Here is a 288,358-nt window from a genome sequence, read left to right as displayed (position 1 = left end):
TAGAGGGTAGTCAGCCTGTGGAATTCTCTATCACAGAAGGCTGTGGAGGCCAGGTCACTGAGTACATTCAAGAAAAAAATTGATAATTTTTTGGATATTAGGGACACCAAGAGGTATGGAGAGAAAGTGGGAATATGGCATTGAGATAGAGGTTCAGCCATGATCATATTGAATGGCGGAGCAGGCTCGAAGGGCCAAATGGCCTACTCCTGCTCCTAGTTTCTATGTATGTTCCTATGTTTCTATTTGCATTAAATAGGTCAGTTGTGGCTCAGTTGGTAAGATAATTAGCCATAGTCCCCAAAGGACTATAGCTCACTCTATCTCAGTCATCTCAGTTCCAGTACATCACTGCAGGAGTTCCTTGGGGTAGTGTCCTCGGCCCAACCATCTTCAGCTGCTTCATCAATGACCTTCCTCCCATCGTAAGGTCAGAAGTGGGGATGTTCGCTGACGATTGTACAATGTTCAGCATCATTCGTGACTCCTTAGATACTGAAGCAGTCCATGTCCAAATGCAGCAAGGCCTGGATAATATCCAGGCTTGGGTTGACAAGTGACAAGTAACATTCACACCACACACGTGTCAGGCAATGACCATCTCCAACAAGATAGAATCCAACCGTTGCCCCTTGATGATCAGTGGCATTACCATCACTGAATCCCCCACTATCAACATCCCGGGGGTTACCATTGACCAGAAACTGAACTGGACTAGCCATATAAATACAGTGTCTACAAGAGCAGGTCAGAGGCTAGGAATCCTGCAATGAGTAACTCACCTCTTGGTTCCCTAAAGCCTGTCCACCATCTACAAGGCACAAGTCAAGAGTGTGATGGAATACTCCCCACTTGCCTAGATGAGTGCAGCTCCCACCATACTCAAAAAGCTTGGCATCATCCAGGACAAAACAGCCCGCTTGATTGGCACCACATGCACAAACATTCACTCCCTCCACCACTGACTCACAGTAGCAGCAGTGTGTACCATCTACAAGATGCACTGCAGAAAATCACCTAGGTCCTTCGTCAGCACCTTCAAAACGTATGACCAATACCATCTAGAAGGACAAGGGCAGCAGATAGATGGGAACTCCACCACCTGGAAGTTCCCCTCCAAGTCACTCACAATCCTGATTTGGAAATATATTGCTGTTCCTTCACTGTTGCTGGGTCAAAATCCTGGAACTCCCTCCCAAACAGCACTGTGGGTGTACCTACAACACATGGACTGCAGCAGTTCCAGAAGGCAGCTCACTACCACCTTCTCAAGGGCAGCTAGGGATGGGCAATTAATACTGGCTCAGCCAGTGAAGCCCACATCCCGTGAATGTATTAAAAAAAGTTAGAGAGAGAAAATTGGTTATATATAGCTTGAGGGGCACCAGTCCACAAGAATGGAGCAATAGGCAAAAATCCACACACCACGACAGCTGGCATGGGGATTGAACCCACACTATTAGCTTCATTTTGCATTAGTCAGCTAGCCAACTGAGCTAAGCAATGCCATGGTACAATGAGTAACACACTCTCTTCTGTAGATTAAAGGCCCACTCAGGAGACTTGAGTTCACTATCTCTGCTGACACTCCCCAGTGCAGTATTAAGGCAGCGCTGCACTGTTAGAGGTGACTTCTTTTGGATAAATTGTTAAACCAAGGCCCTGTCAGGCAGGCGTAAAATATTCATGGCACTAATCACAGAGCAGGGCAGCTTTCCTTGATGTTCTGGCCAATATTTATCCCTCATCCAACAGATAATGTAGTCACTCATCACATTACTGCTCTGTGGGACCTTGCTGTGTAAATTGGCTACTTCATGTCCTCTTTGACAACAGTGACTATACTTCAAAAAGTAGGAATCAAGAGATATGAGGAATAGGAGGGAATTGGAGTTGAAGCCCAAGATCAACCATGATCTTATTGAATGGCAGAGCAGACTTGAGGGGCCGTATGGTCTACTCCTGTTCCTATTTCTTTTGTTCTTGTGTACTTCATTGGCAGCAAAGCCCTTTTTAGGAGGTCCTGAGATCGTGAAAGGTGCTATATAAATGGAAGTCTTTTTTATCAGGCAGCATTGATGACTGAGATTCAGCAGTCTGATTTTAAAGGGCAAATTATGTTAGTTTGGCAGGTGGGAGCCATTTTGGATGATTTTTGTTTGCTTTTTGTTATTGTTACTAGCCAAAGTAAACATTGCTTCTACTAATGTTCAATGAGAACAGATTCAAACTCCTACTGATAGGGCCAATAGTTTTCCATGTTGAGAGAACTGCCTCAGGGCATATAAATAAGGGCCCTTCTGATAGATGGTTAGGGGCACTTGGAGAGAAATACAGCAGACTCTGGAGGTGGAGACAGATGGAACCTCTACCAGCAGACTGACAGTCAAGAATTGTCCAATCAGGTAACGAAGAGCTTGTTCCCTTTTCAATTAGCTGTGGGAAGATGGGACACCATGAGAATTGACTTATCAGGTAACCAATGGCACAGAGTGTGGGGTGGGGCAGTTGAAGGGAGGAGATCACATGATGAAACCTTCAAGAAAACATTCAACCAAAGTTGGCAATCCCATTGGGTTTAAGAGGAAAAGATTGGGTGGCCACTGATTTAATGTGGGACCTGGTAATTTTCTGATCCTTGTATGTAACTGCTGGTGAGAATTATTGATAGGCCTGCATGATCTGGGATGGGTCAAAAGGGAAGTCAGAATCAAAGGTGGATTGACAAGCCTTTGATGCACCAATGTATGAGATCAACTTTGAGACCCAGAACTGTGTACAAACTCTCAACTTCCATTTTTTTGTGTCATGAAGGTAAATCTCAGTATTTTTACCATACTCTTAGAGTTACCATGACAAGAATGTGGCATTAGTCTAATAGCTCAGACTGTGGAGTGAGAGATATCGCCAAAGCAGCATGTTTAGGGCCGTCGCTATCTTAAAGGGTCTATATTACTTCACCGAATCTAGGAAGATTTTTTACAGACAAACACATAAGAGTATACAGCACAGAAACAGGCCATTCAGCCCAACTGGCCCATACTGGTGTTTATGCTCCACATATGCTCTTCCCACCCTTCTTCATTTCACCATATCAGTATGTCATTCTAATCCTTTTCCCCACCAACGACATGTTTAACCAGCTTCCCATTCACTGTATTTATGCTATTCACCTTAACCATTGTATTTTTTTATTCCCTCACAGAACGTCCCCTTTGCTTGTGACTCCCTCAACCTCTTCTTCTGTCACGCTAGAGGAAGCTGCTGGCCCACAGGAGGACAGCTAAAACAAGCCAGCATTTATTGCCCATCCCTAATTGCCCTTGAGAATGTGGTGGTGAGCTGCCTTCTTGAATCACTGCAGTCCATGTGGTGTAGGTACACCCACAGTGCTGTTAGGGATGGAGTCCAGGATTTGACCCAGTGACAGTGAAGGAACAGTGATATATTTCCAAGTCAGGATGATGGGTATTTTGGAGGAGAACTTCCCAATTGTGGTGTTCCCATGTACCTGCTGCCCTTATCCTTCTAGATGGTCATGGTTGTAGATTTGGAAGGTGCTGCCTAAGGAGCCTTGGTGAATTGCTGCAGCGCATCTTGTAGATGGTACACAGTGCTCCCACTGTGAGTCGGTGGCGGAGGGAGTGAATGTTTGTGGAAGGGGTGCCAATCAAGCGGCTGCTTTGCCCTGGATGGTGTCGAGCTTCTTGAGTGTTTTTGGAGCTGCATTCATCCAGACAAGTGGGAAGTATTCCATCATACCCCTGACTTGTGCCTTGTAGATGGTGGGCAGGCTTTGGGGAGTAGGAAGCTGAGTTACTCGTCGCAGGATTCCTAGCCCCTGACCTGCTGTTGTAGCTACAGCATTTATATGGTTGGTCCAGTTCAGTTTCTGGTTCCACATTCTGACCACTCTCTGGAAATTTCCATCATACAACGTTCAAAAAATGGTTCAAGATTTTACTAACCCCAGTTTAAATAGAAACTTTGATCTGGAAGAAATTGTGGGTTCAGGAGTTAAGGGAGGATTAAGAGAATGGATAACTTTTGGAACAGATGAGGCTACAATGCCAGGGAAAAAATATTGATGTAGAAACAGTGTGGGGCATAATGAAAAAATGCATAACAGTTGAAGGGGCTCATTTGGGGACTGAACAGACGGGAACGTTTCATCAGAGGAAGAAGAGTCATTAGTTTCAATAAAGCAGTTAGCAGAAGAATTAGACAAGGTCGAGGATAATGGTAATGATGCAATTGGCCAAATCACTTTAAGGAATAACTAAACTACCTGCAGGATACATGGAGGGCCTGTGCTCAATCAGGTTCAAAAGGAATTGAATGATGTAGAAAGTAATCTGATCCAAATTTTCAATTGGATGAACAAATGCAAATTTGGAAATCAGATGGGAATATGGCCTGATGTAAGGTGTAAAGTGGAGGCCTTATGGTGCAGCAGGTAGTTGTGTTCATTATACAGCCAAGCAGCCTGTAAATCCTTCCAACACACGCCAATGACAGGCGGTAAGAGTTGGAGAGATTCCTGATCAGTCATTGTGATGTAAAGAAATTAGAGCCTCTACCATCACTATCATAGCTCCAGACCACAACATGAAGGGTAAAAGTTCTGATGAAGAGTCATATGGACTCGAAATGTTGACTGTATTCCTCTCCGCAGTTGCTGTCAGACCTGCTGAGTTTTTCCAGCTATTTTTGTTTTTGTTTCAGATTTCCAGCATCTGCAGTATTTTGCTTTTATGCAGGTAAAAGTGTCTGTTGCCACAGCAGCTTGGACTCCCTCAGTGAACTGTAATGCACCATCACCAAAATGTGAAGATTTGTATGAGTGGATTATGGCAGGAAGATTCGCAAGCAGAGTGACATTATTTAAGGGCTAGTACTGCTGATATCACTGCTTTCTTTTTTGAACAGCCAATGAAGGCGTTTCAGACTGATTTGATAGGAAGAATACAATGGCAATGTTGGTTCTAGATTGAGCTTCTTTTTAAGCCTTAAGGTGGGGAATGTAAAAGTAGGTACTGTAGATGGAATAGCTATATAAGCATGAATATTAATTATACTAACTCTGTAGCTGTTGTAAGGGTTAAACAGGACAAGGTCAATGGCAAAATATTGTAGCAGTTTGCGGGAAGTAATGAAAAACAACATTAATTTCTGACTACAGGAGAGGAGTACAGAGAATAGAGCTAACTATGAGACATAACAAAGACTAAATAGGAGAGTGAAGGCCATGCATGACACTCAGAGAATGAACAATGAACAGAAATTGATGGTGTTGCGCAGGACAACTGAGGAGAGATAGGCAGATGACCTGGTATGGTGACATGTTAGGTAATGCACTTACCTATTAATTTGATGTAGTCAGGATGAGACATTAAAATGAGACCCCATCTGTCTCAGATGAAGAGTCATACGGACTCGAAACGTTAACTCTTTCTCTCTCCACAGATGCTGCCATCCCTGCTGAGTTTTCCCAACATTTTCTGTTTTTATTTCAGATTTCCAGCATCCACAGTATTTTGATTTTATTTTGCTTTTACCCCGTCTGTCTACTTGAGATGACATAAAAGATCCCATGGCACTATTTTGAAGAAGAGCAGAGGAGTTCTCCCCAGTGTCCTGGCCAATATTTATCCCTCAACCAACATCACAAAAATAAATTATCTGGTCATTATCACATTGCTGTTTGCCAGAGCTTGTTGTGTGTACATTGATTTCTGTGTTCAGGATATTACATGTAGGTAGGATGTAATTACATTACCCCTATTAGTGTATTACCCCTATACGAGTATTACCCCTATACAACACACTGTTGTTTAGACTAGCCTGTGCATTCATGATGAGACATTTACGCGACTGATGGGTCTATTGCATGTGAGTTGCTTTTGCTATTGTGGTAATAAGGACTGCATATACAGGCTGTATCAATTATTTCATGAATAAAATATATTAAATAATATGTGTTAAAACAAAACATATTAATCAGACACATAATTTCCTAGTCCTCTAACTGTAATCAGGGTAAGGAAGTTACTGCATGGTAATATTGTTACTGCTCTAACTCTATTTTTTTAATTCATTCTTGGGATGTGGCCAGCATTTATTGCCCATCACTAATTGCCCTCGTTTAGAGGGCATTTAAGAGTCGACCACATTGCTATGGACCTGGAGTCATGTGTAGGCCAGACCAGGTAAGGATGGCAGATTTCCTTCCCTAAAGGACATTAGTGAACCAGATAGGTTTTCAATGACAAAAGTTTTATGGTCATTATTAAGCCTCTCATTCCAGATTTTTATTGAATTCAAATTCCACCATCTGCCATGGTGGGATTCAGACCCAGGTCCCCAGAAGATTATCCTGGCTCTACGGATCATTACTCTAGTGACAATACCACTACACCATCACCTCCGCATTGTTGGCTATGGATGCTTGTCTGCAATATTGTTGAAATAAGAATAATGTACTGAGTATTTTTCATTTGTTTCTTCTTTAGATGGTATTGCTGGTAAGACTGGCATTTATTGCCCATCCTTAACTGCCCCTTGAGGAGGTGGTTCTCCTTGAACTCTTACAGTCCATGTGATGAAGGTGCTCCTACAATGCTGTAAGGTATGGAGTTCTGACCCAGTGACGATGAAGCATTGGCTGATGTATGCTCAAAACAGGAGGGTGTGTGACTCCAAGAAGAATTTGGAGATGACAGTGTTCCCAGGACATTGGTTTGTTTTGTTCAGCGGCAAAGGTCACAGGGGAAGGAGGTGCTACTGAAGTAAACTCTCACCTGCCGCTTTAGAAAGTAGGCTCGTCGTGCTGCATTGACCTTGACCTGGTTTTGATAAACCCTTTTCTGTCACCATACAGTGCCTAGCATTCCATAACAAGCCTGGCGACACAAGCGAGACAGACTGGCTGTGTGCCGAGAAGAGGGAGTTGAGGGTCTCAAGACATGGGGGACCCATTTAGTGGCTCACAAGTTGAGATCACTCTTTTGAGTCATCTAAGCACAATCCTGTTATCAAGGAGAGATCTTCAAACACAACTGCACAGTAGGGTTACACTCAACCATTTGGTTAATGAGCTTTACTACAGGAGTCTGAAGCTGGGGTGTTCGGGAAATTAATTCTTGGTTCATTCCAGGCTCTGACTACCTGAGGTGTGAGCACCTATTCTCTCAGTCCCCATGCTACCCCGGGGCTAAGGTAGGGGATGGAGCAGCCTGAAGCCTGCATATCGTTTTAAATAGAGAATTAGATAATTCAAAATGAGAGTCAATCCAAACAATGGCAGTTTTTGCATAAACCCTGTTCGTCATTTTTCAATATTTTTTTGTGTGAAAGAAGTGCACTTTGTGTTGGTGGAAAGTGCTACAACTGTCATTTATGGGTAGAGGAGTGAAATGAAGGTTAATTTCAATATATCACCTACAGGACAATCATTATCAAGGAATCAAAAAGTAAATTAAGACCCAGAAATAGATTCCCCACTGCCTCACTCCACAGTAGGCATGCTGCAGGGAATTGAGAGATGCTCTCTCCTCATTATAACAGGAAAATAGCAGAGAATTTCATTAACTCAGCTAAAGATACACTTCACAAGGAAGGTATGTATAATTTTAATGACAGCGGGAGGCAATTTAAGCAGGCTGCGAGTCAGATCCAACACTTTGTATGAACATTATTAATTTCACACCACCTCTTAACAATATCTCATGCTATCTCTTAGGCAAAAGGTAACCACTTGTGTATGAGAGATTTATCAGGTTTTAATATTTATCAGTAAATAACCACTGATTAATAGGTCACTCATTTTTTTAAAAACGGATTGTTGCACGTGTTGGCTGACAGACTGCATCATACAAGCAAGGAATGGAAGGTGACCATTCAGCCCAGTATTCCTGTGCCAGCTCTTTGGTAGAATTATTCAATTAGTCTCACTCCCCAGCCCTGCAAGTTTTTCCCATTCAATAACTTACTTTCAAAGTCACTATTGAACCTGCTTCCAGCACCTTTTCGGATAGCGCCTTCCAGATCACAACAGCTCACTGCATTTAAAAAAAACTCCTCATCTCTCCCTTAATTCTTTTGTTAATCACTTAATTCACGCCCCCCGCACCTCCCCCCACCCCCACCCCCCGGTTGTAAACTCTCCTTTCATTGGAAACTGTTTCTCCTAATTTACTCTATCAAAACCCTTATTATTTTGATCTCACCTATCAAACCTTCCCTCAACCTCCTCCGCACTAAGATGAACAATCCCAGCTTCTCCAGTCTCTCCACATAACTGAAGTCCTCTCATCCCTGATACCATTCTGGCAATCTCTTCTACACCCTCTCCAAGATCTTGACATCCTCCTAAATTGCAATGACCAAAATTGGACACGATACTCCAGCTGAGGCCTAACAGCTGATTTTGCCTATCTTGCTTGCTTTTGTATTCTATATCTTTTTTTTATATAAAGCCAAGGATCCAGTGTGCTTTCTAACAGCTTTCTCAACTTCTCCTGCCACCTTCACTGATTTATCTGCGGAAATCCCCAAGTTCCCCTGTATCACTTAGTCCTAAGTATTAAAAAGCATCACTTCTGTGTGTTAAATTTCATTTAATTTAGATTGAAGGTTGCCTATGCAACAGATATTACAGTGTCACATTAGACAGAGCAATAAAATCAATTTGCATTTATATAGTGCCTTTAATCTAGTAGCACATAGCAGCGATTCTCAAACAAAATTTGACAGTAAGATATTAGGACAGGAGGCCAAAAACTTGGACAATGCTGTGGACAACACCTAGGAGAAGAATCATAGGGAGAATAAAAAACTCTTTTCAATAAAATTTCTTTGAAAACTTTTGTTTATTAGTTGTAAAAATACTGGAGAGGCATAAAAAGACAGTTTGATTAACAACCATTCAATCAGGCAATGAGTAGTCTGTTTGCTTTCTGATTGGCCTTGGGAAGGCAGGGCATCGTGAGGGTGGATGGGTCAGATAGCCACTGGTGGGCCTGTGGAGGAAGGGAGTCACAGGTAGGAGATCATGTGATGAAATCTCCAGGAATATGTCTAAGCAGAGTAGTGTAGTATAAGGGTATATGGTATAGCAACGGTTAATGTGGGACTGAGAAAGGGCACTACCCACAACGTGATGTAAAGAGGCACCTGACCTGAACCTAGGGTCACTTGTGGACTGGACAGAGACCTGTGTAGAAGCAAGCATGGAGTTAGCTCTTAGCTTGGGCTATACCCTGCATTTATGTTATCGATAAACACTTAATGTTCAACCATACAAGACTCAGAACCTCTTTGTGAGACTTACTGAACATACAACATGTAATATGGTGGCAGCGAATGGAAAAACCTGGAAGCTGGGGCAGAAATTCAAAAGCTCGTAAACTAAAGGGACAGTGTTCTGACCTGACTGAAAACACCTGAAGCGCAGGCACAGAGGGGGATCGCCTGAAAGAAGGTCTTTTGCAGAATCGGAAGCAGAAAGGCAGAAGAAAAAAACTCCACTGTGCAGCTGAGGGCTCCACAAGATCACATGGAGGTCAATTATGAATGCCCACAGAGCGCAGAGTCAACGGGCCTAGCAGGAGTGAGTGAAAAATTCAGTTCTAAACCAGGACTAATTTAAAAAGCTTCAGTACTATATTAAAAAAAAGTCAGAACAGCCCTTAACAGAAAGCATCGCGGCCAGCCCGGGTTCAGATCGGTGCCATACCATGTGGTGGGCAAGCTTGTTGTAAGAAAAAAACAGTGGAAGGATTAAAATTCTCACCCAAGGTTGAGAACTGATTGCAAAATGACCTAAAATCATCCAAAATCGCAGGGGAGACCCCAAATTGTTGATTTGGCATATTGCTGCAAAAAACTAAAGACAAAGAGGTCAGGACCGCCATCGCCCTGGGAGTCCACCAGAATGTGACATGCGTGGAAAGACTCTTTGAAGAAATGGTTACTGCAGCACCACCTTTAAAACCAGCACAGCTTTTAAAGCTGTTCTCCCCAGAACTTTAAAGCAATCATGGACAACAAATCAACATTACCAGACCAACTTGGATTGATCCAAGGGCCAGGCCAAACACAAAATTGGCAACTTTGACAGAAGATACTCTTGAGATATTTGATTGCTTCAGGATTAGATAAAAAAAGACAGAAGCTGAACAAATGAATAAGCTACTTTATTCAGTAGGTCTGATAGCCGATGATATTATTGTGAGGCAAGGAATAAACAAATCCTCGTGTAAATTTGATGAACTTTAAAATCATTCGATACACGTTTTAATCTAAGACTCTTTTATAAACAACTTATACAGATTAACTGAGGGTTGTAAGTCCGATAACCTTAAGCCAGAACTCATAAGGGACAGAATTGTTGTCAGAGTGGCTGACGATGCCTTTTCAAACATTCTATAGGCCAAGGAAGATCTGGCTCTAGAAAAGGCCATCCAAATAGGCAGACAGTCTGAAATCCACCAACAGCACCGATCCATTTTACATGGTGAAAGTAAGCCATGGTACAGAGCAACCCCAAATGTCAAATTGGTAAGGCAACAAAGGGGCAGAGAAATTCCAGACCAACGAAGTCAATACCCAAACTGACCACAAGAGGGTGGGAGATTATGTCAGCACTGTGGAGCCAAATGACCTCATGAGAGCAAATATCCAGCAACCTCAGTGCAGTGTTTCACCCTCAACTACCTGGGACTCTTCGGAAAGCTATGCAAAGCCAAGACACCCAGACAGCCAGAGGATCCCAAGACAATCCATGAGATTGAGGTACCACACCAGGAAGAGGCCCAAACGTGCTTCTTGGGTGAGGTCAAGGATTATCTTTTTGGAAGCGGACATCTCAGTAAATGGTCATCTCACCAACTTCAAATTGGATACAAGATCCAGTGCTACAGTCCTCTCAGACAAGGAACCATGGCTGAGAGACCTATGGAAATGAACGACAGACACACCGCTCTACAGGTCTGGAAGAATCCAACCTCCAGCCATAGGCACGACCCTCGAACTACTAAGGTATGGTGACAAGCAGATATTCAAAGCAATTAAAATCATCCGAAACCAATCTTTACCTCTCGAGCAGAGATGCAGAAGAAGTCAAGACAACCTCTGTCATCAACTACACGGAACTCCAAAGTTCCCAAGAGACGCACCATCAAAGGGACTCTCGATAGGGACTTCACTCTTCACAGAGCCGATTTGTCCAATTTCTCTGCAGGCGGCAGAAGCTCCTTCTTGGTCAGACCAGCCAAACCTCCAGGTAATTCCCACTGTACCTCGAGTGGGAGGCACAGAGGAAAATGACCTGCAACAGAAGGATGGCTCCAACCCCAGGCTCCAACGGTGTGTTTTCTCATTCATTCACGGGATGTGGGCTTTGCTGGCTGGGCCAGCATTTATTGCCCATAGCTAGTTGCCCTTGAGAAGGTGGTGGTGAGCTGCTTTCTTGAACTGTCTGCTGTCTATGTAGTGTAGTACACCCACAGTGCTGTTAGGAAGGGACGTCCAGAATTTTAACCCAGCAACAATGAAGGAATGGCAATATATTTCTAAGTCAGGATAGTGAGTGACTTGGAGAGGAACTTCCAGCTGGTGGTGTTCCCATCTACCTGATGCCCTTGTCCTTCTAGATGGTAGTAGTCATGGATTTGGAAGGTGCTGTCGAAGGAGCCTTGGTGAATTCCTGCAGTGCATCTTGTAGATGGTACAAGCTGCTGCTTCTGTGTATCGGTGGTGGAGGGAGTGAACGTTTGTGGATGTGGTGTCAATCAAGCTGGCTGCTTTGTCCTAGATGGTTTCAAGCTGCTTGAGTATTGTGGGAGCTGCACTCATCCAGGCAAGTGGGGAGTATTCCATCACACTCCTGACTTGTGCATTGTAGTTGGTGGACAGGCTGTCACCCTACCTGTAAACATGACGAATCAGACACTGCAACCTCCAGCCAACGTGCAAAGCTGCAAGACGATGCTGGAGCAAGGAGCTAGTGACCAGCAACTCATCAGAGCACAGCTCAGTGAGGCACGGAGATACATGGAAGAACACAATAAAAACAAACTGCAAAGTGAGCTAATTGATGAAGAACATCCAAGCGAAAGGGGGCAACGATTTCAACCCCCACAAAGATCATAGCAGCTCACCCGGGAAAAACAAACCGGGCTGGTCCACGAATGAACGGAGTGAATACTCTTTCCGGAAAGAGTGGTTCCTGAGCAGAGCAGATGGGGAGTTGACAAAGAGAAGTTCAACTCCAAGGAGTGGAAATAGCCTTTCAGAAGAAGACAACCGAGTGCCAGAAACACAGGCTACAACTCAAACTCCAAATCAACAATGGTTGTCCAAATCAACAGAGCCTTCTCTGAATGTGACCAGAATGAGATCTGGGAGAATTGTCAAACCTCCAGACTGCCTGAATTTATAAAGTCTGAGACTTAAGTGGGGGAGAAGGGGCAGCACGATTGTAATGTAAGTGTTGGGTAAAGACTTGGGGGGAGGTGTATTATAAGGGTATCTGGCAGAGCAAGGTTTAATGTGGTACTGGGAAATAGTACTGCCACAGTGTAATGCAAAAAGACACATGACCTGAGATTAGGGTCACTTGTGGACTGGACAGAGACCTATGTAGAAGCAAGCATTGAGTTAGCTCATAGCTTGGACTATATCCTGTAGATATGTACATAGTTATTGTCAGGAAAATATTTTCATAATGTAATTGGAATTTATTGTAAAGCAGGAATAGTGTGTGTTTGTGTGTGTGGGACTTAAATTGAATTAAAGACAGGTGGTCTGAAGGCTTTGATGTGTCAGAAGAGAAGCTAGGTTTGAAATGTTAAATAGGTAAACCTGGCTGAAGATTTAGAACGTGAGATGCAAAAGGGAAAGTTTGCATTTTTAATTAAACCAGAGTAATTTGAATTTCAGAAGAAGTGGTGAAATGTTACACTTAGCAAAAGAAGTCAAACAGTGTGTTTATTTTTGCCAAAGCTCACTGATAAAATTGGTACTTTGAAAGATTTTTATTATTAGAAAAGTAGAGTTGAAAAGACATATTGGGGCAATGAGATTTTCATTAAAAAGAGATAAACATGTATAAAGGGGATGAGGTTGTGTGTATGGATGGAAGGCATTCTTAAAAGCTAACAAGTGTGAAAAGCCTCCAGCCTCTAAGCCTGTTGTCCACATGAACTGAAGCGAAGAAAACTCTCTTTGAATTTGACTGTTCAGGGTATTGTTCCTTTGCCTGGGTCTTTTAAAATCTATGTGTTTTACTGTTGCCTTAACGGAGGTGTAACTGGGAGTTAGATTAATTAGGGGAGCTAGGAGTTGTTGTAGTAGGAATTTGTAGTTCTATGTACGTACTTAAAATCATTTCTTCTATTAATAAATCTTTAATTTAGTTTTGTATGAAACCTATAAGACTCGGTGGTCTTATTCCTACTGAATTCAAGGCACGCATCTCAACATGAATACAAATCATTAAATAGTTGTGGCAGTTGTTTCAAGTTTCATTTTGGGATTTGAACAGCTCAGCATTTACCAGACATGGTGCCATTACAGTTATGTGTTGTCATTAAACACTTAATGCTTAACCATACAAGCTTCAGAGCGTCTTCTTGAGACCTACTGAACATAAACATACAATAAATAGGACTGGAGTGGTTCAAGATGGTGGCTCACCACCCTCTATGAAGGGCAATTAGGGAAGGGCAATCAATGCTGGCCTAGCTACAAATGCCCTCACCGCATGAAATTTTTTTTAAGTAACTGAAGATCCAGGTGGTTCTCCCAATCGGCTGAACAGAGGGTTTACAGAAGCCCTGAAGTGAGTGTGCAGAATAAACACACCCAGACCAACAAGTTCAAACAAGGCATGCATGGTGCTAATAAAAAAGCAAAGACTCCTTGGCGAAATCTTACAAGAAATAAAGGGTTCTCTGAGGTGAATATAATAGTGTGCAAAAATATTTAAAAGCTGCAATTAGAAGGATGCTGGAGGGTAAATTTATCTTACACCATTTCACATGTGTAGCCTTCTGGTTTTGGTTGTAATCAGTTGCTCTGAATCAGGACTGGAAATGCAGCAGATGCCACGCTGACTCGGGCAATTGTTAACCGCTCTGAGTGCTCACCTAGAACAGGTTTTTAGGCTCCCTGCTGTCAGATGATAGCACTTCCCCTCTGAGACTGAAAATCGCGTGTTCAAGTCTCACTCCAGAGGCTTTAGCACATAATCCAGGCTGTCATTCACTGTGCAGTACTGAGATCCTGTCCACACACACAGGTGGATGTAAAAGATCCCATGACGCTATTTTGAAGAAGAGCAGGGGAGTTGTCCCCAGTATTCTGGGCAACATTTATCCCTCAACCAACGTCACAAAACATTGCTTATTAAGAAAACAATAGGCAAGTCAGCCTAATCTCTGTCATTGGGAAATTGCTAGAGTCTATTATTAAGGAAGAAATAGCAGGACATTTAGAAAAGCTTAACACAATCAAACAGAGCCAACATGGTTTTCTGAAAGGGAAATCATGTTTGACAAATTTGCTGGAGTTCTTTGAGGATATAACAAGTAGAGTTGATAAAGGGGAATTGGTAGATGTAGTGTATTTGGCTTTCCAGAAGGCATTTGATAAGGTGCCACATAAAAGGTTATTGCGCAAGAAAGGAGTTCACAGTATTGGGGGTAATGCGTTAGCATGGATTGAGGATTGGTTAACACACAGAAGACAGATAGTCGGGATTAATGGGTCTTTTTCAGGTTGGAAAGACGTAACTAGTGGAATACCACAAGAATCAGTCCTAGGGCCGCAGTTATTTACTGTCTATATTAATGACTTGGAGGAGGGGGCAGAGTGTAATGTATCCAAATTTGCTCATGATACAAAAATAGATAGAGGGGCATGTTGCGAAGAGGACATAAGGGGCAGAATTTTCCCCCCATCGTGGGGGAACTGGAGTGGGCAAGCTGAGGCACACCTACAATCGGCGCCCCCAATCCGGGGTGCGCCGCCATTTTAAGCAGGCGAGCCAATTAATGCCCGCTCAGCATGACGTCCGCAAGAAAGTGCTGTGCGCTCCCAGTGCGGGCGGGGGAGGAGGGGGTGGGTGTGGGATTCCCTGAGCTGAAAGTGTGCATTTTTGCACATGTGCACGAAAGAGCACATCATCTCCCTGAGGCTGATCTGGCCGAGCCCCCACCATTTAAATGGGGCATGGTGACATGGGGAGTTCCACCCAACATCACCACGCATCATTTTACAGGCCCCGCCCCTCCCCACTCGCCAACCAGGAAATCCTGGTCCAGGAATCTGCAAGACCAAATAGATATATGTTGAGTGAGTGGGCAAAAATTTGGCAGATGGAGTTTAATGTAGAAAAGTGTGAGGCCATGCACTTTGGTAGGAAGAATCAAAAGGCAGACTATTATTTAAGTGGAGAGAGACTCCAAAAAAAGTGCAGCACGGAGGGATCTGGATGTTATTGTGCATGAAACATAAAAAGTTAGCATGCAGGTGCAGCAAGTAATTAAGAAGGCAAATGGAATTTTGGCCTGTGTTGCTAGGGGGTTGGAGTTTAAAAATAGGGAAGTCTTATTACAACTGTACAGGGTGTTGGTGAGACCACACCTGGAGTACTGTGTACAGTTTTGGTCCCGGTATTTAAGAAAGAATATATTGGCATTGCAGGCAGTTCAAAAGAGATTCATTAGATTGATTCCTGGGATGAAGGGGTTGACTTAGCAAGAACGACTAAACAGGTTAGGCCTTTATTCATTAGAGTTTAGAAGAATGAGGGGTGATCTTAGAGTCATAGAGTTCTACAGCACAGGAAAAGGCCCTTCAGCCCATCGAGTCTGCGCCAGTCAAACAAGCACCTAACTATTCTAATCCCATTTTCCAGCACTAGGCCCATAGCCTTGTATGCCGTGGCATTGTAAGTGCCATTTATATTGAAATCTTATTGAAACGTACAAGATTCTGAGGGGGCTTGACAGGCTAACTGTTGAGAAGATGTTTCCACTAGCGGGGGAATCTCGAACTAGGGGACATGTATACAGAATAAGGGTACACTCATTTAAAACTGAGATGCAAAGGAATTTCTGCTCCTACAGGGTATTGAATGTCTGGAATTCTCTAACCCAGAGAGTTGTGGAGGCTAGATCAATGAAAGTGTTTAAAGAAGAGGTAGATAGATTTCTGAAATATCAGGGAGTTGAGGGCTATGAGGAGCTGGCACGAAAGAGGAGTTGAGGCCTGGGGCAGATCAGCCATGATCTTATTGAATGGCGGGACAGGCTTGAGGGGCCGAATGGCCTACTCCTGCTCCTATTTCTTGGGTTCTTAAAGGTCATTATCACATTGCTGCTTATGGGAGCTCGTGTGCAGATTGGCTTCTGTGTTTACAACTTGGCAACAGTCACAGCGCTTCAAAGGTATTTTATTGGCTGGGAAGAGAGGGAACATCCTGAGGTCATGAAATATCTTGCGCAGAACCTTTGGGTCGGCGAGCGGGGACAGGGCCCACTCGCCGACGCATAAAATGAGGCTTGGTGACTTTGGGCGTGTGTCCCGACATCACCTCACGTCATTCAGGTATTCAGTTCGGCAGGCTCGCACCGGAGTCAGCTGCAAGCCCATTGAACTGTCGAAGGCCTATTAAAGGCCATTTAAATTCCAATTGAAATAATTAACTGAGCTGCCCGTCCAACCTTAAGGCTGGCAGGGTGGGGGGGGTGCAGGTGAAGAGCCCAGGCGGCCTTCGCATTTATCTATGGAAACTCATCCACGGGTGGGATGAGGTTTCATGAAGGTTTTAAGAGATGAATAAAAATTTTTAATAAAATTCATAGACATGTCTCAGCTCATGTGAGACTGTCACATGAGGGGACATGTCTTCAAATTTTTTTTCCCCCTTTAATAAATTTTTAAAAAATCAAAGTAATCTGCCTCAGGGAGATTTCTGCGCTCCTTCACACGCATGTGAGAAACAGCGCACAGGCCCCGACTTAGCCTCCCCCCACCCCCAACCCCCACCCCGCCACCCTCCCACCCACCCACACAGGGGACGCTCAGCGTTTCCGGGTGCGCGTCACACTGGGCGGACCTTAATTGGCAACCCCACATAAAATGGCTGTGTGCAGCCAATCACGGGCGGCAATCGGCTGCGGGCCCTCCTGCTCCTGCTGGTGCCCAACCCCCTTCCCCACCCCACCCCCCCCCCCCCCCCCCCCCCCCCCCCCCCCCCCACCCCCCCACCCCAACGGGCAGAAAATTCTCCCCCCACCTCCAGGTAAATGCAAGTTTTTCTTTCAATTCAGCTCCTAAATCAATTGTAGGAGCTTGAACACAACATTCAGATATAGGTGGACAGTTTGTGCCATGAACATTGCTCCCTGTTATATTTCCGGGGGAGATGGTGGGGTGGTGGTGACACCACTGGACTAGTAATCCAGATGCCAAGGCTAATGCTCTGGGGACATGGGTTCAAATCCCAGCACTGTAGCTGGTGGAGTTTAAATTCCATTCCTAAAGTCTGGAATATAAAGCTAGTCTCAGTAAAGGTAACCATGATACTATCATCAATTGTCGCCATCTGGTTCACTAATGTTCTTCAGGGAAGGTCCTTACCAGCCTACGTGTGACTCCAAACCCAGAGCAATGTTGTTGGCTCTTAACCACCCTCTGAAATGGCCTAGCAAAGCTACTCAGTTCAAGGGCAATTAGGGATGGGGAACAAATGCTGACCTTGCCAGTGACACCCACGTCCCATGAAAGAATAAACAATGCTGAACATTTAATGGCTGTACTCATTATTCCTAAAGGCTTACTCAAAAAAAGATTTATTTTCAGTTTTTTTATTACCATGAGTTCAGCACAAGTAGAAGCATCCTTTCCCCCAAAACCCATCACAACTTAAAATGTTTCCTTCCCACCGTTCATTGAACATGAACTATGACCTTCTCGTTTTTACTCATCCGCTTTTCAAAATTCTTGACTTTGCGTTAGGGCAATTCCAGGATATTGGCCCCAGTGACAATGAATATGCAGCGATAAATGATAGAATTCCAACAACCAGAACCATTTTATGTGCTTTTATATTGGTAAGCATGTGTGTGTGTGTGTGTATGTGTGTGTATGTGTGTGTGTGTATGTGTATGTGTGTGTATGTATGTGTGTGTGATTGTATGTGCTTGTGTGTGTGTGTGATTGTATGTGTATGTGTGTGTGTATGTGTGTGTGTGCGTACGCCTGTATGTGAGTGAATGTGTGCATGCGTTTATGAAAGTCTGTAACTGGCAGGACTGCGTGTGAGTCAACACCGGGTCTTCTGGTTTCTGATGAACCCAGCAAGGGGAAAGATGTTATTGCCTTTGCATATTGATAAAAAGGAGGAATAAGGTTAAAATTCATGAATCCTCCTAGCTTTGGATGGTCCTGCGAACTCAGAATATTGCATGGTCAGAGAGTATCCACCTCGACCCTTGACAGGAGATAGAGAGAAACACCACAAAGATTCACACCTTCAAAATCACAAGTTTCATGGAATAATTAGCTGCTACCTGTAGATAATTTACACCTTCAGCAAATGGAACTTTCCATTAGTTACATTACTGCACTATGCTTCAGAAAATAAACTTCTGGAGCTCTTCAGAGCTTACTGGTCAACCAGTGACAGCTGAGAATTGACTCCTGGCCAGAGAGACTTTCTCCAACACCTAGACAGTGAACAGATGTGACCACTCACTGTTTGCATTATTGGGACCTCCACTGTAACTGAGGCGGAGAGACATCTGCAGTAGGGTTTGTATGGAGTGTGCATCTGCTGCCTCCTTGTGGCATCCTTTGGATACTGTAAGCTGATCACAGTGAATGACAGAAGCACTTTTATAAAAAAAACCTCAATGTCTCTTAGAAACATCCTTACATTTTTCAGACACAAGAAACCTCTCTGATGAGAAGTTACCTGTTACACAGGTGAATGGCGTGACCATGGCAAAAAAACAAGCTTTCAAACAACAAAAAAATAGCTGCAGAGTGAGAAAAACACTGAGCCCATGGTCATTGGAGAATTTTCCCCATTACTGCTCCCCTGTCCCTGAGTGGTGGAAGTGCCAATCACAGAGCCAGCACAGTCTGTCCTCACCTGGGCACAGGTGGTCACTGGACATGGAGCAGCAGAAATCCGAAGTCTGATTGATCCCACCTATAGAGCAAGGATCTCTTCGAGGCTTTCAAGATCCTATGGGGTTGCGAGAGGGAGTGAAAGTTCATTTCTACTGGTCACTGAATCGGGAACAATTGTTATCACTGAAAGTACGCAGATTTTAGGCACAGTATGTTGTTGAACATGGAACATTTTACCATTAGTGGATTCACTGAGGCAAACACAGAAGTTTATGATAAGTCTTTGTAAAGGAAGAATATAAAAGATTCTTAAAAAGAGTGGGAAGATGGAAATAGTGTAAAGAGCTTCTGTTCTACAGGGCTGATCTACCATAAATCATCTTCAATGCTTGCTTGGTAACCCAAATATTGATATCAAATGTAACCCCTTACCCCTCAACTGGGTGAAATCAGCAGATGCTACATACAATACCTGACTAGATTCCAGCCTGGAGCTCACACTCAGGGATCTGTTGTTCTATATATAAACCACCCAAACCCCTTGAATAGATTCCAGCCTCTAACTCACTCCCAAGTATCTGTTATTCTATATCTAAGCCACCCGAATTCCTCAATTAGCTTCCAGCCTGTAACTCACTACCTCACTGTTTTCTATTTAATGTTGATGTTTGCTGTAGTTTATTTGTGGTTTTATGCAGTGATTATAAGCAGGTTTTTATATTCCTTGAAACTTTTGAATATGAATAGGCTCTCGAACGAAGTTTCTGTTTAAGTAAACATCTGTCTATTTATAACACTGCAGATTTAAAACACATTGAACAAAGGTACAGAAGCGAGGAACATTCTTCAATTCAGCAGAGTCCTTGACTAAATAGAGAATCAAGTCACAGAATGGGCTTTAATTCTTGTTTTTATAGGAATGCCAGTGGGGCACACCTGCATCCTTCTGTGATTAACTCAGTCAAAATGTTACTTGCTGAAACTGTAATCTGTTTTGACAATTTATCATCCTGGAATCCCATACATTCCTCCTCTCTGTACTCCACTGTGTCAGAATCCAACTCAAAGACTTTCATTCCCAGTACCTCAAAACGGTAAACCTGCAGACATCCTTGAGTCTTGGCAAACCCTAGCCCTAACCCTAACTCTAACCCTAACCCAACCCACCCTAATCCTGATTATCCAGGTCCTGACCTGTACTCCTACCCCTAACCCAGACCTTAACCTGAAATCCTAGCCCTAACCACCAACCTTAACCACTAGACCTCAATCTTAACTTTAATTCAACTACAAGGGACCCCACCCACAACCCATATCCTAACAACCCCAAATCATATCCTCATCTCTAACCCTGACTATCTGAGACCCTGATCCAAAACCCTCACCCTAAAATAGCCTCAACTACGATCCTTATCCTGATCATAACATAAACAAAATATATCGTCTTTAAAGAATCCATCAGATGTCTCAAGCTCCAACTTTTAATACTAAAACCAGCTTACAATATTCAAATAAACTACACCCGCAGAGCAAACATCCTTAAGGAAGTTACAGTCTAGAGAGAGGCAAAATCAACCCCATTGCTCTAACTCCAGCCAAGGATAAGAAAAGCTACTTATAAAGGATAATGGTAAAACAGGGCAAAAGCAATCGTAAGTGTGACTTAAAGTGGCAGGTACCAGTGAAACTAAAAAACATGAGAAAAGACAATGTAAACACAACTGTCCAACACCCCAACATAACCCTAACCCTATTGTACACCTAACCATAACCCTAGCCCCAACTTCCTTGAGTCTTCAATGACACTAAGCTAAATCCTGATCCTAACTTTAACCTTAATGATAACCTTGACCCTAACCTCACCATAATCTGAACACAAGATCTATCCTTCCTGAACCTCCGAACCTGAACTCTAACACTAATCCCAACCCTAACCCTAAAATCAATCCTAATCCTAACCCTAACCTTTAGCTTTCCCTTCCTACAATTCCCAAGATTTTAAAATCAAAACTTAGGGTCACATCATCACTAGACCTTCCGTTACCCCGTCTGCTGCCCTGTCCTATTTTATGGACCTTGACCCACCACCTGTGTTCATATCCCTGTGCCTGTTGTGCCCTCTACTGCCAGGAGTGCGGTTTACACCTGCATTTCCCAACGCCTGCCCCTGCCAGCAGAGAGGCTGACTCACGTCAAGTTGTCACAGACAGGTGAAAGACTCTGAACCTCGAGACAAGTCAACATTTTCAGGTGAATATGGGGAGAGAGTGATTGTGGAGTATTTACAGATTTATGGGGTGAGACGGTTAAGAAGCAGTTAATTTAACAAATTCTCTGGCAGCTTGCTCTTGGGCTGGAGTTTCAGTTTGTTTATCCAGCTCAGTCCTCCTGCGCCATCACCTGAATGAAGTCCTTGTTGCCAGGGTAAAAACAGGAGGAGCAAATCTTTCTGCAGAGAAACAGTTGCATCACAATTATCAGGGCCTTGAATCGTGTGACCTCTGACCTTTAACCCTCAGCATGCCAACTCACTGGCAGAAATCTGGAAATATTGGATTTAATCCTTTGTGGATTGAATTGACTTGAGTAACACAAGCACCTGTTATAATTATTATAGGTGATCGATGTTCTGTTAAAATATAGCTGTCTACACAATATCCTCCTGAGCATTGGGAGTCAGGAGCAAGGAGCGAGCTACACGCCAGAAACCATCACCATCATATCCAGTAAAACATTCCTTTCTCACCGTGGCCCAAGCAAGGCACTTTGACCTCCCACCCCTGCCTTCCCGTGACTTCTGTGAGAGAGACTCCCAATATTATATCCAGTCGTTTTGGAGTGAAATTAGGAAATTTGTTGTCTTCACAACAAAAGGCAGCGGAAATCTGGAACTCTCTTCCCCAAAAAGGCTGAGGATGTTGGGGGACAATTGGAATTTTCAGGACCAAGATTGATAGATTTTTGTTGCGTAAGGTTTTCGGGGAATATGGAGACCAGGCGGGTAAAAGGAGTTAAAATACAGGTCAATTATGATCTAAATGAACGGCAGAACAGGCTCAAGGAGCCAAATGGTCTCCTCCTGTTCTGAATTGTGCTGAGCAAGCCTCCCCTTATTTTCAACCAGGCGACCAAATCCGACCGAGTATTTATCCTGTTGTGGGAGTAAGGCCAATATTTCAGTCTACTCCACGTGGATAAAGAAACAATCAGTGTCCCATTTAATATTGTCAGTTCCAATTTATAATTAATTAATTGATTTTATTAAATCAGCTCTTGGCCACATCTTTCGAAAAAGCCTGTAAGTACTTCATAGACAGTGCCGTTGCAGTCACCTAACCACGGCAGCTGTTTTGCACACAGAAAGATCCCATCAACAGAAATTAGATCAATCAGCAGGTTTTGTTTTCGCTTTTGACTGAAGGAGGAATATTGGCCCAGAACTCTAGGAAAAACTCCCTTCTTTAACATCCACCTGAACAGGCAGACAGAGCCTCAGTTTGACCACAACACTCTTTCTCAGAGGTGAGAGTACTACCCATTTAACCAGGCTGCCACTGAGACAGTAATAAAACATCAGCCTCAAATACATGTTATTGTACATTGATATCTAGGGGAACAGTCTGAGGATTTGTTTCCATGTCTTTCTTCGTTCTACCCTTCTGCCAACTTCCAATATTTCCATGATGTCCGTTTTTCTTCCGCACCATCTTCAATGCACTTTAAACCTGTTTCTTTCCTACATTAAAACAGTGACTACACTTGAAAAGCGCTTTGATATGTCCGATGATCATGAAAAGTGCTTTATAAGTGCAAGTTTTTCTTTTTCTTTTGTCTATCCCATTAGGGCTTCTGCCCCCTGAACACCCTGATTGTGATCTTTGACTCATGAGCTTCGTGTGGAATATTAGAAACAGGAGGAGATCATTCAGCCCATCCGGTCTGCTCCACCATTCAATTAGATCACGATTGAGCTCCATCTCAACTCCATTAGCGGTGACCAACAGCGCTAACATTTGTCTTTCCTTGCTGTGATTTGCTCACTGGAAGAGGATGGTAAGAATCAGGTCCCAGCACAGACTCTCAACCACCAAGAGTCATTATCAGGGATCCAGGTGCGAGTACTGGCAGCTCATCCGTTACACTGACGGGGTTGAATGTTGTGTGGGGGCTGTGCTGACAACCATCTCCCATTCCTGATATGAGCTCTGTACCCAGAGCAGGTGTTTGCAAAACCTACCTCATAGTCTCAGACTAAAATAACATTGTCATTAGAGAGTAGACTCATAGACGTAAACGTTTACAGTACAGAAGGAGGCCATTTGCCCTTCAGTGTCAGAATGGCTGAATATAACGACTGAATAAGAAAAATTTACATAATGAAAGAAAGAGAACTTGCATCTCTATAGCATCTTTCATGACCTCAAGACTAACCATTAATGCTTTACAGCCAATGCAGTACTCTTGAAGTGAAGTCACTGTTATAAAGTAGGAAACATGGCAGCCAATTTGCACGCAGCAAGATCCCACAATAGCAATGCGACAACGACCAGAGTTTAACGATTTGGCTTGAGGGTTAAATATTGGCTGCCATGCAGTGAAATGTCCTTATTCCTCTTCAAATAATATGTAGGATCTTTTACTTCTGTCTGAGAGGGCGGACAGAGCCTTGGTTTAACATCTCATCCACTGAAATGAGGTCAAATTTTCCAAATTTGCATTCCTGGAGAAGTGCCTGAAAGCCTGAGTAAATTGACCCTGTGATGTGCAAAACCTTTGATAAAACATTAAATAGTACGTTATGAAAGAAACATGCAAAGGGAGAATTCTGAGATGAGTTATATACTTTTTGTAAGATGGGCTGGTGAGAAAATAAACTTGAGGAAGAAGACAAAGGCCAACAACTATCAATATTTTCTCTAATCACATTCAGTATTGGTGTAGCACCAATTAAAACGTCTCTCTTAGACACAGAGTAAGTTAAAACACTGCCTTTAGCTACAGAGTTTACAGCAAACATGCTCAAAGAACCAGAAATTGTCAGAAGTGCACTACTTTGTAAAAATGTCATGTTTTTAAGCACTGAGTTCATTTGAAGTCCATTACCCAAACAACTTGCTAATAACTCACAAAGCTGAAGCTACAGGGTGAATACGCTGTTGATAAGTGGTGGGAGTTGTAAGTCGTGATGTTCAGGTCTGTCACATGGCTGTATGGGGTAGACTCAATGGCAAGATTGGCCTTTTCCTGCCTTTCATACTTCGTATGTTTGAACATTTGGAATATCTACATGTGCAAGATGGGCTTGTTCTAATCCAAACATTATCCAGCTAGCTGTTGTAACTCCACCCTGTTTACCTGCCAGCAGCCAAACATACTGGACAGCATAAGTTCACTCTCAAAACAGAAAATTCTGCTATTTATATCGGTACAGCCCTTAGCAATTTAAAACAGTAATGCAAATTTATCTCAGACCTTGGTTGCACATCTTGAACAACAACCGTCACCTGAACCTTGATTAAACTGAATCAGGATCATTAACACATTCCTAGTCCTGTACCTCCAATGAAACGGTCACATTTAATAAGAGAAATCATGACTTTCATTCAAAAGAATTATCCTAAGTTTATTCAGAAATTTTCATGATGAGATCCAATCTCTCACCACAGCTATATTTACCACCAGCTTCTTCACCCTTTTAAAACATTGACCTTCATTCCCAGAAGTATTAGGAGATGCACCTGCTGTAAGTTTCACACAGAGAAGAGAAGGGAAGGAGAGGGGAAGAGAAAGGAGAGGAGAGAGGAGGGGAGGAAAGGGAATTTTTTAAAATAAAAATTGCATTTATATAGGGCCTTTGACCACCACCAGAAATATTTTTGAAGTGTAGTTACTGTTGTAACGTAGGAAACAACAAAAAGGCAACACCTACTCTTTGTAGAAGTGCATGTACACTTGTGCACACACAGGTATTGTACCCCAATATCAGAATACAGGCAGAGCGCTGTATCCCAATATCAGTTTGTAAGCAGAGAACTGTGCCCCAATATAAGGACACAGACAGAGAACCGTACCCCAATATTAGAACACAGCTGGAGAACTGCACGCAAATATTGGATTACAGCCTGAGAACTATACTCCAATATCAGATTACAGCTGGAGAACTGTACCCCAATAGCATTTTACAGCTGGAGAACAATATCCCAATATCAGGATACAGGCGGAGAACTGTATCCCAATATCAGAATGTAGGTGGAGAACTGTACCCCAATATTAGATTACAGCTGGAAAATGGTACCTCAATATCGGAATACAGCCAGAGAACTGTACCCCAATATCAGAATGCAGGCAGAGAACTGTATCACAATATCAGAATGCAGGTGGTGAACTGTACACCAATATCAGAATACAGGCGGCAAACTGTACCCCAATATCAGAATGCAGGCAGAGAATTGTATCCCAACATGAGGAAGCAGGCAGAGAACTGTACCATAATATCAGAATACAACTGGAGAACTGTACCCCAATATCAGAATGTAGGCAGAGAACTGTACCCCAATATGAGAATACAACCGGAGAACTGTGCCTCAATATGAGAAAACAGCCAGAGAACTATACGCCAACATCAGAATACAGGTGAAAAACTGTACCTCGATATCGGAATACAGGTGGACAACTGTACACCAGTATGAGAATCCAGCCAGAGAACTGTACCCCAACAGTAAAATGAAGGTAGAGAACTGTACCCCAATATCAGAATACAGCCAGAGATCTGTACCCCAATATCAGGATACAGTCGGAGGACTGTAACCCAACATGAGAATACAGGTAGAAAACTGTGCCCCAATATCTGAATACAGCCAGGTAACTGTATCCAGATATATGAATACAGGCAGAGATCTGTACCCCAATCTCAGATTATAGCTGGAGAATGATACCCCAATATGAGAATACAGGCGGAGAACTATACCCCGATATGAGAATACAGATGGAGAACTGTACCCCAATATCAGAATACAGGTGGAGAATTGTACCCTAGAATGAGAATACAGGCTGAGAACTATACCCCATGAGAATACAGCCAGAGAACTATACCTCAACAGGAAAATACCAACAGAGAAGTGTACCCCTAAAACAGCTGGAGAACTGTACCCCAATATCAGAATACAGACAGAGAACTGTACCACAGTATGATAATACTGATGGAGGCCAGTACCCCAGTCTGAGAATACAGCCAGAGAACTGTACCCCAACATCAGAATACATGTGGATAACTGTACCCCAATATGAGAGTACAGGCAGAGGACTGTACCCCAATATGAGAGTACAGGCAGAGAACTGTACCCCAATATCAGAATACAGGTGGAGAACTGTATCCCAATATGAGAATACAGCCAGAGCACTGTACCCCAACAGGAGGAGGGTGAAAATCTATAACAAATTTTTTAAAATAGATACATCAAACTTGGATGTTTCAAACAGCAATTATCCACAAAATTACAACTCTGTATAAAAGTATGGGACTAAATGGAGCAGAAAAACTACTCAATGCGTGCTGATCCTTGCTGAGAGGCACCTCAATGAATAAGCAGCACTGTAACCAATTTGCTGAGTTTGAACGTTGGAAGGCTAGCCACTCTTGAGAAATTAGCACAGGTTTTAATTGAGGAGACAGCCACTCTTCATTAGCCTTCGCTCTCACAATCTTCATTCAGAGGTGTCAAGCGACGTTTAACTTTTCCGTTGATTGGGTTCCCTTGGGGAAGGAAGGTGGAAAGGTAATCATTATTAAGGAGCTGCGTCTCTGTTACATTCAGATTTTCCCAGTCCCCCCCCCAACTGTTTTCTTTCCAAGATTAACCTCTCGGTTCCAAAAGCAAGTTACCATGTGAAGGCAAGTATGTCAAATCTAAAATTAAATTAACATTCTTGAAAACCCACAGCAGGACAGTCAGAAGCTGAAAGAAAAAGACTGAGATTAACTGTCAACTGGACATTCCAAGTGACAGTTGTGGTCAAGGATGCCACCCAAAGCATTAGTCTCCCTCTTTTTTCCTCTTTCAGGCATTGACTGACCTCTCGTGTATTCCAGCATTTTCTTATCTTAGAATCATAGAATCTTATAGCGCAGAAAGAGGACATTTGGTCCATCATGTCTGTCAGCTCTCTGCCAGAGAAATCCAACACTATTCCCACTACCCCACTCTCTCCCCATAACCCGGTATCAATCCCCAAACTATCCCACTGCCCCACTCTCTCTCTCTCTTTGTCTACTTCAAGTATTCATTCAATTTCTCCTAAAAAAAAGTAATTCCATCATTCCCTGTAACAAAGCAATGCATGTTCCACATTTGCTCCGAACCGTCATTTGGAACTTGACGGAACTTGACTATTGCTGAAAAAAGAGAACTTTTTATTGAAGCTTCTCGTCTTGCACTGGTCAGGACAATTCACAAGAAAATGCCAATGTCATGGGAAACAAAAATTTATACTGTAGGAGAAGAGAGTGCTGATTGGTTGGCAAGTGGACTCTGAGTGATAGAGGCATTGCCATGGGGAAAGCATCAGTTTATTGTGACTGACAGTTAACAGCCAAGCATGTTTGAAATATAAAGTAGGCAGCTTGACTCTGGTCAAGGCTGGGGAATGTAACAGCAAATGTATGTCACTTATTTTGTTTAGCTGAGACAGGCTCAATGTATGTATATGTACTTTCTGTCTGCAAAGAGCAGTGTCCTATGTATTAATATATGTAGCTCCCAAGTTTGCCAATGTTTCCAAGTTTGCTGACAGTAGAAACTAGGTGGGAATGTGATTGGTGAGGAGGATATTAAGAGGCTTCAAGGAGACTTAGACAGGTTAAGTGAGTGGGCAAATACATGGCAGATGCAGAATAATGTGGATAAGTGTGAAGTTATCCACTTTGGTCTGAAAAACTGAATGGACGAGTATAATTTAAATGGTGATGGATTGGGAAATGTGATATACAAAGGGACCTGGGTGTTCTTACACATCAATCACTGAAAGCAAGCATGCAGGTGCAGCAAGCAGTTAGGAAGGCAAATGGTATGCTGACCTTCATTGTAAGAGGACTTGAGTACAGAAGCAAGGATGTCTTACTGCAGCTGTACAGGGCCTTGGTGAGACCGCACCTGGAGTCTTGTGTGCAGTTTTGATCTCCTTATCTAAGAAAGGATATACTTGCCATAGAGGGAGTGCAGTGAAGGTTCACCAAACTGATTCCTGGGATGGCAGGGTTTTCGTATGAGGAGAGTTTGGGCCGACTATGCCAAATGCCTATATTCACTGGAGTTTAGAAGAATGAGGGGATCGCATTGAAACGTATAAAATTCTGATGGGGATGAACAGACTGGATGCAGAGATGATGCTTCCTCTGGCTGGGGGGTCTAGAACAAGGGGTCACAGTCTCAGGGTACGGGGTACACCATTTAGGACTAAGATGAAGAGAAACTTCTTCACTCAGAGGGTGATGAACCTGTGGAATTCTCTACTACAGAAGGCTGTGGGGGCCAAGTCATTAATATATTTAAGAAGGAACTAGATAGATCTTTGGACTTTAAGGGCGTCAAGGGGTATGGGAAGAGTAATGGCATTGAGATAGAGGATCAGCCATGACCACATTGAATGGCAGAGCAGGTTCAAAGGGCCAAATGGCCTACTCCTTCTATTTTCTATGTTTCTACGTTTCCAGTACACACTGAGATCCCGACTGGCAATCTTAAATTTGCTGCCAACATAATTCTTAGCACACTGAGGATTATGTAGCAAATGTTGTCCAATCGCAGAATCACATCTAATGTTAGATACTGTGTTTTGAGTTTTGCAACCACGGGCTGGTTAGATATACAGTCTGTACCCTGCCCATTGCGAACAGCAGCTGGGACATGCTGTTTGATACGATCCACCAGTCTTTGGGATGTACAGTCTATATACCTAGGATCACACTGGCACTGAAATTCATACACCACGTTACTTATTTGCGTGATATGCAGGACGTCTTTTTAGCTAGATAGCAGCATCCTGTTAGTGGTGAATACCACTCGTGTTGTTACTGCATAGTAGCAGCGTGAAACAGCTTACTTCACCTGTTGCTCAAATTTTTGAGATATCTTGCCCTTCCAGAGTAATCTGAGGTAGACTGGGCATTTTTGTGTGAATCTGTGTTAATTGAGCTTATGAACTTGGCAACTCGCGCAGTTGAGTTCAGTTTTAATGACACCATGTATGCCCAAATAGATGCTGTTGCCATGGGATCCCCCCCCAGACTCAGTTCTCGAAACATCTCTGTTGGGTTCCATGAAAAACGTATCTTCGATAGAATGACACCCAACATCATACCCCTGGCATATTTCCGATATGTGGATGATATGTTTGCTATATTTAAATCCGCAGTTGCATGTAACAATTTCCTTATGTGTTTTAATGGACTCCATCCTGCACTCAAATTCACCTTTGAAATGGAGCAATCAGATGAACTCTCTTTCCTTGACGTACTAGTTTTGAAATCTGCCGGGGGTTCTCTACCACAGTCTACCGCAACCCTACCTTCAGTGGTCAATATACATGTTGGGATTCTTACAGTTCCACACGCTATAAGATTGGCCTTATCAGCAACTTCATTAATAGGGCCCAAGCCATTTGCTCACCATGCAAACTTGATGCTGAGCGATGTCCTGTGGGATAATGGCTACCCTGATCAGATCATTTCATGCTATATACTGTGCAATCTCATGAACAGATTTAAGACCATCACTTTCAGCCCTGAAAAGAGCTGGAAGGAGAAGGTACCTCAAAAATTTGAGCAACAGATGAAGCTAGCTGTTCCACACTGCTACAATGCAGTAGCAACATGAGTGGTATTTGCCACTATGATGCTAGGTATGTAGGCTGTGTGTTCCAAAGGCTAGCGGATCATATCAAACAGCATGTCCCTTTCGCTGTTGGCAATGGGCAAGATACCCAACTAGCCTGTGCTTGCAAAATTCAAAACACAGTGTCCAGCATCAGATGTGGTTCCACAATTGGATAACATTTGCTAAATAACCCTCACTGTACTAAGAATTACGCTGACAATCAATTTAGGATTGTCAGTCGAGCTTGCAGTGTGACACATTTGCATGTATTGGAAGCTACTTATATTAATGCACAGGGCCCTGTTTTTTGCAGACAGAAAGAACATGTACACACGTTGTGCCTGTTTCAGCTAAACAGAATAAGTGACAATCATTTGCTGGTTCATTCCCTAGGGCAATGTCTTAACCAATCAGGGTCATGTTGCCTGGTTTAACTTTCAAACGATGCTTGGCAGTTAACTGTCAGTCACAATCAACTGGTGCATTTTTGATGGCAATGCCTCTACCAACCAGAGACCACTTGCCAACCAATCAGCGTTCTCTTCTCATACTGTATAAATGTTTTGTTTCACCTGACATTGGTATTTTCTTCTGAATTGGCCTGATGAGTGCAAGATGAAAAGTTTTGACAAAAAATGTCTTTTTTCAGCAATTTCTCTGAACCCCACTTCCTGTGACAATTTTAAATTGATGACCGCTTGTCACTAATGCCCCAACCAGAGGAAACCAGCTTTCCCTGTTCACTCGATCAAAACCCTCCATAATTTTAAAATCCTTTATTAAATCTCCCCTTAACCTCTCTGATCCAATGAAAAAAAAAATCTTCATCAAAATTATTCAATCACATGTCAGCATTTTCTGTGCCCTCATCTTTTCTCCCTCCTTTCCTGAAGACACCAATTCTCCCTGAGTTACCATGACACAGTAAGAAACACTCACAAACCTTTGAGTCAGAAGATTCTAGATTCTTACTCCGGAGACTTGAGCATATAATCCAGGCTGGCACTTCACTACAGTACTGAGGGAATGCTGCACAGTCAGAGTGGAAGTCTTTTGGAGCCCTGTCTGCCCTGTCAGGTGGATGTAAAAGATCCCATGGCACTATTCTGAAGAAGGACAGGGGGGTTCCCCTCAGCAGCCAGGCCAATATTTATTCCTCAATCAACATCATTAAAAGTTAAAACAAAAATACCTGGAAAAACTCAGCAGGTCTGGCAGCATCTGTGGAAGGGAGCACGGTTAACGTTTCGAGTCCGCATGACTCTTCAACAGAACTAAGGAAAAATAGAAAAGGGGTGAAATATAAGCTGGTTTAAGGGGGGGCGGTGGGTTGGGACAAGACAGCTGGATAGAGGGCCAGTGATAGGTGGAGATAACCAAAAGATGTCACAGACAAAAGGACAAAAAGGTGTTGAAGGTGGTGATATTATCTAAAGGAATGTGCTAATTAAGGATAGAAAGCAGGACAAGCAAGGTACAGATAGCCCTAGTAGGGGTGGAATGGGTTGGGGTGAAGGAATCAAAAAAGGCTAAAAGGTAGAGATAAAACAATGGATGGAAATACATTTAAAAATAATGGAAATTAGCGCACTGACCTCTACATCACAGAGGCTGAGCGTCAACTCGCAGACACTTCCTCCTACCTCTCCCTGGACCATGACCCCACCACTGAACATCAAGCCATTGTTTCCAGGACTGTCACTGACCTCATCTCCTCTGGAGATCTTCCCTCCACAGCTTCCAACCTGTTGGTCTCCCAACCTCAGGCGGCCCGCTTCTACCTCCTACCCAAAATCCACAATCAGGACTGTCCCGGTAGACCAATCGTGTCAGCCTGTTCCTGCCCCATGGAACTCATTTCTTGCTATCTTGACTCCATTCTCTCTCCCCTTGTCCAGTCCCTTCCCACCTACATCCATGATTCCTCTGACACCCTACATCATCTCAACAATTTGCAGTTCCCTGGCCCCAACCGCTTCATTTTCACCATGGACATCGAATCCCTCTACACCTCCATCCCGCACCAGGATGGTCTGATGGCTCTCCGCTTCTTCCTCGAACAGAGGCCTGAACAATCCCCATCAACCATTACTCTTCTCCGTCTGGCTGAATTTGTTCTCACACTGAACAATTTCTCCTTAAACTCCTCTCACTTCCTTCAAATAAAAGGTGTGGCTATGGGTACCCGCATGGGCCCCAGCTATGCCTGTCTCTTTATGGGGTATGTGGAACATTCCTTGTTCCAGTCCTACTCCAGCCCCCTCCCACAACTCTTTCTCCGGTACATCGATGATTACTTCGGTGCTGCTTCATGCTCTCGTCGGGACCTGGAAAAATTTATTAATTTTGCTTCCAATTTCTACCCCTCCATCATTTTCACATGGACTATCTCTGACACTTCCTTCCCTTCCTTGACCTCTCTGTCTCAATTTCTGGTGATAGACTGTCCACCAATATCCATTACAAGCCTACCGACTCCCACAGCTACCTCGACTACAGCTCCTCACACCCCGCTTCCTGTAAGGACTCCTTCTCTCCCCTTCTCTCAGTTCTTTCGCCTCCGTCGCATCTGTTCTGATGATGCTACCTTTAAAAACAGTTCCTCTGACATGTCCTCCTTCTTCCTTAACCGAGGTTTTCCACCCACGGTCGTTGACAGGGCCCTCAACCGTGTGCGGCCCATCTCCCGTGCATCCACCCTCACACCTTCTTCTTACTCCCAGAAACATGATAGGGTCCCCCTTGTCCTCACTTGTCACCCCACCAGCCTCCGCATTCAAAGGATCATCCTCCGCCATTTCCGCCAACCCCAGCATGATGCCACCACCAAACACATCTTCCCTTCACCCCCCCCCGGCGGCATTCCGTAGAGATCGTTCCCTCCGTGACACCCTGGTCCACTCCTCCATCACCCCCTACACCCCAACCCCCTCCCACTGCACCTTCCCATGCAACCGCAGAAGATGCAACACCTGCCCCTTTACTTCTCCTCTCCTTACCATCCAACGGCCCAAACACTCATTTCAAGTGAAGCAGCATTTCACCTGTACTTCCCTCAACTTAGTCTACTGCATTCGTTGCTCCCAATGTGGTGTCCTCTACATTGGAGAGACCAAACGCAGACTGGGTGACCACTTTACAGAACACCTTCGTTCTGTCCACAAGCATTACCCAGACCTCCCTGTCGCTTGCCATTTCAACACACCACCCTGCTCTCTTACACACATGTCTGTCCTTGGCCTGCTGCATTGTTCCAGTGAAGCTCAACGCAAACTGGAGGAACAGCACCTCATCTTCCGACTAGGCACTTTATAGCCTTCCGGACTGAATATTGAGTTCAACAATTTTAGATCATGAACTCTCTCCTCCATCCCCACCCCCTTTCTGATTTTTCCTCCTCATTTTTGTTTTTTCCAATAATTTATATAAATTTTTTTCCTCTCCCATCTATTTCCATTATTTTTCAACGTATCCATTGTTTTATCACTACCTTTTAGCCTTTTTTGATTCCTTCACCCCACCCCACCCCCACTGGGGCTATCTGTACCTTGCTTGTCCTGCTTTCTACCCTTAATTAGCACATTCCTTTAGATAATATCACCACCTTCAACACCTCTTTGTCCTTTTGTCTGTGACATCTTTTGGTTATCTCCACCTATCACCTGCCCTCTATCCAGCTGTCTTGTCCCAACCCTCACGCCAAAACCAGCTTATATTTCACCCCATTTCTATTTTTCCTTAGGTCTGTTGAAGAGTCACACAGACTCGAAACGTTAACTGTGTTCCCTTCCACAGATGCTGCCAGACCTGTTGAGTTTTTCCAGATATTTTTGTTTTTGTTTTCGATTTCCAGCATCTGCAGTTTTTTGCTTTTATCATTAAAAATTAGCTCATTATCTTATTGTTGTTTGTGGGAGCTTGCTGTGTGCAAATTGGCTGCTACATTTTCTACATTACTACAGCGACTACAGTTCAAAACATAGTTTATTGGCAGCGACAATCTTTCAGATGTCCCGAGGCTCTGAAAGGCGCTGTATAAATGCATCTTCTTTTTTTCTTCTCTCTTCATTATGGGCTCCACAGGCCACTCTGCACCAGTGGACATTCTTCACACACACAGCCTTCACAGTGAGTGTTATAATTCAACGATGAGCCCAATCTAGTCCTCCCTTAACATTCTAACCAAATAGGATCAGGGCTGCTGAATGTGACTGTCACGCCCCTCAACTGCTCAGCCTAGAGAGTGAACCTGGGGCACTCAAGTACTGTGTGTCTCCGAACCAGGTCAGTTCTACCCATGCTGGTTTAACTTCACTTTAATATATTAAAAAAATATCTTATTGCAAGTCAGTAAATTTGCAATATTAGTGAAATAGCCTCAGCCCCTTGAAATAACAAAGTTTATTACATGTTTACTGTTCCAAACAATCTGGGAACAATTAGCCATTTATCAACATTCACCGAAAAAGGTTTCTCAAAGTCTGCCAAGCCTCTATCCTGTTGGATCTGAACTCAATAATCTTTTTTCTGGGCACTGAACTCGTGTTTTACCTGTTTTAAAGTATCTCGTTGTTTAAATAAGCAATGGGATTTGTGAGCGGTGTATTGGAATATTTTTCAAGCTGGGAAAATTAGCCGCCTTAGAAAAAAAACTCCTCATTAATATTTTTGGCAAATAGTTTCTTCCAGGCAGAATAACAATGTAAACAGGATACGGCTGAGGATTGTCAATATTGCCCCTACTTTGTCAATCTACTTTGAAGAGTTGCCACTACATCCTGAGCTGGCAAGAAATCCAACCAATCGGAAACGCCATCTTTTTCTTGGCTGGATATTTTTCCTTGCCTCTTCCAAAGGTGCCAATTTACTTTGGATTCCATTTCAGCAGGGTCCTGACGCCCTTGGGTACCTCATGCAGTTACGGGTGAGACTGGACAACCTGTTTCGTCAAGTGTTGACAGAAGGTTGGGACCCTTTGGAATTCTCTACCCCAGAGAGCTTTTGATGCTCAACTGTTGAATAAATTCAAGGCTGAGATTGATAGGTTTTTGGACTTTAAGGGATATGGGGATAGTGCAGGATGGTGAAGTTGAGAAAAAGATCAGCCATGATCTTAGTTAATGTCGGAACAGGCTTGAGGAGGTGTGTGATCTACTCCTGCTCCTATTTCTCCTGTTTTAATGAGTTGACTCAGGTGGTGGTACCGAGGCCAGACTAGTTAGTGTCCTCATCTGAAATAAAAAGGACAAGTGCTGGAAAAACTCAGCTGGTCTGACAGCATCTGTGCAGAGAGGAACAGAGTTTAACGGGCAGGATTTTCCACACCCGCCCACAGCCGGGATTTTCCGGTTCCGCAGCAAGTCAATGGACTTCTGGCTGGGGCACCGACTCGCTCACGGCAGGTCCAGCCCTCAACAGGGCTGGAAAATCCCGGCCAACGTTCCGGATCCAACATGGAGTGTTCTTCGGAATTGTTCCTACCCAACTTCCACCATCAACAACAAACAAATAACTTGAATCTACACAGAAACGCTAACTTAGTGAAACATCCCAGGGGCATTACAAAGTCTGACATTGAGCTTCATCAGAAGATATTAGGACAAGTGACTAAACGTTTGATCAAAGAGGTAGGTTTTAGGAGGGAGAAGTAGAGAAGTGGAGGGGTTTAGGGAGGGAATTCCAGAGTTTAGGACTCAGGCAGCTGAAGGCTGAAACCACAGCCTCCAGCGGTTGAGCGATTAAAATCAGAATCAGAAGCAAGACCCCCAGGACTTTTTCTCAGGAATATGCTGAGGCCATTAAAGCAACTCTACCACTCCCAGCTGAGGTCATTTAGCTCAGCAGAGCCCAGGGACTGAACATAGGATCTCTTACGTTGGGCAATAAATATACCAGATGATCCATTACCATTCTTAAAGCAGTTTTGTAAGTGCCTGATCCTGCGTCAATAAAAGTCCAAAATGAGGATATGAAGCTCGGGAGTATTATACCTGAAAGTTTACAGTGGATGGGACGAATGGCCTCCTTCTGTGCAGTGTGATTCTATACTTTGTGAAAATAATGTGAGGTTTAACAGACACAGACCAATCCACAAATCTGTTTACCCGTCTCCAGGAAAGTTAGTGCAACTTATCCCAAAAGATATGACAGAATGGACTCTTGAACAAGGCCCACAGTGCTTGAAAAAATCAAGCTCTCTATTAACTGGCCCTTACAACATACAACTTTTAAAGATAAATAAATTTCATTAACGCTGTTTCTAAGCAGAGATCATCACCATTGGGGATTCCATTTAAAAGGAACATTACGCTACCGTGACTTTGAAGATCAGAGCACCTTTTAAAGAGGAGGGTGTGCCATTAAAACACCTTTTAAAGAGGAAAACTCAGCAACTAAATATCTTTTAAATGGAGTAGAAATGCTCTCAAAACCCTATTTAAAGTGGAAACTGTAACAGAAGTACGGCTTTAGTCAGCAAGACTGCAAAAAACTCTGCCCAATTTGGTACAAAATAAAATGGCTCTTCTAAGACTGTTGCTGATCATGAGGAAGTTTAGAGGAAGCTTTACTCTGTATCTAACCCGGTACCTGGGAGGCAGTGGTCAGTGCGAATGCCCTGCAGAGGAGGACAGCCACCCAGTGCCGCAAAAGTTTGAATGATCTCTTCCATTCCGCCAGGGTAAGCCACTCTTTTCGTCACTCCCAACTCACACACTCACAAACCCATCACACATCCACAGGGCCCTCACTCACTGCCAGTGCAAGGGGCATCACCATTCACTCTTTCACACACACCATCATTATCCTCATCCCATTCATGGGACCATTTACCACACACACAGGCCAGGCATATTTATCATTTGGTCCGGCAGGTGTCCTGACACACTCTCCCCATCTCTATCCATGCAGAACAAACTGGCTCACAACAGGAGGGAAAGATAACAGACGAGGTGGAGGAACCGGAAATCAAAGTTCTTACAGAATTTGAAAACAGAGCCATCCAGCTGGCCGGCGAGGATCTGGACCATTCCTGTGCTGACGGTGAGGTCAGTGTTGCTCTACCAAGTGAGGATCCAGCAGTGCAACATCCATCAGACAACCATGCTGTGAGTGATGTGTCCTGTTTCACAGGCCACTGCCATGTACTAATTATCTCCCCTTGCTTCCGCAGGCTTATCAGGGGATGGAGTCCATGACCCATGGCCTCCAATCAATACCCAAAGAAACCTCTGAAGAGGAATCTAGAGGCACCATCCCAGAAGTCCTGTCACAGCACTCACCCACACCCTCCACCAATGCAGAGACACACACCTCAGTGGGACCTAGCTTTAGAGTAGCTTTGGGATCACAATCTAGTGAACGCATCGCACTTTCTGATCTGAGGCAGGGACCTCCTAGGTCCCCGGCACCCGGAGAGCTGCTGGAGTCCAGAATGTCCGTGTCAGATGATGAGCCTCTGGACTCGGTCATGTCATAGTCACTGGAGCTGCAAGAACAAGCTCAGGAACATCAGGAAGGGATGTCCACTGCACTCCTCAGATTGCAAGGCATGATGGAGAAGTCAGTGATAGCACCGGCATGCCAACGCACTGAGGTCAACACTGGTTGAATGGCGACCGCCATGGAGACCTTGGTCCAGGATGTCACTCCTGCACTGCTGCGCGGGCTCAACTCCATCGCTGATGCTATAGTTGGCCTCCAACAGTGAGTATACAAGAGGGGTGCTGGGCAGCTTGATCTCAGTCCAGCTACCCCTTCCACTCACAGAGTCAGCCAGAGGCCCTCAGGCACCCATAGGGAGGAGGATCAGCAGGTGCACACTCCAGGGCCATCCACCCAGGTGACTCTGGGAGTGACCGGCCCATCTGACTCCCATCTTCCTGTGACCTCCGAAGATCCAGCTTCACAGGCCGAGGAGGGTGCCACTGCCACACAGCAGGACCCTGAAAGCAGGCCAGGGCCCTCCAAGTCTCGGCCCTCAAGACGATGCCCGCCAAATTCATCACAGTCAGCAGGCTGCCCCCACCTCTGCTGTGGATGTCCGGGTAGCACCAAGACATAGTGGCAGGGTTAGGAAAGTTAGGTAAAAGTAATTGCACAGCCTGGCCACGGGTGTTGATCACTTGTACATAATGTTCACTATTGTCAATAAACTCCTAAGAATGTCTCCCTGCCTGTGGCTCCTTGTTCTGATGAGCAGTGTTCTTGTCACTATGATATGAAACCTTTCTGCACAAGTTAAAGGTGGGTGTCTCAGTCCAGGGCCTCCTCCCCTGTTCTCTGTGCATCCTTCAGACCAAAGTGATGGTCCAGCCTCACACTCCCTGGATACTTTACTGATGCCTGCACCTGAGTGGTGCTGGTCATTGCTGCTAGAATGTAGTGGGCAGGTGCCACTTAGTTCTCTCATTTTCTCTGTGTGCTCTCAGCACCTTTAAGGTGGGGCTGGCCCCCATCACACCAGCATCAGAAAGGCTGAGGTCCTGAAGGCGGACACAGCATCAGATGCATCTAAAGTTTTGTGGCTGTGTCTCTGAGATGGCCCTGATCATGGATCGCAAGTGAGCTGCCCTCAGCCAGACAGGAGTCAGACATTCTCAGAGGCTCTGTGAAGATCTATGGAGTGTCCTTACTGCATGTTGTCATCATCCTCCTGTGTTCGAGCAACTATTATGGCCTCCACTGCATCTCCATGACATGAGTATTCTCACAGAGGGTACTGATGCTGCCAGGCTGGAGTCAAACATTCAAAACTGCATTGTGAGGATCTATGGTGTCACCTCACTAATTGCCATCATCATCCTTCACAAATCTGACAACTACGAGGGTCTCCCAAATGCATCTGCCTCGTCTAGCCAGTGCGAGAGCCTCATCCCCATCGTCGTCACCACCGACGACCCCCTCACCCTCATCCCCATCGGAGGAGATGTGCAGCTCTTCCATCTCCTCACACTGTCACATCATCGCCAGGTTGTAAAGGGTGCAGGAGACGATGACAATGCTTGACACCCTCTGCATATTGCAGGGCTCCAGCAGACCGGTCCAGGCAACAGAACCACATCTTCAATATCCCGATGGTCTGCTCCACCAAGTTGTGAGCTGCAGTATGAGCCTCATTATAGTGTCGCTCTGCTGCAGTCTGAGGCTGCTGCACGGGTGTCATCAGCCACGGCCTCTGTGGGTAGCCCTTGTCCCCAAGGAGCCAACCCTGCAGCCTCTCTAGACCCCAGAAGACTTCAGGGATCTGTGATGACTGAGGATGGAGGCATCGTGCACACTTCCTGGAAACCGTGCGCATACCTGCAGGATGTGTTTCTGGTGGTTGCATACTTGCTGTACATTCAGCGAGTGGAAGCACTTGCAGTGGATGAAGTCCACTGAAAGTAACGATGAAGACCTGAGCACCACAAGAGTGCAGTCAATCACACCCTGCACCAAGGGAATCCCGAGATCAGAGCGAATCCAATGGCCCTTGCATCCTGGCTGTCCCGGTCCCGGGCGAAATGCACAAAGTTGTTGCCATGGAGAAGATGGCACCCGTGACCTCACGGATGTATTTGTGGGTGGCAGATTGTGAAATCCCATAGAGGTCACCTGTGGAGCCCTGAAAGGAGCCACTGGTATAGAAATTGAGCACCGCAGTCACTTTCACAGCCACTGGCAGTGGATGCCCTCCATGCCCCCTTGGCGCCAAGTCCTAAAGTAAGTGGCAGATGTGAGCCACCAGATCCCTAAACATATGCAGTCGTCAGCGACACTGGTTCTCAATCATCTGCAGGAATGGCAGACGGTGTCTGTAGACTCTGGGTGTCACTAGGCACCGACCAGCCACGGCTCGCTGTCACTCCTGGGCAGCATGTGCGGGATCCTCTGCTGCCCCTTCTTCATGAGGTTGCTGCTCCTGCCTTTGCGCAGTCAGGAGCCTCAGTCGCTCTCTCCTCCGCCTTCTACAGTCTCTGTAGGCCATCAGGCACACAGCTAGGTCACCAGGGTCCAGGTTCCTGATGTGGTCCTCCTACAGCATGAAACAGAGAGACAGAGAGACGTGGTTATCATGGCTGGACTTAGCATCTTTCCCGACCCTGTGTGACCGTCCCTTAACGCTTCCTGGAGAGTGCTGGTCACCCCCTCGGATGGCCAGAGATGAGTGCGCTGCATGGCTGCCCTGTCAACCTGCAATATGGGGGACACTGGTCCAAACCGGGATGCTGAGATTGGAAGGGGCTGTGAGCACCTCCAGCAGTGACAGCTCCATGGCCAGCGTTGGTGAGGAGATTGTACAACGTGCACAGTCCAACTGCTCCACAGTCCAATAAAGTGGCAGCAGACTTGAAGTCTGTGCTGGGGTGGGGGCAGTGGGGGGGGGTGGTGATGGGGGTGGGGGTAAGGTGTGGAGCACTTGGTGGCCTTTTGATGCCTCCGCGATGCTTGTATGGGTGGGCAGGCTAGGAGCCTGACCCCAGTCATATCACTGTGGCTGTGCCTGATCTGTGTCAGTTGCAGAGGCATGGTCAGTTTATACAAGTGTCCCTAATGTGTGGCCACTTCCCTCGCCTACCCTGCCCCCCACCTCGATTGCCTGTGCGCGGGATGCACTTGACCTCCCCACCTCTCAGCAGTCGCCTCCAAGGTTGGCCAGCACTTGCCCCTAGACACCCCTCCCCGGGGCCAGACATCAGTTTCTTCCGCACACCCCCAGTGCCCCTGAGTTCGTTAATGATGGGTGAGCTGTGGAGAACTCTGCTGCTCACTCACCTCAGTTCCCCCAAAGAGAAGGCCGCCTAGTGCACGTTACCTGCGTGCTGTTGTAGAAACATAGAAACTAGGAGCAGGAGTAGGCCATTCGGCCCTTTGAGCCTGCTCCACCATTCATCATGATCATGGCTGATCATCCAACTCAATAGCCTGCTCCCGCTTTCTCCCCATACCCTTTGATCCCTTTTGTCCCAAGAGCTATATCTAACTCCTTCTTGAAAACATACAATGTTTCCGCCTCAACTACTTTCTGTGGTAACGAATTCCACAGGCTCACAACTCTCTGGGGGAAGAAATATCTCCTCATCTCAGTCCTAAATGGTCTACCCCATATCCTCAGACTGTGGCCCTTGGTTCTGGACTCCCCACCATCGGGAACATCCTTCCTGCATCTATCCTGTCTAGTCCTGTTAGAATTTTATAAGTTTCAATGAGATCACCCCTCATTCTTCTGAACTCCAGCGAATATAATCCTAACTGGCTCAATCTCTACTCATATGTCAATCCCGCCATCCCAGGAATCAGTCTGGTAAACCTTTGCTGCACTCCCTCTATAGCAAGAACATCCTTCCTCAGATAAAGAGACCAAAACTGCACACAATATTCCAAGTGTGGTCTTACCAAGGCCCTGTATAATTGCAACAAGACATCTCTGCTCCTGTACTCGAATCCTCTCGCTATGAAGGCCAACATACCATTTGCCTTCTTTACCTCCTGCTGCACCTGCATGCTTACCTTCAGCAACTGGTATATGAGGACACCCAGGTCTCGTTGCACATTCCCCTCTCTCAATTCATAGCCATTCAGATAATAATCTTCCTTCCTGTTTTTGCTACCAAAGTCGATAACCTCACATTCATCCACATTACACTGCATCTGCCATGCATTTGCCCACTCACTCAGCTTGTCCAAATCACACTGAAGCATCTCTGCATCCTCCTCACAGCTCACCCTCCCACCCAGCTTTGTGTCATCTGCAAATTTGGAGATATTACATTTAGTTCCCTCATCTGAATCATTAATATATATTGTGAATAACTGGGGTCTCAGCACCAATCCCTGCGGTGCCCCACTAGCCACTGCCTGTCGTTCGGAAAAAGACCCGTTTATTCCTTCTCTTTGATTCCTGTCTGCCAACCAGTTCTCTAACCATCTCAATACACTACCCCCGATCCCATGCCCTCTCATTGTGAAACACGTTGGCGTGCTTTCCCGCTGACATGGAGGGACGATACGAAGGGATCCCAAGAGCCTGGCGGGGCGGCTTTTTAATTAATAGTTGATGTATTACAATGAGCTCCCCGCTGATCGATGGCGGGAAACACGGCCCACCATTGGGCTGAACGGATGATCATGACCTTCCTTCGCGCCTTGGAGCAGGTCCTGCCATATTCTCCCCGCACGCCACCTATCACACCCACCGCCAGCAACCTCGGAAAATTCCACCCTATGTCTCACTGATTTTTTTTTTATTCATTCGTGGGATGTGGGTCATCACTGGAGAGGCCAGCATTTTCTGCCCATCCCTAATTGCCCTTCTTTAGAGGGCATTTAAGAGTCAACCATGTTGCTGTAGGTCTGGAGTCACGTGTAGGCCAGACCAGGTGAGGACGTTCCTGAATGGAATGGGTTTTCACAACAATCGGCAATGGTTTCATGGTCATCATCAGACTTTTAATTCCAGATTTTTATTGAATTCAAGATTTCACCACCCGCTGCGATGGGATTCGAACCCGGGACCCCAGAGCATTACCCTGGGTCCCTGGAGTATTAGCTCAGCAACAATACCACTATACCACCCTTATTTATCAAAGTATCAATTTTACCGGTAATCTTTGGGAAAAATAAACACACTATTTCTGAACTTCACCTGGCTAGGCGACACATTTCATCCCTCCTTTGAAAACAATCTGGTCTGGTTTATTTAAAAATGCAAATGCCCTTTTACACTTTACACTCTTAAACTTCCCCCATGTTTACCTGCTTAACATTTCACACCTAGCTCATCTTCTATAATACATCAAAGCCTTCAGGCCTGCTGCTTTTAATCCAATTAAGTCTCACACACACAAACACACACACACACAGGCACATATATACACAGATACCACTAGTTTAGAATAAATTACAAGGACATTATTATATATTCCTGACACTGTATCCACCCCATGCTGTACCTGCCCTGGGAGTGTTTGATGGGGACAGTGTAGAGGGAGTTTTACTCTGTATCTAACCCTGTGCTGTACCTGTCCTGGGAGTGTTTGATGGGGGCGATGTAGAGGGAACTTTACTCTGTATCTAACCTCGTGCTGTACCTGTCCTGGGAGTGTTTGATGGGGACAGTGTAGAGGGAGCTTTACTCTGTATCTAACCTCGTGCTGTACCTGTCCTGGGAGTGTTTGATGGGGACAGTGTAGAGGGAGCTTTACTCTGTATCTAACCCCGTGCTGTACCTGTCCTGGGAGTGTTTGATGGGGACAGTGTAGAGGGAGCTTTACTCTGTATCTAACCCTGTGCTGTACCTGCCCTGGGAGTGTTTGATGGAGACAGTGTAGAGAGAATTTTACTCTGTATCTAACACCGTACTGTACCTGTCTTGGGAGTGTTTGATGGGGACAGTGTAGAGGGAGCTTTACTCTGTATCTAACACCGTGCTGTACCTGTCCTGGAAGTGTTTGATGGGGACAGTGTAGAGGGATCTTTACTCTGTGTATAACCCTGTGCTGTACCTGTCCTGGGAGTGTTTGATGGGGGCGATGTAGAGGGAACTTTACTCTGTATCTAACCCTGTGCTGTACCTGTCCTGGGAGTGTTTGATGGGGACAGTGTAGAGGGATCTTTACTCTGTATCTAACCCTGTGCTGTAACTGTCCTGGGAGTGTTTGATGGGGACAGTGTAGAGGGAGCTTTACTCTGTATCTAACCCTGTGCTGTACCTGTCCTGGGAGTGTTTGATGGGGGCAGTGTAGAGGGAGCTTTACTCTGTAACTAACCCTGTGCTGTACCTGTCCTGGGAGTGTTTGATGGGGGCGATGTAGAGGGAACTTTACTCTGTATCTAACCTCGTGCTGTACCTGCCCTGGGAGTGTTTGATGGAGACAGTGTAGAGAGAATTTTACTCTGTATCTAACACCGTACTGTACCTGTCTTGGGAGTGTTTGATGGGGACAGTGTAGAGGGAGCTTTACTCTGTATCTAACCCCGTGCTGTACCTGTCCTGGGAGTGTTTGATGGGGACAGTGTAGAGGGAGCTTTACTCTGTATCTAACCCCGTGCTGTACCTGCCCTGGGGGTGTTTCATGGGGACAGTGTAGAGAGAATTTTACTCTGTATCTAACCTCGTGCTGTACCTGCCTTGGGAGTGTTTGATGGGGACAGTGTATGAAATAGGAAGTTAGGGTTTCCATTGTTAACACTTTAAACTTGATGACAAATTTTACACAATTACAGATGAAAAGCATGAAATCCCTCATAGGGAGCTCCTGCTCCAATTATGTTATTTGATGGAGAGGGCAGGCATGGAAGCAACTCCAGGGAGTTTGCCGGCCTATCGTTCAAGATGATTTCACTACGATTTTTTTATGTAGTGAGTTGTTACCTGGAATGCACTGCCTGAAAGTGCGATAATAACTTCCACGGGGGATTGGTAAATACTTGAAGGGGAAGCATTTGCAGGGCCATAGGGAAAGAGCAAGGGAGAGTGGAACAAATTCTGTGCAGTAGGATTCTATCTTCTTGTAATTTATTTTGCCCCCATCTACTCAGGCAGTCATTGAGAAAGCCCCACTCTTGGTGTTGATTTACAGTAAAGAGTTCCACCCTCTCCAAATATCAAAGTTAAGTTTGTTTTCAGTCCAAATTTTTTTTTCATGAATTAGTGCTATGAAAATTGATTAAGAAAACATTCTTTGATGAAAGCGGAGAATGAGATTATTACTTCTTTCATGAACTTGAATCTAAAGCAATAACATGGTGTGTATTAACTGAAATTGATACCAGCTGTGTATTTTTTGCTACAGACTTGCCTTGGGTCTACAGAGTGATATAGGGCTTGCTAAGAGATTAATCCCATTCATGATATCCCCTGTGGTGGTAGACAGTTACATTTTTGCCTTGGTTATTTTGATAATCTGACATTGCCCCCAAGTCTGAAGCTGCTGAATCTCATTGCAACATCTTCCCTATGGTCAACGATGATCAACCCAGAGAGTGAGCATTGGCTTAAGTGGTATAAGCATTTCGGAATCTGACTCTGGCCTGGCCCAACACTCACATACATTGTCCCAAAGGTGGCAATGAATAGTTGAAGCCTGGTTGATTCTAGCATCCTGACTCTGCCAGCCCAGTGATGCTGAGGCCAATCTTAGAACACTTAATCATTTGACTAACACAGTCAGATAAAGGCTTGGATTTCTGGTCTGTATAGATCCTTGGCAACAGATAATGCAGACACCAAATAGAGCATTGAAGTCTCACTTTAAACAGGGTGAGCTAATAACTCACTTTACTGTACAGGCTTTTATCTTGGGTTTGGGGTCTAGATGGGGTTTCTTTAAGGTTTAAAAACAAAAAAACTGCTGATGCTGGAAATCCAAAACAAAAACAGAATTACCTGGAAAAACTCAGCAGGTCTGGCAGCATCGGCGGAGAAGAAAAGAGTTGACGTTTCGAGTCCTCATGACCCTTCGACCAAACAGAAGTTCGGTCGAAGGGTCATGAGGACTCGAAACGTCAACTCTTTTCTTCTCCGCCGATGCTGCCAGACCTGCTGAGTTTTTCCAGGTAATTCTGTTTTTGTTTTTTTTTTCTTTAAGGTTTGCCTGTTACCCTAAGAATGCTACCACAGGCTGTTATTCTTGGTTATCTACAAATCCAAGTACATCTTATTGCTATACACAAAGTTGTACCCCTGCTCTCCATCAGATCTCAGGGTGGAATTTTCCCAGATTTGCACTATGTGTGGTAGCGGGCGTGAAAAAAGTTGTTTTATCCGTTGGCCTCAATGCAGATTTTCACGCCATATTGGGCCCTTCCCACCTCATAAATTATGCAGTTACAGGAAACACACCTGATCGCTGATGGGCGACCTCCGATTGGCCTGCCATGCCATTGTCTCGCCACTTCCTCACGCAGGGCGCCATATTTAAACTGCAGCCGTGCGCACACCTCTCAATGCTTGCAACCCAGGACTGCTCCAGTGAAGACATGGCCCCAGGAGCCAAGAAAAGTGCAGCTCCCCAATTCAGTGACTCATCCCTGGGACACCTTCTGGGCACCATGGAGGCCCATCGCGATGTCCTCTACCCTGCACTGGTGCATGAGGACCATCAGTCTCACCACTCCAACTTGGGAGGCGGTGGCAGAGCTGGTCAGTGACAATGCTGCACACAAGAGATCGGCCATCCAGTGCAGAAAGCAGATGAATGATCTCATCTGTGCTGCCAGGGTAAGGCAACCATCTCCTCACTCTAAACTCACACACTCACAAGCCCATCACACATTCACTGGCATCTCACTCACCGCCAGTTCAAGGGACATCGCCACTCACTCTCTCACACACACCCTCACATCTCCATCTGGCCTCATCTCCTCTGGGGACTGCCTCTTCAACCCGTCCATGGCTCCACTCAGCACGCACACTTGGCATCCTTCTCATTTGGCCTCACATGAGCCTTGCTCACACTCTCTCCATCTGTCTTTATGCAGGACAAGATCGCGCACCATCACCAAGAGAGGTCCCAGACCAGGGGTGGAGTGCCGGACATCAATGTCCTCGCTCCGTTCGAGCGTTGCGTGTTGTAGCTGGCCAGAGAGGGCGTGGACCATTCCTGTGATGATTGTGAGGTCAGGAGCAAGCATCCACAGAGGATCCTGCACCACATCATCCCTCTGTCAATGCTACTCTGTGTCCACTGTTCTGTGTGTAACGTGGCTGCCAATAATAATTTCCAATTCCTTTCATAGGCACATCTGCCACATCACCCTCAGGCAAACTTGAGTTGGACTTCAATGCCGAGAGCACCTCATATGAGGACTCTGAGGGCAGCACTATTGAAGACTGGTCACAGCGCTTGCCCACACCCTCCACCAGTGCAGTGATGCACACCTCGGTAGGACCTAGATGTAGAGCAGCCTCAGGATCACAAGCTGGTGAGCACAGCACACAATCTAGTCCACAGCAGGATGAGGTAGGGACACCCTTGGTCGCTGGCACTCCGAGGATTGCTGGAGGCAAGGAATCTACTGAGCCCGCATCAGAGGATAAGCCTGTGGACTCGGTCCTCAATCAGTTGTTGGAGCTGCAAAGACAATCATGGGAACATCAGGAAGAGATGTCTAATGCACTCCTCAGGTTGCAAGGGACGATGGAGGAGTCCGTCTGCCTTCAGTCTGAGGTGATAGCACTGGCATGCCAACACTGGTCAACACTGGCTGGACATAGGCTGCCGTGGAGACATTGGTCCAGGACATTGGTCCTGCAGTGTTGCACAGGCTGAACTCCGTCACTGACACCATAGATGACCTCCAACAGTGTCAATGCTAGAGGGGGGTGGGGCAGCTCAATCTCACTCCAGCTTCCCCTTCTCATCAAGGACTCAGCCAGGGACCCTTGGGCACCCATAGGGAGAAGGATCAGCAGGTGCACACCCCAGGGCCATCCACCCAGGAGACTCTGGGAGTGTCCGGCCCATTCAAATCCCCTCTTCCTGTAACCTCAGTAGCTCCAGCTCTACAGACTGAGGAGCGTGCAGCTGGCCCACAGCAGGACACCCAAAGCAGGCTGGGCCTTTCAGGTCTCAGCCCTCCAGAGGGCACATGCAAAGTCATCACAGACATGGTGTAGCAGTCAGCAGGCTGCCTCCTCCTCCACAGTGGATGTCGACGGAGAACCAAGACATAGCGACAGGGTTAGGAAGATTAAGAAGCTGTATTTACACAGCCTGGGCACGTGTGTTAATCACTTGTACATAATGTTCACTATTGTAAATAAACTCCCAAGAATGCCTCCTTGCCTATGGCTCCTTGTTCTGATGAGCAGTGTTCTTGTCACTCAGATGTGAAGCCTTGGTTCCTATATAAGATAAATGCTGGTGTCTCAGTCCAGGGCCTCTTCCCTGTGCAGCGTGTAACCTTCAGATCAAAGTGATGGTCCAGTCTCACACTCCCTGGAAACATCACCGTTGCCTGTACCTTGATGGTGCTGGTCATTGCTGCTAGAATGTCATGGGCAGGCATCACAGAGTTCTGTCATTCTCTCTGTGTGCTCTCAGCATCTTTGAAGTGGGGCTGGTCCCTATCTCTTCAGCATCTGTGTCCAGTGCTGGTGTGGTCCTGAAGGGGACAGGGGTTTTAAATGACTTGATAGAGTGGACAGGTTTCAACAAGAAACAGGTAGACTTTATTACAGAGAGCTTTTCAGATGCTACATGCTCGATCAGGACTCTCGTCAGGAAGCCCTGCCCTCGGATTACCCGCACTTAGGGTTCATTGGTTGAAGCCTCCAAGGAGATCACATGACCCCTGATAGACAGCAGGAGAAGCTATACCATCAGTTACTACAGGGCTGAAAGCTGCCAAAGGATCAGGTGCACTTAAAGTTTCACTGCTGCGTCTCCATGATATGACCCTGATAACAGAGCACAAGCGAGCTGCCCTCAGACATACAGGAGTCAGACATTCTCAGAGGCTATGTGAAGATCTATGGAGTATCCTCACTACATGTTGTCATCATCCTCCTGGAATGTTGTGATTATTAGGGGCTCTGCTGTGTCTCCATGACATGAGTCTGTGCACTGAGGGTATGAGCACTGCCATCAGCCAAACAGGAGCCAAACATTCACAGATGCAAGGTGAGGATATCAGGACTGTCCTCTCTGCATCTCGTCATCATTCTCCATAACTCATGCGGCTATGAGGGCCTCCTGAGCGCGCCTGCCTCGTCTGGCCAATGCAATGGCCTCATCACCAGAATCCTCGCCTTTGAGGACCTCATCGTCGCTATCCCCTTTGACACCCTCCTCATCAGAGGAGACGTGCAGCTCTTCCATCTCCTCCTCAGCCAGATCCTCCCCCCCTGTTGTAGCACCAGATAATGTAGCGTGCAGCAAGCCTACAATGATGCACTACACTCTCGGTGGACTGTATTGCAGACCTGTCAAGGCACCGGAACCTCATTTTCAAGATACCTATCGTTTGCTCCACCAAAGTCCTGGGACACGGCATGAGTCTCATTATACCGTCGCTCTGCTGCAGTCTGAGGCTGCCACATGGACACCATCAGCACGTCCTCTGTGGTTAGCCCTTGTCCCCATGGAGCCAACCTTGCACTCTCTCTCTGGACCCTGGAAGATGTCAGGGATATGAGACCTGCTAATTATGTAGGAGTCATGGACACTCCCTTGGAATCATGTAGGATCCATTTGTGGTTGTTGCAGCCCAGCTGAACATTCAAAGAGTGGAAGCCCTTGCGGTTGACGTAGTTGACTGCTTGTTGCCTCAGAGATCTAAGGGCCACATGAGTTTAGTTGTCTGCACCCTGCACCTGTGGAAAGCCTGAGGTCTGCGCAAATCCCAGCTCTTGACTCCTGGCTTTCCTGATCCTCGGTGAAGTGCACAAAATTCTGTGCCTTCGCAAAGATGGCATCCGTGACCTCCTGGATACACTTGGTGTGAAGGCTTGTGATATCCAACACAGGTCACCTGTGGGACCCTAAAAGGAGCCATTGGCATAAAAATTGAGAGCCGCGGTCACTTCCAGTGCCACTGGCAGTGGATGCCCTCCATGTCCCCATGGTGCCAAATCCTGCAGCTGACCAATTCCCTGGACATGCACAGTCCTTGGCGACACTGGTTCTCAGTCATCTGCAGGAATGACAAGCACCGCCCATGGACCCTGGGTCTAGCGAGGCGCCTATGAGTGATGGCTCTGTGTCGATCTTCAGCGGTGTGCGCAACAGGCACTGCCCCCCTTCATCTTGAGGGAGGTGCTCCTCCTTTTGCTGAGTCAGGTGCCACCATCACTCTCATCTACTTCTTCTCTGCTCCCAGAAAGAGACATGTGAGTTCACATAGGTGTACTAAGAGCCTTTCTTGCTTTAGTCTGAAAGCTCCTTCACACATGCAGGAGAGCGCTGGCCACCACTATCATGGCCAGTGTGTAGGACACTTCATGGCTATCCAAAACCCCACTCAACTCCGCCCCACTCCACTTGACTGATTGGTGGCAGCTTTGGCCACTGGGCTGCAGGCTGTGCTCTCAGCTCAGGCACAGGCATTCTCCTAACCCGCACTGCAAGGCTGTAATGTTAGCTTGAACCATGGGGCGTGACTGGTCTGTACTCCTTTCAATCTTTCCTCCCACCAGCCACATCCACACTGGAGCCCTTGCCCCGGCACTGCGCTGAAAGCCAACCTGGGAAAAGTGACTTGCCTTTGCCCCCTCCAAATGCACAGTGCCTCTTTCTTGATGCCCTGCAGGTGACCCTCTCAAGCGCTGCGCCGGGTGGTGTGCAGTCACCTCCGAGTTCCCTTCAAAGTTCAGCTCGCCAGGTACACACCTTTAAAAGGCAGTGGTGAATCGCGGCATGCTGAAGTCACGCAGATGTGGGTGGTAAATTTGACACGGGATGATTCTGGTGTGAAGTCACAATAATGAAACGCAAATGCATTAAAATTAAGTTCCTGATGTTGGACAGCGTGAAACACGGCCCGCCATTGACGGGCGGAGTGAACAATCACAAACTGGTTTCACGACGGCATAAAGCTGATTTTTGGCCTTCTTGCCATGTTGTCTGCTCACAACCGCTACAACACCTGCCACCAATGGGAGCTGATGATTCCAACCTCAGTCTCCTAGTCATGTGACATTACATTACAGCTACACCAGTATCATGTGCTCCTGATGTTAACCCTTTACTCCACATCTCCCCAAGTCTTTATGCAAACTTATACATCCCTCCTACATCTCCCCCAAAATCTCAGACTTCACAGGCTCAGTATCTGTGATGCCTTGACCGATTGGTGGCAGTTTCCGCCACTGGACTGCATACTGTGCTCTCAGCTCAGGTACAGGCATCCTCCTAACCTGCACTGCAAGGCTGCACTGTTAGCTTAAACCATGAGAGCGACTGATCAGGTTCTGATTTCATTTTGAGGTTGAGGATGAACTGCACTGTCTCATCATTCGATAGGAGTGTCTTACACTTGGGTGGTTGCAGAGTTTCTACTTGTTTCTGGTTCCTTGTCTCCAAGCAGATCTAAATTGTCTGACCAAGATTCCGTTGGTTTCCTTCCCAATGAGATCAAGGCTCTTCAGTTCCTTCTGATATTTCCCTGCTCCATCTCAATTCTATAAGGTCTTGGTTGTGGAGCTCTTTCTATGACAATGCCTTCTTTCCGTTGGTCTTGTATCCACACTCTCTCTCGAGCTGTAGCACTTTCAAGTCTCATGCTCTATGCCTGAAGTTGAAATACGAGCTTGACAGTCTCTTTGTTGCTCTTCACACTTCCTAACTCTCTCATAAACATGGAGGTAATGTTAGATTGTGGTGTTTGTTGTAGAGCTGGAAGTTGTGTTTGCGGCTGTCTTCCCATCAATAATTCTGATGTCGAGAACATATTTTTAGCTGTGAGGCACTGTAGTTTAGAAGGGCAAGGTTAATATCTTCATCCTTTTTCATCAATTCTTTGATTGTTCAAACTCCTCTTTCTGCTTCTCCATTCATCTGAGGATATCTGGGTGAATTAATCACATGCATGAAACCATATTCTTGCGCAAAGTTATGGAACAGCTTATCAGCAAACTGAGGACCGTTGTCTGTCACCACAATGTCCCTGATGCCATGTGTCATGATCATAGTGCACCAGAATTTCTGGTGAAATTGGGAAATTTTTGATGTTGTCAAAAGCATTTTGCTGGTCCATGTTCCAGCACCACTGTTCACCTTATCTCAACAGCTGTTGTAATAGCTTGTTGATTTCTGCAAAGTTTGGTAGGAACTTGACTGACCATCCCAAGGAATCTTTGTAAGCCTGTAATGTTATTAGGTGTGGGAACTCTCTAATGACCTTGGTTTTCTGTGGTTCGGCCGTAGTTCCCGAAGCTTATATAATGTGCCCTAAGAATTTTAGTATGGGCTTTGCAAATTCGCATTTGTCGTTTACGGTCAAACATGCTTCTTGTACCACTTTGAAGACTGCTCTCACTCAATGGTCATTTTCTTCCCTCGAAGAATCCACATGGCATATTACTCCTTCCGTGCCTTTCAGGGTCTGAAACATCATCTCTGGAATATCTCAGGTGCAGAAACAACTCCAAATGGTAACCTGGTAAAATAACAATTACCAAAATTGGATGATAAAAGTAGTTAACAATCTGGATTCTTTGTCCAGAGGCAATTGTCAAAAGCCACTGCTAGCATCCGGTTTTCTGAAGAGGGTGCTGTATACTAATTTGGTGAGACTTTCATCCATTGATGCCCTCGGGTGGATCTAGCGCTCTACTGACTTGTTTAGTTGAGTCAAATCTACACAGCTTCTAACTAAACCATTAGGCTTTGGTACTGTGACCATTCCAGAACACCACTTTGTCAGTTTGGTTACTGGAGAGGTGACCCCTTGTTGTAACATGTGTTCAATCTCACTCTTGACTGAGTCTAAGAGTGGGTGAGGGACCTTCCTCACTATGAAGAGACATACAGATTTAGCATCTGCCCTTAGGGTTACATGATGTTCTGTCTTCAGCTTTCCTAAGCCTGAAAATAAGGATGGAAATTCATTCCTGAATACATACTGAGCTGCTAATCAGTAATTTCATCAACCTTGTAAATCAGCCTCAGCTGCAACCATGTCTTTCCTGATTCCTGGTTCTTTATCACATACAGGGGTTCCACAATTTCTTTATCCTTGTATCTTAATCTTGCCAAGTGTTGGCCTTTTACTTTCAGTGTTGTCACTCCTGGATCTTGAAATTGGATGGAGGATGACTGTAATGTGATATTTTCAAGTCATTTCAATTCATCAGATAATACTGAAATACCTGCACCAGTATCTAGCTTGAATTCCGTGGGGTGACCATCAACATCTAATTTAATGCTCCAATAACTATTCTGCTAAATTCCACTAAGAAGGTTTGTTTGTTTTCCTGTGGCTCTTCCATCTCTTGGATTTCATTTGGTTTTGTTGTTATCTCTTTCTTCCAATGAGCTGTAGGATCTTTGGATCTGCAGATTATTTTAAAATGTCCAAACTTCCCACGGTTGGGTCACTCAGCTCCCCCTGCTGGGCGTTCTTCCCACTTTGGCAGGTTTTCCCACCATACCAGGAGCATCTCAAGATGGTGGCTGATGTGCTTTTTCCCAATTTTCTGGACAATTCCTTCACTGCACTTTCTCTGTCTTGTCTGACATATTCCATGGTTTTACTCTTTTTTTTTCCCCCCAAGGGACATCATTTTCCCCAGGACCAACTGCTATGTTTATCTCCCTAAGCTCGGTCTGTCACGTGATCTGTGCTGATTTTATGAGAGTTAAATCTTAGACCCCAACCACTATGCGATCACATATTAATTCATTGCTAAGGATCTCATGGTCACAATTCTCCGTGAGTCTTTACAGGTCATTTTGACATGAGTCCATGGATTCATCTGGTTTTTGCCTCCTCTATATTCAATTTCACTCACTCAATGATCAAATATTTTCAAACACTGAAGTATGAATCAAATACATTGAGGACTCCCTCATGTGAACTCGAAGCTTCATCAACACACCTGTCCTGCAATAATATCCATGGCCCCTACTGCAAATGTAAAGTACTGACCTGATCCTTCAGTTCCTTCATTATGTAAATCTGAAGCTGTTCCATATCTGGAGAATCTCTTCCTCCAATGATCGCAGTGTTTAGCCTGCTGCAAACATTTCGTGCTTTGGGATGGTTCTGGGAGAGGCAATATAAACTCCCTGCTTGCCCTAAATTCTGGACCTGTTGCTGCTTCAGAGGTTTGACTGTGATCTATACTCACTGCTGTCTGGACTCTGGGCCTGTCTGCTTGCATCTGCAGCTCCCATAATGGTCCTTTCTCAGGTGAGTCCTCAATCTTTTTTCCTGACCTTATTCCAAGGGTTTGTAAGTCTACAGTCTTTTTGATTTTTTTCTGGGTCTTTATGCTCTGTCTGCTGCCACCATGTTTTGGATGATGCACATAAACAGTCGACAGAAACCACCAGCTGCCACCATGTTTCGTCTTGGGTTTGGGGTCTAGTTCGGGTTTCTTTAGGGTTTGCCTGTTATCCTAAGAATGCTACCCTAGACCATTATTCATAAAAACCATTCTTGTTTATTTACAGATCTGTTAATCTCAGTACTCTGCACCAGGTTGTACTTCTGCTCCCCACCCAATCTCAGTCTCCTAGTCATGTGACATTGCATCAGTAGTTACATCAGTGTCAGGTGTTCTTGATGTTAACCCTTTGCTCTACAGCTAGCTCCAAAAGCTTTTCTTTCTATCCCAAATCTGTCCCTTGATGATTTCAGACACAATAACAATTAGATTGCGATGTGTCTGTCCATCCCCGTTTCACTCCCTACTCTCTGGAACTTAATCCCTAAACCCCTCCTGTCTTTGCTCCTTCCCTCTCAAATTCAAGTGCCCACTCAAAATCTATCCCATCGTCCAGGCTTTCAATCACCTCCCCTTATCTCTGCCACTACCACCAGCCACACAGTTGCACTCCATCAAACATCTTGGATGCCCTTACGTTAACAGTGCTCAATAAATGCAGGTTTGTAGAATCCCCTAGCTAGAATTAACCCACCAGCAACCATGAAATACTTTGATGATGCCTGACAATTTTCCACTATAAATGCCTGATCTATCCATGCAATTCTAAGTGCTGCTGCCATTCCCCCCACCTATCCAGTCCTTCTCCGACCTGGCCTATTATTTCCTGATGTTAGTCATCAATACTCGACTCTCACCCGGCCTGTTTCCAGTGGTGGTACTTTCTCAATTTCTGCTTCTTCACTTCAGCTAAAGGGCCCGAGAGATGCTGGGACTCTGATTTTGCTGCAGACAAATTCTTTGGTTCTTCGTTCTGTCCAGCTGATTCTATAGACCCTTCACCAGAGCCACATTTCACGGCTGTAACCCTCTTCTCATCAGCCTCATTGAGGGTCCAGCTCTCACGCCCATACAGCACAGTGCTCCACACCAGGGATTTTTCAAGTTGTTTTTTCAAATGCAGGTGGATGTTGAATGCCCTCTATACTTGGTGCAGCTGGTGAATCCTGATGTCAGTGCTGCTATCCCATTCACGGTCACTTTTCATCACAGAAATTGAAATTGATCTTGAAGCAGAAATGTCCAGATGATCTGTTTTAGTCTTGTTGAATGAGGGATAAATATTGGGCAGGACACTGGGGAGAATCCCCCTCCCCTTTTTCGAAATAGTGTCATGGGATCTTTGACATCCACCTGAGAGGGAGGATAGAACCTTGGTTTAACAACGGTTAGAATGGAGTGCGACTTGAACCCTTGTGGCTCAGAAGCGAGCCCCCTACCCACTGAACCATGGCAGCAGGGCACTCCCTCCTGCACCTGACTGATATTTCTGTTTCCTGTACCAGTCAATCCTGTGGCCCCTGTGGGAATTAGGCACTTTATCGTGTGGGATGGTGGGTAGTTTTGTGCAGCTCGCCCACTGAAGTCCGCTAGGGAAGGAATCCTGGTGTTGTGACTCAGTCTGGTCTATATGTGACTGTACACACAGGCCAAAGTGGTTGGCTCAAAAACAGAAAATCCTGGAAAAACTCAGCAGATCTAACAGCATCTGTGGAGATCAAAACAGAGTTAACGTTTCGAGTCTGTATGACTTCTTCTAAAGTGATTGGCTCTTAAGTGCCTTCTGAAATGGCCTTAAAGTTGTAACAAAGTGTTGAACAAGATGGTCTACCACCGCCTTCTCACAGAAACAAAGGATGGGCAATAAGTGCTGGCCTTGCCAGTGATGCCCACATCCCAATAATGATATCCTTTAAAATGTGGGGATGATTTTATTAGGGCCAGTTTCACTGTTTTTGGGTGAGGGGTGTCTGTCTATTGTTTAACAAGGTAATGGATCACAGATTGGGAGCAGAATATTGCATGCCAATTCATTTTACCCTGTGACATAGCAGACCCAGGCCAAGTGCAAGACAGTCAAAACTCCCCTTACCCAATCAGAGTCATATTCTCAGTGCACAACAAGTTTCCCAGTAGAAATTCCAGTAGCTCGTGGCCCCTAAGGATGAGATTACCAATCCTGCATCAATGTTAAAATGATGAGTTTTTTTGACTGGGCTAAGATTGTGCCTAAACTCATTCCACATAAAATCGTTAAAGCCAACAGACTTTCACCCATCACTGAGTGACAATTTTAAGATTGTGTCCCCTTGATCTAGTTCCCCTTTTCCTCTGATTTTCTCTGAGCAGAGAATCTGGAACAAGGGGCACTATTTTACAATTAGAGCAGGAACATTTAGAAGTAAACCTGAAAGCAACTTTTTTCATACAAAGAGCAGTGGAAATCTACAACACTCTCCAGCGAAAGACTGTGGATACTATGGTCAATTGGAACTTTCAAGACATGAGTGGGTAGATTTCTATTGTATAATGACAATGAGTAATATGGAGCTAAGGCGGGTAAATGGAGTTGTGATATAAATCAGCCATAAATTAATTGAATAGTGGAACAGGCTTGAAGGGCTGAATGGTCTCCTCCTGTTCCTATGTTGGTATAAAAGGCTAATGTCTATCCCACCGTCTCAACCATCCTGTCCTTCCTCTCCACTGCTCCCCCACATTCCCAATGACAGACAAAGAATTAACAAAAACTGAGAATTAAACCTTGATTCTGAATATATGGCTAAAATACATCACCATGATACTATGTAGCAGAGCTGTTATTGTGGGTTGTCTCAGTATTCCTTGGGTTCTTACACTAAGAAGGCAATTGCCTTTCATTCAAAATATCATTACTTACATCATTAACTATTTACAAGGTTACACCAGACATAGCCCCAGCTCCTCTTTGAGGTGCTTCTCGCTCATCTTCTCGCAGTGAGTGACATCACCATGACATATCTCCTTAACGCATATCTCACTAGCTATTATTTGAATTAACCATTTTCTCTACATTTCTTCCCAAGTCTTTATCCTGATATTATTATATACACCATTATCCTACACCTCCCCCCAGAGTCACTGCTTTTAAAGGGATAGTCTCCTTGGTGGTTTCACCAGTCTTCCTGAATGAGTGTGGAGTTCCTCCTGAGGGAGTTGGGAATCCATTTGCTCTGAAGTCAGTTCCTGGGGGTTGTCACGCCTGGTTTCCCTTATTCGTGGTTCTGTAGGTGTGACATTCTCCTGAGGATCAGGGTATGTAGCCTATCCTGCTAATGGTTTTCTGTCCATTGAAATCAGGACAGCTCTGTTCCCTATTCCTTCGAATGATACCTGACTGTGTCTGGACCAGATACAATTTCAGTTGTTGTAGCTTCTCTATTATAGTACCTTCTCGTTGCTGGTCTCTAATCCATACCAACTCTCCCCTAATGGGAGTAGAAAGCTTGGCTCTGGTTAAAAGTATGAGCTTGACTTGCTCAGTAAGTTTCTAGCCCAATCATGGTGTTTCACCCTGACAAATGGTGTCAATGAGTGAGAAAGGAAAGGAAGTTGTGTTCTTAGACTGCAGCTCATCAGGAGCTTGCATGGGACAAAGCCATTCCACAACGGCATAGAGTGATAACTGAGCAGAGTGAGTTCAAAGTTGTCACTCTTCCTTAGCAAGTGTTTTATAGTATGTAATCTTCTCTCAGCCTCTCCATTAGGCTGAAGGTACTTTGGTGAGGCTAAGATGTGGACAGATCCATATGATGTTGTGAAGGATTGGAAACACTTGGTGAAAAATTGTGGCCCATGATCAGAGATGGCAATGTCCTGAATGCCATATGTGGAAAACCTCCTGTTCAAGGAGGTAATAACAGAGAGCGTGTAGCTTTCCCACCTCCATTCAGTGAGAATAATAATCTACTACTAAGAGAAATACTTTCCCTTTGAAATCAAACATGTCTGTGCCAAGGCATTCTAAGGTCTGGATATCAGAAGTGATTCTTTCTACTCCTGTCTATGAATGGTGCAGGTGATGCAGTTGGGGACCATCTCTTCAATACAGCGTGAAATATCTGACCACCATGCAAGCTGATGCACCCTGGCTCCACACTTGGTAATACCAAGAAGTCCTTGGTGAATCTGCTGGAGCACTTCCAAGCAGAGAGCTCGCAGTACTGCCAATCGTTCATTGTATACCAAGAGGTCATCTAAGATACTAATGTGGTGACATTGTTCAAAGTATTGCATCAAGATAGGATGGGGGGGTGGGAGGTGGTTGTAATGTACTGTGGGCATTGTCCAGGCAGCATGTGCGAGTCTGGATGCACTCTTCATCGTAATTTTGAACCTCACAAAATTCTTGCAACTTCTGCTCTGTTGATGGCAAGTATTGAGTAGTCAAGTTCATGAAGGCTTCAACTTTTTCAATGAAAGTTTTATCTTTTTGTACGGGATAACTGCAACAGAGTGTCAACCATAGTCTGCTCTGTACCCTGTACCTACTCCGTGGTAGCATCATATCATGAGTCTCAATCTGACTCTCTGGATCCTGGGTGGTATCTTTATGATTTTTTTTTGTGTTCAACAAGGTTACCAACAATTTATGGTCTGTTTCAATCTTAAACTGTAGTCCCAGGACATAACCAGAGAATTTCTCAAGTGTCCAAGTCGCTGCGAGGGCTTCTTTCTCTATGACAGTTTAGGGCTGTTCAGTCTCAGTTAAGGTCATTGAAGTATAATAAACAGGTCATCTTTTGCCATCACTTTGAACCTGGAATAGTACTGCTCCCAGTGCTGTTCTTGATGTATCCGTTACAATCATTGGACATTCAGGTTCGTAGTGGGCTGGGACCTCTAAAGACATTGGGCAGAATCTTCCATTTTGGAGTCTAAGTCCAGCGGCGGGAGTGGAAGTCAGAGGAACTGGAAAGTTGGGCGGCTGAATACGCAAGATCAAGTGCTGATTATCTCATTAATTATACATCCACGAGGAGCACATCAAATTTTGTGGTGGGGCCCCCACCCCACCATCACCTTATAGGTTTCAACATCCGGGCACCATATTTAGATGGCACTCGGACTGCCATTCACTCGCTGCAGGCAAAGACCTCTGGATTCTGTAAAAAAAAAACTGTGCAGGAGAGGGCAGTAACCTTCGGCCCCACAGTTCAGCAAGGCCTCCCTGGAGATTCTCCTCCAGACCACTGAGGAAAAGTGATGGGAGCAGGAAGCCCTCCCCTCTGACCATGCCAGCCTGGGAGGGGTCACCAAGGAGATGAGTTTGCGTGGGGTCCAAAGAAGGACTGCCCTGCAGTGTAGGAAATGGATGAATGATCTGCTGTGCTCCACCAGGGTAAGTCAAACTTCTGCTCGCTGCAAACTCATACACTCACAAGGGCATCAGGCAGTTTAAGCGTTACAGTCTACAGGGATGTCACACACGATCAGCTGATGTCTCATCAGCACTCAATGTGTCATAGCCACTTAAAGCTCACCATCTCATGTAAGTCCCTGCACAAATGGTATCTTAATCCCTTACTGGAGAGTGCTCAGCACACACAACCGGCATGCAATCTCCTGAACTGCTGTTTTACCCACAGTGCTCACACCCAATCCATTTGTCTTAACGCAGGGGAAGAATGCCCATAACACCAAGAGAGAGTCAGGACTGGAAGGGGCAGCTGGAGCTCAGGGACCCTCACCCCATATGAGGAGCAGGCTGGAGAGCTGGCAGGAGAGGACACTGACTGTGCCTGCGCGGAAAGCAAGATCGGCCTCCCTCAACAACCCAACAAGGAAGCATCCTCTATACGGTGATAACATGCGGACAATGACTGTGAGTGATCTGTAACGTTTGAGCCTGTCCAGTCAATCATTAATTCTCTCTTCTCCCAATTCCAGGTACCAGCAAGAAGAAGGGGAGGTAATTGTTTTCCACAAAAGGAAGCCCCAACCCCCAGGCCGCCTCTGAGGAGGAGGAAGAGTGGCTGGGACCTGAATAGCCACCACCTCGTTCACCTCTACCCTCCACAGTGTAGATACACACACCTCGGTGGGACCTAGTTCTAGAGTAGACTCACGTTCCCAATCTGATGATCACCTCACAGACACAAGTCCACAGCAGGTGGAGGCAGTGACAGCCGAGTTCTCTGACACTCAGAGGGCTGCTCGAGATCAGGCCCCTGCTGAGTCCCAGTCCGCTGACAAGCCTCTGGGATCAGCCCTAGGGCAAATGTTGGAGATACATAGAGTGGCAGGGGAACAGCAGGCAGAGTTGCCAGAGGCCATCAGCAGAATGGGCCAAAGGGTGGAGGAGTCCGTCCGTGTTCTCTCTGATGTCATGGCTCCGGCATGCGAATGCATCGAAGTCTCTATGGGGAGGGTGGTAGCCACCTTGGAGGCCCAGTTCTAGCAGAACATACAGATTTGCACTCAGACCTGTACACCATTGCGGTAGCCATGGGTGTGTTCCAGCAGTGGCTAGGTGAGAGAAGGTGTCCCTTCTCATCATGGATTTAGGGAGGGGCCATAGGGCACCCAGAGGGCGGAGAAGCACCAGCAAGGCACCCCTCCCCCCAGGCATCCAGGACATGCCAAGGGTGCCCTGCCTCTCTAACTCCCCTACCAGTGACTCCACTGCCTCCAGTAGGTCAAGCCAAAGAGGGTACACCTGTCCCAGAGCAGGAGACCCTTAGCAGGCCTGGGGCCTCCAGAGGATGCCCACCAAAGTCATTCCAAACAACAGAGCACAGTAGTCAGCGGGCTACCTCCACCTCTGCTGTGAATGTCGGGGCTGCACCTAGACATAGCGGTAGGGTTAGAAAAATTATTATTGATTGCACAGGTGTTCAATCGTTGTATATAGTTTTCACTTTTGTAACTACATTCTGCTTTATTCCTTCTCCGAGTCTCATGGATTCGATGGGTATTCAAGTGATGCAAAGTTCCTTGTGCATTCAGGGGTCAAACATGTCCCCTCGCCCCCCAAAGAACTCCCATCTGGAACTTCAGTTGCATTAATTCCCACACGATCTCAGCACAGTGAGTATCCTTTATTCCCACATCTGCACCATCAGCAAAGGCACATCATACGTGACCATAATGGCCGGCCAATCCACCTGTCACCCTTAAATCCCAGGCAAGTATCACCTCGAGCAGGAGAATCACTATCACTGACTGATTACCCTGCCACTGTTGCATTGATCTCGGGTTTCTGGGGATGGCAAAATTAGTTATTGCTACTAACAATACCATCGTTTCCCCAGTGTGTAGTTGCAATGCCGTTTATGAGAGTGACTATTTGGAAAAAGTAGAATCAAACATTGGATACCTCAGTCTTCCCTGCCTTCCAGCAGCTTGTGTTGGTCCCCATGCTCAGTCCCCACTCTCCCCATGCATGTCGCTGAACCAGGGCAGTAAGAATCACCTGGGAAAACCACAAATGCCTGCAAGATGGGTTTGAGTTTGTTATGTCAGAGGCGCGTGCTCATCTTGATGAATCCGCCTCATTACCTGTGACAATCTTACATTCCTCCTGGACGCCTGCTTAGCAGCGTCTTCATGTTATCCTTGTGTAAAGGCGCAGCACACAACTCTATATGGGATTCATTGCATTGGCTTGGACCATATGGGAAGGACAGACCTCTGTGAGCTGGACAATGTTGAGGACCATCATGCTCTGATAGTGATGCTTTTGCACATCTCCCAAGTCTCCAGCAGGGTCTATGAGGAAAGGAGTTGTCATTGACTGATGCGTCAGTACTGACTAGGCCATGTTTCCCCATAAGGCAAAAGTCATCCAGGACAGAAACTTGGCAAAAGTCTGACAAATGCAGGTTCCTGAGTGTTACTAAACAAGAGAACCATCGACCTGGTGAGGAAGACCCTGTAAGGACAATGCAGACATACCTCACAGCTTTGGGTGCCTGATGTGGAGTTACAGGTCACTGTATCCAGATGTGCGAGGGGCTGTTGGGGGTCAGTAACAGGATGATGCCTCTCCGTTATGCATCTATCAGAGCTGGCGAAGGGAGACATGGAAGTTTCCAGATGCCATTCCCTCTTGAGACATCCAAGCACAAGCCACTGAAGGTTGTCTATTTGGTTCAGGCAGCTGATGTCATACTGACATGAGTGCATCCATGTTTGAATCAGCTTTGTCGCTGCTTGAAAGCTGCTATGCTCACTAACTTGGTGACACTATGTTTGAAAGGACAATCCACATTCCACAGTGGCCTCATGTTGCCAAGGCCACTATGCATTCCAAGGATGAATCCATCATTAGGGAAGAAGGTGATGAAAGCTGCTCCTGTGATCATTGTGAGATTTCTGCCTTCTCCTGAGTTGTTCGAACTCAGAACAATGGTGTTGTAGCACCCCCTGCACTGAAGGCTGTAGAGAGTCTGGATTGCAAAAACTAGCCATGACCTTATTCCTCCTGGACCCTTGTGGCTTTGAGGTTACCAGGGGCACATCTGCCACATTGTGCCTGTGCAATGGCATCCCCCTGTGGCTCGTCTGAATCTTCGTCCTTTTCAGAGTCATGACCATCCACGTCCTCCTCATCCAAGGAGACGTCTTGCCCCTCAATGTCTCCCACAGGGAAATCATTCCCCCCTCTGCGCAGCAAATAACGATGATGTGGGAGATCCTCTGTGGTGGCCTGACCAGTCCAAACATCAGAAACACATTTTCAGGAGGCCAATGGTTTGCTCAATCATGGGCCTCGAGGCAGAATGTGCTGCATAGTACCCTCTCCTCAGGTGCAACAGACAGGCAACATTAGCCATGCCTTATGGGGTACCCTTTGTCACCAAGGAGCCAACCGTCTAAGCACAAGGCCCCTCAAAGATACGTGGCACCTGGGAGTGACTCAAGAGGAAAGAATAGTGAGAGCCCCCTGGGTACCTGGCACCTACATGTAGGATCCGCTTTCAGTTGTCACAATTCATCTGCATGTTGAGAGAGTGAATTCCTTTTCTGTTAATGAATCTGACAGCTGCTGCCAGGGAGCTCTCAAGGCCACATGTGTGCAGTCGATGGCACCCTGTGCTTGAGGAAAACCTGGGATCACAGAAAATCCCACAGCCATCCATGCGGGACTGTACGTAGCGATGAGATTTATTGTAAAGGGCACCTGTTGCCTCCCTTATACATTTGGATGTGGCCGAATGCAAGGTTCCACAAAGTCACCAGTGGACCCCTGAAAGGATCCGATGGCAAAAAAGTTTAGTGTGGTGGTAACTGTCAGAGCCACTGGCAAGGAATGCCCTTCAAGTTCTTGCAGCATGAGATCATCACAAAGAAGGTGGCAAATATATGCTACCACATCCCTGGACAAGCGAAGTCACCTCCGCCACTGTCTTTCACTCATCTCCAGGTATGAGCTGCATCTTCCGTAAACCCTTGATCACACCAAACGTCTTTGTGGATGATGCCCCTCCTCAGGAGCTTCTGGGTCTTCCTGAGGCCCTACTGGCAATGCCTCCTCAGGACAATGTTTTTGCCAAGGCTGGGCCAATCAGCAACGGGCCTTTCTTCTCCTCCTCCTTATCACAGCTACCAATAAGACAGCGTCATGTACAGCCTACATTCTCCACTCCTCCTTGTATCTGTGAACAACTGAGCAATCATTGTAGTTCTCCTTGAATGGTCTCCCTCCATTTCCAAGGCAGGAATCCAATCTCTAGCCCTTGACCTGCCCTCAGTGTGTATATGGCATCTCCAGGCCACCCCTTGCTGGATGATTACATCCTGGATATTGTTAGTTGGCTGGGTATCCCCCTCAGTGATGTTTGCACATTCACGAGGATGTCCATTAGGCCCAATGGACCCTCATGTGCTGTAACCATCGGTCAGACTATTGTCAGTTCCCTTCCAGTAGCCTAGACAATAACTATCAAAACCTAGTCCTTGTATTTACATCATGACTGTGAGCATGGTACCATGTCCAGGACACTGGGAACATTGAGGCCTGTAGGGTCCATGTTGCTTCTGTGCAGCAGCTGTGTCCCTTGGTTGTTTGATCAATGTTCCCTTTTGGCCAGGACCAACTGCACTGCAGCATCAATACCTAATGGATTCTCGCCTGAATGCACAGCGTTACTAAAGGAACACAGCAGCTCCATTGTGGATTAGACCCTTGAGCCCAGCACCCGGCAGAGCCATGCTGTCCATATTTAGAGCAGGAAATTAACAAGGTGCCCTTCACTGGGCCTGGATTTGTTGAGCTGAGCCCCTCCCACATGCCCTGAGTGTCCTCCCTATTGGTTTTCCAAATGTGTCATTGATCACTGAGCATGAACATGGCCTCCCCACCCCACCCAGATTCTGCCCGTTAACATCATTTTGATTTGTTTGCATGACTGCTGCTGGTTTTGTCAAATAAGGTGCCTGAGAGGTCCATTGACCGGGCAAAGTCGGAATTTACCTAGTTGGGCTGATCATACCTTTATAGACGGTTGATATTCTTGGGCAGCGGGAATTTCTTTATGGCTTTTGTTTCATGTGGGTCTGTAGTAATCCCAGTCATGTGGGTCCACAGTGATTCTGACCATGTGGATCCACAGTGATCCCGACCGTGTGGATCCACAGTGATTCCAACCATGTGGATCCACGGTCACGTGGATCGGTAGTAACTCTGGTAGTGTGGGTCCGCAGTGACTCTGGTAGTGTGGGTCTGGAGTGATTCCAGTTATCTGTATCATGTGGCCTAGGAATTTTATCATGGACCTGGAAAACTCACATTTGTCACTGAGTGTCAAGCCAGCATTTTGCAGCGTTCGTAAGGCTTCTCTGACTGTTTGTCATGTTCTGCCATTGTTGAACCATGGATCAAAATATCTTCCATGTGGTGTGTGATGTCTTCCATGCCCTCAAGTTTGTTAGACATCATCCTTTGGAAAATTTCCAAGGCAGTTGTGATACCAAGCGGCAGACGATTGAAAGAGTACAGCCCAAAGGATGTAATGAAAGTGGTTCAGAGTTTTGGCTCCTGGTCCAATGGTAACTGCCAGAATCCACTGTTGGCGTCGAATTTGGTGAAAATGGTTCTCCTCGTTTGGCTAAGTTCTCATCTACTGATGCCATTGGATGTATTTCTCATTCCACCACCTTATTCAGGCGTATCAAGTCAACACAGATTCGGGTGGAGCTTTGGGACTGCGACCATACCAGAGCACCATCTGGTTGGTTTAGTGACTGGTGAACTGACCCCCTGTTAAACTTCACCTCTATCTCACTCCTGGCTCTCTTCAAAAGCGAGTGTGGGATCTTCCTGGGTATAAGTAGGCAAATGGGTTTTGCATCTGTCTTGAGCATCATGTGGTACACAGTCTTCAATTTACACAAGTCTCTGAAGAGTGTGGGAAATTCCTTTCTAAGTTCATTACCTTGTGCTTGATCGTTGGCTTCACCAGGCACGTTCAGAGTTATGTGGGCTTTTCTGCTCAAAAGAGAGCATCCTTGATTCTGAATAACTTATAATGTTAAAGAAGTTTTCCTATCTTTGTATTTTAGTGTAGTTTCATGCTTACCTTTAACATTTAGTTTCACTCATCCTTTTCCCGCACTGCTTGTCTTGCTAGTCACCGGACTGTCTTTGTGTTTTTCCTCTCTGATGTGGTTGCTGGGTTGGCATTGAAGTCCTTCACCCTCTGCTCTGTGCTGCTGGGTTTCTCCCCAGGCTTTTCCTGCCTTTTTCCTACTGTTTGTATGTGGATGTAGTCACTGCTGCCACCATCTGCTATTGTGGGTTCATCTTGGGATTCCTTGGTTTCTTGCTCTGGAAGAGATCTTGCTCGAGGCAATGGTCTTTCATTCAAAATATCTTTATTTACAGCACTAACTTTTAAACGATTATAGAACATCAGGACATAGCTACATCTTCTCTCTAAGGTGTTTCCTTCTCATCTTCTCTCAGTGAGTGACATGACTATGACATAGCTACTGAGCATTTGCAATAAGGAGATATGATTAGAGTAAACCCTTTATAGCATTTTTTTAAAAGTTATTCATTCATGGGATGTGGGCTTCACTGGCTAGGCCAGCATTTATTGCCAATCCCTTGCCCTAAGCTTCCTCCTTGAACCACTGCAGTCCTTTACAGTGCAGTTAGGAAGAGAGTTCCAGGATTTTGACAGTGAAGGAACGGTGATATATTTCCAAGTCAGGATGGTGAGTGACTTGGAGGGGAACCTCCAGGTGTTGGTGTTCCCATGTATCTGCTGCCCTTGTCCTTCTAGATGGTAGTGGTCGTGGGTTTGGAAGGTGCTCTCTAAAGAGCCTTGGTGAATTCCAGCAGCGCATCTTGTAGGTGGTATACACTGCTGCCAATGTGTGTCGGTGGTAGAGGGAGTGAACGTTTGTGGATGGGGTGCCAATCAAGTGGGCTGGTTTGTCCTGGATGGTGTCTAGTTTCTTCAGTGTTGTTGGAGCTGCACTCATCCCAGCAAGTGACGAGTATTCCATCACACTCCTGACTTGTGCCTCGTAGATGGTGGACAGACTTTGGGGAGTCAGGAGGTGAGTTACTCGCCACAGGATTCCTAGCCTCTGACCTGCCCTTGTAGCCACAGTATTTATATGGCTAGTCCAGTTCAGTTTCTGGTCAATGGCAACCACCGGGATGTTGATAGTGGGGGATTCAGTGATGGTATTGCCATTGAACATCAAGGGGCGATGGTTGGATTCTCTCTTGCTGGAGTTGGTCGTTGCCTGACACTTGTGTGGTGTGAATGTTACTTGCCACTTGTCAGCCCAAGCCTGGATATTGTCCAGGTCTTGCTGCATTTGGACATGGACTGCTCTTAGGCATGTTTCACCCTAACAGCACTAAACCCATTTAAGTAGTTCACTGTTTAAAGCTGCTTACGATGTTTGACAGATAGAGGCTCGAATACTTCTCTATTGGTTATTTTGGATGCACATTTCCCAAGCACCAAAGAGAGCAAAAGATACAGAGAAGAATTTGCACTTAGTGTTTTTCGTGACATCAGAGTGTCTCAATGCATTTTACAACCAATTAAATACTTTTTTAAGTGTAGTCATTGTTGTGAGGTAGGAAATGCTGCAGCCAATTTGTGCACACAAGCCCTCACAAGTAGCAATGACACGATAATCTATGTTAGTGATGTTGGTTGAGGATAAATATTGGCAAAGCCACTGGGGAGAGCTCTCCTGCTCCTCTTTGAATAGTGAAAACTTTTGTATTCACTGGAGAGGACAGAAGGGGCCTTGGTATAACATCTCCTCTGAAAGGTGGCACTTCCAACAGTGGAGCACCCCCTCAGAACTGACCCTCCCACACTGCGGTGCTCTGTCAGAACTGACCCTCCCACACCGCGGTGCTCTGTCAGAACTGACCCTCCCACACCGCGGTGCTCTGTCAGAACTGACCCTCCCACACTGCGGTGCTCTGTCAGAACTGACATTCCCTCAGTGCAACACTCCCTCAGTAGGGACCCTCTGACAGTGCAGCACTCCCTCAGTACTGACTCTCTGACAGTGCAGCATTTCCTCAACACTGACCCCCCAAAAGTGTAGCGTTCCCTTAGTACTGACCATCTGACTGTGCAGTGCTCTCTCAGTACTGATCCTCTGACAGTGTAGTGCTCTCTCAGTACTAAACCTCCAACAGTGCAGCACCTCTTTAGTACTGACCCTCTGACAATGCAGGGCTCCCTATGTGTTGACCTTTCAACAGTTCAGAGCCCACTCTTTAATGATCCTCCAACCACGCAGCACCATCTCAGTACTGAACCTCCAACAGTGTGGTGCTCCCTCAGTACCGACCCTCTGACAGTGCGGTGCTCCCTCAGTACTGAATCTCCGTCAATGCGGTGCTCCCTCAGTACTGACCCTCTGACAGTACAGCACTCCCTCAATATTGACCCTCTGAGGGTGCAGCACTCCCTCAGTACTAACTTTCTCACAGTGCAGCACACTGTCATTACTGACCCTCTAAGAGTGCAACACTCCCTCAGTATTGACCCTCTGACCATGCAGTGCACCCTCAGTACTGATCAACTGACAGTCCAGCTCTCCCTTAATACTGACCTTCTGACAGTGCAGAACTCCCTCAGTTCTGATCATTTGACAGTGCAGCACTCTGTCAGTACTGATCTTCTGACAGCAGAGCACACTCTCAGTGCTGACCCTCCAACAGTGCAGCACTGATCACCCAACAGTGCAGCATTCCCTCAGTACTGACACTCCCATTGTGCAGTGCTCCCTCAGTAGTGACTCTCCAACAGTACAGCACAACCTCAATACTGACCTTCCTAAAGTGCAGGGCTCCCTCAGTATTGACCCTCTGACAGTTCAGCACCAACTCTGTAATGACCATCCCATCATGCAGCACTCCCTCAGTATTGGTCCTCCAACAGTGCAGCGTTCTATCACAATTGACTCTCTCACAGAGCAGCACATTCCCAGTGCTGACTCTCTGACAGTGCAGTTCACCCTCAGTACTAACCCTCTGACAGTGCAGAACTCTCTCAGTACTGACCCTCTAACAGTGCAGCACTGCCTCAGTATTGACCCTCTGACAGTGCAGCACTCCCTCAGCATTGACCCTCTAACAGTGCAGCATTCCCTCTGTACTGACCCTCCGACAGTGCAGCACTCTCTCAGTACTGACCCTCTAACAGTACAGCACTCCCTCAGTATTGACCCTCTGACAGTGCAGCACTCCCTCAGTATTGACCCTCTAACAGTGCAGCACTCTCTCAGTACTGACCCTCTGACAGTAAAGCACGCCCTCAGTACTGAACTTTTGACAGTGCAGCACTCCCTCAGTACTGACCCCCTGACAGTGCAGTGTACTCTCAGTGCTGACCCTCCAACAGTGCAACACTCCCTCAATACTGACCTTCTAACAGTGCAGCGCTTCCTCAGTACTGATCATCCGACAAAGCAGCGTTCCTTCAGTACTAACCCTCTGACAGTGCAGCACTCCCTCAGTACTGACCATCTGACAGTGCAGCACTCCCTCAGTACTGACCCTCTGACAGTGCAGCACTCCCTCTGTACTTCATGTACCGTCAGCCTGCATTATAAGCTTAAGCTCCTGGAGTGAGTATGTGTCCCACAACTTTCTGACTCTAGCAAATTATTTGTCACTGAGCCATGGCTAGCACGTTATGGGATAGCATCCCCTGCTTTGATTCTCTTCACCCCTCACATTGAGCTGCGAATTCCTTGATTTCCAGAGATGCTTGGCTACATCCAATAAATGCACGTTAAACATAATCAGGAAGATGAGACAGAGATGATCTTTTTACCCATCAGAGCTCACTTTGCTCTTCCTACAACCAAAGGCTATTTAAGCGCTCGAGCGACAGACAACCAGGTGTTATTTTTCTTGCCCTGTGGACCCCTCCAGTCACAGGCAACAAGGCAAAGGAAAGCGCAAGGAAAACACATTTTTTTTTGCAGGAACCCATTGGTTCCTTGAGCCTGAGAGCTGTTCTCCATCTTTTAGCCCAGACCAAAGGAGCAGATTTCTATTGTGCTTCAGCTGTTCAACCACCTAAATGTGAGACGATAACTGCAAGTGATATTGTAAGTGGATGAGTGCAGCTCCCACAATGCTCAAGAAGCTGGACACCATCCAGGACAAAGCAACCCGCTTGATTGGCACCCCATCCACATTCACTCCCTCCACCACTGACACACAGTAGCAGCTGTGTGTACCATCTACAAGATGCACTGCAGGAATTCACCAAGGCTCCTTAGACAGCACCTTCCAAACCCACAGCTACTACCATCCAGAAGGACAAGAGCAGCAGACATATGGGAACACCACCAACTGGAAGTTCCCCTCTTAGTCACTCACCATCCTGACTTGGAGATATATCGCTGTTCCTTCACTGTCGCTGGGTCAAAATCCAGAAACGCCCTGCCTAACGGCACTGTGGGTGTACCTACACCACATGGACTGCAGCGGTTCAAGGAGCTACCTCTAGGGCAACTAGGGGTGGGCAATAAATGCTAGCCCAGCCAGCGAAGCCCACATCGCATGAATGCATATAATTTAACAAAATTACCCCCCAGACTGTTAAACTGCCTTGCTACCCTGAAGGGCTTTTCTTGTTTGGGAATAAGTCCATGACACCCTCTGGATTTCTCAATTTTTCACATTTGAGTAGGCTATTTAACTCTAGGGGCATCACCACCAGTTTCAGACAAGTGAACCTCCTGCTGGGGTTACAGGTTATGATTAGGATTTCTTTGCTCATTTGTCCAATGGAACCAAGACAACTTGAGTCTCATCACCAGAATCTGAACAATTCCAGAAAATTCAGAGGACACTCAGCTAGTCAGTCAACATCTGACAAGTGAATGCTTCAGGTGTAAACTCTTCATCAGAACTGGAGGATACTCCAGATGGCCAACATTTAAAGAGGAACCAAACAGAGGATATGTGGAGGGAAGTTAGTATTAGAGACCACGTGACTCGCACATGGAATAATGAAGGATTTCAAAAGGAAAATTGCAGGAACAACTTGAGGAAAATAAACTTGCAAGGCTACAAGGTAGTGTAGGGAAATGGGACTGACTGGACAGCTTTGCAGAGAGCTGTCACGGACTTAGGAACATACGAGGAGGAGTAAGCCATTCAGCCCATCGAGCCCAGTCGGCCATTCAATACGATCATGGCTGATCATCCCACTTCAATGTCCTTATCCCACATTATCCCCATACCCCCTCCTGGGGAGGCAGTGGTTTAGTGGTATTGTTGCTGGACTAGTATTCCAGAGATGCAGGGTAGTGATCTGGGTTCAAATCCTGACATGGCAGATGGAAAAGTCTGATGATGACCATGAAACCAATTACCAATTGTTGTAAAAACCCATCTGGTTCATCAATGCCCTTTAGGGAGGGAAATCTGCTGTCCTTACCTGGTCTGGCCTACATGTGACTCTAGATCCACAGCAATATGGTTGACTCTTAAATGCTCTCTGAACAAGGGCAATGAGGGATGGGCAATAAATGCTGGCCTAGCCAATGATGCCCACATCCCATGAATGGAAAATATATACATATATCCCTTTACATCATTGATATTTAGAAACCTGTCAGTCTCTGCTTTAAACATACTCAATGACAAAGCTTCCACAGCTCCTCTGGGGTAGAGAATTCCAAAGCTTCACAATCCTCTTGAGTCTCCTCATCTCAGTCCTATGTGGCTTCCCTCTCATTTTGAAGTTCTGTCACCTGGTTCTAGACTCCCCAACCAGGGGAAACATCTTACCTGCATCTGCACTGTCTATTCCTTTAAGTATTTTGTAGGTTTCAATGAAATCATTTCTCATTCTTCAAAACTCTAGAGAATACAGATAAAAGCAAAAAAACTGTGGATGCTGGAAATCCAAAACAAGAACAAAAATACCTGGAAAAACTCAGTAGGTCTGGCAGCATCTGTGGAGAGGAGCAGAGTTAACGTTTCGAGTGTGCATGACTCTTCAACAGAACTCAAGAGTAATGCGGACTCGAAACGTTAACTGTTTTCCTCTGCACAGATCTGCCAGACATGCTGAGATTTTCCAGTTGTTTTTGTTTTTGTTCTAGAGAATACAGGCCCAGTTTCCCCAGTCTCTCTTCATAGGACAGTCCCACCATCCCGGGAAAATGTCTGGTAATGTCTATGGTAATAATATCCTTTCTGAGGTAAGGGGACCAAAACTGCACACAGTACTCCAGGTGCGGTTTAAGCAAGGTTCTATACAATTGAAGAAAGACTTTGCTACTTCTGCACTCAAAGCCTCTTGCGGTGAAGGATAACATACCATCAGCCTTCCTAATTGCCTGCTGTACCTGCATGTTAGCTTTCAGTGACTTATGGACGAGGACACCCTTTGTACATCTACAATTTCTAATCTCTCACGATTTAGGAAATACTCTGCACATCTGTTCCCCGCTACCAACGTGGATAACCTCACATTTTTCCACATTATATTCCATCTGCCATGTTCTTGCCCACTCACTAAGCCTGTCTGAATCCCCTTGAAGCCGCTTTGCATCTTCCTCACAACACACAGTCCCACCCTGCTTTGTGTCAACCACGAACTTGGGAATATTGCATTTGGTCCCCACTTGATACTTGAAGGGCTGAATGGTGGCCAGGAGTGCCACCATGATTCTGTGGGCAATTTTACAGCCCCTCCCGCTGGTGGGATTTTCCAGTCCCGCTGAAGCCAATGGACTTTTGAATGGTTCGCCACATTTTACAGCCCCGCCCCCACCATGACGGGGTCATAAAATTCACCCTATGCCTCTGGCTCTCTAACAGCAAATCCATTGAAGGAGTTCAGTTGTAATCTCAAAGATCGCTTCTCACTGATACTGTAGATGAGAAACTCTGTCATGCAACTGGCTCAAAATCTCAAAGTGTTTCCTAATCACCACAGCTTTGCAATGCGTCCATCACTGTATATTTCCTCAACATAGTTACAGTTTCAGGCAGGGGGAGACTCTTCGGCCCATCTACTCCCTGGTGCATCTTTAGTCACGCCGATTCCCATTATTAACAAGAAGTTACCTCGCTCCTTCCTGAAGCCAATGCAGATTTCCCACCCATGCTCATGATCTCTTCCACATTCTCATCACCTCTTTGTCAAGTTTCTCTGCATTTGCTATTTTCTATTATTTTCCTTAATTTGTAAATATGATCCCTTTATGCTTAAATTCTGTACTTGGCAGAAAACCGTACTTGGTTCCAATTTGCCCAGACCTTGTCTTAGTCTTTAGGTGCAGTGTTTACACTCAGAAATTTTACAGCCATCTTGGAATTCTCTTTATGTTCATACAAACTTGACCCTTGGCTGCTCATGGTTTGGGGTGGCAGGGAGACGAGGTTCATGATCGAGATCTGAGGAGATAGTTATTTGCATGGACTACCATTGCATTCCAGACTCAGATTAGGTGCAAAGCCTCAAACTTGCTCCTACTCTACAGCTGTTATATCAGTAACTCACCACTTGGGTGGAGCAAGCCTTTTGCTCAACAGTAGCATTCCCCCTCTGAGTTAGAAGATGCAGGGTCCAAACCTCATGCTAGATAGTCCCAATGAGTGGAGACTGGAGTTCTGTCTCTGAATGACATAACTGTGGATGTGGTTGACCTCCCTCCCCATCCCTTAGTATGTAGGTTGTGTGAGCCCATAAAACCCTCCCAGGACTAACTCCCCAGAAGCTGGAATAAAGATGGGTATGGCCATGGAAGGAATGATCACATTCTCGAGATCATTTGATAAGTTGAGCAAAGTTGTGGCTTTGGAAGCACCAAGTGAGAACTCTTTGCGTTTATCAATAGTTAGGAGGCATCCAGCCCCTGTTTTCCATTCATCTAAAATGGACCTCCTTTATCTCATGACCAGCAATTTCTACTTTGAAGACTCAGCACGGTGAGGGAGCTTTTCAGTCTGTCTCTAATGAGTTTAGCATAAGGACCAGATGTGTGCATTCAGGCTCCGACGTTTGCCAAATGTTATGACTGATGTAGTGATAAAACCATTTTTCCTGTTGCAAACCACACACATCTGCTTCCTCCTGAAATCTAAACAAACACAATTCCCAACTCCGACAGGCTCTGCTCACGGAATCTGGCAAATCACCGGCAAAATATGTGCTCCCATCACCCACAAAGCTGAAAAGCATAACACGGAGATTTTGCTTTCAGTAGCGGAAAGCATCCTAAGGATATTTCCCTGTTACAATGTGAGACCTTTCAGTCTTTAGTCAGTGTGCACTGTTTTCCTTGTGCAATTGAACCTTGCAGCTACCAGCTCCAGACTCCGCACAGGGGAATAAGAATCTGGTTCTAATCAGTGAGACCAGACTGAAAGATTTGTATGAGTGATGTTTACAAAAAAGGAAAGGGGAACCTCAGGCCCAACATTGGTGATTCTATTACCTCTTGTTTTTAAAGAAAAAAAATTAAAGTCCTATTTTCCTCTCCAAGTTGACCTCCCCTCGCAGCACCCTCCAACCTTCCCCCAACCCCCATCATCCATATCTCCTCTTATCCAACATGGTATCTCCCCAAAGACATCACAAACCATCAAAAGGGGTACCTGAACAAGAAGGAAGTTTTCCTTGTACCCCGTATGACTCTGGGGGGCGCCAAGCTGGAACGTTGGTTGCATCTGGGATTACAAAATCAACTCTTGTAATTAGACATCTAGCTTAAACTCAAATGTAAAGCCAATCTTTCACTTACAGGGCTATGGGGAAAGAACAGGGAGTGGGCCTAATTGGACAGCTTTTTCAAAGAGGTAGAACAGGCACATTAGGCCAAGTGGCCTCCTTCTGTGCTGTAATATCCGAGGAGCATTGGATTATGATCCTAAGATGCAATAATACCGTGGTGCAATTTGTTGATAAGTCTAAATACCAGTCACTGCTTCTCCAATTCAGGTTGTGGTCTACATCCACCTTGAAATTCACAGGCGAGGCACGAGACTGTGGCTCAGTGCTAACACTCAGTCCTGCAGCGAGGTAACTTTCTGGGAAGGGGTATTCTGCTTGGAGGAGGGTGGGAAAGCCAGAGGGAAGGAACGTTCATGGGTCTGGATGAGATCTTGTGTTCCAACTGGTCTACAGTAATCAGAGAAAACCTAATTCACACTTTCCAAACTGGGTCTCTTTTAACACTGGCTGCAGTTCCTGGCAGCTTTGGGCTGGTGGAGAAGTCCAGCCCTCCTGTCCAATGAAGTTATTGGATCCCATCTGTATATTTAAAGGTGACCCAACGGTTTGAAGCCAGCCAGGGATTTAGTGACAGTCACATCAAAGGAGCTGTGGAATAGATTGAGTGAGTCACAGCCCTTCTAATAGGCAGAGTGAGATCTAAAATCGAGGACAGTAGCCTCAGTTATTTTCAGGTCTATAGATTGCCTTATTTAAACTGTGTCGTCCACTGATTTTTGCAGGCAGATCAGGAAGTTACTCCCAAGTCTTGGTTGTATATTGAAAGGCAGTGAGGAATTTACCCGTAAATGCTTTGTTACATGGAAAATGACTGACAGAGATCAGGAAATTACCGTTGAGAGCCAGCAGTCACACCATCACGCCCTGGACCTCAGGATGATCAACTCCAGTTGGACATATTCCTGGAGATGTCATCATGTGACCTCATGTCTCAAACTGCCCCAACCCCCATCTTCCACTCATTGGTCACCCAACATATCCATTCTCACAGCGCCCCTCTGGCCAATCAGAATGCAAACACATTCCTCATTACCTGATTGGCTGACTCTGACTGCCAAACAGCTTTTTTCCTATCTCCAATATCATTATAGTAAATTAAAGCTTGAAAAGTCACACCCTGGGCTGAATATTACCAGACCCCTGGAGATGGGCAGGGTGGCGGAACGCTTTATAAATGGTGGTGGGAGGAATTGGGTGGGGAGCCCAACCATCTTCCCTCTGTCATGGGATTTTCTCAACAGCAGGAATCTCAGCAATGTGGCTACCCAATGACCAGAGGTGAGCAGCCAATTAAACCAATTAATTGCCTAATTGACAGTCATTTCCAGTCTCTACAGGCTTTTTCCCTGTGTCGGGAGGGGCTACTGCCTCATGGAGAGGCCACCAGGTAAACCATGACAGACCCCCCGCAGATTCCTGTGGGGGAGGGGGTAGTGGGGGGCAGGCCTCTTTCCTGGCGTAGAGAGGGGCCACCTGATGGCAATGGCCACCCCCAAGGCATCATTGCCACCACTGGTGGGTTCACCGCTCCGATTGCCGAGGCGTGCCTGGCCCCAGAACATTAAATAAAAAAACTTAGCTTGCCTTCACAGAATCACACAGTGCAGAAGAGGCCCTTCGGCCCATCACGTCTGCACTGACACATGAGAAACACCTGACCTACCTACTTAATCCCATCTACCAGCACTTGGCCCATAGCCTTCAGGGGAACCTCAACATGGAGGAGCGTTTTGCTTCTTCCTGCAGCTCAGCAGTGGCCACCTCTATCGATGGCGCTGCCAAACTTGCAAATTGCCGGCCATCTGATTGGGCCAGCAGCTCTGAGAGACAGGCCGTTGTTTTCAATTGGACAGCAATTGGTCTTGACAACAGTCTCTTACTTGGCTGCCGCCTGTAAATGATGCCCAGGGTCCCACCATTTGTCCAGATGACCTCAAGTCCCGCTTGTAGTCCAGGCAGGGGGACAAGTATTCTTCCAATAAAATTCAGCCCAATTTTTTTCTTCCTCCAGATGATTTTTCTCTATGCTGTTGCTCACAGCCGTATCGTGAAGATCAATTCCAGGGACTCCAGGACAATCATGGAAGGGTTGGAAATTCAAATGGCACCTTGATGGGTGTTTTGCAAACTGCAAAATGGCCCATTGAACTGGAATTCTTTAAATGTTTAAAAGATGCATAAAGGTATTGGTTAGTACAGTCCAGTCAGAATAAGGAAGGAATGAGGCACAGATTGTGAGCCAAATCTTTGTAAGTATTTAGTTGAAATGACAGTTTGACCTCCTTAAGAGAAGCTGATAAATTTAAATCCTATTAAAATGAGTGGTGTATTTTAATTACTTTTAATATTAAAAAATGAATTAAAAATTACAAATCCTCATTCCATCAGAGAGATTGCTTTTATATATTATATATAAGTTTGTAATCAATCTTCTTTATGATTTTTTCATATATATTTTGGTGCTCATCAGGGTGACAGATGTTAATGCTGGAGACAGATCTATTCACATCAGGCTCCCACTGTCCCCATCAAACATTGCCAGGACAGCTACAGCACAGGGTTAGACACAGAGTAAAGTTCCCTCTACACTGTCCCCATCAAACACTCCCAGGACAGCTACAGCGCAGGGTTAGACACAGGGTAAAGTTCCCTCTACATTGTTCCCATCGAACACTGCCAGGACAGGTACAGCACAGGGTTAGATAGAGAGTAAAGCTCCTTCTACACTGTCCCCATCAAACGCTCCCAGGACAGGTACACCACGGGGGTAGATGCAGAGTAAAGTACATTGTCCCATTAAACACTCCCAGGACAGGTATAGTGCAGGGTTTGATACAGTGTAAAGCTCCTTCTACACTGTGCGCATTGTAATATCCTTGCAGGACAAAAACACTGCTGCTTACACATTGGAGTTCTGTTACCCAACTGAAACAGATTTATTCTGGTTTGCTTAAATACATTCATACACAAATGGCCAAAGAGGTGCTCTTCCCTCCTTAATGAAAAAGTTACACAAAGTTCAAATTCCATACAACTGATATGCATTTCTTGTTTTTCATTTATTTACAAATCCAACATAATCGAAGGGTCATGAGGACTCGAAACGTCAACTCTTTTCTTCTCCGCCGATGCTGCCAGACCTGCTGAGTTTTTCCAGGTAATTCTGTTTTTGTTTTGGATTTCCAGCATCCGCAGTTTTTTTGTTTTTAATCACCAGTTTCCTATTCCTAAGAGGACATCACCTTCCTTGGCCCAAACTTCCAAAACTTGGGGGAAGGACCTGGACCCATCTTGGCCTGAGTCTGAGGAGAACTTTTCTCCAACCAAGCCTGATTTTGCCTTTGAACTTCAGTTGAATTTTCCATTTCATCGGGCATGTCTGTCTGGCTCTGACTCGGATCTGAATTGGCTTTGGGCAAATATAGAGATAAAAACAAAAAAAACTGCGGATGCTGGAAATCCAAAACAAAAACAGAATTACCTAGAAAAACTCAGCAGGTCTGGCAGCATCGGCGGAGAAGAAAAGAGTTGACGTTTCGAGTCCTCCTGACCCTTCGACAGAACTTGAGTTCGAGTCCAAGAAAGAGTTGAAATATAAGCTGGTTTAAGGTGTGTGGGGGGTGGGGGGGAGAGTGAGAGAGAGAGAGAAGTGGAGGGGGTTGGTGTGGTTGTAGGGACAAACAGGCAGTGATAGAAACAGTTCATCTAAAGATGTCACCAACAATAGAACAAAAGAACACATAGGTGTTAAAGTTGGTGATATTATCTAAACGAATGTGCTAATTAAGGATGGATGGTAGGGCACTCAAGGTATAGCTCTAATGGGGGTGGGGAGAGCATAAAAGATTTAAAAATATTTAAAAATAATGGAAATAGGTGGGAAAAGAAAAATCTATATAATTTATTGGAAAAAAAAAACAAAAGGAAGGGGGCAAACAGAAAGGGGGTGGGCATGGGGGAGGGAGCAGCCTTCCGGACTGAATATTGAATTCAACAACTTTAGGTCTTGAACTCCCTCCCCCATCCCCACCCCCTTTCTGTTTCCCCCTTCCTTTTGTTTTTTTTCCAATAAATTATATAGATTTTTCTTTTCCCACCTATTTCCATTAATTTTAAATATTTTTAAATCTTTTATGCTCTCCCCACCCCCATTAGAGCTATACCTTGAGTGCCCTACCATCCATTCTTAATTAGCACATTCGTTTAGATAATATCACCAACTTTAACACCTATGTGTTCTTTTGTTCTATTGTTGGTGACATCTTTTGATGATCTGCTTCTATCACTGCTTGTTTGTCCCTACAACCACACCAACCCCCTCCACTTCTCTCTCTCTCTCTCTCTCTCTCTCTCTCCACCCCACCCCCCCCCCCCCCCCCCCCCCCACCCCCACACACCTTAAACCAGCTTATATTTCAACTCTTTCTTGGACTCGAACTCAAGTTCTGTCGAAGTGTCATGAGGACTCAAAACGTCAACTCTTTTCTTCTCCGCCGATGCTGCCAGACCTGCTGAGTTTTTCCAGGTAATTCTGTTTTTGTTTTGGGCAAATATAGTGTTGGAGTAACTATGGGTCCTCTACTCGTATCCAAACTTTCCAATTCATCAGACACATTGATTCTTTCCAACTCCTTTTTGCTTTCTGAATGTCTGATGGTACAACATGATCTATATGTACAAACCTAACCATTATGCCACCAAACATCTTGACCAAATATCTTCGAGGACCATATGTTTTCACAACTTTTTCTGGTAACCTTCTCAACCACTTACAATGACTAACTTTCACCTTATTCTTCTGGTTCAACTGCAGACTCCCTTCTTTCACTCTACCCTATCATGGCTCTCTTTCTGCCTGGATTGTTTCTCTTCTACTGACTGTGCTAAATGTGGCTTCAGCAATGAAACCCTCGTTCTGGGCTGTCTTATGAGAAACAATTCAGCATGCATTCTGCCGGGAGTAGTATGAGGTATGTTACAATAAATAAACAAAAAATTCTCCAGATTGTGATTCAATGACAACTGATGTTTCTTCTAATTTGTATCTAGGATTGCCTAAAAAGAGCATGCTTGACAATTTGTCCTGTATGCTCTGCCTACTCCATTTGAAGCAGGATGATATGGTGGAACTCTAATTGTTTTACCCCATTCATTCTCATGAAGCTTGAAAACTTATCTGAACAAAGTTGAGTTCTGTTGTCTGGCACAATTTCTTCTGGGAACCCATAAGCAGCAAACAAAACTGTGCAAAATATTTTATGAAGAGTCATACGGACTCAAAGCGTTAACTGTATTCCTCTCCACAGATGCTGTCAGACCTGTTGAGTTTTTCCAGCTATTTTTATTTTTGTTTCAGATTTCCAGCATCCACAGTGTTTTGCTTTTATCTTAGAGTTTTCCTAGTTGTTCTTCAATTCATTGGAAATCCCTCAACCCAATTTGAGTAGCTATCTATTGCAATGAACAGCTATTGTCCTTCAAATTCTGCAAAATCCATGAGCAGTCTCTGTCACACTCACCTGGCCATTTCCATGATTACAAAGGTGCCAATGGTGGTTTCTTTTCTACAGCTTGACATACTCTACACTGTTTCACTGTGTGTTCTATGTCCTTATCTAACCCTGGCCACTGAAGATAGCTTCTCACTAGGCCCTTTGTCAAGCTCATCCCTAAGTGTTGATCATGAAGATCACATAGCAGCTGTGATCTGTACCTTTCAGGAATTACCACTCTGGCTCTCCACATGGCACACCCTTTATCAATCGACGACTTATACCTACACATAATAAATGGCCTGATTTCTAAATCCAGCAACTGTGTTGGTTACCCACTTGAAATAAAGTCATAAAACCTTGCCAATACAGGGTCCCTATGAATTATTCTACCAATTTCATCTGCTGTGACTGGCAACTCATCTACGTGTGGAATGAAAAAGACATCTTTCCTATTGGCTCTACCTCTGATGGGAATGGTAATCCAGACATCACACCAGCATTACAATGATCTTACAATCTTCTGTATTTAGTATCATAATGATAAGCAGACAAAATCAAAGCATTAATTTTGGGCTGTAGCTAAAGTGGGTGCTGGAGACTTTGGATTCAAAATAGCCACCAGAGGCTTGCGATCAGTTTTGATTGTGAAACTATGACCATAAAAATATTTATGAAAGCTTCTTCTGCAAAAATCAAAGATAATGCTTCATGTTCTGAGCACAATTTTGCTCTGAGAGTGCATGAGGCAAATACAATCAATCTCTCCTCACCATTATCAGAGATCACAGCATTTGCTCCATGTAGAGAGGCATCAAATGCTAGCTTAATCTTTTTGGACACATCATAATGTACAAGCATTGTATCATCTGCCAACTTACATTTACACAACTGGAAAGCCTTGTCACACTCCCTTGTCCATGGGACACCCTTCCTCAAGTGTTCATTCAATGGTTCAATAAGGTTGCTAAATTTGGTATTAATTTACCATGGCAATTCACTATGCCCAAAAAAGATCTGAGCACAGAGATTTTCTGAGGGCATGGCATATTTCTTATTGGTAGGATATAACCCATTTTTGTCTACCCTGTGACCTAACTACAGATTTTGGAACATTGCATATTTGTGTGCCTTCACCCGAACTCCCTGCTTTTCCAAACATTGGAGCCCCTTTTCAGCCTGTCATCATGAGTCCACTGTTTGGAGCTGAAATAAGTATGTCACACAAATAATTCACTGCTCACTGAATTCCTCACAAAATTTGGTTCATTATCCCTTGGAAAATTCCAACGGCTGAAGAAACACCAACTGTCCTCAGCCCAACCATCTACAGTTGCTTCATCAATAACCTTCCTTCCATCATAAGGTCAGAAGTGCGAATGTTCGCTGATGATTGCACAATGTTCAGCACCATTCATGACTCCTCAGATACTGAAGCAGTCCATGTCCAAATGCAGCAAGACCTGGACAATATCCAGGCTTGGGCTGACAAGTGGCAAGTAACATTCGTGCCACACAAGCATCAGGCAATGACCATTGCCAAAAAGAGAGAGTCTAACCATCACCCCTTGATGTTCAATGGCATTATCATCAGTGAATCCCCCACTATCAACATCCTGGGGGTTACCATTGACCAGAAATTGAACTGGACTAGCCATATAAATACTGTGACTACAAGAGCAAGTCAGAGATTAGGAATCCTGCAACAAGTAACTCAACTCCTGACTCCCCAAAGGCTGTCCACCATCTACAAGGCACAAGTCAAGAGCATGATGGAATACTCCCCACTTGCCTGGATGAGTGCAGCTCCCACAATGCTCAAAAAGCTTGACACCATCTGTGACAAAGCAGCCCACTTGATTGGCACCAAATCCACAAACATTCACTCACTCCACCACCAACTCACAGTGGCAGCATGTGTACCATCTATAAGATGCACTGCAGGAATTCACCAAGGCTCCTTTGACAGCACCTTCCAGACCCACGACCAATACCATCTAGAAGGACAAGAGCAGCAGATACATGGGAACACCACCACCTGCAAGTTCTCCTCCAAGTCACTCGCCATCCTGACTTGGAAATATATCACTGTTCCTTCACTGTCGCTGTGTCAAATTCCTGGAACTCCTTCACTAACAGCACTGTGGATGTACCTACACCACACGGACTGCAGCGGTTCAAGAAGGCAGCTCACCACCACCTTCTCAAGGGCAACTAGGGATGGGCAATAAATGCTGGCCCAGCCTGTGATGCCCATATCCCGTGAATGAATTTTTAAAAATGGCAGCCTATGAAACCAAAATTGACCCATGTGTGTATTAATAGTTAAATATGACTTTGACTCATTATCTAACTCAAGTTGCAGATAGTCCTTTGTCAGATACGTTTTTGAAAAAATCTGGCCTCCTGACAACATTGTGAACCAATCCTGCACGTTTGGCAAAGTGGATTACATTCCAATATCTGATTTATGGTTAATTTATAATCCCCACATATTCTTGCATTTCCATCTGACTTTAGTACAACCACTATGGGAGTAGTTCAACCTTAAAGGTAATGGCCCAAATCTTCCATTCAGGTCATAAGCCCTATTTCCAGCCCTGAACAGACAAAAAAATACACACATACCTTCCTCTGATTTTTCAGGACAGTCTTCCGGTGGAGGATCCTGCAAAACTCACTCAGCGCAGGAATCCTTGGAGGGACCAGTGGAGAGAATCCAGGCCAAAACAATGGCCCCTTTTTACAGCACTAGCTGTTGTATTCTGGTAAGAAAACCATATGCAGCGACGGCCATTTCCCCCAGCCAATGTTTCCTCCATTTACCTTTTTTCAATATGCTTAGCAAGATGACCTTTTGTTACAAGGATGTGCTTTTTTTTTAAATGGATACTAATTCTTCTTCTTCTTGCTGGTTTTAAATAAAAACAATAAACTGTAATCCTCTTAAGACAATGGAAGACTGCCAGCCAGCTACAATATACAAACTTGCATTCCACCCAAGTGGGATGAAAAGGAACAGACATTTAAACCCCCTGAGGTGTGTGAAAGACCCCATCTCCTGTGGCTTTACACTATCCTGAAACTTTCAAAAGTTTCTGAGATGAGACGTCAAAATGCAATTACCTGTTCTAAATACAATCAGTACAGCAGGCATAGATTAATCAAATTCCTCTGGAATATATAGCCAGCAGGACTTTAAGAACAGTTTACCAAGCCAGAGAGATCAGAGGTCAGAATGCTGTACTGAAAGGCTACAAAGACTATCTCTCTCTCTCTCTCTCTCTCTCAAAGGTATTGCGCCCTGATTTGCAGCATAACCACCCTGAGAAGAGCAATTAACTGCAAACTGAGATCCTTTGGGAAATCTGCTGCATACAACTACACCCAGGAAGACAACTGATCAAAATGGCCCCAGCATAGAATCACCGCATCAAGACCAGCCAAAGGACAGCTAACCGTATCCTCCTTTGTTTTATCTTCTTCACAAACTGTAAAACTCTTTAAGATTATCCTCTTATTCTAACACCTGTACTAGTGTGTGAGTGGGCACAGAGAATGCGGGTGACGTTTGTGTTGCAATTTACTTTCTTTTTTGCTTCAGGAGTAGTTTCAATAAAATGATCTTGTCCTTTGTTTAAATTCAGGAAACATGTCCAACTAATTCTTTATAATCTGTAAAATGTAAATAGTGGGGTGGGACTCCTGCAGTATTAGCAAAACACATCCTCCCTAAATTCACAAATAGCCCTGTTATGGTCAGACCTGGAGTGGTAGAATAGGAGAGCCATTTTACCCCTCCTCACATGATCGTAACTGCTTCTTCTTGCAACTATAGCATTCCACCTTCATAAATAGACAACTCAGCCCAGTGTTGGCCTAAGCGCCAATAACAGGACTTTGTTGTACCCCTCTGCTACTATTCACTGCTGTTGTTATGGCCTCCTGCTTACCCAGCTGCAGCTTATTTACTTCAGCAGATGACTGGCAGCTGTTAACTCTGAACTCTTTCGAGTCACATTCTGCCATTTCTGTGGACAATACTGTTTGACAAGCTACATTGAAATTCGACTTTGGCAATGTCAGCAACTTACTGAGAATGCGTTCACTTTTTAAACTGCACACAAATCTGTTCTGCAAGGCTCTCACTTGAAATTCTTCAAAATTGTAGTGAATAGACAGCTTTTTTCAAAGCAATGATGAAGTCTCCAATATCCTCACTGGGCAACTGATTCATTGTCCAAAACAATAGCTTTCAACAATCTCCAATGGTTGGGGATGTAGCATTGCTCAACCTTGAAGAAAATGTCCAACAGCAGTGTGTGGTTTGGCTTAGCAGGAACAAGCAAGTCCTTGAGCATTTCATATGCTTCAGGGCTTTGCTTCAGTCAAAAATATTGCCTTTTTAATTTCGCCCACTGCCTGATTAACAGTCAGATTATCAGGATCTTCAAGGGTGTTATTAGCAATGAGAAGCATTCGAGCCACTCAAAATATTGTTGGTCACGCTATGCGCTCCTAGACGTCCTCTAATACCTGTTGAGGCAGTCGAAGGCCAGTCCTCCCACATGTACAAACAGCCTTTTCTCAAAGACTGTTTATATAAGCCTATTTCTCAACAAAAAACAACCTCACAGTTCTTCTGCTGGAAGGTTCTCCAAAACTTCAAAGAATCTGAGTCCAATCCTCATCACCAGACTGTGATATCTTTGCAGGATAAAAACACTGCAGCTTATACATGAGTTCTAATACCCAACTGAAACTGGTTTATTCCAGTTTGCTTTTTTACATGCATATATACACAAATGGTCACAAATGGATGCTAGTGCATGCATCAAACACTTCCAGGATAGGTAGGGCGGAGCTAGCACGGGATTAGTTACAGAGTAAAGCTCCCTCTACACTCACTCCATCAAACACTCCCAGGGCAGGTACAACACGGGGTTAGACACAGGGTAAAGCTCCATCTACACTGTCCCCATCAAACACTCCCAGGGCAGGTACAGCACAGGGTTAGATACAGAGTAAAGCTCCCTCTACACTGTCCCCATCAAACACTCCCAGGACAGGTACAGCACGGGGTTAGTTACAGAGTAAAGCTCCCTCTACACTGTCCCCATCAAACACTCTCAGGACAGTTACAGCACGGAATTAGATACAGAGTAAAGCTCCCTCTACACTCACTCCATCAAACACTCCCAGGGCAGGTACAACACGGGGTTAGACACAGGGTAAAGCTCCATCTACACTGTCCCCATCAAACACTCCCAGGGCAGGTACAGCACGAGGTTAGATGCAGAGTAAGGCTCCGTCTACACTGTACCCATCACATACTGCCAGGCTTTTCAATTGTGGGTGCATCATGTGAAACCCAATCCTGTCCACAACTAATGTCCACACTTCTAGCAGTGTGGTCAAGAATAGGAACCACGACACATGTTTGCAGTGACAAAGAGGTCTAACCTAGCCTCCTTCCTGGCATTGGGACTGAGATCAACTAACATGTAGACTGGAACTGGAGGCCAAAACCTTTCTGTTCCTTATGTTACGATTGCTTTTGCCAAAAAAAGATGTTTCCAGGTGTGAGGGAGTCCAAAATTAAGGGCCATAAATAGTCACTAATAAATCCAGTTGGGAATTCAGGAAAAACCTCTTTACCCAGAGAGTGGTGAGAATGTGGAAAACTCTCACACAATGCTCTTTTCTGTGACCCACACTTGGAGTGGTTATAATAAGCTCATGGCCCTCTGTATGTAACTTCTGAAACTTAAGTGCATTTTTTGACTTTGGTTTCAATGAAACCCCAACTCGTGAATTAATTCAAACAATTAGTGGTTGTCAAAGCTTCTCAGATGCAAAGCACATCAACGTATCTCACGTACAGTGATCTAACTACATCAGCTCGCTGCAGAAAAATCATAACACAGTTCTCATCAAAGGGATGAATCAGTCTGTTATGAGATTAAGTACTCCACACCTCGCATACAACACGCAGAGTTAAACAAGTTTCACCCTCTACATCCCACAATAAAATGACTGAGGAAAGCATCTGGTCCATCATTAATTTGGTTGGCAACTCTTAATGATATATGTGAAGGACTATAAACTCCTTCTCCTACTCAGATAATAATTACATACTACCCCAAGTCCAACCTTTGCAATTATTAGCGCAGCTGCCAGTCAGTGATTTCCTCTCTTTCCCTTATTTTAAGGGATACTGTATATAAGGGGATCCCTGCGCACTTTGGACTGAGTATCAGCCACAGAAACCATCAACTTGAGGGAAGTCTCAACTGTCAGGTAGTCACATTCTGGTGGCGATTGGACATTATTGTTCATTGCTCTGGTGGTGATTGGACAACTGTACATCTGAGAGATAGAATGAATATTTAAGAGAGGCAGAAATAAAGAGAAAGGGTAAAAATGTGCGAGAGAGGGTTTGATTCTCTAACATCCTGTTTCAGTTGGACTGTAGAAAGAGATCTTTCTGCCTTGTATTGAATTCAGTCTGTAACATGCGGAGGGAAGAAGTGTCCATTCTGTCCCTCATACAATCCACTGAGCTGAGAATGTGTGTCCCAGAGATAACAAGGAAGCATTCATCCTGCACCTAATGCCTCAGAGAACAGAAACCTTCCTCAACACTCTGAGAGTGGGAAGAGTATTTGAATCTATGGCTCAAAGGACAGAAGGCTGTGTGTTTGTGCCAGTCAGGCCTCTTGAGTTGATTTTGAATCCAAGTTTCAGAGATGAACAGGAAGAGTATTATAACCAGCTAATGTTTACTGACTGTTCATTCACTTTAAAATCTTGCTTCCCTCCACACATGCCCTGCTTCCCCCATGCCAATCCTTCCGAACCAAATTCACATCCAGACCCCTGAGGTGAAAGGATGATGCTTTGAGGACATTTGAAAAACGTTGGAAGTTTCCAAGTGAAAGGCAACCTTGAGGTTTTAAGTCAAGATCCACTAAGTGGGAAAAGTGTTGAAACTCCCTATAATTTCCTAATGTGGAATTTTGAAAGCCAAGCACCTGGGTATTGAAAGTTAGGATTAAAGAATAAAGTGAACTGTTTATATTCTGGGTAATTACTGCAATTATTCAAAGGAAAATCTTTGTTTGCTTTTCCACTGAAAAATGAATAATTCTTTACCTTCTGTTAAAACAACTCTGTGCATTCTCTGTCAGTATGTTGAGCAAGCTGGACTGTTCTGATAAACTTCACACATCTGATAACAATTTTAAGTAATTGGCACAAAAAGTCTTTCCTTTTTAGCCGTCACCTTCTAGAATTTCAATATTCCTCCACGATTGTTATTTTATATTGAACCAAGGAAGGTAATAGAATTAACCCAGAGGTAGAAAGGCAGGCAGTTTACTGATGCTTTGCCAGTATCATCAGGTGCTGCTTCTCATGGAGGCTGCTGCCATTGTGCTGTCAGCTGGGTTTCAATGGACAGCACTCTTGTCTCTGTCAGACGTTTGGAGATTCGAGCCCCACACCAGAGGCTTGAGTGCATTTTCGATGGCTCACCGCCAAGGGCAATTAGGGTTGCCCAATAAATGCTGTCCTTGCTAGGGGTGTCCATATCCCATGAATGATTATTGGAAACCCGGGCTGACGCTCCCAGAGAGTGCTGAGGGAGTGCTGTACTGTCGGAAGTGCTATATTTTGGATGAGATAAGATATTAGACCAAAGCTCCATCGGTCCTGTCAGGTGGCTGTAAAAGATTCTCTGTTCTACTTTGAAGAAGAGCAGGGAATTGTTCTTGGTGTCCTGGCAATGCCTATATTTCAACCAATGTCCATTATCATATTGCTGTTTGTAGGAGCTTGCTTGATGCAAATTGATTGATTCTTTATATTGACAAAATGAAAGTACAGGTTTATATTTATGTGGAACCTTATTACCTCTCTGAAAACTGTTCCAAAGCACTAAACATGAAATATCTTTCAACTGTTGCTTTATGAGAAAGTGTGTCAGCCAATGATCACACAGCAAGATCCCACAAACAGATGAACAGATGTAAGATGAACAATCAATAAACCTGTGACTTGATCAAGAAAGAATGTTGGTCGTCCTTTTCTTTGAATACTGCCATGGGATCTGCAGAACACTCCTGAACAAAGGGATCCCTTGCCAAACTGCACCCCCCCTCCCCCAAATCAAATGGGTTATGGAAGCTTATAAAACCCTCCTCCCATTATCGGACTAACCATCCAATCAATTGGTATGAAGATGGTTATGACCAAGGAAGGAGTATTATTATTCACATCTGTCAGGTTGTTCATCAGCCTGTGAATTCTCCCAGTACTTACTTTAAAACATGTGAACCATGGTGAACAAATCTCTCTGGTCCAACCAGCCCGTTGTTTGCAATTGTCAGACTTGTGTGTCGTACACTTGCCAACAATTCAAAATCATGTGGACCTCCTGGGAGTGTTGCAAAAAAACCCAGCAAAAACCCAGGCTAATTGGAGGGGAAGTGGAATTCTGGGAAATTCTTCTCCAAGCCATCAAGGCAATTGACACCAGTTCAGGAGATCACCCTGGCCCTGAATTTCCTGTAGTATCTATCCTGTTGTAAGATGTGATTTCTGTCCCAGCCAGAAATAGGTCCAGTTCTCGCTTGATGGAATTCGCTGGGAATTAGTGATCCACCTCTGCACTCTTTCCAAAGCCTCAATATCACATGATGATACAAACACTAGATGCAATATTCTAGCTGAGTCCTGGCTAAGGTTTTATACAAGGCCCCAAAAAAATTCTTTGTTTTATGGTCAATTGTTCTGTAAAATGCACCGCAACAGCCTCTACACTCTCGATCTCATTTCACAGCATTGCTCATGAACCATCAGAGATGTAGAACTATAGAGATCTTCACAAGGCTTCTCCAAGGAAAGAAGGTGGGAAGATACAAAAACAACAACAACAACCCTCTCTCCGATTATTAACGAACCCTGTGAATCACCCAACAAATTCGCACTGTGTTCTAAGATACAGGAATATCAAAGTAACAACTGAGAAAGATGCCAGACACAGGGGAGAAATTGAAATTACATTTTTAATCAATACCAAAATGTTTGATTCTTTATGCAATCTTTAAAACATGTGCTTTCCATAAGTGTGATTTCAATAGGGGTCCTTTAGTTACAGAGATAAACAGACATCTCCTAATTTCTTGTTGTAATATAAATTTCACCCTCTTTGATGATGACAACATCCATTTAAAATGGGAGGTCAGCAGACAGGAGATGCAATAAATTCTATCTGCACCCAAAGATGTGTTTTTACAAACACAGTATTGATGAGCTGCGGTGATCTCCTCTGTACTGAAATACAATGATATTCTATAATAAAGGAAGAACACTTGCTTTAATTTGGGCAGCTTTTATGACATCCCTCGGCACTTTAAAGCCAATGAAGTACTTTTGAAGTGTAGTCACTGTTGTAATATAGGAAATGTGGTAGCCAATTTGTGCACAGCAAGCTCCCACAAACAGCAATGTGATGATGACCAGATAGTCTGTTTTTTAGTGATATTGGCCAAGGGATAAATATTAGCAAGGACACTGAGAACCCTTCAACTTTTCAAATAGTGCTGCAAGGTCTTTTGCATCCACCTGAGAATGCAGTCACGTCTCAGTTTAACATCTAGGATCCCGACAGCAGAGTTTTGGATGAGCTCAAGTTTACGGAGGGTAAAAGGTGGGAGGTCAGCCAAAGGTGCATTAGAATTGCCGTGTCTGGTGGCAACAAAGACATGCAGAAGGGTTGCAGCAGCTGATAGGCTAAGGCAGAAGACATGCTTGCTTTTCTATAAATGGAGAAAATGCAGCTTCGAAAACTGAACTGCTGGTTGCACAACAAGAATTATGTAAACTCTAAGCAGCAGTTAGCGGCGCTTCAGATGTTCGGGGCTTTAGCAGAAACAGGGCAAGCTCCAAAAGGTGACATCTATTTTGGATCACAAATGGAAGTCTGTGATTTTAAAATGAATATATACCTAACATCAGGCTTCGGGAAACATGCTAATGATGCTTATTAACGGGCTGAATGAAGGCCTGACATGCCGCATGTCAGTTCGTGACTAATGCGCTGGTGGTGTAATGGCCGCTACGCGTGGGTTTAATTATAACCTGTCTCACACTATTTTGTCAGCAGCTTTGATGAAACTGTTACCCTCAAGCCTGTGATGGCAAAAAAAAGCAATTTAAAAAGCGAAAAAAGGAAGAGAGAGAGAGAGAGAGAGAGAGAGTGAGATGGAAAAACGACATCAAATTAAAAATGCAGATTCATTTCAAAGGAAAAGTAAAGGTGTCTGTTTGAACCTTTTTGATTTGAATTGAATACTTGAAGGTGGTCAGTTCTGCCCACAAGTTACTGATTTCTCGACCACCCTGCATTTTATTTAATTTTGATATTATGCCCGTCCTTTTTCAAAAAAGGGAATTGCCCTCTCAGATCAAGCCAATCAGCTATGGGAGAAATTATTGCCCTGTTAATGTCTGCATTGCTTACTTGTGTCCAGTTAGAAATGTATTGCAATCATTTGAATGGTACCAGTTTAGGGGCCCCAATCTGGTGGGTGCACAGCATCAGAGAGAGAGGCAGCAATTTGGCAGCAATGTTTTCCACTTTATGTAAAATTGTGGTCGGAAAAGGACAGAAGCAGAAGTTAACAATAAGGGAACTCGTTTCGTCAACAACCTTGTTCCCCAGTGTATCAACTCACCCAGTTCAATATCTCACTCATCCAGTCCAACATTTAAACTACCAAATGCTGTTGGTATTATTGTGGAATTTTACAGCACAGAGGAGGGCATTCAGCCCCTTGTGCTTGTGTCAACTCTTTGAAAGAGCTACAATCAGCCAGTGACCCCCTGGTCGTTCCCTACATCCCTGCAAAATTTTCCTTTTCAGGTTTATGTCCATTCTCTGCTGGCTTTCTATTATGACTTGATTTACCTGTGTTACAAGTGCGGGTAATTAACGTTGCTGCACACCATATTGCAAGTTTTGCAATGATTTTCCTTTAAGAAGCTGACACCGTCTTTCAGGCATTAGCACTGGGGCCTCAAGCACATGTCAATACTTAGAGATCCTCCAATCACATACACTGAAAGGTATGAAAAGCACTCACAGATATAAGACTTTGTTCTGAGTCTCTGTTACAGGCTTTGGGGATTTAGCATGCAAGGAATCAGCAGTGAGTCTGTACCCTGTCACTCACTAATAGTCTCAACCAGGGCCCAACCTCCCCAGGATTTGTTGGTAGGATTACATTTGGATTTTATGTAAAATTAAGATGATGCTTTGATTGGTTATACAGCGTATAATTAAATGGAGCGGAGAGAAATGGGGCACAGGGGTCAAGAGCTGCATCTGTATCCCCGGAGCAGGGAGCTGGCTGCCCAAACCCATTCGCAAAAAACAGACTTGCATTTATATAGCACTTTATACCCAATGAATTATATTTGAAGTGTAATTAATGTTGTAGGAAACACAGCAGCCAATTATCATACTACAAGTTCCAACACAGAGCAGTGAGATAACTAAATCTGTTTTAGTGATGTAGGTTAATGAATAAATATTGGCCAAAATGCCAGGGATAATTCCACGCTTTCTAGAAATGGGACTGTGGAATCTGTTACATCCACCTGAGAGGGCAGACTGAGCCTTGGTTTTACATCTCATCTGAAAGACAGAACCTCCAACAGTGCAGCACTCCCTCAGCTATACTCTTCTGACAATGCAGCATTCCCCTGTACTGATCCTCTGACAGTGCAGCGCTCCCTCAATACTGCCCCTCTAACAGTGCAGCGCCCCCTCAATACTGCCCCTCAACAATACAGCACTCCCTCAGTACTGCCACTGTGACAGTGCAGCACTCCCTCAGTACTGCTCCTCCAACAGTGCAGCGTTCCCTCAGCACTGACACTCAGAGCAGACGAGCCTAGAAATCCTAAGTCCCGTCCTCGAACACGGTGCTTCCTATTTTCACAGGCCGGTCATGGAGTGGGATCCGGGTTCACGTATACGCGGTTTACAGAGGCAGCTGGCCATTTAAATCATCAGCTTCCTGCAATGAAGTGGGATTTTGGTAGGCCAGGAGTGTGAAACCCAACGTGTGCAGATTGGAACAGGTAAAAGCTAGTCTGAACTTGATGGGTGTTTTTGGTTAGCCAGGTAAAGTATCCATTTGGATATGGTCCCAGGACATCTTGGGAGAGGTAAGGCACCTTCTGAGATAGATAAAGCATCCCTTGTGGTTGTTAAAAGTATACTTGATTGTGTGTAAAAAGTGCATAAACTGATAGGAACTGTCCAAGCTGTCAAAGATCTGTCAAGCTGTTAAAGAACTGTCAACACTGTCAATGGATTTAACTCTGCTGAGCTTTAAGTTAAAAAAAACAGTCTGGAGTTCAAAAAAAATCGGTATTTGATATTTTATTCTGCCTGTTTATATAAGTCTGAGGGTTGTCATTAGAGGATTTGTTCTCCAATGACTGATTTTACAATCTATCATCATCACAGTGGGGTCCTTGTTTAAGCGAGTTCGGCTGGAGGGCTGATTTTTGTTTCGATTTTTTTTTTTACTTAATTCAGCAAAGTGCCAGAGCACAGAGGCAGGCAGAAGGCCCAGCCCACCTCGGCACTCAGCAGCCTCGCACCCAACCCCAGGGTGGAAGGCCCAACTCCTAATCCAGCGCCCCCCCTACCCCCAAGAACAAAAATCAGGACTGCAGGTAGCCATATTTAAAAGCTGGGTTTGCAAAGCTGGGGGTTCCCCTGAGTCTGTGCACCCGATCCGAGAGTGAAAAGCTGGGCCTCGGAGGGTTGTTTAAGCTTTGTGCTCACGTTTCCTGTGTGGGACTTGAACCCACAATCTCCTGACTCAGGCAAGAGGGCTTCTCAATGAATCACAGCTCGCGCAAATATTGGTTAGGGCAAAATATTGTTTTTTGAAAGTGTTGTGCGGGGGAGTCGGGGGGGGGGGGGGAAGGCGGGGAATGCGAGGGACATGAATTACTGAAGAGAGGTTTCGCAAACAAGGTTTTGGCGTCTCTGTTTCGGAGAATACAATAGACAGGGGAAGAGTCAAACAAGGCACATTCATTGCTCTTAATATAGGTCGGGACAAGCAACAAAGGTCGTCAGACCTACAATAACAAGTTGCATTTTTATAGCACCTTTAACATAATGAAAATGGTCCAAGGCACTTCACACGAACAATATCAAACAGTTGTCAGCAAACCTCATAAGGCAATATTAGGGACAAATGACCAAAACCTTGGTCGATGAGGTAGCTTTTAAAGAGCTTCTTAAAGGAGGAGTGAGAGGTGGAGAGGTTTGGAGAGAGAATTCCAGAACTTAGGCCCTGGGCAGCTGGAGGTACAGCTGCTATTGGTGGAGCAATTAAAATCAGGGTTCAGAAGAGGCCATGAAGAGGAGGGCTGAGATATCAAAGGGTTGTAGAACTGGAGGAGGAAACAGAGATAGAGATACGGGCTGTACTCTGGTCAAAGCATCAGTGAAGAGAAGCCTCAAAGCTGAACAGTGGCTTACCACAAAAAGAATATCCAACATCATAGATACAGCAGCTTTGAAGAGAAGCTGAACAATTGGTAGGGGATTCACCGTGCACTCTGTAATTAAATCTACATTGACATCTTGCTAATTAGCTCCTTAATTACAATGAAACAACATAATTACAGGCAGAGCCTTTGCTAATTATTAATTAGAAATAGTGGCAATTATTTTGTGGTTTTCCTAAGACTGACTAGACAGAAGAACAAATGATTGCTTCATTGTCTCTCTGGAACAGCTTGTTCTTGCTGTTTTGTCAGCTGATCTGCCTGTCAATTCCAGGTCAGATTCATAATTCAGAAGCAGCCAACCAGTGAACTCTGCTCAATTTTGGCTAATTTGGGAAAGTTTCCAATCAATCCACAGATGACTGTGATGAGGTGTAAATAATATTGTACAGCAGTATGATTAATAATTTTTAAAAATCAGCACATTCAAACCAAGTCAATGAACTTTTTAATTGCATTAAAAAGAGCAAAAGATCAGCAGATCAAAACTCTACCCAGTGTGGTATTGGTGTACAAGCCAGGATTGGTCCCAGAGTTGATTCCAGTGGGCGCTCTGCCAACTGATCTCATTCGGATTAGGGGTTCGAGAAGCGAGAGGTGACTTCGAGCCATGCTCTGGTCTCAGTCATCTGCTCACCCCCAGTTGCTAAAATATATGAATTTGTTGAATGAAATTAGAATCTGGGTTGGCTGTGATGCCTCTATGGTTGATTAACCTGCCGATACCCAATGGTCCTGACAGCGCCACTGTCACTGGCATTGACACACTGACACTGCAATATTGTCTGACAGCACAGGAGAGAAATTGAAAGCAAAGGCTCGAGCAGAATACTGTAACTGGGGGCTGAATGAAGCAGCGATATCCATGTTCCGTCACACGGATAATAAGTCAGGCAAATGTTTTATTAACCAACCCTGCAAACTTGCACTGATCAGAGCAAGGGCATTGACTGGTAAATTAAATAAGACCCTTTCAATGGGATCAAATACCAGCCCTAATCATTGGCACTGAGCATCTTGAGTGAAATGAGTTTATTGTCAGTCTCAATCCCATGTTTATTAGACATGGGTTTAAAGCACTAAACTCCCCAGTCTGACATGATCTCACTCACAAATACTACATAATAGCCATGGAAGGGCTTCCACAGTTGAGTTGAGACATGTTATTGGGGAAGAGTAGAGGGACTCTTACTCTGGTTGCACTGTACCTGGCCTGCAAGTGTTTTGTCTTGATACTAGATACCTGGACTGAAATACTTTCACTAAGACCTTAAGTTCCAGCTACAGGTCCTGAGCCTGATTGACAAGATCACGGGAAAAAGAATCTCAGTATAACTTTTAACCAGGTTTCATAATTACCTCCTGGCTATCATTCAAGCAGCTGGATTTAAATCAGTAGAGGACAGCCAGTGTCACAGGGCACTGGGGGAGAGATTACTGGGAAAATAAAAGGATTTGTTATCTCGCAAGACCTCACTTTAAATCCCAGCCCGTCACCCAGAAATGGCATCTCAAAAATAGAAAAGCAACTAATCCCACCCATCAAACCTATTTTCTGTACATTTCTAAACCTGAGCTTCACAATTGTATCCCACCTGTAGAAGCTAATTTTTCTGCAAATTTGAAATACTGAATCTTAAAGTGGAGAAGTTAATGAGAGGTGAGCAGGAGCTCCTCAGACAGTTACAGCTCTCTTTCACACACCAGATGGTTATGCATTCAGGTCTCTGAACTGACCTGTCACTCAAATGCACCCGTGTTATTCTGGAAATGTAAACTCCCTGTCCAAGTCCCTCTATGGGTTGCCTTGCATTGGCAGAAGTTTGAGTTACTGTAAACTTCAGGCTCTTGGCTAAAGGGAGAATTGTACTACCAACGGATGGCGGAAACCTGGAACTCCACTGCCCCCGATGGGCTAATCCATTAAAGCTTTCAAGTCTGAGATTGATAGATGTTTTGTTATTAATTGACATGGAGCAAAGGCAGGTAATTGAATGGTGGAGCAGGTTTATGGGGCTGAATGGCCTCCTCATGCTCATGTACAACAGTGAAAGCATTGTATTTCAGAAAGACATAGCATGTCAGACTGGAGTAAAATTACACCTTTTTCACTTTAAGATTTCTATTGTGCGGAACAAAGGATAAATTTACCGATTACTTGGGACATGGGTAGCACTGACATGGCAAATATTTATTTCCAGCCCCAGACGTCCTGAAAGAATTAAGAGTTAACGGCTAGCATGGAACTGGAGTCTAGTGTAGGCCAGACTAATGTAACAGGTTCTTCTCCCTGAGGGCAGTGGTTACCCACATGGAGATTTCACAGCCACCTTCTGATGCCAGGGTCATAGATTCCCAATTTCACAGCTTAGCATGGTGGATTTGAACCCACAACCTCCAGGTTCTTTGTCTGATTGTCACCGTTCATTATCATTGTGCATTTGTTCCTTGAAAACCTTCACCTCCCCTCCTTCTCCCTCCAGTCAGGTTGTCCTTTCAGTTACTTCATTGGCCTCTACAATTCCCCACCCAGTTTAGTCTGCCTTCCAGCCTCTTCAAAACCCTTTTACAAAATCCTTCCTTTCAGTATGTCTCTGTCCACTTTCCCACTACCCAATCAGCCACTGTTGCTGCACTATCTCCCACCCTCTCCACTCCCTCCCCATTCCTTATACACAGTCCCCACATTTGGTCTTTATTGTAAATTGCTCCAAGGCCTTTCCTGCTCACAAGACTTCTGTAAAAGGAAAGAATTTCATTTCTACATTGTCTCAGGATGTCCCAAAACACCTTACAACCAATGAAATGCTCTTTTGAAATTCAGGCGCTGTTGTAATACAGAAAATGAATCAGTCAGTTACACACAGCAAAGTCCCATGAACTGCACTCTGATAATGAGTCAAGTAATCTGTATTTGTGTTCCTGATTAAAGGGTAATTATTGGGCAGGGCACTGGAGGGAACTCCCCTGTCCTCAGGATAGTGCCATGGGATCTTCCACCTCCAACTGAGAGAGTGGACAAGGCCTCAGTTTAAACATTTCATCTCAAGCATAGCACTTCATCAGTACTGGCACTAGGAGTACCAACCTAGATTTTTGTGCACAAGTACCTAGAGTGGGATTTGAACCCACAGCCTACTGACATAGGAGTGGGAGCACTACTCACTCAGCCACTGTTGCTGCACTACCATAGCAGTGATATCAGTCACAATATTAATATGAGTCTTGGCAGAGCTGTATGTCACAGAACTTTAACAATCCAATCTCTTCTCGAGGACATTGACTCAACTACTGGGTGACTCATTGGAAATGGTATCACAGCAAGATCATCTCTAGGAAATGGTAGGGTGTATGGGGTTTGGTGTCATCTCTGAAGTAAGAGTGAGAGAAGATTTTTCAGGTAGAGTTAGACATACTTGCCTTGAAGGTTTGATGCTCAAATTCAGATCTGGTGTGGCACTGAGTCAAATAGAGCAGGAAGATCTGACATTTGCTGACAATTTATACCGAGTGAGCTAATCTCAGTTGGGTTGGCAGTAGTGTAGTATAATTGGCATTCCTGAGTTAGGAATGGGGATAGGATTCCCGTTTCTAGCTACCATCAGGTGAGTTTGGCTGTGAAGCATGTGCTTGTCAGTTCAGGATATGCCGTGATGCTCTTCATGGCAAAACAGCCCCCGAACATTCACTGTCTCAGGTCACAAATGGAGGAGGGCCAATTCCCTTAAAGTACCATAAGCCGCTAAAGTGCATGGCCCTGCTCCCAGTAAGATTTCAATGGTCTGTGCGAGAGGAGGGAGAGGAGTTGGTGGACAAATTTACTTTTGTTAAATTACTTTTCAAGTCTCCACAGCGAATAAGCAGATCACGCAAGCAACAACCTGACAGTGCGTGATACCCGAGAAGGTCACAGGTCAGCGAGACCACCAGCAGGGTCTCAAGACCTTGTATCACCCCATCTGTTTACCATCTGGTGAAAAAAGCTGCTGGAAACGTTTCAGTTTTGGGATCTTTCACCAGGCAAATGTTAATTTGAACAAGGCCAGGTCTATGAAAACTCAGTCACTTGGAATAAGATTCCCTCAGTTTGGTTTAGAAATGTAACCTATTTTAATGTTTCTCACTATTTATACATCTCTATCTCTGATAAATAAACACAGCTCCATTTACTTAAATGGGTTTCTGGTTGATCACACTGTTTTTCTATCATAAATCTCACGCCTAGCAGTTCCCTGATAATGACAGATCTGTAAATGCCTCCAAGAAACATTAAAGATTCCTGACGTTGTGCAGCGATGCAGTATGAGGGAAAATAAATATTCCCTAAATTTCATTCTCCTCCCTATGACATTCCCCTTCTCTGTCAACAGCTGTGGCTTAGGCATATGTTTCGAGTATAGAAGGCAGTCACTTCAAGGGGAAGCATTGGTGTAGGGGCAATGTCACTGGACTTATCATGCAGAGGCTCAGGCTAATGCTCTGGGGACATTGATTCAAATCCCAATGGAATTCCATTAATAAAATCTGAATCAAAAGCTGGTCTGACCATAAACCAACATTGATTGTCATTAAAAACCCATCTGATTTGCTAATGCCCTTTAAGGAAGGAAATCTGCTGTCCTTACCTGGTCTGGCTTACGTGTGTCTCCAGACCCTAGACCCACAGCGATGGAGTTGACATTTAACTGTCCTCTGAAGTGGCCCAGCAAGCTAATCAGTTCAAGGGCAATTAGGGATGGGCAATAAATGTTGGCCTTGCCAGTGACACCCACATCCTGTGAAAGAATTAAAAAGAACTTCATCAGCAGTGGCTCAATGAGTCTTGCCCCTGAGTCAGACGACTGTGGGTTCTTGTCAGACTCAGCAGAGAAGCCCAGCTCAGACTGCAGTACTGAGGGAGTGCTGCCCTGTCCAGGGTCCCATTGCTTGGACGAGATATTGAAGTGTGGTCCCGTCTGCCCTCATGGGTGGTGGGCAAGCCCAGGAGTAGCAGGAAGTGGCCCGTGCTGCCCCCAATCAACCCCCGACCACTATTTCACGGAAACATTAAAGGTGCACTGAGAAGCTCGGTGCTGCCAGGGCGGGGAAGGGAGGAGTGCGACTGCAAAAGGCTGCACATGCACACAGGGGAGTGAGCACCCTGAAGGCAGGGAGCTGAAGAATTTTAAAGTCAAAAATAAAGCTTCTGAAAATCGGAAAAAAACGTCCCCACATAGGTCTCACTCACATGAACATAATAAAAATTATGGTGAAAACATTTTTTTAAATGAATGTTGGAAACATCATCCCACACATGGATGAGGTTTCCTAAAAAACCCAAAGGCAGCCTTGGCCAATCCGCCCGTCTGCCAACCGTAAGGTTGGACGGGCAGCCAAAATAGCTTTCAATTAATTGACTAATGGCCTTTATAGGCCTCTTAATGGTCAGTGGGCACGCTGCTGACTCTCTCGCACACCGGTCAACTGAAATATCACACGAGTGCCCGATGACACCGGGATGCTTGCCCAACGTCATTGTGCACTATTTTACACCCGATTGGACTGGGTGCATGCCAGCCCGCAGGACGTTAAAATCTTGCCCCAGGTGTTTCGGAAAAGAGAGAAAAGCCCACCCCGCTCTTGTGGTCAATATTTCTCCCGCAGCCAATGTCAGAAAACACAAATTTTGTTGTTGCATTGTTGTTTGCGGGATCTTACTGTGCATAAATTGCCTGACACATTTCCTACATTAAAACAATGACAGAAGTATTTCATTGGCTGCAAAAGACTTTGGGATATCCTGAGGTCAGAAAAGGTGGTATGTAAATGAGAGCCTGTCTCCATATTTAATTCGGATTTATTCCCGGTTAAAAGCGCCTACTTAAGCAAAAAAGACTTGCAAGATACAAATGCTGAAGTTCAAAAATATATGAATTGATTAAACACATTGGTATGAAGTTTTAACAGATTTCCCTGACCAAAATTTTGTAATATGGAATAGGAATTAAACAAGGGGCTGTCCTTACACAAGCACTTGACTGGCTTTGGCTCCTATTCCTGTAGTTTCCTCCAGACCCACAACCCTCCGAGATATCAGCACTCCTCCAATTCTGGCCCCTTGAGCATCCTCAATTTTAATCGTTCCACCATTGGTGGCTGTGCCTTCAGTTCCCTGGGCCCCAAGCTCTGTAATTCCTTCCCTACATCTCTCTGCCTCTCTACCTCACTTTCTTCCTTTAAAACACTGTTTAAAACCTGCCCCTTTGACCAAACTTTTGGCCATCTGCCCTAATATCTCCTTATGTGTCTTCTTGTGTTTTGCTGTGAAGCACCTTGGGCCGTTTCATTGCATTAAGGGTGCCAAATAAGTATAAGTTGTTGTTGTTGAGGAGATAATGCCTCTGTTAAAATAACTCAGAGATAAATTTGAGACAAGTATTGTCCTATTCCCAACGCGTCCCACCTCATTAATAATGCATTCACGAGAAATACACCAGATTGCTGGCAGAGGGGGCTCGGATTTGCTTGCCATGCTGTGACCTCAGCGCTTCCTTGCTCTGGGCACCATATGTAAAGCACATCAGAGCACAGCCTACTTCATATCTACAGACCAGGACTGCTCCAGGCAACAGGTGGCCCCAAAAGCCTGTCAAATTTAGTGACTTCTCTCTGAGTTGGCTGCTGGATGCAGTGGAAGGCCGCCTCGATGTTCTTTACTGCAACTCTGGCCACAGGAGGTCCACCAGAGTCACCAATCCAGCCTGGGAGGTGGTGACGGCAGCAGCCAGCGCCACCGGAGCACAGAGGAGTTCGGCCATCCAGTGCAGGAAGAGGATGAATGGTCTCATCCGTTCCGCCAGGGTAAGTCAACCACCTCATCACTCTCGACTCACACACTCCCAAACCCATCACACATCCACAGGGATCTCACACCGCAAGGGACAACACCACTAACTCTCACACACACCCTCAAATCTCCATCTGACTCACATCATCTCGAACTCGCAATCTCACCCCGTCCATCTCCGCTCTACACACAAACATTCCACGCAGTGCCATGCGTCCTTCTCACACTTACTCCATCTGTTTTCATGCAAGAGAATCTGGCTCACAACAGCAGGGAGAGGTCCCAGACAGAGAGGGGTGAAGTGGCCCACATTAGGCCCCTCACTCACTTTGAAGAGCGTGCCTTTGCGCTGACTGGTGAGGACGTGAACCGTGCCTGTGGCAATAGTGAGGTTGGCGGCAGACACCTAAGTGAGGATCTTGCACCCCGTCAACCCTCTCTCAACACAACTGTGAGTGCTCTCTCTCCTGCTTTTAATTCTGTTGCCATGCACTAATATCTCTACTTTGGATCACAGGGAGCTCTGCCAAGTGACAGACACCCTCAGCCAGCCAGTCCCTCAGATCCATCCACGTCCTCACCTCCAGCCAAGAAGACAGCATTTCCATTGACGAGCTGGAAATAAGCAGCCCAGAAGACCCCACAGCGCTTACCCCCACCCTCCACAAGCGCAGAGACACACACCTCGGTGGGACCCAGATCTATAGCAGGTTCACAATCTGTGGTCACCACATAGACATGTGTCTGCAGCAAGAGGAGGCAGGTTCAGGCGAGCTTCCTAGCACTCAGTGGACAGCTGGGGAAAAAGCACCTGTGAGCTCCAAGTCAGATGACGAGTCTCTGGATTCAACCTTCCAACTCATCGTGGAGAGTCAGCAGAAGACAGGGGAACATCATACAGAGCTGTTGGAAGGCCTCAACAGAGTGGCACGCGGATCAGAGGAGTGCATCCGCCTGCTCTTTGATGAAGTGGTGCCCACATGTGCGTGTATGGAGGTCTCCAGGAGGAGGATGGCCGACGTCATGGAGACCCTGGCACAGAGATGCGCACAGACCTGCACTCCTTCGCGGGTGCCATGGGTGATTTCCTGCAGTGGCAACACAAGGGGCAAGCGAGGCACCTCGACAACCTTCCAGGTGCTTCTTCCCTTCAAGAAGTCAGGACGATGACCTCGGGCACCCAAAAGGAGGAGGAATGGCAGCTGAACAACCTTGGGTCATCTACTCAGGAATGTCAGAGGCTGTTCTCCTCCTCTGAGTCCTCTTTGCCTATGACCCCCCCTCAACTTCAACCTCTGACACCACAAAGGGAGCAGCTGGGCCACAGGAGGACAACCAAAGCAAGTCATGACCTCAGCTCTCTGGATGATGCTCGCCAAAGTCATGAGAGGCAACAGGGCCAACCAATGCCCAGGCTGTCTCCACCCCTGCTGAGGGTGTCAGGTCAGCACCTAGAAGAAGTGATAGGCCTAGAACAGTCATGAAATTGTGATCAAATGCAATTGCAGGGGTGACACACATTTTGTCACTTTATATATTCATTTTCACTGAATAATGTGTAATGGTGTCTTTCAGCTTAATTGACAGGCATCACGGGTTCTCCCCCTGCACTCCCTGACCACTGCCCCCACCCCCACTAGCAGTTCAGCTGCACACAGCCGGACCATGAGTAATTCTGGAGGGAGGAGTGTGTATGTGGCAGGGCCTTTCAGAGGCTGGTGCAAGCACTCTCCGAAGCACAAGGAGCCTTCATCCATCACACTCATCCCAATGTCCCGAGCATTTTCAGTGCTGCCTGCTGGGGTTCACTTTCAGTTGTCCATCTGAGCTGACCTGCATCTACATCCACCCACAGATCGCACTCCTGTGCAATACCTGTGCCCACCCAACACGTGGCTCTGCTCACTTTCAATTTCAGAAAAATGGTAGTTGTCACATTTCTGCTCAGCTCCTTGTCCTTTTCCCTCCCCCAATCACCTGTGTCCTTTCCCCCATCACTGTTGACCCCCGGCATCGCCTTCCACCTCCCCACCGTCAAATCGACCCAAACCTTCTCTTTCCAGGGTGTCCAGGTGAACGTGCACATTCTCTACCTTCCCAAAAATCCAACCCCCATCCATATTGACTTCCCCGGCCTCCTTCCCACCCCCAGGCTCCGTGTCTGCCTCCGAGTCCCCACCAACCACCCTCACCAACCCTTCTACCACTACCGTTGCACCCTCACCCTCCCAATCTTCTGGTTCCCTTTGCCCCCTCTCATACTCACCATTCCCTCCTACCACGCCCATCCTCAGTTCACTTCCCAAGGCAGTCATTGGTTCCACAGACCCCTCCCTTGCACTGTCGCCTGGACATCCCCCACCTTACTCCCTCCTCAACCCTTACTCCCTCCTCCACCCTTACTCCTTCCTCCCCTGGGACTCCTTCCTCCCTCCGAACTTCTTCCTCGCTGCAGACTCCTTCTTCCCACCTGTCCTTCTGACCTGAATTCATTCCCTTCTACATTCCTCCCCACTTACGCCTACCTCCCCACTTGCAGCATTGTCCCCCGTTACACCCTCCTCCCCCTGTACTCCCTCCATCCCCCCACCGTCCCAACCTCACCCCTCCCCCGACACCTTCGACCTCCCTCTCCCAACCTCAGACCCCAACACCTTCGTTTCAGACCCCCCCCCACCCCCCCATCACCCCACCACCCCCCCCCCAATCCATTAGTGGGATGCAAAGCAGGTTCACGCCTGCCTCCAGTGGGCTGATGTTCTGCCATGGCGGGCAACGTCGAACGATCCAGCTGTGCTTTCAAACCAGCGTGAAGCTAACTTTTGGCCTTCTCATCACGTTGTTACCCCCCCCCGCCCCACCCCCGGCCCGACATGATGCCCAGTGCCAACAAGGCCAGAAAATTCCGGCCTCAGTCTCTTTGATATCTTCCTCAATTGCTCACCAAAGTTGAACTGTCTCTCATTTGTTGAACTTGCCCAATGGACAACGATTGTAAAAATTTCACAACATAATGAAATATTGCATATCAACACAACTCATCACATGACCCAGGGGCACCTCCCGTGATCTCTGACCTTCAGCCAAGCGATTGCTGTGTATCTGGCTCACTGTTCAAGGCTGTGGGAAATCAACACTGTGGCCGATCAGCATTGTGAACTGAATAAAGTGCAAGTTTGGGTGATTTGCTTCCACAGAGATGTTGCCAGATTGGCTGTGTATTTCCAGCATTTTCCATTTTTATTCCATAGAGCAAGTGATGGGACCTGTACACAAGCTGAATCTTGAATGGAATATTGATACTGGAGCTTTTCCCTTTATTTTTATGATCTCCATCGGTCACCTCAGAGCAGCTACCTGGGACCACATCTTTAAAATGAGGAGGTGTGTGTGTCTGTGTGAGTGTGAATGCACATGTGTATGAGGCAGTGTGTGTATGAATGTGTGTGAGCTTATGCATGAGTGTATGTCTGTGAGTCTGTGACTGAGTGTATGCGAGAGTGTGAATGAGTGTGAGTGGGTTTCTGTGTAAATGCATGTGGCTCAGTGTGTGCACATATGTGTGTATGTGTGAGAATGAGTGCGAGTGTGTGTCAGTTCGAGTGTGTGTATGTGTGAGTGTGTGTGTAATGTGTGTGTGGATGTGTGTAAGTGCATGTGTCTGAGTGTATGTATATGTGAGTCTGAGTGTATGTGTGTGTGTGTGTGTATAATGTGTGTGTGAATGTGTGTAAGTACATGTGGCTGAGTGTATGTGCATGTATGTGTGAGAATGAGTGTGTGTGTGTGTGTGTGTGTGAGTTTATGAGCAGAATTTAACGTAGGCGATGATGGTCTCATCCATTGGTTGAAGAGCCGGTGAGAGCCCCGTGTTGCCTCCTTTTGAGAAAGTCATCGAATTAAGTCCCAACGGGGCCTGTACCTGGGCAGCGATGGGTCTTCCCCGGGATCAAGGACCCTGAGGGGTGGAAATTCTGCCTGCCAATAGCTGCTGGCCAATCAGTGGCTGACAGCAATACATTACTCGGCAGTACCAATGAGAGAAGCGGCTGCTGCCAGTGATGCAGGCCACAGGTGAGTGATGGTAGGAGGGGGTTCATGGGATAGAGGTTGCGAAGGGAACAGAAGACCTGCAGCAAGGGCCAAGGGGTAGCTCTCAGTGCAACCGCCTTCCTGATGCTGGGTCCCTCGATCAGACACTGAGTGCCTGACAACGAGGGACCACCCCTGGAAACCCGCAAGCAAGCAGGCCAGGGTGTGACTTTTCTGGGATCCCACATAGCAAGTACCCCCTTCCGCCATTGCGTGAATACCAGAGGTGGCAGGATGAGGCCTTTAAGTGGCCATTAATTGCCCACATTTGGGCCTGAACTGGCAGCGAGGCAAGAAGGCCATCCAAAAGTCTCCCCTTCCCGAGCTTAATTGGGATGTAGACAGGAAGGTGGCAGGTTCCCCACTTTTACGACGACTGAGGTCTCGTGTCAGGATGTGGCTTTTCTTTCCCACTGCTCGGATGATCCTAACAGAGTTCTTTTGTGATTATTGAGGATGAAGGTAATAATTCAGCGTCTGCACTTAACCATTTATGTGCTGTTTGCAAAGAACTCAGTCCGACACTCTTTAAGTACAAAGGAGCCATTTTTTACAGTGCTAATAACCTGCCTAAGGAAGGATATAAAAATATTAGAAAAGGCAAACCCACATCCTGACCTTTACAACACACACACACACAATCATGCAAAATTACAAGTTATACAGTAGGTTACCTTTTGGCAAAATTAGAATTCAATGATAAAAGGCAAAAAAATAGAGAGTTCACTGTTTATGAGTCCTTTCCATGGTGATCTTGAAATCCCAATGGGATTGGAATGTAAACTGCAATTTCTGGAGACTGTTACTTTTGCACCACATTTTTCCACAATTCGATGATATTACACCTGAGGTTCCTTTCGATTTAAATTCTCTATCTCTGATGGATTCCACAATGTAACAGAGATAGGGCTCTGAACTTGAGAACATGGGAGAGAAAGAGAGATGGTGTTACTACTCCATTAGCGGGTTTCTTCTAGTCTGCCTTTTTGCAGTTGGGGTGTTGTAATAAAAGACATTTCAAAATGATAAAATCAAAATAATGTGGATGCTGAAAATCTGAAATAAAAACAGAAACTGTTAGAGAAACTCAGCAGGTTTGGCAGCATCTGTGGAGAGAGAAACAAGGTTCCCATTTCAAATCCATATGATTCTTCTTCAGAGACATTTTAAAATGGTTATTCTGGTCACTTGACCTCTCTCCCCATAGTGATATGGGTATTCTACAGAAGGTAATTGATTAGCTCATGTCTGGACAGACCTTGGTTATTGTGTTATGGCCTTAGTGATTAGTTTCTTTAATGTCCCAGCCATCACTTCTGAATGGACCATTCTTCCCTGTGATGAGATAGGAAGAACATATCAATGCCTTCTATGTATAGCCATTGTCCCAGGAGACATTATGTCTCTGCCTGAAAGATAGCTTTATAGAAATGCAAATGGAGTGAGCCAGGTACAAGTTTCAGTACATCTTTGAAGTAATTCTTCATATCAGCAGGTGTGAAATTCCATAGGAAGTTGCCTTGGCATATCCTAATTGTAATCCACATAGGAAACTTTTAGAAGCTTACCAACTTGTAATACCACATATATCAGGTGACCTGTGGCAGCTGTCTTAAGTCAGTGTCATTGCTTGCTTTTTAAAAGTCTTTTTAAAATAGTTCAATATATATTTGACCAGCTGATGAAATTAAAGATCAATATTACACATGCACAAGTCACATCATCTTGACACCAACCACCACCCTCCTGCCTGATTAAATGCACCCCCCCACCCCCAGCCACCAAACACACCTTGGTTGGGCATTAAATTCTGCCTAAAGTGTGTGCGTGAGTGTGTGTTTATGAGAGTGTGCAAGTGAATATGTGTGAATATGTGTTTATGCGTGAGTGAGCATTTGTGAATGTGAGTGTATTTGGGTGAGTGTGAGTGTGAGAGAGTGAGTTATGTGAGAGTGTATGTAATTGTGTGAGAGTGTTTGTGTAAGTGTGAGAATGCTTGTGTGTGTGAGTATGACAGTGTTTGTGAGTGTGTGTATGTTAGAGTGTTTGTGAGTGTGTGTATGTTAGTGTTTGTGAGTGTGTGCATGTTAGAGTGTTTGTGAGTGTGTGTATGTTAGAGTGTTTGTGAGTGTGTGTATGTTAGAGTGTTTGTGTGTGTGTGTTTGTTAGAGTGTTTGTGAGTATATGTATCTATCACTGGTCCCATGCTGTAAACCTCTGACAGTCAGTGCTCAAAGTGACTAAGCCTCAGACCAGTGACATTCATGAATTATTTGATCTTTGCCACAGTGTATGGGCCCATAATAATCGTGCAGCTCAACTTATACGTCATAACTCAACCCGAACTGCCCAATGTCCTGAATACATAGTCAGACGGGGTCTGGGATGGGCCACACACTGTGAATAAGACAGATACAATTCAGCAATGAATCTATTGCCTGCCAGTAGCACTCAGCAAATGACACTCACGCCTTCGTCCTCACTTTAGAAAACCTCTAAGCCTTCCCAGTTTCAAGTATTGACAGAGGATTTCCACCCTAAATCTTAACATGTCTTTACTATTTCAGAAGCTAACAGACAGTTATACCAACTGCATTATCTTCCATTTTTTGCATGAGACATTAAACCAAAGCCCATTCTACCCTTTCAGGCGGATATAAAAGATTTCATGGCACTATTTTGAAGCGTGAGGGAGTTGTCCCTGGTTCCTGGCTAAACTTTATCCCTCAACAAACATTACTAGAACAGGTTATCAGTCTGTTTATCTTATTGGTAATAGTGGAACCTTGCTGTGAATAAATTTGCTGCCATGATCTTTCGATTCTATGACAGTTATTTGTGCACCTTCACACTCTTTCCCCCTTGGAGGATGATGTGAAGCATTGGAACGATTCACAGGATGATTAAAACAACCTGCTGGGCCGTGTATTGAACACTCCTTCCAGACTTGAACCCAGAGCCATCTGGCTCAGGAGCAGGAATGCTTCCAATGACGATCATACTTTAAAAGTAATGCTTTGGTGGTGAAGCACTTTGAGATGTCCTAAGGATGTAAATGGTGCTATATCAATGCAAGTTCTTTCTTTCATACTTTCTAAAATAATAACCAACACCTCACAGGGTTCAGTCTGAGACCTTAATCCCTATAGCTGGGCTGCAGCATTGCAAGTATGAAGCTCAAGTCCACAAGAAACAGACCTTGATATAATTACCAGAACGGAAGCTTATTAAATCTTTTTTGGAGAAGAAAATGTCACCACAATAGCCTGGTTATAAAAAGGGGTCAAATTTAAACTGTACAGAAACACACTGATGAGATTCTGTCTCATCAAAAAATCACTTTAAAGACTGAATGAGTGACAGTCCTTATACCCAGGTGAGACATACTTAAGAAAAACATTCACAGACTGAGGGAGAAAGAGAGAAAAAAAAGTAATTTCTTAGTTGAATGCATAGCCTAAGCCTTTGAATACTGTGAGGGGCTCCCTCAGCAGTGAATCTTCCACTTAATCACCTGTGAGAGAAATCTCGAAGGGACCCATGCTGATAAATTATATAATTAATTAATTCAGTAAAAAGATATTAATTTTCCTCCCTCAGGATATTACTCAAATGCAGTGACCTTTAGGAAATAGCTGCTGAATTCTTACTAAGTTCACACACATTTACATCCTAACCAACCCTGATTAATAATACCACTGTGAAGGGCTAATCTGCAGTTAAACTGGAATCTCTGTATCCACAGTACAAAGAACAAAAATCCATTTCTGAATTATGGAACTGTATTAATTTGTATCAGTCTCACAGAATTTTATATTCTGGACTTTCATTTCAGAGTTTATTCTGAGGGCTGTAAATTTTCTTTAAAAGTATAACTTAGCGACTATTTGAATATCTAATTATTTCACTCGTTCTAACTGGGTGATGTTACTTTATATCCCATTTCCATCATCCACTTAACCAATGACCCCTTACTGGCAGGGTCATTGGAAGCTGATTGGTAACGATCAACTCCGTTGCTATAGAATTAGATCACAAGATCGATTCCATTGCAGAAGGATCTTTGCCCCATTTGACCTGATCCTTCCTGAACTCCCATCCTTCAGGTGCACCTTTACTGCATCCAGCTGCTGGGTAAATGACTTCAGTTATCCAGGCTTTGCCCACACACCTCCTCCCCTCTAATATCATTCCAAATGTCAGTCACCATCTGTGGAAAAGAATTACTTCCTGCTTGCCAAACATGACAACAAGCAGGAATGTGGCTTTAAGCAAAAAGAGTATTTTTCTCAAAATGACTGCATCGACTTTTCTACAAAGAGAGAGTTTAAGATCACAAGGGTCACATTAATAGACGTTCAGAGTCTACTCGCTGTCAGATTCTGATCATTCTCAGACACTGCTCTCAATGTGTTGAGTGTATAGCACTTAACTGCAACCCTGGGTCAAGAAACAATTGAATAAATATGAGGCCCAAATCACTCCATTAGAATATTCAAGCTAACACTGTTTAAATGAGTTAACTTAGATGACAGGTTTCTGCTCTACTTGAGCTATTTTCCCTTTTGTACTGTAATTGTTCCTCTCCCGATGCCTATTAACCATTCAAATCTAGAAATATCAAATGAGTGGAGGAGACTGCTCAATGGGTGATGTGTAGTCTCTCACTTTAACAGCCTGGGTCAAAATACAGCCCAGGCTCAGGGGTTAAAGTTACGTTTTACGATTGGTCATTAGAAACCAGAAGGGAATGAGTTTGCGAGAGTATCAGATAGTTACCAGCAGGTACAAAATACTTCTTTATGAGCTTGTAAAATCATAAAGCTACCTCTCAATGGCAACTAAATTGGTAAACTCCCAGAGAAAAACACCATGCAAAAAGTGCCAAAATATCACCCTGGTGTAATAGGGATCATGTAGCTACAATTAGGAGATTCCAGTGTAGAGGGAGGTTTACTCTGTATCTAACCCCGTGCTGTACCTGCCCTGAGAGTGTTTGATGGGGACAGTGTAGAGGGAGCTTTACTTTGTATCTAACCCCGTGCTGTACCTGCCCTGGGAATGTTTGATGGGGACAGTGTAGAGGGAGCTTTACTTTGTATCTAACCCCGCGCTGTACCAGCCCTGGGAGTGATTGATGGGAACAGTGTAGAGGGAGCTTCATTCGGTATCTAACCTCATACTGTACCTGCCTTGGGAGTGTTTGATGGGGACAGTGTAGAGGGAGCTTTACTCGGTATCTAATCTTGTGCTGTACCTGCCCTGGGAGTGTTTGATGGGCACAGCGTAGAGGGAGCTTTACTCTGTATCTAACCCCGTGCTGTACCTGCCCTGGGTGTGTTTGATGGGCACATTATAGAGGGAGATTTACTCTGTATTTAACCCCGTGCTGTACTTGTCCTGGGAGTGTTTGATAGGGACAGTGGAGAGGGAGCTTTATTCTGTGTCTAACCCCATGCTGTACCTGCCCTGGGAACGTTTGAGGGGGACAGTGTAGAGGGAGCTTTATTCTGTATCTAACTCGTGCTGTACCTGCCCTGGGAGTGTTTGATGGGGACAGTGTAGAAGGAGCTTTATTTTGTATCTAACCTCGTGCTATACCAGTCCTGGGAGTGTTTGATGGGGGCAGCATAGAGGGAGCTTTATTCTGTATCTAACACCATGCTGTACCTGTCCTTGGAGTGTTTGATGGGGACAGTGTAGAGGGCGCTTTACTATGTATCCAACCCTGTGCCATACCTGTCTTTCCTGGACCTGCATTAAAAATCAATGAAACCGTGCAACCTACTTCCATCTCAATGATATATTAGGTCAATCCAGATTCTAAGCTGCTGTAAGAGCACACTGTGGACCAAAACGCCAAATGTGATTAAGTTGTTGAATTTTATCCCCAACAATTTCTCAGCCCATTAGAATCCCATAGTGCCTTTCCTATCAGAATATTTCCAAACTCTACTGTTCCTTATATAACCATTGCTGCTTCTCTTGTGACTTCCGTGAAGCACTTGCTACGTCAAATACAGGAGCTGAGAATGATGTTGCTGGAACTGATGTTCCCAGTCACCTTTTTCCAGACCAGCCAGATTTTGTTCTAGGGGTGTTCTGGCGAGTGCCGGGGAAGAGAATCTCACTCCTGGCTCTGATCTCCTTCACCAGGACCTCCAGGGCAGAATCAGAAAGCTAAGCAAAGCCCTGAAATTCATTGCTGCCTTCAGAATGATGCTCATACTGTGACACCAGAACCTGAAAGCAGCAAGTTGAGCTAGCTTTAAAAGATGCATTTCGTGGGGAGAGAGTCCATGAAAAGTTCTGGCTCCAATGTGAAACCTTGACACCTTGATGCTGAAAGGTCCTTGTCGATGATAAGCCCACCCCGCGCCCCCTCACCCTATCCCCCCAGCTACCCGATCATTGTTTAACTCTCCAGAAAATGTTGGGTTTTCAGGTAAGTCAGCAAAGTAAAGAAAGATCTTGCATTTTTATTGCATCTATCTTGAACTCAGGATATCCCAACTCGTTTTACAGCCAATGAAGGACTTTTGACATATAGCCACTGTTTTAACGTCGGAACTGCAGCAACCAATTTTCACACAGCAAGATCCCACAAACAGCAATGTGAAAATGACCGCAATAGATCCAGATAATCTGTTTTTAGTGAAGTTGAGTGAGGGATAAATATTGTCCAGGAGACCAGGCAGAATCCCTTGGTCCTTTTGAACATTACCATGTGATTCTTTATGTCCACTTCAGAGGGTGGACTGGGTCCAACAGTGCAGCACTCCCTCAGCACTGACTCTCTGACAGTGCAGCACTCCCTCAGCACTGACTCTCTGACAGTGCAGCACTCCCTCAGTACTGACTCTCTGACAGTGCAGCAATCCCTCAGTACTGATCCTCTGACACTGCAGCAATCCCTCAAGACTGACCCTCTGACACTGCAGCATTCCCTTAGTACTGATCCTTGAACAGTCAGCACTCCCTCAGTACTGACCCTCTGACTGTGCAGCACTCCCTCAGTACTGACTCTCTGACAGTGTAGCAATCCCTCAGTACTGCCCCTCTGACAGTGCAGCATTCCCTCAAAACTGACCCTCTGACACTGCAGCATTCCCTCAGTACTGATCCTTGAACAGTCAGCACTCCTACAGTACTGATCCTCTGACAGTGCAGCAATCCCTCAGTACTGACCCTCTGACTGTGCAGCATTCCCTCAGTACTGATCCTTGAACAGTCAGCACTCCCTCAGTACTGACCCTCTGACAGTGCAGCACTCCCTCAGTACTGCGCTGTGAGCCTCTGCCTGGATTATGCACGTAAATGTCTGGAATGGGGCACACAACCACCTGACTTATAAACAATTAGCTGTCCACTGAGCTATGATAGAGTTAGCTCCGAAAGTAGATTTGCATCTGAATCAGCAATCCTAAGGTTGAACCAAAAGTGCTGGAAAAACTCAGCAAGCCTGGCCTCATCTGTGGAGAGAGAAACAGAGATTCCATGACTCTCTGTTATAAAAACCCATCTGGTCCACTAATGTCCTTTAGGGAAGGAAATCCGCTGTCCTTACCCAGTCTGGCCTACATGTGCCTTCAGACCCACAGCAATGTGGTTGACTCTTAAATGCCATCTGAACAAGGATAATTAGGGATGGGCAAGAAATGCTGGCCTAGCCAGCGACACCCACATCCCATGAACGAATTTCTAAAAACTTAGCAGATTCTGCAGTTCACGTGTAGGCAGGTGTCCATTTCACAAGTTCAAGTTGAATCTGGTGTCATTACTACAGACAGCAACAGTCCAAGGGCGGAATTATTGGGACAGTGGGCGGCCGAAATTGATGGGCCCGGAAACAGACCACCGACCGTGATCGGCCCCAGACCGCGATTCCACGCTGGCTGACCAATTAACAACCAGCCAGCGTGAAATGCCCGCTGAAGGACTCAGCGCTGCCAGGGTGGGGGCAGGAGGAGGGCAAGTACTGAAGTCAGCGCGGGCGCAGAGGGGTGCACAGTGGAAGCTCCCTGAAGGCAGAGAACAGCCTCATGGAGCTGAAGAATTTAAAACCAATCAATATCGATTTGAAACTGCAGAAAAAAAATGTTCACACATCAGATTCACTCACATGAAAATATAGATGATGAAAATTGTGCCCAAACATTTTTTTTTTAATTAACAGCGGAAACCTCATCCCACCCCTTGGATGAGGTTTCATCACAAAGGCAAAGTCCACCTGGCAGGTTGGCCCGCCCACCAATCGTAACATTGGACGGGCAGCAAAAAACCACTGTCAATTGCTACTTAACAGGCCTCCTAATTGTCTGAAATTAGGCCTCCTAATGGTGGTGAGTGCACACTGACATCAGAACGCTTGACAACATCATCGCCCGCTATTTCACGCTCGAGTGTGTCGGGCGTATGCCCGCACACTAAGCGGAAAATTCTACCCCAAGTCTTAAGGGGAGCCATTGAGTTGTGAAGGATGCTCTTGTAAGCCGTGCTCACACATGGCACTCAGCCATCCTTGTGTAGGAAAATACCCGAGTTGTCACAGCCTACATAGGAAACATAGGAGCAGGAGTAGGCCATTCTGCCCATCGAGCCTGCTCGGCCATTCAATATGATCATGGCTGATCATTCGCTTCAATGCCTTTTCCCCACGCTATCCCCATATCCCTTTATGTCATGAGTGTTTAGAAATCTGTCAATCTCTCCTTTAAACATACTCAGTGACTGAGCTTCTACAGTCCTCTGGGGTACAGAATTCCAAAGATTCACAAACCCCTGAATAAAAAAAAATTCTCCTCATCTCGATCCTAAGTAGCTTCCCCCTTATTTTGAAATTGTGTCCCCTGCTTCTAGACTCCCCAAACCAGGGAAACATCTTACCTGCATCTACCCTGTCTATTCCTTTTAGTATTTTGTAGGTTTCAATGAGGTCACCTCTCATTTCTCAAAACTCTGGAGAATACAGGCCCAGTTTCTTCAATCTCTCTTCATAAGACAGTCCCGCCATTCCCGGAACAAGTCTGGTGAACCATTACCACTGTACTTAAATCCGCTTGCGATAAAGGCTAACATTCCATTAGCCTTCCTAATTACCTGCTGCACCTGCATGTTAGCTTCCCGTGACTTATGGACAAGGACACCCAGGTCCCTTCGTACATCTACACTTTTGAATCTCTCACCATTTAAGAAATACTCTGCACATCTGTTCCTCCTACCAAAATAGATAACCTCACATTTTTCCACATTATGTTCCATCTGTCATGTTCTCCCCCACTCACTAAGTCTGTCCAAATTCTCTTGAAGCCACTTTTCATCTTCCTCACAACACACATTCCTGCCTAGCTTTGTGTACTCTGCAAACTTGGAAATATTACATTTGGTCCCCACATCCAAATCAATGATATATATTGTGAACAGCTGGGGCACCCAAGTACTGATCCCTACGGTACCCCACCAGTCACAGCCTGACAATGCCAGAATGCGCTGTTTATTCCTACTCTCTGTTTCCTGCCTGTTAACCAATCCTTAATCCATGCCTATCCCTTGTGCTTTAATTTTGTGAACCAACCTCCTGTGGGGGACTTTATCAAAAGCCTCCTGAAAATCCAAGTATACTGCGCCCACCAACTCGCCTTTATCAATTCTGTTGGTGACATCCTCAAAAAACTTGTCAAACATGACTTCCCATTCATAAATCCATGTTGACTACGCCCAATCAGATCATGATTATCCAAATATTCATTTATCACATCCTTTATAACAGATTCCGGCATTTCCCCTTCAACTGGTATAAGGCTAACAAGTCTGTAGTTCGCAGTTTTCTCTCTCCCTCCTTTCTTAAATAGTCAGATGACATTTGCCACCTTCCGATCTTCAGGAACCATTCCAGAATCTATAGAATTTTGGAAGATGACCACCAATGCATCCATTATCTTCATAGCTACCTCTTTCAACACTCTGAGCTGTAGAATATCAGGCCCCAGGGACTCGTCATCCTTCAGTTCCCATTAATTTCTCCGATACAACCTTCTTATTTATACTAACTTCCTTCAATTCCCCATTCTCCCTCATACCTTGGATCTCTAATTCTGGGAGATTTCTTGTATCTTCTTCAGTGAAGACAAACAAAGTAATCATTGAGCTTCTCTGCCATTTCTCTATTCCCCATTATATCTCCTGACTCTGCCTGTAATGGACCCACATTTGTCTTAGCCAAATATTTCCTTTTTACTTACCTATAGAAGCTTGTTATGTTTTTTGCTATTTTACATTGATATTCCATTCTCTCTTTTTTTATCAGTTTCTTGGTCCTCCTTTGCTGTATTCTAAAAACCTCGTAATCCTCAGGTTTACTACTATTTCTGGCAACATTATAGGCCTTTTCTTTTAATATTATACAATTCTCAACTTGGTTTGCCACGGTTGACTGATTTTTCTTTTTGGATTTTTGTGCCTTGAAGGAATGTATAATTGCTGTAAACTATATAATAATTATTTAAAGACTATTCATTGCTTGTGTACCATCATACCTTTTTAATGTATTTTCTCAATCCACCTCAGCCAATTTGTCCCTAATACCTTCAGAATTTCCTTTGCTCAAATCTAACACCCTGGCTTCAGATTGAACTACTTCACTTTCAAACAGAATGTAAAATTCTAGCATATCATGGTCACCCATCCCTAAAGGTCCTTTTATAACAAGATTATTACTTAGTCCTTTCTTGTTACATAATATGACCAATAGAAAGCAGGCGAAACAAAGGCCTTTTCTATGAATGTTTCTATGTATAATACTAGATCTAAAATAGCCTGTTCTCTAGTTCTGTCTCTCAACATACTGCTTTGGAAAAGCATCCCTAACAGACTCCAGAAACTCGTCCTCCACAGCGTTAGTGCTCATTAGGTTTACCCAATCTTTATGCAGATTGAAATTACACATGAATACTGTATCACCAATGCTACATGCTTCTCTGATCTTCTGATTAATACCATGCCCCACCTGCTCAAGGGCAATTAGGGATTGGCAACAAATGCTCTCCCAGCCAACGACACCCACATCCCATGAATGAATTAAAAAAAACATTACCAGTACAGTTTGTGACCTATAAACAACTCCTTCCAACCTTTGCTGCCTCTTGCTGTTTCTTTGCTCCACCCAAACAGATTCCATATTTTGTTCTTCCGAACTGAGATCCTCCCATTCTAATGTACTGATCCCATCCCTTAATATCTGCACAACACCACTTCCTTTTCCTTCTTGCTTGTCCTTCCTAAATGTCGAATATTCAGTTCCCAGTCTTGGTCACCTTGTAGCCACATTTCCATAATGGCAATTAGATCATACCCATTTACCTCTGTTTGTGCCTTTAAATCATCTACCCTGTTGCGAATGCTGTATGCATTCAGGTAGAGTGCCCTTAACTTTGTCTTTTTGACATTATTCCGCATTCTAAGCCTCGTTGATGCTCGCCTTTGTTTCGCCTGCTTTCTAATTTCGCTTGATACTTTTCTACTTCCTGTTACCAGCTTCACTACCTGCCAATTTGAGCTTCCCCTCAGGTTCCCAAACCCCTGATGAGCTGGTTTGAACCCTTCCCAAAAGCATGAGGAAATCTCCCTTTGAGGATATTGTCCCAGCCCTGTTAAGGTGTAACCTGTCCCACCTGCCCCAGAACCAGTCTCATTGCTTCAGAAATCTGATGCCCTCCCTTCTACACCAATTCTCCAGCCACAAGTTCAATTGCAAAATCCTCCTATTCCTATGCTCGCTAGCACATGGCACTGGGAGTAATCCTGAGATTGCTGCTTTTGAATTCCTGCTTTTTACTTTCCTTCCTAACTCCCTAACATCTGCTTTCAGGACCTCACCCCTCTTCCTACCTATGTCATTGGTGCCAATGTGAACCACTCATAGACTCATTGATGTTACAGCACAGAAGGAGGCCATTCAACCCATCATGTGTGCATTGGTCAGCAAAGATCTGACTACACTAATCCCATTTTCCAGCGCTTGGCCCATAGCCCTGGAGGCTTTTGCAATGCAAGTGAGTATCTAAATATTTCTTAAATGTTACAAGAGTTTCTGACTCAACCACCCTTTCGGACAGTGAGTTCCAGACTACCACCACCCTCTGGGTGAAAAAATCCAGTACCTCTGGCTACCTTGCATTCATTATTAAACTGACTGATTGGGAATATAAATAGGGCTGGGGTCATATCGGGGTTGAATGGTCTACAGTAATCTTTCATCACTTGATGGACTGATCACTTATCCTACAGCCAAGAACAAAGCTGGTTGAAGAAACAAGAACTTTGTGATCAGCGCTGAGTGATTCTTGAGGCAATGAGATCCAGGTGAGGGATTTAGATCCAGTAAATAAGGAGAAATTCTTTCCAACAGCAGGAGGGCCAGTAACCAGAAGAATAAAAGATAATTGGCAAAAGAAGTAGAGATGGGATGAGGAGAATTCCTTTTTACACAGTGAGTTGTTGTGATCTGGAATGCACTACTTGAGTGCAACGTTCAAAGGGAAATTAGGTAAATACTTGAAGTGTAAAAGTGTTGTAGGGCTATGGGAACAAAGAGGGTGAGTGAGACTAATTGGATTACTTACCAAAGAGCATGTGTCACAATGGGCTGAATGGTCTCCTGTGCTGTATCACTCTCTGTTGCCATAATTTCTGGATAGTTGATAAAAACGGTTTAAAAGCTTGGAACCTTCTCAGCCAGCTCCAGTTCCTCCTGCAGCTATTTAAAGGAACACAACATGTGTTCCCTCAAATCACCTGGATGGCCATTAACCTGTCAAAGAAACTGCAAATAACAAAGGTTTATACCTAACATTAGCACATAAAATTAAACCATCCAAAACAGCATGGGGTCAGGTTCTGTCCCTGCTCTCTGCTGAGCTAGCTGAACTTAGATACTGTGGCATTTAGCCTTAACAAACTAGAAAGAGGGGAAATCAGACAAGTTTCCAATGGTTCCTGCACCCTGGCTGCACTTCATTGTTTTTGTTAATTCATTCTCAAGATGTGAACTTCATTTACAAAAATGGCATTTAATGTCCATCCTTAGTTGCCCAAGAAGGTGGTGGTGAGCTGCCTTCTTGAACCGCAGCAGTCCATGTGGTGTAGGTACACCCACAGTGCTGTTAGGGAGGGAGTTCCTGGATGTTGACCCAGCGACAATGAAAGAACGGCGATATATTTCCAATGGTAAGTGACTTGGAGGGGAACTTCCAGGTGGTGGTGCTCCCATGTGTCTGCTGCCCTTGTCCTTCTAGATGGTAGTTGTCACGTTTCGGAAGGTGCTGTTGAAGGAGTCTTGGTGAATTGCTGCAGTGCATCTTACCAACGTGCGAACAAGGAGCAGGAGTAGGCCATTCGGCCCCTTGAATCTGCTCTGCCATTTAATAAGATAATGGCCGATCTGATAGCAATCTGAAATCTGCATTCCACCTACAACACCCCCCTGCACCCCACCCCCTTGCTTACCAAGAATCTATCCACTTCTACCTTAAAAATATTCAAAGACTCTGCTTCCACCACCTTTTCAGGAAATGAGTTCCAAAACTCACAACCCTCTGAGTGAAAAAATTTTGCTTCATCTCTGTTTTAAATGGGTGACTCCTTATTTTTAAACAATGACCCCTAGCTCTAGATTCTTCCACAAGGTGAAACATCCTCTCCACATCCATCCTGTCAAGACCCCTCAGGATCTTGTAGATGGTACACACTGCAGCCACTATGTTATGATATTGCAGGGAGTGAAAGTGGTGAATAGGGTACCGATCAAGGGGGCTGCTTTGTCCTGGAATGGTGTCAAGCTTCTTGAGTGTTGTGGGAGCTGCACTCATCCAGGCAAATGGGGAGTATTCCATCACACTCCTGACTTGTGCCTTGTAGATGGTGGACAGGCTTTGGAGAGTCAGGAGGTGAGTTACTTGCCACAGAATTTCTAGGCTCTGACCTGCTCTTGTAACTACAGTATTTACATGGCTAGTCCAGTTCAGTCTCTGGTCAATAGTAACCTCCAGAATGTTGATAGTGGGGAACTCAGCAATGGTTAATGTCAAGGGGCAATGGTTAGATTCTCTCTTGTTGGTGATGGTCATTACAGCACTTGTGTGGCATGAATGTTACTTGGTAGTTATGAGTTCAAGCCTGAATGTTGTCCAGGTCTTCCTGCATATGGACATGGACTGCTTCCGTGTCTGAGGAGAAGTGAACGAAATTGGACAATGAGTAGAATTAGTCTGTTCTTGCAACTCCTCAATAGGCTGCATGTCTGTTTGTGTAACTCTTCCCTAGGCCGCATGTCTGTTCCTGCTACCCTTCCCTAGGCTGCATGTCTGCTCCAGTGATTCTTCCCCAAGGCTACATGCCTATGCCAGTGATTCTTCCCTAGGCTGCATGGCTGCTCCTGTGACTCTTCCCAAGGTTACATGGCTGCTCCTGTGGCTCTTCCCAAGGTTACATGGCTGCTCCTGTGGCTCTTCCCAATGTTGCATGGCTGCTCCTGTAACTCTTCCTAAGGTTGCATGGCTGCTCCTGTGACTCTTCCCAAGGTTACATGGTTGCTCCTGTGGCTCTTCCCAAGGTTACATGGTTGCTCCTGTGATTCTTCCCAAGGTTACATGGCTGCTCCTGTGGCTCTTCCCAATGTTGCATGGCTGCTCCTGTAACTCTTCCTAAGGTTGCATGGCTGCTCCTGTGACTCTTCCCAAAGTTTCATGACTGCTCCTATGACTCTTCCCAAGGTTTCATGACTGCTCTTGTGACTCTTCCCAAGGTTGCATGGTTGCTCCTGTGATTCTTCCCAAGGTTGCATGGTTGCTCCTGTGACTCTTCCCAAGGTTGCATGGCTGCTCCTGTGACTCTTCCCAATGTTGCATGGCTGCTCCTGTGACTCTTCCCAAGGTTGCATGGTTGCTCCTGTGACTCTTCCCAATGTTGAATGGCTGCTCCTGTGACTCTTCCCAATGTTGCATGGCTGCTCCTGTGACTCTTCCCAATGTTGCATGGCTGCTCCACCTCAGACTCAGAAATAAGCCAATCGACCTCTCAATGTTGGCTTTTCTGGCACAGGCTGATTGGTCACATCATCTGTTAATCAGCACAATGATAGATGATGCTACCAATGGGGGAGAGGCAGAGAAAACATATTTGAGAAAATAAAGTCTGGATAGAACTGTAATTTAATGCTTTAGTGTGACTTCCTCTGTCTGCAGAGGAAACAGAGGCAACAACACATTTATTTGAACTTATTTAATCTCCTGTGAACATGATTCATTCAGACATTATAAAAACCAACAGTATTTACTCAAATTTTCTAATGTTCTGTAAACAAATACCATTTTTATTTCAGTTCATATTAGTTTGGTTACAGAATTCAGCAATTCCCAGCCCAAGAGATCTGGTGATGAACTTTGACCTTAATAGTTGAGTCATGCTGTCAACCCCAGTTCCCACATTGTGAAAGTTATTCCCAAGACCCACACTCCACACAAACCCCAATCTCCTACCCCACCCCCCGCACCCCACACACACACCCACACACACCAAACGCCTACCCCACCCCCCCTACAACCTCACATACCCCCACCTCCTATCCCACCCCACACACACACCCACACACCCCAATCTCCTACCCCATCCCCCACAACCCCACACACCCCACCTCCTATCCCACCCCACACACTCACCACACTCTCCCACCGTCTACCCTACACCCCACACACTTGCACCTCCAACACCACCCCCCACACACTCCCATTCCTATCCCACCCTCTACACAACCCTCACAAACCCCCATGCCCTACCCACCCCCCACACACTCCGACCATCCATCCCACTTCCCCCAGAACAGCCCAACCCTCTACCTCACCCCCTACCACACTGCCTACACTGGCCCCCACACCAGCCCATACCATCAGACTACCACATCCCCAACCCACACCCTACCACAGCTGCTTAATCCACTCCCCTCCACACTGCTCCCTACACCATACCACCTACACCCAGCAGACCCACCACCCTGCACACATCCTACACACCCATCCACCGCCCCCACACTCCCATACCCTAACCCTAACCCAACACATTCAACCCATAAGACCATAAGACCATAAGACATAGGAGCATAAATTAGGCCATTCGGCCCATCAAGTGTGCTCCGCCATTCAATCATGGCTGATAAGTTTCTCAACCCCATTCTCCTGCCTTCTCCCCATAAACTTTGATCCCCTTACCAATCAAGAACCTATCTATCTTGGTCTTAAATACACTCATTGACCTGGCCTCCACAGCCTTCTTTGGCAATGAATCCCATTGATTCAAACCCCACCACACTCCTTGCTTATCCATCCCAACCACACTTCCTAAACACCCACCTCCCCACACTCCCTACCCATCCATAAGACCATAAGACATAGCAGCATGCCCATCAAGTCTGCTCCACCATTCAATGGGATCATGGCTGCCTCTCAACTCCACTTTCCTGCCTTTCCCCATAACCCTTGATTCCCTCACTGATTAAAAATCTGTCTATCTCAGACATGAATATACTTAACGACCCATCCTCTACAGCACTCTGCAGTAAAGAATTTCACAGATTCACTACTCTCTGAGAGAAGAAATTTCTCCTCATCTCTGTCTTAAATGGACATTCCCTTACTCTGAGATTATGCCGTCTGGTCCTAGACTCTCCCACAAGGGGAAACAACCTCTCAGCATCTAACCTGTCAAGCCCCCTAAGAATCTTATATGTTTCAATAAGGTCACCTCTTATTCTTCTAAACTCCAATGAGTACAGGCCCAACCTACTCAACCTCTCCTCATAAGAAAATCCCTCCATACCGAGATCAACCTAGTTAGCCTTCTCTGGACTGCCTCCAATGCCAATATATCTTTCCTTAGATAAGGAGGCCAAAACTGTTCACAGTATCCCAGATGTGGTCCAACTAGTGCCTTGTATAGTTTTAGCAAGACTTCCCTAATTTTATGATAAAAGCAAAATACTGCGGATGCTGGAAATCCGAAACAAAAACAGAAATGCTGGAAAAACTCAGCAGGTCGGACAGCATCTGTGGAGACAAAGTCAGAGTTAACGTTTTGAGTCCGTATGACTCTTCTTCAGAACTAAAGAGAAGTAAAAATGTGGTGAAATATATACTGTTTAAGGGGGGGGGTGGGGTGACTACTTTGCAGAACACCTTCGGTCTGTCTGCAAGAATGACCCAGACCTCTTTGTCGCTTGCCATTTCAACACTCCACCCTGCTCTCATGCCGACATGTCCGTCCTTGGCCTGCTGCATTGTTCCAGTGAAGCCCAAGGCAAAGGGGGGGACAGCACCTCATCTTCCTACAAGGCACTTTACAGCCTTCTGGACTTAACATTGAGTTCAACAATTTCAAACCATGAACTCTCTCTTCCATCCTCACCCCATTTTGATCCCCTTTTTTCAAATATTTATTTTTTAATTTTTATATATTTTTCCCCACCTACTTCTGTTATTATTATTTTTAAAATGTATTTCCACTCATTGTTTTACCCCCCACCTTTTAGACTATTTCAATCTTTTCTCCCACACTGTCCCCTACCCCCCACCCCACCCCCACTACGGCCATCTCTCACTTGCTCATCCTGCTTTCTACTCTTAATGTCACCATTAGCACCTCCTTTAGCCAGTATCACCACCGTCAACACCCCTTCGACTTTCTGTTTATGACATCTTTCTCAATCTCTCCTTTGCCTCCACCTATCGCTGGCCACCTATCCAGCTTCACCTGTCCCATCCCCCTTAAACAGTATATATTTCACCACATCTTTACTTCTCTTTAGTTCTGAAGAAGAGCCATATGGATTCGTAATGTTAACTCTGTCTTTCTCTCCACAATATGCTGTCAGACCTGCTGAATTTTTCCAGCATTTTCTGTTTTTGTTCCCTAATTTTATATTCCATTCCCTTTGAAATAAAGGCCAACATTCCATTTGCCTTCCCTATTACTTGTTGAACTTGTATGCTAGCTTTTTGGGATTCATGCACGAGGACCCCCAAATCCCTCTGTGCTGCAGCTTTCTGCAGTCTTTATCCATTTAAATAATATTCAGCTCCTCTATTCTTCCTGCATAACCTCACATTTTCCCACATTATATTCCATCTGCCCAAGTTTTTCCCCACTCACTTAACCTGTCTATATCCCTCTGTCGACTCTTTGTGTCACCCTCACCACCTACCTTCCCACATATTTTTGCGTCATCCACAAACATGGCGATAGTACATTCACTTCCCTCATCCAAGTCATTAATATATATTGAAAATAATTGTGGCCCCAGCACTGATCCCTGTGGCACTCCACTAGTTACAGGTTGCTATCCTGAAAATGCTCCCTTTATCCCAACTCTGTCTTCAATAAGTTAACCAATCCTCTATCCATGCTAATATATAAGCCCCAATACCATGGGCTCTTATCCTATTAAGTAGCCTTACGTGCAGTACCTTATCAAACGCCTTTTGGAAATCCAAATATATTACATCCTCTGGTTACCCTTTATCTATCCCGCTTGTTACCTACTCAAAGAATTCTAATAAATTTGTCAGGCATGATTTCCCCTTCATGAAACCATGCTGACCCTGCTTGATTATATTGTGCATTTCTAAATGCCCTGCTATTACATCCTTTATAAAGACTCTAACATTTTCCCAATGATGGATGTTAAGCTAACTGGCCTATAGTTACCTGTTTTTGCCTCCCTCCCTTTTTGAATAAGGGCATTACATTGGCATTTTTCCAATTCTCTGTGACTTTTCCCAGGTTCTAAGGATTCTTGGAAGATTACTACCAATACATCCGTTATTTGTACAGCTACTTCCTTTCATATCCTAGGATGCAACCCATCAGGTCTATGGGATTTATCGGCTTTTAGCCCCACTAGTTTCCCTAGTACTTATTCTCTAGTGATTGTTATTGTATTTACTTCCTCCCCCGCCACCACCTCACCCCACCCACCCTTCCCCCCACGCCCCCCCACCCAACCCCACCCCCACCCCCCCCCACCCCGACTTTTGCCCCTTGATTATTTTGTATTTTTGGGATGCTATTAGTGTTTTCTATCGTGAAGACTGATGCAAAGTATTCATTCAACTCCTCTGCCACTTCCTGTTTCCCCATTATTATTTCCCCAGCCTCATTCTCTAAGGCACCCATGTTTACTTTGGCCTCTCTCTTCCTTTTTATATATTTAAAGAAGCTCTTACTATCCATTTTTATATTACTTGCTCGTTTCCCCTTAAAGTTTATTTTCTCTCTTTTTTTTTTGGTCATCTTTTGTTGGTTTTTAAAACTTTCCCAATCCTCTGGCTTACATCTAATCTTTGCCACGTTGTATGTTTTTTTTCTTTCAATTTGATACTGTCCTTAACTTCCTTGGTTGACCATGATTGGTTTATCCCCTTCCCAGAATCCTTCTTTCTCATTGGGATATATCTTTGTTGTGAGTCTTGAAATATTTTCTTAAATGTCTGCCATTGTTCATCAACCACCTTCTCTGCTAAACTCCTTTCCCAGTCCACTCCTGCCAACTCTACACTCATTCCTTGGTAATTACCCTTACTTAAGGGTTGTTCACCTATCCCCCACATTCCTTATACACCCACCCACCCCACACTCCCTACATTCCCACCCACCCCACACTCTCTACATGCACATCACCCCACACTCCCTACGTGCCATCCCTCACACTCACTACACATTCTCTACACGCCCATGTCCCACACACTCTACACACCCACCCTCCTCACACTCACTCCCCCCATACTCCCTATACGCACCACCCCACATTCCCTACACACCATCCCCTACACTGCCTACATGCACATCACCCCACACTCCCTACATGCCTTCCCTAACACTCCCTGCACAACACATGCCCCATACTCCCTACAGACCCACACCACACCACACCTCCCCAACACCCTCTACACACACAAATCCTCTCCATTACACCCCTTGTTGTGATATCATGACATGCACCCATAAAGGAACATATCTTAAACCTCTGTCAATCATTAGATGTAAAGACAAGGGCGTGATTGTGACTCTACATTGACAGGGCTAGTCAACAGAATAATCGAGCTCGTGATAGCATCTACCCCAATGGAAGCATTACAAAATGACCCCAAAGGCTACAGCATGAAAGCACTATTACAAAGTGGACACAAGTACAAAGCTGTACTAATGGGTAGGCCAGAGTCTATAGCCTATACGTAATTTAACCACCATTCACCTGATAGCCAATGCAGGCAAGCCGAGTAAGCAATGTGGGTGGTGTGGGTCTCACGCACCCAGAAAATGCCCAGTTTTTAATGCTGTATGCAAGGCATGTGGCACCAGGTGAGTTTGGAAGAGTCACTGCAGAAAGCAAAGGCCAGAACAAGTGATTCAACATCATGAGAAGCCACAAACAGAGGCTATGCAGGTACAGCATTCCAAACAACCAAGATTATGTAGCAAACACAGTGAAGACAAGACCACAAAATGACTGGCCAAGCTATACAGTTAGATGATGAGGATGACCAGACCATCGACTCACAAAGTGAGCAGACATTCGGCACAGTGAACATCATAGAACGTACTGGCACACTGATACCAAGGGAAGCCTTTGCCATTATCCTGATTACATGCCCTCAGATATTGGATCAATATAACCTAGATACAAAACTGGACACTGGTGCAGGTGTAAACTTCCTTCCACTTTGCACTCAGAAATGTATGTAACCACAGGAGTGGCAAGTGATGATTTACACCAAACTCACCATGTAAAAATGGCTCAGAGATTCCATCCCTGGAATCCTTTACACTCAAGCGTTGCTACAGAAACTCACCTTGGTCACCTCCCCGATATTTTATGTTGTGGACGCTACAGATCACAGGCCTATTGGCATGCAAGGACCAGCCCTTTGTTATCATCCATGGCAACTTCAAGAGCATGGCAAGGACCAGAGAGCACAAGGAGCACCATCAAAAACCCTGTGTTTATACTGGGAGGAGATCACCTAGCTCTGTGACTCTGTCCTTCACCCAACCACCTTCAGCTGCTTCATCAATGACCTTCCTTCCATCATAAGGTCAGAAATGGGGATGTTCACTGATCATTGCACAATGTTCAGCACCATTCGCGACCCCTCAGATACTGAAGCAGTCCATGTCCAAAAGCAGCAAAGACCTGGACAATATCCAGGCTTGGGCTGACATGTGGCAAGTAACATTCAAGCCTCTCAAGTGCCAGGCAATAACCATCCCCAACAAGAGAGAATCCAACTTTTGCCCCTTGATGTTCAATGACATTACCATCATTGAATCCCCCACTATCAACATCCTGGGGGTTATCATTGATCATAAACTGAACTGGACCAACCATATAAATACTGTGGCTGCAAGAACAGATCAGAGGCTAAGAATCCTGCAGTGAGTAACTCACCTCCTGACTCCACAAAGCCTATCCACCATCTACAAGGCATAAATCAGGAGTGTGATGGAATTCTTTCCACTTCCTGGATAAGTGCAGCTCCCACAACACTCAGAAGGCTTGACACCATCCAGGACAAAGCAGCCCACTTGATTGGCACCACATCCACAACATTCACTCCCTCCACCACCGACACACAGTAGTAGTGAAGTGTACCATCTACAAGATGCACTGCAGGGATTCACCAAGTCTCCTTAGGCAACACCACCCAAACCCACTACCAATGCCATCTAGAAGGACAAGGGCAGCAGAGACATGGGAATACCGTCACCTGGAAGTTCCCCTCCAAGTCACTCACTATTCTGACTTGGAAACATATTGCTGTTCCTTCACTGTCGCTGGGTCAAAATCCTGGAATTACCTCCCTAACAGCACCGTGGGTGTACCTACACCACATGGACTGCAGCGGTTCAAGAAGGCAGCGCACCACCACCTTCTCAAGGGCAATTAGTGATGGGCAATAAATACTGGCCTAGCCAGCGACGCTCACATCTCATGAATGAATAAAAAAAGATCTTCAGCCAACAGTCTACATGACACTGTTTGAACCGAATTCACATACCCATTCCAAACTCGCAAACTTCATACTGTGGAACGAATGCTGAGTTACCATTTGGCAGACAAGTGCTGTCCAACCTCTCCAGTCATCACTCATCGATACTCCCAGGAGCACGTGATGCATTACTTCAAAAACAGGGGAAGATGAAAGATCCCCACAACCGGCATGTGGCTAAGGAAAGTCTATGTACAACACCCAACTGGTGGCACATGGAATCCAGCAGGAGTCATCAGCATTTGCCCAAAATCAAGATGCTATTCGGGTATGAACACCGAATGGCAGGACCGTGCGAAAGAACAGATGCCAAAGCAGAACAATACCACAGCCAGAAACAACGGGTTACTCTTCTGTGATTTGAACACGATCTAAAACACAACACATTCACCCCTAAGCAGCATTCTGAAAACTTACAACAGGCTCCAGCAAAAATCAGAGAAGCAAACCAGCGATACATTTCAGAGACCTGTAAACTTTTTCTTCTGTGTTAAAGTGCATTCGGACACAGTGTTACCTTGTTTTGATGTCATGTAAATAGTAAACCATTAGTTACAAAAAGGTGGATGTTGGTGATATGATTGACAGGCACCTGTAAGGAGTCACATCTTAAACTGCTGTCAGTTACTACCACTTCAAGACAATGTGACTTTTTTAATTCATTCATGGAATGTGGGCTTCGCTGGCTGGGCCAGCATTCATTGCCCATCTCTAGTTGCCCTTGAGAAGGTGGTGGTGAGCTGCCTTCTTGAACCACTGCAGTCCATGTGGTGTAGGTACAACCACAGTGTTGTTAGGGAGGGAGTGCTAGGATTTTGACAAGTCACCTGATTTGTAGTCAGTCTGCAAGCAGCAGTGATTGAGGTCAGGTTTTTATATAATAGTCTCCTAGTAAATCTATCTGTATAGTCTTATCTTCAAATAAAGAACCCACAATACTGTTTCACCAGTCCTTGAGTATGATTGGTACATTCACACTGAACAGAAGGAGAACATATCACCCACACCCCCTACTTTCTGCACACCAAAACCTCCTAGCCCCACCCCCTATCGCCACTCCTGTCATCCCAAATCCTCTCACCCCACACCCCTCTCTGCACACTGCACTCCGCCGGCATGCAAGCACCACACCCCCACCCTCCGCCCAGGTCCTTCCTTGCATTTGCCACCTGTTCTTTGAGGCGTCTAATGCTGTTTGTGGGTTACTGCTACCCTCTGCTGGAAAGAGCAGCAGCCTGTGTGTGCTCTTTGAGTGGAATCGAATAAAATGTCGAGTGTTTAAGCTCTTCACCAGCACAAACCTAAGTTTGAGTAAATTGACAGCTGGGTGAGTTCTGTCCAAAGTTGTGTTTGCATGAGGACCATATGTTGTTCTGCCAATAAGAGAATCATTCAGAACTGGCAGAGTTGCATGAAAGGTTTATTAATGAACAGCACAAATTAAGACTGAATGTTTCACACCAGCTGCCTCATCGGATTGAAGGTGTGTAATATTTGGTTCTTCTGTCTGCTGCCTCACCATGTAGCTAATGCTGAGAATTATGCCAACACTCGATTTTTTTAAATGTATTCGTGCTGGGTGATTTGCATGGAAATAGCAAACTGTGGTCAATCTCCTGTTCTCTGTAAAACACAAATAAATTTGGAGATGTTACCATGCATCCTACGTTGCCTGGGTTCATAATCAGGCAAGATTCAGCTGTTCCTGCAAGAGTTCCCATGGTGGCTCAGTGCATGAAGACACTGTCAGGTGCTGTCATAGATTCTGGACTGGGGGAATGGGTGCGGCACCGAATGAGTGGGTGTGGGGACTGGGTGAGTGGGTGCAGGACTGGGTGAGTAGATTTGGGACTGGGTGAGTGGGTGTGGGACTGGGTGAGTGGGTGTGGGACTGGGTGAGTGGGTGTGGGACTGGGTGAGTGGTTGTGGGACTGGGTGAGTGGGTGTGGGACTGGGGGAGTGGGTGTGGGGACTGGGTGAGTGGGTGTGGGACTGGGTGAGTGGGTGTGGGACTGGGTGAGTGGGTGTGGGGACTGGGTGAGTGGGTGTGGGGACTGGGTGAGTGGGTGTGGGACTGGGTGAGTGGGTGTGGGGACTGGGTGAGTGGGTGTGGGGACTGGGTAAGTGGGTGTGGGACTGGGTGAGTGGGTGTGGGGACTGGGTAAGTGGGTGTGGGACTGGGTGAGTGGGTGTGGGACTGAGTGAGTGGGTGTGGGACTGGGTGAGTGGGTGTGGGGACAGGGTGAGTGGGTGTGGGACTGGATGAGTGGGTGTGGGACTGGATGAGTGGGTGTGGGACTGGATGAGTGGGAGTGGGACTGGATGAGTGGGTGTGGGACTAGATGAGTGAGTGTGGGACTGGATGAGTGGGCGTGGGACTGGATGAGTGGGTGTGGGACTAGATGAGTGGGTGTGGGACTGGGTGAGTGGGTGTGGGACTGGATGAGTGGGTGTGGGACTAGATGAGTGGGTGTGGGGACTGGGTGAGTGGGTGTGGGACTGGGTGAGTGGGTGTGGGACTGGGTGAGTGGGTGTGGGACTAGATGAGTGGGTGTGGGACTGGATGAGTGGGTGTGGACTGGGTGAGTGGGTGTGGGGACTGGATGAGTGGGTGTGGGGACAGGGTGAGTGGGTGTGGGACTGGGTGAGTGGGTGTGGGACTGGATGAGTGGGTGTGGGGACTGGATGAGTGGGTGTGGGGACTGGATGAGTGGGTGTGGGACTGGGTGAGTGAGTGTGGGACTGGGTTAGTGGGTGTGGGACTGGGTGAGTGGGTGTGTGAGTGGGTGTCAGGACTGGGTAAGAGGGTGTGGGACTGGGTTAGTGGGTGTGGGACTGGGTGAGCGGGTGTGGGACTGGGTGAGTGGGTGTGGGACTGGGTGAGTGGGTGTGGGACTGGGTTAGTGGGTGTGGGACTGGGTGAGTGGGTGTGTGAGTGGGTGTCAGGACTGGGTAAGTGGGTGTGGGACTGGGTTAGTGGGTGTGGGACTGGGTGAGCAGGTGTGGATCTGGGTGAGTGGGTGTGGGACTGGGTGAGTGGGTGTGGGACTAGATGAGTGGGTGTGGGACTGGATGAGTGGGTGTGGACTGGGTGAGTGGGTGTGGGGACTGGATGAGTGGGTGTGGGGACAGGGTGAGTGGGTGTGGGACTGGGTGAGTGGGTGTGGGACTGGTTGAGTGGGTGTGGGGACTGGATGAGTGGGTGTGGGGACTGGTTGAGTGGGTGTGGGACTGGGTGAGTGAGTGTGGGACTGGGTTAGTGGGTGTGGGACTGGGTGAGTGGGTGTGTGAGTGGGTGTCAGGACTGGGTAAGAGGGTGTGGGACTGGGTTAGTGGGTGTGGGACTGGGTGAGCGGGTGTGGGACTGGGTGAGTGGGTGTGGGACTGGGTGAGTGGGTGTGGGACTGGGTTAGTGGGTGTGGGACTGGGTGAGTGGGTGTGTGAGTGGGTGTCAGGACTGGGTAAGTGGGTGTGGGACTGGGTTAGTGGGTGTGGGACTGGGTGAGCAGGTGTGGATCTGGGTGAGTGGGTGTGGGACTGGGTGAGCGGGTGTGGATCTGGGTGAGTGGGTGTGGGACTGGGTGAGCGGGTGTGGATCTGGGTGAGTGGGTGTGTGAGTGGGTGTCAGGATTGGGTAAGTGGGTGTCGGGATTGGGTGTTGGGATTGGGTAAGTTGGTGTCGGGATTGTGTGAGTGGGTGTCAGGATTGGGTAAGTGGGTGCTGGAATTGGGTGAGTGGGTGTGTATGGGGAAACAGCAAGTTCACTCTCCTTCCCATCTTAAAAAATGGAGACCATTGGAGCCTCTCTTCAATCTGTGAAAACCTCAATGGATAAGTGAACAACATTCTATCCCTTTTCCACCAACTCCACACCACACAACCCAAGACCTCCCACCCCCATCCTCTCCCCCCATTCTCCAGCCTCCATCCCACTATTTCCTGGAGGGTTCTAGGGTAAATAGCATTGAGATCCAGCACTCGCAGCTTGAGGCAGATTAACCTCCATTCAAACCAGTTCCTTCGAATTAAGTTATTTTAGCCACAGATCCATTCTGTGAGACTGCAACCAACATCAGGGGTGCAAACTGATACCAAGTACCTCTATAGGTCATCAGCTATATCCTTAATCTTTATACCAAACCTTACAGCTAATCCCCTCAATGGAACAATGTGATGTTCAAATGTTTTCTGGCTTCCAACCTTAGTAAAACAATCTTCCACTTGCTGCTATAATGATGATCTACCCTTGTTTTTAAACTTCTACTTAGAGTCCCAGATACTGATTTTAGTTATCTCCAACCGGGATTTAACACTTGTCCTAATTTTCACAACAGAACCTTTAAAACACCGAGATTTTATTTAAATAATTAATTATTATTCAAATGCCCCTATTTAACTATATAAGCTTCACTTTACTCTGAACTGTATGGCTACCCTCAGAATACACAAGGGGGCAGAATTTTTAGGTGGGTGAGTGTGTGCACTCCAGACCCGATCAGATGCAAAACCGCGTGAGTTGAAACCGAGGCGAGCATTCCATCATCATCCAGCGCTCGGGCAATATTTCAGTCGGTGGGCGCACGCAAAAGTCGGAAGTGCACCCGCCGACAATTAGGAGGCCAATTAGTGTAATTAAAGTTGCAATTGTCTCTGATTTTTTGTGGTCCGTCCAACCTTATGGTTGGCGGGCGAGCGAACTGACCAGGTGGACTTTGCATTTTTCATGAAACCTCATCCAAGGGCAGGATGAGCTTTCCATTATTAAATTTTTTAAAATCTATTGACAGCATTTTTATCGTCCATATGTTCAAGTGACTGAGGTGTGATGCTTGGGCATTTTTCTCCTGATTTTAAAAACTTCACTTAATTGTTTTCAAGTCTCCAGCTCCCTGAGGCAGCTCTCTGCCTTCAGGGTGCTTTCATTCAGCTCTCGCCCATGCCCATGCTGCTTACGTCAGCACCTGCCCTCCTCCTGCCCCCCCACACTGACAGCCCTGAGCATTTCATGCTGGCTGGTTGTTAATTGGCCAACCAGTGTGAAATCGCCGTCTGGGGCCAATCACAGTCAGCGGGCCGATCCCAGACCTGCCGATTGCACCACCCCGCCAACCTAAAAATCCTGCCCAAGGTGTCCTGCTCCTTTCACTTAGATTTAGGAATATTCCATTTTCCCCCCTGTATTACTTGGGATGAAAGAACTTCTCATTTCTCCAAACTTTTCACCACCCTTTGACAATCAATGAAGGGAATTCACTGACATAATGTGGAAAACGTTAGCCAATTTGTACACAGCCAGCTCCCACAGACAGCAATGTGATAATGATAGTGAAAATGGTTGAAGGATAAATATTGGCCCAGGACACCAGAGAAAACTTTCTGGGTTCTTCTTCAAGATAGTGCCATGGGATCTTTTCCATTTGCCCAAGATGGTTGATGGGACCTCAGTTTATGAAACACGGTACTGACAGCAGTGCAGCACTGTCTCTGTACTGCACTGGAGTGTCAGCCTAACATATGTGCTCAAATTTCTGGAGTGGCATGTTTCTGTTATGCAAATATACATCCCAATTAACTTTCCACATTCCCTCAGTTTAACCTCACTTCTCAACCAAATTTACAGCATTTGGTTGAGGCCAAAGCTTGAGTTTGCTCCCAAAATGTGCAAATAGCTCCCCCAGCTGGGGAACTGGCCATCGGATTGGGAGTTTGCATTCCCTGCTTCACCCCACACAACACCCAATAAGACTCATCAATATTGGATTTTGGACCCTGCCTGAGGAACAGAACTCATCTATGTTATGCTGTCACTCACTGGAGGCAGTTTTTGCTGGAGCCAGCTTTCACTGGAGGCAGTTTTTGCTGGACTCAGTGGTCACTGGAGGCAGTGGTGGCTAGAGGAAGTGATCATTGGAGGGAGTGTTCACTGGAGGCAGTGGTCACTGGAGGCAGTGGTCACTGGAGGCAGTAGTCACTGGGAGAAGTGGTTATTGGAGGCAGTGGTCACTGGAGGCAGCAGTCACTGGAAGCAGTGGTCACTGGAGGCAGTGTGCACTGGAGGCAGCAGTCACTGGAGACAGTGGTCACTGAAGACAGTGGTCACTGGAGGGAGCGTTCGCTGGAGGCAGTGGGGGCATTGGAGGCAGTGGTCACTGGAGGCAGCGGTCACTGGAGGCAGTGTGCATTGGAGGCAGTGGTCACTGGAGGAAGTGGTCACTGGAGGCAGTGTGCATTGGAGCTGCGTCACAATCCACCTGGAGCCTTCCCTCAACTGACTCCCAAACATTATCTTTCCAGAGTGGGGTATTGGACAGCAATCAGAACAGACCAACACTGACGGACAAAAACCATTTGCTCTATGCAGCCTGTTGTACACATCCGTGTATATTACAATATACCCCCTCTCCACCCCACCAAAAACCAAGTGGTCTCCTAGAAGAGGCAGGAAATCAGATAATAAAACTCAATTTGGGCAGGAAATATCTGGGAAATTTCTCCCCGATTCCCTAGCAGATCGAAACTAGTCCAGGAGATCACTCTGCTCTGGATAATTCTATGCAGTAGAGAGACCCTGAGCTGATATTTCCCTAAGCCCAGGCACATTGAGAATAAGAGGTCCAGCAACTGAGATCAATGAACCCAGCACAGGACTGGAATTGAAGCCAAGAGTCATTCTGGCACAGAAGGAGGCCATTTGGCCTATCGAGTCCCCATAGTCCTGTAAATTTATTTCCCTAAATTATCCATCTGGTTTTCTTTTGAAATCAATGATTGCCTCTGCTTCCAGTACTCACTTAGACCATAAGACATGGGAGCAGAAATTAGGCCATTCGGCCCATCGAGTCTGCTCCGCCATTCAATCATGGCTGATAAGTTTCTCAACCCCATTCTCCAGCCTTCTCCCAGTAACCTTTGATCCCCTTACCAATCAAGAACCTATCTATCTCGGTCTTAAATACACTCAATGACCTGGCCTCCACAGCCTTCTGTAGCAATGAATTCCATAGATTCACCACTCTCTGGCTAAAGAAGTTTCTCCTCACCTCTGTTGTTTATACGCAGTACTGGGGGGTGGGTGGGGTGGGGCGGGGGTGGTGGTGAAGGTAAGCGCACAAAATCAAATTTTATTAGCATAATAATTTATTGTAATCTTTTATGGTAAAGCAATCTCTAAACTTTGTAATTATTTTTATTTTACATGCACCAGAGCCAATAAAATGAGGGACTTGATCAAAATCACAGTGATCGTAGTGTGCCGGCTTCAGCCACTGGGGAAATAGGGTTATAAATGTTGCATTCAAACCTTAAAAAGAGCATCATTATTTTAGATAATGTTTCAGTCCATCTCTACGCACCAATTTATTAATGTCAAGAAGATTCCCTCTTAATTTGTGCACTCTCTAATTAATGAGGGCAGCATTCTCTCAACCTTGATGTGCTGTCTTACCATCAGCTCATTGGATTAATTGGGAGGTGGTGGGGGCGGGGGTGAACGAGGAAGAGGTGCTACTCTTGTTCACGCACAGAGCTATTTTTGCTGTAAAGCCGGATTTTCCCTCCTTTCCTTTCAAATTTGTCGCGCACAATAGCACAGAGCAAACACCCGAGACAGAGACCAGAGCAGAGATGGGGCAGAAACTTTGTGTTTCATCCTCCCTCTCACCTTTCTCGGACACACTTTTTAAACAGTTTTACGGTATTGTGTTATATAATAAAATGGAATCACTTTATTTTTTAAAAAAAAGCACAAGGTCATTTCTCCGTACACGTGCCCTTGAACATAATCCGTTTTGCCGATACTGAGCAGCAGAATTTAAATGAAAGGCTTCACAATGAAGCAGTGAAGGTTTCTTCTCCTCTGTGTTTCTCCAGTCCCATTCTTGCCCACGTTAATTGCTCTTAACTTGATTTGATCTTCCAATTCCACACACTGTCAATTGGCATCTTATTTTGCCATTTTCATTTCGGTTACCTAATTAGGCTTATAGAAGTCTCCTGAGCTCAGTCAGGGCAGGAGGTGGGGGAGGGGGCATTCCCTACATACGCAATTTGATCTTACATTGATAGAGAGTTAATGCAACAATATCATATTCAGTATTCTGCAGACATGAAAAGGTTCTCGATCTTTCACTTCACAGCAGAGAGAAAAACTCATATGTTAGAAAATTTCCTTCATTTAGATTTTGAATTCCCCCAAGTGACTCAGATGTTTAATCAAAGTTTTTAAAAACCTGGCCCTGAAATCTTGCAGAATTTTGCACATGGAAAAAAGTTTCTCAAAGATAATAAATCATTTGGTATAATCTTCAAAAAGGCTCTTTGTTAAGTCTGAGAACCGAGGCTTTAACAAATTATTGAGTAGCAATACAGAAGGCTGGCATCTCCAGGCTAGTCAAAACTATTTCCGATAATAGCCACAAGATATAGCAGAGGTTAAATAGACGTGGCTTGTGTTCCATCAAGTATGGAAGATTAATGGATGATTCAATGATTTGATAGGGTAGAACGAGAGAAACTATTTCCTCTGGTGTTAGTTGGGGGGGAGTCCAGAACAAGGGAACAGGGCCTTAGAATTCGAGCCAGGCCATTCGAGGTGATATCAGGAAACAGTTCTTCACACAAAGGGGAGCAGAAACCTGGAACTCTTCCCACCACCCCCTCAAAAAGAGGTTGAGGCTGGGAGTCAGTTCCGAGATTTAAAGGTTCTTGTTTGCAAGGGTATGAAGGGATATGGAATCATGGCCAGTAGTTGAAGTTAAAATACTGATCAACAAATATCAGATTGAATGATTTGAGGCACTGATTAACCTATTCCTACTCCTATTTTCTGATGGCCTTGCAGCCACATTAACCATGAGGGATGTGTGGAAAATGGATACGATTGTAGTGAAAGGTGAATGTAAAGTCATGTTGCTACTCTTTGGTCAAAAGTCATTTTTTGGTGTAATTTCATCACGAAAATGAATGTCAGCTCTTGGGAATGGAACATGGTTTAAATCAGGCAGTGTCAGCATCAAAAGCTCCCTCGGCAGATACAGCACGGGGTCAGATACAAAGTAAAGTTCCCTCTACACTGTCCCCATCAAACACTCCCAGGGCAGGTACAGCACAGGGTTAGATACAGAGAAAAGCTCCCTCTACACTGTCCCATCAAACACTCCTAGGACAGGTACAGCACAGGGTCAGATACAGAGTAAAGTTCCCTCTACACTGTCCCCATCAAACACTCCCAGGACAGGGTCAGCACGAGGTTAGGTACAGAGTAAAGCTCCCGCTACACTGTCTCCATCAAACACTCCCAGGACAGGTACAGCACGGGGTTAGATACAGAGTAAATCTCCCTCTACACTGTCCCCATCAAACACTCCCAGGACAGGTACAGCACGGGGTTATTTACAGCGTAAATCTCCCTCTACACTGTCCCCATCAAACACTCCCAAAACAGGTACAGCACAGGGTTAGATACAACGTAAATCTCCTTCTACACTGTCCCTATCAAACACTCCCAGGACAGGTAGAGCACGGGGTTAGATACAGAGGAAATCTCCCTCTACACTATCCCCATCAAACACTCCCAGGACAGGTATAGCACGGGATTAGATACAGAGTAAAGCTCCCTCTACACTATCCCCATCAAACACTCCCAGGGCAGGAACAGCACAGGATTAGATACAGAGTAAAGTTCCTTCTACACTGTCCCATCAAACACTCCCAGGACAGGTTCAGCATGAGGTTAGGTACAGAGTAAAGCTCCCTCTACACTGTCTCCATCAAACACTCCCAGGACAGGTACAGCACGGGGTTAGATACGAAGTAAAGCTCCCTCTACACTGTCCCCATCAAACACTCCCAGGACAGGTACAGCACGGGGTTAGATACAGCGTAAATCTCCCTCTACACTGTCCCCATCAAACACTCCCAGGACAGGTACAGCACGGGGTTAGATACAGCGTAAATCTCCCTCTACACTGTCCCCATCAAACACTCTCAGGACAGGTACAGCACAGGGTTAGATACAGCATAAATCTCCCTCTACACTGTCCCTATCAAACACTCCCAGGACAAGTAGAGCACGGGGTTAGATACAGAGTAAAGCTCACTCTACACTGTCCCCATCAAACACTCCCAGGACAGGTAGAGCACGGGATTAGATACAGAGTAAAGCTCCCTCTACACTATCCCCATCAAACACTCCCAGGGCAGGAACAGCACAGGATTAGATACAGAGAAAAGCTCCCCCTACACTGTCCCCATCAAACACTCCCAGGGCAGGTACAGCACGGGGTTAGATACAGAGTAAAGCTCCCTCTGCACTGTCCCATCAAACACTCCCAGGACAGGTACAGCACGAGGTTAGGTACAGAGTAAAGCTCCCTCTACACTGTCCCCATTAAACACTCTCAGGACAGGTACAGCACGGGGTTAGATACAGGGTAAAGCTCCCTCTACACTGTCCATATCAAACACTCCCAGGGCAGGTACAGCACGGGGTTAGATACAAAGTAAAGCTCCCTCTACACTTCCCTTCAAATTTCCCAGATCAGGTACAGCACAGTGAGATAAAATGGAGTGCCTTTCCCACTCGTTAATCATTTTTCTTCATTTATAATAGATTTTAAATTGTCAGAGAAGATGTGATTGATAGTCACTTAATAACCAACATTTTGGTTAGCAAGGTGAAAGGTTTAGAGTAACCCTACAAAGGGGAAAAATGAATATTTCAATGACGAATGTCTATGTCTCTGCCCCACATTAATGTATCCTGATGACTATTGCAATGTCTAGGTCTATGGCCCACATTGATGTATCCTGATGACTATTGCAGTGACTGGTTTCTGAATGTTTCAGCAGCTGCGTACTCAACTTTATCGAGATAGGCTCCTCTTAAGATCAATGGAAAATTTCACAGAAATGTGCCTGATTTGCTGATGATGATAATCTACCTGCCCGCACAGGTATCCACCTAAATAAATGTGGCAAACGTTGTATCTTACTGACCGCTGAGAGGTCAGCAGATGTTGTCATTCTCCAACAAATATTTGGATTATTCCCCCAAATCCTGCAATAGCTCTTGGAAAGGATCTAAATGAAGATAGGAAACGCTGGGAATACTCCGCATCTGTGGAGAGAGAAACACGGTCAACATTTTGAGCTGAATGTGACTCCTCTTCAAAACCTCACTCATTTGCCCGTTTAACCCTTTGTGATTTGACCGTACATGAACTGATTCAATAGCCCAGAATTTCCTCATAATCTTCAGTGTAACATTGATATAAGAACCGCAATGCTCGAGGTTTTCCTGAGATAAATCATTGTTTATACCGGAGCCTCGCTATAAACAAATTTCCTGTATTATTTTTGCAGTTCCTGAATGATGGCCGATGTAACCCCATTTAGTTCATTAACATAGCTCCACCCCTCACCAGCTTACCTGAGTTTCCTATACCTACATCTCTTCTGAATGGGTGTAAATTTGCAACTAAAATTTTAGGTGTAGCACCACCTAGAATCACTGACGTTTTATAGCAATACTCTTTCACAATTACTTTTTGTCTCCTTGCTGAAGCCTGTTCTGTATTTTCCAAATCTTTCTTTGTTTTATTTATGGAATCATAATCGCTTACATTAAAAAGAGAAAAGCTCTGATAATTGCGTTTTATTAAATGAGCTTTGTTAAATGGGCATCACGTCAGTGAGATAAAGAGGGACTTAAAGGTTGGACTAGGCGGATATTCTGCATTTTCTATAGGCTCCGACTGTTCACACTTGTTTTACTCCAGTTTTCAATTTTTATTGAGTTTCTCAGGAAATTTCCATGCAAATTGCCCTTGGCAAGATTGACACAAAAACCAGTGCAAATCTGGTGTAATTTCTGGGGCTGAACAAAGCTGTTTCTGGCTTCAATCTGTTACTCCAGTCACATTCCAGAGTGGCTGGCATTATCCATTTTCTGAAGTGATTTTCAGGGATTCCTGAAAACAAACAAGGGATTCATTCCTCCTCCAGGAAACACAATCCCAGATTACTTCACACGTAAAGTCACATTTTAGCTCAGAGGAAGAGAGAGATGGAAAGACAGGGAGAGCTTGCTCATGGAGGCCTCTTGGTCGGTGAGGAGGCCCAGGAGGAGAAAGAGTTATACAGCATCCTTCACAATCTATTATCCTTGTGTCTCTTTGAAAGGCTTTGCAATATTTCTCTACCGTTGTTAGTATTGTGTTGTTAACTGATCAGATTTCTTATCTGGATGAGCAGAAATTTCCTCCCATCAAATATTGGGAAGACTGAAGCCATTCTTTACAGTCCCTGCTCCGAACTCTGCTCCATAGCTATTGACGCCATCTCTCACCACCAGTTGAAACCAGTCTGTTTGCAACCCTAGTGTCACATTTAACCCCAAAATTAGCTTCAGACCTCATACTCACACCATCACAAAGGCTGCTTATTTCCACCTCTCTAATATCGCCAGACTTCACCCTGTCTCAGCTTATCTGCTCCTGAAACCCTGATTCATCCCTTTGTTACCTCTAGACTCGACCAGTCCAAGGCTCTCCTGGCTGGTTACCCACATTCTACCCTCTGTAAACATGGGGTTATCCAAAACTCTGCTGACCATATCCTAACTCGCACCAAGTCCAGTTTACTTATCACCCCCGTGTTCACTGACTGACATCGGCTCCCATCAAGCAACATCTTAATTTTGAAATTCTCATCCTTGTTTTCAAATCCCTCAATGCCTTTTCCCCTCCTTATCTCTGTAACTTCCTCTGGCCTGACAACCCTCTGCACTCCTCCAATTCTAGCCTCTTGCTCCACCACTGACGGCTATGCCTTCAGCTGCCTGGGACCTAAGCTTTGGAATTCCCTCCCTAAACCTCGGCCTCTCTACCTCGCTTTCCTCTTTCAAGACATCACTTAAAACTTACCTCTTAGACCAGGGGACAGCAACCTATGGCATATATGACAAAGGTGGCACACGAAATGATTTTGAGTGGCGCTCACACTGCTAGTCCAATTAGCAGCATGAAAAGTTCTAAATCTAATATTTTATCATTTACTTATCCTGGGAAGGTATGTTACATTGATAGAAGATGTATGGAATTTAAATAGTAAATGCTTGTGTTTTATTCATTACTGGGATATTTTTAAGTCCCAATTTGCTGCTTACATCAGTATCACGTAATGCAGAACAGCGCACTGTGTTTGACGTTGTCTGTCATGACTTTTTTCACTGTAAATTGAGAGGTACATTTGACAAAATGCCAGCTCCTAAGAAGGCGAAGTTAGATGTCCGTTCATTTCTGCCTTCTTGGACAGATGGGATTTGGATTTATTCAAAAGAAGGGCGGGGCGGTGCTGTCCCTGCTTCCCGTTGTGAAAGTGTTGCTCGTCGCACGTCGAGTGTCGAACGGACCTGTTCCAGCGAAGCACGAGAAGACCCTTTCTTGATGAATTGTGGGCATCAAAGTTTAGAGACCTGCGGAGTGCGCTTGAAGTTACCGAGAGAGATCGTGAGGCCTCTCTCCTGACCCGGCCGTCCCCACCAGTGAAAGTTCACAGTTTGAAGACAATTGTGTTTTGCAACGCTTTCAGCATTTGAATCCACAGACCTGTGTGAACAGGTATATTCACGCATGAGGTCGGTCCTCTGTCCCTCTCAGAGTGGTTGACAGCTGATCACTCAGAAAGCCTGCGTACAGCTTCAAGTGTCTAAATAAATGCTCAATATTGGAAAGCAGGGAAAGGAAAAGCAAGGGTAAGGATCCAACTAAACTGGTGAGACCTGCATTTTAATTTAATTTTAAATGAAGCTCCTTAAGCATTTTAAAAACCTTATTTACTTTACATACAGCACTAGTTTAATTGTATATAGAGAGCTTATAAACGGTAAAATGTATTTACTGGCACACAAAACCTTAAATTAGATTTGAATAAAAGAGTTAGCACACCACTCCTGAAAGGTTGCAGCCCCTGTCTTAGACCAATTTTTTGGCTATCCGTGCTAACATCAACTCGTGTGGCCTAGTGTCAAATTCTGTTTGATAATGCTCCTGTGAAGCTCCTTGGGATGTTTTCCTACATCAAAGGTGCTATATAAATGCAATTTGGTGTTGTTGAAATTGAATAGATTTTGTTTTGAAACCAGTGCTTAAATGTTCTACCTCAGTGTTCCGGGACTCACCACGGCCTGTGACAGAGGTACAGGGTGTGGACGTTACACACACGACTCACAGCCCACACAATTTCCCATTGATCAGTGACCTCGGTGTCTAATTTCCCCACACACGATTCTCGGATCAGAACTGAATGATAACATTTACACCGGGTGCTTTTTGCAATGCAGCATCGCCACCTACTGCCAGCTGGGCAATATTGCTCCTCTTCATTCCAAATCTCTTAAAAGGATAGCAACGGTCATAGATTTTTTTTTCATTTAACTTTTAATTCATTCTTCAGGTGTCGCTGGCAAGATTGACATTTATACCCTATTTCCTGTTTCCCTAGAAGCTTGCTAAGCCACTTCAGAGCGTATTTAAGAGTTGGTGCAGGGCTGGAGTCACATATAGTCTCACAGTGGGTAAGAACAGTAGATTTCCTTTCCCGAAAGGGACATGGATAAACCAGCTGGTTTCTTCAACAACCCAAGCGCTTCAGTTAATGGTGGTCAGGTCTGCATTGCTCCTCTCGTTACTCCCTCACATCCCCAAACAGGGTCACCTTCTCTTTCACTCACCTTTGCAGCTGTTCTGCCACAAAAGGCATTGCCCCTTTAAGTCTCTCAATTTAAAAAAGGACAAAAAAAAATCAGACCTCTGAGGGTGATTTAATTTTTCCCATTATAACGTGAAAATTAATATCCTGTATGAAATCAGGGCTCAGCATTACCCTGATGCTAAACGTTTTTTACAAAAATCAGTGGTGGAACATTTCAGATTCATGAAATGGGGTTTAAAATCAAATCCCTGATATATATTAATGATCTAGACTTGCTGTGCAGGGGACAGTTTCAAAGTTTGCAGATGAAACGACACTTGGGAGTGTTGTGAACTGTGAGGAGGATGGTGTGGAACTTCAAGAGGACATAGACACATTGGTGGAGTGGGCAGATAGGTGGCAGATGAAGTTTAACGTGGAGAATTGTGAGGTGATACATTTTGGTAGGAAGAACATGGACAGACAATATAAAATAAGGAGTGAAATTTTGAAGGGGGTGCAGGAGCAGAAAGACCTGAATATGTGGATAGATCATTGAAGGTGGCAGGACAGATGGAGTGAGCAGTTATATAGTTTCCTGGCCTTTATTAATAGGGGCATAGAGTACAAGAACAGGGAGGTTATGCTGAATTTATATAAGACACTCGTTAGACCTCAGCTGGAATATTGTGTACAGTTCTGGGCACCATATTATAGGAAGGCTGTGAACACATTGGAGAGATTGCAGACGAGGTTAACAAGAATGGTTCATGGGATGAGAAACTTCAGCTATGAGGATAGGCTGGGACTGTTCTTCTTGGAGAGAAGAAGGCTAAGAGGAGATTTGATGGAGATGTTCAAAATCATTAGGGGGCTGGACAGAGGAGGTAGAGAGAAGCTGTTCGCACTCATAAAAGGATGAAGAACGAGAGGAACACAGATTTAAAGTGATTTGCAAAAGAAGCAAATGTGACATGAGAAACAACTTTTTCATACAAGTGGTTTGGGTCTGGAATGCACCGCCTGGAAGTGTGGTGGAGGCAGGTTCAATCAAGACAATCAAGAGGGCACTAGGTGATTTTTTGAATAGAAACAATATGCAGGGGTGTGGGGAAAAGCCTCCTTCTGTACCATTAAGATTCTGTGAAAACACCTGATTTAGTGACTCTTTGATCTACTTCTCAGTCAAAGTGGGAAACTACTAATCCCATCCCAGCAGAGAGAGCTTGATTGACACCCCATCCACAAACATTCACTCTCCCCACCACCGACATACAGTGTCAGCAGTGTGTACCGTCGACAAGATGCACTGCAGCAACTCACAAAGGCTCCTTAGGCAGCACCTTCCAAACACACAACCACTACCACCTATAAGGCCAAGAGCAGCAGGCACATGGGAACACCACCACCTGGAAGATCCCCTCCCAAGGCGATCACCATCCTGACTTGGAAATATATTGCTGTTCCTTCACTGTCACTGAGTCAAAAATCCTGGAACTCCCTTGCTAACAGCACTGTGGGTGTACCCACAACACATGGACTGCAGCGGTTCAAGAAGGCAGCTCACCACCACCTTCTCAAGGGCAGATAGAGCCAGTGAAGCCCACATCCAGTGAATGGGAGGTGATGGTGTAGTGGTATTGTTGCTGGACTAGTAATCCAAGAGACCCAGGGTAATGCTCTGGGGACCCAGGTTTGAACCCAGCCACAGCCGATGGTGGAATTTGAATTAACTAAAAACCTGGAATTAAAAGTCTAATGATGACCGTAATTCTTGTAAAAACCCATCTGGTTCACTAATGCCCTTTAAGGAAGGAAATCTGCCGTCCTTACCTGGTCTGGCCTACATGTGACCAGACCTGCAAAAATGTGGTTGACTCTTAAATGCCCTCTGAAATGGCCCAGATGAGCCACCACTCAGCTGTATCAAAACAGCCACAAAGTCTCAAAAAAGGAATGAAATCACCCGGCATCAACTAGGCACCGGAAACGACAATGGCAGAGTCTTCCCCACATCCTCCTTACTAACATCTGGGGGCTGGTGCCAAAATTAGGAGAGCTCTCTCACAGACTAGTCAAGCTTACCACCACCTGGGCCCGACATAGTCATTCTCACGGAATCATACCTGACAGATAATGTCCCAGACACCACCATCCCGATTCCTGGGCATGTTTTGTCCCGCCGGTGGCAGAGTGGTATACAGTCGGAGGTGGGTCCTCAACATCGACTCTGGCATGGCATCATGGACAAAGAAACCTCCTGCTGATTACCACGTACCGCCCTCCCTCAGCTGATGAATCAGTGCTCAACATTCATGTTGAACATCATTTGGAGGAAGCACTGAGGGTGGCAAGGGCGCAGAATGTACCCTGGGTGGGGGACTTCAATGTCCATCACCAAGAGTGGCTCAGTATCACCACTACTGACCGAGCTGGCCAAGTCCTAAAGGAAATAGCGGCTAGACTGGGTCTGTGGTGGTGAGGGAACCAACAAGAGGGAAAAACACACGTGGCCTCATCCTCACCAACCTGCCTGTCACAGATGCATCTGTCCATGACAGTATCAGTAGGAGTGACCACCGCACAGTCGTTGTGGAGATGAAGTCCCGCCTTCACATTGAGGATACCCTCCATTGTGTTGTGTGGCACTACCACCGTGCTAAACGGGATAGATTTCAAACAGATCTAGCAATGCAAGACTGGGCATCCATGAGGTGCTGTGGACCATCTGTAGCAGCAGAATTATACTCAAACACATTCTGTAACCTCATGGCCCAGCATATCCCCCACTCTACCAGTACCATCAAGCCAGGGGATTAATCTTGGTTTTTGAAGAGTACAGGAGGGCATGCCAGGAGCTGCACCAGGCACACCAAAAAATGTGGTGTCAACCTGGTGAAGCTATAACACAGGACCACTTGTGTGCCAAGCAGCATAAGCAGCAAGTGATAGGCACTGCTAAGCGATCCCACAACCAGCAGATCAGATCCAAGCTCTGCAGTCCTGCCACATCCAGTTGTGAATGGTGGTGGACAATTAAACAACTCACTGGAGGAGGACGCTCCACAAATATCTCCATCCTCAATGATGGAGGAGCCCAGCACATCAGTGCAAATGATAAGGCTGAAGTGTTTGCTACAATCTTCAGCTGAAGTGTCGAGTAGATGATCCATCTCTGTCCCCAGCATCATAGATGCCAGTCTTCAGCCAATTCAGTTCTCTCCACGTGATATCAAGAAATGGCTGAAGGCACTGGATAGAGCAAAGGCTATGGACCCTGACAATATTCCAGCAATAGTACTGAAGACTTGCGCTCCAGAACTTGCTGTGCCCCTAGCCAAGCTGTTCCAGTACAGCTACAGCACTGGCATCTACCTGGCTATGTGGAAAATTACCCAGGTATGTCCTATGCACAAAAAGCAGGACAAATCCAACCCAGCCAATTACCACCCCATCAGTCTATTCTTAATCATCAGTAAAGTAATGGAAGGAGTCATCAACAGTGCTATCAAGCCGCACTTGCTTAGCAGTAACCTGCTCACTGACACCCAGCTTGGTTTTCACCTGGGCAACTCAGCTCCTGACCTCATTACAGCCTTGGTTCAAACATGGACAAAAGAACTGAACTCCCAAGGTGAGGTGAGAGTGACTGCCCTTGACATCAAGGCAGCATTTGTCCGAGTGTGGCATCAAGGAGTACTAGCAAAATTGAAGTCAATGGGAGTCAGGGGGAAAGCTCTCTACTGGTTGGGGTCATACCTAGCACAAAGGAAGTTTGTTGTGGTTGTTGGAGGTCAGTCATCTCAGCTCCTGGACTTCACTGCAGGAGTTCCTCAGGGTAGTGTCCTCAGCCCAACCATCTTCAGCTGCTTCATCAATGACCTTCCTTCCATCATAAGGTCAGAAGTGGGGATGTTCGCTGATGATTGCACAATGTTCAGCACCATTTGCAACTCCTCAGATACTGAAGCAACCCATGTCCAAATGCAGCAAGACCTGGACAATATCCAGGCTTGTGCGACGTGAATGTTGCTTGCCACTTGTCAGCCCAAGTGTCAGGCAATGATCATCAACAAGAGAGAATCTAACCATCGCCCCTTGATGTTCAGTGGCATTACCATCACTGAAAGCCCCACTATCAACATCCTGGGGGTTACCATTGACCAGAAACTGAACTGGACTAGCCACATAAATACTGTGGCAATAGGAGCAGGTCAGAGGCTAGGAATCATGTGACATGTTACTCACCCCCTGACTCCCTAAAGCCTATCCACCATCTACAAGGCCCAAGTCAGGAGTGTGGTGGAATACTCCCCACTTGCCTGGATGAATGTAGCTCCCACAACACTCAAGAAGCTGGACACCATCCAGGACAAAGCAGCCTGCTTGATTGGTACCACATCCACAAACATTCACTCCCTCCACCACCGATGCACAGTAGCAGCAGTGTGTACCATCTACAAGATGCACTGCAGCAATTCACCAAGGCTCCTTAGACAGCACCTTCCAAACCCAAGACCAGTACTATCTAGAAGGACAAGGGCAGCAGATAGATGGGAACACCACCACTTGCAAGTTCCCCTTCAAGTTACACACCATCCTGACTTGGAAATATATCGCCGTTCCTTCACTGTCGCTGGGCCAAAATCCTTGGACTCCCTCCCTAACAGCACTGTGGGTGTACCTACACCACATGGACTGTAACAGTTCAAGAAGGCAGCTCGCCACTTCCTTCTCAAAGGCAGTTAGGGATGGGCAATAAATGCTGGCCCAGCCAGCGAAGCCCACATCCCATGAATGAATAAGTAAAAGCCTAGGTGCTGCAGTGATTTGGTGGGGAGATCAATGCAGGCAGCAGCATTCCTACAGCCCAGTGATTCCCTCCCTGAACAAGTCCGGTGTCTGTTAAACACATCAACAGGAAAAAAACACCACCCACTCTTTTGGAATAACACCCCATCCCCAAACCCTGAGTATCGAAACTGTTCGCGGTGCATTCCTCTGCACTGGTGTTACCCTTGAAGCACACGGCTTCTGTCAGGAGATAAAAATGGGCTAACGTGTGGTTTTGTTTTAAATTGAGTGGATCCTGAGAGATTTTCTCCTTTCTCGGGGCTATCAGAAGACAACCTGATTGCTCCCTGGCAGCGTGGGTGATCAGAGAGAGACATCTCAATCATTGGGATCTCCCTATGCCTCACCTCTTTGCAGCTCAGACACTGGGCTGCAGAAGTTTGGATCAAGAGCTAATCCTTTTCATACAGATGCAATTTGTGTAGAGGAGCTGCTGAGTTTAACCAGCTAAATAAAACACGGCTGATCAGTCACGATTCAAGTTCGATTCCCAGTCAGCGATGGGCTCCATAATGGAAGTGATCATGTGGGTGTTTGAAGACTTAAATTATCTTATCCTCATGTTTCTTATCTACATGCTGACCTCAAGATGAGCTTCTGACCTCATATTCATGCCATCACTATTACCGCCTGTTTCCACCTCCATAACATCACCTCTGCTTCAGCCCATCCACTGCTGGAACCCTCATTCATGCCTTTAGACTTGACCATTCCAACGGTCTCCTGGCCGGTCTCCCACACTCTACCCTCCATAAACTTGAGGTCATCCAAAACTGCTGCCCGTGTCGTCATAACTTGCAACAAGTATCCCCTATCACCCCTGTGCTCGCTGACCTACACTGGCTCCCAGTCAAGCAACATCTTGATTTCAAAGTTCTCATCCATGTTTTCAAATCTCTCCATGACCTTGTTCCACCCTATTTCTATCATCTCCAGCCCCACAACCCTCAGATATCTACACTCCTCTAATTCTGGTCTTTTGTGTATCCCAACTTATAATTGCTCCGTTAGCAGCTATGCCTTCATTTGCCTCAGCAACCAAACTCTGGAGCTCCCTCCCTAAACCCTCCACCTCATTAACTCACTTGACTCTGTAAAACTGACCTCTTTGACCAAGGTTTTGGTCGTCTGTCTTAATATGTGGCTTGGTGCCAATACTTTGTTTTATAATGTTCCTGTGAGGCACCTTGGGTTGTTTCATTAAGTTAAAGGTGCTATATAAATATAGGTCGCTGTTGTAGAGGATCAATGATTGAGATACTCATGGAGGTACCGTCCATTCTCATGATCTAGGCGTTGTTGGCATTTCTTGCGCATCCCAGATTTTGGGTTGTTAGGGGTGAACCACCTTCTTGACCCACTGCTGATCAATTTTGACATAACCACATATTCCACCATTTCAGAGGGCAGTTAAGAGTCAACCACATTGCTATGGGCCTGGACTACATATAGGCCAGGCCCGGTAAGGATAGCAGGTTTGCTTCTCGAAAGGTGAACTAGTTGGGGGTTTTTATGACAATCCAACAGCTTCATGGTCACATTTACCTACATTCTCCTCTTCCTTCAGGTACCATGCTCTAAGAGGCCGTAGGTGGCCAGGGACAATCCATTGGATTGGCCCATGATTATGCTTGGCAAGATACTGCAGTGGTATGTCATTGTCTTCTGCAGCATAGCTACCCAGGAAGCTCTCCTCCCACTCTTACCGCCTGCCATCAGATGTATTGGAAGGATTTACAGGCTGATAATCAACCTCTTTGGCCACGTTATGAATACATCTTCCATGACCATCAAGTCCTGAAGTGGAATTTGAACCCAGAGTTTCAGGCCCAGAGATAGGATCATGATCATTGCTCAACAAGACCTCCTACTTACCTCCATCAGATTTTTAATTCCAGACGTTTTAACTTGAATTTAAATTCTTGTCATATTTTCAGAGGATTGAAAGGATTGATACAGTCCAGCTTTGAACATACAACCACTCTAGATGACTTTGAGATGTTCATTTCCAATGTAAGATATAGATGCCAGCACTTCACGTATCACCCGAGTGTTCACCACATCACAGGAGAGCGTGGCCCCCCTCCCCCACAGGAGAGCACCACCCACCCACCACCCCTCCCCCCCACCACCTCCACCACCTCCCCCCCCCCCCCCCCCCCCCACCCACCCCCAACCCCCCCACCTCCCACCTCCCAGGGACAGGAAAGCGTCCTCCAAGGAATATTGAATGCAACTGAAACCATCAGCAGCCCTTATCACGGACGACTCAATCCAAACTCCTCCTTCCCTCCTCCCCAGGATCCAAACTCTGTTCACTGTTCCAGAAGCCTCCCAGGAAGACAACAAGAGAAGTTAATATAAAATAATCTGTGTGTTTATAAAGAGGTAATATAAAATAATCTGTGTGTTTATAAAGAGGTAAACTGATCAGTAGTGGGGTAACATTCTCACTACAGTATCTTTCATGTACATTCATTGTTTTAGGTTTTTCTGATCCGTTACAAAAACAACTTGGGAGGAAACTCTGTGATTTTCCCCTGTGTGCTGGTTGAGGAGATTGTCTGAAGGTGGGAGGGGTCACAGCATGTGCTTATTCCAATACATAATAGTTAACCACAGCAAAAAAAAACACACAAAAAGATCGGCAGAGGCACACGAAATCGAGCACAGTTTTCCTGTGCTGGGGCCACAGACCCTGTCAGATCCTTTGTATTAATTTCCAAACAATATCTTTAAAGGTGCAGAGAGATTTTATTTTACCTTCAAACCACCTTTGGAGCCATTGTAACCCCACCAGCATTGACAAGACCCAAGCAGGCCAGAAACCCCATTGTTCCCCCCACCCCCCATGACAGGATCTGAACTGTGAATAATGCCCCTAAATCTAAGTCTGAATTGTAGGCAGCTTCTGGGTGGGAGTCAGGAGGATCCCTTTAGCCAATCTTTCCTTACTGTGAGTAGCCAAGGATGAAACTCAACCCAGCAAAGCCTAAGCCCCCCAGTGCGTGGTTGCCCAACCTTTGCATGTGAGGGGCCACATTTCAATCCTTTTCTCATTCAAGGGGCAAAGGAGAACATTTCAGAAACACAGGCCTGTGGGTGGGTGCGATCGACAGGCCTGGGATCGGCCTGGAAACAGGCCGCCGCCCATAACTGTGGTTTCACACGCTGGCTGACCAATTAAGGCCTGCCCAGCAGGAAACGAGGCTTCCCAATGATCGGGAAGGGCCGGGCGCGGTTTGGGGGGGCGTGTCACGCACTGGGTCCAATGGCGGGCAGTTCAGAAATGGCACAGGCAGCCCTTGAAGTTCTGCCAGTGATAAAGCTTAGAGTGTGCATTGCGGAGACGGTACCTGTGTCCTCAGCGTTGGCTGCAGACAGCAGTTCAGGTGGGCACTTGGCCCGCCCGCTTTTCGGACGAGTGCCTCGCCGTGCTCCTGGAGGGGGTGGCTGCCAGGAGGGACACCCTTGTACCAAGGGAACGGAAGGAGGAGGCCGCTGCACCTGAGGAAGAAAGCCTGGGAGAAGGTGGCAGCCCCGGTCAGCAGTCATAATGTATGGCGCACATGGTTCCAGTGCCGCAAGAGGTTCAACGACCTGCTGCGTTAAGGATGGGCGAGTATCGTGTTGGCGTGGATCAGTGTGGTGGAGTGTTGAGGGCGGTCCCCCACTGTACAGCCCAGATGTTAGAACCTGAGAGCCAACTGTCAATGACACCACAGCTGACCAAGGGGGTGAGCCCTGGCCGCTTGGACTGAGTGCCTCGCGGCTCGAGGGCCACGTCTCGGGTGTGCCCTGTGAGGTGTTCCTCAGGTGGGGTTGGCCAGGCTACAATGGCGCTGCAGGTAGAGAGTGGACTAATCAATGCTCCTCTGTCCTTTCAGGAGAAGAGGAGCCATAACCAATCGGAGAGGTCACGGACAGGCGGAGGCCTTGCCCAATCTGCTGCTGCTCACCAGGTTCAAGCGGGACGCCCTTGAGCTGGGGAGCCGGCACGCTCCTCGTGCAACCGATCGTGGAGAGGCTGAGGTGTCAGACGAAGGTAAGAGTGCAATGCACAGAAGGGAGAGTTTTGGATTGTGCAACCATTCTAGTGTAGTCTCTTAATTGATGGGAGCATCAAACCTGGAGTCCCCATTGATCATTGAACGTTGATGGGACCATGATGCAGATCTCCATTTGTCTCACCAGGGTGTCTGGCATGTGCAGTGACAGTGTGATGACTTTAACTAATGAAATGTCCTTGCTCGCCCTTAGATTTGCCAGCAGGCGCTCAATTACAGGACCCCGAAGACCCACCCCTGACGCCAGAGGACAGCTGGGCTTCATCTGCACCTGCATCACAACCGCTCTCTGAACCAGGCACCAGCCCAGATACCAGCACCTGGTGGGCCATTAGGTCATTGGCACATTGTCAGTGGACATTGGTGAGGGCACTTCACACTCGCTTGAGGTGCAGGCGGAGGCAGAGGGTGCCCAGAGTGCCAGCAGTCGGAGGACTGTTGGAGACCAGGACAATGCTGGGTCGAAGGCAGATGATGAGCCTCTGGAGTTGTCCATTAGGCAGCAGATGATGGATGTCCAGCTTGAGGATCTGGCAGAGATCCATGAGGGTGTGGTCATTGTCTCTGTTGTGGAGGAGTCCATGCGGAGCATAAGCACTATGTTGACCCTCATGGCTGAGTACAATGCCTCCTCCATTGAGTGAGGCAACTCTAGGGGCAGAATCTGGGGTCCCTGGGGCTGCGCTCAGACCTGCAAGCCCTCACACAGGCAATGACCTCAGGTGGTCAGTGCCAGTGTGGGAGATGGATGAGACACTCAGTATCCCAGCTAGGTGCCCGTCCATCAATGGCGAGCAGGGGAGTCCAGAGTGACCTCACGTCAGCGCACGAGCTGCTTATCATCTCTATAGGCTCCTCTCAGGGCGCTCTGGATGACGGCAGCAGCTCCTCCACCTCTCTGCCAGTGAGCTTAGCATCTCATGAGGTTGTGGTGACTGGGGAGGTGCCAGCTGTGGAACTGGCTGCTCCCTCCCAGGAGGGGCCAGAACAGGCTCCACTGGCCAAAGGACGATCGCCAAGGGTCATCAAGACCAACAAGACGGCAGAGCGAGCAGGCTGTCTCCAATGCTGGTGCCAGCGAGAGGAGGGCACCAAGACGCAGCATTCGTAAATGTAAGTTTGAGGCAGTATAAGCACAAGAGGGACAGGTCACGGGGGATCTTCTGTTCAGTTATGTTTGGTTTATATTTCTGCTGGTGTGGGCATCAACACCAGGAATGGTCATGTCAGTGTGATAATAACATTAAATTCACTTTTGTTGTGATGGCCTGAGTATGCTTCAGTTTTATTTTTGGTGCAGGGTACCCCAGTGTGTAATGCTGGACATCAGTGGCTCTAAACTTTATTACACAGGCACTGAGTGGACTTTGCATTCACATGACAGGGGCATTTCAGACATCGAGGATGGAGGGGGCAGCCCTGGCATGAGGTTGAAGCCGAGCTGAAGGAGTGTTGCATCAAGGTGTCCCTGCCTCCCTGGAGGTTACCGAAGTCTGCTTCCACGACCTCAGCGTTATCCTCAACATGCTCCTCTTCTGACTCACTCCTGGATTCACCCTCTGTGGCCTGTGGGGCAGCATCAAGATCCTCTTCCTCCAGTGGGTCCCCCCTTGCCAGTGCCAGATTGTGGAGAGCGCATCATGCAACCACCATCAGTGATACCACTCCGAGGTATTGTAGTGCACCCCCTGAATGGTCCAGGCATCGGAAGCACATCTTCAGAGACCTATGGTCCTCTCTACCACTCAGAGGAGGTGCCTCCAGCGGAGACCACAATCCCCAATCCCAGGGTAACAGAAGGCTGTGTGATGCCTGGGAAGGTCTACATGGTCTGAATCCTCAGGGGTGCCTTGGAGACACCAATAAGTCCTGAAATGAGGCCAGGAAATGCTAAGAATGAAGCCCCGGACAGAGATGAAGCTGCCAAGTATCAATAAGTAACCAGCAGCAAACAACCTCCAAAACTCGCTCACTACTCACGCTGGCATTGCCGCTGATCCTCTTTAATCCTGGCTTTGGATGAGGTTTTTGAAAATGTCGGCTGGCCGCCTGCTCGTTTTACCCGCACGACGAGCATGAAATCACACGAGCAACGTGAAATCTTGGTCAATTGCCTTTTCAAAGGCCTTAACCGGCCTCTTAATTGATAGTGGGTGTTGCTCTGTCACCTGCGCGCACCCACCGATCGAAATATCGCGCGAGCGTGGGATAACATTGGGACGCTCGTCCAACGTCATCTTGCGCGATTTCACATCTGATCAGGCGGGGCACACACCCACCCGATCAGCACAAACTTCTGCCTGTAAGGTTTAGCACAACACTAAACATGTATTTCAAAAAAAAATGTCAAAGCAATAAATTGATCATTTAAAAAAGTAATTAGTAAGAATGGACATTAAAAGTTCCAAGCAGCAGAGCTAACCAATAATCCTCTTTCTGCCATTTTGCTTATGAAACAGAGTTAGAGAGAGACTCGGCCCCAAGACCTAAACACCAGGGCCGGTGGGGGCCAGGGCCAAGCCAAGGCCTTGGGTTTAACTAACACTGACCTTGCGCTCGTCTCTGGTGGCGCAGTCCGGCCTCAGTGGAATTCATTCGAAAGCAGGGGTCGGAAGTGGGCTGCCATTCATCCTGGGTTTTCCTCCTCTCCAGGCCTGCTTTATGGATAGGTTTTTGGAGGGGTGGGGGTGGGAGGAAGGATGTGTGTGTATGTGTCCAGCTTATTCCCAAGTCAGGGTCTTCATTCTCACATACACTCTCAGACTCACATGCTCCCGCGCCCAGTGCTCTGGAGGTTTTGCCATTTTATCTCCGAGGAGGAATTTGGGACGACTGTGTAGGTACCAAGACACGCTTCCGCACACCGTCCTGACATCAACGCCAGCTGCCCCAGGCTGCTGTCCTTCACAGCTTCCCCGGCCCGCTCTGCCATCTTGACCCTGTGCTCCTTTAAAGGGGCCAGTGCCTGTGCAGGAGGGCAAGAGAGAGAGAGGGTGCGGCCAAAGGCGAAGAGAGAAATCACCATGGCCACTCACCTTCACACTGCTCGATGCTCCTCCAATCACAGACTGTTTCTCTCCTGCAAACACGAGAGAGGAATGGTGTATGGCTGGAGGAGTAGCCCCTTGTAGATCTGTCACTTCCATTTACCCGTATTTTAAGCAGTGAGTCCACAGGCCAGATAGGGAGGCATGGTGGGCCGATGGTGGGCCTCAGGCTGCATGTTGGGCATCCCTGCTCTAACATTTCACCTCTCCCAGCCTGTACTCCATCCAACCATATTCTAACCATAAGGCCTGTGGAGTTTGTTGTCAGCCCTGCAATATAGAGTTTCTTATGCTTGAACCTATATCAAGACTTCACAGGCCATGATCTAAATTCCAAATTAACGGATGCGAAAAGGTGATGCTCACAATCTGCCCGATCACAGCTTTGCTCCCAGTGTTACAAGGAATACTCCAGGAATACTGTTTAAGGTTGTCAAGCCTCCAGGAACTCTCTCCAAGGCATTGCTGCAAGCACAATCTGAGAGAAAAATCATGCTCTTTAAACAGTTTTACTAGGTATAATGTTGGAGAGTTGTGGGAGAGGGGGGGAAGTGAGCTGTTGGATTCAATGATTTCTCACTGTCAGTCAGATAATACGTTGTCCGTCTGTTTTCCAATTGGCCGTGGGAAGAGAGGACAAACATAGAAACAAATAAACCAGGAGCTTCCACCATTCAATATGATCATGGCTGATCCTCTATCTCAATGCCATATTCCCGCTTTCTCTCCATACCTCTTGATGCCCCTAATATCCAAAAAATGATCAATTTCTTTCTTTTTAACAAAGGCAATGTAATAGTTGTGGGGGACTTAAATCTTCATAAAACCTGGATCAATCAAATTGGCAAAGGTGATCTGGAAGATGACTTTGTAGAATGCTTTTGTGACAGTTTCCTGGAGCAATATACTGTGCGCTAAATCTAGTATAGTGTGAAGAGGTAGGGTTCATTAGTAATGTCATAGTAATAGATTCACTGGGGAATAGTGATCATAATGCAAAAGAATTCCACATTAAGATTGAAAATGACATTCTGCAATCACAAACAAAAATCCTAAACTTAATCAAATTACTTAGGTATGAGGGGAGAGTGGGCTACAGTTGGTTGGATAAAGAGACTAAAAGGAATGTGGCAAATAAACAGTGGGAAACATTTAAAGAAACAGTTCAAAATGTTCAACAAAAATACAATCCATTGAAAAACAAAAACTCAGTGAGAAAGATCCAGCCGTGGCTCAGTAAGGAGGTCAGGGATAGGATTAGATTAAAAGAAGAGATTTATCATAGAGTCATAGAGGTCTACAGCACAGAAAAAGGCCCTTCGGCCCATCGAGTCTGTGCCAGTCAAACAAACACCTAACTATTCTAATCCCATTTTCTAGCACTAGGCCCATAGCCTTGTATGCCTTGTAAGTACATATCCAAATACTTCTTAAATGTTATGAGGGTTTCTGCCTCTACCACCCTTTCAGGCGGCGAGTTCCAGATTCCCACCACCCTCTGGGTGAAAAAATTCTCCTTCACATCAGCTCTAAACCTCCTGCCCCTTACCTTAAATCTATGTCCCCTGGTTATTGATCCCTCCACCAAAGGGAATAGTTCCCTCCTGTCTACCCTATCTATGCCCCTCATAATTTTATATACCTCAATGTCCTCTGCTCCAGGGAAAATAACCCCAGACTATCCAATCTCTCCTCATAACTAAAACTCTCCAGCCCACGCAACATCCTGGTAAATCTCCTCTACACCCCCCCTAGTGCAATCATGTCCTTCCTATAGTGTCGATTCCAGAACTGCACACAATACTCTAGCTGTGGCTGAACCAGCGTTTTATACAGTTCCTGTATAACCTTCCTGCTCTTATATTCTATGCCTTGGCTAATAAAGGCAAGTGTCCCATATGCCATCTTAACCACCTTATCCACTTGTCCCACTACCTTAAGAGGCCAGTGGACACGCACACCAAGATCCCTCTGATCCTCGGTACTTCCCAGGATCCTACCTTTCATCATGTATTCCAGTGCCTTGTTTGTCCTGCCCCAGTGCATCACCTCACACTTATCCAGATTAAATTCCATTTGCCACTGATCAGCCCATCTATATCCTTCTGTAATCTAGGGCTATTCCCCTCATAATTTACCACCTCACCAATTTTCATGTCATCCACGAACTTACTGATCAACCCTCCTACATTCAAGTCTAAATCGTTTATATATGCCACAAACAGCAAGGGATCAAACACCAATCCATGTGGAACCCCACTGGGTACAGGCATCCAGTCACAAAAACATCCCTCAACCATTACCCTCTGCTTCCTGCCACTTAGCCAATTCTGGATCCAATTTGCCAAATCACCTTGGATCCCATGGGCTCTTACCTTTGTTATCAGTCTCCCATTGGGACCTTATCAAAAGCCTTGCTGAAGTCCAAGTAGACTACGTCAAATGCATTGCTCTTATCTACACACCTGGTCACCTCTTCGAAAAATTCAATCAAATTGGTCAGACATGACCTCCCCTTAACAAAACCACGCTGACTGTCCTTGATTAATCCCTGCCTCTCCAAGTGTAGATTAATTCTGTTCCTCAGAATTGCTTCCAATAGTTTCCCCACCACTGAGGTTAGACTGAATGGCCTGTAGCTCCCTGATTTATCCCTTCCTCCCTTCTTGAATAACGGTACTACATTGGCTGTCCTCCAGTCCTCTGGTACCTCTTGTGGCCAGAGAGGTGTTGAAAATTATTGCCATCACCCCTATCTCCTCCCTTGCCTCACACAACAGCCTGGGATACATTTCACCTAGGCCTGGAGATTTATCTACTTTTAAGCCTGCCAGACCACATAGAACCTCCTCCCTTTCTATGCTAATTTCTTTAATTATATCACAGTCCTTCTGCCTGATTTCCATACCCACATCATCCCTCTCATATGTGAACACTGACACAAGGTAGTCATTTAGAACCCAACCAATATCTTCCGGCTCCACACACAAATTACCACTATGGTCCTTAATGGGCCCTACTCTTTCCCTCGTTATCCTCTTACGATTAATGTACTTGTAAAATAACTTTTGGATTTTCCTTTATTTTACCTGCCAATGTTTCTTCATGCCCCCTTTTTGCTCTCCTAATTTCCTTTTTAAGTTCCTCCCTACACATTCTATACTCCCCTAGGGTTTCCGCCGTTTTGAGCCGTCGGTATCTGCCATAAGCATCCCTTTTTCCCTTTATCCAATCCTGCCTGTCCCTCAATATCCAGGGTTCCCTGCATTTGTTGGTCCCACCCTTTGTCTTTACTGGAATATGTTGGCCCTGTACTCTCCCTATTTTCTTCTTGAATGAGTCCCAGTGCTCTGTTGTAGATTTATCCAAAAGTAGCTGCTCCCGGTCCACACTGGCCAAATCATATCTGATATTTAGAACTCTAATTTCTGACCCATCCTTATCCTTTTCCATAACAACCTTGAATCTAATTGAGTTATGATCACTATCTGCAAAATGCTCCGCTATTGATACCTCTACCACTTGCCTGGCTTCATTCCCTAAAATTTAAGTCTCTTAAATAAGCCTTCTACATACTGGCTTAAAAAGCTCTCCTGGATGCATTTTAAGAATTACACTCCCTCTAAACCTATCACACTATGACTAACCCAGTTAATGTTGGGGAAGTTGAAATCCCCCACTGTTACTACCCTATTATTTTTACACTTCTCTGAAATTTGCCTACGTACCTTCTCTTTTATGTCTCTCTGACTGTTTGGGGGCCTGCAGTACACTCCCAGCAATGTGATTGCTCCTTTTTCAGTTTTCAGTTCTACCCATGTGGCTTCATTTGAGGAGCTTTCTAAGATGTCATCCCTCCTTACTGCTGTAATTGATTCCTTTTTCAATATTGTGATACCCCCTCCTCTTTTGCCTCCTTCCCTGTCTCGCCTGAAGACCCTATGTCCTGGAATATTGAGCTACCAATCCTGCCCCTCTCTTAACCATGTCTCTGTGACAGCAATGACACCATGCTTCCACGTATTAATTTGGGCCCTCAACTTATCTGCCTTGTTTGCCAGACTCCTTGCATTAAAATAAATACCATCCAACCTTGCCAAACTTCCTTGTGCCTTAACTTGCCTATAATTTCTAAGCCTTCCAGACTCACTTGCTCTGTCTTCTAATTTTGGCTGTGCATCTCCCCCTGCTGAACTTCCTCTCAGGATCCATCCCCCTGCCAAGTTAGTTTAAACCCTCCCCGAAAGCACTAGCAAACCTCCCCGCAAGGATGTTGGTCCAATTCCGGTTCATCCACCTTGTCCCACTGCCCCCAGAAATGGTCCCAATGGCCCAGAAATCTAAAGCCCTCCCTCCTGCACCATCTCTCCAGCCACGCATTCATCTGGACTAATTTCTTATTTCTATGCTCACTAGCACGTGGCACCAGAAGTAATCCAGAGATTACTACCTTTGAGGTCTTGTTTTTTAATCTGTTTCCTAGCTTATAATACTACAAAGGATAGTGGTAAGTCTGAGGATTGGAAGCGTTTTAGAAGATTTTACTAGTCGTGATAAGGTTTACTAGCAGTAGTGAAGATTATTGGGAGTATTATTAATTAAAAATTAATTAAAAATTAATTAATTAATACATAATAAGGATGCCAGGGATGTGTTGCGAATGCAGAACGTGCAAGTCCCTGGATACCAGGCTGATCCAGGGCAAACGAGTCCGCATTAAATGTATGTGGCTTGAGGAGGTTCAGCTCAGAGGCATTGAGCTGGAGGCTGAGCTGCAGACACTGCAGTCCTTCAGGGAGGTGAAGTGCTACCTGCACTCTTTGTGCCAGAAGGCTGTCACATCTCTTAGGATAGGCTCTTCTGATTTGGTTGGTGGTCAGAGACAGGCCAGTGTGACTGCCATTGAGGCAAGTGTGGAGACCCAGATGATAGAATTGGCTGAGCCTCAGCCTTTGCAATCATCCGGCAGGTTTAAAGTTCTTGCATCCTGTTTGGTTGAAAGTGGGTCTGCAGGGTGGATGTGCAAACTGACCATGGCACCCATGGTACAGGAAGCCTTTCAAACAGGGGGAATTAATGGGAATGTGGTGGTAGTAGGGGACAGTATAGTCAGGGAGATTGACACTGTTCTCTGCAGCCAAGAGAGGGAGTCCAGGTGGCTGTGCTGACTGTTTGATGTCAGGGCTTGGGACATCTGCTCTGGGCTGAAGACAAATTTGCAGTTGGAGGGGGAGGATCCAGTGGTCATGGACCATGTAGAGACCAATGACGTCGGTAGAACTAAGAAAGAGGTGCTTCTGGGAGAGTATTACAACTAGGGACTAAACTGAAAGGCAGAACATCAAAGGTATAATCTTTGGTCTACTACCTGAGCCACAAGCAGATTGGTGGAGGGCAAATCAGATTAGAGAGTTAAATGTGTGGCTCAAAGGTTGGTGTGGAAGTAATGGGTTTTGATTCACAGGGCACTGGCACCAGTACTAGGGAAGGTGGGAGCTGTACTATTGGGACAGTCTTCACCTGGACTGTGATGTGAGTCATATAACTAGGGTAGTAGAGAAGGTTTTAAAATAAATAGTGGGAGCAAGGGATCAAGTTTGGGAAGGTGTGATAAATTAAGTAGAGAAGACAAGGCAAAAGAGCAAGGTAGGATTAAGAAAAATGATGATCAGAAAGTTGGAGGAAGGGACAGAGTGTACAAACCTAAAAGTGCACCAGTAGATAAGGCTAGAGGATACAAACACAGTAAAAAGCTAGAACTAAAGGCTCTGTATCTGAATGCACATAGCATTTGTAACAAAACACATGAAATAAATATGTATGGTCTGATAGCCAATACAGAGATACAGCTGCAGAATGACAAAATCTGGAACCTGAATATGCAAGGGTACACGACATTCCGAAAGGACAGGAAGCTAGGAAAAGGTGGAGGGGTAGCTCTGTTAATTAAGGGTGATATTGGTACAATAGAGAGACATGACCTTAGTCCTGGAAATCAAGACGTTGAGTCAGTTTGGGTAGAGATGAGAAATAGTAAAGGTAAGAAGTTACTTGTGGGAGTGGTTTATAGGCCCCTAACAGAAACCACACTGTAGGACAGGGTATACAGGAAGAAATAATGGGGGCTTGTGAAAACGTTGCGTTGATAATCATGGGTGATTTTAACCTACATATAAATTGGACAAATCAGACTGAAAAAGATAGCCTGGATGAATCTAAAGACAGGTGGGCAAGTTGGAAGTTGGTTGGGCAGTCTGAAGCTGGATTGGCAAATCAAAAGTCGAAGTGCTTTTGGGACAGTTTTTTTTTAAGAGCAGCACATTTTAACACCAGCCAGAGAGCAGGCTGCCAGAGAGCAGGCTATACTAGATCTGCCTATAATGAGGCAGGATTAATTAATGACCTCATAGTGAAGGCACCCCAAGGTAATAGTGATCATAATATGATTAAATTTCACATTCCGTTTGAGGGAGAAGAGAGTGGATCTAAGACTAGTGTTTTAAACTTAAATAAGGCCAATTATGAGAGCATGAAGACAGAGCTGGCTAAAGTGAACTGAGAAATTAGGTTAAGGGATAGGTCAGTAGAGATACAGTATCAGACTTTTGAGGAAATATTTCAAAGTACTCAGAAAAGATAGATTCCAGTGAGAAAGTAAGACTCTAAGGGAAGGACACATCATCCATGGGTCCTTGGTTAACTAAAGATGTTAAAGATAGTATCAAATTGAAAGAAAAATCATATAATTCCATAAGGAAGAGTGGCAGGTCATAAGATTGGACAGGGTTGGGGATAAAGAAATCCTACTAAAATTGTACAGGGCTTTGGTGAGACCATACCTGGAATATTGTGTGCAATTTTGGCCTCCATATTTAAAGAAGTGTAGTGTTCAATAGTTTGTTTCATCTGCATTTGACTATTCTGGCAACTGATCCTTGTACACTTGCTTGATTGCTTATGTCTGTGGGTGGAGCTAGAGAATTAAGAAATTTGAGGAAGTCCCAGCGAGGATCTGGAGCTCACTGCAACTGGTGATGAAGCTCCAGTTAAGTTCTGAGATGTTTAATAAATAAACTTCAGGTTTAGAACTAGAATAATCTCTTCATTGCTCTGAGATAAATGAGAAATACAGCAACCCAGTGAATACATTACAGGAAGGATTGTATTGGCGGTGGTACAGTGAAGGTTCCCTAGATTGGTCCCTAGGATGAGAGGGTTGTGCTATGATAAGAAATGAGTAAATTGGATTGATACTCTCTGGAGTTTGAAAGAATGAGAGGTAATAATGCAGAGGGAAAAGAGCACGTAGAATGGCTCATTAGTGAGTAGGATTGGCGAGTATTTCTAGTCTTTAAAGTAAAAGTAAGGTCTTTAGTTTGTGTTTAGTTCTCTAGCCTTTTTTTCCTCTTTTTCTTAAACTTAGCTTGTTAAGTTTAGGATCGATACTGGTGTGAAAAATAATTACAATAAAGTTTAAAGAGCAGGGGATTCTTCAAATGCAAAGAACAGGGATACTAGAGTAATTAAATAATAAATTGAATAAAATAAGATAGTGATGGCAGGATGGGTGATGTGTTGCTGCTGCAGCATATGGGTAATGCTGGACACCAAGGTGATCCAGAGCGAACACATCTTTAGTAAGTGTTGCAGCTCGAGGAACTTCAGATCTGAGTTAAAGAGCTGGGGTCTGAGCTGCAGATATTGTGTCACATCAGGGAGGGGGGAAAGTTACCTGGACACTTTGCACCAGGAGGCAGTCACACCGCTCAGATTAGGTAATTCAAATTTGGTCTGTGATCAGGAACAGGAGGGCGTGACTGCAAGTGAAGCAGGTTTGGGGACACAGGGCGTAGCACTCGAGGAGCTTTGGCCCCTGCAACTGTCTAACAGTTACGAGATTCTTGCAAGCTGTGTAGATGAGACTGGGGGCAGCAGGGAGGCTGAGTAAACTGATCATGGCACCGTGGTACAGGGAGTCATTCAAGTGGGGGGAGGAATTGGGAACGTAGTAGTGGTTGGGGACAGTATAATCAGGGGGATAGATACTGTTCTCTGCAGCTGTGAGCGTGAATCCCGAAGGCTGTGTTGCCGCGTCAGGGTTAAGGACATCTCCTCAGGGCTGGAGAGGAACTTGAAGTGGGAGGGGATGGATCCAGTTGACATAATCCACATTGGTACAAATGACATTGATCGGACTATAAAGGAGGTTCTGCTGAAAGAATTTGAACAGTTAGGAGCCAAATTAAAAAGCAGAACCCCCAAGGCAATAATCTCAGGCTTACTACCTAAGCCGTGGGCAAACTGGCACAGGGTAAAGGAAGTCAACGAGTTAAATGCATGGCTCAAAGATTGGTGTGGGAGGAATAGGTCTCAGTTCATGGGGCTCTGACACCAGTACTGGGGTAGAAGGGAGCTGTTCTGCTGGGACGGGCTTAACTTGAACCATGCTGGGACCAGTGTCCTGGAGAACTGAATTACTAAGGCTATAAAGAGGGCTTTAAACCAAATGGGGGGGCTGGAAAGGGGATACGTAGGCTTACAAAGTAAAAGGATATGGCAGCCTTGCAGGGCAGCTATTTAGTTAATGATACCCAGAGTGTGACAGGAAGGGACAGAGTGTAAAAAAAAAATTTTTTAAAGCAGCAAATAGGGTCAAAGGGGGAAAATTAGTAAAAATGCAAAATTAATGGCTCTTTACTTAAATGCACGAAATAAATGAATTAATGGCACAAATAGAGGTTAATGGACATGATCTTATAACCATGGTTACAAGGAGATCAAAGCTGGGAACTAAATATTCAGGGGTATGTGACTTTTTGAAAGGACGGGCAGGAAGATAAAGGTGGTGGGGTAGCTTTGTTAGTATGAGATGGAATAAACACAATAGTAAGAAACGATCTTGGATCTAGCAGAGTCAGCATGGCTTCATGAAGGAGAAATCATGCCTGACAAACTTATTAGAACTCTCTGAGAAGGTAACAAAAGGATAGATAAAGGGGAACCAGTCGATATAATATATTTGGATTTCCAAAAGGTGTTCGATAAGGTACCGCACATAAAGGCCAACTAATAACACAAGAGTCCATGGTGTAGGGGGTAGTATATTAGCATGGATAGAGGATTGAGTAACTAATAGAAGACAGAGAGCTGGGATAAGGGGGGCATTTTCAGGATGGCGACCTGTAAATAGTGAAGTGCCACAGGGATCAGTGCTGGGGCCACAATTATTTGCAATATATATTAATAATTTGGATGAGGGAAATGAATGTACTATGGCCAAATTTGCGGGTAACACAAAAATAGTTGGGAAGGCAAGTGGTGTGGATGACACAAAGAGTCGACAGAGGGATATAGGCAGGTTAAGTGAGTGGGCAAAAACTTGGCAGATAGAATATAATGTGGGAAAGTGTGAGGCTATGCACTTTGGCAGGATGAATAGAGGAGCTGAATGTTACTTAAATGGAGAAAGAATGCAGAAAGCTGCAGCACAGAGAGACTTGGGAATCCACATGCATGAATCCCAAAAAGCTAACATTCAAATTCATCAGGTAATAAGGAAGGCAAATAAAATGTTGACCTTTATTTCAAAGGGAATGGAGTATAAAAATAGGGAAGTCTTGCTAAAACTATGCAAGGCACTAGTTAGACCACACCTCGAATACTGTGAACAGTTTTGATCCCATTATCTAAGGAAAGATATACTGACATTGGAGGCAGTCCAGAGAAGGTTCACTAGGTTGATCCCATGTATGGAGGGATCTTCTTATGAGGAGAGGTTGAATATGTTGGGCCTGTACCCATTGGAGTTTAGAAGAATGAGAGGCAACCTTATTGAAATATATAAGGTTCATAAGGGGCTTGACAGGGTAGATGCTGAGAGGTTGTTTCCACATGTGGGAGAGTCTAGGACCAAAGGGCATAATCTCAGAGTAAGGGGTTACCCATTTAAGACAGAGATGAGGAGGAATTTCTTCTCTCAGAGAGTAGTGAATCTGTGAAATTCTTTACTGCAGAGGGCTGTAGAGGCTGGGTCATTAAGTATATTCAAGTCTGAGATAGACAGATTTTTAATCAGTAAGGGAATGGGGAAAGGCAGGAAAGTGGGGTTGAGGATTATCAGATCAGCCATGATCTCATTGAATGGTGAAGCAAACTCGATGGGCCGAATGGTCTACTTGTGCTCCTGCATCTTATGCTTTTGTGGTGTAATCCTAGTGAAACAATCCAGATTATGAAGGGATTTGACAGAGTGGAAACTGAGGGGTTGTTTCCCCTGGCTGGGGGATTTAAAACACGGGGGCAGAGTTTCAGGATACAAGGCCACTCATTTAGGACTGACATGAGGAGAAAGTTCTTCACTCAAAAAGAGTTGGGAATGTTCCATCATTGAATATATTGGGATAGACAGGTTTTTGGTCCCTCTGGGAAACAAGGGATATGGGGAGCAGGCAGGAAAGTGGAGTTGAATCTCAAGACCAGTTGATTGGCTGAATGGACTTCTCATGTTCTTCTTTCTTTCATCCTCATATTCTTACATTGGAATTTCAATGGAGTTTTTGACACACTCCCAGGGAAGTTATAGCAGGAAGAGCAGATGTGAGAAACTTTTGGCTTAAGGGTTTCCTTCAGCCGTTTTAAAACTGAATATTGTTGGTTAGAATAATCCAGCTGATTTGGAATGTGCTGAATTTGTTTTTTGCCCAAGGAAGGGGAATTTCTGTGCGGAACGCATTCTTGTGCTCAGGCAGACAAGTGCCTCATTGGTCTTTCATGCTGAATTAGGGGGCAGATGATTGGGTGATGCTGGCAGCAAGTTGAAGTTTGGTTACACTACCAAGTTCAACTTGAAACCCAGCCTTATTCAACATGCTATCAAAAGCCTCTCTGATCTATCTCACAAAAAGTGACGTTCTCTGCTTTATCTCATGGGGACATGACACCCCAACTCTAATAGGGAAATCACACTCACTGGAAGTGTGGTGCAGAGACAAGGACACAACACTCTGGCCTAGAGCTTCTATGATCTGGCAATACAGTTGGATTGCCACTCCACTTCTTTTTACTTACCAAGGTTGGGAGCTGCACATTTTTCACCCGGACCTCCGACCCAGGTCTAGTGAGAAATGTGCAGGGCAGCAGTTCCGGAGTCCTTCCAGTACAGGACAGCAACGTCAGGGCAAGTGAAGCCATACCCCTCTTTTTACAGCACCAGGTAAGTTTAAAGGTCCCAGCCACTTTGAGAAGCCAGCAAGCAGATAAGTGCGTGAGTGGGTGAGGGGTAAGGGTGATGGGTAGTCAGTGGGGAGGGGCAAGGGGTAGTCAGAGGTTGGGGTGAGATGGTCGTAGGGTTGGGAGGGTAGCCGGGGGTGGTGTGGTAGTTAGGTGGTCGGGGGTTGGTCACGGAGGGGTCGGGTGGTCGGAGGGTGATGGGGAGGCTCAGGGTTGGGAGGTTAGTCAAGGGATCAGGGGGACCTGGTGAGAGTCAGTGGGCAGGGTATGGGGGAGCAAGGTTAAGCCAGTATCATAATTACCCAAAAGTTAGAAATGGTTTTAATCCTTCTAACTTTTCCTGAGTAACAATTCTTCTGAGAGAGTTGGGATCATCCAAAATCTCCGATCTAAATCGAAGTTTCGGATGGTTCCCAGCTCAGGCCAATGGAAGTTTAAACTTCCTGGTCAATGCCCACGCTGTCCTTGCTTGGGGACTTCCCAGGGGGTTTCCCAGTGTCTCTTATGGGGTAGCCTGGGGTTTGACCACCTCACCATCACCCCCCACTGCCATTCCCCCCCCACCACCCCCGGACACCCCCCAACCCCAGGGAACGGAAGTTCTGGGCCTTTAACTCCGATTCCCCTACTGGTGAGTATAGCTCTTCACTGGGAAACAGGACTGTGGGCTCCCCCCTCGGTTCTGCCCTCATACTGATTGTAAACTTAAGAACACAATAAAGTTTAGAGTGAGAATGGTCATTTGGCCCATCAATTCTGTTCCTCTCCTACAGCCCATGTATACTCTCCCCTATCATGGATTCCATCCATTTAAACACTTAAGGAAATGTTCTGTATAAAATTCTCCCTTATTCCCAAAGTAATCTAGAAAATCTCTGGAGTAGTCATCCAATTGTACATCTCCATAATCGAATCCTAGCTTCCTGTTCTCGGTCTCACTTTCTCTCATGGACAACACTCTCCTCCTGTCCCCAATCCCAAAGTATAGAAACCATCATTCTTTGCAAAGTATTTAATCCTCTAAGCCTTAGTCTCTGTTCTCCCTATCCTCCCAACACAAATTTGATTTCCATCCACATATTTTGCCAAGTCCTTTTTGACGTTAATTAACTGTCCCCATTTCAAATCAGAGTGTTCAAGAGTCCAAAAGGATTAAAGATGGAAGGCAGATGAACGGAGCTGAAGTACAGGTCAATAATGATCTCATTGAATGGTGGAACAGGCTCAGAGGCTGAAAACCTCCCTTTGACCTTGTGCAACTATGATGCAACTGGCATATGCAATCCTGTCCAGTAACTTGGCCCACGATTTACCAGCTGCCACCCCATTGAGACAACCATCTAATAAGGACTTTGAAAAGTAAATAAAAATTAAAAGGCACTTTTTATTTAAACATAGCTTCTTCTGCTTGGCATCAAAAAATTGCATTTTTGCATTGCTTTTAGTTCATCTAAATCTAAAATAAATATTAAGAAACAAAAATAATTATTTGCCACACCTCACCAACATTGTCTGGGGTTGAAGGGTATGAAGGCAGATAGCATTTCGGTAGCAAATTTTAAAATGGTGACTTAATTTCAAACACATGGGTGGGGCCCATTGATACAAATTCAGCAACAAGCCCTGAATTTTAACCCAACCTGCCCAGATTGAACAGGATGGACGCTCATATTACATGCTGCATGATTTTGCTCTCCAGTGGTTTCAAGGGAGCCTACAGCTGAGCAGGGTGTAAATAGCCTCTGATCCGAACCTGCTCACGTGGGTTAGGTTAAAATCGAGAGGGGTGGGTTCCAATCCCATAGATGGGAAGACCATCGGTTTCAGATCAACCCAACACTGACAATAACACAGTGAAGAGTTTCATTTCTAAATAGCATGAAAACATGTGGAGCAATGAGAAACTGCTCATCAAACAGCACCGACTTAGATGCAGCACCCTCACACCAGTCATAATCAGGTCAATAACTATACGGAGGGCCACTCATGTGATGTATTGCTGGTCTGTACCATAATGGCACATGAATATACATCTATGTTTCCTCATGACAGGTTGGCCAACTGGTATAAGCCGTCTCCCTATGGGGTCTGGGGCAGTGGGAGGATGGGTCACTCTGTCAGTTGTTCTTCATGGAGCAGTTGCATTGGCATTGACTGAGGTCTGGCTCAGCAGTTTATCCTCATGAAGGCAGTGCGTATTTCTCACAAGTGTTCAAAAGGAATAACATTTATAAACATTTTACTTTTTAAAAAATAAATTTTACAATGCAAAATACAAATCACCAATATTTCAGAATTCTTCAATTAATTGATGAGAATTATTTGGCTTTGAACAATTCATAATAGTGAGTTTCCATATTGCTATCAGTAGGATATCTTAGGCAATTTCCTCCAGTAGCATCAACTTTGTATATTCAATCACAGAATCTTTTATCTTTGTCATAAATACAACTCATTCATACCCAGTCATATAAAAAGACTCTTCATTAGAACTCAACTGACAAGAGTCTACCTCCTGAATTGTTAACTCCTTCATTCTCCGCACACATGCTTTCTGACCTGCTGATTCTAGCATTTTCTGTTTCAACAAAATTTTTCCATAACTCTGAAAACAACATTCCTCATCTTTAATTATTGCAACAAGGTTTGTATTTACCACTATTTTGAAAGAACATTCTGTAAACTTGAGCTCATCCAAAAACTCTACTTCCTGTACCCTAACTTGCATCAAGTCACATTCATGCATCACCCCTGTGCACAGTGGCCCACACTGGTCCCTGACCTAGCAATGCCTTGATCTTAAAATTCTCATCCCGTGTTCAAATCGCTTCATGGGCCTCACCCCACTCTACCTGTGTCACCTCCTCCAGCCGCCCCCCCCGCCCCCCCAAGTTTACCTCTAACTCTGGTCTCTTGTGCATTCCCTGATTTTAATTGCTCCAACATTGGTGGCCTTGTGTTCAATTGTCTCAGTCCTAAGCTCTGAAAATCTATTTTTTTCCTCTTTAGAACTATCTTTCTGATCAAGCTTTTGATCATTTGTCCTAATATCTCCTTACTTGGCCCAGTGGGAGGTTGGGGCGAGGGTTTATCAACAGTGGAGGGGTGACAAAAGCCTTGGAAAACCTAAAGAATATTCAAGGGAAGAAATGTAACTATCACCATCTGGCTATTTCTATTAAAGGTTTAGAGAGACACAAAAGTGCATGTTGTTTTGATGTTACACAGTTTGCACTATTTACCTGCAACAATTTGCACTTATATAGTATCCCAATGTAGTAAAACATCCCAAGGCAAATCACAGGGGTAAAGTCAGGCAAAAATTGACACAGAGGGTTGAAAATATTCACCATCTAAACTTAGGGGAAGGAGAGGGAGTGGAGGAGGGTCAAAAACCAGGTGCTGATTGGAAATGGTCCAAATGCTCTGAGACTTTCCCTCTCTTCTTGACCACAAATGATTGAACTTACATTGAAACCACAACTGTGAATGTCAGTTCAGAGTCCAACCCACTTCAAAAAGAGGCAGGTAACCCTGAGCCCTGGTAATCCGCTTCTCAAAGTCTAGACAGCTAAGTCTAGTCAATAAGTCAATATGCACTTATAGTTCTTGCTCATCAGGTTGTAAAGTTTGGATTTCATGGTCTGAATGGGAAGGGGAAGGTTCAAATCGGTCACAAATTCAGCCCTGTAGTGTTTTGGCCATTCCACATTGTCTGCCAGCAAGATGGTGGGAGCACAGTCTCTCCGATTAATCTAAGTGCTGCGGCAGTTCACTGGGACAAAATGAGTTCCATTGCCTTGCACCTCAATTATCTCTAGCCATCACAAACTATAGTGCAGGAGCGTACAAGTAGCTAAGACCATGGGTCTACAAACCATTCAAACAACAACAAGCAGACACAGTACAAGGACCCTTGCACAATTCACCACCTAGAAGAACAAAGGCAGCAGGAGGTAAGTGCATTAGAAGAAATTCAAAGAAGATTCGCTTGACTCATTCCTGGGGTGAAGGGCTTAACGTATGAAGTAATGTTGAGCAGGTTGGTCTTATAGGTTTAGAAGAATGAGAGGTGAACTTATTGAAGCATACCAGACCCTGAGAGGACTTGATAGGGTGGATACCAGGAGGATGTTTTCTCTTGTGGGGGGCACAGTTAAAGAATAAGAGGTCTTCCTTTTAAACCAAAGATGAGGAGAAACATTTTCTCTCAAAGGTTCGTTAGTCTGTAGAACTCCCTTCCCCCAGAAAGCAGTGGAGGCTGGGGCATTGCATTTATTCAAGGCTGAGTTAGATAGATATTTCAAGGGAGTCAAGAGTTATTGTGGGCCAGACAGGAAGGTGGAGTTGAGACCACAAACAGATCAGCCATGATCTTATCGAATGGCGGTGCCGGCTCAAAAGGCAAAATGGTCAACTCCTGCTCATAAGTCCTATGTTCCTAGGTGCATCACACCATCACTTCCAACTTCCCCTCCAAGTCACACATTATCCCAACTTGGGGATATACCCTTTACTTCATCATCGTCAGGTAAAAATCCAGGAGTTCCTTCCCTAACAGCACTGTGCAAGTACCTGCACCACAACCCCCGCCTCACCCCACTCCTGGCTGCAGCATTTCAAGGCAGCAGCTCACCGTCACTTTCTCAATGGAAAACTGGGACAGGCAATAAGTGACAGCCTTGCCAGTGATGTCGACATCCTGATAATTCTTTTAAAATACACATTGGCCAATATTCATCCCTCAGCTAACACTACCTAAAACCCCTTTCTTCAGTCGGTATGATGCAGTGACTATAATCTTTAAAGATCAAGGCAGGTGAAGCTCAGACAGTGCCAATCCTTGCTGTTAATGCTCTGTGATGTACACCTAGCCTTTCATCATAGCCGCTCCTGTACTGCCCTTTCCTGCCCCCTAAGCCAGCAACGATGGGCATTTCTAAACACAGATACAATTGCCTAATATGAATCCAAAACCTGCCAAACATTAACACAATCACTGACAGTGGCAGCACAGCACAAATTAAAGGTTTGCTGGGGATGGGAAGTGATACTGATTGTATTACAATCACAAGGTAAGGGTAATAATCACAATCTGCTTGTCTTCACTCAAAGTTTTTGGTACTTTCTAAAACATTGGCTTGTGTTACAGACCATTTTACAAAAATAGCCTCATTCCAATAACTATATACACTAATCAGGCACAAAACCAAACATTTAGCACAGATTGCAAACATACTGAGCTTGCATTTATATAGCACCTATCACAAGCTCAGGACATCCCAAAACACTTTTCAGCCAATGAAGTATGTTTGAAGTTGTAATACCGGCATCCAATTTTCACATTGTAATGTCCCACAAACAGTAATGAATTAATCAGATAATCTGTTTTTGGTAGTGTCGACTGAGGGATGAATATTGGCCAAGAGATTGGTAGAACTGCCCTGTGGCTCTTCAAAACAGTACTGGGGGATTTTTTCTTTTTACATCCACCTGAGAGAGCAGAGGGGTCTTCAATTTAATGTCTCATCCGATCAATGCATCTCCAACAATCTAGCGCGTCCTCTGCACTGTATCAAAATGTCAGCCTAGGCTATAGTCTCTGGAGCGGAACTTGAATCCACAACTTTCCGACTCAGAGAACAAGGCTACCAACAGAGGCACTGAGAAAGGAGACCAGGAACAAAGATATTCCTTCCAGACAGACAATAATCAATTTGCACTGTGACATATTCCCTCTACTTTAGTAAATCCCTTGATGGAGGGAGAGATTCAGCTCTTTGCACTCCCAAACTACATTCCTTAATGCTCTGGATGGCTCATTCCCTCAGCCAACACTGAAGCAGAAATATCAGACCAGGACTTGCTCATTCCAATGCAAAAGAATATGAATTCCCAACTTTCACAGCTTTGAAAAGTTTGAAAGAATTCCAGGGATATCACTCTAGTGGTTTATTTTCTCCTGTAGCAAGATCAAAACTGCTTTTGGATAGTCACCAAGAAACTGGTAGCTGGTTAATTGGCAAACAGCCGTGAACTCTCTCAAAATGATTGGCAGTAGAAACAATTTCAGACCATATCTTGCAGACATTTATGTGGCACATCTACCAGTCACACATACAGACGAAGGGGTTTGCAGGTTCATCTGTCTTCTCTGCAGACAGAAAGAACATGTACAAACATTGCGCTTGTTTCAATTTAACAAAATAAGTGACAGCCATTCACTGGTTCATTCCTCAGGGCAATGCCTTGACCAGAGTCAAGCTACCTGGTTTAAATTTCAAACAATGCTTGGCAGTCACCATCAACTGGTGCATTCTCCATGGCAACACCTCAGCCAAAGTCCACTTGCCAACCAATGAGCACTGTCTTCTCATAAAGTATAAATTGTTGTTCCCCTTTCATCTGGTATTCTTGAGAATTGTCTTGATGAGTACAAGATGAAAAGCTTTGACAAAGAATTTCTTTTTCAGTAATACTCAATGCCCTGCTTGTGACATTTGCACGGAGTGTGGTGCAAAACTTTTAATAGAACGTATAGATCAATAACATTTGTGCTAATTTAAGATGATACTAAGCCAGGAGAATGCTGTTGCTTTAGGGATGACTTATAAATGAATCCACGTGTAAGCTGTACACACATACACACAGAGTTGTGTATAATTGATGTAAAATTGTGTACTATTGTGAACCTGATGTTAGAAAGTTCAACTGATTGAGCTTTCCTGGGGTATTCAGTTTATTCACCCTTTAGTCAGCAGACTCAAGGAGATTAGAGGCAAATTCCAAAGCTTATAAAGGTATAAAACACTGGTTTGGCCCCAGCCGTATTGTGCCCAATTCTGGGCACCACACTTTGGGAAGGATGTTAAGGCTTTGGAGAGGGTGCAGAGGAGGTTTAGTTCATTCTTTTAGTTCATTCATGGGATGTGGGCGCCAGTGGCAAGGCCTAATTGCTGTTAACATGGTGGTGGTGAACCACCTTTTCAAAACACAGCAGTTGTGGTACAAAGATACACACAGTGCTGTTAAAGAGGAATCCTAAGATTTTAACCCAGGACCAAAGGGACGGTGATATAGTTCCAAATCAGGATGCTGTGTGACTTGGGGGAAATTGCAGGTGGTAGTATTCCCATCCACCTGCTACCTTTGTCCTTCTAAGTGGTAGAGGTTGAGGGTCTGGGAGGTTCTGTTGTAGGAGGGATGGTACCAGGGATAAGGGACTTCAGTCTTCTCCAGTCTCACCACGCAAGTGGAAATTGTTCTCCTTTGAACCAAGAAGGTTAAGGGGAGATTCGGAGATGTAAAACTCATGAAGAGTTTTGATAGAATAAATAAGGAGAAACTTCCCAGTGGCAAAAAGGTCAGTAACCAGAGGATATGGATTTAAATTAATTGGCAAAAAACCAAAGAGGGAGATGAGGAGAATTTTTTTTTTAAAACACAGGAAGCTGTTATGGTCTGCAATGCACTGCCTGAAAGGGTGATGGAAGCAGATTCAATAGTAACTTCCAAAAAGGAATTGGATAGATACTGGGAATGTAAGGGCAGGGGAGGCTCCAGGTATCCTTCTTGTTTCAGCAGGTGTCACTCTTGCTCCTCCTCACCTATAAAGCAGCTTTAAGAAAAATATTTTAATCACTTACCTGGGCCTCATCTGGCCAGGATCATTGCTGGTTGAAGATCCTGCAAGTTTTAGTTTTGCCAGCAATTAAAATTGCGTGCAGACTGTGTTGATGTTTTAAGGATGCAACTTTGCCATTGAGATTAGAGCCCCACAGTTCCTCAAAGCAGGCCACTTTCCTATACCTGATTTCAGGCAAGTCAAATTGGTAAGGTGACACGGGAAAATGCAGAACAAACTCACCCCCCCTCCCACCACACCCCAACCCTCGCCCACAGTCCCCGCTTATGGTGTTAAATGTAAAGAAACTGATGGTTTCAATTTCAGGTTAATGTGGCCACAGAACCTTCCAATTTTCTCCTTTGCTCTGAAATAACTGTCTGACATGTGAAAGTGGCCACTGACACTGCAAGTTATCCAGGCAGTGGGAATAAATGGGGGTGAAGAGGGGAAGCCGGAAGAAGGGGAATGAGGGATGACCCAAATTTGCACAATATTGAGACCACAGGAGTCACTGGTTAACGATCAGGAACAGGAGCTTTTCATTTCCTAGCCCAGAAGTACTGTGCACAACTGTTTCCCTAGCCCAGATCAGCTTAAATAGTGCAGACAAGGGATGTAATCAAGGACCTTCTGTCTGTATGGCTCAGTTACAGAACCAAAAGCTATGTCAACTCAAACAAACCTCGGGAATTTTAACCATTGCAGGAGAAGGGTTCTGAAAATTCAATTTTGAAATGTTATCAAGAAACCTGGTCCTCCTCACCCCCACAAACATTTCGCTAAACTCGGTGGGGTTTTTTTTTTACAATACAAACTGTGACTGAACAGAAACTCGAAGCCAAAGCATCTCTTAGAAAGGGGTGACACGGTGAACTGGGAGGGAGTGTGCACACTCTGTGTTAATTCTGCTCTCAGTAGGGAGTGTTGGGTTGTGGAATCATCCATACGGATTACAGTGTACACTGGGCACCAGTGTCACAACTCAATAGGGTGGAAGAATGAACTGAAGCTTAACTGCAAAAAAAAATCACTGTAAAATATGGTCTGCAAAATGACATGACAATATGAAAATCTTCAAATCCCGAAGAAAGACAGAGAAACTTTTGACACATTCTTCAAATTCAGTAGAGGCTCAGGACAACAACTCTCAAACCTCAAAAGGCTAGCGTAACCCCAGCTTACCCATCCGATAGTTTTATAGTGCGTGTGTGTGTATATGTGTGTGTGTACACGCGCTTTGTCAACCAATACCAAATGTTCTGTGTCACAGAATGTCAGCATCATCTATGCTAGTGCTGCTCCTTCGGCTACTTGCTTTGGAAGCCCCTGGTGACCCCGAGGAGAGCAAGGGATCTCGGCCCAATGGAGAGACCGCATCGTCCATCATTAGCATGTCATCCAGCTGGTATTCCTTTTTGGCGGGAATGCTGAAGGAGAGGTCAGTAAATTGGCTCATGGCGTCAGCAAAGCTCAGCGAGCTGTCACAAAGGTCATGGGGCTGAATAAACTCCAGCTGGCTTTGAGGCTGCAGGTGATGCTGGTGCTGGTGCTGAAGGGAGTCCATGATATTTTCCTCATGTTTGATGGAGGAGCCGGTGAGCTCTGATGTGTTTAGCCCCGAGGGTGAGATGGTAGATAGTCCATGGGCCTGAGCTTGCATCTCCAGTTCCTGCGTATGGTTAGGGAAACAAAATGGCTGTCATTAGAATTTTTATTACTCTTGAAAGAATTTTCGTGACCTCAGGGTATCCCAAAGTAGCTTACAGCCGATGAAATGCTTTTTTAAAGTGCACTCGCTGTTGTAATGTAGGAAACAAGCAGCCAATTTGCGCAAAGCAAGCTCCCACAAACAACAAACTGATAATGACCAGATTATCTGTTTTTTTATTCCTGTTGGATGAGAACAAATATTCGCCCCAGCACACCAAGGTGAACTCCCCTGCTTTTCGTCAAAATAGGGGCCGTGAGATCTTTTACCTCAGAGTGAGAGGACAGATGAGCCTTGGTTTAATATTTCATTCAAAACAGTGCAGCATTCCCTCAGTACCGCACCGGGAATGTCAGCTGTGATTACGTGCTTCAATCTCTATATTTGGGAGATGAACCTATGACCTTCTGTCCCAGGGAAGAGAAGGCCAACCCCGAGCCTCAGGTGATATTCTTTTGCTTATTGCAACGATCCTGGGGAAGTGTGTGGAGCAGTTATCTTTTCTCACCTGAATGCGAAAACGGAGGTGGCTATTGGTCATCTCCAGCCTCTTTGATTGGCCCTCCATCTCCCTGGTTCTTTGCTGCTCCTTCTGCAGTCTTTTGATGTACTCCACTGAGGCTTTTAATATTGTGCCCTTATTCCAGCGAACATCTCTGCAGGATCAATGAGCGGGCATTCAGTGAAGGTAAAAACTACAAACCAACAAGGTCACAACCTCATAACAAACACACGATAGTCACTAAAGGATCCCAATAGTCATAAGGCTCAAGGAGCAATAAAGGTCTTTGGGCATAGCCAGTCAGATAAAGTATGTCCCAGGCAGAGATAGTGAGCTTGCATAAAGGACTGATCCTGTCCCACCAACGCACATCACACATCACCATATTACTGTGGAGACCTCTAGGCATTCAGGCTCTAAAAGTTGGGGAGGTGGGGGGGGGTGTGGAGAGAGAAAGATAACTGAACCCTAACAATATTCTTGACGTAATCACAAACTCTGGGGAGAGGGTGTGTGTGGAGGGAGGAGTACAAACTCAAGCTCAGAAGAGGGAAGGCAAATAGTTTGGATTGAACTTCTTCACAGGGTGAGTCAGGAATGTTCATTCCCTGATATATCCAGCATACTGACATCATCAGAAAGCAGAAGCATTAGTTTTCACATGTACCCTGACAGCACTCAGCTCTACCTCACCACCAGCTCTCTCGACTCCTCCACTGTTGCTAAATTATCAGACTACTTATCTGACACCCAGTACTGATGAGCAGAAATTCCTTCCATTAAATGTTGGGAAGATTGAAGCCATGTATCAGTCCCTGTTACAAAATCCATTCCCCAGCTGTCAATTCCATCCGTCTCCCTGGCCACAGTCTGAGACTAAACCAGTCTGTTCGCAACCCTGATGTCACTTCTGAGCCCAAGATGAGCTTCCGACCTTATATTCATGCCATCACTAAGGCCACCTACTTCCACTTCATAAAATTGCCTGACTTCACCCCATTTCAACTCATTGCTCTTCAGACTCTTATTCATGCCTTCGTTACCTCTACATTCGACTACTCCAATGCACGCCTGGCTGCTCTCCCACATTCTACCCTCCGTAAATGTGAGGCCACCCAAAGATTCTGCTGCCCATGACCCAACTCACAGCAAATCCCATTCCCCTACCACCCCTGTGCTCGCTGACCTACACTGGCTTCTGGTCAAGCAACATCTTGATTTTAAAATTCTCATCGTTATTTTTATTTCCCTTCATGGCCTCACCCCTCCCTATCTCCGTAACTTCCTCCTGTCCTATAACCCTGCAAGATATCTGCGCTCACCTAATTCTGGACTCTTGAGCATCCTTGATTTTTTAATCTCATCAACATTGGTGGCTACACCTTCGCTGTCTAGGCCCTAAGCTCTGGAAGCTACAGCCCTCCCCCTCTCCAACTCTCTCTCCTCCTTTAAAAACTACTTCTTTGACTAAGCCCATGTGAATAATATCATCTTATATAACTCGGTGTCTTATTTCATTTTATAATACTCCTGTGAAGCACCTTGGGGAGGTTAAAGGTGTTATATAAATATCAGTTGTTGCTGGTGTTGATACATCATGTCAGAACTGATGATAGTTGTCCTCAGTTTGGTCAGGACTCGTGCTGTTCTCAGACCTTGGGAATTTCAATGAAGCCACTACAGGAGGGATGGGGTGCCTCACAGGCCAAGATATCAATGAAGTAAGGGAATATGACGCAACATGACATGGGTGACATAACGTGGCTTGACATAATTCCATGAAGATTAGAAAATTAATGTTTGTAAAAAAGAATGTTTTAATGACAATCCATATGCAGCAGGGAGAAGCAAGGAGCAGGCTGAGGTGAAAGTGACCGCCATTGACATCAGGGCAGTATTTGACCAAATGTAGCATCAAGGACCCCTAGCAAAACTGGAGTCAATGTGAATATGGGGGAACACTCTCCCCTGGTTGGTGTCATACCCAGCACAAAGAAAGATGGTTGTGGTTGTTGGAGGTCAATCAATTCAGTTCCAGGACATCACTGCAGGTGTTCCTCAGGGTAGTGTCCTCGGCCCAACCATCTTCAGCTGCTTCATCAATGACCTTCCTTCCATCATAAGGTCACTGATGATTCAGCACCAATGTTCAGCACCATTCACGACTCCTCAGATACTGAAGCAGTCCATGTCCAAATGCAGCAAAACTTGGACAATATCCAGGTTTGAGCTAAAAAGTGGCAAGTGACATTCTCTCCATACACGTGCCGTGCAATGACCATCCCCAACAAGAGAGAATCTAACCATCGCCCCTTGACAATCACTGGCATTACCATCGCTGAATCCCCCACTATCAACATCCCGGGGGTTACCATTGACCAGAAACTGAACTGGACCAACCATATAAATGCTGTGGCTACAAGAGCAGGTCAGAGGCTAGGAATCCTGTGGTGAGTAACTCACTTCCTGACTCTCCAGAGGCACAAGGCACAAGTCAGGAGTGTGATGGAATACTCTCCACTTGCCTGGATCAGTGCAGCTCCAACAATACTCAGAAAGCTTGACACCATCCAGGACAAAGCAGCCCGCTTGAGCGGCACCCCATTCACAAACATTCATTCCCTGCACCACCGACGAACAGTGGCAGCAGTGTGTACCATCTACAAGATGCACTGCAGAAATTCACCAAGGCTCCTTCGACAGCACCTTCCAAAACCATGACCTCTGCCATCTAGAAGGACAAGGGCGGTAGACAGATGGGAACACCACCACCTTGAAATTCCCCTCCAAGCCACCCACCATCCTGATTTGGAAATATAATCGCCGTTCCTTCACTGCCGCTGGGTCAAAATCCTGGAACTCCTTCCCTAACAGTTCCGTAAACAGTTCGATGCTATATTTGTCAACTTTTCCCCCAATATCTCTTTAGTCAATGATTCAAGGACTCAATGGGATCAGGTGGAATAGAATGTAAGTAACAATGCATGCAGAGCTGGTCCTCAATGTGACAGGACTCAGGGCAAAATTAAGCGGCGAAACTTCTGGGATCAGGTTAAGAACATAAGAGGTAGGAGCAGGAGTAGACCAGATACTCCCTCAAGCCTGTATTGTCCTCAGTATGATTATGGTAGATCTTTTGCTTCAAACCACTTTCCCAGCCATTCCCTTTTCCCTTGGTTCCTGAGAGACCAAAAATCTGTCCGTCTATCTCAGCCTTAAATATATTCAACGACCGGGCATCCTACTGAATTAGAGAATTCCAAAGATTCACAACCCTTTGAGTGAAGAAACATTTTGCCATTTCAATGTTAAATGATTGACCTTTATCTGAAGACTGGGTCCTTGTGCTCTAGATTCCCTAGAAGGGGATAAACCCTGTCAGGCCCTTCATAATCTTGTATGTTTCAATGTGATCACCTCTCATTATTGTAAACCCAATTTACTCAGCCTCTCATCATAGGACAACCCCCTCATCCCAGTGATATATTTAGTGAATCTTCACTGTACCACCTCCAATGCATATATATTCTTCCTCAGATAAGGAGACCAAAACTGCAAACAGTATTCTAGGTGTGGGTCTCACCAAAACCAGGTACAATTGTAACAAGACTTCTTTATTCTTGTACTCCAATTCCCTTGCAATAAAGACCAACACACCATTTGCTTTCCAAATTGCTTGCTGTACCTGCTAGCTAACTTTGTGTTTCTTGTGTGTGTATCCCCAAGTTCATCTGAACATCAACATTTAGAAGGTTCACACCCTTTAAAAAATATTCAGTTTTTCTATTCTTACGAAGAAAGTGAATAAGCTCACATTTCCCCACATTATACTCAGTCTACCACCTTGTTGTCTACTCACTTAACCTGTCTATATCTCTTTGTAGCCTCTTTGTGTCCTCCTCACAGCTTGCATTCCCACCTGGCTTTACATTGTCAGCATTATATACATTACTCTCAGTCTCTTTGTCAAAGTCAACTATTGATGTAGGAACAGGCCTGGAGCAGGGACTATTGGCTCCAACTGTCATCAGTAAAACGGGGCGTTTCAGGGGACAGTGTTTCCGAGAGGAGCTCTCTCAGTCCGTACTGGCCAGGGACAGGACAAGAAGGAGCCTATAGGTCAATACTGGCAACTGTGAGCTGGGAAAGCTGAGTCGATGGTCAGTGGGTGACAGGGGAAGAAAGATGCATCTGTCCGTGGCTCCTCCATAAAAACAACTTCCAACTCCAGCAAGATGTAAGCCACAGTGCAAGGCATCAGTATTTAAAATGAATGGCAGGAGAAGTATCTACTCACAGATCATTGGATTTGGGGATGAGCATTCCCAACTCTTTTATCCGGTCATTGATGTTAAACCTTCGCCTGCGTTCAACTGTTGAGAAAATGGAACCCAAGTTGAAGACAATAAAACAACAATGCAGCTTTTTAATAATTTTTCTGCTAATGAATTCATCTTCTCCCCTAGAGTGCAGACAAGGCACCTCTAAGGCAGGAGATAAAGACGTAGACAAACTGCCAAACAACCACCATGACTGCGACAGCAGGAACCAGAGGTCCCCTCCCTTCATGGGGAACTGTTGTGCTCTCTGCTCAGCTCCTTTCACAGTGAGAGGTTAACAGCGAGAGCCTGCCGTAGATCAGCCCTTCTGTTCACCCACACCCTCCCCATCAGATTGACATCAGATATTCCACCCACATTTCCATCTCACAAACTCTCCACTTCCATTGCCTCAGATTCCCAATCACGCCGGGAAAACTCCAGTCTCCCTGGACTGACTTTTTTTAATTCTGGGAACAAAGTACAATATTATAATAACACCATTGCAACAAAATAAAAGTTAAAAAAAAACAAGTTTTAAAAAGTAAGTAATAAATCTCGTGTCCAGTGGGGTTCTGCCTCAAGGGTTATAAGGACTGAAAATTATTCCATTTGTTTTTAATAAGAGCAGGTACAGTCCATTCACATCAAAGGGAGATAACACTACAAGTTGTGAGTTTGTGTTGAACAGATGATGCCCTTAGTTTTGAAGTCTGCAGGTATCCTTCACCCTAACATTCCTGTCCTCACACTGTGCCTTGCCTGAAAGCCAGTGGGAGAGATGTCAGGGTAGGTGTGGAAATTGGGCTGGAGTAAACGGAAGCAACTCCTGGAAAAAGGTAAGTGCCTGGGAAGGGGGAGGTGTTCCTGGGAAGTGGGAGGTGTTCCTGGGAAGATGTCAGGGCTGTGGAGGACAGGTCCAAGGAGTTAGGCCGAATCTGGACCAGCAACTTTCTTATATCCGAACATCTCAAATCATCCCAAAGAATAAAAGATGTGGTGTTTACTTTGGTCTCTTCTGTCCCCTCTCTCACCTGTTTCTCTGGCACACAGACTGCAGCTTTATTTAAAATAAGGCCCCATCTGCTTTCAGCAGGAGCCCTGGCTGACTTTAAACTCAGTGAAGATGAAACACCTGCAGTTTAGAACACTGCAATTTCAGGACTCCGAGGGAGCACAGTCAATTTTAACCACTTCTTCATGTATCATTCCCACCAGATCACAGATCTAACCAGCTCACACGGTCAGTGAACTGTAATAAGTTAGGAATACAGGGCTGGTTTTTTGTAAGAAACAGTGAACTTTATTAACAGACTCCAGATGAAGCTACAGCTTGTTCTAGGACCAAAGCTAAAAAGCTCCATCCTGAAGATTCCCTGCACTTAGGGCTGATTGGTCTATACAGTCACGTGATCCCCATAACAGTAAGAAATGGTTTAACTTACAATTATTACATTCCTCCCCCTTTAATTTTGTTTTACCTTAATTACAAAACATCTTAACCCATATTATATACAATTATATACAATTCATGCCTTTATAAATTTAGCCTTTGAGGAGGTTTTCGGATTCAGGTACAGCGATACAATTCTACAACTGGAGGTTCTTCCATTGGATCGACCTGCACAGGAACTGCAGCTTCAGGGACATCCCTAGACACTGGCAGTTCAGAATCATTTACTTCAGCAGAGACATCTGGTATGCCTATTCTTTGTCGATCTGACACCTCAGGGGTCGAAGTTTCGACTTTGGTTTCAGGTGGATTAACTGGTTGTTGGAGAGTTTCTCGACTTCTGAGATAATCCAAGTGTTTCCCAACAATCCTGTTTCCACTTCTACCTGATAAGATAACGGTCCCATTTCAGAGACGATTGTACCAGGAACCCATCTCGGTCCAGTTGCAAAATTTTGTACAAAAACTCTTTCCCACAGTAAACTCTCGACCTTTACTGTGAATATCATGATTCACTTTCTGACTCCCCTGGTTTCTCTCCACCTTCTCCCCTAAATTAGGGAACACTAGACTCAATCTCATATGAAGTCATTGCTTCATTAACAATTCTGAAGGTGTTAAAGCAGTGGTCACATGAGGAGTTGTGCAATAGCTGAACAGAAATCTTGAAATTCTAATGTGTTTCTAATGTCCCCTCTGATAGTTTCTTCATGCCTGCTTTAAAGAATTGTACTTCTCTTTCTGCCAGCCCATTAGATGAGGGATGATACGGTGCTGTTCTGACGTGTTTAATCGCACTTAGGTTCATGAATCTTTGGAATTCAGTGCTAGTGAAAGCAGTACCATTGTCTGACACAATAACTTCAGGTAAACCACGAACACAAACTTGGCACAGCTTTTCAATGGTTGCAGACAATGTGGGTGATCTCAGTTCAAACACTTCCACCCACTTTGAATGTGTGTTGATAATCACAAGAAACATGGTATCTAGAAATGGACATACATAGTCTATATGTAGTCTAATCCAGGGTCGACCAGGCCACTCCCAAGGATGCTGTGGTGCTGAAATGGGTAACTTCTGCTGTTTCTGGCAGTGATGAGAGTCTTTCACCATTTTTTCTATCTCACTGTCTATACCTGACCACCAGATATAACTTTGTGCGAGCATCTTCATTTTCAAAATACCAGGATGTGCACTGTGAAGTTCTTCCAATAATGGGTCACTTCCTTGCACAGAGATAATGACTCCTATTCCCCATAATAAGATGCCATCTTGACAACTCAGTTCAGATCCATGCACAAAGAATGGTTTTAATTCTTCAGGGACTTATGATTTGACCATCCTTGTAATACTTGTTCACGGACTCTTTCTAAAATTGGATCCCAATACGTCCAATTCTTTATCTGTCTCGGAGTCCAGGAAATTTAACACAAGTACTATCTCTTGAGGTACTGGAACATGTGTATCACTGTCGGGCAAAGGGAGATGACTGAGGGTGTCTGCATTTGCTATATGCACACCCGGACAGTACATAAAAGTGTATTCAGATGCCGACAAAATTAAAGCCCATCTCTGAATTCTAGCAAAAGCTATCGGTGGAATTACCTTATCTTCACTAATCAAACCCAACAGTGGCTTGTGATCCAACACTATGGTGAAGCGTCAACTATGCAAATATTGGTGGAACTTCTTTACTTCAAATATGATGGATTAGTTTCTTTCAATTTGTGAGTAACCTTTCTCGGCTGCAGAAAGGGTTCTGGATAGATATCCTATCGGTCTTTCAGATCCATTGTCCATCTTGTGTGACAATACTGCTCCGACTCCATAGCGAGATGCATCACAAGTGAGTATTAATTCCTTTGACTGGTCATAGTGCACTAGCAGACGTGACAAGCATAAAAGCTTCTTTACTCTACTGAAGGCTTCCTCTTGCTAAGCCTCCCAAAATCATCTGTGGTTCTTCTTTGTGGTGTCTTTGACAAACAGACCACAGGAGACTCAGGTACAGGTCATGATCGTTTATTCGAGCAATTGCAAGGAGAGAACCATTTCAAGGCAGCTTGAGATAGCACTCTGCTAAATTACAAGTGTTCAGCATATTTATACTTTATTGATCACGTATATCTCCGGCATCAGGTACATCCCACTTTTCACCCAGGCCGAGGCCTTCCCTCCTATCTAAGCTGGGACCCTCCGTCCTTACCCTATCTGTTGAAGGGCACACTTAATCTTAGGTTGGAAAAAACTAAGTCTCCAGTCTGACTCCCAGGACACCCAATCTATCTTATTTTTAATTCCTTCATGTCCAGTCTAACTCCCAGGGCCTTGCTAGTGATTGCAAGTGCCTAAGGGTGTACAAAGTTCATCTGGTTTAACTGTTTAACTGTTGATTAACTGGTTTGCACTGGCCTGCCTGTAGATTCTAATTTAAGTAATTCATTCCCTTATAATGAATTCTCCCTTACCATAAATTCTCACTTATTTTCTTCCCCCTAACTGATGGGTCATAGTGCACTAGCAGACACGACGAGTGTAAAAGCTTCTTAACTCTAGCGAAAGCTTCCTCTTGCTGAGCCTTCCAGGACCATCTGTGGTTCTTCTTCAATAATAAGTGTAAAGGGGCTAACACTGTGGATAGATTAGGCAAAAATCGACAGTAATAGTTTACCATGCCCAAAAAAGACTCCAGCTATGTAACGCTGGTAGGAGAGGGTGCTTCTTCGATTGCCCTGACTTTCTCCTCTAATGGATGCAACCCTTGGGCATCCACCCGAAGACCCCGATATATAATCTCCTTTGTTTGGAAGGTGCACTTTTCTTTATTTAAACGAATGCCAGCCTCTAAAAATCTCTTCAGAACCTCTTCCACGTTTGCCACATGCTCTGCTTCTGTGGATACTGTGACTTGGACGTCATCATACACGATACTCAGGGAAGTCCTTGTAGTAAACTTTCCAAAGTTGTTTGGAAAATCGCACAGGCGGATGACACACCGAAGGTTAGGCATGTATACTGGTACAGGTCCTTGTGCGTGTTTATGGTGACATAACTTTTTGATGTGTTGTCCAGCTCGAGCTGTTGATATGCATGGCTCATATCCAGTTTAGTATAGGATCTTCCTCCTTTGAGTTTAGCATACAGATCTTCAATCTTTGGGATTGGGTACTTGTCCAATTTCGCAGCCTTGTTTACCATTCATTTATAATTTCCACAGATATGAATGGTTTGTTCTGGTTTTAGTACAGGAACTATGGATGCTGCCCATTCTGAAAAGTGGACTGGCTGTATTATTCCTAATTTCTCCAAACAACATAATTCCACTTCAACCTTTTCTCTCAGAGCATAAGGCACAGGCCTTGCCTTAAAAAACTAGGCTGTTGCTGCAAGGTCCTCGCATATTTTAGCCTGTAGACCTTTGATTTTCCCCAAATCATCTCGGAATACTCGTCATACTTTTTCAGCAACTCTGGAATTCCTCCATTCCTGAGCTGAAAAATTCCTGACTATTTTAGTTTGATTTCCTTCAGCCAATCACAGCTCAGAAAGCTAGGTCCTTCTCCAGTTACGACAACTATTGGCAGCTGAGCTGTCTGTTGCCTGTATGATACAGGTACAGAGGTAATGCCTTTCACCTGTATTGCTTCTCCTGTATATGATTTTAACAGAGCAGCAGTTTTCTCCAAGCTCAATGACTGGGTACCTTCTCTGAGGTATTTAAAGATATGCTCTCCCACCACAGTAGTCGATGTTCCTGTGTCCACCTCCATAAGGGGAGGCTTTCCATTTACTTGAAGTGTAACAGTGATTGGTTCAGTTTCCCTGGCCTTCAGATTGTGTAGGGAATAAATATCAGCCTCAGTAACTTCTGGCTCATCCATATTGTGCACTTCATTTAACTTGACCTGACTTGATCTAGTCCTGCACTGTTTAACAGTGGTGATGGCGTAACGGTATTGTCACTGGACTAGTAAACCAGAGGCCCAGGGTAATGCTCTGGGGACCGGGGTTTGAATCCTACCATGGCAGATGGTGGAATTTGAATTCAATAAAAATCTGGAATTAAAAGTCTGATGATAACCAAGAAGCCATTGTTTTAAGGACCCATCTAGTTCACTAATGTCCTTTAGGGTCTGCTGTCCTTACCTGGTCTGGTCTGGTCTATATGTGACTCCAGACCCACAACAATATGGCTGACTCTTAAATGCCTTCTGAACAAGGGAAATTAGGAATAGGCAATAAATGCTGGCCTAGCCAGCAACACCCACGTTCCATGAATGAATAAAAACAAAAAATGCCAGTTGTGACAGTAGAGGAATTCTGCCTCTTTAAATCTTCGGGCATCTGATTTCCTCCACGACGGTAACACTTTAACTTCTAGGTTACTGGTGAGCCGCAGTAGGGACCGTGTCAGGCTTTATGGTAGCCTCCCTGATCTTCACGCCACGCCCGGCGACAGGTTCCCACCCTAGCTACAAAATGGCGCAATGTAGCACACTCTGCAGAGCCTGCGAGTCCCTTTCAGCACTCTCCACTGCTAACGCTATCTCCGTGGTGCGCTTCAGGTCAATCTTAACCTCTGCAAGCAAACTGCGCTGAATGGAGTTGTCGTTTAAGCCGCAAACCAAACGATCTCGCAACATGTTGGTTAAAGTATCACCGCAGTCACGGTGCTCCGTTAACTGTTTTAACTTCACGGCGTACGTTGTGATTGACTCACTGGGGTCCCTTACTCAAGAGTTAAACTTGAGTTTTTGCATAACCACTGAGGGTTTAGGCTGACAATGTCCTTTCACGGGGTTGACTAGCTCGGTGAAGGATCTGGAATTTGGCGCATTCAGAGCCATAAAGCTACGGATTAGGTTATAGGTTCTCCTCCCTGCAGATACTTAGGAGAATTGCCTTATGTTCCTCCTCCACCATTATTTCATTAGCAACAAAGTAGAACCCTAATCGCTCAACATATTGACACCAGTCCTGGACGGATGAGTCGTTCTGGTCAATTCTGCCAAAGAGAGGCAGTGCTGGTAAGTATACTTTTTTCCCCTTAAAAATCGAAATTCTCTCAGTTGTGAGGCGAGGTGATGTGTCAGTGCTATTTATCCTCATCACCAATTGTAACAAACTTGTGTGCAGGGCTGGTTTCTCGTAAAATTTATTAACAGACTTCAGGTGAGGCTACATGCTTGTTCCAAGACCAAGGTTAAAACCCCCCTAAGATCCCCTACACTTAGGGCCACTTTATCTGTACAGTCACATGATCACCATTACAGTAAGAAATGCTTTAACTTACAGTTACTACATGAAGAGAATGATGAAGTATTAGTTGAAGGGAAAGTTACTCACTCAGGTTGTGATTGTCTTTCTTCTGCCGCTCTTTAGCCAAAGCTCGTGCTTCTGCATCTAGCCAAAAATAAACAGCCATCACCATAACAGCCAAGAACAGACATCTGATCACCATAAACCCCACAACTGCTACTTACACACCACAGCCCAAAGTCCCCACAGCCAGTCTCAACATCAGTGTGAACCCCTGGTATAAAACTATTCTGGCATACTGCATCACCCAATGTCTTTTAGTAAAAAGTATTTTTCTCCTTGGAAGAGAAGGTTAAAGGAAGATTTAATAGAGGTGTTCAAAATTAGGAGGTGTTTTAGTAGAGTAAATAAGGAGAAACAATTTCCATTAGCAGGAGGGTCAGTAAAAGGTGATCAACAAAAAGGACCAGAGGGGAGATGGAGAGAATTTTTTTTCTGTAGCACATTAAGGTACTGCCTGAAAGGGCAGTGGAAACTGATTCAATAATAATTTTCAAAGCAGGATTGAATAAGTAGTTAAAGGGCAGGGAATATTTACAGGGCTATTGGGAAATAGCAGGGGAGCGGGAGTAATTGGATAGCTCTTTCAAAAGGACCAGTACAGGCCCAGTGGGCTGAGTGGCCTCCTCCTTTGCTGCATGATTTTTTTTTTTAATTTTCTAAATGGGGAGAGAATTCAGAAATCTGGAGTGCAATGGGAATTGGGAGTCCTAGCCCAGGATTCTCTTAAGGTTAACTTGCAGGTTGAGTCGCTAATTAGGAAGGCAAATGCAATGTTGGCATTTATTTCGAGAGGACTAGAATATAAAAGCAGGGATGTGCTGCTGAGGCTTTATAAGGCTCTGGTCAGACCACGTTTAGAAAATTGTGAGCAATTTTGGGCCCCGTATCTCAGGAAGGATGTGCTGGCCCTGGAGAGGGTCCAGAGAACGTTCATGAGAACGATCCCAGTAATGAAAGGCTTAACATATGAGGAATGTTTGAGGACACCGGGTCTATACTCGGAGTTTAGAAGGATGAGGGGGGATCTGATTGAAACTTACAGAATACTGAAAGGCCTGGATAGAGTGGACGTGGGGAAGATGTTTCCATTAGTAGGAGAGACTAGGACCCGAGGGCACAGCCTTAGAGTAAAGGAAAGACCTTTTAGAACAGAGATGAGGAGAAACTTCTTTAGCCAGAGAGTGGTGAATCTATGGAATTCATTGCCACAGAAGGCTGTGGAGGCCAGGTCATTGAGTGTATTTAAGACTGAGATATATAGGTTCTTGATTGGTAAGGGGATCAAAGGTTATGGGGAGAAGGCGGGAGAATGGAGTTGAGAAACTTATCAGCCACGATGAATGGCAGAGCAGACTCGATGGGCCGAATGGCCTAATTTCTGCTCCTATGTCTTATGGTCTTGTGGTCTTATGATTGTGCGATTCTATGAAAAGAGGAAGGAAAGTCTGTAGGAAGAGGACTTTCTGTTCCGTTATCCCTGAGCCTGTTACATACTCAGATGGTCAAGAGTGAAGTGATTGCCAATCCTCTCAGACACAGCCCCCATCGCAGTGAGTGGAGGAATTCTGGGTCATGTAGATCTCTGTCAATGAAGTACCCAGAGAAACCTCAGGGCCAGGAGATCCAAGACGGTGAATACAAGTATTTTTAACAACTTGCATTTACATCACATTTCTCACTTGGTGATGTGGGTGAAGGATAAGGAAAGAACAAGTGGAAAATGGAGGCCATTTCTGCTGACGGACGCAGAGAGGGCTAGAGACCAAATGTTATGGTTGAAGAGGGAGGTTCAGAGGCTTCTGAAACAAGTAGTAAAGAGGCCAAGTAGTTTTGGGAAATAGCTTTCAGGTCTTTAACCAGTATCATGTCAACTAGGAAATCTGAGGCCCGCTTGAAAATAGCTCTGGTTAGACATTTCATTGCACGATTCCAAACACCCTGTTCATTTCTATTACTTCTATCCCTTTTTTTTTAAAAAAAAGCACAATTGTTTCTTCTTGCCACTTTTGAGTTTTTTGCTCTCCCAGGTGTTACTCCCATCGGTGTCTGGGAGATACATCTTCAGTTCCTGGAGACACCAGGGTAGCCCTGGAGAGCTGGTGACCCTAACGGGGATTTGTCTCTACTCTTGTTTTCTCTGTGTCAGCCACAAGGCACAGGTCTTTTTGCCAAGAATGGGTTTATTCGCAGGATGCAGCAGTATAGAACTCTGCCTCCTAACTACACACCCAGTGTTCCAGCAGACTCTCTTTATACTCTTTTGTAAAACAAATAAACAAATATAAACTAAGTAAAAGCCCCTTAAAGGGGCGCTGTAACATAAAGGCAAAACTTTCAAAGGGAACTTATCTAATTAAATTAAAAATGTCGTTCCCAGAGCTGACAATGCACTCCAGCCCCTGCAGCGGCCACTAGTGGCAGAAAGCCTCAAGCGTACCAGCGGGCACCACTTGTTCCCTCTCCAGGGACACCTGGGCATGGATGTAGCCACAGAATAGAAGCAGACAGTAGGTCTAACAACCCCCTTCACGACCCACTGCCTGGACCTGTTAATGGCCATTTTGCCCAGATCCAGGAGCAGACCCATGAGGGGGTCCTCCACCCTTCCCGCCCCCTTCACACTGGGCGACCCTGAGCTCTCTTTATTCCCTTTGTGTATGAACTTAAAACAAATGAGCAAATTAACAAATAAGGGTAAAGTAATAGCCTCTTAAAAAGGACACTGTAACCGAAACAAAACTCCAAAGGAAACTTATCTAGCGAAATCAAAGTGTCATTTTGTGGAGCGAGGAGGCACTGCAGCTATCACAGCGCCCATCGGTCACAGGAGGCCTGAAGCAAGCCAGTGGACACAGCGTGCTCCCTCTCCAAATACACCTGGGCATGAACGTTACCACGGAAGAGGGGCAGACAGTCAGGCCAGACGACCCCTTCGACCACCTGCTGCCTGGATCTGTTAATGGTCAGCTTGGCCAGGCCAAGGAACAGACCCATAAGGAGGTCCCCCTCCCTGCCCACCCCCTCTACACTGGGTGACCACAGACTCTCATTATCTGCCCTTGTTAATAAACAGATGATCAATAAAATAAACTAATACAGGGTGGCAGCCTCTGATGAGGCACTGGAACAAAAATCAAACTTCAAAGGAAACTTAGCTAGTTAAATTAAAACATCATTCCCACAAATGCCAGTCCCACCCCCACCCGCCCAGTCCCCACACCCCCACCCCCACCCGCCCAGTCCCCACACCCCCACCCGCCCAGTCCCCACACCCCCACCCCCACCCGCCCAGTCCCCACACCCCCACCCGCCCAGTCCCCACACCCCCACCCCCACCCGCCCAGTCCCAGTCCCACACCCCCACCCGCCCAGTCCCAGTCCCACACCCCCACCCCCACCCGCCCTGTCCCAGTCCCCACACCCCCACCCGCCCAGTCCCCACACCCCCACCCGCCCAGTCCCCACACCCCCACCCGCCCAGTCCCAGTCCCCACACCCCCACCCCCACCCGCCCAGTCCCCACACCCCCACCCGCCCAGTCCCCACACCCCCACCCCCACCCGCCCAGTCCCCACACCCCCACCCGCCCAGTCCCCACACCCCCACCCCCACCCGCCCAGTCCCCACACCCCCACCCGCCCAGTCCCCACACCCCCACCCCCACCCGCCCAGTCCCCACACCCCCACCCCCACCCGCCCTGTCCCAGTCCCCACACCCCCACCCGCCCAGTCCCCACACCCCCACCCGCCCAGTCCCCACACCCCCACCCCCACCCGCCTAGTCCCCACACCCCCACCCGCCCAGTCCCAGTCCCAGTCCCACACCCCCACCCGCCCAGTCCCCACACCCCCACCCGCCCAGTGCCCACACCCCCACCCGCCCAGTCCCCACACCCCCACCCGCCCAGTCCCAGTCCCCACACCCCCACCCCCACCCGCCCAGTCCCCACACCCCCACCCCCACCCGCCCAGTCCCCACACCCCCACCCGCCCAGTCCCCACACCCCCACCCCCACCCGCCCAGTCCCCACACCCCCACCCGCCCAGTCCCCACACCCCCACCCCCACCCGCCCAGTCCCCACACCCCCACCCGCCCAGTCCCCACACCCCCACCCCCACCCGCCCAGTCCCAGTCCCACACCCCCACCCGCCCAGTCCCCACACCCCCACCCGCCCAGTCCCCACACCCCCACCCCCACCCGCCTAGTCCCCACACCCCCACCCGCCCAGTCCCAGTCCCAGTCCCACACCCCCACCCGCCCAGTCCCCACACCCCCACCCGCCCAGTCCCAGTCCCACACCCCCACCCGCCCAGTCCCAGTCCCACACCCCCACCCCCACCCGCCCAGTCCCAGTCCCCACACCCCCACCCGCCCAGTGCCCACACCCCCACCCGCCCAGTCCCCACACCCCCACCCGCCCAGTCCCAGTCCCCACACCCCCACCCCCACCCGCCCAGTCCCCACACCCCCACCCGCCCAGTCCCCACACCCCCACCCCCACCCGCCCAGTCCCCACACCCCCACCCGCCCAGTCCCCACACCCCCACCCCCACCCGCCCAGTCCCCACACCGCCCATGGGTGGTGGAAGGCCTCAAGCATGCTTGTGGACACCGCACGTTCCCTCTCCAAGGACACCCGGCCATGAAGGAAAGGGGCCATCAGGCAGGACGACCCCCCTCGACTGCCCACTGCCAGGACCCGTTAATGGCCACCTTGGCCAGGCCCAGGAGCAGGCTAACAAGGGAGGTCCTCCTCCCTCCTCACCACCCCCCTCCCCGCACCCTGCACTGGGCGACCAAAGATCAGGGGTGTGGGGCTAGTGCAGCCAAAACTTGAGGAACAGCCCCTTCAAAAAATAAAAAAAAGGGCTCTGCAAACTCGGACACTCTATACAAACACAGAACACGGACTCCCGACAGCTGCAGAAAATGCAGGCGGCCTGGGAGTCCGTGAACCATCTTAACCCACGGTTGCACAGCGCTGTTGCGCGCAACACCCTCCACGCTAGGTCCTTGATGGAAGAAAGGGGAGGACTCCCAAGTAGCGAGCCCTCCGAGACCCTCGCCTCCGCTGGAGGGTAGGATGGAACGCCACGGAGTGTCCAAATAGTGGACGAGGAAGTGGAGGGTGTGCAGCAGCAACCCATACAGGAAACCCCTCCGCACCGAATGAAAAGCCATGAAGGGGGATTTCCACGAGGCAGCTGCAATTGTGGGGCCGCAGATCCCAAGGGAGGTGTCGGGATGCAGGACTAATGTGAAACTCTGTCCAAACGGTGCCACACGCTTGAGCTGCCTTGACACCTTGCGTGCAGTCACGGCCAAGCACCACCGGTTCAAGGCTGTGGACGGCTTTGGCCGCGAGCTGGGCATCAACCGACGCTTGACACGCAAGCTGTTGCGCCGTGGTCCAGCCCGCTCCTACGCCAGCCAGCCTGTCCCCAACGCAGGCCATGACCTGTGTATCTTGAACAACATAATCAACCAATCATTAACAGACTTAAGTGATGAGACGGAGAGTTGCTGGGGGAGGGAGGGATACGAGTAGGGATTTAGTAAATACTTTAGCATTGGGTTTATAGGTTAAAGATTTCTGGACACTCATTTCCAAGGCTGAGCAGCATTAGCTGCGGCCTGGTCCGAACATCCAGAAAAGCCACATCAACAATCTTGCAAAAGTACCCTGCTTAGTGACTCCACCCTCTGTTAGTTCAGCTGCCTTATCATCAACCCCAGATATGCCTACCTGGTCTTCTCTCCCTCTGGGATAAGGGCTGGTCCAGTCTGCACCCATTACCGTGAGTGGGAGCTGGGTAACAGCAAGACTGAAGGGAAATCAATCCTTCTGCTTATTGCTGAGCCAATCCCGAATTGCAGGGAATAGATGGCCAATCCACAGGGTGGCGATGTTGCTTAATTTTCAACTGGCAGAAAAGTTAGATGCCTGTATGTGTCATCTCTGGTGCCAGGAAGGGCTCAATAGACTCAGTGCATCAGGGGAACAGAGTTATCATCAACTTTAGTAAAGAGGATGGAAGATATGCATGAACACAGTCTACTTGAGGCACTAATAGTATCTCTCAAAAAAAAAAAATCACACTTAATTATGTTCCCTGGTAGAGGTCAGATTGAAGACAGAGGCTGGAGTAGTTCTCCTTAGGGCAGGGAATGGTCAAGAGAAGACCTACTCGAGATGTTCAAAATTATGAAGGGTTTCGATAGAGTTGGCTAAGAGCGCAGGAGGGTCAATAGCCAGAGGACACAGAGTTATGGTAATTGGCAAAAGAACCAGAGAGGGAGACGAGGCAAGTTTTAATGCAGCGAGTTGTGATTTGGAATGCGCTGTCTGAGTGCTGTGGAGCAGATTCAAAGGGAACTTTCAAAAGGGAATGAATAAATAATTGATTGAAAGGGAAAATTTTGCACAGCTATGGGGAAAGAGCAGGAGAGTGGGGCTAATGACTAGGTCTTTCCAAGAGCTGGCACAGGCACAATGGGCTGAATGGCCTCCTTCTGAGCTGGAACGTTCTATGATTTTATGTTCAGGGAGACTCCAGTCCCACCACTTCATGATGCCCATTTCCAGTCATCCTGGAGTGGTCCCACTCATTGTAGTCTGCGTCAGAAATGGAAATTATCACCAAAGGTTATTGAGGTTGGGTTTATTTTAGTTGGAACACGCAGAGTTTGAGCTGCTCCAATGTTTTTGAGGCTTCAAATCCAGCAGAAAGCTAGAGAAAAATGAGGAAGTGAGGAGAGAGAAGGGAAGTCACAGAGAACATTTTCAACCAAAGGGTGACAAAGCATTAGATGAGGTCACTAGCGAAGTGATCAGAGAGGGTCAAGCAGCAATTGAGGAATTTCCGCCATGAGATGAGATTGTGGGACATGGTGAGAAGGTGGATAGCTGGAATCGAAGTATATGGAAATAAGGTTAGGGTCAAAAACCACAGGCTTTGGGAATTAAAGTGTTTAAAACAATGAAAGAGATAGATTGTGTATTGTGGCAAGGCCAGCATTTATTGTTCATTCCCAATTGCCCTTGGAACATGGGGGAGAGCAGCCTTCCTAAATACAAGAGATTGGCTTGTTCAGCCATTTCAGAAGGTGGTTTAAACTCAACCACATTGCTGTGGGTTTGGAATCACATGTAGGCCAGACCAGGTAAGGACAGCAGATTTCCTTCCCTAAAGGACATCAGTGAACCGGATGAGTTTTTACAACAAACCAGCAATTTCATCATCACCACGGGTGACACAACTTTTGATTCGATATTTATTTTATTTATTTAATTCCCGAGGGTGAGGCAGTGGGAAGGGAGTCATGTTGCTTAGACACAAATTTGTACATTTGGTATTTTGTGCTGGTCAGGAAATGGGTTCTTTGTACTGGGAATGGCTCAGATTCCCACCACAGACATCTAGCATCCCATCAAACACTCTCAGGACAGGTACAGCACGGGGTTAGATACAGAGTAAAGCTCCCTCTACCCTGTCCCCATCAAACACTGTCAGGACAGGTACAGCACGGGGTTAGATACAGAGTAAAGTTCCATCTACACTGTCCCCATCAAACACTCCCAGGACAGGTACAGCACGGGGTTAGATACAGAGTAAAGCTCCCTCTACACTGTCCCCATCAAACACTCCCAGGGCAGGTACAGCACGGGGTTAGATACAGAGTAAAGCTCCCTCTACACTGTCCCCATCAAACACTCTCAGGACAGGTACAGCACGGGGTTAGATACAGAGTAAAGCTCCCTCTACACTGTCCCCATCAAACACTCCCAGGACAGGTACAGCACGGGGTTAGATACAGAGTAAAACTCCCTCTATACTGTCCCCATCAAACATTCCCAGGGCAGGTACAGCACAGGGTTAGATACAGAGTAAATCTCCCTCTACACTGTCCCCATATATCACTCCCAGGACAGGTACACCACGGGGTGAGAAACAGAGTAAAGCTCCCTCTACACTGTCCCCATCAAACACTCCCAGGGCAGGTACAGCACGGGGTTAATTTCAAAGTAAAGCTCCTCCTATACTGTCCCCATCAAACACACCCAGGGCAGGTACAGCACGGGGTTAGTTACAGAGTAAAGCTCCCTCTACACTGTCCCCATCAAACAATCCCATGGAAGGTACAGCACAGGGTTAGATACAGAGTAAAGCTTCCCCTACACTGTCCCCATCAAACACACCCAGGACAGGTATAGCATGGGGTTAGATAGAAAGTAATGGTCCCTCCACACCGTCCCCATCAAACATGCCGAGGGCAGGTACAGCACAGGGTTAGATGCAGAATAAAGCTCCCTCTAATCTGTCCCCATCAAACACTCCCAGGGCAGGTACAGCACAGGGTGAGAAACAGAGTAAAGCTCCCTCTACACTGTCCCCATCAAACACTCCCAGGACAGGTACAGCACGGGGTTAGATACAGAGCAAAGCTCCCTCTACTTTCCCCATCAAACACTCCCAGGACAGGTACAGCACAGGGTTAGATAGGACAGGTACAGCACAGGGTTAGATAGGACAGGTACAGCACAGGGTTAGATAGGACAGGTACAGCACAGGGTTAGATAGGACAGGTACAGCACGGGGTTAGATAGGACAGGTACAGCACGGGGTTAGATAGGACAGGTACAGCACGGGGTTAGATAGGACAGGTACAGCACGGGGTTAGATACAGATCTCCTGCCAAGACGCTGCAAAGAAGAAAAACATCTAAAAAAAAGTGTTTCTCTTCCATATTCTCTTGTTTAAATTATGCTTTTACCCTAAATGTCCAAGTGGCTGTAGTGATAAAATGGATGCATGACCACAGCATGGTAGCTCTAGAAGGTTTCTGAGCAATTTAAAAATGGACAAAGGCTAACACATCAATCCTCTGGAATGTAACACTCCTCGCATTGTATGAACATTCTAGCCCAACCAATGCAAGGAATAGTAGACCAGACATCTGCACCAGCCAGCTATTGACAAAGGCAGAGCTTTTTGTGAAGCCTCATCTCCAATATTGTGCGATTGGTTCTACAGTTACATGGTCAAAACACAATGTCTTTTAACCAGGGGCCTCTTTCACTGAATAGATCGACCCAAAATGACCCACTCTCTTGACCGAGGCTTGAGCTTTTGAATTGCTTAATTATACAGCTCTTGGGTTTTATCTTCAGTTACTGTTTAGCCCCAGATGAAATAACAGGAGTCCAGGCTATAGCAGCCTGCTTCTTTCGACCATTTGCCACCTAACAGGTTGCAAACAAAGATATCTGCCCAGGCTTAAATTTGCCTGCCCTTCATCTACACTGTGTACTATTGGAACATCTGAACCTCTGTATCTGTGCCTAGAAGACTAATTCATCCCCACCAGCCATCTTTCATCGTGGAAGTCATTGCTTCTGGAAAAGTGGATCATCCTGCGACAGTTTCAGTCAACTAAGCCCTGAAAGAATGCACCATTCTTTCTTCTAGCCATCGTCCCTTCAATGGCATTACCATCGCTGAATCTCCCACAATCAAAATCCTGGGGGTAACCATTGACCAGAAACTGAACTGGACCAGCCATATAAACACTGTGCCTACAAGAACAGGTCAGAGGTTAGGAATCGTGCGACAGATAACTCACCCCCGCCGACTCCCCAAAACCTGTCCACCATCTACAAGGCACAAGTCAGGAGTGTGATGGAATACTCCCCACTTGCCTGGATGAGTGCAGCTCCAACAATACTCAAGAAGCTTGACACCATCCAGGACAAAGCAGCCCGCTTGTTGGCACCCCATGCACAAACATTCACTCCCTCCACCACCAAAGCACATTAGCAGCAGTGTGTACCATCTGCAAGATGCACTGCAGGAATTCACCAAGGCTCCTTTGACAGCATCTTCCAAATCCATGATCACTACCATCTAGAAGGACAAGGGCAGCAGATAGACAGGAACACCACCAGCTGGATGTTCCTCTCCAAACCACTCACCATCCTGACTTGGAAATATATTGCTGTACCTTCACTGTCAAAATCCTTGAGCTCCCTCCCTATCAGCACTGTAGATGCACCTACACCACATGGACTGCAGCAGTTCAAGAAGGCAGCTCACCACCACTTTCTCAAGGGCAATTAGAGATGGGCAATAAATGCTGCCTTAGCCAGCGACGCCAACATCCCACAAATGAATTTTAAAAACCATTGGCCTGTTTGATTCTGGACTCAAGCGAAACCATGGTTCCTATTTTATCGTAGTCTTCACCCTGAGCTCCTTTCTTCCCCTCATCGCTCTTTTTTGGTATGAATGCAAAAACGGGTGGAACTTGCGAAATCCCTCCCCATGTTTTGAATGAGTATAAAATAAACTACCTCCCCCCCCCAACTATTTTACCTAATCTCGAGTTTGCTGTGGGGTTATTAATAGACTATTGGATCATTCCAAAACTGAAGGTTTGGGCAAAATATGTCACTTATAAAAGGAGAAATCAATAATCAAATGCATCTTTCTATTTACAGGTAGGCAGTGAATGGAAAAATCAGAAACCCTTTTAAAAATCAGAACTGCTCTAAAATTAACCCTATCCTGCCCATAACACACAGAATAAAGCTCCCTCTACACTGTCCCCATCAAACACTCCCAGGACAGGTACAGCACGGGGTTAGATACAGAGTAAAGCTCCCTCTACACAGTCCCCATCAAACACTCCCAGGACAGGTACAGCACAGGGTTAGATACAGAGTAAAGCTCCCTCTACACTGTCCCCATCAAACACTCCCAGGACAGGTATAGCATGGGGTTAGACACCGAGTAAAGATCCACCTACACTGTCCCCATCAAACACTCCCAGGGCAGTTACTGCATGGGGTTAGATACAGAGTAAATCTCCCTCTACCCTGTGTCCATCAAATACTCCCACGACAGGTAGAGCACGGGGTTAGATACAGAGTAAAGCTCCCTCTACACTGTCCCCATCAAACACTCCCAGGACAGGTACAGCATGGAGTTAGATACAAAGTAAAGCTCCCTCAACACTGACTTACTCAAGTACAGTTTACCTGACATTTCCCTTTTAATGGCAATATTGGCGGGGCATGAAGTGCTGGTGGGTGCTGCAATTCCATGACTTGAATAAACCTCCAAGTGACTAGTGGAAAGAGGCAACTGGAGGAAGAGAAATGGGACAAAATGTTAATAATCACTCTGGAATGTTGAAATTGAAATAATACTACACAGATCCTGTCCATGGCTAGAGTACAATATCACTGCACCCTCATACTAGCCTCATTGACTAAGCTTTCAATTACCTTTCCTAATACCTTTGTATGTGACTCAGTGTCAAGTTTTGTCTGCTAACACCTCTGGGATTGACTTGAGACATTTTATTACATTAGGGCACTATATAAGTTCAAATTGTTGTTGTTGTGGTAACTATCAGGGTTAAATGGTTCTGCCTCCACCTAACCCTCGCAACTACTTCGCCTCTTCTGAAATAAGCGGTGTGTAATGTTCATAAATGATTACTTCAAATTGCAATTTTCGTAACATCAGTAAGATAATGACAGCCTTAGAGAAGGATGAGGGCAAAGTTTCCACACTTGTCTCGGGACCCATTTATTTGAGTTAATTTCTGCTCATTTAAGTTTGGGCTCCATGTTCGGGCACTTATTAACAAGATCCTCTGAAAACTTCACACTGGTTGCGTAGAATTTGACGGAAGCTTTTGCCATTTTGACATAAATCAGATCAAGGAAATCCTGGACCATTTTCAGAACGTCAGCTGTTGCTCAGTGACTCTTACGACCAAGTCAGAAGCTTGTGGATTCAAGTCCCTCTCCAGAATTTTGGATATGATACTCACAGTGCAGTACTGAGAGAGAGTGCTGTACTGTTGGAGGTGCTGAATTAAATAAGATGTTAAATCGAGGTGCCCCCCTGCCCTCTCAGGTGGGTTTGCAAGTCCCCATTGCACTCTTCAAAGAGCAGGAGAATTCTCCCCAGTGTCCGGACCAATATTAATCCTTCAACCAACATCAATAACACAGCTAATCTGGTCTTTATCATATTGCTGTTTTTGGGAACTTGCTTGCTCCCAAACCAACCAAGCCCCAGCCGACCATGGTCACCTCATGACACACCACTATATTTGAATATACATTTCCGTGAGTCCTGCCCCCATCACTGTGTTGCTTTTCTCCCTTCCCTCAGCCTCCTCCTTCTCCAGCAGGACTATAAAATCAAAAAAAAATCTAAACACACTGGACAAGAGACAAAAAACAGTTCTGTTATCGTCTGTGTAAATGAGAGGTTACAAACTATCAAGAATGACTGAACGAGTTGGGGCTTTTCTCTCTAGGAAAGAGAAGACTGAGATGTGACATGATGGGGGAGACCCAACACAGCAAGTTGGGGCTTTTCTCTCTAGGAAAGAGAAGACTGAGATGTGACATGATGGGGGGAGACCCAACACAGCAGGTCACAAATATAAGATCGTCACTAATAAATCCAGTCAGGAATTCAGAAGAAACTTCTTTACCCAGGGAGTGGTGAAAGTTTGGAACTCACTACCACATGGAGTGGTTGAGGAACAGGATAGATACATTTAAAGGGAAGCTAGGTAAACATGAGGGAGGAAGGGATCGAAGGATATATTGATAGGATTAGCAGAAGGGGGTGGGAGGAGGCTTGTGTGGAGCATAAATATAGCTAAGGCCAGTCAATTAGAAGCCTCTTTCTGTGCTCTAAATTTCATGGAAGCTTGAGGTCACCATTCCTTCATCTACCTCACCTCTGCTAATTTTTTCTTATCACTTTGATCGGTTCCCACATTTTCCTCTTCCCACAGGTTCTCACCTCTTTGTATCTGCCTGTGAGCAGGGCCTGGTTGAAGCGCAACTGGCTGGAAACTGCATCGTACTCAGTGACGCCAAAGTGCTGGCCTTCAGTAAGGTGGATGCAACAGGTGCAGAATACAAATGAGAACATCCTTTCGCAGGTCAGCAAAGAAGCAAGAGCCTCCACCCAGGGGTCTCATTAACAAGCCACACCCCATAAAATTCTCATCTAATCCAAGGAGCAAACAAGGACTCTCCTTTCACCAAACTAAACGCCAACTTCAAGCAGCAATAAACAGCTTCACGCAAGATAAAAAATGATGTTTACGGCCCCGTTAACAGCAAACTGCTGTTGCGAATCAGCAGCCAAACATTCCCACAACGTTTGCAAACTTTTTTTGAACCGTTTACAGCATATTTCAACCTCAAATCCAACCTCACTCGCTGCTTCCCTCTGACCTTCCTACATTGTTAAGTCAGTACCTAAAATTGCTAGGTCATCCTATAGGGACATAGGTACAGGAGGAGGTGATTCTGCCCCTAGAGCCTTTTTAAAAAAAAATTCAAGGAATGTGGGTGTCGCTGGTTGGGCCAGCATTTATTGCCCATCCCTAGTTGCCTTTGCAAAGGTAGTGATGAACTGCCTTCTTGAACCACTGCAGTCCATGCGGTGTAGGTACACCCACCATGTTGTTAGGGAGGGAGTCTTCCCCCCACCCCGCTTTCCATGGGTAAATAACATGCTAACACTGGTTCCCAGGTTCACACCCAATGAACAGCACTTCAGCTTAGTAGAGAGAGGCCAGCGATCCTGCCCATGAATCTTACACAGACTCAACACTTTCAGGTCAGAGGAGAAAAATCTGACTTGGCGCCAGATCCAACTGATTCTTGGACTCCAGGTCAATGAATTCTGACACAGCAAATTCTCACCACTCGAGGTAGTGATCCTCTAAATGTTCCATCAGCTGTTTTTTTACAAAAACACAATTCTCCAAGGTGAGCTGCAATCACACTGTATCTGACCCAGATAATCCATCTGGTAAAGTGAGTAAAACTGCTCAGTGTCTCCAAATACAGGTAACACCATTCAAAGCTGTGAGCTAAGAGTGTCTGTGTGTGTGTGTGTGTGTGTGTGTGCGCGCGCGCGCGTGTATGTGTATGTGTGCGCGCGTATGCATGCGAGAGAGAGAGAAAGAGAGAGTGTATGTTTCAGTGCGCGCATGTGTATGTTTGTGTGTGTGTGTGTGTGCTCATGTGTATATATATCCGTCTGTTTTGCTCTCTCTCACCGACTTCCATTCCATTTTTGCTGTCTCTTTCCATCAGTTTCTACCTCCATTTCTGGCCCTCTCTCTGTATTTAATATCTTTCTATTTCTCTCCATTTTGTCCTATCTGGATCCTCCCAATGGTCTCTCTATTCCCTGCCTCTATATCGCCATTGCTCCATTTCCATCCCCTCTCATTTTGTCTCCATCAGTTGGTCTCTCCATCACTCCCTTTTCATCTCCATTCGTCTCTCTTTCTCAATGCCTTCCTATCGCTACCTTCTGCCCCTCTATTTCTTCTAGTCTCTCCATCAGCTTCTCTCTGGATCTAATCTCCCCCTCTCTATCTTTCCCTTGGTCTCTGTTTCTCTATCTGTCTCTTTGCCTCCTTTCCCTGCCTCGTTAACGGTCTCATTTTCTAATATTTAGCTACATTTATTTTTATTTTCTATCACTGTTGTAATTTAACAAGTGTGGCAACCCATTTGTGCACAGCAAGATCTCACAAGCACAAATGGGATAAATATTCGCCAAGATGCTGGAGAAAACTCTCTGCTCTTCTTCAAAATAATGCCCTGGAATGTTTCACATCCTCCTAAGTGGGCAAATGGGACCTTGGTTTAACATCTCTCCGTAAATACAAGCTATTGTTATTATCTCACCCAAAAGAAACATTTGCAACAGTGTGGAACTCCAGCACTGCTCCTCCACCAGAGCAGTTTTCTCTCAGTAATGTCACTGGGAGTGCCAGCCCGGATCACGTGTAAGTCTCCGTAGTGGGACTTGAACCCACAACTATCTGACTCAGCACCGAGTGCATTGTCCACTGGGTCATGATTGACACCTCGATAAAGAGATAAAAATACTAAAGGATAAGAAAGGAGATAGATCCTGTAGTGAGCTTATTGTGAAGCCTGTTATAAACCATGACCTAATCAAAGACATTACCTCAAGCTGGGCCACTTTGATAAATGTTTCACTCAGTCGTGGGTCAGTTACACACACGAGTGCAGTGTAACTCCATTACACAACTGAGGGCATTGCATGTAGGCAAGCAAATGCAAGAGTGTCTCACGCCACTTCAGCTACACCCTAGCTGCTGTACAACTGAAATCATCGTACAGCAAATTTCAGAAACATCAATTTTTCAAACTTCTCAAAGGAACAGTGTGTTCATTATCTCTTCACTGATGTTAGAAGATTTAATCTGATTTTGCAACAGCATTGTAAACTGCTACAGCAATGGTGGGCCAAGTGAATTTTGTTAACATCATATACAGATAGAGACAGAAAGACAAACAATCAGAGATACATAGCGAGAGAGAGAGAATGAGAGAGAGAGCAACAAGGCAGACAGAGGTAGAGATATAGAGAGATAGGGAAAGACATAGAAATAAATATAAAAAGACATAGAATACTATAGGCATGAAACAGACAGATCAGGGAGAGTGAGAGAGGGTTACAGAGAAATAAGAGCAAAAAAGATAGGAAGTAAGAATTGCAAAGAGACATAGGCAAAGAATGTGTGAGTGAGTGAGAGAGTGAGAGAGTGAGTGAGTGAGAGAGTGAGAGAGTGAGAGAGTGAGAGAGTGAGAGAGTGAGAGAGTGAGAGAGTGAGAGAGTGAGAGAGTGAGAGAGTGAGAGAGTGAGTGAGAGAGTGAGAGAGTGAGAGAGTGAGTGAGAGAGTGAGAGAGTGAGAGAGTGAGAGAGTGAGAGAGTGAGAGAGTGAGAGAGTGAGAGAGTGAGAGAGTGAGAGAGTGAGAGTGTGAGAGAGTGAGAGAGTGAGAGAGTGAGTGAGAGAGTGAGAGAGTGAGAGAGTGTGAGAGAGATATATATCCAGAGCAAAACAACAAAAGATGCAGAGAGGAGAAGTGGGAGCTTGTTCCTGTCAGAACCTTCAGGAAAGCAGGAGAAAATTCAAGTGGAAAAAAATAAAAACTGAGAGTGCAAAACCTATTATCTGTTCAACAAAAGCAGGCAACCCAATGCTCAGTATAGTGAAACTTGTAGCGCACAGGGAGTTCAAAAATTGAACCTCGGGAGCAACCTTTAACGGAACGCACGCAACACAGCCATTAGGTTATCTCAATCCAATGGCTCAGTGTGTATTTGCCATATGTTATTTTCTGGCAGAGATCTTACCCGTTGGAACTTTGATGAGTTTGGAACCTCGAGGATAGCAGTAGTTCTGCTTTGCTCCTTCATGCTTTCATTGTCTTCAGAGACCGGCATTGCTGGGAGACCAGGAGGAGTAGCAGCTCAAGGCTACCACGAACATTGAGGAGAACAAGAGAGGACTTTAACCTTCACGCACCCACCTCCCTCTCGGACTTTCAGCTCTTTATTGGGCAAGTAGAAACAGCACTAGGTATTTAGATTGTTCCCAGCAGTTTATACACTAACCTCTGGAAGCAATATTGTTAATGTTTACATCAGAGGCTTTCAAAAAAAAACCCGAGATTAAGCACGTCCCTGGTTTGCAACGGGTCAAAGATTGTGCTGAGTTGATGAGGTTAGAAGCAAAGAACTGTGCAAGAAACTCAGAGTCATCCAAACACAAATCTTGCTCCTTATGTCTCACACTCTGAGATAATGTACAAGAAAGACTTTCCAACTGATTGGTGAACTTCCTCCAGCCTCCAACATTCCTGTGTTGGGATATTTCTTGTCGCCTATGGAACTGTACCATGAGTCAGTAACCTGGGATTGTGCCCAGTTTGGGCCTTGCTAATTCTCAGTTCTTCAATATCCACTGTGGAAAGTGTGACATCTAAGCATTGGGTTCACAGAGCTAGTGAATCACACACCCTTGCTGTAGGTCAACAAGAATAGACATTCTCAGAGGGTGGGTCTTTTTGCCAAAAAAACTCTTGCTGACTCCTAAGGGGCCTTGCACGTTTCTGTTGGGACAAGAAATTGTTGCCCCATCATTTTATGCACTACCACACGGGTCAGAACAGGAGCACTGACTTCAAAATAGAAACATTCATCTAGTGGATTTAGGGAGTCTCAGCCGTTATTCATTTCTGATGGACAACCAGGGTTGAGTGTATCCTATAATATTACAGCTATTCTGTGGCTGTTTCTCAGCCAGTTCCTAACTTCCAGTTCCAATTCATCTACCTCATTTGTCCTTTCTAATGCCCATCGGCTCACCATGCACCCGCTAATTGATTTTATTGGTTCAGGCTCAGGCAGTGGCCAGGGAGTGGAATCAATGGTAAAGTTAGAGATTGTAGTGGGTCTAAAAACAGCAGCTTCAGTCTTCCCAATGTTCAACTGGAGGATATTGCAGTTCTTCCAAAGCTGAATGTTGGCCAATCAGCCTGACAACATGGAGGTAGCAGATTGGTTGAGGTAGGTGCTGTAGAGCTGGGTGTTATCAGCATACATGTGAATATAGAATCAGTTCTCAAGGGCATGGCTTCCCATATCAAGCTTGGCTGTCGCACTGACCTTCCAAGATGAATATCATTGAAAGAATAACGGTGGCCCCACAAATAAGGCAATCTTTCCATCTCATCACTGGATCAAACTTCTTTCACAAAGTCAGATCAATTCACTTTGGCAGCAATGAGAGTGGCAGACAAATGTAACAAGTGTTGGCTGGCACAGGCTGGTAACTGCAACACTGAGGAGCTGTCTTATACTGACAGACCGAACAAACCTTGGCTGTGAATCTCCAGGGCAATTTTGCAGATTTAGCACGGAGCTTCTGCACACAAACACGGCTGATTTGCAGCCCAATTAAATAGAAAAGCATACAGGTGGAAAATTCTTGAAATGTGTGCATGCACTCCATCCTGGGAGCAATACATTGTAAAGATCTCCTTCCAATCTTCTGTCTCAAGCCGTTTCCAAGAACCTGCTGTTTATAGCAGTCTTGATTTTCTGGGAAGGATTTGAGGCTTTCCAACCAGTGGAAAATGGAGTGTTACTGCCCCGAAAATGGTGGGCACATGATTTACCGCCCCCTGTTGACAGTATGGCTGATGCTATAATTCAAAGTACCTCCCTCTACTCGACCAGATGCCTGCCTGCAGTTGGCAGTAGCCACTTCTTAATACAAAAACCAGGGTTTGATGATTTCCATAGGACCCCCAAAAGGCACTTTTGGACTGACCTGAGCTGACTATGTGCCAGGCATGATCTGCACAGTCTCAGCTGCTGAAATTCCATTTACTGAGTCACAGTATCTGCCTTGGCTCAGTGGGTCACCACTGGGTCAGTGACTTCAGAAAAGACCCATACCTAACGCTCACAGCACAGTACCGAGAGAGTGCTGCACAGCCAGAGGTGCTGCATTTCCGATGAGGGATTAAACCAAGGCCCAGTCTGCTCTCACAAGTGGACATAATGATTTTGAAGAGCAGGGGTGTTAACCCCCATTGTGCTGGTCAGTATTTATCCCTCAATCAGCATCACAAACAGATTATGTGGGTCATTATCACATTGCTGTTTGTGGGATCTTCCTGTGCGCATATTGGCTGCTGCGTTTTCTACATTACAACAGTGACTACACTTGAAATGTATTGCATTGCCTGTAAAGTGCTTTGGGACATCCTGGGGTTGTGTAAGGCGCTGTATATATGCAAACTTTTCTTTCATTTTTTAATTTTTGCGGGGTTTGTCAGGATTAGCAATCTGGGTCCAATCCCCCCCACCACCCCCCACCCCCCCCACCACCCACCCACCCACCCACCCACCCCACTCCTTCACCAATCCAGGACCTGTCTTTCTCAGGGTTACAGCCCCGCCTGATGCTGCAACATCCTGGAACTGATGGTGCTGCCCCAGGGCCCCTCGTTCTCTACCCACAGCCCACAAGCTGCACGTTACTGACACTGGGACTCGATAGCAAACCAAGGCTCCAGCCAGCACCATCAGGTGACTGGTCAGCCCAAACCTCCTCAACAAATCTGCTCCAAGAGAATTTCTGAGCCTCTGTGCACAATGCCAGAGGTCAAGGAGTAAAACTTTGCACCTATTGCATCTGTCACACTTCAAAGTCTGTCACATATTCTTGATTGCCTCAATTATCATATTAAAAACTGCAACCAATCACAACCAGCGAGTGAATCAACCAATAAACAAGTAACATTCCAAAACCAAAAAATATCAACAAGAGATAAGGAGATGCCCATTCACCAATTCTAGACTCATTGGGCCATTTCACCTTTACCAATAAACCAATGGAGAGGATCAATCACCTGCTATAGAACCCACTCAACCTGAATTTCTAGTGAAATCAATGAATTGATCAATAGTGGTCATGGTTGGTGATCAATATTTTGTTGAAACAGCATCCATTAATGATGGGATTGGAGGACTGCGTGGGAGGAATCTACCTCCACTCCGTCACATCATAAGACTGAAAATATTGCTCAACAGTGTCATCAGCATTCATGCTTAGGGAATACACCTTATGGTTATTTCATCACCAGATGCAGAGATGGAACAGATTTTTCTGCAAGTAGTTTTTCCTCAAACTTTGCTCCTAAGCCCACACCTCCCAGTCCCATATCAGAGTTAATATTCCAATTACTTACTGTGTTCGGGGCCTGTAGAGCAGGGTCCGTGTACCCGAGAATATCATCATTGTAGCTGGATTCGAGGCTAATAATATCATCAATCACATCGCCCATCTAGAAACAGACAGGGCAGTTAACTAGACAGTAAGAGTAACCATAGCATATTCTCTCCCCATCAATAACACACAGAGCAAATTCTACCCAAGTCAAATTCTGTCCAAACTGCTTTAACTGAGGTCATGTAGATTTTATGATGGGGAAGAACAGTACAAGCCCTTTTCGCATTCTATTTCTTCTTGCAAACTTGTTAGACACTGTATGGCCCATACCTCTTGTTCGGGATTTGAGCCAATGTTGAGCATGGCCATGGGGCTGTTTGGGGCACTGTTTCCAGTAGAGCTGGACATCACGTGATCATTCCTCAAACTAGGCGAGACAGCCAAAGATTGCACAGAGTGTGAGTGCCCCATCGACAGGGGCTGTACAGCAAACTTGTTGCCTAATGTGGTGGAGAGATATTGCTTCACCTGCTGCCTCTGCGATTGTTGGATGTGGTATTTGGTGGGATTCTCCAGGTGAGTCTCAACCTGCAGGCACAAGGAAAAGTATTTCTGTCAGTACTTTTCAATTTCACTAACCGAGAGAATGCTCTGAATATCCAGCCTGTCCACATCTATCCTCAGTAATACTCTCATAGAAACTAGGAGCAGGATTCAGCCCTTCGCACCTGCTCCGCCATTCAATATGATCATGGCTGATCCTCTATCTCAATGCCATATTCCCACTTTCTCTCCATACCCCTTGATGCCCCTAATATCTAAAATATTAACAATTTCTCCCTTGAATATATTCAGTGACCCGGCCTCCACAGCCTTCTGTGGTAGAGAATTCCACTTGTTGACCACCCTGAGTGAAGAACCTTTTCCTCATTTCAGTCCTATGTGGCCTGCCCCATATCCTGAGACTGTGGTCCCTGGTTCGAGACTGCTCAACCAGGGGAAACATCCTCCCTGCATCCTGTCTGTCCAGCCCTGTTGCAATTTTATACTTTTCAATCAGTTCCCCTCTCATTCTTCTAAACTCTAGTGAATACAGGCCCAGTCGAGCCAATCTCTCCTCATATGACAATCCTGCCATCCCTGGTATCAGCCTAGTGAACCTTTGCTGCACTCCCTCTATGGCAAGTATATCCTTTCTTAGGTAGGGAGGCCAAAACTGCGTGCAATACTCCAATGTGGTCTCACCGAGGCGTTGTATAACTGCAATAAGACATCCCAACTTCTGAACTCGAATCCTCTTGCAATGAAGGCCATTTGCCTTCCTAATTGTTTGCTGCACCTGCCTGTTTACTTTCATTGACATGTGTACAAGGACACCCAGATCGCTATGTACATCCACATTTTCCAATATTTCACCATTTAGGTAATACCCTGCCTTTCTGTTTTTCACATTTAAGTGTATAACTTCACATTTATCCATGTTATACTGCATCTGCCATGTGTTTGCCCACACATGCAACTTGTCTAAATTGCCCTGAAGCCTCCTTGCATCTTCCTCACAACCCATGTGTCATCAGCAAACTTGGAAATATTGCATTGGGTTTCCCCATCCAAGTCATTTATATATATCATGAATAGCTGGGGCCCATGCACTGATCCCTGCGGTATACCACTAGTCACCGCTGCCATCCGGAAAAAGACCCATTTATTCCCACACTTGTTTCCAGTCTGTCAACCAATTCTCAATCCATGCCAGTATATCCGAGATAGATAGGTTCTTGATTGGTAAGGGGATCAAAGGTTACGGGGAGAAGGCGGGAGAATGGGGTTGGGAAACTTATCAGCCATGATTGAATGGCGGGGCAGACTCGATGGGCCGAATGGCCTAATTTCTGCTCCTACGACTTATGATCTTATGGTCTTATTACCCCTGACCCCATGTGCTTTAATTTTTCCCACTTTTATGTGGGACCTTATCGAACGCCTTCTTGAAATCCAAATAAACCACATCCACTGGTTCTCCCTTATCTATTCTCAAAACATGATATTTGAGTGCTCAGATTGATGAATACCTGGGATCCGACACCAGCACCACAGCAGAGTAGAAATAGTAATTGCCCCACCCCCCCAGGCAGACTTATTGCTTGGTCCCACCACATAAGGTCATGAATTTTAAACAGTTTGAGATTCTGGTAACATGGATCAAGCTGAGGCATAGATTCTCCTAGGGTCAGTCAGGCCTGTTTCTTACTATTCCCAATTCATCCACTCCATTCACCAGCTCAGGTTACATTCAGCCAAAGAGGTGGGCATAACCGGACATCCGAGCAATGACCCCTGAACAGCCTGCAATGGGAAAAATGGAATTACTGACAAGGTTTCTTTGGAGCAATGCGTCAGCTTTGATCGACTCATTGGCATCATCTCCTATCCTTTGCAGTCTGCCCTAGGTCCTCAGGAAATACAGGGCCAGAGTATTTTATGATCATAAACCATAAAAGACAAGTGATGTCATCAACACTTTTGGTGCTCGTTCCATTAAGCCTTGGATTTTCCTGTTCATCGTCTGCACCTTCTGTATATTGGATAGTGCCACACTCTCTCAGTAATGGTCTCTCCGACAATGCGGCACTCCTTCAGTCCTGACCCTCTGACGGTGCGGCACTCCCAGTCCTGAAGCTCCGACGGCGCGGCACCCCTTCAGTCCTGACCCTCCGACGGCGCGGCACCCCTTCAGTCCTGACCCTCCGACGGCGCGGCACCCCTTCAGTCCTGACCCTCCGACGGCGCGGCACCCCTTCAGTCCTGACCCTCCGACGGCGCGGCACCCCTTCAGTCCTGACCCTCCGACGGCGCGGCACCCCTTCAGTCCTGACCCTCCGACGGCGCGGCACCCCTTCAGTCCTGACCCTCCGACGGCGCGGCACCCCTTCAGTCCTGACCCTCCGACGGCGCGGCACCCCTTCAGTCCTGACCCTCCGACGGCGCGGCACCCCTTCAGTCCTGACCCTCCGACGGCGCGGCACCCCTTCAGTCCTGACCCTCCGACGGCGCGGCACCCCTTCAGTCCTGACCCTCCGACGGCGCGGCACCCCTTCAGTCCTGACCCTCCGACGGCGCGGCACCCCTTCAGTCCTGACCCTCCGACGGCGCGGCACCCCTTCAGTCCTGACCCTCCGACGGCGCGGCACCCCTTCAGTCCTGACCCTCCGACGGCGCGGCACCCCTTCAGTCCTGACCCTCCGACGGCGCGGCACCCCTTCAGTCCTGACCCTCCGACGGCGCGGCACCCCTTCAGTCCTGACCCTCCGACAGCGCGGCACCCCTTCAGTCCTGACCCTCCGACAGCGCGGCACCCCTTCAGTCCTGACCCTCCGACAGCGCGGCACCCCTTCAGTCCTGACCCTCCGACAGCGCGGCACCCCTTCAGTCCTGACCCTCCGACAGCGCGGCACCCCTTCAGTCCTGACCCTCCGACAGCGCGGCACCCCTTCAGTCCTGACCCTCCGACAGCGCGGCACCCCTTCAGTCCTGACCCTCCGACAGCGCGGCACCCCTTCAGTCCTGACCCTCCGACAGCGCGGCACCCCTTCAGTCCTGACCCTCCGACAGCGCGGCACCCCTTCAGTCCTGACCCTCCGACAGCGCGGCACCCCTTCAGTCCTGACCCTCCGACAGCGCGGCACCCCTTCAGTCCTGACCCTCCGACAGCGCGGCACCCCTTCAGTCCTGACCCTCCGACAGCGCGGCACCCCTTCAGTCCTGACCCTCCGACAGCGCGGCACCCCTTCAGTCCTGACCCTCCGACAGCGCGGCACCCCTTCAGTCCTGACCCTCCGACAGCGCGGCACCCCTTCAGTCCTGACCCTCCGACAGCGCGGCACCCCTTCAGTCCTGACCCTCCGACAGCGCGGCACCCCTTCAGTCCTGACCCTCCGACAGCGCGGCACCCCTTCAGTCCTGACCCTCCGACAGCGCGGCACCCCTTCAGTCCTGACCCTCCGACAGCGCGGCACCCCTTCAGTCCTGACCCTCCGACAGCGCGGCACCCCTTCAGTCCTGACCCTCCGACAGCGCGGCACCCCTTCAGTCCTGACCCTCCGACAGCGCGGCACCCCTTCAGTCCTGACCCTCCGACAGCGCGGCACCCCTTCAGTCCTGACCCTCCGACAGCGCGGCACCCCTTCAGTCCTGACCCTCCGACAGCGCGGCACCCCTTCAGTCCTGACCCTCCGACAGCGCGGCACCCCTTCAGTCCTGACCCTCCGACAGCGCGGCACCCCTTCAGTCCTGACCCTCCGACAGCGCGGCACCCCTTCAGTCCTGACCCTCCGACAGCGCGGCACCCCTTCAGTCCTGACCCTCCGACAGCGCGGCACCCCTTCAGTCCTGACCCTCCGACAGCGCGGCACCCCTTCAGTCCTGACCCTCCGACAGCGCGGCACCCCTTCAGTCCTGACCCTCCGACAGCGCGGCACCCCTTCAGTCCTGACCCTCCGACAGCGCGGCACCCCTTCAGTCCTGACCCTCCGACAGCGCGGCACCCCTTCAGTCCTGACCCTCCGACAGCGCGGCACCCCTTCAGTCCTGACCCTCCGACAGCGCGGCACCCCTTCAGTCCTGACCCTCCGACAGCGCGGCACCCCTTCAGTCCTGACCCTCCGACAGCGCGGCACCCCTTCAGTCCTGACCCTCCGACAGCGCGGCACCCCTTCAGTCCTGACCCTCCGACAGCGCGGCACCCCTTCAGTCCTGACCCTCCGACAGCGCGGCACCCCTTCAGTCCTGACCCTCCGACAGCGCGGCACCCCTTCAGTCCTGACCCTCCGACAGCGCGGCACCCCTTCAGTCCTGACCCTCCGACAGCGCGGCACCCCTTCAGTCCTGACCCTCCGACAGCGCGGCACCCCTTCAGTCCTGACCCTCCGACAGCGCGGCACCCCTTCAGTCCTGACCCTCCGACAGCGCGGCACCCCTTCAGTCCTGACCCTCCGACAGCGCGGCACCCCTTCAGTCCTGACCCTCCGACAGCGCGGCACCCCTTCAGTCCTGACCCTCCGACAGCGCGGCACCCCTTCAGTCCTGACCCTCCGACAGCGCGGCACCCCTTCAGTCCTGACCCTCCGACAGCGCGGCACCCCTTCAGTCCTGACCCTCCGACAGCGCGGCACCCCTTCAGTCCTGACCCTCCGACAGCGCGGCACCCCTTCAGTCCTGACCCTCCGACAGCGCGGCACCCCTTCAGTCCTGACCCTCCGACAGCGCGGCACCCCTTCAGTCCTGACCCTCCGACAGCGCGGCACCCCTTCAGTCCTGACCCTCCGACAGCGCGGCACCCCTTCAGTCCTGACCCTCCGACAGCGCGGCACCCCTTCAGTCCTGACCCTCCGACAGCGCGGCACCCCTTCAGTCCTGACCCTCCGACAGCGCGGCACCCCTTCAGTCCTGACCCTCCGACAGCGCGGCACCCCTTCAGTCCTGACCCTCCGACAGCGCGGCACCCCTTCAGTCCTGACCCTCCGACAGCGCGGCACCCCTTCAGTCCTGACCCTCCGACAGCGCGGCACCCCTTCAGTCCTGACCCTCCGACAGCGCGGCACCCCTTCAGTCCTGACCCTCCGACAGCGCGGCACCCCTTCAGTCCTGACCCTCCGACAGCGCGGCACCCCTTCAGTCCTGACCCTCCGACAGCGCGGCACCCCTTCAGTCCTGACCCTCCGACAGCGCGGCACCCCTTCAGTCCTGACCCTCCGACAGCGCGGCACCCCTTCAGTCCTGACCCTCCGACAGCGCGGCACCCCTTCAGTCCTGACCCTCCGACAGCGCGGCACCCCTTCAGTCCTGACCCTCCGACAGCGCGGCACCCCTTCAGTCCTGACCCTCCGACAGCGCGGCACCCCTTCAGTCCTGACCCTCCGACAGCGCGGCACCCCTTCAGTCCTGACCCTCCGACAGCGCGGCACCCCTTCAGTCCTGACCCTCCGACAGCGCGGCACCCCTTCAGTCCTGACCCTCCGACAGCGCGGCACCCCTTCAGTCCTGACCCTCCGACAGCGCGGCACCCCTTCAGTCCTGACCCTCCGACAGCGCGGCACCCCTTCAGTCCTGACCCTCCGACAGCGCGGCACCCCTTCAGTCCTGACCCTCCGACAGCGCGGCACCCCTTCAGTCCTGACCCTCCGACAGCGCGGCACCCCTTCAGTCCTGACCCTCCGACAGCGCGGCACCCCTTCAGTCCTGACCCTCCGACAGCGCGGCACCCCTTCAGTCCTGACCCTCCGACAGCGCGGCACCCCTTCAGTCCTGACCCTCCGACAGCGCGGCACCCCTTCAGTCCTGACCCTCCGACAGCGCGGCACCCCTTCAGTCCTGACCCTCCGACAGCGCGGCACCCCTTCAGTCCTGACCCTCCGACAGCGCGGCACCCCTTCAGTCCTGACCCTCCGACAGCGCGGCACCCCTTCAGTCCTGACCCTCCGACAGCGCGGCACCCCTTCAGTCCTGACCCTCCGACAGCGCGGCACCCCTTCAGTCCTGACCCTCCGACAGCGCGGCACCCCTTCAGTCCTGACCCTCCGACAGCGCGGCACCCCTTCAGTCCTGACCCTCCGACAGCGCGGCACCCCTTCAGTCCTGACCCTCCGACAGCGCGGCACCCCTTCAGTCCTGACCCTCCGACAGCGCGGCACCCCTTCAGTCCTGACCCTCCGACAGCGCGGCACCCCTTCAGTCCTGACCCTCCGACAGCGCGGCACCCCTTCAGTCCTGACCCTCCGACAGCGCGGCACCCCTTCAGTCCTGACCCTCCGACAGCGCGGCACCCCTTCAGTCCTGACCCTCCGACAGCGCGGCACCCCTTCAGTCCTGACCCTCCGACAGCGCGGCACCCCTTCAGTCCTGACCCTCCGACAGCGCGGCACCCCTTCAGTCCTGACCCTCCGACAGCGCGGCACCCCTTCAGTCCTGACCCTCCGACAGCGCGGCACCCCTTCAGTCCTGACCCTCCGACAGCGCGGCACCCCTTCAGTCCTGACCCTCCGACAGCGCGGCACCCCTTCAGTCCTGACCCTCCGACAGCGCGGCACCCCTTCAGTCCTGACCCTCCGACAGCGCGGCACCCCTTCAGTCCTGACCCTCCGACAGCGCGGCACCCCTTCAGTCCTGACCCTCCGACAGCGCGGCACCCCTTCAGTCCTGACCCTCCGACAGCGCGGCACCCCTTCAGTCCTGACCCTCCGACAGCGCGGCACCCCTTCAGTCCTGACCCTCCGACAGCGCGGCACCCCTTCAGTCCTGACCCTCCGACAGCGCGGCACCCCTTCAGTCCTGACCCTCCGACAGCGCGGCACCCCTTCAGTCCTGACCCTCCGACAGCGCGGCACCCCTTCAGTCCTGACCCTCCGACAGCGCGGCACCCCTTCAGTCCTGACCCTCCGACAGCGCGGCACCCCTTCAGTCCTGACCCTCCGACAGCGCGGCACCCCTTCAGTCCTGACCCTCCGACAGCGCGGCACCCCTTCAGTCCTGACCCTCCGACAGCGCGGCACCCCTTCAGTCCTGACCCTCCGACAGCGCGGCACCCCTTCAGTCCTGACCCTCCGACAGCGCGGCACCCCTTCAGTCCTGACCCTCCGACAGCGCGGCACCCCTTCAGTCCTGACCCTCCGACAGCGCGGCACCCCTTCAGTCCTGACCCTCCGACAGCGCGGCACCCCTTCAGTCCTGACCCTCCGACAGCGCGGCACCCCTTCAGTCCTGACCCTCCGACAGCGCGGCACCCCTTCAGTCCTGACCCTCCGACAGCGCGGCACCCCTTCAGTCCTGACCCTCCGACAGCGCGGCACCCCTTCAGTCCTGACCCTCCGACAGCGCGGCACCCATTCAGTCCTGACCCTCCGACAGCGCGGCACCCCTTCAGTCCTGACCTCCGACAGCGCGGCACCCCCTTCAGTCCTGACCCTCCGACAGCGCGGCACCCCTTCAGTCCTGACCCTCCGACAGCGCGGCACCCCCCCTATCAGTCCTGACCCTCCGACAGCGCGGCACCCCTTCAGTCCCTGACCCTCCGACAGCGCGGCACCCCTTCAGTCTGACCCTCCGACAGCGCGGCACCCCCTTCAGTCCTGACCCTCCGACAGCGCGGCACCCCTTCAGTCCCTGACCCTCCGACAGCGCGGCACCCCCTTCAGTCCTGACCCTCCGACAGCGCGGCAACCCCTTCAGTCCCTGACCCTCCGACAGCGCGGACACCCCTTCAGTCCTGACCTCCGACGCGCGCACCCCATCAGTCCTGACCCTCCGACAGCGCGGCACCCCTTCAGTCCTGACCCTCGACAGCGCGGCACCCCTTCAGTCCTGACCCTCGACAGCGCGGCACCCCTTCAGTCCTGACCCCTCCGACAGCGCGGCACCCCCTTCAGTCCTGACCCTCCGACAGCGCGGCACCCCTTCAGTCCTGACCCTCCGACAGCGCGGCACCCCTTCAGTCCTGACCCTCCGACAGCGCGGCACCCCTTCAGTCCTGACCCTCCGACAGCGCGGCACCCCTTCAGTCCTGACCCTCCGACAGCGCGGCACCCTTCAGTCCTGACCCTCCGACAGCGCGGCACCCCTTCAGTCCTGACCCTCCGACAGCGCGGCACCCCTTCAGTCCTGACCCTCCGACAGCGCGGCACCCCTTCAGTCCTGACCCTCCGACAGCGCGGCACCCCTACAGTCCTGACCCTCCGACAGCGCGGCACCCCTACAGTCCTGACCCTCGGACAGCGCGGCACCCCTTCAGTCCTGACCCTCGGACAGCGCGGCACCCCTTCAGTCCTGACCCTCGGACAGCGCGGCACCCCTTCAGTCCTGACCCTCCGACGGTGCGGCACCCCTTCAGTCCTGACCCTCTGACAGCGCGGCACCCCTTCAGTACTGAAGTGGGAATGTCAGTCTGGGTTTGATACTCTAGTCTCAAACCCACTCGCTTCTGACTCGAAGGCGAGAGTGCAGCCCACTGAGCCTCAGCTGACAAGGGGGAAAAAGAACCAGTAGAGGGTGAAGGGATTGCAGGGGGCTGCGTGGTGGATGGAAGGAGGAATAGAAGCTTCTTTACTGTTGCAGCAATGAAATGAGCAAGAGAAGGAGCTGGAGACTGTGCTTTGTTAGAAAGACAAGTTACTGCACAGTCAGAAATTCCAAACACAAACTTCCTTCATCGCATTCGGCCATCCCTTCCCCCAGTCATTTCTGAGGTCAGAAAAGTTCTTCATTTTATAATTAAATGTCACCCTCAGATTAAGGCATTAAATCTGGCTTTGTCCGGTTTCGGGAACTCATGCCTTCCTCCTCCCCCTCCCACATCGATCTTTTGCACAGAAAGCGGTCTTCTGAGTCAGTACTTTATATCAAACAGGGAAAGAGCAATCCTGTGCTTTGTAAGATTGAATGCAGTCAGTGACTCACAGCAGGAAGTTCCACATCTACACTTAAGCTTAGGGTAAAAATGCCCATTTTAAATATCACAACGATTCAGAAAGGCATGGTGCTCCCTTGATAGTGCAAGAGGCAAATATTGTTGGACAGTGTAGAGGGAGCTTTACTCTGTATCTAACCCTGTGCTGTACCTGTCCTGGGAGTGTTTGATGGGGACTGTGTAGAGGGAGCTTTACTCTGTATCTAACCCTGTGCTGTACCTGTCCTGGGAGTGTTTGATGAGGACAGTGTAGAGGGAGCTTTACTCTGTATCTAACCCTGTGCTGTGCCTGTCCTGGGAGTGTTTGATGAGGACAGTGTAGAGGGAGCTTTACTCTGTATCTAACCCTGTGCTGTGCCTGTCCTGGGAGTGTTTGATGGGGACAGTGTAGAGGGAGCTTTACTCTGTATCTAACCCCGTGTTGTACCTGTCCTGGGAGTGTTTGATGAGGACAGTGTAGAGGGAGCTTTACTCTGTATCTAACCCTGTGCTGTACCTGTCCTGGAAGTGTTTAATGGGGACGGTGTTGAGGGAGCTTTACTCTGTATCTAACCCCGTGCTGTACCTGTCCTGGAAGTGTTTAATGGGGACGGTGTTGAGGGAGCTTTACTCTGTATCTAACCCCGTGTTGTACCTGTCCTGGGAGTGTTTGATGGGGACAGTGTAGAGGGTGCTTTATCCTGTATCTAACCCCGTGCTGTACCTGTCCTGGGAGTGTTTGATGGGGACAGTGTAGAGGGAGCTTTACTCTGTATCTAACCCCGTGCTGTACCTGTCCTGGGAGTGTTTGATGGGGATAGTGTAGAGGGAGCTTTACTCTATATCTAACCCTGTGCTGTACCTGTCCTGGGAGTGTTTGATGGGGACAGTGTAGAGGGAGCTTTACTCTGTATCTAACCCTGTGCTGTACCTGTCCTGGAAGTGTTTAATGGGGATGGTGTTGAGGGAGTACCAGGCAAATTAGAAACCCATGATGAGGTTTCTGCTCCTGCCTCTTATCCTGACCCTACTGCTCCTGGCCCCCACTCCCACTCCTGCACCTTACTCTTCATTCCATTCCTGCTCCCCATTCCATAGAAACTGATGAAGTGTAGCTGTTCAGGCCTCCGCCTGAGATTGATCCCTTTTTCTGCCACCTTTACTGGGACGGGAAGCTACAGCTTCTTCAGGCTCCCCACAGTCATCAGCGTATGAATCCCACTGGGAAATTCAAGTTCAGCAACATTCAGTTCCCTGCAGCTCCTGGTCTTGTAAAACAACCTGGGGAACTTAACTGCCCACTAACCAGTTTCCCTTAAAGCACAAGTGGTTAATGTGACTCCCTGGCAGCTCTGTTCCCCCTGCTAATTTTCACAGAATCTCGAGTGCAGAAGAGGCCCTTTGGCCCATCGAATCTGCACCGACACGTGAGAAACACCTGACCTACCTATCTAATCCCATTTACCAGCACTTGGCCCATAGCCTTGAATGTTATGATGTGCCAAGTGCTCATCCACATACTTTTTAAAGGACGTGAGGCAACCCGCCTCCACCACCCTCCCAGGCAGTACGTTCCAGACCATCACCACCCTCAGGGTAAAAAAGTTTTTCCTCACATCCCCCTTAAACCTCCTGCCCCTCACCTTGAACTTATGACCCCTTGTGACTGACCCTTCAACTGAGGGGAACAGCTGCTCCCTATCCACCCTGCCCATGCCCCTCATAATCTTGTACACCTCGATCAGGTCACCCCTCAGTCTTCTCTGCTCCAATGAAAACAACCCAAGTCTATCCAACCTCACTTCATAACTTATATGTTTCATCCCAGGCAACATCCTGGTGAATTTCCTCTGCACCCCCTCCAGTGCAATCACATCCCTCCTATAATGTGGCGACCAGAACTGCACACAGTACTCCAGCTGTGGCCTCACCGAGGTTCTATACAACTCCAACATGACCTCCCTACTTCTGTAATCTATACCTTGATTGGTAAAGGCAAGTGTCCCATATGCCTTTTTCGCCACCCCACTAACATGCCCCTCTGCCTTCAGAGATCAATGGACACACACGCCAAGGTCCCTTTGTTCCTCAGAACTTCCTAGTGTCATGCCGTTCATTGAATACTTCCTTATCAAGTTACTCCTTCCAGGGTGTATCACCTCACACTTTTCAGGGTTAAATTCCATCTGCCACTTATCTGCCCATTTGACCATCCCGTCTATATCTTCCTGTCACCCAAGAAACTCAACCTCACTGTTAACCACCCGGCCAATTTTATTTTGTTTATTCTTGGATTGACGAAACATGATTTTAGAGGAAAATAGGAGTGAGCAGAATGAATCATTGGGACTGGGATTATAAACGGATCCAAATGACTAACTCTGAACATGCGGATTGAAGCAAACAAGCAATAAAGGAATAGGCTGAAATCTAAACGCCAGTATTCCTGATACAAATCCGTGCTGTGCTCCCAGCCTGATCGCTGGCACAAGATTCTCTACATTATACTTCAGAAGGTCAGAGTTCACTGCACTGACGGCTGAAGCTATAACACATGCTCAGAAATCACCTCAAAGTCAAGTCCTACCTTTTTTTCACCCCCTCCCAATGTTAAACATTTACAGTTAATCACAGAACTCTCCACATGGTAAGGTTGGGCTCTTGCACAAACAATTATCTCCTCCATAACCCAGGCAGACTCTTCTGCGACTCAGGACTGAGGGAGTGCTGAAATGTCAGAGGTACCCTCCTGTCTAAACAGGTGAATATTAAGAAACCCATGGAATTACTTGACAATAAGCAGCAGGTTCTCCCAAAGTTCTGGTAAAACACTGGTCCCTCAAACAAGGCCAAAATAAAACACATCCTCCGCATTGCTGTTTGTGGGCTCTTGCTGTGCACTGCTGTGTTTGCCTAAATAACAACAGTGATGGTATTTCGAAGCTATCGATGGATGTCAAATGCTTTTGAGATGTTTCTGGGAGACACAATAAGGAGGCATGTAAACAATTTCTGCACGTGTTTCACATGGATAGACAGTTTTGAGAGTATGAGTTAACTCAGCCAGAATCACACCTAGTTCTACCCCAACCTCTTCCCCATTGTTCACCCCCAAACCTGAGCTCTCATTCCTTGAAGATGCCATCCTGTTGCTTATTTCCATATTCCCATTTCTGATTTATCAATACATTTGGGGCAATCTCAAACTTATGTCCCCTCGTGACTAACCCTTCAACTAAGGGGAACAGCTGCTCCCTATCCACCCTGTCCATGCCCCTCATAATCTCGATCAGGTCATCCGCTCAGTCTTCTCTGCTCCAATAAAAACAATCCCAGTCTATCCAACCTCTCTTCATAACTTAAATGTTTCATCCCAGGCAACATCCTGGTGAATCTCCTCTGCACCCCCTCCAGTGCAATCACATCCTTCCTATAATGTGGCAACCAGAACTGCACACAGTACTCCAGCTGTGGCCCCACCAAGGTTCTATACAACTCCAACATGACTTCCCTACTTCTGTAATCTATACTTCGATTGATAAAGGCAAGTGTCCCATATGAGGGGCAGGGGGAGGGGAAGAGATGTACTGGGCAGGAGCAGGGATGGAGGAGGAGGGGCAAAAGGAGGGAGTGAGATAGTGAAGAGAGGGGGGAGGATGGAGGGAAAGTAATAAGGGAGACAAAGGGGGTGAGGAAGGAGGAATGGGAGGGAGGGAGTAAGGGGGAGAGAGGGGCCTGGGAAATGACTTATGGGGTAGGAAGTGAGACAGGAGAGGACACATCCAGGTTTGATTGCAGCCTTGCCCTGCTCCCCACAGTGTACTGAGTGCAGTGCCTTGAAGAAAGAGATGAAACCTGGAGGTAATTGGAGAGTTAACTGGTACCTTTAGAACCTCAACAGGAACCAGTGGCCGGGGCTGGTAGGAGGCAGAGTTGCTAACGTTAATGGCAGGTGTGGCATTGACTGCCATGCGTTGCTGCATGTAATGCAGGGTTGCTTGTTGCTGCTGCTCTCTCTCCCGCTGCTCCTCCTGCTGTAGCTGCTCCCGCATTAGCTGCATGCGCAGTCCGGTGCGAGAAGACATTGTGAGCGCTTGAGTCCCGACTCCCGACTCTTCGTCAGAACTAAATCACTGCAAAGGAATCAGACAAATATCTCGTCATTATAAGACCACAAGACATAGGAGCAGAAATTAGGCCATTCGGCCCATCGAGTCTGCTCCGCCATTCAATCATGGCTGATAAGTTTCTCAGCCCCATTCTCCCGCCTTCTCCCCATAACCTTTGATCCCCTTACCAATCAAGAACCTATCTATCTCGGTATTAAATACACTCAATGACCTGGCCTCCACAGCCTTCTGTAGCAATGAATTCCATAGATTCACCACTCTCCGGCTAAAGAGGTTTCTCCTCATCTCTGTTCTAAAAGGTTTTCCGTTTACTCTGAGGTTGTGCCCTCGGGTCCTAGACTCTCCTACTAATGGAAACATCTTCCCCACGTCCACTCGATCCAGGCCTTTCAGTATTCTGTAAGTTTCAATCAGATCCCGCCTCATCCTTCTAAACTCCGAGTATAGACCCAGAGTCCTCAAACGTTCCTCATATGTTAAGACTTTCATTCCTGGGATCGTTCTCGTGAACCTCCTCTGGACCCTCTCCAGGGCCAGCACATCCTTCCTGAGATATGGGGCCCAAAATTGCTCACAATATTCTAAATGTGGTCTGACCAGAGCCTTATAAAACCTCAACATCACATTCCTGCTTTTATATTCTAGTCCTCTCGAAATAAATGCCAACATTGCATTTGCCTTCCTAACTACTCACTCAACCTGCAAGTTAACCTTAAGAGAGTCCTGGACTAGGACTCCCAAGTCCCTTTGCACCATCCCAAGTCCCTTTGCACTCCATAATCATAAGGGCCTTGCAGAGAGAGATGCTGACTCCCATCCCACACTGCTCCCTCTCCTTTTACCTCCCCCTCCATCACCTTCTCTCCTCCGCCTCACCCTCCCCCCTCCTTCCCTTCCCTTTCCCTCCCCTTCCCCAACCAGTTCCACACCAACGTGGTTTACTCATCGCTCTCTGAACTAGCCCAGCAGCCAATAAGAACTATTAAAGCACCTTCAGTTCAATATGAAGCCCTTTCCTTCCTATTCTCATGGCAACTGAGCAATAAATGTCAACAAACATTCAAAAATACTGCAAGTACTGTGGTTCAATAGTGTTCCAAGATCTCATATTTGTGGTGAATTTCCCCCGTTCTAGGTACACAGCTGACAGTTAAATAACCTCCGGAGACACAGCGAGAGAGAGAGAGAGAGAGAAGGGAGAGAATGGATTTTCTGCAGCCAGTTGCTCTAATTAGATCAATTCCTCAATGAGAGATCTCAGATCTGATCAAGTCTGAAAGCTTTTGGTTATTATTATTAAATGCCAGGCTGACACTGTACACCAAGTGCCTGCATGTGACTGTCACCAGAAATTGATGCATTCTCAGTAAGACACAGCAACACAGCTTGCTGGACGGGTGCACTTTTTTCAACCACAATCCCAACAACTGACTTCTCAATTGGGTGTTAAATGTTGAAGTGGTTTATGGTTTATGACCTAATTCTGCCCAGGCTATTCACGATCAGAAGCTGGGTGCCCAGGAAGGAGTCTGGCTTGCTTAGGACTCAATTCTGGGGCCTCAAGAATAGGACTGACACAATTTTTTTTAAAAAAAACAGCAGAAATGCAGGAGGTTCTGAGACTTAATAAAATCAAAAAGAACAAAACCAAGGCAGATTTTCCAGCATCTGACACCAGGAAAGACCAGTCAACACTCGTATGTAGATCTGACTGAATCATTACTCCCACTAGCACTGACTGACCAGTTGTGTTTTTATTACACAGTCTGAGATATTTCATGCCACTTTGGTGGGAGGGGCCAGATAGGGGGAGGAGATTTGGGAGGCAGGAAGCAGGGAGTGGATGGGTGGGGGAGTGTGGACATGAGGGACCAAAGTGAAGGGCAAGGGTGGAGAGTGGAAGTACAATACCCGAGTGTTATACAGTGACAGACCCTGTCCCCACCAGTACTGTACCCCAGTGTTATACAGTGACAGACCTGTCCCCACCAGTACTGTATCCCAGTATTATACAGTGACAGACCTGCCCCCACCAGTACTGTATCCCAGTATTATACAGTGACAGACCTGCCCCCACCAGTACTGTACCCCAGTGTTATACAGTGACAGACCTGTCCCCACCAGTACTGTACCCCAGTGTTATACAGTGACAGACCTGTCCCCACCAGTACTGTATCCCAGTATTATACAGTGACAGACCTGCCCCCACCAGTACTGTATCCCAGTATTATACAGTGACAGACCTGCCCCCACCAGTACTGTACCCCAGTGTTATACAGTGACAGACCTGTCCCCACCAGTACTGTACCCTAGTGTTATACAGTGACAGACCTGCCCCTGCCAGTACTGTACCCGTGTTATACAGTGACAGACCTGTCCCCACCAGTACTGTACCCCAGTGTTATACAGTGACAGACCTGTCCCCACCAGTACTGTACCCCAGTGTTATATAGTGACAGACCCTGTCCCCACCAGTACTGTACCCGTGTTATACAGTGACAGACCTGTCCCCACCAGTACCGTACCCCAGTGTTATACAGTGACAGACCTGTCCCCACCAGTACTGTACCCCAGTGTTATACAGTGACAGACCTGTCCCCACCAGTACTGTACCCGTGTTATACAGTGACAGACCTGTCCCCACCAGTACTGTACCCCAGTGTTATACAGTGATAGACCTGTCCCCACCAGTACTGTACCCCAGTGTTATACAGTGACAGACCCGTCCCCACCAGTACTGTACCCCAGTGTCATACAGTGACAGACTCGTCCCCACCAGTACCGTACCCCAGTGTTATACAGTGACAGACCTGTCCCCACCAGTACTATACCCCAGTGTTATACAGTGACAGACCTGCCCTACCAGTACTGTACCCCAGTGTTATACAGTGACAGACATGTTCCCACCAGTACTGTACCCCAGTGTTATACAGTGACAGACCCGTCCCCACCAGTACTGTACCCCAATGTTATACAGTGATCGACCTGTCCCCACCAGCACTGTATCCAGTGTTAAACAGTGACAGACCCGTCCCCACCAATACTGTACCCAGTGTTAAACAGTGACAGACCTATACCCACTAATACTGTACCCCAGTGCTACACAGTGACAGACCTGTGCCACCAATGCTGTACTCGAACATTATACAGTTTCAAATGATCCCTACAGCTGAATCTAACATTGGGAAGCACAAAATCTATAGCATCATGAAAATTATGGCACAGGAGGCCATTCAGCCACCCTACTGGTGCTAGCTGAAAAAGATCTGACCAGCCAATCCCACATTCTGCTCTGAAGAAGAGTCATATGGACTCGAAACATTAATTCTGTTTCTCTCTCCACAGATGCTGTCAGACCTGGGTTTTTCCAGCATTTTCTGTTTTTGTCCCACATTCCACTTCTTGGACTGGAGCTCTGTAGGTTACTGCATTTCAATTGCAAATCAAAGGTTTTTTTTGCTAAGCTTAATGCAGGTTCCTGCCCCCACCACCCTTTCAGTGAGATCCAGAAGCCCAAAACCCTCCGAGTGAAAAAACTTCTCAATGTTCCCCGCAGTCCTTCTATCAATTACTTTAATTCTATGGGCTCCAGTTATTGACCTCTCTGCTAACAGAAACAGTTCCTTCCCATCCACTCTGTCTAGACCCCTCGTAATTCTCACCCTCAGCCTCCTCTGTTCTGAAGAAAACAAGCCCAGCCTCTCCATTCTTTTCTTAGAACCAAAATCATCATCCTCACAAATATCCTCTCTGGGTCTCGGGCAATTAGATCCTTCTTGTAATCTGGTGGGCAGGGGGAGAGAGGTGTAGAGGGGGAATTAGGGCCCAGCTAGCTGAAGGCAGAGCTGCCAATTGGCAGAGTGATTAAAACCAGGGATTCTCATGAGCCCAGAATGAAAGAGTGTGGCAATCTCGGAGGATAGTGTGGCTGAAGGAGATCACAGAGATAGGGAAGGGGCGAGACCATGGAGGGATTTGAAAATAAGGAACATAATGTTAATGAACTCAGTTGCTTGAGGAGCACAGAGGTGATAGGTAAGTGGGATTTAGTATGATTAAGGATACAGGCAGAGTTTTGGATGACCACAGTTCCAATTGGCCTTTGGACTGGGATGGGAAGGGAAGTCAGTCTACGCTGCAGCTTCTAATCACTGTGGAGTGGATGCTGAGCGGAGTCACAGTCAGGTCTGGCAGTCCTCTACATTGGAATTGCATGTCATCACTCACTCTCTATGTTCTGATACGGAGATCCATCACTCTGGTGGGATATAGGAGATCAGCCATTGCTCACTGAACTATACTCCAATCAAAGGATAACACTGATCAGAAAAAAAAAAAAGTTTTTTACTTTGTGGTATTTATAATTTTGCATACGGGACCCCAGAGATAGAGGAGAGGTGCAAGATGTAAATGAGGCCCACAGTGGCAAATGTGAGTGGATAGTCAATGTTTAACCGGTGTGTACTGCACAGACTGATTCTGCACATCAAAAGGATTATCGCACAGGGGAAATGTTAAGCAAACCACAGGCTGTATTTTTATAAACCTCAGCAACTCCTTCCCCTTTTTGATTTTGTTCAACATGAACTGACTGCCTTCTGCAATAAAACCACAAAATCATTGCACAAAGTTTGAAGGTGAAATAAACATTTTACCAGGCAAATCACATTGAAGCTGCCCCATTCCCATTGCACTTTACACGCCTTCCTCACTCACACTCTACCCCACTACACAGCACACATAAAGGTCCCACAAACAGCAATGTGACAACAATAATGTGATAATGATCAAATAATCCTCTGCTATTTTTCCAACAGGCACCTTGGGATCTTTTACATTCAATTGAGAGGACAGATGGAGCCTCAGTTCAACATCGCATCTGAAACTTCTGCCTCGGTACTGCACTGCAGTGTCAAGGCTGGATTATGGTCTCTCGTGTCTGGAGGAAGTCTTAAACCCACTAATCTCTGACTCAGAGGTGAAAGCACTACCCACTGAGCCACAGCTGACACCTGTACTCCAGTGTAACTCTTAGTGAGTCTCCATGCTGACTAATGGCCATATTGCTTGTCAACATAAAGTGGATGCGTCTCATTTTATAAGTGTTTGTTTTCTGCAACCACAGTGGAACATTATGAGTTAAAGGGACAAATAAGATCCATACTTGACAGGTGGAATCTTAGCACCATAATTCCTGACCGACCATCACAGCAAAACGGCTGTGTTACTAGGCTTGGTGTTACATAGAATCTGTACATCTGCATGGTGAAGGTGGTTCATTTTGTGACCGTATGCTTCATGTCTTCATCATCTTCAAAACTTGCTTTGCTATATCAACCTTAACATAAAACACCCCAGAGCACTTCAGCATATCAAAGACTGCTGAGAGATCGAGGAGGAATAATACATCGTGGTCACAGTAACAGAGAATATCGTTCATGATTCTAGTTAAACCCACTTCAGAGATGGAAGCTTAAGAAATTCAGACAGAGTTGAGGAAAGGTGGATGTTTGAATTTGGAGTCTACAACACAGCATATTCAAGGCTGAGATAATTTTAGACAATAAGGGAATGAAGGGATATAGGGATCAAACAGTGGGAGTTGATGTTGAAGATCAGCCATGATCGTATTGAATAGCAGAGCAGGCTCAAAGGGCCGAATGGACCACTGCTCTTATTCCTTTTGGACACCATATTCAAGAACTTTGGAGAGAAAAGAAAAGCTGTAGATTGAGCTTAGTTGCCAGGATAGAGTATGGATTATTTAAACTGGGAAGGATTTACAAGAGGGGTTTTGAAAAGAGAGATGGCATCCAAGTAGAGGAAATGCTTAAAATGTCAGCCAGTGTAAAGGTCAGGGTGGAAAGTTGAGTTGGATTAGGGTCAAGGGATCAGGAAGTAAAGATGAAATTAGCAAGCTTTAAAAGGGAGATTGTGGAACTCTACAGCACAAGAGGAGGTCATTCGGCCCATCATAACTGTGCTGGCTCTTTAAACAAGTTGTTCAATTAGTCCCATGTTTTCAGCTCTTTCCACATAGCCCTCCAAATGTTTTCACTTCAATTATTAATTCCCTTTTGAAAGTTATTATTGAAGCTACTCCCATCACCCTTTGAGACAGCACCTATTGCAGATGAGAGCGAGGCAAGGTGGGGCGGGCGGGGGTGAAAGAGACCCAGATTCAGGACTACATGTCATCTACAAAGGAGCTAATGAATGTATTTAATTCAAATCAAGTGCATGTTACTGCTGGGTGTTTGCTGCAGCAAAGTACTGCTTCACAACAATCAGTTCAACATTACAGATGCCAGCACAGTTAAAGAGACATAACAAAAAATGTGGAGGTTCAGAGATCATAGAAGATCCCATCAATCTGCAAGCTTACATGTTCATCGGAGGCTACTGATGATCAAACAGAATTCCTATCATCTTCTGACATCGAATCACAAAACCATATAGCGCAGAACGAAGTCATTCAGCCCATCATGCCTGTGCTGCCTCTTTTAAAGAGCTACCCCATCAGTCCCATTCCCCCCTGTTCTTTCCCCATAGCCTGCAAGTATTCACCCAATTCCCCTCTGAAAGTTATTATTGAATCTGCTTCCACCACGCTTTCAGGCTGTGTATTGCAGGTAACAACTCGTTGCAGAAACAAAATCTTTCCTCATCTTGCCTCCGACTCATTTGTCAAATACCTTCAATCTGTCTCTTCTAGGTCCTCCTGCCACCAGAAACTGTTTCTCCTTAACTTGTTCTGTCAAAAACCTTATCAAAAATAAGGCACATAATCTCAGCAGGTAGGTCACTCGTCTGAGAGTCAGAGGGTCCTGGGCTCAGGTTCCAATGCATGATCCAGGCTGACAACCCAGTGTCAAGTCGAGGGATCGTTGCCTTTTGAAGAGGGTCGATTGTTGTAAAAACCCATCTGGTTCACTAATGTCCTTTAGGGAAGGAAATCTACCGTCCTTACCTGGTCTGGCCTACATGTGACTCCAGACCCACAGGAATGTGGTTGACTCTTAATTGCCCTCTGATCAAGGGCAATTAGGGGTGGGTAATAAATGCTGTCCCAGCCAGCGATGCCATATCCCATGAATGAATTAAAAAAAACCCCACAGCTCTGCCTGTTCTGATGCTTCAGGTAAATTTAAAGATCCAAAGAACAACGGATTGGCCCAGTGTTCTGACCAACATTCCTCACTCAACCAACACCAGCAATAAAAGCAAATTAACTGATTATTCATCTCATTACTGGTTGTGGGGACTTGCTTTGTACATGCATTGCTCTTTTTTTAAAAAAACAATCACTGCTTTAAACAGTAGGAAAGTTCACCGTAATCCTGAATATCAGCTAATTGATAGGGTTTGATCTCTGTGATTAGTTAATGGCTCCATTATTGTTCCATCATGTGACTATCAGGATGGTAGAAGGCCGAATGGATCTGCTGGTCATTTTCCATTCAGAGACTCCTGTTCTTGATGTAAACGCTGTCGTGTGAAGCAGAACACTGGGAATGCTAAATCATCAAATTGACCCAACATCCCTTCCCCCTCTGGATCCAGCCCAGTCTCTCTTCCCCTCCCCCCTTGCTTAGATTTGTCCACTTTTAAGCCTGCCAACACCTTGTCACCTCCTATATCAATTTCCCCAAGAACTTCGCAGTCTCTCTAATTCACATCATCCAGGAACTGAACCAGGCATCTTCCTTAATCAATGGTTCAGCACTACACCAGGGAGCAAAAATCTCACTGATTATTTCTCTCTTATATCAAAGAGAATCCAAATGCTATCCCTGCTTCAGAGGATGAAGGGGTACGGGGACAAACTTGATTTCAATTTTAAAAAGGTCTTTAGAATGTAGCTTCTGCTCCAGACTGAACTGGAAACTGTGTGGGATGGAAAGAAAGGAAACTATGAAAATATATCGATAGCTTATTCCCATTCCAAGTATAAAGGAGAGGGAACAAATGCCAAGTGATGGATTTTGACAGGGAGATTGAGGAGGGAAAACAAACTAAATGATAAAATATAAAAGCTGTGCAGTAAGAGAAAAACCTGGAGCTTTGCAGTTACAAATCTTTGAGGATGGCAGGATAAGTCAATAAGGCTGTTTAAAAAGTATATAAGATGCTGACCTTCATAATCGAAACACGAACTGGTTAAGGCACAGAGGAGGCCATTCAACCTGTTATATCTGTGCCAGCTCTTACTCGTCTAGTCCCACTTCCCCCACAGCATTTTAAATACTTTTCTCTCCAGATTACCCAATTTCTTTTTGAAAGCCACAATTGACTCTCCCCCGAGCATGCAGGCAGTGCATTCCAGATCCTACCAATTCGCTGTCTAGAAATGTTTTTCCCCAAAGTCACATTTGGATTTTTTTTCCATTCACCATAAATCAGTGCCCACTGCTTCTCAATCCTTCCGTCAATGGGAACAGTTTCTCTCTATCTATTCTGACCAGATCCTTCATGATTTTGAACACCTCTATCAAATCTCCACTCAATCTTCTCTTCCCTAAGGAGAACATTCCCAGCTTCTCCAGACTATCCACATAACTGAAGTCCATCCAGCTGGATTTTCACTCCCAAGGCAGGTGGCTGAAGTTGGGAAATTTCCCAGGAACAGCCCGTCTCAGGGAAAAGTGCCCCGAATGTCCTGATTTTCGCTGTGAAGGGCGAATGGGGGAGGAATCGGGCCCGCTGATCCCGGACGCAGATCAGAGGCAGCCATGAGCAGCTGGGTACTGAGGCAGGATATTTAAAAGGCCCGCCTCATTGTATGGAACTTTGTCCCATTTGTTTTGTTAAATATTAGGCCCCCTTTTCTCTAACCCCTCAGACCCACCCCCCCCCCACACCCCCTAGCACTCCCCTAGCACTCCCCTAGCACTCCCCTAGCACTCCCCTAGCACTCCCCTAGCACTCCCCTAGCACTCCCCTAGCACTCCCCTAGCACTCCCCTAGCACTCCCCTAGCACTCCCCTAGCACTCCCCTAGCACTCCCCTAGCACTCCCCTAGCACTCCCCTAGCACTCCCCTAGCACTCCCCTAGCACTCCCCTAGCACTCCCCCATTCCCCATCCAAGCATAATCATGCCCCCTCACCCACCCACCCCACTGGCCCCTTACAGACTCTATGCCAACCCATTGTACTCCCTCCATACCAGCTCACCCAGTATCCACCATGGGCAGACATCAGGAACCATGTTGAGATTAAATAAAATAAAGATCTAAATATCTATTACAGCTTTCATTATATTAAAAAAAATCCCATTTATAAAAGCCCATTCAAAACTTTAAAAGTCCCTGAAGTACCTTAATCCCTTATCAAAATAAGCAGATTTTTAAGTCATTACCCGACAACTAATCCTTTATTAGTCTCTTTGAGCTGTCAAACTGTGAACTTACAAACACCTTGTTCGGGTAATTGTAGGTTGTGTAAAGCAGCCAATTATTACTAATAATATAACGATAGTCCTTAGAGTATGTCAACAAACAGCTATTGTAACAGATATGTTGGAACAGATATGGCAGGCTTTTTTTTCAAAATTTTAAAAGGCTGAGGATTTAAATAAATTCATAGCTTGACGTTCTACATACCTTATCTACCCTTCGAGAGCATTTACATCCCCTCCATAAACTTGTGAGTCCCACACCATGGGATAAGGCCCTAGCTGCAATGGAAATGGGGTCTAGTTGAACACAGCACTGAATTCAAATGGCCTTGCTGAATTCAGTTTCCTACCTGCATGAATCATGTCCTGTCCCCTTTCCCCTACTGGCAAAAATGGGATCTGTCGGAAATTTGGATACAGGTCCCGTCTGCCATTTTTAAAGGGTTGCAAACTCACGGAGACTCTGCGAAAATCTGGCTGGTCAGTCCTGGAACCTCTGCACTCTCTGCAAGAGCTTGACATCCTTCCTAAAGTGCAGCACACAAAACTGGACACAATTCTCCAGTTGAAGTTAAACCAGTATCATACAAAAGTTCACCATAACTTTATTTCTTTTCTACTCAATATCTCTATTTATAAAGCCCAGGGTTTTAATACTTTACTAACTGCTTTCTCAGCCTGGCCTGTCACCCTCAATGGTTTGTGCTCAAATACCCCTCAGTCTCTCTGTTCCTGCACCCCCTTTAGAATTGTAGCTTTTATTTTATATTGCCTCTCCTCATTCTTCCCACCAAAATGAATCATTTCACACTTTTTGGTATTAAATTTCATCTGCCATGTGTCTGCTCATTCGTCCAGTCTGTTTTTGTCCTCTTGAAGCTTATCACTAGCCTCTTCACAGTTTTCAATACTTCCAAACATTGTGTTTTCTGCAAATTTTGAAATTGTGACCCTGCAGACCCAAGTCTAAGTCATTCATAGAGACCAAGGAAAGCAGTGGTCCTGACACCGACCCCTGGGAAGCCCCACAATATACCATCCTCTCGTCTGAAAAACAACCATTCACCACTACTCTCAGTTTCCTGTCACTCCCCCAGCTTTGTGCCCATGCTGCTATTGGACCTTTATGGCTTTTCACTTTACTGACAAGCCTGATATATGGCACTTTATCAAACACTTTGTAGATATCCATGTACATATACCACATCACACATCTCTGTTACCTCATCAAAAGGCTTAATCAAGTTAGTTGAACATAATTTGTCTTTAACAAGCCCATGCTGCTTTCCTTAATTAATCTACACTTGTCCAAGCCTGTTAAATTAGATTTAGTGTGCAACAGCAAGGAATTTATGCTCCACCTTTATAAATCACCAATTAATAAACCTCAACTGGAGTATTGTGTCCAATTCTGGGCACCACACTTTAGGAAGGGTATCAAGGAGAGAGTGCGGAGGAGATTTAATAGCACCTTACCAGGGATGAGGGACTTCAGTTATGTGGAGAGGCTGGAGATAAATATAGATGCATTTAGGGGGAAGCTAAACAAGCATACATGGGAGAAGGGAATAGAGCAGAAACACCAGCATGGACTGTTTGGGCTGAATGGCCTGTTTCTGTGCTGTATATCCATTTCCTATGTAAACTGGGGTCACTTTCCTTAGAGCGTATAGGTTCGGGGAGATCTAATAGAGGTGTTCAAAATCATGAAGGGTTTTGAGAGAGTAAACAAAAATAAACTGTTTCCATTGGCTGAAGGGTTAGTAAGCTGTGGACACAGATTTAAGATAATTGGCAAAAGAGCCAGAGGGGAGATGAGAAGAATTTCTTCACTCAGCAAGTTGTTGTGATCTGGAATGTGCTGCCTGAAAGGGTGGTGGAAGCAGATTCAATAATAACTTTCAAAAGTAAATTGGATAACTAGCTGGAAAGAAAAAAAAAACGAGATTTGTAGGACTCTGCAGAAAAAGCAGGGGGTGTGGGGCTAACTGGATAGCGCTTTCAAGGAACCAGCAGAGAGACAATGAGCCGAATAGCCTCTTTCCGTGTTGTAAAATTCTACAAAGCCTTTAGAAGTCAGGGTGATCAGTATAAGGCAGCAGAGCTTTGCTGGAGCTCAGTACACTGGATGTTTGCTGCAGATCATGGTTAAGAAGGACAACACCCAGAATACAGATCAGTGCCAGAACAGTGCAGTCATTGTGACTGGAAATTACAATAGTAACTGACCTCGGGCCTTTGCACCAGCGACTTAACTGCGGCATGTCCACATGCCGTGAAAGACAAGTAGAATTGAGATGTGTTGCGGGAACAGTGCTGTATTCATGCAGAACTCTGAAGAGTTGTGTAAGCAGTGTTTCTGGGAAATCGGCATTTACCCACAGTCCTCACTTGCTTGTTCTACTCTCTTTTAGCAAGTGTTTTCCCACACTAAAGATTATTTCAATGAAAAGTCTCAACGTATCCCATTCCCAATTGGTGGTGATAAAGGGGGTGTTGTAAAGGCCTAGAAAACCCTTTGCCAAGTTTGGCGTGTGTCAGGGTTTGGAAAACGGTCCAGAGTGCTGCTGATTAAAACGCATCAAGAAACTGCCATACTCTCAGCTCTGCATCGTGACAAATGGGAATAGTATTCTGTTTACAAAAAACAGCAGGATGTCCAATGCAAAACAGGGAAAGCAGCAACTTAATTGCCAATCACTCTACAAAAACAGATCACAAAAAAAAACTAGCAAAATCAAATTGACAATATCACCCAAGTGATGTTTCCAACCCATCAGCTGTGGACAAAGTGGGCCAGGCCATATTCCCTCATCCATGGTTCCTCCACTCCCACAGGCACCTGGCAGTGCACACACAGAGACATACCGGACCATCAACTAACAGACCACAATAAATCGGAATAAACATTACTTTCTAATCCCATATGTTTCAGCCGTGACTCAGTGGGTAGCATTTTTGCCTCTTGAGTCAGTAGGTTGTGTGTTAAAGCCCCACTCCAGAGACTTGGGAGCACAAAAATCATGGCTGATGCTCCAGTCCAGTACTGAGAGTGTGCAGCGCTGTTGGAGGTACTGGCTTTCGGATGAGATGTTAAACCAAGGCTCCATCTGCCCTCTCAGTTTGGCGTAAAAGATCCCAAAATCACTATTTAGACCCCCATCAACATCACAGAAACAGATTATCTGGTGTTATTATCACATTGCTATTTGTGAGATCTTGCTGAACACAAATTGGCTTCCGTGTGTCCTACATTAAAACAGTGACTACACTGGAAATGTACTTTGTTGCCTGTAAAGCACTTTGGGACATCCTATCATAGGAGAAGTTGCCCATCTAGTCAATGCTAGCCCTCTGAGACAAATTAGTTCCACACCCCAGTCTCCCACTGAGGTTGTGAAATGCAAGTCATTCTTTCTTTCAAATCTGTTATTCACTGTTTGTCCAGTTTCTATTTCTGAAATTAGTTATATAGAGACGAAGCCTTAACCTGCCACGTGCCTAATTCATTGCTGCCATTGACAGACCCTCACTTGTCCCATCGCTCAAATTAAACCCATTTCTCTAACATGATTGTACCAATTCTGTTGCAGGATGACACACTATATATTAACTCTATCTTGTAAATGTGGATTATTAGGAAGAGTAGGTACATGCAATAAGGACAAGCCATTTGACAGATCAATTTCTTTCTGACATGTATAGTTGTCACTAAGATTACATCCGTTGCACTCTTACCTCTTAGTCAGAAGGTCAAGGCACACTCAGAGACTGAGGGCTGGATTTTCACTACCGAGGCAGGATATGAAGAGTTATGAGTTGACGTGGTGAGTGGGGGACGTGGGTAAGAATTAAGTCCAAACTATGGTTCACGACCCCTCTTGGCCATGAACCACCAGACATGGAGGAGCTGGCCCGACTCCATGAAAATTACAGGTGGCAGGTTGGGGTGGGGGGGTGGGGGGGGGTGTTGTGAATTCTAGAAGATGCCTGAGGTGCCTGCCCCCCACCACAGAGCCAGCCAGGTGGGGCGTGCACTTGCCATCCACAACATTACCCCTCAAAAATTAGGGGTGCTGGGACTGGGAACGGGAATCCTGGAATCAGCTCCCGTCATTTTGAAATGGCTCCTTACGACTTGGTGAAAATCAGGCCCTGGAGCCCTATATGTCAGCTTCTGTGACACTCCCCATGACACTCCTTGTGTAGCTTGCCTATTCTGATATCAAATCTCCCACAGCACTATTCAAAGAGTTCTTCTCGGTGTTTTGATCAACATTCATCCCTCAACCACCACCAAAAATAACTAGTCATTTATCTCATTGTTGATTGTGGGATCCTGCTGAGTTCAAATTGACTCAGTTCCTTTATTACAACAGCGACAGTGCTTCAAAAGTAATTTTTTAGCTGCAGATCATCTTGCGACATTCCAAGAACTTAAAAGACATTATAGAAATGTGAATTCTTCCTTATCTACACATCACTTCCTTGTTCAACTTGTCTTTTTGCAGAGTTCTGCTCATCCCAATAGTAAAAATAAATAAAATCTATCCATCTTTAAAATATGTGTTGCAGTCCCCTGGTCAGCTTCCCATCAGTTACAAGGTTTTATTAGTTTCCACCTTACTGAGCTGAGTTAGAACAACCGAACACAGTCAGAGAGTAAACACACACCCAGACATAGATCTTGTTGTGAAGAGTGCACATTGTATTACAATGAAGCTCTTAACACCAAAATTTAATCACCAAAGGAGCAAATAAGCTCTGTTTCTTCATCATTACTGAGTCATAATCTTTCACTTGCCTGGATGAGTGCAGCTCCAACAACACTCAAGAAGCTCAACACCATCCAGGACAAAGCAACCCGCTTCATCAGCGCCCCACTCACCACCTTAAACATTCACTCCCTCCACCACCAACGCACACTGGCAGCAGTGTACCATCTACAAGATGCACTGCAGCAACTCACCAAAGCTTTTTTGGCAGCACCATCCAAACCCGCAACTTCTACTACCTAGAAAGACAAAGGCAGCGGACATATGAGAACACCACCACCTGCAAGTTCCCCTCCAAGCCACTCACCATCCTGATTTGGAAATATATCGCCATTCCTTCACTGTGGCTGGGTCAAAATCCTGGAACTCCCTTCCTAACAGCACTGTGAGTGTACCTACACCACAGGAACGGCAGCGGTTCACAAAGGCGGCTGACCGCCACCTTCTCAAGGGCAATTAGGGATGGGCAATAAAGGCTGACCTTCCCAGTGTATCCCAAGCTACTTCTTTTCAAGTGAGACTCACCAGCCCAGCAATGGCACAGTTGGTAAACTCAGGGTGGCACTGTGTCATACCATGCAGGAAAGTCCCACTTTGCCTCCTTGCTCTGTGTTGAGTCAGCTGCTCCAATTGCTCTCAGAACCAGTGGCCTGAGGAATAAACTGAACCTGGCAGGGGTGTTTTCCCTGCTCACCATCCAGTGACTCCTGCTACTTGTGCACGACTGCGATGTAAGGATAGAACTTGCTTCTGATGTTTTCACCATGAATACTCTGGCACTATTTTGAAGAAGAGTAGGAGTTCTCCAGCCAATATTTGCCCCTCAGCTAACATCTCTAAAACAGATTATTGGTCATTCTCACGTTACTGTTTGTGGGATCTTGTTTTGCACAAATTTCCTACTTTACAACAGGATTACATTTCACATCATCGCCTGTAAAGCGCTTTGGAATGTCTTAAAGATGGGAGAAGTGCTACAGAAATCCAAGTCTTTCTTTCCTTCAGTATTAGTAAGTTAGATGATGCTGAGTTTGAGTTTCAAAAACCTGCAAATTGTATTAAAAAGGAATGTAAGAAATTTAAAAGCAAAGAACTGCGGATGCTGGAAATCCAAAACAAAAACAAAAGCAGAAATACCTGGAAAAACTCAGCAGGTCTGGCAGCATCGGCGGACAAGAGCACAGTTGACGTTTCGAGTCCTCATGACCCTTCAACAGAACTAAGTAAAAATAGGAAAGGGGTGAAATATAAGCTGGTTTAAGGGTGGGGGGGGGGGGGTGGTGTTGGGACAAGAAGAGTTAGGTAAAGGGCCAGTGATAGGTGGAGATAACCAAAAGATGTCACAGACAAAAGGACAAAGAGGTGTTGAAGGTGGTGATGTAATCTAAAAGAATGTGCTAATTAAGGGTAGAAAGCAGGACAAACTAGGTACAGATAACTCTAGTGGGGGTGGGGTGGGGTGAAGGAATACTAAAAAGGCTAAAAGGTAGAGATAAAACAATGGATGGAAATACATTTCAAAATAATGGAAATAGGTGGGAAAAAAAAACTATATAAATTATTGGAAAAACAAAAGGGAGGGGGATAATCAGAAAGGGGGCGGGGATGGAGGAGAGAATTCATGAACTAAAATCGTTGAACTCAATATTCAGTCCGGAAGGCTGTAAAGTGCCTAATCGGAAGATGAGGTGCTGTTCCTCCAGTTTGCATTGAGCTTCACTGGAACATTGCAGCAGGCCAAGGACGGACATGTGGGCATGAGAGCAGGGTGGAGTGTTGAAATGGCAAGTGACAGGGAGGTCTGGGTAATGCTAGCGGACAGACCAAAGGTGTTCTGCAAAGCGGTCAGAAAGAAATGTAAGAAATTTCACAGTTTTGAAGTGCTAAGAAACATGTTAGGGCAGAAGATGTTGGAAAAGGTTTTGAATGCAAAGGGAGAAGGAAGTAGGAGTAAATCTGTATATTTCAAGCTTAGGCACAGCAAGAGTTCACAGCAGTGCACAGCATGGTCAAATGGATAAACAAGAACACTTGCTGAAAGTGAGAGAATGAAGCTTGGAGATCAGGAAAAAAGACAATCAAGTAAAAATATTAAATAATAAATCAAAGCAGCTAGAATTCAGATTCTGTGAACTAGCAAGAATCTCCAACTAGTATTAAGAAGCAAATCGTTTCTGACCCATCGGGTTTATGCAACACTTCCTCTTCTCGAAATCAACAGGACCTTTTTTTAGTTTGCAACCTACATAGAGGAAGCTACATGCAGTTATAATCAGCAGCAGAACAGGCGGCTGGGGGAAAAAAAAAATCACATTTTTTAAAGACTTAACACGGTGGCAGATGCACCTGACCCAAAGAAAAAACACACAAGTGACTGATGAAATCTAACTCACCCTCTGCTCTCACACAAAAAAAAAGTCATTTCAATATGACAAAGAAATATTTAGAATTTGGGGAAAGCGGGGGAAACTGGGCATCGCATTGGTTAAAACAGGGTGTCCCATCATGACCATCATCTCGACATATCACACTGCCTCAGGAATGACAAGCAAAATTCCGATCCTTGCTCCCAGTCATTTCCAGATTTCGCAATTACCGGTCGCAACACATCTCGGGAAGCAACAAGGCTGTGAGCTTACCCGATTTCATACAGTTCGAACCTGGGGCAAACGGGTGCATATGAACTGTAAGATCAAAGACACACTTGGATATCAGGGTTAGGGCTGCATCCAAAACACTCGCCTGTCATCACAGCTGATATTTTACTACTTAAAAAGGTGCTTTATAAATGCAAGTTGTTGTCGCTGGGGGAATTTTAAATCCTGCTTGTCACAGGGAGAAAAAAAAGACTTGCATTTATATAGCACCTTTCATGACCACTGGAAAACTCAAAGCACTTTACAGTGAATGAAGTGCAGTCACTGTCGTAGTGCATGAAACATGGCAGCCAATTTGCCCACAGTAAGTTCCCATAAACAGCAATGTGATAGCCGGATAATTTATTTGTTGTGATTTTCATTGAGGGATAAATATTGGTCCAGGACATCAGGGATAATTTCCCTGCTCTTCTTCAAAATAATGCCTTGGGATTTTCAAGGCCCACCTGAGATGACAGACGGTTTAACATCTCATCTGAAAGGTGGCACCTCTGACAGTGCAGCACTCCCTCAGAACTGCGCTGGAGTGTCAGCCTTAATGATTATAAGGCATTAAATGAGCACAACAGAGGAAGATTTACAGAATGCTGCCCCATATAGACATCAGGCCAGTACACCCAGTTCGCAATGGCCCTCACATTACCGTACGTCTATTTTAACAACCAAACCTCTGAAGGGCCATGATGCAGGTACTCAAATCACTGCAATCCAATCTACACTCCCTTCAAACAATGTTCCGCAGTTGGAGTTACCCCTGATATTTAACAAAATTTACTCTTATATCAGCATTCTCACTCCACAAAACCAGAAATATGCAAATGCTGGAAATGGAAACATGCTGTACTGATGCAGCAGTGAGCGACTCTAAATTTGGTCTAAAGTACGTAGTTTGAACAATGCACAGGGAGCTTTACTCTGTATCTAACCCTGTGCTGTACCTGCCCTGGGAGTGTTTGATGGGGACAGCGTAGAGGGAGCTTTACTCTGTATCTAATCCTGTGCTGTACCTGCCCGGGGAGTGTTTGATGGGGACAGCGTAGAGGGAGATTTACTCTGTATCTAACCCTGTGCTGCACGCGCCCTGGAGTGTTTGATGGGGACAGCGTAGAGGGAACTTTACTCTGTATCTAACCCTGTGCTGTACCTGCCCGGGGAGTGTTTGATGGGGACAGCGTAGAGGGAGATTTACTCTGTATCTAACCCTGTGCTGCACGCGCCCTGGAGTGTTTGATGGGGACAGCGTAGAGGGAACTTTACTCTGTATCTAATCCTGTGCTGTACCTGCCCTGGGAGTGTTTGATGGGGACGGTATAGAGGGAGATTTACTTTGTATCTAACCCTGTGCTGTACCTGCTCTGTTTGATGAATCACTGGATGCCTTAAATGGAAGATTGCAATTGTCAGCACTAAAAGCCTTTACCTGGGAAGCATAAAAATAATTCACATGAAAAATAACATTGAGCCAACCTTTAACTTTAAGCAAAATGCATTTGAGTGTAACAACTTCAATCATCTTTTCAGAATTCATTCACAGAGAAAATTACAGCTAAAGCAACAACTGTACAAATTCATATCTTGTAAGGTCAAACCTGATGGTTGCTGGGAGCACCAAGAGACTGACTCAACAGCAATAGGTAATTCACACCTTTGTTTAATGTGGAAACTCATAAATTTCATTCAGTAAGTTTACCTTTGATTTCCTCTGTTTAAGTTTTAAGGCAACAGCATGAACTATAGAGAAAAAGAAAGATTTGCATTCCCATAGCTCCTTTCACAGCCTCAGGATTTCCCAAGCACTTCCCAGCAGATGACCTTCCGATGAAGTGTAGCCAATGGAGTAAGGTGGGAAGCACCGTGGGCAACTTACACAAGCAAGATGCCATAAACAGCAATTGGACCTTGACCAGCTCATCTGTTCTAGTGCAATTGGTTCAAAGATAGAGTTCTGTGGAAGACACTGGTGCAGCAGTGCAGGCACAGTGTGTAAAACAACTTCTGCATTTCAACATTCACCACAACTGCTGTGAACATCCACCTCTCTCATTAGTGCCATACAGCCAGGATACTCCTAGATCTGATCCTTGATCCATGTTTCGTTAGCTGGCCAGGAGTTGATCGATTGTCAACATGCAATTTTTAATGACACTCCATGGCCAGTCCCAAGTGACTGTATATGCGTCAGCTGAGCCAGGGACTTGCCATTGGCTATTCACCTGTAGAGGACATCACAGCTCAGTACACTCCCATCTTTATCCAACATCCAGGCACATCCATTCCCCGCAGAAGTGTGGGAACCCTGCTTGAGTCAGAAGGTGGCAGGTTCAAATCTCACTCCAGAGGTTTAAACAGATAATCCAGACTAACATTCCCAGTGCAACTCTGAAGGAGTGCTGTGCTGTCAGAAGTGCCATCTTTCTGACGAGATATTGAAACAATGCTCTGTCTTCCTTCTCAGGTTGACATGAAGTGTGCCATGGTTTTACTCAAGTTCTCTCCAATATCTCGGACAATATTTACCCTTCAACCAGCATCACTAAAATCCAATTATCTGGGTCACTTATTTCATTGCTCTTTGTGGGAGCTTGCTCCGCATAAATTGGCTGCCGTGTTTTCTACAACAGTAACTACCCTTCAGAAGTACGTAATTGGCTGTAAAGCACTTGGGGCACCCTGAGGTTGTGAAAGGCGCAATATAAATGCAAGTCCTTCTTTCCAAATTGGAAGATCAGCTTTAGCTCAGTGTAGCTTTGCATTACCAGATAAAGAGAGGCAGTTAAAAGGCACAAAACAATTACCTCCTTTCTTCTTTTTTTTCTTTCTCCTTTAAGCTGCAAGGACTGACGATTTCAGTGGTGTGTCCCTGTCTACATTTCTCTCCTGTGTAACTCAGTTACACTGAAATCTTCAGTGACTGTAAAAGAAATATTTATTGGGTGTAACTGGTGAAGCTGGGAGCGAAGAGGCTAACAACCTCTTTTCTGTGTCTTCGCAAAATGCTCGTGGCTGGTGCTCGACAAGGTCACGGGAGGTTTTTAAATTATGAAATTGCTCAGCGCCTTCCCTCTTCTTGAAATGCCACAAGAGCTGTCAAAACCCTGACACACACCAAAGGAAGTCTAAGGATTTGTGATGTCGCAGTTAACTCCTTGTGTCCTGAGGTGGAAACCACGTCTTTATTCACAAAAAAAAACCCCAGAAGATCCTGTCACTGCTTGGACTGTTCGATGTATTTTTTTTTTGTCTGGGTGAAGCATTTAAGTCCTGCCCTGTGAGAGGAGAAGGCGGAGTTACTGTGATCCATAGACCCAATCTAAACGCCAATCAATCCACTTGGGCGTGTTGGAAAGGGGTGGGCAAATGAGGGGATTGGAACGTGGGCATGAGTGCCATTGCAGGTCAGAGTGTATCACAGGAACATTGCTTTACTTCTGAAGGATCTATTTTTAAACTGGACAGCATTTGCCAGGCAACTTCACTAAAGTATTCACAGTGTCAACATGTTCTGACACGAGGCTCGGCTACAACACAACTGCAGCAACACCGCAAAACACTGATCCCCGGCCAATTTCATTTAGAAAGATAAAAGTGTTTGTTTCCTAAGCTCTCCCAGTGAATAAATGCAGAAGACAGGTTTGCACCTCAGTATTTCAAGTTCGAATGCTTGCTCTGCCCTGTAAAATCTGAACTCACAGGTAAGGGCATGTTCGCTCAGTACAGAAGGAAAGAAATTCACACGAGTTCCTTCTACCTTGTAATCTTTCACATACTCCTGAGTTTGCAGACTAGGCCTCAGGCTCAAAAGATGGCACCTCCAATAGTGCAGTGCTCCCTCAGTACTGACCCTCTAACAGTGCGGCGCTCCCTCAGTACCGACCCTCCGACAGTGCGGCGCTCCCTCAGTACTGACCCTCCGACAGTGCGGCGCTCCCTCAGTACTGACCCTCCGACAGTGCGGCGCTCCCTCAGTACTGACCCTCCGACAGTGCGGCGCTCCCTCAGTACTGACCCTCCAACAGTGCGGCGCTCCCTCAGTACTGACCCTCCGACAGTGCGGCGCTCCCTCAGTACTGACCCTCCGACAGTGCGGCGCTCCCTCAGTACTGACCCTCCGACAGTGCGGCGCTCCCTCAGTACTGACCCTCCGACAGTGCGGCGCTCCCTCAGTACTGACCCTCCGACAGTGCGGCGCTCCCTCAGTAATGCACTGGGAGTCTTAGCCTGGATCTTGTCCTCAAGCCTCAAGTGAGAGCTTGAATCCACAAGCTTATGACTTGAAGTAAAACTGTTACCCACTGAACCACAGCTACATGTTAACATCAAAAAGGCTTTTTGATTATAATCATGAAAATCTGGTTTATAGTTTAGGAAAGTAAATGGTTACAGTGCCAAAAAAAAAAAACAACCCTTCAATGGTAAAGCAACAACAATCAGAAAATTCCTTTAAATGTTATGTTTATAATCAACACTATAAATTGAGAAATTGGGAACTCCCTGCGTTAATAGCACAAGTGAAGGTGATGGAATCCTTACACATCTCCCCATTATTTATTTTTCAGCTTTTTGGGGGGTAATCTCCAACAGTCAAAATCAGCTGATGACTGAGTGACTCAATACTTCCAAACAACATAGCGCCGTTAACATAGCGAACCATTTCAAGGTAGTTCACAGGATTGTTAGCAAAGTTTACCACTGAGCAGCAGGTGGCAAAAAAAGCTTATTGGTCAAGTTTTTAAAGGAGCATGTTCAAAAGGAGCAGTGGGATCTAGAGAGGGGAGAGGGTCAGGAAAGAATTCTGGAACTTAGGACCCAGGAAGCTGAAGGCACAGCCATCCATGGTGCAGCAATAAAGATTGGGAATGTACAAGAGGCTAATATTGGATGAGCAGAGAGATCTCAGAGTTGTGGGGCTGGAGGAAGTTACAGAGATAGGGAGTGGGTGAGGCCTTGGAGGGATGTGAAAGCACGGATGAAAATTTTAAAATCAAAGTGTTGCTTAACCAGCCGCCAATGTAGGTCCACGAGTACAGGGGTGATGGACAATCAGGACTTGTTCCCATTTATGACATAGCCCAGATCACCCAGCCTCTCACTCGCTGTAAATCCATTGGAAGAGTCAGTGCTGCTCTGTCCTTCACACAAAAACTTCTGCTGAAATTGGAGTAAAATCACATTATAGACAGGCTGAGCTATCCACACTGTAACATAAACAGAGTAATTGGAACATATGGATTTGGAAATAGGAGTAGCAGTCAACCCAGATCCAAATGAACCTGCTCAACAATTCAATAATGGCATGGCTGACCATCTACCTCAACTCCACTATCTCCAAATCCCCTCATTGCCTCAAATTTTAGTTTCACTGCTGATATAGTAGAGGCTTTCCTAACGCACCGCATTACCATTTTTTACACCTTCTCAGGGAACCCAGCTGGCTCCCATCCTACCAACCGTGATCAGACGCACATGCTTGCCCCTCATTCCAGTTCTTACAGGCCCTGTAATCTCTGGCCCATTGCCCCCATATGCCAGCTTTCCTCAACTACTCCCAAAATTGCAACCCACCACCCCTCTCCCAGCACTTTCAGAAGCAGAATCCCGTCGTTCCATTGCCACATCAGGATTCTCAAATGACAGATCTTTCCTCTTCCTGATCTTCCATTTAGATCTTGAGTTTATATATATTTAGGTGGTAAGGGAGATAAAATGGTTTCAGTTTCATTTTTGGTTGTTTATGTGCCTTCATGCCAAGAAGTCTGAGTGGAACTATAGCTGAAAGGTCAGCCTTTTGGGTTTGTGTGTACACAAACACGTTTTTAATGAGGTTTTACAACCCTGCAGAAAAGAGATGGGTTAAAAAGGGGTTAGTAATTTAGTGATGGGGGGGTGGGGGGAACACAGTAGCAACAGCGGTTAAGTGACACAGAGACACAGGGAGAGACAGAAAAGAAGTTCAGAGTGTGTATGACAGTGAATGAAGACAAGAGTTCTAAGCTCTCTGATTAGAAAGACTGCTGGGGGACTGAGTTTAAAGAAACTCATGTGTTTGCTCTGCAGTTGAAGTAATAGTGAGCTTAGAGTGCGGTTTTCGGTGTCTCAGGGAGAGATACTAGCTGAGGAAAAAGCATCTAGTGAAAGTTCTGCTGGAAGAAAACCAATTGCAACTGGGCCAGCCCAAGCAAGAAACCTTGGTGGTAAGATAGTGGTAAATCTTCAGTGGGTTTGTGTGTCTGTAAGGGCATTGCTGGGATAATATTGATGGAAAATTAAATCATCATCTTGTGTTTGTATTGAGATCTTTCCAACCTTTGCGACTGGTGTAATATTGTTCACGTTTCTTGTTTAATAATTGTTTTATTCTGTGTTAAAAGTTCATCAGCAGACTCCTGTGAATTTGTTCAGTAACTTTTTCCCCACAGTTGCCAAAAAAAAAGAGGGTTAGGAACTGTCAAGCCAGGTTTCACTCTGGGACCTGACTTGTCCAGTGTTAGGATCAGCCAGCATCATATTGTCTAGTGACAAAGAGTAAAATCAAGCCTCGTGACTATGAGAGGTATCGCTGCCAAGTCTACCTGTTTCTCAGCCACACACGTTTCCCAGGAGCAGTTATCCAGCAATAAGCAGCAACATGAAGCTTAATCTAAACTCAAGGAACAGCACCTTAATTTTCAATTAGGCACTTTACAACCTTTCAAACTCGACATCAAATTCCACAATTTCAGAACACAACCTCCACCTCTTCAGACTATACCCTAAGCAGGCATTTTGTAACCATGGACTTCCATTGGATTGGTCCTTGATTCTGCTTGGCAATGTATTGCAGTGGTTTGGCCATCACCTTCTGCAGTATGGTTGACCAGGAATCTCTCCCGCTCTTCATGCCAATCAACAATCAAGAGGAATATTGGACTTGAAACATTAACTTTGTGTCTTTCTCCACAGATGATGCCAGGCGGCTGAGTTTTTTTATGTTTCTGTTCTTATTTTTTTAATAATCAACCTGTTTAGTCAAAGCACCTTCCATGGTCATGAAGTCCTGCAGTGGGACTTGAACCCAGAGTTTCTGGCCAAGAGGTAGGGACATGACCTAATGCGCCACAAGCCCACCACTAGATCTTCCCCATTTGTTCAGATGGCAGTTGTTGGTCAGGATTCTGCTTTCCTCATTCACACCTCCCCTAAATACATCTTACGTTTCTTTATTTATTGCCACTCCCTTTGGCTGGTCCCACCGACTCTTTTGTCAGTTAATCTCTCCAGCTTTCACAGGCCTTCCCTTTTGAACTTACCTCCCCATTCCAAACCCGTGCCCACCCCCACCACCCCCCCCCCCACCCCCCCCACCCCCAACACCCGCCGGCCCCCCACCTTTCCCTGCCTCTGTTATATCTCTAAACATTTTCCAGTTTTGATGTAAGGTCATTGACCTTAAACATAGCTCTATTTCGCTCCACAGATGCTGCCTGACCTGCTAGTGTTTCCAGTGGTTTTTGTTTTATCAGTAAGGATCTTGACTCATGTTTTGCCTTCCTGAGATTTCATGCACTGAGACTAATACTTGTGAGCTAAGTGACTTGCTCAGCTACTTCAGAGGGAAGGCAGGAGCCAATCATGTTGGTGTATGTGGGACTGGAGTAAGGACAGCGGGTTTCCTTCCCTAAATGTAGCAATCTTCCTTAAACACAGTGGACATATGACACTCTTGTGACAAACCAATAGTTTCAGTCACTTTTGCTGACACCAGCCTTTTATTTAGTTTCCAGTCCAGCTACCTCAATGGGGTTTGGACACAGGTCCTCTGAGATATTAAAATAACCACTACACCACTGAACTCATATTGATAAATCCAGCCAGCTTTCTGTTCTCTGGAAATTCTTGTGTGACCTTTCTGAGTCAGCAGGAGTGGTCTGAAGGATTGTGCAAAAGGCTTGCAGAAGCAGCACATAGTATAGGAAAAAGTCGCCTTATGGAGGGAAAGCCCAGGCTCCAAACCATGGCAGTGCTGAGTTGGCTTCAACAGAAATTCTGTAACGCTCATCACCCTGGGAAGGGGAGACAAAAATCAGCCAGGACTCTGGCTCTGAATCATAGGCAGTCCCAGAAATTGTGTATTGACAAGAAGAGGTTCATCGGTGATTGAATATGATATAATATATCAAATGACATACACAGATATGTCTGAAATGCTCTTCAACACAAGTAACCAGAACATGCCCTTTGGAATTGTATTTCAGAAGCATCTTCAGAAGAGGGGGAATGATAAAGAATTTGTGGATAGAAACAAGAGCAAGGAAGAGATTACAAGTAGTAAGAGAGAGGGAAAGGAACACATGGAGGTAGAGAAAAACAAAGGGAATATTTATATAGCACCTTTAAAAAAAGGTAAAAATATCCTGAGGCACAAGACAGAGGGATTACACAACACAACAAAAGTAACAGAGACTCACAGGGTTAAACAGAAAGAATGGAGGAAACTCAATAACAGAATGAAAACACAAAGAGAGAGAGAGAAAGAGATACTCTGTACAATCTGCCCCCTTCCACTATACAGCAGCCCATCCAATGATCTTAAAGGGTAATGTCCCCCACAACCAATGTGACCACAAGTGAGGAAGATCAATGCCCAATTTTATCCCAAAACTTAAATAACCCCGCAAAGACCAAATAATCTACCTCAACCTGTCACCCCCCTTAAAACATCCACTTGCCCCACCACCAACGCAGACTGTCAGCAGTGTGTACCATCTACAAGACGCACTGCAGAAACTCACCAAGGCTCCTTCCATTGCACCTTCCAACCCACTACCTCTACCAGCTAGAAGGACAAAGGCAGCAGATGCATTGGAACACCACCACCTGCAAGTTCCCCTCCAAGACCCACACTATCCTGACTTGGAAATATATCGCTGTTCCTTCATTAGAGTTGGGTGAAAATCCTGGAACTCTCTTCCTAACAGCACTGTGGGTGTACCACATAGACTGCAGCAGTTCAAGAAAAGGCAGCCCACCACCAACTTCTCAAGGGCAACTAGTGATGGATAACAATGCTAGTCTTGACACCCACAACCCATGAATGAATTTAAAAAATTGAATGCTTCTCCCAGTAAGCACAGATAAAAATCCTGGATGTATTAATGCAGCCCTTCCACAGAGATAAAGACTGTGTTCTGTTGAAAACTCAAGAAAAACACTATGTCCACTGTGTTTAAGGAAGATTGCTACATTTAGGGAAAAACAAACCTTTCCACACATCACCCTGAGCCTGCAGCAGGCAAAATGATTGTTTTGCAGTAGTTTAATTCCATTAGATCATGGAATATTCTAAACATTGATTTCACTAACATCTAACTGAAGGACAAATAAATGCAAATCTTTTGTTTCTAGAAGCTCATTGAAGTAAGCACAAGAATATCAGTTACTGCACATCCGGAGAACATGGGTTCATATCCCAGCCTAGCAGTTTGAGCATTTGAATTTAGTTTCAAAACTCTGGAATATTGAGGTGCATTGTGATAAAAGCCCAGCTGCTTCTATTAATGAAAGAAACCTGCTCTCTTACCCAGTCTGAGCCCTATGTGACTCCTGGCCGACACCAACATGGTTACCTGCCCTCCAAAATGGTCCTTCAGTTACCGTCTCAGGGTAAGTAAGACTTGGGCAGTAAATGCCAACCTTGCCAGCAGCACCCACATTTCTAGAGTAGGGTTGCCAACTCTGCTTGGACATATGACCTGCTGCCTGCAGTAACCCCGCCCCCACACTCCCACCATTGGCCACTTGACATGTCCATCACTGAAATATCCCAACATGAACAAATCTTCATTACTGATTGACTGACAGTCAAAAATCATCCAAACTACCAATTCTTCTTTATCTCCATAATTTTTACAACAAATGGAAAGGTTCAAAGAGAATAAAATGAACACACTTCTTTTTAAATACCCCAATGACTTTGCCCTGGGTTTGCTCATTCCAGTGCTCTAGAGATTAATCTTTAATTCCTGGGGACTCCAGGTCAATCATGGGGGAGTTGGCAACCCTACCATGCAGTGAGGAAAGGAATTCAGAGTTGGGGACTGTTGGGCCTGACAACAGCTCCTTGTCCTGGGACTTGTTCTGATTTTATAAAAGGACAGGAATTTCTGGCACTACGTGATGGTCATGAACTGCTCACTCCAAAACTGCTTGGGAATTTCCCACAGATGTTGAAGGCCTAGCCCTTGGCGTGACTTCTTGGTGATCTCCCAGCTCCTCAGGAAGCTGCTCTTTAGGGATACAGGAAAGCAGCAGACCAGGGGAGTTTGCTGTTGTGTGTTGGAAAAGAATCAGAAGGTATAATTAATCATTTCACTTTTGCTTTTAAACAAACCTGTGGTGTGCAGCAAATTCCACTGAGCACAGTAAACTGGAAGGCAGATTGTTTAACAGTTCAGTCGAGTGTGAATGTGACGAACCAGGCCTCTAGGATCCAGAGGACGTGTGCTGCTCTTATCCACAGGAATCCTTTACTCAGGACTAGCAGCCGCATTACAGAACAAACACCTCTCTCACTCTACCTTCACTCTCTCAAACAGAAGACAAACTTCAGGCTTCAGAGACAGATAGAGAGAGGGGGAGAAAGAGGCAGAGAGAGACTAACAGAGGGAAAGAGACAGGTAGTAAGAAAGGGAGAGACATGGAGACAGACAGAAGGAGTCAGAGACAGAGTGAGAGAGGCAAAGAGAGACACACACAGGGAGCAAAAAAAGAAATGGAGAGAGAAAAAGAGACAAGAGTTTTGGATAGAGAAATAGATGAAGACAGAAAGAATGAGACACTGTGCTACAGTTCAGAAATAAGCTTCTCCTATAATCTTCCAGCTTCCTCCTTCTCAGACTTCATCCTGGGGAAGGTCTAATCCCATAGCTGCTACCTCATACGGAATGGAATCTGTGTCCTCATTGGTCGTATTCTGACAACTTCAGAATGGTGCAATTCTTTTCGCTAGGTCACCATGAGGAAGCCTTGAAATGGTTAACTTGCCTGCAGCCAAGAACCCTGGCCTCAGCTCCTGGCCAATGTTCAAAGCTCTCAGTCTGCTCACATGACATAGCCACACAGACTCATTGGGCCAAATGGTTGATTTCTATTCTGTAATCTATGTGTTTAAGAATATTCTGGTACAACTGTATGACACTGCCTCACCTCTCTACAAAGCTACACACCTACTGTGAAATCCAAAATATTTAACTTTGATAACATTGATCTGGGGGCCTGGACCAGCTCATAAACAAGCACTGGCAGCGCAGGATCCACGATGCACAGGAAATAATTGTCACCTGCTATTCTGGAGGGGAGGATGAACACAAGAATTGGGAAGAAACAAGGGAATGGGATTGAAAAAAAAAGAATGGTAGGGACAAATAGAGAGGGAGAGAGTGAGAGACAGAGTGAGAAAGAGAGGGAGACACATTCATAGAAAGATAAGTCTCTCCATAAATGTATCATGGTTTCAACGACTCCATGTGGTAGCGAGTTCTACATTCTCAACACTCAGAGGAAAGGAATTCCTCCTAAATCCTTAATTTGTGCTGTTGGTTATTATCATGTATTCATGCCCCTCGTTCTGGACTCACCCCTACAAGTAGAAACAATTTCTCCAAGTCAAGCCTATCAAAACCCTGAATAATTTTTGACCTCTATCAGGTCTCCTCTCAATCTGATCTTTTCTGGAGAAAATTGTCCCAGCCTCACAATCTTTCAGAATAGTTACATCTCCTCAACTCTCTTTGTAGATCTTTTCTGAATTTTCTCCAGCACCTTAATATCGTTTATATAACATCAAGGCCAGAGTTATGCACAGCACTCACAGTGTGGTCAAACCAATGTTCAATATAAACGCAACATTACCCCCTGCTTCTATATAGTTTATTCCTTTAGAAATGAATCTCAATACTTAGGCAGAACTTTATGCCGGTGTGATTTTCCGGTCCTGCCGAAATCAACGGATTTTTGAATGCCTTGCTGCATTTTATGGCCCTGCACCCCCACCCCCCACCGTCATGGTGCAGTAAAAACTCCACCCTTAGATCTTTCTGTAGCCTTATCAACTTATTGTGGGACTTATGGAGATTAATGTTTCTATATTCCCAGATCTCTTTAATCCTATTTACTTTCTTATCTCCAAGGTATATGTGATCTCTTTAGTCCTCCACCAAAAATTAGCCTGGATTGAATTTTATTCACCAGTTATCTGTTCACTCCACAAGCCTGTTTACTTCTTCCTGTATTAGGGACAGTCTTGCGCATTAGTATCTATAACCCCAGACACAATTAATATCGTCTACAAATTTCTAACTTCTTGGTCCGAATCACAGGGAGAGATTCAAACTGCGGGGGGAACACAGACGAAAAGTGAGAGAGCGAGGAAAAGGAACAGTAAAAGAGATGAGACAGAGAGGAAGAAGTAACGAAACAAACAAAAAGAGATAGAGTGGAGAAAGGAAAGAGGAAAGAGAAAGAATAAAAGGAAAATGAAATTAATAAAAGACAAAGACATACAGAGATAACTGAGAGATACATGTGTGAGAAGGTTGGTCAAGGCCTGAAATCAGGTGTGGTTTTGATGCTCCAATAGTTGAATTGCCCCTCTCAGCAGGCACCGATGGAAATGGATCCTAGCAAAAGTTTGCACATCCCAGAGGGGAGGGGAGAAATACAAGGGGAAAGATTTGAAAAATGAAGAGTTGTACACATAACCCAGCTCTTTACTAGTTTATTGAGGCCTTACTGTCAGGACCTACAGCTTGGAAGCTGGACAACATCACATGTGACCTCTCCCTCACACAGATTTTCCAGTGCTGCAGTGACTCAGAGATTATTTAAAGGTTTGCTGACAGTGAAAGGAGGGAGGGAGGGAGAACAGAATGGCAGGGAGTGTAAAATACTTAATGTTAGCTTTAATGCAATAGAAGCTCCCCTCAACCCCCCACCGCCACCCCCACCTCGAAAATCAACTGTGAGGGCAGCAGGCAGCTTAGTGACATTCACTGCTCTCTTGTATAGGTTCCCTTGATGAACCCATGTCCACAGCTGTCTGCACAGTACCATCTGGACAATTGGGAAAACATGTTCGAGGCCTCTGCTGAGAGTGGTACATAGCACAGTCCTGTGCAAACAGGGGTAGGACACAGTCAGAGCCCAGGATCACTGGCACCAGGTCAATGGAGCACAAAACCCACCCGATATCTGCAAAACCTGCCCTGTTCACAGCAAGAAAATGGGAGGCAATCCCAATTCACTACACTACTCCTGGTGCTGACTCTCACTGGGGGACAGTTCCCGAAGGCGCTGACTCTCACTGGGGGACAGTTCCCGAAGGCGCTGACTCTCACTGGGGGACAGTTCCCGAAGTCGCTGACTCTCACTGGGGGACAGTTCCCGAAGGCGCTGACTCTCACTGGGGGACAGTTCCCGAAGGCGCTGACTCTCACTGGGGGACAGTTCCCGAAGGCGCTGACTCTCACTGGGGGACAGTTCCCGAAGGCGCTGACTCTCACTGGGGGACAGTTCCCGAAGGCGCTGACTCTCACTGGGGGACAGTTCCCGAAGGCGCTGACTCTCACTGGGGGACAGTTCCCGAAGGCGCTGACTCTCACTGGGGGACAGTTCCCGAAGGCGCTGACTCTCACTGGGGGACAGTTCCCGAAGGCGCTGACTCTCACTGGGGGACAGTTCCCGAAGGCGCTGACTCTCACTGGGGGACAGTTCCCGAAGGCGCTGACTCTCACTGGGGGACAGTTCCCGAAGGCGCTGACTCTCACTGGGGGACAGTTCCCGAAGGCGCTGACTCTCACTGGGGGACAGTTCCCGAAGGCGCTGACTCTCACTGGGGGACAGTTCCCGAAGGCGCTGACTCTCACTGGGGGACAGTTCCCGAAGGCGCTGACTCTCACTGGGGGACAGTTCCCGAAGGCGCTGACTCTCACTGGGGGACAGTTCCCGAAGGCGCTGACTCTCACTGGGGGACAGTTCCCGAAGGCGCTGACTCTCACTGGGGGACAGTTCCCGAAGGCGCTGACTCTCACTGGGGGACAGTTCCCGAAGGCGCTGACTCTCACTGGGGGACAGTTCCCGAAGGCGCTGACTCTCACTGGGGGACAGTTCCCGAAGGCGCTGACTCTCACTGGGGGACAGTTCCCGAAGGCGCTGACTCTCACTGGGGGACAGTTCCCGAAGGCGCTGACTCTCACTGGGGGACAGTTCCCGAAGGTGCTGACTCTCACGGTGGGGGGACAGTTCCTGAAACACTCACTGTTTCATTCTTGTACTCCACCCAAAAAGCCATTTAGATGTGAGAGAGATTCTCGGCAGGTTTTTTGGTTATGGAAGTTTTCACAGTTGAGTACAATCCACATCAGCACATTTCCCAGCTATTTAAGAATGATGAAAGCTCAAACAGAGAAATGGGAGGTAAACACTTGATAACTGGTTGTCATATTTCCGTGCACTAACTTCACAATTATAAAGATGTGTATCATCCAGACTGTGTGATTAAGGAATGTTTGGCAGAGTTTTATTAACCAGATGAATATATCTTGCATGAACAAAATGCAATGATGGGAGGTGCCCCTTTCAAAGAGATGCAGAGGCTGAAAGCTTCTGCTTAGGGTGCAATTGACAATCCAGGTGCAACTTCCCATTAGTTTTCAATTGCTTTGGGAACATAGGAGCAGGAGTAGGCCACTCGGCCCCTCCAGCCTGCTCCACCAGCCAAACAGATCATGGCTGATCTTCTGCCTCAAATCCACCTTCCCACACTATTCCAGTTTCCCTTGATGTCATTAGTATCTAGAAATCTATCGACCTCTGCTTAGAACTTATACTCAACGTTTTCTTCCTTTGTACCTCTCAAATGATTATTCCAACACAATCCTGGCTGGTCTCCCACATTCTACCCTCTGTGCACTTTAGGTCATCCAAAATTCTGTTGCCCATGTCTTTATTTGCACCAGGTTTCATGCACTTATCACCCCTGTGTTCGCTGACCTACATTAACTGGCTCCCAGTCAAGTAACACCTCGGTTTTAAAAATTTTCATCCTTGTTTTAAAATTTCTTCACCTATCCCTACCTCGGTTATCTCCTCCAGCCCACAACCCTCGGAGATCTCAGCTCTCCTCTAATTCCAGCCTCAAGCTTCCCCGATTTTAATCACCTCCCCATTGGCAACCATGTCTTCAGCTGCCTGGGCCCTGCATTCTGAATTCCCTCTCTAAACCTCTCCGCCCAACCACCTCACTTTCCACCTTTAAGATGCTTGTTAAAATGTTAACACTTTTAGTCACCTGTCCGAATATCGCTTAATGTGGCTCTGTGACTAATTTTGGTTTATAATGCTCCTATGAAGCATTTGGAGCCTTTGTGGTTTTGTTGCTTGTCTTGTTGGTTTATAGGCAAAATGTGTTGAATCATCCAACCAGACTGAGTAGAAAGTCCAGGCCTGTATTAAATAAAAACGATTGCCAATTTTGATGAAGAAATACTTTTCGATGGTTGAAGCAATGAGGCACTTATGGAAGAGGTTTAAAATTAAATAGATGTGCAGGTAGGTCTCTGTAAGATTCTGTCACACAGGCAGCCAGTCATCCAGCCCAGCAGAGGGCAGAAAACACCAACCACTGGCTGCTCTGTGCTCATGAATTGGACCAAGGAGGGACATTCGATATCCTAAGGACAATTCAACTCAATCTTGGATGATTTGAAAGATTGAGCAATGGTTAAATTCAGCAACCTCTCATGCTGTGGTGCAAGCAGTTCTCAACTGGGGTGTAGGCTAGAGATAGATTTACAATATAACACTGCACCAACTGACTTGCAGCCTCTTAGAATCCACCTCCAATTCCATTAGCAGGGAGGCTGAGTTTATACACCACACATCTTAACTCAAAAGTTGATTAATTTGATTATCTGTTAATTTGAACTGCAATCATACAATAGACATCTCAAATTTGAATTGAGAAGTTTGAATTAATTTGAACAACAGATTAATTCATACTCTTTAAAGTGCAAAAATTTAACAGAAGCCTAACTGTACCTATTATTTCTGAACCTTATGACATCCTTTTAGAATTTAGTGCAATGCTTCCCTTTTGCGCTCCACAGATCAACAGACTCCCATTGTGTGTGTTGGCCTAACTTACTCAGAGAGCAGCTGGATGATTAACTTGTTAAGAAGATAAACGTCTTCTTGTCTCTATTTTATCGATATGGCATGGTCAGTGCATCTTTTAACTCTATGCTCTCTAAGCTCAAAGTATCCTCAGCTACCTATTCCTCCCCTACATCCTCACTGAGCTGCAATGAAAACCCAATTGCACTCTCTCTCGTTCTAACTCATTCTTTCTCATCATTTCAACACTATAGAACTCCTGTTTTCCTTTTGTAATCTCTGGATCCTCCTAGCTGAACAACATGAGTTATGTTGTCATGCCATTCCCCGATGGTGGAATATCATGCTAACGTTCCCTGTCTGTGCACTCAAACCCCCTCCGGACTTCCATCTTTGTCCTGCCAGTGAAGCTATCGCTGCCTCCGCCCCACTTCAGGTGTCGGGTTAAAATCACGTAGTTGGATGCTCATGATGTAATCAGAACTTGATCTGCATATTTAAAGAGGAACAAGGCTCATTGCCCTCTGTAGTGTAAACCATAATTGGTCAAATCAGGCTGAGAGTGGAGTGTGAGGACCCCACGCACCTATTCTCCAGTTTCCACTGTAGGTAAAGAGGAGTTGAAATCAAAGCCTCTATTAAAGTTTAAATCCATTAATTCACAAACATCTCCATTATTGATACAACAGATCCTTTTTTGTTATTCATTGGATCCGGCATCGCTGGCTGGGCCAGTATTTATTGCTCATCCTTAATTGCCCTTGAGAACTGAATGGCTGGCTATGCCATTTCAGAGGGCATTTAGGAGTCAACCAAATTATCGTGGGTCTGAAATCACATGTAGGCCAGACCAGGTATGGATGGCAGATATCCTTCCCTAAAGATTTTTCGACAATCAACAGTGTTTTCATGGTCATCGTTAAACTTTTAATTCCAGATTTTTCATTGAATTCAAATTTCACCATCTGCCATGGTGGGATTCAAACCCGGGTCCCCAGAGAATTACCCTGGGTCTCTGGAGTACTAGCCCAGTGACAATACCACTACGCTACCAGCTCCCCTATAAACAACCTAACCTTAAGGTTCTCATTTCGGATTTATCCACCAATGAAGTAACAACTCAAATAACTTCAAGTTCCAAACATCCAGACCCACAAAATGTAAACAGGACCAACCAGTAAGTGCAAAATCCAAACACAGAGGATGGAGTTAATTGGGTTGGATTGCCAGAGATTGCAGAATGCATCAGGGCCATAGATTGGCTGGCCAAACAAGGTGAGGGAGCTTAAGAGGAAAGTCTTGATTTTAGCTTAACCAATGCTTAGAAAATTCTGTGTGAGGCTCGCACCAAGTCCCATTCATACAACACCCCTGTGCTCAGTGGTTTAAGTTCTGAGTCCAGCAACACCTTACTTGGAAAATTCCCATCCTCATGTTCAGATCCCTCCACAGCTTAACCCCTCCCTATCTACATGTAACCTCCTCCAGCCCTTCACCCATCTAAGATCCCAGTATTCCTCCATTCCTGCCCCCTTCCATTTCACCTATTTCCTTTGTTCCCCTGCTCTTGCTTTCAACTACCTAGGTCCTAAACTCTAATTCCTCCCTAAACCTTTCCCCATCTCTGCTTCTTTGAAATGCTCCCTAGCCAAAGTTCGACTGAGTTTTTGACCACATTCCCTAATATCTCTTTCTTTGACTTGGGCATCCATTTTTCTCTTGTATGTCTCCTGTGAAACACCTTGAGACATTTCACTATGTTAAAGCGCTACATAAATGTAAGTTGTTCTTTCTCTATGCAGTAAAGAGGGTGAGCGAGTAGGACAGTGGGACTTACCAATCCAGGTTGGAGGAATCTACCAACGAGGGGAAAGGCCAAAAACAAAAAAGAGTCATATGATAGTTCCTATAGCCCTGAAAGGGTTAATGCAGAAAAATGAGCGAGCAGTCTAACATGGAGAGAAGTGGCCGGGGTCACAGTTGTCTTATCTAAAAGGTGGTTCCTTCACAACTTAGGGAAGCAGTCAGCTCATTCTAAAACATGCAACCGGAAATTCCCCCCAGGCAATAATCTCAAAAGGCTCATTAGTTTCTAGTGTTAAAGCTTTACAAACAAGTGTTAAACTGGTGACACTCAATGACTGTTGCTTGGCCTACCAATCTATTCAAAAACAAAAGCTTAGATGAGGCGGCCTGGTACAAATCCCTGTACTGGTATCTCGTCTGGGAGCTGTGTGCCCACACACTCACCTGATAATGCCACATCTTAAACACCCAGTCAACTGAGATACATCAACCCAACATCCTCGAGAGTCATCCTCTTCCTCTCAAACTACATGCCATTGTCACTGGCAGCTAGAGTAACATCATCACAGCTGACCAATCACAGGGTAGAACTGAAGGGGCTGCAGCCTCCTTTCCAGTTTATACTCTTTCATTAGGTAACGAGGAAAGTCTTCTGATAAACAACCCTGAGCTCACCTGCACCCTCCAATTCTGTTAAACTCTTATTTTGTCTCAATTCTATCTGTACGATGCTTATAACCAGTGTCAGTCACGGCTCAGTGGGTGACACTCGCCTCTGAGTCAGGAATTTCAAACCCCTCTCGAGGTTTAATAATATAAAATAATAATTTCTTGCAATTATGTAGAGCTTTTCATAACCAAACGGCATTCAAAGTACCTTACAGTTGAAGTGTAGCCTGTTGTAATGTAGGAAATGCAGCAGCCAAATTGTGCACAGCAAGCTCCCACAAACAGCGTTGTGATAATGACCAGATAATCTGTTTTAGTGGTGTTGATTGAGGAATAAATTTTGGCCAGGACACCGAGCAGAACTCCCTTACTCATCTTCAAAATATGTCAGGAATGCAAAAACAAGACCTTGGCTTAATGTCTCATCTGAAAGAGGGATTCGAGCACATAATCCAGGCTAACACTCCGGTGCAGTACTAAGTGAGCGCCGCACTGTTGGATTACACAGGTATCCACCCAGCAATGTGGAAAATTGCCCAGGTATGGCCTGTCCACAAAAAGCAGGACAAATCCAACCCAGCAATTACTGCCCCATCAGTCTACTCTCGATTGGCAGCAAAGTGATGGAAGGGGTTATTAATAGTGCTATCAAGCGGCACTTGCTTAGCAATAACCTGCTCACTGATGCTTTCTTTGGGTTCTGAGAGGGCCATTTGGCTCCTGACTTCATTACAGCCTTTGTCCAAACATGGACAAAAAGATCTGAACTCAACTGGTGAGGTAGAATGACTGCCCTTGACACAAAGGCAGCTTTAGACTAAGTGTGGCATCAAGGACCCTAGCAAAACTGGAGTCAATGGGAATCAGGGGGGAAACTCTCCGCTGGTTGGAGTCATACCCAGCACAATGGAAGACGCTTGTGGTTGTTGGAGGTCAATCATCTGTGCCAGGATATCACTGCAGGAGTTCCTCAGGATAGTGTCCTAGGCCCAACCATCTTCAGTTGTTTCATCAATGACCTGCCATTTTTTTTTTAATTCGTTGAAGATTGCACAATGTTCAGCACCATTCACAACTCCTCAGACACTGAAGCAGTCCGTGCCCATGTGCAGCAAGATCTGGACAACATTCAGGCTTAGGCTGATCGCTGGCAAGTAACATTCACGCCACACAATTGCCAGGCAATGACTACCTCCAAAAGGAGAGAATATGACCATCTCCCCTTGGCAGTCAATGCATTACAATCACTGAATCCCCCACTATCAACATCCTGGGAGTAACCATTGACCAAAAACTGGACTGAACCAGCCATATAAATACTGTGGCTACAAGAGCAGGTCAGAGGCTGGGAATCCTGTGGAGAGTAACTTACCCCCTGAGTCCCCAAAGCCACCTTCAAGGCACAAGTCAGGAGTGTGATGGAATACTCTACACTTGTACAGATGAGTGCAGCTCCAACAACACAAGAAGCTCAACACCATATAAGACAAAGCAGCCCCACTTGATTGGCACTCCATCCACCACTGTAAATATTCACTCCCTCCACCGCCAACACACAGTAGCAGCAGTGTTTACCATCTATAAGATGCACTGCAGCAACTCACCAAGACTCCTTCAATAGCACCTTCCAAAGCTGCAACCGCTACCATCTAGAAGAACAAGGAGCAGATGCATGGGAACATCACCACTTGAAAGTTCCCCTCCAAGCTACTCACCATCCTGACTTGGAAATATATCCTTCACTGTGGCTGGGTCAAAATCCTGGAACTCCCTCCCTAACAGCACTGTGGGTGAGCCCACACCACATGGAATGCAGTGGTTCAAGAGGGCAGCTCACCACCACCTTCTCAAGGGCAATTAGGGATGGGCAATAAATACTGGCCTAGCCGGCACCACCCACATCTCGTGAAAGAATAATAAAAGGGTGCTATCTTTTGGATCAGGCATTAACGTTTGCCCTCTCATGGATGTAGAAGATCCCATGGCACTATTTCGATGTAGAGCAGGAGAGTTCTCACAAGATTCCTGGCCAATATGTATCCTCAAACAACTTTTTAAAAACAAATGGTCTGGTCATTATCACAGTGCTGCTTGTGGGAGCTTGCTGTGCACAAATTGACTGCCGCATTTCCTACATTAAAACATTGACTAAGTTTTGAAAGTACTTCATTGGCTGTAAAGCATTTGGGACAGCCCAAGGTTGTGAAAGGCGCTATATAAATGCAAGTCCTTTATTTCTGCTGTCCACAGAACTTTCCTCTCTGATACCTGTCAGGCTAGGATTGAAGTCACAACTGGGATTGCGATAATGAGGCCTGGGATTTAAATTGGTCTTGGATCCCACACAGACCTCTCACTCCCGGCAAAATCTAACTCTTTGCAAGTGGAGAATGGCTTCTTGGCTGCTGGCGGAACCCTTCACCAGCACGGGAGAGGTGGAGAAAAAAAAAACAGAAACATGGAAGAAGGAAAAGAATACATCAAACAGATACATTTAAAGTGAATTGCCCCAAGCCAGCTCAGTACTGGGGAGTGACTGCTGTGCTAATCAGGTAAGAGGACAGAACTGGCACTGGCTGGCCAGTGCCTTGAATAATGTCCTGAGCCACTCATTAACTTCTAAATGTATAAAGTCACCTTAATTTTGCCAATATTTTCTTAAGTCCTGCGGTCATAATGTAAACCTTCACCATCAGGATTTGGATCTAACCAGCTGATTAAATGGAAAGCACTACCTACAGACTGCCTCTCACTGACATTCGCACTATTACCGGCGTCTCTCACTGGCATTTGCACTATTAGAGAGTGACACAAGGTAATCACAATAAACAACGATCACCCACTCAATATGGGGCAGACTTGCTTTAAAGTTTTCTATGAAGATAGGGCTTGGCCGCTGGGCTGCTGAGAGAATTGGTGGGTTAATGGTAACTGTCACTGGCTACAATGAGCACAAAATTAATTATTTATCAAACCAATAAAAATGAAAGTTAACTGTTAAGTTAAACCAAATGGAGCCTATTTTCTGAGTACAGTAGGAACTGAGCCTGATCAATGTCGGCAACAGAGATGGGGAAGAAAAAAAGTACTGAAAATGCTGGAAGTCAGTTCAACATTTCAGCTCAACTCCCCTGTCACAATGGGTCGATATCAAAATCCTTAAACTTGTCTTTAGATCCTTCCATAGCCACAATCCACTCCACCAAAGTGATCTCCACCAACCCAAAATTCTGCACAGAACAACTTCACTCCAGTATCAGACTTCTCTTTGGATTCCACTCCGCCACTGGTGACATGCTCGTTCTGCCACTCCACTCTCCTCTATCTCCCCCTACCTTACTATCCCATTTTTCAGCAAGCTCCATAGGAATCTTTCTCTGTCACCCTTCACCTCCCTCAACCCCTAACTTTGTCCAACTCCTTTCTTCATGCGCCTGTCATTGACTGTGATTTCCCCTCCTTAACGTGAAGTGCTTTGCACAAGAGGAAAGCTAAAGAAACTTCTTCTTTCTCTATCTCTGTTCCGCAGTGTGTACTCATTTCAACACGAGTGTGAAACAGGAACTTGCCAGGCTGGAGGGGTAAAGTATTGGCTAGCTGCTCTGAGAGATTGATGTGTAGGGATCATCATAAACCCAAAATCAAAGATGCAAATGTGCGTGGATTTGACTGAGATCAATGACTGTCTCACAGTGACCAGAACTGGGTGCCGTGCTCAAGGTGTAATTCCACCAGGGCCCTGTACAGTTTCATCTAAGTTTTATTTTAGAATTATAATGAATTTCAATATAATTAAGTGTCAGGTTCGAAGGAACAAGGAGGTAACATATACTTCAGAAGGAAGAGTCTAAATGGGGTAGGAGCCAAGAAATCTTAGGATGTAAATTCACAGATCATTAATACTAGCAATGCAGGTTAAAAAGGTCATAAAAACACAAACACAATACTATCAGAGGGATAGAATTGCAAAGCAGACAAATTATGTTAATAGAACCTTGGTTAGACCTCACCTAGAACACTGTGAATAGTTCTGATCTCCACATTACAACAAGGCTATAGCTACTCCTGGCCCCCTAAGCTAACCTGCTCCCTTCAACGTCATCAGCCCCTCCCCACAATATGCCCCCCAACGCCCCCCACCACCATTCTCCCACTAACGTGCTTCCTTGCTGTTCCAGAGCACTCCCTACCCAGTTAGCAGTCAAGTCTGACAATTAGGCCAACTTCAGGATGGGAAGTCAGTTATTCTGTGGAGAGATGGAGAAACCCGACCCTCCACAAAAACTTTACCCAAGACCCCAATGACTAAACCCCACCGCCACCCCCCCCACCGCCCTCAGCATCAGGACAATCACCTTTGTTGAGTCGGAGTTTCCCTCGTTTTTTTTATTTCAAATTTCCAGTCGGCGAGTATTTTAAAAAATATTTTATTCACACATACTTCCCCATAAAAAATGTTAAACAGGTTAATATTTCTTATGATTGCCTTCTTTGGGAGCTTGCTGTGCATAAACCTAGCTGCTGCATTTCCTACATTGCAACAGTGACTGAACTTCTTTGGTTGTAAGATGGATTGGGATGTTCTGATTTTGTGAAAGGGGCTATACCCAAAGAATTATAGAATATTACAGGACAGAAGGCAACCATTCTACCCATTGAGTTTATGCTGGCTCTTTCAAAAACATGTCCAGTTTTACACACCTGTCCGTTCCCCATGTAGCTGCAATGTTTCTCTGCTCTTGTATTTATCCAATTCCCTTTCAAAGGCTATGATTGAACATTTATCCACTGCTCTATGGGACAGTGCTTTACAAATCCTAACCACTCGTATAAATCTAAACACAAATCTTTTCTCTTCTTTAATAAACAAATCTAGAGCTAGGGATTAGGACGAATAAAGCAGTGGATAAGCAAGACACACATCATACCCAAACTGATCGCCAGTTTTCAGGTGATTCAGCATGAAAGAGACCAAACTTCGTAAACAATAAAAAAATGCCCAAATTAGCAGCTGTGATGCACAGTTAGATTCTCCCTTTATCTCAGCATGGAAGATTTCATTAGCGGAGATAAAGAAATAAAATAATTGAGAATGAGTGACCAATTCCAATCAGGAGAAAAGTTCAAAGATAGATTAGAGATGCATTCTTGGCTCTTTTATCTCAGAGATGCTGCAATTCATGGTCAAACAGTCCTTTGGTGTTTGGTGGCCATAATTACGTTGTTTTTTTTTTTAAAATCGCTCTTTGCATTTGGGCAATGTTCATTTCTTGTGCTCAGGTTCAAACGCTTGTCCCAAACATATCGCTTTTGTTGAAACGTGTCATCAATAGGAGGGAAATCTGGAAGCACCCTGTCACACACAGAGGGGAGTAGGAATCTGGAACTCGCTCCCTCGAGAGGGTGTGGATGTTGGAGCTTTCAAGACTGAGATGGATAGATCCTTGTTGAGGAATATGGAGTAAAGGCAGTAAATGGGGATTGAGATACAGATACACCACGGTCTCACTGAATGGAGGAGCAGATTGGAGGGGCTGAATGCCCTCCTCCACTTCCTATGTTCCTACCTCCTGCAAAAAGTCATTGCAGTGAAAATTCCGGACATCCAAACTGCAACATTCCGTTAACAAAAGGGAAGTTATCAGCTGCAGAGCCATACTTCATCAGCTTTGAATATCTGTGGATTGTGAAGTACTTTGCCCGACATTGCTTCCTCTGGTGGTGGGTAGGGACAGTCATTCCTAGAGGTGAATGAGATCAGCATAGGACAATGGAAACATCAGCTCATTCTTGCTGCCCAGCATCAGTCCCTCGACTCTGCCCACACAATCCATCTCCATCCTCACTCACAAGCGGTACCCTGAGGCAGCAGGGTAAGACTTTTCCCTTTTCCACAGGAGCCAGTTCTGTGGTCTAGGCGGGATTGTCAAATTAGGGCTTAATTTTTTTTAGTAACTCATCAGTTTGTGTGTGTCTGCATAAATGTCAGTGTGTGTTATTTAACAGGGTTAGCAGCTGCATTAAACTTGTACTGAAAGGAAATTTAAAAGTTTGCCAACAAAGGAAGCTCTATCATTGATGACTAAATTAGGGCTAGTTCTACGTTGTAAACCCACATTTTTAAAAGAGTTGGATTGAGACAGTCCCATGCATGTTTCATACTGGGGGTCCTCCAGTGTAATTACAGCACTAGGAGAGGATTAACATATTAAGGAAACTCGCTGAAATAGAGGTGAAGTCCAATATCATTAACTTTCTAAAATACACTTCCGATATTTTTAGAAAATTATAAAAATATTAGTTTTCCTTTGACTTTATTTCTGTATTCTATATAACTAAATGGAGTTTTGTTCTGCCTTTGCCTCACTGACTGGGGAAGCAGGGGAAACTGCAGTCTTGCATCAGGAACTGTAGTGAAATACATCCTGTCATTTGCATTAAATTATCAGCCCAGCTCCAGTGACAGCACTGTCAGACGGGCAGTGTTGAGGGAGCACTGCCCCATCAGAGAGGAAATACTGAGGAAGCACTGAAACTCTCGCAAGGTCAGTACTGAGAGAGCGCAGCACATCAGAAGGGGGGTACTGAGGGAACGTGGCGCCCATCGGAGGGCCAGCACTGAGGGTGTGCTGCTCTGTCGGAGGGTCAGCACCCAGGGAGCGCTGCACTGTTGGAGTGTCTGTACTGAGAACCCATGGCACTATTCAAAGAAGAGCAAAGGGATGTGGCCTGGCACTCTGGCTAATGTTTGGCTCATGACCAGCATACCCAGGCTCAACTGGTCATTCGTCACCTTTGCTGTGCAGTACATTTGCTACCATATCTACATTTCAGAAGTTTGCTACTGGCTCTGGATCTGCCCAAGGATGTAATGAGGTGCTTCGTAAATGCAAGTTGTTTCTCTTCTTTGTTCCTGAGCTGTGGCGCAGAGTTCCCAGAAGCCAACAGGGAAGTGTGTGTACACTTCTGCAATTTATCCCAGGCACAGTGCTTGTAATGTGATACAGAGTACACAATCTCACACACACACCTGACACTAAGTCTGTTCATGACATGAATGCTGTCACAAGAAAGGGCTTTCCTGATGGATCATAGAACCACACGATATAGGAAATCAACAATGTAAAAAAAGAGATCTGGTTACTGTGAAAGTGTTGTTGATTAAACGATAAATATTGGTGCAGTACATTGAAGAATGGCAGGATAGCTCTTCCCAAAAAGTGGAAGATCTTTATAACCACCTGAAGGGGCAGAAAGGGCCTCAGTTTAACAACACACCCAAAAACCAGCACCTCAAAGTTCATCGCTCCCTCAGTACCGACCCTCCGACAGGGCAGCACTCGCTCGGTACCGACCCTCCGACAGTGCGGCACTCGCTCAGTACCGACCCCCCGACAGTGCGGCACTCGCTCGGTACCGACCCCCCGACAGTGCGGCACTCGCTCGGTACCGACCCCCCAACAGTGCGGCACTCGCTCGGTACCGACCCCCCAACAGTGCGGCACTCGCTCGGTACCAACCCCCCAACAGTGCGGCACTCACTCGGTACCGACCCTCCGACAGTGCAGCACTCCCTCAGGACTGACCCTCAGACAGTGCAGCACACCATTCTGTGCATTATAAAAGTAACAAGGGCCCTTTAGCCTCCTTGAATTGAAGACTTGCCAAACATTTATTCTTTAACTGAAGATATCTGTTTCAGGTCAGAAGTAATCTTATCTTGACAGAAAGCAACAGATGTACTTTTGGAGTAAGCACTACAGGAGCTGATAATTACACCCACAAGCATCCTGCTACTGCACAGGTTCAAGATTTACAGCCTCAACAACGTGCAACTTCACAAATCAGATGTAATATTGGCATATGAACTGTTATTAAGGAGATATTGAGGGAACTTCACTGATGCAACTAAAGTGTTTGTATTCTGAATGCTGTACTTGAAGAATCTTTGTCCAGCTCTGTCCATGGGGGGTCTGTTGCTCACCATAAACTAGAGCTAATACTTCATATAATTCATCAATTAGATTAATTCCAGCTGGTAGTTCACTCCTGGATATCTGTCATTCTGTATATAAACAACCTTCCCTCCCCGCTCAATTAAATCCCTATCTGCTATCACCTCCCATTCAGCCTCAGTTACTGAAGGTACCTCTCAGTGTGTGACTCAGGCTCACAGGTCCAGGTTCAATGCACATGAAGTCCCGACATAACCACACTACAATTACCCTAACCCCACTACAATGATGAAATAAATAATTTTGGTTGTGGCAGTGTTGCTCTCTTTCACACAGGAAACCCAGTATTCCCTCTGTGCTCCATGTCAAAATAAACAATTCTCTAAACAAAAGTCATATATTATAAAACTATCTATCAGGCATCATTCATACATCAAAATGTCAGAAATATAAAAAAGGCAGACATTTCTTGTGACCTGATGCCAGAAATTTACATGCATGTGCCAATCAATCAGCAAATAACCCCTTGGGTACTTAGGATGTGATCATCTCAAGGCAATTAATCTCTAGATGGCCTCATAATGTGACCACCTAACAGCAATTAATCTCTAAATGATCTCAGGGATTTGCCTAATTACATCAATTAGACTTTGCCACATTAAAGGACAGTAGCAGGAAACATAGATCCACCTTACCTGCAAAATAATGTGTTGCAAGGTATGATTCCCACTCCTATCATTATATAACAATGCATCATCAGGACTAATGGGAGCAATGCCACTGGAGATCTGCTAGTGTAATGTAATGCATACAGTGCAAATCCTCCCTCCACCCACAATTTCTGACTGATCCTTAAACTTACCCTCCCCAGCCTTGCTGAGTATATTTTGGTTTAAACAGTAAGCACAGGCCGATATATAATTATGAGCAGAAGGCAGATGTTACTGAGGTCACCAGCGTGAAGGAATCAAACTAACACTGGCAGATGGTGCCCTTAACTTGGTTGACCCACATGTTACTGTAACACCATCACTTAGCAACGCCTCTTGGCCTGTTTCCCCATTGATGCTGATATCATCGGACATTAATGTTTAAAAATTGCAATCATTAAATTATTTCTAGAGAGAGGGAACTCAGTGATTCACTTTATAAATCCACTGGGTCATAGAAACATAGAAAATAGGAGCAGTAAGAAGTCATTCAGCCCTTTGAGCCTGCTCCACCATTCAATATGATCATGGCTGATCCTCTATCTCAATGCCATACACCAGCTCTCTCCCCATACCCCTTGATGCCTTTAGAGTCTAGAAATCTATTTCTTTCTTAAATATATTCAGTGACTCGGTCTCCAAAACCCCTCGTGGTAGAGAATTCCACACGTTCACCACCCTCTGAGTAAAGAAGTTTCTCCTCATCTCAGTCATACGAAAGTGAACCAGATCAATACAGTCCCACAATCAATACCCAGTTTATGAAGACAGTTGATCTCAGTGAAGTCAATAGGCACATGGTGCTTTGTCTCAGCACCCTGGTCTAGAGGTAGGAAAATAATCAGCCAGGGCTCCTATTCCTCATTTTGGACAACAGGAGTTGCTGGTGTGTGTGTGTGTGTGTGTGTGTATATCTTACATGAAGCCGCCATCAGAGTCTGTTGGGATGTCAACTTCCACTTGCTTTCTAAACTTATAGATGAAGAATTACAGCTTTGGCACGGGAGGGAACTCAAAATCCATGGAATGGAAACCCTTTTAATACTTCCAGGGGGTACCCAAGTGTGTCAATATCTGCAAGGGGCAATGAGGGGCTGAGGTGTATCAATAATACCTCCTGAGGATGCCCAGGTGTATCGATAATTGCAGGGAGGAGCAATGTGTGTGTTATTATTTGCAGGGCACCCTGGTCATGTATCAGTACTTAATGAGATATGTAACAGCATTTGCAGAGGAATCCCAGCAGCACATTACTACCTGAGGGGGCAGAGGAATAATATCTATGTGGGAGCTCGCCCTCACTGAAAACTTAGAAAGTCACAACTATGATCTGACTCACCGTCCTTGCTGCATGTAAGTCAATACCCTAAACTCCACGGTGTAGCTGTGGCACTGATACTGTGTACAGTAAACACTCAGCATGTTAACACTCATTCACATTGTACAAACATACACATTAATAAGTACAATACTCAAGGAGTCAGGAAAAATATGCATTTCTCCAGTTTCTTCAGGTTCCATTCCCTTTCAGTAACCCACCAGCTCAGATCCCCCCAATTTCAAGCCACTCTAAAAGCTCCCATTTTTATTAGCTTTCTATTACACTGTTCTCTGAGTCAATAAGTTGATTTTTTTGAATTGTAAATTACCTATGCTCAGTCATTTATTGGGAACACGCAATAAACATGGGATGGGGGTGCAGTGGGAAGGAATAGCAGGATATGTTGATGGGATAAGATGACGAGGGGTAGGCAGACGGTTGTGCGGAGCATAAATACCAGTATGGACCAGTTGGGCCGAATGTGCTGTAGAAATTGACGTAACTCAGTCAACCAACCTTTGGGTTGGAAGGATAAAGATTGTGAAAAAGGTGAGCCAGCGCTCACCAGAGATGTTCAAAGTCCTGAACAGTTTTGTGAGGGAGAAATTGTTTCCACTGGCAGCAGGGTCAGTAACAAGAGAGCAAAGAGTAAAGATAATCAGCAAAAGAATTAGAAGGGAGATGAAGAGAATTTTTTTGAACACAGTGAGGTGTTGTGGTCTGGAACACGCTGCCAGAAAGAGCAGTGGAAGCAGATTCAACACGAACTTTCAAAAGGGAATTGAATAAATGACTGTGAGGGAACAATTTGCAGGGTTATGGAGAAATAGCAAGGAGGTGGAACCAATCAAATAGCTCCTTCAAAGAGACAGCACAGGCATGATGGGCAAAGTGGAGATCATGCTGAGAGAGTGAGTGAGTGCAAGCATTCCATGAGGATGGATACATGGTGAAATAACCTGCTGAAACTCATTGTGAGAGACCAGAGGGTGAGAAATGGGGCAGGGGGCATCTGTAGAGCCCCATCAAGGAGTCAATACCTGCCGGAGATGAGGGAAGAAAACTGAAAGGAGAAACAACATCCAGCTGAGCAGCAGCATGACAGGTCAAGAGCAGAATGACAGAATGGTCAAAAGTGCAAGACCTCCAAGCTCCTTCCGCAGAAATTTGCAATCCCCATTATAGCATCAAATTACCCCTTGGCAGTGTCCAGAATCCGAAACTTCACTATCCTGCCTGCAACTCACTCCAGATATCAGTCGCTCCAAAGAAGATTGTTTTACTTTTTACCCTGAGTGAGGAAACCTTTCCTCATCTCAGTCCTAATGATCAATTTCTTCTCAGACTGTGCCGTGTGTTCTAGACTCTCTAGCCCAGGGGAGTCAACCTCCCAGAGTCCACTGTCAAGCCACTTAAGAACTGTATATGTTTCAATGAGATGACCACTCATTCTGCTAAACTCCGGGGAGTATAGATCAAGTCTACCCTCTCCTCACAAGACTATCCCTGGAATCAATCTAGTGAAACTTATTTGCACTTCCTCCAAGGCAAGTATATTCTTCCTTAAGTAAGGAGGATACCGACTGTACTCCAGGCATGGGCTCACCAAAGCCCTATATAATTGCAATAGGACTTTTTACTTTTATACTCTGAACCCTTTGTAATAAACGCTGACATATCATTTGCTGCTTATTGTACCACCTTGTTAAGTAGCTGTATTCAGGTACCAGAACACAAGTCCTTCTGAAAACTAATATTTCCCAGTTTCTCACCTATTAAAAATATTCTGCTTTCCTATTTTTCCAGAAGTGGATAATTTTACACTACTCCACATTATATTCTATCTGCCACATTCTTGCCCATTCACCCAGCCTGTCTACATCCCTTAACAGGCACTTTCTGTCCTCCTCACGGCTTACTTTCCCACCAAACTTTTTATTGTCAGTAAACTCGATTCCCTCATCTAAGTCATTAATACAGATTATAAAGAGCTAAGCAGCCAGTACTCATCCTTGCAGCACTCCACTACTTACAGCCTACCTACCCGAAAATCCCCATTTATTCCTACTCTCTGTCTCTGTCCGGTAACCAAACCTCAATACATTCTAATAGCTTTCCCCAATCCTGTGAGCCATAATTTTGTGTAATATCCTCATGTGACACTTTACGGGATACTTTGTGAAAATGCAAATACATTACATCCACTAGTTCCACCTTACCTACCCTGCTAGTTTCAACCTCAAATATAGTGCTAACAAATCTGTCAAACACAATTTGCTTTCAGAAATCCTTGTTGGCCTGGCCTCATCATATGATTTTTTTTTTAAGTGCTCTGTTACCACATCCCTAATAATAGACTCCAGCATTTTGTCTACATTTGATGTCAGGCGAACTGCCCTACAGTTCTCAGTTTTCTCTTTCCCTCCTTTCTTAAATAGCAGGGTTATGTCAGGTCCCAATCCACCGGGACCATTCTAGAATCTAGGGAATTGTGCAAGATCAAAACCAGTGCATCCGCTCTCCCTACAGCTACCTCTTTTGAAACCCTAGGGTGTAGGTCATCAGGTGTAGGGATTTGTCAGCTTATAGCCCCATTAATGTCTTCAGTATTATCTCTTTACCAATGTTAATTTCCTTTAAAGTTCCTCATTCTCACTAAGACCCTTGGTTCCCTATTATTTCTGGAATTTTTTTGTGATCTTACACCATGAAGACAGATACAATGCATTTGTTTAATATCTCTGCTATTTTCTTAATCTCCATTGCAATTTGTCCTGTCTCTGCCTGTAAGGGGCCCACACTTACTTTCACCAATCTCTTCTTTTTGACACACATATAGAAGCTTTTACAATCTACTTCTACGTCTCTTTTAATTTCTTCTTTTTATCAATGTCTTGGTCATCTTTTATTGGGTTCTAAAATCTTCCCAATACTCACTTTACTCATTTTTGGCAGCCGGATAAGCCTCTTCCTTTAATCTATTATCTTTAACTTCTCTTGCTCGCCACAGTTGGATCACTTTTCCCATCGTTTTTTTTGTTACCCCTTAAAGGAATTGCAAGTTATGAATTAATTCCTAAGTGTTTACCATTGCTAGCTATTGTCATATCTTTTATTCTAGTTTCTAAATCTACCTTAGCCAACTCATTCCTCAGAGCTGCGTGGTTTGCTTTGCTCAGATTTAAGACCCTACCTCATTTTGAACTTAATCACTCTCGTACTCGATGTAAAATTATTTCATATTATGATCAATCTCCCCCAAAGGCTCCTTTACAACAAAGGTTGTTAATTAACCCCGTCTCATTGTACAATACTGGATCTAAGGTAACCTATTCATTAATCAGTTCCTTGACACACTAATCAAGAAAAATTATCTTGTATGCATTCCATGGACTCAGCCTCCAGAACATTACTGCAAATTCACTTTGGCCAGTCTACATGAAGACTAAACTCTGCCTCCTCCCCCCAATTACTGTATTATCTAATTTCTTGATTTATCCTGCCTGACATTACAACTACTGTTAGGGGAACTATAGACTACTCCCACCAGTGTTTTGTTGTCCCTTCTTGCTTCTTTGCTCCACCCAAACTGATTCTACTCTTTGATTTTCAAGCGAAGATCCTTTCTATTATATACTGTCATTGTCCCATTCTTAATGATCAAGGATATACCACTGCCTTTTCTATTTGTTTGTTTCTTGTAAAGTTATGTCTCCTGGTTTAAGTGGAGACAGTCCCATTGGACCAGCACCCTCTCTCCCCAGCACTGGTGCCAGTAACTCATCTATCCCCTATCTCCCGCAACATTCTTTCAGCCTTGAGATCTGTTTATCCCTACTCCAATTGGTGCATGACTTAGGTAACAATCTAGAGATGACTACCGTTGAGGTTCTGTGTTTTAATTTGGACCCCAACTCCTCAACAGGACATCATTCCTAGATCCACCTAGGACGTTGGTTGCGATGTGGATCAGGACAGCTGGATTCTCCGCTTCCCACTCCAAGTTCAAATCCAGCCAGAAGAAGATGCCTTTAGTCACATTGCAACACAATTTTCAGAACTCCTGGTCGCAGCTGCAGAGAACAGAATCTATCTCCCTGACTATACTGACCACTATTACTAACGAATTTCTTTGAAAATTCCTCCCACACTTGAATCGCCTCCGGTAGACCCCAAGGCTTTGCCCTCCCCCAGTTCTGCAACCGGAGTTCCCTTTGCTGCCCGAATAGCAGTCTCACCCTCCTGTCCCTGACCACTGCTTGAGGGCGACTGCACTTCAAAAAGGTGCCCTGGTAGTGGAAGGCACCATGTAAATTAATACAAGTTATTTAGAGCGGGAATGCAAAGTTGTCTGCCCCTCTCTGAACTTCTGAGAAGTGAGACCGGCTGCAACCCGCGACAAATCTGCTGCAGTGTTCCAGGAATGTCAATGAAAATTGAATTAACTTTCTGTAAATTGGCAGACGGGGGAAGGAAAGGAAAGGAATGAGTGATTCATTTTCACACTGTTCATCCTGCCTGTCTGTGGGGGTTAGAATCAGGGTTCCAGTGAACAGCAATCTCTAGAGGTCGCTGCCTTTCACTCTGTCAAATGTGAGCCATCTGGGGGGGGGGGGGGGGGGGGGGGGGGGGGAGTGGGGGTGATATAAATAGTCCATGGCAGGAATTTGAGATTTGTAAGCAGCGGCAAATGAACCAACATGAGGGCAACTCGTTTGTCAACATTCTGCTCTCTAACTTTTTTGCTCACGTGCCAGTTGCTTTCAATCTCTCTATTTATTCAGAATGACACGGATCTGCCTCGAAATCACTACCCCCCCCCCCCCCACCGGGTTTCCCCCTACTTTGCGAGCTGACCTTAATCTTGCCAAACAGTCGAGGACAATAATAACAACAGGGTCAAAATAAAGGTGACTCCCTCTGGAAACATTGTAGTAGCGGCGCTGGTTACTCTTGGCCATGTAACTAATTGCTTTGGTTACAACGTAACCCGAGTGTAGCAGTTTCTCCTCCTGGACTTTTTTTTAAAAACCTACAGAAATCAGCAGTCACTTACCCGCTGAAGGTCAGGAGTCGGGGTTTCGCTGCAGCGTGTTGTTTGGCGGCTGCAGTTTGGATTCTTGTTCCCTCCCCGCCGGGGAAAGTGGCTTTTACTGAAACTGACGCAATATTTCCCCCTCCAGCTGATCCGAGTCAGTTTCAGTTACCTGCTGTCACAGGGCCAGGCAGGGAGGAATGCTGGGGATTGTAGTCCAGCCTGGGAACACTGTTTACACACAGGGGACACAAACACAGGACGAACACACTGAGAAGAATAGGGCCGTAAACACAAACTAACCCGACTACAGGGCTGTAAACAGACGCTGAAAAATGCAGGGGTGTAAACACGCTGAAAAAATACAGGGCTGTAAACAAACAGTGACAAATACAGGGCTGTAAAAACGCTGAAAAATACAGGGCTGTAAACATACTCACGAATAGAGGTTTGCAAACACACGCTGACAAATATAGGGCTGTAAACACACACTAATGCAGGATAGTAAACACACACTGAAACATACACAGCTGTAAACAAACACTGACAAATACAGAGGTGTAAACACACACTGACAAATACAGGGCTACAGATACAGACAAATAGAGAACTGTAAACACACTGACAAATAAAGTGCTTTACTCACTGACTTAAAAATAGAAGGTTGTAAACACACACTGACAAATGCAGGGCTATAAACAGACAATGACTAACATGAAACAGAACAAATAGAGGGCAATAACCATTCCGAAAAATACAGGGCTGTAAACACACAGGCAAATGGATGTAAACGCACACTGATGCAGGCTTGTAAACACACATTGACTAATACAGGGCTGTAAACACATATTGACTAATACAGGGCTGTAAACACATATTGACTAATACAGGGCTGTAAACACACACTGACTAATACAGGGCTGTAAACACACACTGACTAATACAGGGCTGTAAACACATACTGACTAATACAGGGCTGTAAATACATACTGACAAGTACAGGGCTGTAAACACATACTGACAAATACAGGGCAGCAAACACATGCTGACAAATACAGGGGAGTAAACACACGCTGACAAATACAGGGCTGTAAACACACGCTGACAAATACAGGGCTGTAAGCAAACACTGACAAATACAGGGCTGTAAACACACACTGACAAATACAGGGCTGTAAACACACACTGACAAATACAGGGCTGTAAACACACACTGACTAATACAGGGCTGTAAACACACACTGACTAATACAGGGCTGTAAACACACACTGACTAATACAGGACTGTAAACACACACTGACTAATACAGGGCTGTAAACACACACTGACTAATACAGGGCTGTAAACACACACTGACTAATACAGGGCTGTAAACACACACTGACTAATACAGGGCTGTAAAAACACACTGACAAATACAGGGCTGTAAACACACACTGACAAATACAGGGCTGTAAACACACACTGATAAAAACAGGGCTGTAAACACACATTGATAAAAACAGGGCTGTAAACACGCTGACATATACAGAGCTGTAAACACAAACTGACAAATATAGGGTTGTAAACACACACTGACAAATTCTGGCTGCAAACACACACTGCCTAATTCAGGGCTCTAAACACGCACTGACAAATACAGAGCTGTAAACACGCTGACATCTACAGGGATGTAAACATGCACTGACAAATATAGGGTTGTAATTACATGGCTGTACTGAGAATTAGAGGGCTGTAAACACGCACTGAATAATTTAAACCTGTAAATGCACACTGGCAAAAACATGGCTCTAAACAAACACTGACAAATGCAGGTCTGTAAACACACTCTGACTAATTCAGAGCTCTAAACACACACTCACAAATACAAAGCTGAAGAGCTGGAAGCACACACTGACCAATACATCGCTGTAAACATACACTGACCAATACAGGCTTGTAAACACCCACTGATGAATAAAAAGCTGTAAACACACACTGACAAATACAGGGGGGGTGGGGTAGACACACACTGCCAAATACAGAGGAGTAAACACACACTGACAAATACAGAGCTGTAAAAACACACTGACAAATGCAGAGCTCTAAAAACATACAGATAAATACAGAGCTGTAAACACATGCTGACAAATATAGGGCAGTAAATGCACACTGACAAATCCAGGCTGCAAACACAAACTGACAAATACAGAGCTGTAAGCACACACTGACATATACAGGTCAGTAAACACACTGACATATACAGGTCGGTAAACACTCTGACATATACAGGTCGGTAAACACTCTGACATATACAGGTCGGTAAACACTCTGACATATACAGGTCGGTAAACACTCTGACATATACAGGTCGGTAAACACTCTGACATATACAGGTCGGTAAACACTCTGACATGTACAGGTCGGTAAACACTCTGACATATACAGGTCGGTAAACACTCTGACATATACAGGTCGGTAAACACTCTGACATATACAGGTCGGTAAACACTCTGACATATACAGGTCGGTAAACACACTGACAAATACAGGTCGGTAAACACACTGACAAATACAGGTCGGTAAACACACACTTACAACTAGAGGGCTCTAAATATTCATTGACAGATACAGGGTTGTAAACACACACTGACAAATACACAGCTGGAAATGCACACTTACAAAGATAGGGCTATAAACACACATTGACAAATACATGGCTGTAAAAACACACTGACAAACAGAGGGTTGTAAACACTCACGGACAAAAACAGGGATATAAAGACAAAGACAAATGCAGGCCTCTAGACACACAGAGATATTGAGCTGTAAACACACTGACAAATAAGGGGCTGAAAACAAAAGCTGACAAATACAGGTCTGTAATCACACACTATGAAATACAGGGCTATAACCCCAAAAATAATGGGCTATAGACACACACGGACAAATGCTGGGTTGTAAATGCTCACTGACAAATACACCTGTAAACACACTGACAAATACAGACCTGTAAACACAGACAAACAAATAAAGGGCTATAAACACTCTGACAAATACAGTAAGATAAAAGCAAAATGCTGCGGATGCTGGAAATCTGAAACAAAGATTAAAAATTGCTGGAAAAACTCAGCAACGGCTATAAACACTCTGACAAATACAAACCTATAAACACACACAGGCAAATAGAGGGTTTAAACACACACTGACAATTACAGAACAATAAAAACACACCGACACATACAGGGCTGTAAACGCACACTTACAAATACAGGGCTGTAAACACACACTGAAAAATACAGAGCTGTAAAGGCACAGTGACAAATATAGAGCTGTAAACACACATTGACAAATGCAGGACTGTAGACGCACACTGAAAAATACAGAGCTCTCAAAACACACTGACAAGTACAAGGCTGGACACACACTGACAAAAACATGGCTGCAAACAAACACTGACAAATACAGAGCTGTAAACACACATTGACAAGTACAGGGTTATAAAATAGACAGGTAAATACAGGGCTCTCAACCCACTTACAAATACAGAGCTGTAAACACATGCAGACAAATACAGGTCAACAGACACAAAGTGACAAATACAGAGCTGTAAACACACATTGACAAGTACAGGGTTATAAAATAGACAGGCAAATACAGGGCTCTCAACCCACTTACAAATACAGAGCTGTAAACACATGCAGACAAATACAGGTCAACAGACACAAAGTGACAAATACAGAGCTGTAAACACACACTGACAAGTGCAGGGCTGTAAAAACACAATGACATGCACAAGGGTTTTAACACACACTGAAAATTACAGGGCGATAGATACGCACTGACAAACAAGGAGCTGTAAACACAATGACAAATGGAGTGCTGTAAACACAGACTGACAAAACAAGGCTGTACACATAGGGCAGAATATTCCCCCCGTTTGGGGGCGGGGGGGGGGGTGGAGTTAAAGAGCGGGCGCGCAAAGGCACCCCGAGCAGGGGCACACCACCGTTTTAGGTGGGCGGATCAATTAAGGCCCACCCAGCGTGACATCTGCATGGAAGCGCTATGCACTCCCTGTGTGGGTGGTGGGGGGGGAATCCCTAAACCGAGACCTCCTGCTCAGGGACATCGGCTCTACAGTAAAAAATGTTAAAAATAGAGAAAAAAAAAATTCCCTGACATGTCCCCTCATGTGACACTGTCACTGTCACATGAGTTGGGACATGTCCAACACTTTTAAATTCAGTTTAATTACGTTTTTAAAAACCTACATGAAACCTCATCCCGCTGGGGAATGGCTTTTTCTAATGCCCACCAGGGCTCCTGGCCTGCCCGCCAACCTTAAGGTTAGACGGACAGGTCCATTAATTACTTCAATGACTCTGTCAATGGCTTCAACTGGCCATTGACAGGTCGGCGGGTGCACAGCTGATTGTGCTGCACCCCCACCTACCTGAAAATTTAAATGGACGTGATGATGTTGGGAGTTCCACCTGATGACATCGCGTGTCATTTTACGCGTCGGCGAGCGGACCCCGCCCCCCCACTTGCCGACCAGGAAATCAGGAAATCTTGGCCATAGTGAAAATTACAGGGCTGTAAATGTTCCCTGACAAATACAGAGCTGTAAACATACACAGACATATACAGGGTTGTAAAACACACTGACAAATACGGGGCTATAGTTACACACTGACAAGTAGAGAGCTGTAAACACACACTGACAAATATAGGGTTATAAAGATACACTTAGAAAAAGGGGGTTATAGATACACATTGACAAACACAGAGCTGCAAAAACACATTGAAAAATTAAGTGCTGTAAAATCGCACTGACAAATACAGAGCTGTAAACAAACACTAACAAATACAGGGCTGTAAACACACATTGACAAATACAGGGCTGTAAACACCCACTGACAAGTACAGGGTTGAAAACACAGACATTCAAATACAGGGCTCTCAACCCACTTACAAATACAGAGCTGTAAGCACACGCAGACAAATACAGGTCGACAGACACCAAGTGACAAATACAGGGCTGTAAACACACATTGACATACACAGGGGCTTTAAGACACACTGCAAATTACAGGGCGATAGATATGCACTGACAAACAAGGAGCTGTAAACATAGTGACAAATGGAGTGCTGTAAACACAGACTGACAAAACAGGGCTGTACGCATAGGGCAGAATTTTCACCCCCATTGGGGAAGTTGAGGAGCGGGCACGCCTCCGATCGGCGCCCTGAACAGGGGCACGCCGCCATTTTATGTGGGTGGGCCAATTAAGGCAGCGTGACACCTGCATGGAAGCACTATGCATTGCCTGTGCGGGCGATGGGGAATCCCTAAACCGAGATCTCCTGAGGCTAAGTGCTGCTCAGGGAGATCGGCTCTACAGTAAAAAATGTTAAAAATAGAAAAAAAAATTTCCCTGACATGTCCCCGCATGTGACACTGTCACATGAGTTGGGACATGTCCATCACTTTTAGATTCTGTTTAACTAAATTTTTTAAAAACCTACATGAAAGCTTTTTCTAATGCCCGCCAGGGCTCCTGGCCTGCCCGCCAACCTTAAGGTTAGACAGACAGGTCCATTAATTACTTCAATGACTCTGTCAATGCCCTCAACTGGCCATTGACAGGTCGGCGGGTGCACAGCTGATTGTGCTGCACCCCCACCTACCTGAAAATTTAAATGGGACGTGATGATGTTGGTAGTTCCGCCTGACATCACCACGTGTCATTTTACGTGTTGGCAAGCGGACCCCGCCCCCCCCACTTGCTGACCGGGAAATCTTGGCCATAGTGAAAATTACAGGGCTGTAAATGTTCAGTGACAAATACAGAGCTGTAAACATATACAGACATGTACAGCGATGTAACACACACTGACAAATACAGGGCTATAGTCACACACTGACAAGTAGAGAGCTGTAAACACACATTGACAAATATAGGGTTATAAAGATATACTTAGAAAAAGGGGGTTATAGATACACATTGACAAACACAGAGCTGCAAAAACACATTAAATACAGGGCTGTAAACAAACACTAACAAATACAGGGCTGTAAACACACACTGACAAATACAGGGCTGCAAACACACACTGACAAATACAGAGCTGCAAACACACATTGACAAATACAGGGCTGTAAACAAACACTAACAAATACAGGGCTGCAAACACACACTGACAAATACAGGGCTGTAAACACACACTGACAAATACAGGGCTGTAAACACACACTGACAAATACAGGGCTGCAAACACACATTGACAAATACAGGGCTGCAAACACACACTGACAAATACAGAGCTGCAAACACACATTGACAAATACAGGGCTGTAAACACACACTGACTAATACAGGGCTGTAAACACACACTGACAAATACAGGGCTGTAAACACACACTGACAAATACAGGGCTGTAAAAACACACTGACAAATACAGGGCTGTAAACACACACTGACAAATACAGAGCTGCAAACACACATTGACAAATACAGGGCTGTAAACACACACTGACTAATACAGGGCTGTAAACACACACTGACAAATACAGGGCTGTAAACACACACTGACAAATACAGGGCTGTAAAAACACACTGACAAATACAGGGCTGTAAAAACACACTGACAAATACAGGGCCGTAAACACACACTGACAAATACAGGGCTGTAAACACACACTGACTAATACAGGGCTGTAAACACACACTGACAAATACAGAGCTGCAAACACACATTGACAAATACAGGGCTGTAAACAAACACTAACAAATACAGGGCTGTAAACACCCACTGACAAATACAGGGCTGTAAACACCCACTGACAAATACAGGGCTGCAAACACAAATTGACAAATACTTGGCTGCAAACACACAGTGACAAATACAGAGCTGCAAACACACATTGACAAATACAGGGCTGTAAACACACACTGACTAATACAGGGCTGTAAACACACATTGACAAATACAGGGCTGTAAACACACACTGACAAATACAGGGCTGTAAACACACACTGACAAATACAGGGCTGTAAACACACTCTGACTAATACAGGGCTGTACACAAACATTGACAAATACAGGGCTGTAAACACACACTGACAAATACAGGGCTGTAAACACACACTGACAAATACAGGGCTGTAAACACACACTGACAAATACAGGGCTGTAAACACACACTGACAAATACAGGGCTGTAAACACCCACTGACAAATACAGGGCTGTAAACACACACTGACAAATACAGGGCTGTAAACACACACTGACAAATACAGGGCTGTAAACACACATTGACAAATACAGGGCTGTAAACACACATTGACAAATACAGGGCTGTAAACACACACTGACAAATACAGGGCTGTAAACACACATTGACAAATACAGGGCTGTAAACACACACTGACAAATACGGGGCTATAGTTACACACTGACAAGTAGAGAGCTGTAAACACACACCGACAAATATAGGGTTATAAAGGTACACTTAGAAAAAAAGTGTTATAGATACACATTGACAAACACAGAGCTGCAAAAACACATTGAATACACAGCTGTAAACAAACACGAACAAATACAGGGCTGCAAACACACATTGACAAATACAGGACTGTAAACAAACACTGACTAATACAGGGCTGTAAACACACACTGACAAATACAGGGCTGTAAACACACACTGACAAATACAGGGCTGTAAACACACACTGACTAATACAGGGCTGTAAACACACACTGACAAATACAGGGCTGTAAACACACACTGACAAATACAGGGCTGTAAACACCCACTGACAAATACAGGGCTGTAAACACACACTGACAAATACAGGGCTGTAAACACCCACTGACAAATACAGGGCTGTAAACACACACTGACAAATACAGGGCTGTAAACACACATTGACAAATACAGGGCTGTAAACACACACTGACAAATACAGGGCTGTAAACACACATTGACAAATACAGGGCTGTAAACACACACTGACAAATACGGGGCTATAGTTACACACTGACAAGTAGAGAGCTGTAAACACACACCGACAAATATAGGGTTATAAAGGTATACTTAGAAAAAAAGTGTTATAGATACACATTGACAAACACAGAGCTGCAAAAACACATTGAATACACAGCTGTAAACAAACACGAACAAATACAGGGCTGCAAACACACATTGACAAATACAGGGCTGAAAACACACATTGACAAATACAGGGCTGCAAACACACACTGACAAATACAGAGCTGCAAACACACATTGACAAATACAGGGCTGTAAACAAACACTAACAAATACAGGGCTGCAAACACACATTGACAAATACAGGGCTATAAACACCCACTGACAAATACAGGGCTGTAAACACACACTGACTAATACAGGGCTGTAAACACACACTGACAAATACAGGGCTGTAAACACCCACTGACAAATACAGGGCTGTAAACACCCACTGACAAATACAGGGCTGTAAACACACACTGACAAATACAGGGCTGTAAACACACATTGACAAATACAGGGCTGTAAACACACACTGACAAATACAGGGCTGTAAACACACATTGACAAATACAGGGCTGTAAACACACACTGACAAATACGGGGCTATAGTTACACACTGAAAAGTAGAGAGCTGTAAACACACACCGACAAATATAGGGTTATAAAGGTACACTTAGAAAAAAAGTGTTATAGATACACATTGACAAACACAGAGCTGCAAAAACACATTGAATACACAGCTGTAAACAAACACGAACAAATACAGGGCTGCAAACACACATTGACAAATACAGGGCTGAAAACACACATTGACAAATACAGGACTGTAAACAAACACTAACAAATACCGGGCTGCAAACACACATTGACAAATACAGGGCTGTAAACACGCACTGACAAATACAGGGCTATAAACACCCACTGTCAAATACAGGGCTGTAAACACCCACTGACAAATACAGGGCTGTAAACACCCACTGACAAATATAGGGCTGTAAACACACACTGACAAATACAGGGCTGTAAACACACATTGACAAATACAGGGCTGTAAACACACACTGACAAATACAGGGCTGTAAACACACATTGACAAATACAGGGCTGTAAACACACACTGACAAATACGGGGCTATAGTTACACACTGACAAGTAGAGAGCTGTAAACACACACCGACAAATATAGGGTTATAAAGGTACACTTAGAAAAAAAGTGTTATAGATACACATTGACAAACACAGAGCTGCAAAAACACATTGAATACACAGCTGTAAACAAACACGAACAAATACAGGGCTGCAAACACACATTGACAAATACAGCGCTGAAAACACACATTGACAAATACAGGGCTGCAAACACACACTGACAAATACAGAGCTGCAAACACACATTGACAAATACAGGGCTGTAAACAAACACTAACAAATACAGGGCTGCAAACACACATTGACAAATACAGGGCTATAAACACCCACTGACAAATACAGGGCTGTAAACACACACTGACTAATACAGGGCTGTAAACACACACTGACAAATACAGGGCTGTAAACACCCACTGACAAATACAGGGCTGTAAACACCCACTGACAAATATAGGGCTGTAAACACACACTGACAAATACAGGGCTGTAAACACACATTGACAAATACAGGGCTGTAAACACACACTGACAAATACAGGGCTGTAAACACACATTGACAAATACAGGGCTGTAAACACACACTGACAAATACGGGGCTATAGTTACACACTGACAAGTAGAGAGCTGTAAACACACACCGACAAATATAGGGTTATAAAGGTACACTTAGAAAAAAAGTGTTATAGATACACATTGACAAACACAGAGCTGCAAAAACACATTGAATACACAGCTGTAAACAAACACGAACAAATACAGGGCTGCAAACACACATTGACAAATACAGGGCTGAAAACACACATTGACAAATACAGGACTGTAAACAAACACTAACAAATACCGGGCTGCAAACACACATTGACAAATACAGAGCTGTAAACACGCACTGACAAATACAGGGCTATAAACACCCACTGTCAAATACAGGGCTGTAAACACCCACTGACAAATACAGGGCTGTAAACAGACACTGACATATAAAGGGTTTTAAACACACACTGAAAATTACATGGTGATAGATACACACAGACATATAGGTAGCTGTAAATATAATGATATTTGGAGTGCTGTAAACACAGACTGGCAAAAGAGGGCTGTACACACACTTTAAAATACAGGGCTGTAAACATACACTGACAAATAAAGGGCTGTAAACATACACTGACAAGGACAGGGTGGTAAACACACACTGACAAGTATAGAGCTGTAAACACACATTGACAAATGCAGGGCAATAAAAAAGCACTGAATAATTCAGAGCTGTAAACACACACTGACAAATACAAGGCTGTAAACACACACTGACAAATACAGACCAGTAAATACAGAGAAACAAACAAAGGGCTATAAACACACACTGACAATTACAGAGCAAAAAAAAACCCACTGACACATTCAGAGCTGTAAACTCACATTGACAAATACAGAGCTGTAAACGGCACTGTAAAATGCAGAGCTGTAAAGGCACAGTGACAAATATAAAGCTATAAACACACATTGACAAATACAGGGCTGTAAACACACACTGACAAATACAGGCTGTAAATACACACTGACAAATACAAGGCTGTAATTACACACTGACAAATACAAGGCTGTAATTACACACTGACAAATACAAGGCTGTAATTACACACTGACAAATACAAGGCTGTAATTACACACTGACAAATACAAGGCTGTAAGCACACACTAACAAATGCAGGACTGTAAAGGCACACTTCCAATACAGGGCTATAAACATACACTGACAAATACAGAGCTGAAAACACAAACTGACAAATACGGAGCTATAAGCACACACTGACAAATACAGGCTACATACAGGGCTATTGACACACACTGACAAATACAGGATTGTAAATTCACCTTATCAGATAGAGAGCTATGGCCACACTAAAAAATACAGGGCTGTAAACATACACTGACAAGTACAGGGATGTAAACACACATTGACAAATACAAGGCTGTAATCAAACATGACAAATACAGAGCTCTAAATAAACACTGACAAATACAGAGCTGTAAACACACACAGGCAAATACAGGTCTACAGACACGCATTGACAAATACAGAGCTATAAACACAGGCAGACAAATACAGTGCTATAGACACACTCACTGAGAAATAAAGGGTTGTAAATACATGTTGGCAAATACAGAGCTACAGATATACACTGAAAAATGCAGGGCTGTAAACACAGACTGACAAGTCCAGAGATCTAGAAATACACTGCCAAATATAGGGCTATAAAGACACACTCACAAATACAGGATTGCAAACAAGCATCATCATGTACAGAGCTATATGCACACACTGACAAAAACAAAGCTGTAACAGACACTGACAAACACAGAGCTGTAAACACACACTGACAAATACAGGGCTATAGTTACACACTGACAAATACAGGGCTGGAAACACACACTGACAAATATAGGACTATAAAGATACACTTAGAAATACAGGGTTATAGATATACATTGACAAACAGAGAGCCGCAAAAACACATTGAAAAATAAAGCGCTGTAGAAACGCACTGACAAACACAGAGCTATAAAAAAAAATCACTGAAAAATAGTCAAATACAGGGCTATAGACACACACTGACAAATACTGGGCTATAGACACACACTGACAAATACTGGGCTATAGACACACACTGACAAATACATGGCTATAGACAAACACTGACAAATACTGGGCTATAGACACACACTGACAAATACTGGGCTATAGACACACACTGACAAATACTGGGCTATAGACACACACTGACAAATACTGGGCTATAGACACACACTGACAAATACTGGGCTATAGACACACACTGACAAATACTGGGCTATAGACACACACTGATAAATACTGGGCTATAGACACACACTGACAAATACTGGGCTATAGACACACACTGACAAATACTGGGCTATAGACACACACTGACAAATACTGGGCTATAGACACACACTGACAAATACAGGGCTATAAATACACACTGACAAATACAGGGCTGTAGGAACATGCCAACAAATACAGGGCTATAAATATACACTGACAAATACTGGCCTGTAAACAAACACTTACAAATACAGGGATAGAAATACACTGACAAATGTAGAGCTTTACACACACACTGACAATTACAAAGCTGTAAATAGGCACTGACTAACACAGAGCAGTAAACACACACTGACAAATACAGAGCTCTACACAAACACTGATAAATACAGGGCTGTAAGCACAAACAAACAAATACAGACATATATAGTCACACTGACAAATACATGACTGTAAACACAGGCTGACAAATACAGGACTGTCAATTCACACTGACATCTACAGCACTGTAAACTCACACTGACATATACACGACTGAAAACACACACCGACAAATACAGAGCTGTAAACACACATTTACAAATACACATCTGTAAACACACACTGACAAATATGCAGCTGTGTATACACACTGACAAATACAGGTCTGTAAATGCACGCTGACAAATATAGAGCTGTAAACACACACTGACAAATACAGGGCCATATTCACAAACTGACACTAGAGAGCTGCAAACACACACTGACAAATACTGTGCTCCAAAGATGCGCTGAAAAATACAAAGCTGTAAACACAGACTGACAAATGCAAAGCTATAATGGCACACTTATAATACAGGGCTATAAACATACCCTGACAAATACAGAACTGTAAACAGACACTGACAAATACAGGGCTATAAACACAACATGACAAATACAGCACTGTAAATACAGACAGACAAACACAGGGCTATAGACACACACTGACAAATACAGGGATGTGTACACATGTTCACAAATACAGAGCTATAGCCACACACTAAAAAATACACGGCTGTAAACACACACTGACAAGTACAGGGATATTGAAATACACTGACAAACATAGGGCTATAAGCACATACTCAAAAATACAGAACTGTAAACAAGTACTGGCAAATACAGGGTTATACACACACACTGACAAAAGAACAGTAAATACACACTGACAAATACCGAGCTCTACGCAAACACTGATAAACACAGGGCTGTAAACACACACTGACAAATAGAGGGATGTAAATAAAAACTAACAAAAACAGGGCTGTAAACATTCATTGACCACTACTGGGCTCCAAACACACACTGACAAATACAAAGCTGTAAACACAGGCAGACAAATACAGGTCTATAGACACATACTTACAAATACAGGACTGTATACACACAATGGCAATTACTGGGCTATAAAGGGACACTGACAAATACAAAGCTGTAAATACACACTGACAAATATGGATCTGTAAACACACATGGACAAATACAAGTCTATAGACACACGCTGGCAAACACAGAGCTGTAAACACACACTGACAAATACCGAGCTCTACACAAGCACTGACAAATATAAGGTTATAAACACATTGACAAATACAGAGCTCTAAACACACACTGACAAATACAGGGCTAGAGAAACACGCTGACAAATACGGGGCTAGAGAAACACACTGACAAATACAGGGCTAGAGAAACACGTTGACAAATACAGGGCTAGAGAAACACACTGAAATACAGAGCTCTAAACACACACTGATAAATACAGGGCTAGAGAAACACGCTGACAAATACGGGGATAGAGAAACACACTGACAAATACAGGGCTAGAGAAACACGCTGACAAATACAGGGCTAGAGAAACACGCTGACAAATACAGGGCTAGAGAAACACACTGACAAATACAGGGCTAGAGAAACACACTGACAAATACAGGGCTAGAGAAACACACTGACAAATACAGGGCTGTAAACACATACTGATATTTACAGGGATATAGAAATACACTGACAAATCCAGAGCTGCAAACACACGCTGACAAATCCAGAGCTGCAAACACACGCTGACAAATCCAGAGCTGCAAACACACGCTGACAAATCCAGAGCTGCAAACACACGCTGACAAATCCAGAGCTGCAAACACACGCTGACAAATCCAGAGCTGCAAACACACGCTGACAAATCCAGAGCTGCAAACACACGCTGACAAATCCAGAGCTGCAAACACACGCTGACAAATCCAGAGCTGCAAACACACGCTGACAAATCCAGAGCTGCAAACACAGGCTGAAAAATCCAGAGCTGCAAACACACGCTGACAAATCCAGAGCTGCAAACACACGCTGACAAATCCAGAGCTGCAAACACAGGCTGACAAATCCAGAGCTGCAAACACATGCTGACAAATCCAGAGCTGCAAACACAGGCTGACAAATCCAGAGATGCAAACACAGGCTGACAAATCCAGAGCTGCAAACACACGCTGACAAATCCAGAGCTGCAAACACAGGCTGACAAATCCAGAGCTGCAAACACACGCTGACAAATCCAGGACTACAGACACACGCTGACCAGTCCAGGACTACAGACACACGCTGACCAGTCCAGGACTACAGACACACGCTGACAAATCCAGGACTACAGACACACGCTGACAAATCCAGGACTATAGACACACGCTGACAAATCCAGGACTACAGACACACGCTGACAAATCCAGGACTATAGACACACGCTGACAAATCCAGGACTACAGACACACGCTGACAAATCCAGGACTATAGACACACGCTGACAAATCCAAGACTATAGACACACGCTGACAAATCCAGGACTATAGACACACGCTGACAAATCCAGGACTATAGACACGCTGACAAATCCAGGACTATAGACACGCTGACAAATCCAGGGCTAGAGAAACACGCTGACAAATACAGGGCTAGAGAAACACGCTGACAAATACAGGACTAGAGAAACACGCTGACAAATACAGGGCTAGAGAAACACGCTGACAAATACAGGGCTAGAGAAACACGCTGACAAATACAGGGCTAGAGAAACACGCTGACAAATACAGGGCTAGAGAAACACGCTGACAAATACAGGGCTAGAGAAACACGCTGACAAATACAGGGCTAGAGAAACACGCTGACAAATACAGGGCTAGAGAAACACGCTGACAAATACAGGGCTAGAGAAACACGCTGACAAATACAGGGCTAGAGAAACACACTGACAAATACAGGGCTAGAGAAACACACTGACAAATACAGGGTTAGAGAAACACACTGACAGATACAGAGTTCTAAACACAGACTGAAAAATACAGGACTGTAAAAACGCACTGACATTTACAGGGATACAGAAACACACTGACAAATACAGGACTGTAAACACACACTGACATTTACAGGGATATAGAAATACACTAACAAATACAGAGCTGCAAACACACACTGACAAATACAGGACTAGAGAAACACGCTGACAAATACAGGGCTAGAGAAACACGCTGACAAATACAGGGCTAGAGAAACACACTGACAAATACAGGGCTAGAGAAACACACTGACAAATACAGGACTATAGACACATGCTGACAAATAGAGGTCTATAGACACACAATGACAGATACAGTGCTGTAAATACACACTGGCAAATAGAGAACTCTAAACACACTGACAAAAACAGGGCTGTAAACTCACACACTGACAAATGCAAGGCTGTAAACTCACACACTGACAAATGGAAGGCTGTAAACACACACACTGACAAATGCAAGGCTGTAAACTCACACACTGACAAATGCAAGGCTGTAAACACACACACTGACAAATGCAAGGCTGTAAACACACACACTGACAAATGCAAGGCTGTAAACACACACACTGACAAATGGAAGGCTGTAAACACACACACTGACAAATGCAAGGCTGTAAACACACACACTGACAAATGCAAGGCTGTAAACACACACACTGACAAATGCAAGGCTGTAAACACACACACTGACAAATGCAAGGCTGTAAACACACACACTGACAAATGCAAGGCTGTAAACACACACACTTACAAATGCAAGGCTGTAAACACACACACTGACAAATGCAAGGCTGTAAACACACACACTTACAAATGCAAGGCTGTAAACACATACACTGACAAATGCAAGGCTGTAAACACACACACTGACAAATGCAAGGCTGTAAACACACACACTGACAAATGCAAGGCTGTAAACACACACTCTGACAAATGCAAGGCTGTAAACACACACACTGACAAATACTGAACTCTAAACACACACTGACATATTCAGGGCTGTAAACACACACTGACAAATACAGGGCAATAGGCTCACACTGTATAAATACAGGGCTGAATTAAAAGTTGACAAGTACAGAGCACTGAACATGCACTGACAAATACAGGGCTGTAAACACAAAAATACTGGGATACAGGAACGCACTGAGAAATACAGGGCTGTGAACACACAATGAAAAATACGGGTCTATAGACACTCACTGACAAATACAGGGCAATAGAAACACACAGAGTTCAGAGCTGTAAACACACAGTGAAAAATACAGGGCTGTAATCACAGAGTGACAAACGCAAGGCTGTAAACAACACTGACAAGTACAGGGCTATAGACACACACAGACAAATACAGGGCTATAGACACAAACTGGTGAATACAGAGCTGTAAACACACACTGACAAATACAGGCCATGAATACACACTGACAAATACAGGGCTGTAAACACGCACTGACAAATATGGAGCTGTAAAACACTGGCAAATACAGAGCAGTAAACACGGACAGACAAATACAGGGCTAAAGACAAAACAGAAAAATACAGCACTGTAAATACATGCTGACAACTACAGAGCTGTAAACACACACTGACAAATACAGGGCAATAGAAACACACAGAGTTCAGAGCTGTAAACACACACTGACAAACACAGGGCTGTAATCACACAGTGACAAATGCAAGGCTGTAAAAAACACTGACACGTACAGGGCTGTAGACACACACAGACAAATACAGAGCGGTAAGCACTCACTGACAAATACAGGGCTGTAAAAACACACAAACAAATATGGAGCTGTAAAACACTGGCAAATACAGAGCTGTAAACACGGACAGACAACTACAGGGCTACAGACACACAGTGACAAATACAGAGGTGTAAACGCCCACTGACATATACAGGAGTGTAAACGCCCACTGACATATACAGGGCTGTAAACGCCCGCTGACATATACAGGTCTGTAAACGCCCGCTGACATATACAGGGCTGTAAACGCCCGCTGACATATACAGGGCTGTAAACGCCCGCTGACATATACAGGGCTGTAAACGCCCGCTGACATATACGGGGCTGTAAACGCCCGCTGACATATACGGGGCTGTAAACGCCCGCTGACATATACAGGGCTGTAAACGCCCGCTGACGTATACAGGGCTGTAAACGCCCGCTGACATATACAGGGCTGTAAACGCACACTGACATATACAGGGCTGTAAACGCCCGCTGACATATACAGGGCTGTAAAAGCCCACTGACATAAACAGGGCTGTAAACGCCCACTGACATATACAGGGCTGTAAACGTACGCTGACAAATACAGGGCTGTAAACGTACACTGACAAATACAGGGCTGTAAACGCACACTGACAAAAACAGGGCTGTAAACAGACACTGACAAATACAGGGTTGTAATCGCACACTGACAACTACAGGGCTGTAAACGCACACTGACAAATAAAGGGTTACAAATCACACAATGCCTTATATATAGGGCTGTAAACATGCACTGACAAATACAGGACTGAAACCACACTTAGAAATACAGAGCTGTAAACACACACTGACAAATATAGAGCTGTAAACACGGACAGACAACTACAGGGCTACAGACACACACTGACAAATACAGGGCTGTAAACGCACACTGACAAAAACAGGGCTGTAAACGCACACTGACAAAAACAGGGCTGTAAACGCACACTGACAAAAACAGGGTAGTAAACGCACACTGACAAAAACAGGGCAGTAAACGCACACTGACAAAAACAGGGCGGTAAACGCACACTGACAAAAACAGGGCAGTAAACGCACACTGACATAAACAGGGCTGTAAACGCACGCTGACAAAAACAGGGCCGTAAGCGCCCACTGACGTATACAGGGGTGTAAACGCCCACTGACGTATACAGGGCTGTAGACGCCCACTGACGTATACAGGGCTGTAGACGCCCGCTGACGTGTACAGGGCTGTAAACGCCCGCTGACGTGTACAGGGCTGTAAATGCCCACTGACGTATACAGGGCTGTAAACGCCCACTGACGTATACAGGGCTGTAAACGCCCACTGACATATACAGGGCTGTAAACGCCCACTGACGTATACAGGGCTGTAAACGCCCACTGACGTATACAGGGCTGTAAACGCCCACTGACGTATACAGGGCTGTAAACGCCCACTGACGTATACAGGGCTGTAAACGCCCACTGACGTATACAGGGCTGTAAACGCCCACTGACGTATACAGGGCTGTAAACGCCCACTGACGTATACAGGGCTGTAAACGCCCATTGACGTATACAGGGCTGTAAACGCCCATTGACATAAACAGGGCTGTAAACGCACACTGACATAAACAGGGCTGTAAACGCACACTGACATAAACAGGGCTGTAAACGTACACTGACAAATACAGGGCTGTAAACAGACACTGACTACAGGGTTGTAAACGCACACTGACAAAAACAGGGCTGTAAACGCACACTGACAAAAACAGGGCTGTAAACGCACACTGACAAAAACAGGGCTGTAAACGCACACTGACAAAAACAGGGCTGTAAACGCACACTGACATAAACAGGGCTGTAAATGCACACTGACATAAACAGGGCTGTAAACGTACACTGACAAATACAGGGCTGTAAACAGACACTGACTACAGGGTTGTAAACGCACACTGACAAAAACAGGGCTGTAAACGCACACTGACAAAAACAGGGCTGTAAACGCACACTGACAAAAACAGGGCTGTAAACGCACACTGACAAAAACAGGGTTTTAAACGGACACTGACAAATACAGGGCTGTAAACGCACACTGACATATACATGGCTGTAAACGCCCACTGACATATACAGAGCTGTAAACGCCCACTGACAGAGACAGGGTTGTAAACGCCCACTGACATATACAGGGCTGTAAATGTCCACTAACATATACAGGGCTGTAAACACCCATTGACATAAACAGGGCTGTAAACGCCCGCTGACAAATACAGGATTGTAAACGCACACTGACAAAAACGGCTGTAAACGCATACTGACAAAAACAGGGCTGTAAACGCACACTGACAAAAACAGGGCTGTAAACGCACACTGACATAAACACGGCTGTATGCGTACACTGATAAATACAGGGCGGTAAGTGCACACTGACAAAAACAGGGCTGTAAACAAACACTGACTACAGGGTTGTAAACGCACACTGACAAAAACAGGGCTGTAAACGCACACTGACATAAACAGGGCTGTAAACGTACACTGACAAAAACAGGGTTGTAAACGCACACTGACAAATACA

General features: G+C 45.7%; 1 protein-coding gene across 6 annotated transcripts; it reads right to left on the bottom strand.

Annotated features, from left to right (window-relative positions):
- Positions 1-172,760: 172,760 nt before the first annotated feature.
- tfeb (transcription factor EB) lies at positions 172,761-269,176 on the bottom strand. Of its 6 annotated transcripts, none has more exons than XM_041195010.1 (10): positions 268,727-268,846; positions 237,859-237,974; positions 217,988-218,236; positions 204,998-205,255; positions 204,687-204,782; positions 196,077-196,197; positions 185,075-185,131; positions 178,253-178,328; positions 173,962-174,109; positions 172,761-173,414 (listed from the first exon to the last, which is right to left on the bottom strand). In XM_041195010.1, exons 3-10 carry the CDS (start codon positions 218,186-218,188, stop codon positions 173,010-173,012), a joined length of 1,362 nt encoding a protein of 453 aa, XP_041050944.1. In that variant the 5' UTR covers positions 218,189-218,236; positions 237,859-237,974; positions 268,727-268,846; the 3' UTR covers positions 172,761-173,009. The 6 variants fall into 6 exon arrangements, with proteins under 6 accessions (XP_041050944.1, XP_041050949.1, XP_041050950.1 ...); XM_041195015.1 differs by having other exon boundaries at positions 196,092-196,197; XM_041195016.1 differs by having other exon boundaries at positions 185,075-185,125; positions 196,092-196,197.
- Between the last annotated feature and the right edge of the window lie 19,182 nt (positions 269,177-288,358).

The sequence above is a fragment of the Carcharodon carcharias genome, chromosome 9 (assembly GCF_017639515.1).
Source record: "Carcharodon carcharias isolate sCarCar2 chromosome 9, sCarCar2.pri, whole genome shotgun sequence".
NCBI lineage: Eukaryota > Metazoa > Chordata > Chondrichthyes > Lamniformes > Lamnidae > Carcharodon > Carcharodon carcharias.
This window is presented reverse-complemented; position numbering and strand designations above follow the sequence as displayed.

What these genes read in the sequence shown, in the direction of transcription:
- tfeb (XM_041195014.1), bottom strand. Translation starts at nt 218,188, where the DNA reads ATGTCTTCTCGCACCGGACTGCGCATGCAGCTAATGCGGGAGCAGCTA. An exon ending in CTCTACAGGCCCCGAACACA is followed by an intron (nt 196,198 to 204,686) that starts GTAAGTAATTGG and finishes CTCTTCCTCCAG; the next exon opens with TTGCCTCTTTCCACTAGTCA. An exon ending in ACCTCCGTTTTCGCATTCAG is followed by an intron (nt 173,415 to 173,961) that starts GTGAGAAAAGAT and finishes AACCATACGCAG; the next exon opens with GAACTGGAGATGCAAGCTCA.